This window comes from Mobula birostris, chromosome 8 (assembly GCF_030028105.1).
Source record: "Mobula birostris isolate sMobBir1 chromosome 8, sMobBir1.hap1, whole genome shotgun sequence".
NCBI lineage: Eukaryota > Metazoa > Chordata > Chondrichthyes > Myliobatiformes > Myliobatidae > Mobula > Mobula birostris.
Genome location: NC_092377.1, coordinates 20,240,468 through 20,505,135, shown reverse-complemented (window position 1 = coordinate 20,505,135; position 264,668 = coordinate 20,240,468). Strand labels below are relative to the sequence as shown.

General features: G+C 43.2%; 2 protein-coding genes across 3 annotated transcripts; one reads left to right on the top strand and one right to left on the bottom strand.

The window, feature by feature from the left end:
- Positions 1-21,491: 21,491 nt before the first annotated feature.
- Positions 21,492-182,613, top strand: rasgrp3 (RAS guanyl releasing protein 3 (calcium and DAG-regulated)). Its single transcript, XM_072264870.1, has 16 exons — positions 21,492-21,739; positions 70,277-70,468; positions 98,645-98,747; positions 99,945-100,007; positions 102,957-103,088; positions 110,693-110,843; positions 120,420-120,593; positions 134,083-134,199; positions 136,697-136,972; positions 138,226-138,306; positions 150,157-150,270; positions 152,925-153,040; positions 164,853-165,000; positions 170,309-170,345; positions 172,422-172,574; positions 178,965-182,613. Exons 2-16 carry the CDS (start codon positions 70,399-70,401, stop codon positions 179,300-179,302), a joined length of 2,073 nt encoding a protein of 690 aa, XP_072120971.1. The 5' UTR covers positions 21,492-21,739; positions 70,277-70,398; the 3' UTR covers positions 179,303-182,613.
- A 33,877-nt stretch (positions 182,614-216,490) lies between these two features.
- On the bottom strand, positions 216,491-249,366 carry fam98a (family with sequence similarity 98 member A). 2 transcript variants are annotated; one of them, XM_072264868.1, is made up of 8 exons: positions 249,227-249,366; positions 238,713-238,861; positions 237,154-237,288; positions 233,079-233,260; positions 228,765-228,845; positions 223,748-223,864; positions 220,346-220,513; positions 216,491-218,877 (listed from the first exon to the last, which is right to left on the bottom strand). In XM_072264868.1, the coding sequence occupies exons 1-8, from the start codon at positions 249,358-249,360 to the stop codon at positions 218,020-218,022; spliced, it is 1,824 nt and encodes a 607-aa protein (XP_072120969.1). In that variant the 5' UTR covers positions 249,361-249,366; the 3' UTR covers positions 216,491-218,019. The 2 variants fall into 2 exon arrangements, with proteins under 2 accessions (XP_072120969.1, XP_072120970.1); XM_072264869.1 differs by lacking the exons at positions 237,154-237,288; positions 238,713-238,861; positions 249,227-249,366 and having other exon boundaries at positions 233,141-233,223.
- Positions 249,367-264,668: the final 15,302 nt, after the last annotated feature.

The following is a 264,668-nucleotide window of genomic DNA, read 5'->3' as shown; positions in this document are numbered from 1 at the left end:
CTTGGCTCCATCCCTCCCCCTCCTGCCTTCTCCTATCATTTTGGATCTCCCCCTCCCACTTTCAAATCTCTTACTAGCTCTTCCTTCAGTTAGTCCTGACGAAGGGTCTCGGCCCGAAACGTTGACTGTACCTCTTCCTAGAGACGCTGCATGGCCTGCTGTGTTCACCAGCAACTTTGATGTGTGTTACCTCTATTTTTATTCTCACTCAACCTGAGGAGGAAAAGCCTGTGTGTATTTACCCTATCTATAACCCTCAATTTTGTATACCTCTGTTAGATCTCCCCTCATTCTCCTGTGTTCCAGGAAAAAAGTCCTAACATATTCAATAACTTCCCAATAATTCAGGCCCTCAAGTCCCAACTGTTATGTTGTGTAACTCCAAAACATTAAACCAATTTAAAGGCAGACACGGGAGTCCAAAATGCGGGTCTAACCTTGTGGTTACTTTAAGCGAGTTGTGCATGTATCATGTGGTCGTATGATGACGTATGCAATTCCGTATTTACACATGTAACCCGTAATGAATTATTTAAATGAACAAAAATACTTATTCAAACAATATACATACAATATTATTCAAATATTACTGAAGTATTTAATACACAATATCAGCAGTATCCTTGAAAATTTTCTCCACACTCTTTCAAGTATCAATTTGACGTTTTTCCCAAAAACAAGTTGAAAAGAAATATGAAAAGTTATTTCCAATATCACACTGGATGAGGCAAATGGAGGCTTGGTGTTGAGAGTTCCTTTCTTCTCCTTCCTTTCACCTAATAGTATAACACTCTGCTTGTAATCAGTGTATCACCTGGTTCATGCGGTCCAGAATCAGCTCATCAAGAGCTTGTATTGTCAACTTCGGGCAAAAAACTGACTGGGATGTGGGCAAGTCGGAGAATGAGGGGAGATTTGATAGAGGTATATATACAAAATTATCAGAGTTATGGAGTAAATGCAAGCAGGCTTTTTCCACTGAGCTTGGGTGAGACTAAAACTAGAGGTCATGGTGATGAAAGGTTTAAGGGGAATATGAGGGGTTCAGAGAAGATTCACGAGAATGATTCCAGGAATGAAAGAGTTACTGTATGAGGAACGTCTGGCAACTCTCGGGCTGTATTCCCTAGAGTTCAGGAGAATGAGGGGGGATCTCATAGAAACATTTCGAATGTTAAAAGGCCTGAACAGATTAGATATGGCAAAGTTATTTCCCATGGTAGGGGAGTCTAGAATAAGAGGGCATGACTTCAGGATTGAAGGACATCCATTTACAACAGAGATATATAGAAATTACTTTCATCAGAGGGAGGTATATCTGTGGCCACAAAATACGCTGCAGATGCTGGGGTCAAAGCAACACTCACCTGGAACCTACTAGCCTTCTCCTTCCCACCCTCCCCCCACCTTCTTTATAGGGCCTCTGTCCGTTCCCTCTTCAGTCCTGACGAAGGGTTCCGGCCCGAAACATTGACTGATCGTTTCCACGGATGCTGCCCGACCTGCTGAGTTCCTCCAGCGTGTTGTGAGGTAAATCTGTGGAATTTGTTGCCACAATCGGCTGTGGAGGCCAAGTCATTGGGTGCATTTAAGGTGGAGAGAGATAGGTTCTTGATCAGCCAGGGCATCAAAGGGTATGGGGTGAAGGCAGGGGAGTGGGGATAACTGGAAGAATTGGATCAGCCCATGATTGAATGGTGGAGCAGACTTGATGGGCCAGATGGCCTACTTCTGTTTCTATATCTTATGGACTTCTTTGCTCAGAGGGCGGTGAGAGTGTTGAATGAGCTGCCAGCGCAGGCAGTGGATGCAGGTTTGATTTCAACATTTAAAAGAAATTTGGGTAGGTACACGGGTGGTATCCTCTGCTCCCCTGAGGCAATGCCCACTCACGGGGAAGACTTTGTTGCCTTCAACCGCAGACTGGCAACTCCTGCGACACCACTAATGCCAAACTGTATGCTCTCTGCTATTCCTTTGGATTCATCAGCTGCATGGTGAGGTGGGGGGGGGGGGGCTGCTGCATGGGCAACAGCTCGCTCCCATGTCACTCTGGCTTACGTATCACGTAGACAGCTGTATTGCAATATCCATGGTCGACCCTGACCAATGGAGGGCCCCAGTATTGATGGGGGTGGTATGGAAGGCTACGATTTTGGTGCAGGTCAAAGGGATTAGGCATGATACTTGTTCAGCACAGATTAGATGAGCTGAAGGGCCTTTTTCTGTGCTATAGTATTCATTACAGAAATATGAAGCAGTTAGGGAAACTTCAACATTCTGAAGTATATCATATGAATACAAACTCTTTCTTTAAATGTTATAACCAAGTTATTCAGCTGCATCTTGTTGCCTTGTTTTATGCTATGGAAGCAAGTTTGCACTGAAGCTGGAGGCAGACACTGGGAACGAACTCAACAATACGAATGGATTTGATTGTTAGACACAGTCCCCATTCCCCAGAAGGATCCCGGTTACGTGCAAAATGGATATTACGGCAAGCCCAAACATTACTGTTGGAAGCTTGCCAGGTCAGAAACATTGCCCAAAAGCACAGGTTTCAGTATGTCAAGTTCATGGGATTTAAGAATAAAGCAAATGCGTTTATTATTGTTGTGTCTATTGAGGTATGGTGAAAAACTTTGTCTTACATGCCATCCATACAGATCATTTCATTACACACTGTATGGAGGTGGAACAAGGGTAAGCAATAACAGAATGCAGAATAAAGTATTACAGTTACAGAGAAGGTGCAATGCAGGTTGATATTAAGGTGAGAGTCTACCTTATTGTTCTAGGAACCTTCGATTCCCATATGGAACAAAAATCTGCCCCCCCTTGAAATCATCGACATTCAAAGATACAGACTTCGTAGCTCTCTGTGAATGAGTACTCTGAAGATTCATGACAATTCGAGAGAAGATAATACTTATTCACCATTAAATGGACAACTCTTTATTCTGGAATGATTCTCTGTAATTGTAGATTGCTTTGTCAAGGATAAACAGAAACCACTCCAGTGCCTCTCCTTCCTTAGAATGCAAATTAATTTGACATGTGCCCTTTGACCCTCACCAATTTTTATAAATGCATCATAGAAGTTATCCTGTCTAGATGCATCACAGCTTGCAATAGCAACTGCTACTCCCGAGACTGCAGAAGCTTTTCGAGAGCTATGGACATAGATCAGTCCAATATGGAAACTAGCTTCCCCTCCACAAACTCTGTCTGTACTTCTCACTGCTTCAATAAAATAGACAGCATAATCAAAGACCCCGCCCCCGGACATTCTTTTTCTTTCCCCTCCAACTCTATTGGGCAGAAGTTGTCAGGCTGAAGGACAACCTCTATCCCATCATTATGAGACTCTTGAATGGATCTCTGGTCTGTTAAAGGAGAATCTTTCAACTCACCATCTGCCTTGTCATGGTCCTTACACCTACTGTTTGTCTGTTTGGCACTTTCTGTGGAACTGTAACATGATGCTCTGCATATCGTTTTTGCACCTCACTGTACTTATGTTTTGAAATTGTTTGTATGGATAAATGCAAAACTTGGATTTTCACTATTTTTCAGTACATGTAACAATTATAAATCAACACCAGTGCTAACGTCCATATGGTAATGTGATATACTAGGCTGCTTTTTCCCTTTCGTATCAATAAATTATGAGGTCGTTGTCTTTCCCAGCTTATTGCCTAGATTGATGTTTGAACTTTACTGTTAAGCAAAATATCTCCCCAGAAATGTATTTAATACCAGTAATATTTGAGTAATATTGTAATTATATTGTTTGATTAAGCATTCTGTGCAGTTTGCATTATTTATTACTGGTTATATGTAAAAGTATTATGCCACCACGTCATTAGTGCGCACCTCACAAAAGTAAAGGAGCTACAAATTTTCCCTGGGTTCCCATGCTTTCCTTTCAATCAATTTTATGTTTTGGAGTGTGGAGTTTTAAAACATAACGGACTGCAGTGGCTTGGGCATGCTTTCAGATACGATGTGAAACCCCTGGATCTCAAAAGCTGTGTAGATTTTTGATAGCATGCAGATCCCTTTGCTCTCTGCTTCTTCCAATAATGTTTCCTCATTTTGAAACGTGTAAGTAATTTAACGAACTTTCATTCCTGAAGCATTCATTGTCACCAGGGAGCCTTAGTGAGCCACCCCACAGCGCCAAGTCATAAGACCATAAGATGTAGGAGCAGAACTAGGTCATTCAGTCCATTGAGTCTGTTCTGCCATTTGATTATGGCTGGTCTATTTCCTCTTAACCAATGTCTCCTCTGAAGTAGGTGTGTGTGTGTGTGTGTGTGTGTGTGTGTGCACATGCACACACATCTCTTGCTACTAGCGCACAAAGGACTTCAAACTGTGCACAGAAAGGTGTCACCCTTTACCTCATTGGCATGTCAAGTATATTTCAAGATCGTACACATTTCCTTTTCCAGTTTTTGAACTAGACGGTGCTGACAACATAGAATTTGCGATAATTCATCTGCAGATTTTAGAACTGGCTTATTTACACTGTTTTTGTTGAAGAAATTATTCAGTGCGCACGTGCTGTCATCACTAGGCAAAAAAATTGCATAGCACAAGATTTTTGTGCATACTGATTTACAAATTAGAGGGAACATCACTCTCAACCCCGTTCTTCTGCCTACTCCCTGTAACCTTTCATACCCTGACTTACCAAGAATCTATCAACCTCTGCCCTAAATACACCCTATGACCTGGCCTCCAGAGCCGCCTGTGGCAACAAATTCCAAAGATACACCACCTTCTGGCCACAGAGATTCCTCTTCATCTCTGTTATAAATGGATGTCCCTCTATTCTGAGCTTGTGTCCTCTAGTCCCAGGCTCCCCAACTACAGGAACATCCTCGCCACATCCACTCTATCCAGGCCTTTCAACATTTGATAGGTTTTAATGAGATCCCTCACGCTCTTCTAAATTCCAGTGAGTACAGGCCCAGAGGCATCAAATGCTCCTCACATGATAATTCTTCCATTTCTGGAATCATTTTTGTGAACCTCGTATGAACCCTCTCCAATATCAGCACATCCTTTCTTAAATAAGGTGCCCAAAACCACTTACGATACACCAAGTGAGGCCTCACTATTGCCTTATAAGCACTTAGCATTACATCCTTGCTTTTATATTCTAGCCCTCTCAAAATGAAGAGGCCAGTGATGTTGTGGGGATGGAACTGGACTCTCTCATGGTGGTGTCTGAAAAGCAGATGCTGTCCAAGTTGCATGCCATCTTGGACAATGTCTCCCATCCACTACATAATGTACTGGGTGGGCACAGGAGTACATTCAGCCAGAGACTCATTCCACTGAGATGCAACACTGAGCGTCATAGGAAGCCATTCCTGCTTGTGGCCATCAAACTTTACAACTCCTCCCTTGGAGGGTCAGACACTCTAGACACAATAGGCTGGTCCTGGACTTATTTCCATCTGGCATATTTTACACATTATTTAATTATTTATGGTTTTATATTGCTATATTTGTACTCTGTTCTTGGTTGGTGCAACTGTAACAAAACCCAATTTCCCTCAGGATCAATAAAGTATGACTATGACTATAACTATGAATGCTAACATTGCATTTGCCTTCCTCACCAGTGACTCAACCTGTAAGTTAACCTTTAGGGAGCCCTGCATGAGGACTCCCAAGTCCCTTTGCACTTCAGACTTTTGAATTTTCTTCCTGCTTAGAAAATAGTCTTTGCTTTATTCTTTCTACCAAGTGCATGATCATACACTTCCTGACACTGTATTCCATTTACCACTTCTTTGCCCATTCTCCTAATCTGTCTCAGTCCTCCTGCAGTCTCACTGCTTCCTCAGCACTACCTGCCCCTCCACCTATCTTTGTATCGTCTGCAAACTTGGCCACAAAGACATCAATTCCATCATTTAAATCATTTATATATAACATAAAAAGGAGGAGGTCCCAACACCAATACCTGCAGAAAGCCAGTAGTCACCGGCAGCCAAACAGAAAAGGCCCCCTTTATTCCTACTGTTTGCCTCCTGCCAATCAGCTAATGCATTCTTCTTGTAATTATTTTTCCTGTCATTTTTATCTTGTTAGGCAGACACATATGCAACACTTTGTCAAAAGCCTTCTGAAAATCCAAGTACACAATATCCTCCAATTCTCCTTTGTCTATTCTGCTTGTTTTCTCCCTCAAAGAATTCTGACAGATTTGTCAGGCAAGATTTTCCCTTAAGGAAACCATACTGACTTTGGCCGATTTTATCATGTGCCTCCAAGTACCCTGAGATGTAATCCTTAACAATCGACTCCAACGACTACCTAATCACTGAGGACAGGCTAACTGGCCTATACTTTCCTTTCTTCTGCCTCCCTCCCTTCTTGAAGAGCGGAGTGACAACTGTAATTATCCAGACCTCTGGAACCATGCCAGAATCCTGTAATTTGTGAAAAATTATTACTAATGCTTCCACGATCTCTTCAGATACCTCTTTCAGAACCCTGCGGTGTAGTCCATCTGGTCCAGGTGGCTTACGTACCTTCAGACCTTTCACCTTCCCAAGCACCTTCTCCCTAGTTAATAACAACTGCACTCACTTCTGCTCTCTGACACTCTTGAACTTCTGGCATACTTCTAGTGTTTTCCACAGTGAAGACCAATATAAAATTAAGAAAGCTTATGGGGTGTTAGCTTCCATAAATCGGGGGATAGAGTTTAAGAGTCGCGAGGTAATGATGCAGCTCTATAAAACTCTGGTTAGGCCACACTTGGGGTACTGTGTCCAGTTCTGGTCGCCTCACTATAGGAAGGATGTGGAAGCATTGGAAAGGGTACAGAGGAGATTTACCAGGATGCTGCCTGGTTTAGAGAGTATGCATTATGATCAGAGATTAAGGGAACTAGGGCTTTACTCTTTGGAGAGAAGGAGGATGAGAGGAGACATGATAGAGGTGTACAAGATATTAAGAGGAATAGATAGAGTGGACAGCCAGCACCTCTTCCCCAGGGCACCACTGCTCAATACAAGAGGACATGGCTTTAAGGTAAGGGGTGGGATGTTCAAGGGGGATATTAGAGGAAGGTTTTTAACTTAGAGAGTGGCTGGTGCGTTAAATGCACTGCCTAAGGAGGCAGATACACTAGTGAAATTTAAGAGACTACTAGACAAGTATATGGAGGAATTTAAGAGACTACTAGACAAGTATATGGAGGAATTTAAGGTGGGGGAATATATGGGCGGCAGGGTTTGAGGGTCGGCACAACATTGTGGGCCGAAGGGCCTGCACTGTGCTGTACTATTCTATGTTCTATGTAAAATACTTATTCAGTTCATCCACCATTTCCTTGTCCCTCATTGCTAATTCTCCAGCATCAATTTCCAGTGGTCCAATATCTACAATTGCCTTTCTCTTACTCTTTATATATCAAAAAAAAATTGGTATTCTCTTTGACGTTAGCTAGCTTACCTTCATGTTTCATCTTTTCTCTCATTATGACATGTTTAGTTGTTTTCTGTTGGTTTCTAAAAGCTTCCCAATTCTCTAATTTCCCACGATTTTTGCTCTATTATATGCCCTCTCATTTCCTTTTAGGTTGACTGTGACTTCCCTAGCCTTCCACAGCTGTGTCATCCTGCCTTTAAAATTCCTTTATTTCCTAGGGATGCATCTATCCTGTGCCTTCTGAATTTCTCCCCAAAACTCCAGCCATTGCTGCTCTGCCATCATCCCTGCTGGAGTCTCCTTCCAATCATCTTTGGCCAGCTCCTCTTTCATTCCTCTGTAATTCCCTTTTCTCCACTGTAATACTGATACATTTGATTTAGGTTCTCCCTCTCAAATTGCAGAGTGAATTCTATCCTATTATGATCACTGCCTCCTAAGGGTTCTTCTACCTTAAGCTCCCTGATCAAATCCGATTCATTACACAACATCCATTTGGGAATAGCTCATAGACTCAACCACAAACAGCTCCAAAAAGCCATCTTGTAGACATTCTACAAATTCTCTCTCTCAGGATCGAAAATCAGCAACAACCTGATTTTCTGAATCCACCTGCATATTTAAATCCCCCGTGACTATTGTAACATTGTCCTTTTGACATGCATTTTCTACGTCACATTGTAATTTGTAGCCCACAGCCTGGCTACTGTTCTGAGTCCTGTGTTTAACTCCCATCAGGGTCTTATTTCTCTTGCACTTTCTTACCTCTACCCACAATGATTCTACATCTTCCAATACTATGTCACCTCCTTCTAAACATTTGATTTCATTTTTTACCAACAGAGCCATGCTGCCCCCTCTGCCTGCTGGCCTTATCTTTCGATACCATGTGTATCCATGGATGTTAAGGCCCCATCTTCTTTCAGCCATGACCCAGTGATGCCATTACGTCAAATGTGCCAATCTTTAACTGCAGTGTAAGATCATTTACCTTATTCCATATACTGCTGGCTTTCATATATAAAACCTTCAATCCTGCATTCATCGCTCTTTTCAATTTTATCCCTTGTTGCACTGCAACTCATCCCACTGACTGCAATTTTGCCCTATCATCTGCCTGTCCTTCCTCGGTCTCACTACACACTGCCCCTGCTTGTACAACAACTACCCCATCCTCAGCCCTGTCAATCAGTTTCCTGTCACCCTGCCAAATTAGTTTAAACCCTCCCTAACAGTTCTAGCAAATCTGGATATTGGTTCAGGTGCAACTGGTCCTTTTTGTACAGGTCATACCTTCCCCAGAAGAGATCCCAATGATCTTAGATTTCTGAAAACCTGCCCACTGCACCAATTCCTCAGTCATACATTCATCTGCCAAATCATCCTACTCTTACCCCCACTGGCACGTGGCAAAGGCCACAATCCAGAGATTGCGAACCTGGAGGTACGGCTTTTCAGCTTTCTACCTAGCTCCCCGAATTCTCTCTTCAAGACCTTCCTCCCTTTTCCTACCTATGTCACTGGTGCCAATATTTACCAAGACTTCTGACTGCTCAGCTTCCCCCTTTAGAATGCCATGGACCCAATCCAAGCTGTCCCTGACCCAGGCAACTGAGAGGCAATATACCATTCAGGTATCTCTATTGCATCCATTCTTGTGTTTCCTTCTCTAACTATGGAATTCCCCTATCACCACTGTAGTCCTCTTTTCTCCACTTCCCTCTGAGTGACGGAGCTACACTCATTGCCAGATGCCTGGTTGTTGCAGATTCCGCCTGTTAGGTCTTCTTCCTAGCAGTATCCAAAATGGTGTATTTATTATTGAGTGGCATGGCCACAGGGGTACTCTGCGCCGACTTACCACTCCTTCTTCCTCTCCTGACAATTTCCCAGGTACTTGCCTCCTGTAACTTAGGAGTGACTATCTCCCCGTAGCTCCTATCTATCACTTCCTCAGTTCCCCATATGAGCTGAAGATCATCGAGCTGCAGCTCCAGTTTGTTAAGACTTTCTCTAAGGAGCTGCAAGTTGGTGCAGGTAAGGTTATCTGGGAGGCTGGGGGTCCCCCCGAATTCCCTCATCTCAGTCCCTGGAGCCATCTTTACTGCTCTAACTATGTACAGTACCAACAGATGAAAAATGAAGAAGAAAAAACTTACCAGATATTGTACGTACCTCACCCAAGCCCATTCTCACCGAAGCCTGATAAGCCAAAACCACTCCTCTCTAACATTAGTCTATTCTAACAATGGCCGCTCCTCTTGTCCCTGCCTTATTTTTGTTTGCCCTTGCTAATACATTATTAATGGATTATCATTATTATTATTATTATTATTATTTTATTTTTCCTCAGCTCAAGCTGGTAGAACCTGTGTTATGGGCATAGCCAAGCATATTCATTTCTCAATTGCTAGGAACTTCTGGAATATTCTATTAGTGGCTTAGTATTGTGGCTTTCTGGAGATTTGCATAGATATTGCTGTGTCGCCCAAATTGTTTAATGCTATTGTGTAGTGCCTTTGAGGTAATACTAGCTGTACATATTATTATTGGAAATCATGTTCCATAGTCTTTCAATTTCCTCTTTTAATTCAGCATATTTCTAGTGTTTTTCACTTATTGATTTCTGTATGCTATATGTATTTGGAATGCCCATATCTATTAAATAAATTGTCCTAGCTTTTTATCCTGTAATATTATATCCAAACAGTTTTTGTGGATTGTCCTGTCTGTAATATCAGATCAGTCATAATATAATTTGAAGGAGTCTGACTCGAAAACCGAATCAGGCTTATATTTATAGTAGGGTATAGTTTCTTTCATGAGTCTGTATTTTAAAGCAAGATTTTGGTGAATGAGGTTTGGCACTTGATTGTGCCTGTGTAAGTAATGAGAATGAGTTAAACTGCTGCAGGATCCTGTAATGAGTTGGATTGTTTCAGGCTTCTTTTGGCATTTTCTGCATTTATCATCTTGAATTTGTTGGTCTTTTATTATGTACTTGTGATATTTTTTGTGTATTAACCACCTGGCCCTGTGTTTCCACAAGGAACCTTTCTGTTTCTGGGAAGAGGTCTCCAACCCTGAGCCAGGCATTCGATGCTTTCTTGTCGACTTCTAGTCTGCTCAGATCGTGGGGATGTCTTTCATGGAGGGTCATGCTCTTCCATTGGTTAAATTTTTGTTCCATAGTGATCATTCATAATTTTTCTTCAAATTAATTTGAAATTAATTTACTGCATTATGCTTTCATTTCAGTTTAATGGTGTGTACTTATCAGAATTGCATATGCTCACATGGAGTGCTGAATCCTCTTTCCGTTGGTGAAAATATTCCTTCAAAGTTTTATCTGATGGCTGTGTAAATTTTTTATGTCTGTTATTCTGCTTCCTCTTCTGTCCTAGGTAGTGTGAGTTTAATTGTGTTCATCATACATGGTGCTTTCCAAAATTTGGCATTGCAGTTCTTATTGTACTTTGTAAATTTTCCAGATCAGTTTCAGACCCAGGTATTATGCCAAAAGAATGCGTTAATATGGGTATAGTAAAAGTGTTCATTGCCTTTATTATGTTTTACTATCAAGCTCTGCTTGGCAGATTCTCTAAGCTCTGAACTAAATCCTGTCGAAGGTTTTTCCTTTATCAGACTATGATCTATTTCTTTGCTTATTGATATCCCGAAGGTGTCATAGTCGTTCGTCAGTTGTATTGTATACTGCTGCTCTGATTTGTATTCTATTAGTTCTACTGCACCTTTCTTTGTGTTTAATGTTCTGCACTTATCTAAAGTTCATGTTTAGATCTTTTGAAAATAGTTCTGCTATTTGAATTAATTGTTTTAGCTTTACTAATGAAGAAACATATAATTTCAAATTGTCCGTCTATAGAAGGTATGTCAAGGTATAATTTGTTTCATTGTTTCTGATTTGATACCCAATTTTTGTCTCATTCAGTAAATTAAAGAGCAGGTTTAAAGCTCAGTGTGACGGGCTTAGTGGGGTTATTATTATTGTAATAATTCGCCTTCACCTTGTCTGCTGGAGCAACCTCGTGTCTTCTTTTAGCACTCCTGATTGCATTCTTTGTGTTCCCTTGTATTTCTCATACACATCAAGTGCCTAGTTTGTTCCTGCCTACCTGTATCTGCTATGCACCTCCTTCTTTTTCTTAATCAGGGTCTCAATACCTTTCAAGAACCAAGGTTCCCAGAACCTGTTATCCTTGCCCTTTATTCTGACTGGAACGAGCTGCCAGTGGAACTGGAGGATGCAGGTTCATCAAGAGAAATTTGGATAAGTGTATTGATGAGAGGAGTGTGGAGAGCTATGGCCCATGTGTGAGTCAGTGGGACTATGCAGAATAACTGTTCAGCACAGCCTGGACGGGCAGAAGGGCCTTTCTCTACCGTAGTACTCTATGACTCCAACAGAGTAGGTGGCATTTTTCCTGGTATTCATAACTGCTGGTGAGGTTAGGCCAAACAGCAGGTTGCTTGTGAAAGTTAAACTCCCCGGTACAGCCACAGACTAGTCGCTGAAGTTAGGAGTTTAGGATCCAGATGTCTCTGTTGCACTGGAGTAGTGCACCCCCTTCAGGACAGAACCCTGTAATGCAGTTATTTTGTTTTGTGGAAATGATGAGAGTGAATTAGAAGCAAGTATAATCCATTTGATATACAGTGCCCCTACAGAAAGGAAGCATACAATGCCTTTAATGCAGTAAATTAATTTCAAAATGTCAGCTGGGCAATTAACATGAACTATCCTCATCTGGAGGGCAACACCGACCTCACAGGCAGTGTGTGCTGCCTGCTGATCACCCTCTGCCTCTTTTCACACAGATGCCTGCGGCATTAACACATCTCCTGAAGGCAAATCTCTACCACATTCAAACGAAGCTACAAACAATTTATTTCCCTGTGACTAGTTTACGAAGGTGCTCTGGCTGCCTGTGTCCCGCAGTGCCTGCTTTCCAGTTGAGACTGTGTGATGCGGGGTATAATTAATGGAAGAGGGGATTGGCCATCCGATCCTTGAGCCCCCCCCTAGCTTAAGCTTTCACTTCAATCAGCCTCATTGGGAAGTGTAACCCTGACAGGCTTGTGCGCATATCTGCAGCCACAAAGTGCCAGCAACCCAGGCTTAATCCTCACCTCTGTGCTCAAGAGCCATGAGTTAGTGTTGCAGCTCTAAAAAACTCTGTTTAGGCCACAGTTGAAGCATCGTCTTCAATTCTGGTCCCGCGTTGTAGGAAGGATGTGGAAGCTTTAGAAAGGGTGCCGAAGGGATTTACCAGATTGCCTGGATTAGAGAGGATAGATTGAGCAAGCTAGGGTTTTTCTCTTTGGAGCAGAGAAGGATGAGGAGTGACTTGTTAGAGGTGTGCCAGATGATAAGAGGTACAGCATGGGCAGTCAGAGACTATTTTCCAGGGCAGAAATGACTGATACAAGAGGGCATATTTGTAAAGTAATTGGGGGAAAGCATAGGGGAATGTCACAGGTAGATTTCGTACCCATAGTGACAGGTGACTGGAAAGCACTGCCAGGTATGGTGGTGGAGACAGACACATTTAAGAGACTCTTAGATAGGCACATGGATGAAAGAAAATTGGAGGGTTATGTAGGAGGGGAAGGTTAGATTGATCTTGAAGTAGGTTAAAAAGTTGGCACAACATTGTGGGCCGAGGGGCCGCTGTGGTGTTCTATATCCCATGTTCTTTGTCCTGACCTCTGATGCTGTCTGTGTGAAGTCTGCACATTCTCCTTGTGATGATGTTGGTTTCTTCCCAAATTTCATGGGTTGGCGGGTTTATTGGCGAAGAAAATACCCCTGATGTGTGGTATAATCTGGGTCAGCTGGTGGGAAATGAGGAGAATAACATGAAGTTTGTTACCAGAGAGCGCACGGCAATGACACTCCCTCAAATATTGCTTCATGTTAACAGAACTTCAGTGTTACTGGTCTGACCCAGAGCTGGAAGCCCACCATTCAATGTCCTCAGGGATCAAAATTTTCCTGTGTGTTGTCGATGTGTTGCCCCAGCCCAGAGTACCTGCTGGCCTCTCCAGTGAGCTCCAGAAATGAAGTCCTGAGCTCTGGCAATGGAGATTATCCATACCACAGCAATTGAGGAAGATGACCGCTCACCAGGTTAGAACATAAGACCAGAAGAGATAGGAGCAAAATTAGGCCATTCAGTCCATTGAGTCTGTTTCCCCCATTCCATCATGGCTGATTTATTAAGCCTCTGAACCCCATTAAGCTGCTTTCTCCCCGTAGCTTTTGATGTTCTGACAAATCAAGAACCTATCAATTTCCACTTAAAATATACCCAATGACTTGGCCTCAACATCTATCTGTGGCAATGAATTCTACAGATTCACACCCTCTAGCTAAAGAAATTCCTCCTTATCTACGTTCTAAAGGCTGTGCCCTTTGGTCATAAAATCTCCCACTATAGGAAACATCCTCTCCACATCCGCTCTATCTAGGCCTTTCAATATTTGATATGCTTCAATGAGATTGTACCTTATTATTCTAAACTCCAGTGAGTACAGGCCCAGAACCATCAAAAGTTCCTCATACATTAACCCTTTCATTCCCAGGATCATTCTAGTGAACCTCTTCTGGACCCTCTCCAACGCCAGCACATCTTTTCTTAAATAAGGGTTCCAAGATTGCTCCAGGTGCAGTCTGACCACACTTTAGGGAAGGTTAGGGAAGCAAGTGATGAGAAATAAATGAATGGCATGCTGGACAAACTGAGAACTGTTAATAGTTTTAAAAAAGCCATCTACTCCTCACCAGAGGTCTCATTTTTGAAGAGGGTTGAACTTATGGGCTTCTTCCCAGTTTGGTGTAAGCCTCGTGAGAACTACAGAGGAACAGCATAAATGGTAACCTCCCTGGTTCTTCTGCCAAAGTTTGGATAAGCAGGAGGTTTATAGAGGTGTTCCTGCTACTACAGCCAACCATTAGCTGAGAGTGCCAAGCCTGTCTCCCATTAGTTTCTCCTTCCCCTTCCAGAGGCAGGAGGAATTAACCTTCATCTCTCCTTGGCTGTCTGGATGCACAAACAACATATTATTGAAAATTATATTGGGTATTATGATGTATAAAAACAGAAAATAATTGAAGACATTAAATAAAAAAATAATTTGAATAAAAAAGCTTGCTCTCGCTTTGCCTCTCGTCTGGAGACCTGGGATCCCTACTACCTGGTCTGAGTCCTCAGGAGGTGAGATTTGCCTACCAGTTCGCCTGTCACTCAAGCCAGTCCACTGACAATGTCATAGGTTCGCACCTAGAAAACTTGTACGCCAGCATGTTATTCATCTACTTCAGCTCAGCGTTTAATATGATCATCCCTCAAAGGCTGCTGGGTAAATTGTCCTTGTTGGGACTTAACACCACTCTCTTTGATGGGACTTGGAATGCAATGACCCCAGTCAGTTCGAGTTGGTAGCAACATCTCAAGCTCCACTACATTGAGCACTGGTCTCGCCAGGCTTGTGTGCTCAGCCCGCTGCTGCTCACACTGCTGAATCATAATTACACTGCATTGCCAAGTTAGCTGATAATACTACAGTGGTTGGCCTCATCAGCAGCTGTGTTGAGTCAGCATACAGAGAGGAGGTAGAGAAGCTTGTCAAGTGGTGTGAGGAAAAACAATTTGACTCTCAAAGAGAACAAGACAAAAGAGATGATTCAGGAAGGCGCAGGTCGACCACTCTCCATTGCACATCAATGGCTCTGTCGTGGAGAGAGTGAAGAGCACAAAGTTCGTTTGTGTGCACATAACGGGTGATCTAACCTGGACCTTCAACACTTCCTCCCTAGTCAAGAAGGTACAGCAGCATTTAAACTTTCTGAGAAGATTGATGTTTGCAAAGCTCTCTGACACTCATTCTAACAACTTCATACACGCGCACCATCGAGAGTGTCCTGATTGTCTGTATCGTTGCGTGGTACGGAAGAAGCAAGGCATTGGACCGCAAGACACTCCAGAGGGCAGTAAAAATCACCAAGAGGTTTATTGGGGTCTCCCTCCCTTCCTATTTGTGAAATCTACCGGGAGCGTTGTAGAGGAAAGACCTGAAGCATTGATGAGGATCCCTACCACCTCTGGGATGGAGTTTGTTAGGTGTGTTCAAGAAGGTTTCTTGACACAATATGTAGATAAGCCTACATGAGGAGAGGCTGTACTTGATCTGGTATTGGGAAATGAACCTGATCAGGTGTCAGGTCTCACAGTGGGAGAGCATTTTGGAGATAGTGATCACAACTCTATCTCCTTTACAATAACATTGGAGAAGGATAGGAACAGACAAGTTAGGAAAGTGTTTAATTAGAGCAAGGGGAAATTTGAGGCTATCAGGCAGGAACTTGGAAGCATAAATTGGGGAAAGATGTTTTCAGGGAAATGTACAGAAGAAATGTGGCAAATGTTCAGGGGATATTTGTGTGGCATTCTGCATAGGTACATTCCAATGACACAAGGAGAGGATGGTAGAGTACAGGAACTGTGGTGTACAAAGGCTATTGTAAATCTAGTCAAGAAGAAAAGAAGAACTTAGAGAAGGTTAAAAAAAACTAGGTCATGATAAAGATCAAGAAGATTATAAGTCTAGCAGGAAGGAGCATAAGAACGAAATTAGGAGAGCCAGAAGTGGCCGTGAGAAGGCCTTGGTGAGCAGGATTAAAGAAAACCCCAAGGCATTCTACAAGTATGTGAAGAGCAAGAGGATAAGACGTGAGAGAATAGGACTAATCATTTGTGACAGTGGAAAAGTGTGTATGGATCCAGAGGAGATAGCAGAGGTACTTAATGAATACTTTACTTCAGTATTCACTACGGAAAAGGATCTTGGCGATTGTAGGGATGACTTGTAGTGGACTGAAAAGCTTGAGTGTGTAGATATTAAGGAAGAGGATGTGCTGGAGCTTTTGGAAAGCATCAAGTTGGATAAGTCACTGGGACTGGGTGGGCAGTACCCCAGGCTACTGTGGGAGGTGAGGGAGGAGATTGCTGAGCCTCTGGTGACGATCTTTGCATCATCAATGAGGACGGGAGAGGTTCCGGAGGATTGGAGAATTGTGGATGTTGTTCCCTTATTCAAGAAAGCGAGTAGGGATAGCCCAGGAAATGATAGACCAGTGAGTCTTACTTCAGTAGTTGGTAATTTGATGGAGAAGATCCTGAGAGGCATGATTTATGAACATTTGGAGAGGCATAATATGATTAGGAATAGTCAGCATGGCTTTGTCAAAGGCAGGTCATGCCTTATGAGCCTGATTGAATTTTTTGAGGCTGTGACTAACCACATTGATGAAGGTAGAGCCGTAGATGTAGTGTATATGGATTTTAGCAAGGCATTTGATAAGGTACCCCATGCAAGGCTTATTGAGAAAGTAAAGAGGCATGGGATCCAAGGGGACATTGGATCCAGAACTAGCTTGCTCACAGAAGGCAAAGAGTAGTTATAGATGGGTCATATTCTGCATGGAGGCCAGTGACCAGTGGTGTGCCTCAGGGATCTATTCTGGGACCCCTACTCTTTGTGATTTTTACAAATGACCTGGATGAGGAAGTGGAGAGATGGGTTAGTAAACTTGCTGATGACACAAAGGTTGAGGGTGTTGTGGATAGTGTGGAGGTCTGTCAGAGGTTACATCGGGATATTGATAGGATGCAAATCTGGGCTGAGAAGTGGCAGATGGATTTCAACCCAGATAAGTATGAGGTGGTTCATTTTGGTAGGTCAAATATGATGGCAGAACATAGCATTAATGGCAAGACTCTTGGCAGTGTGTAGGATCAGAGGGATCTTGGGGTCTGAGTCCATAGGACACACAAAGCTGCTGTGCAGGTTGACTCTGTGGTTAAGTTGGCATACGGTGTATTGGCCTTCATCAATCGTGGGATTGAGATTAAGAGCCAAGAGGTAATGTTGCAGCTATATAGGGCCCTGGTCAGACCCCATTTGGAGTACTGTGCTCAATTCTGGTCGCCTCACTACAGCAAGGACGTGGAAACCTTAGGAAGAGTACAGAAGAGATTTACAAAAATGTTTCCTGGATTGGGGAGCATGCCTTATGAGAATAGGTTGAGTGAACTCAGCCTTTTCTCCTTGGAATGACGAAGGATGAGAGGTGACCTAAGAGAAATGTATAAGATGATGAGAGGCATTGATTATGTGGATAGTCAGAGGCTTTTTCCCAGGGCTGAAATGGCTAGCATGAGAGGGTATAGTTTTAAGGTGCTTGGAAGTATGTTAAGAGGAGATGTCAGGGATAAGTTTTTTATGCAGAGAGTGGTGAATGCATGGTAAGCACAAAATAATCTGCAGATGCTGGGGTCAAAACAAAACTCACAACACGCTGGAGGAACTCAGCAGTTTGGGCAGCATCTGTGGAAAAGATCGGTCGACGTTTTGGGCCGGAACCCTTCGTCAGGACTGTAGGGGGAAGGGGCAGAGGCCCTATAAAGAAGGTGGGGGGAGGGTGGGAAAGAGAAGGCTGGTCAGTTCCAGGTGAAAAACCAGTAAGGGGAAAGATAAAGGGGTGGGGGAGGGGAAGCAGGGAGGTGATAGGCAGGAAAGGTGAAGAAAGAATAGGGGAAAACACAATGGGTAGTAGAAAGAGGCGGAGCCAAGAGGGAGGGGGTAGGCAGCTGGGGGAGGGGGCAGAGTGACATAGGGATAGGGGAAGGGAGGGGGAGGGAATTACCGGAAGTTGGAGAATTCTATATTCATACCAAGGGGCTGGAGACTACCTAGATGGTATATGAGGTGTTGCTCCTCCAACCTGAGCCTCATATACCGTCTAGGTAGTCTCCAGCCCCTTGGTATGAACATAGAATTCTCCAACTTCTGGTAATTCCCTCCCCCTCCCTTCCCCTATCCCTATGTCACTCCGCCCCCTCCCCCAGCTGCCTACCACCTCCCTCTTGGTTCCGCCTCCTTCTACTACCCATTGTGTTTTCCCCTATTCTTTCTTCACCTTTCCTGCCTATCCCCTCCCTGCCTCCCTCCCCCTCCCCCATTATCTTTCCCCTTACTGGTTTTTCACCTGGAACTGACCAGCCTTCTCTTTCCCATCCTCCCCCAACCTTCTTTATACGGCCTCTGCCCCTTCCCTCTACAGTCCTGACGAAGGGTTCCGGCCCGAAACGTCGACCAATCTTTTCCACGGATGCTGCCCAACCTGCTGAGTTCCTCCAGCGTGTGGTGAGTGCATGGAATGGGCTGCTGGCAGCAGCGGTGGAGGTGGAAACGATAGGGTCTTTCATGAAATCCTGGATGGCTACATGGAGCTTAGAAAAACAGAGGGCTATGGGTACGCCTAGGTAATTGTAAGATAAGTACATGTTTGGCACAGCTTTGTGGATCGAAGGGCCTGTATTATGCTGTAGGTTTTCTATGTTTTTATGTTCCTATCCCACAATCTCGATGACCTGCTACCATCAGGAGGGAGGCATAGGACCATCAGAATTAGGACTGCCAGCCTGGCGCAGAAACTTCTTCCCTCTTGCTGCAAGACTAATGAATACTCTGCCACAACTGAGATCCTGTTACTAGGACAAGCAACTGTTCACTGCTTAACTGTGCTGCGCTTTACTACATGAGATATAACCGGGTTAAATCTGGGGAATTCCCCGCAAGTCTGCGCCTGTCTGTTTCACTTCTGGTGACACAGGGTGATGCAATAGTTAAATTGTCAGATGCTTAAACAGAGCTGGGGCCAACAATCCTGCAATGTGATTTCAAATACAAATTATATTAGTGATTAGATGCATAAAAACAGAAAATAATTGAAGGCATTAAATAAAACTAAAATAATTTAAATAAAAAAGCTTCCTCTCACTTTGCCTCTGGTCTGGAGACAGACCTGGGATATAAATTGTTCTCGTACCAGGGCTCCCACCACCAGGTTGAGGAACAGCTATTACCCCACAACCACCCAGCTCTTGAACCAAAGGGGATAACTTTACTCAACTTCACATGCCCCATCATTGCAATGTCCCCACCACCAATGTATCCGCGCCCAAGGATTCTTCATTTCGTTTTCTTGAAATTTATTTTCTATTTATGTATTATTGTTATCATTATTATTTTAGCTTTTGTATTTGAAGTTTGTTGTCATTTGCACGTAGGTTGTTTGTCCATCCTGTTGGGAGCAGTCCTCCATTTATTCTGTTATGTTTCTTAGATTTACTGAGTATGCCCACAAGAAAACAAAACTCAGCATTGTATGTGGTGATGTGTATGTACCTTGATAATAAATTTACCTTGAATTTTGTAATCCTGCTTAGGGCATTTAATAATTTGAAAAGACATGATTTTTATGATTTCTCCAAGGACTAGCGAGTAGCAAATGCTGTTCCACTATGCAAGAAGGGAACTGGAAACTAAGTGGTAGGGAAGTTAATGAAGAGGATTCTTAGGGATAGGATTTATGAGCATTTGGAAAGCCACGGCCTACACCAATACCCTGAGCAGTAACAGCAATGTGCTAACACTGCACGACTGTGGTGCACATAGGAAGGCATATGGCATGCTTGAATTTATTCGTTGAGGTACTGAGTTTAAAAATCAGAGAGTTATATTTCAGCATCCTGAAACTCTACTTAGGCCACATCTGGAGTATTGCATGCTACTCTGGTTGCCCCACAAGAAAGGATGTCGAGGCTATGGAGTGGGTGCAGGAGAGGTTTTCCTGCGTTCTGGCTGGATTAGAAGTTGGACAAACTTGTCTTTTTTTGGGGTGGCAGAGGCTGAGGGGAAATCTGATAGAGGTTTATAAGATTACAAGAGGCATAGATAGAGCAGACAGGCAGTATCTTTTTCCTAGGGTTGAAACATCTAGTACCAGGGGGCATGCATTTAATGTGAGAGGGAGTAATTTCAAAGGAGATGCAAATTTTATACACAGAATGGTGGGTGCCTGGAATGCATTGCATGGGGTGGTGCTAGAGGCAGATACTTAGGGACTTTTAAGAGACATTTAGATAAGAACATGAATGTGAGGAGAATGGAAGGATATGGGCATTGTGTAGCAGAAGAGATTAGTTTAGTTGGCTATTTGATAACTATTTAACTGGTTTGGCACAACATTGTGGGCAGAAGGGGCTGTTCCTGTGCTATACTGTTCTGTGTTCTATGATCACAGGCTAATGGATATTGTTTAAAAACCCATCTGGTTCATTAATACTCTTCAAGTGAGGAAATCTTCCATCTTACTGCTTTATTCTGTATGTGATACAAGACTCTAAGCAATGTGGATGACTATTCACTGACTAACTGTGCTACTAAATTGCCAGGAAAATTCAAGAGGGTTCTTCACTGCCACCTGCTCAGAGGCAATTAGAGATGGACAGTAATTACTGGTCTCAGCACTGATATCCACTCTCCACAACTGCAATCAATATATTGAGATTCCAAGATCCAGAAGGGTAGGTTTGCAGAGACGAAGAAATGTTCTCAGCCAGACAGCCACAGAGGGACAGTCACTGAATATAGTCAGGACTCAATCACTGGAGCCTTCATTACTGAGGTGATCTAAGAACACAAGTTTCGGGCTGGAAAATGGTGAAGGGGCATGATTTTAGGAAGAGGCAAGCTGAGAGAGTGCACCTGCTTCTATTTATTATGTTGTTATATCAAACTAAACCTTTTTTAAAAACCATCTTAATGATTTAGTATAAGAAAGTAACACAAGTATAACTGACTATTTCGAACAAGACCCATGAAGCATGACATGATGCTGAAAAGAATTATTTAAATCACAGACAAAACTTTGGAGTTGCATTTAAAATACCCCTGTCTTGTTGAAAATGCTAAAGCTTTGTCTGTTTTCTTTAGAAACATTTCCTGCCTTTGCTACATAACCTAGGCAAAATGAAAAGAAATGTGTGGTGGTCCTATTTATAGTCACAGAAAGGAAAAAGGCTATGAATTCAGCAGGATGGACTAAGTTAGGAAAGAATAGGAGGAAGTGTGACAGCACTAAGCCAAGCAATCTGGAGCCAATACAGCCCAAAACAGTTGGAAACAGTATGCAGAACACTCTGCAGAGTTGTGGGATGTGGGTCACCCTCCAGACCGATCTCTTACCAAACTGTACCAGGGCTTCATGGTGAATTGGGACTTCAGGTTGACCTGCAGTCACAAGAGGTTGCTCCATTGTGCTGTGAAAAATTGGACTGAAACTTTGGAAACTTTGGAAAGCTTTTGAATATTGGACTGGATCTTCTACCACCAGTGAACAAAGAGGAACTAAGTAAGTCTGAGTTATGTTGTGTTGTGTTATTTCTGAAAAGTGGAGGTGGAGAAGTGTGCATTGTGAGTGAGAGTCTCGACCTAATACATTGCAATGTGTTCAAGCTACAAGTTTGCCATCAGGTACAGCTGAGACCAACACGCTCACTCACATCCAGACATTTATACAAACACACACACACACACACACACACACACACACACACACACACACATACATACGCACATGAATAGACACACATGCATCGTACACTCATTTAGGAACACACACATACATATATACTGTAGGTCAAGGCAATTACTATCAAATTACAGAGCAACCCTTGGTTTTGTTACGTTCTCTTGAATTTGTTTATGGAGGGAGGAGTTGATGGACGACCAGCACAAGGAAAATGTTAGCCTGATCTATTTGAATAAGGTAGTTGATGAAGTGCACAGTTTGTCCTGTTGACCTGTAACATTTTCTCCAACTAGATGTACAATGTTCACTCACACGGTGTGAAGTTGCACACTCAGATGTGGTGGTATCCGGCTACTGAGGTGCCATATCCTGTAATTTTCACTGGCACCATTAACTGGAGCTAGTGAGCTTGATACGGACTGTTGTGCTTCCTGCAGCCCACGACAATTGGAAACAAGTGCCCTTCACTGGCTGTGAAAATCTCTAAGATGTCCCAGAGCTGTGAGGGCTTTGTATAAATTCAAGTCCCTCTTTATTTTTTTGACATAAAACTCTCTCCACATCCCTTTGCCTGAGATTACACTGCACTAGTATATTCACTGACTGTGTAGACAAGACAGCACAGCAGTTTGTGCTGATGCCTCATGGCGTCCTGGGAACTGAGTTCGATCCTGACTTCGTGTGCTATCTGTGTGGCGTTAATATGTTCTCCTGTGACTCTCTGGGTTTCTACCAGGGGCTCCGGTTTCTTCCCAGCTCAGCCATGCTTGTAGGTGAGCAGGTTTCCGTGAGCTATCTCTTAGTGCAGGTAATAGGCCCAAATGAAGCAAAGTGTACCCGAGAGACCTAATGTGGGCACGATGGAGTCAGGAGGGGGGAATGAGGGTGACGGGGTGACTGTGATGACTGTTGGCATGGACCCAAAGGCCAAGCAGCCCATGAACACTACCTCACTACTTTTTAATTTCTATTTTTGAATTACTTATTTAATTTAACTATTCAGCTTTCTTCTTCTGTTGTTATGTATTGCTGCCACAAAGTCACCAAATTTCACTACACATGTCGGTGATATTAAACCTGATTCTGATTCTACACTGCACTGTAGGAAGTAAAAGCTAGTTTACAGGATAAAGGAAGTGATTTTGAAATAGCATCATTAACAAAGAGAAATTTCCACTGGTCTACTTATTAGGGAGTCTGAGTGAATCATTCCCCAGATTTAGGGATGGGTCTGTGGCCAGTGTAACATCAATGCCTCCATCAATGGGCTATTTCTACTCATATGTTTCACAGTTTGATGGTCTTATCAGGCCCCATTGTTTCTACTGCTATAAAGCTCTCACACAGAATAGCCTTCTATTCTAATGTGCATCAGTAATGTGACCACTTACTTCCTTATAGTCTTTGTGACTAAAGCTCCCGTCAGAGATGGCTGTCTTTACGACTGCTGCTGGGAAAAGTCTGGCTCCTGGTGCTCATGTGGGAGGAAGGGCTCTTAGATTAACACAGAGCACAAAGGATCATGAGTTTATGGAGTAGGATCTGAGCCCTCTTCTTACACCTAATGGGGCGGTACCAGGGTAAAACCAACCCTTTAATTGGGGAAGCATACTGTAAGATCAAACCAGGATTGTAAGTGTTTGTTGTGCTCACATAACATGATGATCCATGTCTTCCACCTCAAGGAGTAAGTGACTACTACAAACTGTGAAACCTTTGAGGGAGGAAATCATTTTTTAACTCCTAGACATTAAGTGCAAGTGAGATTGTCACCCGTAGGTTGCAAACACGTTGATCTGATGTGAAAGAGGTGATTACATTCAGCAGCTGATAATCTTTCACATGTTTAGTGCCAGTGGCAAGGATCATAGTCCTCACTGGAGCTTCTTATTTTGGAGATTTAGGATCACTTTATATACCAAATTGAAAACAATGGTTGATTTGTTGAGGGTTGGGTTTCAGAATGTAACAGTCAACAATAACAAGTCTTTGGATTTCCGTAGCCCCTTTCACATACTAAAATAGCATTAAACACATCACAGGATTAGTTTTAAAGAAAAAAAATCACAACGAGCCAAAGAAGGAGATAATGATAAAATGTTATCAAAGAGTTGGTTGCCAAGGGAGATAATAGAGAAGGGAGGAGTGGATAGAGGAGGAGAAGAAAAGATGGAGGGATTTCTGGACTTGAGGTCCAGGCAGCTGAAAGTGTTAATTATAAACACAAGAGGTTCTGCAGATGCTGGAAATCCAGAGCGACACACTTAAGGTGCTGAAGGAACTCAGCAGGTCAGGCAGAATCTATGGAAATGAAAAAGCAGTCAAAGTTTTGGGCCAAGACTCTTCATCAGGACTGCAAAGGAAGGTGGAAGATGCCAGAATAAGAAGGTGAGGGAGGAGACAGAGTACAAGCTAGAAGGTGATAGGTGAAGCCAGATGGTTGGGGGAGGGTATACCAAGTAAGAAACTGGGAAGTGATAGGTGGGAAAGGTAAAGGACTATAGAAGAAGGACTGTGATAGGTGAGGAGAGTGGGTCATAGGAGAACGAAAAGGTGGAGGGGCACCAGAGGGAGGTGACAGGAAGGTGAGGAGAAGAGGTAAGAGGGGGAAGAGGGCGTGGAAATGAAGAAGAGGGAAGGGGAATGGAGAAATCAATATTCACGCCATTAGGTTGGAGGCTACCTAGATAGCATGTGAGGTGTTGCTCCTCCAAACTGAGAGATGTCTCATCATGACAAAAGAGGAGGCCATGGACCAACATGTCAGAGTGGGATTAGGAACTGGAATTGAAATGGTTGGACACTGGGAAATCATGCTTTTGGCGAAACGAGTGTAGGTTTTCGAGAAAGCGGCACGATAGAGTATTGGTTAGCACAACGCTTTACAGTACCAGTGACCTGGGTCCAATTCCCACTGCTGCCTGTAAGGAGTTTGTACATTCCCCCGTGAGTGCATGGCTTTCCTCTGGGTGCTCTGGTTTCCTCCCACAGTCCAAAGACATACCAGTTGGTAGGTTAATTGGTCACTGTAATTTGTCCCATGATTAGGTCAGGATTAAATTGGAGGATTGCTGGGCTGAAGGATTAAAGGACTGGAAGTGCCTATTCCACACTCTATCTCAACGAATAAATTAATAAATAAATGAATTAAATAAGCATTCCCCACTCTACGCTGGGTCACATCAATGAAGAGGAAGCTGCATTGAATACAATGGACAACCCATCAGATTCACGGGTGAAATGTTGCCTCACCTGGAGGCACTGTTTGGCATTCTGAATGGAGGTGAATGGGCAAGTGTAGCACTTCTGCTGCTTGCAAGAATAAGTGCTGGCCGGGAGGGAGATTAGTGGGGAGGGACGTAAGTGTTAATTGCTGACAGAAGAGTAATATTGTTTGGAGATTTACAGGAAACCAGAAATGTAGCAGGAGAGGATTGCAGAGAGGCAGAGAGCTAATGTAGAAGCAATGATGAACATAGAGTATCGAACAGTACCATACAAACCTTTGGCCCATGCTGTTGTGCTGATATTTTAACCTACTCTACAATCAACCTAAACTTTCCCTCCCACATAACTGTCCATTTTTCTTCCATCCGTGAGCCCATCTAAGTCTCTTAAATGTCCCTAGTGTATCTGCCTCTACCACCACCCCTGGCAGTTCATTCCACGCATCAACCGCTCTCTATTTTTGAAAAAAGACCTCTAATATTCCTCCTATTCTTTCCTCCCAACACCTTGAATTTAAGCCCCCTTGTATCTGCTATTTGCCTCTGGACCATAGTGCATCCACAATGCATATATCACACACAACACGTAAAGCAAAATATTACCATTAATAAGCTAATTCAAAATGCAGGTAGTGCACTGCACAGGTAAACAGTAAGCAGCTTGCTGCCCTAGTGACGAGACCTTGGTGGTGGCAGAGTATGCATTAGTCTCACAGCCAGAGGGAAGAAGCTGTTACCCACTCTGGCAGTCCTAGTCCTGATGCTCTTGTACCTCCTTCCTGATGGTAAGTGGATCAAAGAGATTTTGGAATGGGTTGTAAGGATACTCAATAATGTCTCAGGCCTTTCCTCTACAACACTCCCAGTAAATGTAAAAACAGGGCGAGGGAAACCCTGGTGATCCATTGTGGTTTGTATTGTCCTCTGTCAGGTTTTACACTCTGATGCCTTGCAGCTTCTGAACCACACAATGATGCAGCCAGACAGGATGCTCTGATGGTGCTCCTGTAGAATGCTGGTAGAATGAAGGTGGGGAGCTTTCCACGCCTCGGTCTCCTCAGAAAATGTAGCTGCTGCTGTGCCTTCTTGGCTAATGAGGAATTGCCATGGGTTCAGGTTAGGTCATCCATTATGTGCACTCCAAGGAACTTCGTGATCTTCACTCTCTCCAAGGCAGAACCATGGAGAGGCAATGGTCGACCCTGCGCCTTCTTGATGTCCACAATCATCTCTTTTGTCTTGTCCACGTTGAGCAGTGGGTTGTTGTCTCAAACCATTTGACAAGCCTCTCTGCCTCCTCCCTGTATGCCGACCAATCATTGTTGCTGATGAAGTCAGCCACTATTGTATCATCAGTGAGCTCGATGATGCGGCTTGAGTTGGATGTGGCATTGCAGTCATGAGTCAGCAGCATGAACACTGGCCTGGGGAGAACCAGTGCTTGGCGAGATGGAACTTGAAATGTTGCTGCCAACTCGGAGTGACTGGGGTCTTTCTGTTAAGACGTTCAGGACCCAGTTACAGATACGGGTGCTGAGTCCAACTGAGGACAGTTCACTCACCAGCCTCTGAGGGTAGCCTCCAACCTGATGGCATGAACATCGACTTCTCTAACTTCCACTAGGCCCCACCTCCCCCTCGTACCCCATCTGTTACTTATTTTTATGCACACATTCTTTCTCTCACTCTCCTTTTTCTCCCTCTGTCCCTCTGAATATACCTCTTGCCCATCTTCTGGGTTCCCCCTCCTTTGTCTTTCTTCCCGGACCTCCTGTCCCATGATCCTCTCATATCCCCTTTTGCCTATCACCTGTCCAGCTCTTGGCTCCATCCCTCCCCCTCCTGTCTTCTCCTATCATTTTGGATCTCCCCCTCCCCCTCCAACTTTCAAATCCCTTACTCACTCTTCCTTCAGTTAGTCCTGACGGAGGGTCTCGGCCTGAAACGTCGACTGCACCTCTTCCTACAGATGCTGCCTGGCCTGCTGCGTTCACCAGCAACTTTGATGTGTGTTGCTTGAGCCTCTGAGGGATGATCGTGATAAATGCTGAGCAGTAGTCGATGAACAACAGCCTAGTGTATGAGGCATCGTTATCTCTGTGGAACAGCGTGGAGTGGAGGGACAAGGCTATGGCATCATCAGTGCACTGGTTTGGGCAGCAGGCAAACTGGTGTGGGTCCAACGTAGCTGGAAGTTGGGATTTGATACGATGCATTATCAGCAGATCAAAGCATTTCGTGATAGTTGAAGTCAATGCCACTGGTCGGTACTCATTTAGGCCAGATACCGTTGCTCTTAAGAATTAGTATTTTAAAACTGAATTACTGTGTCACCAATTGCATTTGTTGGCCCATGAGCATAGGGTGACAAGGATATTGGTGACAGACTTTTAGAATTGTTGGAGAGTGGAACATTGTTGATCAGCTGGGGTAAATCAGAATGGTAAGTATCAATAATGGTAGGGTTTGGATGAGGGTTTCAAGAGCACCTGCTTAGGCTGAAGTAGAGTCAGTGATGTTCTGGGGTTGAAATAGGCAGGTCTTTGTTATGTTGAAGATAGCTTTATTCCAGATTCAAATATGATACTGAGGCACTTCAGCCTCTGAGAATCAGCAGGAGAAGGAAAGGGTGGAGGCCAAGTACAGACTGAACACAACGGCTTTGATCTTCCCAATTTTATGTTGGAAGAAATTCTGTCTTATCTAGTCCTAGATGTCTGGCAGATTAGAAGGAGCAAGTGGGGTAAGAATGGTGAGAGGACTGAAGAGGAAGCTGGTGAGGTGTCTTTGGATCAGACTGCTGAAGGGCAGCAGGTATAAAATTAAACACAACGGATCATTGTGGGACTCTGGTGTGCAAGAGTGGGACGGAGAACTATCAGTGGCATCTGTTCGTCTCGCGAGACCACGGATCTGTGCCTGGAAAGGTTCTCCAGGGTGCAGACTTGGGCAAGGTTGTATGGAAGACCGGCAGTTGCCCAGGCAGCAAGTCTCCCCTCTCCACGACACCGATGTTGTCCGAGGGAAGGGCAAGGGCCGATACAGCTTGGCACCAGTGTCATCGCAGGGGTTGCCAGAACGAGGGGTTGAAGGCAACGTCGGGCTGCCTTAGGGACTCCAGCTCTAGATTTGTCCTCAGGGTTTACTCCCAAAGCCTTTCCCATGAGTGGATATGGCCACAAGACAGTGGAAGTTTGAAATCAGAGTTTTCCCTCACTTAGATGGACTGCCTTCCCAGGCTGACGAGCTCCATCTACCGGAAAGGGGAACTATTAACATTGATCTTTTAGATATGACTGCAGACATCCCACCCTGCAAAAACTCATTTCAGGGAGGTAGCACCATCAATTTGCCGGAGACTCCCGGAACTTCTGGGAGAGGTGGGATGTCTGCAATAGAGTAGCTCCTTAGCAGCTAGCCAGCTAGTTTAAATAATGTTAGCTATGCTAATGAACGAATGACACCTGTTAAACTCACCTCAACATGTCTTTTACAGTCTTAATCCACCATGGCCAATAGAAAAGTCACTGTTGCAAACAGTGCAGCGAGCAACACTGTCATTATTTTTGACCCCTATTAGGCAGGGGTACACTTTAGTGTAGTCTGAGGTGACGTACATTTTATATTTTCTTTTTTTTTTGGAACACTCTGCCGTGGCGCACTCTCACTCTCTCTCTCTCTCGTGCTCTCTCTCTCTCTCTCGTGGTCGCTCGCACGCTCTCGCTTGCTTTCTCTCTCGCACTCTCTCTCTCCCTCTAGTGCGCTCTCACCTGCTTTCTCTCTCGCGCTCTCGCCTGCTTTCTCTCTCGCGCTCTCGCCTGCTTTCTCTCTCGCGCGCTCTCTTGCACTCTCGCTTGCTTTCTCTCGTGCGCTCTCTTCTCTCGTGGTCGCTCTCGCGCTCTCTCTTGCTTCCTCTCGCTCACTCGCTCTCAAAAAAATTGATTTCTGTGATATTGTATATCATTTGTGGGCATCAGGGAGCCACTATTCATATGCGGGAGACTCCTGGAACTTCCGGGAGAGGTGGGATGCCTGTGACTGAATGTGACTGGTGTGGTCCCACATGTTTGGGCAATGGTGGGGATGTTGTTGGAGGAAGGTGCAGCCAACGATGTTAAGCACTGCATGGATGTAGCTATTTGTGCCTTCATGTTCACATCCTGATTCACAGCCTGACCATCATTTCCAGCAGGAACAATAAAGGGGAAGCCTATTATCTGAATGGTCAAGGATTCCAGAGCCCCGTGAGGGACAGGAGTCTGAGCATCTTATGCAAGGTCTGTGAAAGGGAAGTGAGGATATACAGCTGGGAAACAGGAAAGCTAACAGAATATAATTGCTCAATGCAGAAGAACTGAACACAAAATAGTGAAGATGTAATATAGTGCATTGGGGAGATCTCATCTGTGTACACTATTAGTCTCCCTGCAAAGGAGAGATATTGGATAATGGTTCAGAGAGTGTTTCCAGACTGATATCTAAACCATAAGATTATAAGACACAAAGGAGCTGAATTTGGTTATTCAGCCCATCGAGTCTTCCCTGTTATTTGGTCATGACTGATTTATTTTCCCTCTCAACCCCATAACCATTGATGCCCTGATATGGTTGTATGTCCTAGACTTGTATCAGAAGGGTGAAAAATGACTTACTTGGAAGATCCTAATGACCCTTGATAGAGAAGATGTGGAGAGGATGTTTTCACTTGTGAGAGGATCTAGAATTAGCAGTCACTATTTTTTTTTAAAACGTATGGTATTAACCATTTATAACAGAGATGAGATGCATTTTATTCTGCCATATCCCTACCATCCATGTACCTATCTAAACTTCACCCATTTTCTAGGAATGCAGTTCTCCCACAAAGCAAGAGTTCTTTGTAATGTGCTTTTCCTGAACTTCTCCACTTGTATGTACTTCATTCAGGCTGTCCTGATGGGGAGATAAAAGTTACTTTCCATTCTAGAAATTAATTTGTGGCTCATCATGTGGGAATCATTAGTTCTTTCCCTTCCTGTGTAAATATTACATCACAGGGTAGGGCCCTCCCCACCACTGATCCCATTTACAAGGAGTGCTGTCGCAGGAAGGATATCATCAAGGACTCTCCATCCAGGCCAGACTCACTTCTCGCTGCGGCTATCAGGAAGGAGGTACAGGAGCCTCAAGTTTCACACGACCATGTTCAGAGACAGTTATTACCCATCAGCCATAAGGCTCTTGAACCAGTGGGATAACGTCACTCACCCCAGCACTGAACTGATTCCACAATCTGGGGACTCATTGTTAAGGACTCTACAACTCATGTTCACGATATTTGTTGCTTATTTATTTATTATCACTACTATAATTTTTCTTGTTTTTTATTTTGTTTGTTGTCATTTGCACATTGGTTGTTTGTTTGTCTTTGTCATGTGCATTTTTTTTCACTGATTCTATTGTGTTTCTTTGTATTTTTCTGTGAATGCCCACAAGAAAATGAATCTCGGGGTTATATATTGTGATACATATGTACTTTGATAAAAATTTTACTTTGATCTTTGAACCACAGGGTTTGTATTTGAGATTTTTTAGGAAGGGGGTGGGGGAGGGAAATGGTACGGTAGCATAATGGTTGACACAATGCTTTACAGCATAGGTAACCAGGGTTCAATTCTCTCCACTGCCCGTAAGTAATTTGTATGTTCTCTCCATGAATGTGTGTGTTTCCTCTGGGTGCGCCAGTTTCCTCTCACAGTCCAAAGACGTACCAGTTGGTAGGTTAATTGGTCATTGTAAACTGTCTCGTGATTAGGCGAGGATTAAATCGGGGGATTGCTGGGCAGTGTGGCTCAAAGGGCCAGAAAGGCCTATTCCGCAGTACATTTCAATAAATATACAAACAAACAAATGAATAAGCACTGGAAACTGAAGCAACGCACATAAAAGTTGCTGGTGAACTCAGCAGGCCAGGCAGCATCTATAGGAAGAGGTACAGTCGACGTTTCAGGCCGAGACCCTTCGTCAGGACTAACTGAAAGAAGAGTGAGTAAGAGATTTGAAAGTGGGAGGGGGAGGGGGAGATCCAAAATGATAGGAGAAGACAGGAGGGGGCGGGATGGAGCCAAGAGCTGGACAGTTGATTGGCAAAAGGGATATGAGAGGATCATGGGACAGAAGGCCCGGGGAGAAAGACAGGGGCGGGAGGGAACCCAGAGGATGGGCAGGGGGTATAGTGAGAGGGACAGAGGGAGAAAAAGGAGAGAGAGAAAAAGAATGTGTGTATATAAATAAATAAATAACGGATGGGGTACGAGGGGGAGGTGGGGCATTAACGGAAGTTAGAGAAGTCAATGTTCATGCCATCAGGTTGGAGGCTACCCAGGCGGAATATAAGGTGTTGTTCCTCCAACCTGAGTGTGGCTTCCTCTTTACAGTAGAGGAGGCTGTGGATAGACATATCAGAATGGGAATGGGACGTAGAATTAAAATGTGTGGCCACTGGGAGATCCTGCTTTCTCTGGTGGACAGAGCGTAGATGTTCAGCAAAACGACCTCCCAGTCTGCATCGGGTCTCGCCAATATATAGAAGGGAGCACCAGACGCAGTATATCACCCCAGCTGACTCACGGGTGAAGTGTCGCCTCACCTGGAAGGACTGTCTGGGGCCCTGAATGGTGGTAAGGGAGGAAGTGTAAGGGCATGTATAGTACTTGTTCCGCTTACATGGATAAGTGCCAGGAGGGAGATCAGTGGGGAGGGCTGGGGGGACGAATGGACAAGGGAGTTGCGTAGGGAGCGATCCCTGCGGAACGCAGAGGGGGGGGGAGGGAAAGATGTGCTTAGTGGTGGGATCCCGTTGGAGGTGGCGGAAGTTACGGAGAATAATATGTTGGATCCGGAGGCTGGTGGGATGGTAGGTGAGGACCAGGGGAACCCTATTCCTAGTGGGGTGGCGGGAGGATGGAGTGAGAGCAGATGTGCGTGAAATGGGGGAGATGCGTTTAAGAGCAGAATTGATAGTGGAGGAAGGGAAGCCCCTTTCTTTAAAAAAGGAGGACATCTCCCTCGCCCTGGAAATTGAATGTTGCTTACTTCGAGTTAAACATTATATGTTGAACGCTCCATTGAGTATTTGATGTAGATTATTGAGTGTTGGTGTCTTTATGTTGGGTATTTATTTCTAGTTATGAAGTGTAGGTTCCAGTTGTTGATTGCACAGTATTAGGTTTCCTAATGGACGTTAAAGTCTGGTGGAATGAGATCATCCAAAAGTCCTAGGGCTAAAAACTACCCATTAATGCTGACTCGTACTGGCTTCTTAACCAAAAATGTAGAATTTAAAAACCCTGCTATTATCTTCCAGCCCTGTCCTTGTTTTTCTTGGTTTCTGTGGCCTTTGACAGCCTCAGATGTTCTCTATAATCTTCTATTCCTTTGCTTTTATTTGGTTATTTGTGCATCATGCCTTTCCTTCACAACAATATTAGTGGTACAAATTTTCAAAGATTCAAAAGCAGATTTCTTATGAAAGTATTATATGCATGCAGTATACAACCCTGAGATTCACCTTCTACACAGACAGCCGCAAACAGAGAAACACCATTTCAAAGAAAACATAAAATGCCCAAAGTGAAAAAATAAAAAGAACAAGTCGTGTAAATGGCAAAAAATGAACGAGAAACACACAGAATATTCAACCTCTTCTTGCACTTTGCAGCTTCACTTTACTCACCTTATGGAAAAATTTTCTGTAAATTCATAATCTGATCAAGTTCACTTTCTTCAAAGTTGCTCCTCTAGGCTTTATGCATTTAATATTGTCCTTTGTCATGCCAGCTAAGTGCTTGGAAATGCTTTTTTGTATGTTTTGCTTCAGTATTTAGCATCGGCATTCAGATATCGGCCAAATGTTTGTTACATTATCTGTCTCCTATGCTTTATGGTAATGAGAATTTTAGAAGAATCAGAATCAGGTTTAATATCACCGGCATATGTCATGAAAGTTGTTGTCTTTGCAGCAGCAGCGCAATGCAATACATAATAAAGGAGAAAAAAACATGAATTATATTAAATATATATACAGTATATTACAGAGTTCAATTAAATAAATAGTTCAAAAATAAAAATCAAAAAAGTATTGAAGTCATGTTCATGGGTACAATGTCCATTCGGAAATCGGATAGCAGAGGGGAAGAAGCTGTTACTGAATCATTGAGTGTGTGCCTTCAGGCTCCTGTCCCTCCTCCCTGATGGTAGCAATAAGTAGAGGGCATGTCCAGGGTGATGGAGGTCCTTAATGATGGGTGCCAACTTTTTGAGGCATTGCTCCTTAAAGATGTCCTGGATACTACAGAGGCTAGTGCCCATGATTGAGCTGACTAAATTCACAACTTCCTGCCATCTTGTTTCAATCCTGTGCAGCAGACACCCGCCCCATACCATTAATGCAGCCGGTTAAAATGCTCTCCACGGTACATCTGTAGAGATTTGTGAGTGCCTTTGGTAACATACCAAATCTCCTCAAACTCCAAATGAAATATAGCAGCAGTCATGCCTTTGTAGCTGCATCGATATGTTGGGTCCAGGTTAGATCCTCAGAGATATTGACACCCAGGAACTTGAAATTGCTCACTCTCTCCACTTCTGATCCCTCGAGGAGGACTGATGTGTGTTCCCTTGCTTACCCGTCTGAAGTTCAGAATCAGTTCTTTGGTCTTACTGACGTTGAGTGCAAAAGTTATTGTGTAAGCTGGATATTTTTGTTGCTGTAATGATGATCAGGTGTTTGACACGTTCAACATTTACAACTTGCTGACTAAAGACTGCTTGCTACTGTTTGTTTCATGTTTGATGTTTGGACATTTGGTACTGGTAATAAATTATTTTATGTGCTGCAGTGGATATTCAAGGCAGGTTATTGGACCTTTGTTGGGTATATAATACCAGATGTCTGAGGCTGTAAATGAAACTTTCATACTGTCATATCCATCATTTGATTGGTATTAGATAATTGAAACCAAAAGAGAAATACTCAGCAGGTCAGGCAGTATTTATGGAGAGAGAAACAAGGATAACATTTTGGGTCATCCACACCTTATCTGAAGCATCTTCAGCATCTTGAGGGTCTGGTTTGTAATTGGGCATTAATGGTCTCTATAGTTTGTTGGCTGCTATTTGTATTATACAATACATGTTTAGCAGAAATGGCTAATATAAGAGGTGATATTTTTAAGATGATTGGAGGAAGTTTAAGGGGAATGTCAGGGGAATGTTTTTTTATACAAAGCGGTGGTGCATGTGGGTGGTGGGATGGAGATGTAGGCATCTGTTAGTCTCGTGAGACCATGGATTTGCGCCTTGGAAGGTTTCCAGGGCGCAGGCCTGGGCAAGGTTGTATGGAAGACCGGCAGTTACCCATGCTGCAAGTCTCCCCTCTCCACGCCACCAATGTTGTCCCAGGGAAGGGCACTAGGGCTGATACATCTTGTCACCAGTGTCGTCGAGAGCAATGTATGGTTAAGTGCCTTGCTGAAGGACACAACACGCTGCCTCAGCTGAGGCTCGAACTAGCGACCTTCAGATCACTAGACCGATGCCTTAACCACTTGGCCACGCTAAGTGGAGATACATCTCTAGCAAAAGGAGGTCTGCTAGCCTACAGGTCACCTTTGTTCAAAGTGTAGCACCTGCTTAATCCTCTGGTCAGGGTCACAGGAAGCCATGGGAGCAGATGGTGGATGGTTGTATGAGCACCTGGTGCACATCACAAGTCCTGGTTATGCGACCACTGACGCTAGGCGGACAATCCCTGAAGAGCTTTGATAATGGCTGGGGTCACCTGCCTGGTAAAGGCACTGCTCTGAAGAAAGCAATGGCAAACCACTTCTGTAGAATTTGCCAAGAACAATCATGGTCATGGGACCATGATCACCCACGCCATACGACACGGCACATAATGGTGATAATGATGGTGATGATGGGGGGGCACATGAAACATGTTGCCATTTGTGGTGGTAGAAGTTGGGACATTAGGGAGAGAAGCAGATGGATGATAGATAGGTGGGGGGCTATTGGAGGGAAGTGTAAATTGATCTTATTGTAGGTTAAGAGGTAGGCACAACATTGTGCACTGTGCTGTATTCTTCCACATTCTATGCTCAATGTTTCCTTCCTCTCAGCCAAAGGACTGATACACCTTTGATTCTCTGTAATTTTCCCATTGTCCATCAAGAGAAATTGTTCTGATAGTTCTGCACTGCAGGACTGCTTTGACCATGCAAACTGCCGAATGTTCAGGCAGGCTGCTACCTATGTCAACCACGTTAACACTGAGGAAAAAGTGGATTCGGTGACCAGCTACATACAGAAGTGTACTGAGGATGTTACCATCATGAATCACATCCAGGTGAGGGCAAATCAGAAGCCATGAGCTTACCGTGGAGGTCCATGCCAGGCTGAGGGAACGTGGTGCCTTTAGATTGGGGGAGGTAAGAACTGTGCTTTCCTGCTCCATCAGGAAGGTGAAATGGGAGCATTCTCAGAGAACTTCCAGCCACTTCTGCGATACCAGAGAAACGAGGAGCAGGTTGCAGGGAACTCGGCGGATTACAGACTACAAGGCTACCCTGCACCAGGATGTTTCACTCCCTGAGAGGCAGAATTTCTTCTACACTCAGTTTGATGTGCAGAGCAAAATGCTGAAGTGGAAGGCATCCCTCTCCTCAGAGGAGAGACACACCGCTGGCTGAAGCTGAGGTAAGGAAGACCTTGGCCTGAGTCACCCCACGCAAAGCTGTGGGGCCTGATAATATACCAGGTCATGTTTTGAAAGATTGTTCTGCCCAGCTGACTGCTATATTCAATATCTCTCTGCAACAATCCAGTCTCCTTGGTCTTCAAGACAGCAGCCATCACTCCAGCACCAAAGAAGGCGACTGTAACCTGCCTAAATGACCATTGTCCGGTGGCATTAACATCAACCATTATGAAATGCTTTGAATGGCTGGTCATGGAGTGCATTACAGCCCTTCTCCCGGCTATCATCTATCGCTCAAATTGATCCACTGCTGATGCAGTAGCCTCTGTCCTGTCTAAACCTGGAAAGTGGGGTCCCGTATGCCAGACTGCTGTTTATAGACTTCAGTTTGCCTTCAACACCTTCATATCCCAGACACTGGTGGGGAAACGGTCCTCGCTGGGTCTCAACGCCCCTCCCTCTGTAACTGGATCCTGAACGGAAAGGCCACAGTCAGCCCATGTGGGCAGTATGTCTCTCGTTCCATTACGCTGAGCACTGTCACTCCCCAAGGCTGTTCACACTGCTGACACATGGCTGTGTCATAGAATCCAGCTCAAACCATGTCATCAAGTTTGCGGATGTCACAGCAGTGGTTGGCCTTATCAAGAATGATATTGAGACGGAGTATACAGAGGAAGTAGAGTGACTGGTGGATTGGTGTGAAAAGAACAACCTAAGCTTGAACATGGAGAAGATCAAGGAAATCATTGTGGGTTTCAGGAAGCTGCAGATGAACTATCCCCCTCTGAGAATACATGTCTCCTTCGTAGAGAGAGTTAAGTGCACTAAGTTCCTGGGAGTTCACATCATGGATGATCTCAAATGATCCCTTAATATCACCTCCCTGAACAAGAAGGCACAACAACAGCTCCATTTCCTAAGAAGATTGAGGCAAGCCCCACTCTTACTGTGTTTTACAGGAAAACTATTGAGAGCATTCTGATAAGTTGCATCTCCATCTGGTATGGGAGCAGTGGAGTATCAGACGAGAAGTCCTTTCAGAGGACTGGGAGGATCATAAGGGTCTCTCAACCATCTATCGGGGCCAGTTGTCAGGAGTGCTGCATACGCAGGGCCCGTAGTATTATTAAGGATCCCACCCATCCATCCAGCATCTTCTTTGACTTTCTACCATCAGGCAGGAGACTCTGATGCATAAAAACAAAAATGGTCAGGATAAGAAACAGTTCCTTCTCTCAGGCCACTAGGCTTCTGAACTCCTGGCCACACCATTTTCAAAGTGTCACCAGTTAATCTGTTCCGTACCTGACAATATTTAATATTAATGCACTTTAGTTTGTTATTTACACGTGATTCATTTGTAGATTTTACCCTTAGCTTCATAAGTTATTGTGTTATGTGTACTACTGTGGTTTAAACTGTGCTTTGAACCCTGGTTCAAAGAAACGTTTTGTTCTATATACATTATATGGTTATATAAGTTATATACATGTATATAGTTGAATGACAATAAACGTGACTTGACGTGGCTTGATTAGGAAGCAAGGAAATAGCAGAAAGATTAAACAAATAATTTTGTGTCTGAATTCATACAAGAATTTATAAGAAAGCTTTCTGAATATTTGTAGAACAACAGGACCAGAGTGAATGAGGAGCTGACAGTAATTAGCATCAATAAGGAACCAGCAATGGAGAAATTAATGGGACTAGAGGTCAATAAATCCCCAGGACTAGGTGAAGTGCACCTCTAGATTTTGAAAAAGTCAATTGATACACTGTCATCTACAAAAATTCAATGGAACCTAGAACCAATTCACAGATGTAATCCCATAATTTAAGAAAACAGGAAACTACAGATCTGCTTGCTTAACATCAGTAGCAGGCAAAATATTAGAATTAATTGTTAATGAATTGGAATTGGACTTGGGTTATTATCACATGTACTGAGATACAGTATAAAGCTTGCCTTGCATGCTGTTTGTACTGATCGAATGCCCAGTGCATTGAGGTAGAACAAGGTAAAACAATAACAATGCAGATTAAAGTGTAACAGCCACAGAGAAAGTGTGGTGCTGGCCAGCAGAAAAATGCAAGATCATAATGAGGTCTATGGTGAGGTCAAGTGTCTATCTTATTTAACTAAGGAACCATTTAGTAGTCTCATCACAGTGGGGTAGAAACAGTAATTGTGCCTACTGGTACGTGCTTTCAGGTTTGTATTTTCTGCTCAATGGAAGAGTGAAGAAGAAACTGCTGAAATAAGGACTCTGGGGTAGCGTGCTGGAGAGTGTTGTAGATTAGAGGGACTTTGGAGCACAAGTACATGATTTAAGCTCAAATTTATTGCCATTCCACATACACATGTAAACAGAATATCGTTCCTCTGGGGCTGAGGTGCAGGACACAGTACATACAGTCACACACAGCACAGATAGTTATGATTTACCAATTTTTGCACGTCCCTGAGCGGCGTGGCCTAAAAATTGATGAGGCATGGATTGTTGTCCTAGAGCCATGTTTCTGCAAGAACAAACATGCAGCAGTTCCTCGTCTCCTGCTGGGTCAGCTGCAGAAGGAAATCCATCTTGTCTTCCAGGGTGTGAACGCTGGAGAGCAGCGCTGACAGGAGAGTTGGCCTGCAGGGGCCAATCCCGACCCAGCACGGATTCCAGCACACCTACAATGCTTCTGTATGCTCCCACACTGCCTCCAGGGTGGCTGCAGCAGGCAACGCCTTGCAACAACCGTGCAACAACCCAAGGCCACACAACCCCTCTGCCATCAGTCTCACCAATGAACTAATGAACCAGACTTATAGTATTCTGTGTTGCCAATGTCCTGCAGGGTCTTGTGATCACAACATAAAACATTTGGGACAAACACTGGAACGATTTTTTGGACTGGACTAATCAGAATGTGCCCTGAAAGTGAACTCATAGTTAGACAGGGTGGTCAATTCATTAACGTGATGCCACTATTAAGTGGAATTATCCCAGTATTCCGCCAATAGCTATTCCTCAAAATTAAAGATTGTCTGCTCATGGTAACGTAAGTTTTTGTGGCATCTTGATGTGTGCGAAGTCAGTGCAATTTTCTTTACATTGAGATAGTGTCCACACTTCATTGACTGTGAAATGCTTTGGAATGAAATAAAATGTGATACTCCTCTTCAAGCTCTGCTTCTTTTTACTGTCCTCTCTGAGGCTCTCTGCCAAGCAGCAGGCGGGTAGCCAATGTTCAGTAGCCATAAAGGGAAAAATATTTTTTTTCTGTTTTAAAGTTTAATGTATTCCTGGAATAGGGATTGAAAACAATTTGCTAAATATTACTTATGACTGGTATTACCACATGTGCTGAGGAAAGGAACCTGTGCCATAAACAACAGTTCGTAGTAAGTCTGTGATTAAAATGACGCATCCTGCCAGATTTGCTCTTCAATATCCTTGTGCTAATTCAACTGGAGAGAGATTTGTTGATCTGCCATAAGAGAGGGTTAGGGTGACCCACCATCCTCTGTGAGTCAATTTATTACATTAATTTAATTTGCTTTCCATGCAACGATTTCAGAGAAATACTCCAGCAATCAGCTAAAGTAGAGCCACGAACTATCAACATATTCTACATCCATTAGAAGAATGTGATACTTAGAGTACATGTGCTGAAATATCACAAGATGTGAATTAAATTTGAACACTAGTGAATAGTTCATCCACAGCACAGGCGTTTAAGTGAAGTTTGGATAGGTACGTGGATGGTAGGGGTGTGGAGGGCTTTGGTCCTAGTGCAGGTCGATGGGAGTAGGCAGCTTAAATGGTTTTGGTATGGACTAGATGGGCCAAAGGGCCTGTTCCTGTGCTGTAATTTTCTATGACTCTACGTACCAAACAATGGGATGAATAGCGGCTCATTCTCCATCATTTTGATTTTGGGTTGCTTATTAGCCAGGTGTTGGCACGTGGCCAAGTGGTTAAAGCATTCGTCTAGTGATTTGAAGGTCGCTAGTTCGAGCCTTGGCTGAGGCAGCGTGTGTGTCCTTGAGCAAGGCACTTAATCACACATTGCTCTGCGAGGACACTGGTGCCAAGCTGCATGGGTCCTAATGCCCTTCCCTTGGACAACATCGGTGGCGTGGAGAGTGGAGACTTGCAGCATGAGCAACTGCCGGTCTTCCATACAACCTTGCCCAGGCCTGCGCCCTGGAAGCCTTCCACGGCGCATATCCATGGTCTCGTGAGACTAACTATATATAAATATATATATATATATATATATATATTAGCCAGGACTCTGGATAAAAAGTTAAAGAATACATTGTGCTTCAAACCAGACACCACTGTGTTAGGAATAGGCAAAGTATGTAGTGCAATGGGCACACAGTTACTGAGTTTGAGGCATGGAGTCATAGAATATTGTAGTATAAAAGCAGGTCCTTTGGCCCATCTAGTCTGTTACGAAACATTAATCTGCCTCCTCCCATTGATGCGTACCTGGAACTTCCACACCCCTCCCATCCACGTACCTACCCAAATTCCTCTTCAATGTTGAAATTGAACCTGCAACCATCACTTCTGCTGGCAGCTCGTTCCACACTCTCACCACCCACTGAGTGAAGAAGTTCCCCCTCATGTTCCCCTTAAACTTTTCACCTGAACACATGACTTCTAGCCTCACCCAACCTCAGTGCAAAAGTTCTGCTTACATTTACCTAATCTGTACAACTCATAATTTTGTATACCTGCATCAATTGTCCCTCATTCTCCTACACTCTAGGGAATGAATTTCTAACTTATTCAACCTTTCCTTATAACTCAGGTCCTCACGTCTTGGCAACATCCCTGTACATTTTCTCTGTACTCTTTCAATCTTATTGATGGATTTCTTGTAGGGACCAGAAGTGCACAATACTCCAGATTACACTCACCACCATCTTGTAAGATAACATCCCAACTCCTGCACTCAATACTTTTACTTATGGCCAATGTGCGCAAAGATTTCTTTACAACCTTGTCTACCTGTGACACCACTTTCAAGGAGCTATGGGCCTGTATTCCCATATCCCTTGTTCTACTGCAATTCTAGTGCCCTGCAGCTCATCATGTAGGTCCTGCTATTGTTTGCCCTCCCAAAGTGCAACACCTCCTACATGTCTGCATTAAATTCCATCTGCCATTTTAAGCCCATTTTTCCAGGTGGTCCTGATCTCAAGGCAAACTTTGATTGTCTTCATCACTGTCCACTACGACCCCAATCTTGTCATTAGCTTAGCAAATACAATGATCCAGTTTACCACATTATCACCCAGATCATTAATATTGACAACAAACAACAACAGACCCAGCACTGAGCCCTGTGGCACTCCACTCCAGTCAGAGAGGCAACCATCTTCTACCAGGGGCTGGTTTCTCCCACAAATCCAGGGTCTACTACCTCATCTTGAATGCCAAGCAGCCTAACCTCCTTGACCATAATCCCATATTGGACCTTGTCAAAAGTCTTGCTGAAGTCCATGTAGATAACACCCACTGTTTTGCAGTCATCAGATTTCCTTGTAATATCCTCAAAAAACTCTAGAAGATTGATTAGACACAACCTACCGTGCACAAAGCCATGTTGACTATCTCTAATCAGTCTCTGTCTATCCAATACTTACATGACTCTTAGGATACCTTCCAATAACTTATTTACTACTGATGTCAGGCTCACCAGCCTAAAATTTACTGTATTATTCTTAGGGCTTTTCTTATATAACAGAACAATATTAGCTATCCTCCAATCCTCCAGCACCTCACTTGTGGCTAAGGACATTTTAACTCTCTCAGCTAGGGCCCTTGCAATTTCTGCTCTGGCTTCCCACACAGTCCAAGGAAACACCTTGTCAGGCCCTGATGAGTTACTGACACTAATCTTCCTCAAGACAGCAAACACCTCCTCCTCTGTAATCTGTATACTGTCCATGACTGCACTGTTGCTTTGCCTCAGTTCTCTAGACTCTGCGTCCATATCCCAAGTAAATACGGATACCAAAAATGCATTTAATATCTTCTCCATCTCTTATGGCTTCATGCGTAGGTGACCACTCTGATCTTCCACAGGATCAATTTTGCTCCTTGCTATCTTTTAGCGTTTTATATATTTGTAGAAGCTCTTGGGATTGTCCTTCATCTTTGCTGCTAGAGTAACCTCATGTCTTCTTTTAGTCCTCCTAATGACCTTTTCACGTGTTCTCTTGCATTTCTTACACTCCTCCAGTACCTCGTTTGTTCCTTTCTGCCTGTACCTGCTATACACCATCTTCTTTTTCTTAACCACGCTGTCAATATCTCACAAACACCTGTGATCCTTGCCTTTTACCCTAACAGGAAAATACAATCTCTGTACATTCAAAATTTCACTTTTGAAGGCCTTTCACTTACCAAGTATGTTTTCGCCAAAAGAACAACTTGTGTAATGGACACCTACATAGACTTCTGTCAACTACCTTATCTCATTCCCTAATAAGAGATCTATTATCGCACACTCTTGAACTTAAAATAAAGGAAACCTTAGGGGACAGTGATCATAATATGATAGAACTCTCCCTGCAATTTGAAAGGGAGAAGCTGAAGTCAAATGTATCAGTATTGCAATGGAGTAAAGGGACTGAGAGAGGAGCAGGCCAAAGCTGATTGGAAGGGACACTAGCAAGGATGATGGCAGAGCAACAATGGCTGGAATTTCTGGGAGCAACCTTAAGCTCCGTAATCAAATCTGGTTCATTACACAACACCCAGTGCAGAATAGCTAGACCCCTAGTGGGCTCAACCACAAGCTGCTCTAAAAACCAACTCATGTGCATTTTACAATTTTTCCCTCTTGGAATCCAGCACCAACCTACTTTTCCCAATATACCTGCATGTTGAAAACCCCTAAGAGTATTGTAACATTGTCCTTTTGACATGACTTTTCTACCTTCCATTGTAATTTGTAGCCCACATCCTGGCTACTGTTCAGAGGCATGTATATAATTCCCATCAGGACATTTTTAACTTTGCAATTTATGAAATAATCCCACAAGGATTCTACATCTTCTGATTCTCTGTCATCTTTTTCTGAGAATTCGATTTAATTTTTTGCCCACACAGGGCCTTGCCACCACCATCCCCCCACCCCCCAGTCTACCAGCCGGCCCTTTCAATAATGTGGCTCTCCAGGGGTGTGGTCGACAGCCCGCCCAGCATTCCTAATGACCGGTGCTATTAATTATTCTTGTCTTAAAATGCTTTTGTGGGATTGTGGTGTGATGTTCAAATTCAGTTATTGTTACATTTTAGTTTGGGTTATACAGTTATTTGCTCAACACACACAAAATGCTGGATGAACTCAGCAGGCCAGGCAGCATCTATGGAAAAGAGTACAGTCAACATTTTGGGCCGAAACCCTTCGGGAGATAGGTCCTGCCGAAGGGTTTCGGTCTGAAATGTCGACTGTACTCTTTTCCATAGATGCGGCCTGCCCTGCTGAGTTCCTCGGGCATTTTATGTGTGTCGCTCAGATTTCCAGCACCTGCAGATTTTCTCCTGTTTGTGACAGTTATTTGCCTGTGTGTTTCTGGGTCACCCTGACTGTAACTGGGGTGTGCAATAAACACCTCCTCCGTCTGTATGTGACTGATGGATTCTCCCCCTGGGTCAGGGTGCCTGGCCTGCTTTAGTGCTTGTCGCAATAAAACCAGCAGTCGAGCTAAATGAGCTTCTCTTGTCTGTCATAATGGACCGAATGCTTGCCACTTTGGTGCTAGGAGTGGGATTAGAAATTGATGGCGGGATTGAAGAACGACGGTATCAGACCTGGGGAATAAGTCGAAGGGCCTCCCCTGCGCACTCAGACAGGGTCCTGAAGGTGGACCCCTTACCCAGTGGGAGGACCTGGGAGCCAAGCACCGTGCCTTCCCAGGGAACCTGATAGGGTGAGAGTACCCAGGCTTCCCAACACGGTGGAGCACGTCACCAGCCTCCCTTGTTCTGAGGAACCAAAGATGCTGTAGCTATGGGAAGATGGGCAGCATGGCAGGCACCGTAGACGCCACCAGAGCAAGAGGAAGGCCAATGGGCCTCAGCAATTCATGCCACAAAGTCCACCCTGAAACCCACCAGATACAATGATGCCAGCCGCCTGGAGCCTTACCGGCACAAGTCAAACTTGCTGCATGGCACAACGGGTGGACCCTCACTGAGATATCAGTGCACCTTGCCCTGCGAGCCCTCCTCGACCTAACGCCGGCTGAGCAATGTGACTACAGGGCCCTCGTAGTGGAGTTTTAAGCAGAGGCCTTTGGAGGGAGCAATGAGGGATGAACTGGGCAGCAGGCAGCGCCATGTGGGAGAAAGCCTAGGGGCATTCGCGGCAGATCTCCGTCACAGTGCCCGGCATGGCTACCCATAGTTCCCTCCTGTGGCACAGGAAGAGCTTGCCCTCCACAACTTTGTAAAGGAGCTGAGGCTGGGATGCCTTCGGCAGCACATTTGCCTGACATCACCATCGTCGCTGGCCGAGGTGGAGAGGGCAGATGCAATTTTAGCCCTGCGAGGCTTTCCAGCAGCGCCCTATATGCCACAAACCTGGGCTTGTGTTCCTGGGGTGAAGGAGGAGATCGACGAAGAGGAGCCTGTAAAGTGTTGCACCCTCCCTGTCGCACGCCACAGAGCGATCTCCCCAGCCAGTGTGGCAGGGCAGGCCATGTGGCCCGGGTCTGCCCCACACCAGCTTCACGCCCACAGCCCCGTGCAGGAAACACCGAACAGGCGACACCACCAGAGACTACCAGCAGAACCCCTCTCACGGTGCCTCTCCGGGTGGGCCATTTGGCTAAAGATCAAGGCTTATATGTTGGCCTGCGTGGTGGAGGACACCAGATGCCATGCATTGGTGGACACAGTGTCAACCATCACCATCATCCGTCCGGGAGTCCTCCCCAAAATGGACCAGCTATCCCCGCCTAGGTGGACAACAACGGTAGTCCAGCTGACTACGGTCACCAGCGACTGTGCAGCACTGAGAGGGAAGGGGTGGCTGTGAACCTCACTGGGGAAAAGTGGTGGAGCATGAGGTGTGGCTCGCCGACATCCGGGAGGCCTGCATCTTTGGGCTGGGCCCGCTGCCCCACTGGGGGGCCTCTGTGGATGCGCCGGGGGCAACACTCTACCTTGGTGCTGAAGCCACGGCCCTCTGGCAGGGCAGCTCCAGGAGGTGGACCTGGTGGAAACAGTGACAATCACCACAGGTCTTACAGTGGCCCACCACAATGCAGCACGCCCTGCAGCGGTTCAACACAGCACAGCGGAACCAGGGGCAAGAGGCGGTGGCGGTGCTTCAGGTGGCAGATGGTGGCAAAAGGTGGACCTCCCCACTATTGGCCAGTAGGTGAGTGATACCCTGCTGGCCCAGGTGAGGGGATGGCTATGAGTGAGACTGGACAGTGTCCCTGTACTCTCGCCAGGGAACACTGGAGATGCACGATGGGTTGCTGTTCCAGCTCCAGCAGCTTTCCGATGATGACAGTCACCTCCTGTGGTCCCCCAGGGGCTCCATGCACGATTCCGTGGCTGGTGCATGGGCTGGTGGGGACGGCCATTTCGGGGTCGCAAAGACATTGGGCAAACTGCGGGAATGCTTTTACTGGCCTGGGAGGACAGCGGAACGGTTCGTGCACTGCTGTGATGCTTGCAAGTCTCAGAAGGAACTGGGCCGCCAGTCTAGGGCGTCAATGCAGCAGTACCAGTATGGGACTACTGTCCCACCACGCTTGGAAGCCGCTGGAAGGGACTGGAACAGGTGATCTACCGGATCTCCAATATGGTATTCTGGGTGCAGTTGCCTGAGCAGCAGAAGGCAGTCGTGCTGCACTGGAGCTGGTTCGCGCCATGTTATCCCTTGGCCACCACTGACCCAGCGAGACTGAAGGCAGGAAGTGACACTCTGAGTGCCCTGTCTTTTGCCTCACCAAACACCAAACGCCATGGGGGTGGTGGAGTGAGCTGCTGGCACCCCACGGCACTCCGGATGGTGACGTCAACCACCACCTGTCCTTCCTGTCAATTTCCTCTCCCTCTCCTGTCAGTCACCGAGCTACCTGCCTCCTGAAACTGAAGGGTGACTGCTTCCCTGTAGCTCCCACTTACTGCCTTCTCACTTTCCCTTATAAGCCGAAGGAAATCGAGCTGTAGCTCCAGTTCCTTAACGTGGTCTCTGTGGAATGCTGCTCAGTGCGCTGGTCATCCCGGAGCCTGGAGGTCTCCCTGAATTCCCACATCTCACACAAAGATCACAACCCAGCCCCTGGAGCCATCCTCACTGCTCTAACTATGCACTAACAGATGAAGAATGAAGAAGAAGAAATTTCCCAGAAGTTAACCTTGCATCCTGAACACATTTGACAAACTCTATCCCATCTAGCCCTTTCAAAAATAGGCGAAGGTTAAAATCACCTACTTTCACAACCTTATACTTCTTGCAAGTCTGCAACTCCTTTGCATGTTTGCTCCTTTAAGTCCCACATACTGTTAGGTGGTCTCTAATGTAATCCAATTAATGTGGTCCTTCTGATTTCTTGGTTCCTTACCCAGCTTGCCCGGGAGACAAAGTCTGCAGTCTTTTCTGTCTGAGCACTGCCGTGATATTTTCACTGACTAGTTATACCACTCCACTCCTTTTACTCAATGCCAGCAAGATCAAGGAACTGATTATTGACTTCAGGACGAGGAAACCGGAGATCCGTGAGCCAGTCCGAATCAGAGGATCCGGGGTGGAGAGGGTTAGTAACTTTAAATACCTCGGTGTTGCACATTGTCTGGCCTGGGCAATTTCAAAGAGAGCCTGGCAGCACCTCATCTTCTTTAGAAGTTTACTAAGATTCAGCATGGCATTTAAAACTTTGACAAGCTTGTGTAGACGCGAATGGAGAGTACATCACAGCCTGGTATGGCAAAAACAATAGCCTTGAACAGAAAACCCTACAGAAAGTTGTGGATATGGCTCAGTCCATCACATAGAAAGCCCTTCCCACCATCGAGGACATCTACATGGAGTGCTGTTGCAGGAAAGCAGCTTCCATCACCAAGGACCCCCACCACCCAGGACATGCTCTGTTCTCACGGCTGCCATCAAGAAGGAGGTACAGGAGCCTCTGGACTCATTCCATCAGGCTCTTGAACCAGTAGGGATAACTTTCATCAACTCTATTATGGTTATTATTCTGTTATGGATTTATTGAGTATGCCCACAAGAAAATGAATCTCAGGGTTTTGTATGGTGACATATGTACTTTGATAATACATTTACTTTGAACTTCGAACTTTGCTCAATTTCACTCACCCCATCACTGAACTGTTCCCACCACCTATGGACCCACTCTCAAGGACTCCTCATTTTGTGTTCTCGATATGAATTGCTTATTTATTTTTTTATCATTGTTTCATTTTTTTTCTTTTGTATTTGTGCAGTTTGTTGTCTTCATTTTGGGTGCGGTCTTTCATTGATTCTATTATGTCTCTTGGATTTACTGAGATTGCCCACAAGAAAATGAAACAGGGGGTTAACATATATGTACTTCGATAATATACGTATTTACTTTGAACTTGAAACCGTACCGCTCTATCGCGTTTAAAGCAACGCAACGCTAGAACACTGAGCTGCCAGTCCTACTCCTCCTGCAACCAAGTCTCACTGATGGCTACAAAGTCATCATTCCACATGCTGATCCATGCCCTAAGCTCATCCACATTTCCTACAACGCTCCTTACTTTAAAACATACACATCTCAGAACATTAGTCCCACCATAATCAATCTCACGATTCCTGACTTTGTATGTAGGCTTAACAACATTTTTCCCCACCACCACTCCACCAGCTGCTCTGGTGCTCCGGTTTCCATCCTGTTGCAATTCCAGTATAAACACTCCCACTCCCCAAACGCAGCACTAGCAAACCTTCCAGCAAGGATATTAGTCCCCTCCAGTTCAGGTGCAAACTGTCCCTTCTGTACAGGTCCCACCTTCCCTGGAAGAGAGCCTGTTGATCCAAAAATCTGAAGCCCACCCTCCTGCACCATCTACTTAGCCAAGTGTTAAACTGTATAATCTTCTTAGTTCTGGCCTCACGAGCACATGACATAAGTAGCAATCCTGAGATCACCACCCTGGAGGTCTGGCCCTTTAGCCCAACTCCCTGAACTCACTTTGCAGAACTTTGTCACTCTTCCTACACGCATCTTTGGTACCGACATAGACCACCTCCTCTGGCTGCTCACCTTCCAACTTAAGACTGCTGTGGACTTGATCTGAGGTATCCCTGACCCTGGAACCCAGGTGGTGACATGACATCAAGGAATCTCATTCTTGTCCACACAACCTCTTGTCTGTTCCCCTTAACCAATGAATCACTACAGCTCGCCTCTTCTCCCCACCACCCGCTTCCCCCACTTCCCTCAGTGAACCAGACTCAGTGTCAGAGACCTGACAGAGGCTTTCCTCTGCTAGGTCGTCCCCACAACAGCATCCAGAATAGCATATCTGGTATTGAGGGAAACAACCACAGGGGCACTCTGCATTGGCTGCCTATCCCCCTTCCCCTCTTGACGGTAACCCAGTTACCTATGTCTTTCCTCATCAAAGCCTGATTTCCCACTTTGACACTGGCCCACTCACACAATGGTTGCTCCACTGAAACCAAATTTCATTTTATTAGACCTTGCGATGTGCTTAATTATCCACAATCCAATATATCCTTGGGAATTGTGGAGTGCAGTATATCCTGACTGCCCCTGCTTGTTTCTTATGAAATCTCTCTCCCACTAAGTAATGTAACAACCAAAGCTGGTTGTTTCTGTAGGTTGCACAGAAATAAGTTGTGGATTATTGGGGGCCACGCTCATTCCTATAAGTCTGAGTCCTAATGGCAGGTCATAATAAAACTGAGTAGCCTGTTGAACAATTCAATAAGGTTTTGACTTATCTTTCACCTTGGAGCCATTTTCTGTACAAACCCCTAAACTTGATTCCCTGATGAAGGGTCTTGGCCCAAAATATCAAGTGCTTAATCTTCTCCACAGATGCTACCTGATGTGCTGAGTTCCTCTAGCATTTTCTGAGTATTTCCCTGGATTTCCAATATCTGCAGAATCTCTTGTGTTCATGACCTTGATTCCCTTAACATCTGAAACTCTTCTGATATCTTTCTTGACCAGGGACTGGTGCTGAGTTCCCCTGGATTATATGTGTATGTATAATGATTTAGATGAGAAGGTAACTGGCATGATTAGTAAGTTAACATTAAAATTGTGGTTTAGTCTAAGAAGTCTTAGACAATGAAGTCTAAGGATTCAACATGATCGACCTCAACTGAGAAAGTGGGCAAAGGAATGAGAAGTAGAATTTAATCCAGAAGGGTGAAGTAATACATAATGAGAAGTTAAACCAGGGCAGGATATGCACAGTGAATATTCTGGCCCTGGGGAGTATTGTGGACCAGAGGAAGTACAAATACATCATACTCTGACAGTGGTGTACTAGATGCAGCAGATCATGTAAGAGCTGAACAAGACTATACCTGGAACATTGTGTGCCATTCCAGTTGTCTTACTTTAGGAAGGATGCGATTAAGCTGGAAAAGATTTACAAGGATATTGCCAGGACTGGAGAGTTTGGGTTATAAAGAAAGACCGGATAGGTGGGTTTGTTTTCCATTGATTGAAGGATGCTGAGTTTTATAAACCTTATAAAGGTTTATAAAACTATGAGGGGCATAGATAAGTTGGATGGTCACAATCCTTTTCCCTGGAAAGGGGAATGCATAGTTGGGAAAGATTTTAAAAAGCATGCTTTCAAAACGGTGTCAGGGAAAGTAGCAAAGTGAATACAATAATACTTAAAAGCTATTTGGGCTGGTACATGGATAGAAAAGGTTCAGCGAGATATGGGCCAGACTTGCTTAGGAAGACACCTTGGTCTGCATGGTAGACTTATATTGAAGGGTCTGTTTCTGGGCTTCATGACTCTATAACACCTTGCCACCTTGCCGCATTTCATCAAAAAACGGATTATTACACTTGATCTGCTCACCCAAATCACTGATATTCAGGGAAATTTTTACAGCATGCTCAGACAGGACAGAGAGAGTGTGATACTAGATCTCCTATTAGGGGATCAGACAAGACAAATAACTGAAGTTTGTGCAGGGGAACACTATACATCTACTGATTATAATGCATTAATTTCAAGGCAATTATAGAAAAAGATAGGTCTGGTCCTTGGGTTGTGATTCAAATCAGAGAAAGGCCAATTTTGATAGTATCAAAAAGGGTCTGGCAAGTGTAGATTGGGGCAGGTTGTTTTCTGGCAAAGGTATACTTGGTAAGTGGGAAGCCTTCAAGAGTGAAATTTTGAGAATATGGAACCTGCAAGTTCCTGTCAGATTAAAAGACAAGGCTAACAGGTTGAGGGAACCTTGTTTTTCGAGAGATATTGAGGCCCTTGTTAAGGAAAACAAAAGGAGATACATCCAGGTATAGGCAGGAAGGTACTTTAAATCAGGGGTCCCCAACCTTTTTTGCACCGCGGACCGGTTTAATATTGACAATATTCTTGCGGACCGGCCAACCGGGGTCGGTGTTCAAGTAGGGTTAAACTCACCTCAACATGTCTTTTACAGTTAGGGTTGCCAACTTTCTCACTCCCAAATAAGGGACAAAAGTAGCAGTCAAATCCCGCGACACTTTACCCCGGGAAAAGACTACCATGACCATGAAGCCTTGCACGGGCACCTGTGTGCGCATGCGTGACGTGCGCATGTGATGTGCATATGCGCGTATGTGCTGGTTTTTTCTCCACAAATCGGTTTTGCCTTCATCTTCCCGACTATACTGTACATACATTATTTTTACTTTATATAGGCTGGGTATTTATCATATCTTTCCTGCTTTTGCAATATGTTAGTGTTATTTTAGGTTTTATGTGTTATTTGGTAGGTTATTTTTTGGGTCAAAATGCTCAAAACTTTTTCCCATATAAATTAATGGTCATTGCTTCTTTGCTTTACGCCATTTCAGCACGAAAGGTTTCATAGGAACGCTTTACCTTAGCGGGGGAAATATGGGACAAGGGCGGTCCAGTATGGGACAAACCAATTTAGCCCAATATACGGGATGTCCCAGCAAATACGGGACAGTTGGCAACCCTATGTTCAAGTTCAACAGTGCGTGACCGGGAATGAGGAAAGGTGCAGCTGACTCATATCGTTTCCTCACGGCCCAGTGGCACATGCTTTGCGGCCCGGTACCAGTCCGTGGCCCGGTGTTTGGGGATCGCTGCTTTAAATGATTTGGTTTATTATCAGAGGATGTATTCAGTACACAACCTGAAATACTTGTCTTCGCAGACATCCATGACAAACAGAGGAATCCCTAACAAATGAATGACAGAAAAATGTTAGAACCCCAAAGCCCTTTCTCCCCCTCCCCCACGCAAGCAGCATCAATGCAACAATCTCCCCCTCGCCTCTGCCTGTTTCAGCAAAAAAGTGTCTATGCCCACCAGCCACCCAGCAACGGAAAAGCACCCAGAGAGAGACCATGATCTGCAGCCAACAAAAACTATTGTTTACCCGACGATTTGAGATGCCACAGGTTCTCTCTCTCTCTCTCACTAACAAGGGACAGGGAGATGTCACCCACTTCACAGTGAAAGAGGAGGCTAACAGTCGCTGTGATGGTACTACAGTCTGCTGCATGGCTATTAATTCTGAGATTCTCCAACTCGAGAATTGGCAGCAAACTCCCCCACCATTGAGAGGAAGAGAGAGATAGTGTGATCGCTTGACTGCAGAGACCTCCGTCCACGCATCTGCCACATCAAGATCCTGATATTCCTTATCCCGCAATGCCTGTCGGCTGCGCTGGCCTGGAATCAATTGTCCACAGAGCCATGCAGGCCGCGTTCCAGAGGCGCCATCTCCCAAGCTGCTCCTGGAGAATGTCGGAAACCCCTCTGCTGGCGAGCTCCAGCAGCAGGGACTGATCCATCGTGAAAAACCACAGGGACCTCGGTAGAACCCCAGCCACTTGAAAAGGGAGAGATTAAAGAGAGGAATTTAAGCTGTTTCCACAGATGAGCTCGAAGAGGCAGCCAGCTGGGGCCATCTTAACTCTGCCTCTACTTGAGGAGTAAAGGAAATGCAAAATAACAATTAAAAAGGAAATCAGGAGGTCTAAAGGGAGACATGAGATTTCTCTGGCAGACAAGGTGAAAGAGAATCCTAAGGGCTTCTACAGATTTATTAAGAGCAAAAGGATAGTAAGAAACAAAACTGGCCTTCTGGAAGATCAGAGTGGTAATCCATGTGTGGAGCTGAAAGATATGAGGAGATGTTAAATGGATTATTCTTGCATCTATATTTACTCAGAAGATGGACACAATGTCCATAGAAGTGAAGCAAAGCAGCACTGAGTTCATGAACCTTATACAGATTGCAGAGGAAGAGGTATTTGATGTCTTGAGACAGATTAATCCCCTGGGCCTGACAAGGTGTTCCTGTGAACCCCGTGAAAGGCCAATGCAGAAATTGCAGAGGCCCTTGCAGAGATAATTTAAAACTTCCTTAACCACAAGTGAGGTGCCTGCGGATTGGAGGACAGCTAAAGTTGTTCCGTTGTTTAAGAAAGGCTCTAAGAATAAGCCAGGAAATGATAGACTAGTGAGCCTGACATCGGTAGAGGGTAAGTTATTGGAAGGTATTCTAAGGGATCAGATATAAAAGTATGTCGATAGATATGCACTGACTAGGGATAGTCAACATGGCTTTGTGCATGGTAAGTCGTGTCTGACTAATCTTACAGAGTTTTTCGAGGAAGTTACCAGGAAAGTTGAAGCAAGCAGGGGAGTGGATGTTATCTACATTGACTTTAGGAATGCCTTTGACCAGTCCTGTATGGGAGGTTGGTCAAGAAGGTTCAGTTGCTTGGGATTCAAATGAGATAGTAAATTGGACGAGGCGTTACCTTCACGGGAGAAGACAACGAATAATAGATAGTTGCTCTCTGATTGGAGGCTATGACTAGTGGTGTGCCACAGGGATCAGTGCTGACTCTATTGTTGTTTATCAACAATCTGGATGGTAATGTGGTAAACTAGATCAGCAAATTTCTGGATGTCATCAAGCCTGGGGGTATGGTGGACAATGAGGAAGATTATCAAAGCTTGCAGTGGAACCTGGACCAGTTGGAAACAGATGAAAAATGGCTGATGGAACTTAATGAAGGTAAGTTTGAGGTGTCGTACTTTGGGAGGACAAACCAGGGTAGGACATACAAAGTAGGACACTGAGGAGTGCGGTAGAACAGAGGGATCTGGGAATACAGATCCAATCTCTGTTGAGATAGATAGGGTCCTAAAGAAAGCTATTGGCATATTGTCATTCATAAATAGAAGTATTGAGTACAGGAGTTGGGATGTTATGTTGAAGTTGTATAAGATGTTGGTAATGCCTAATTTGAAGTATTGTATGCAGTTTTGGGCACCTACCTACAGGAAAGATGGCACTAAGGTTGAAAGAGTGCAGAGAAAATTTTCAAAATGTTGCCAGGACATGATGATCTGAGTAACATGGGAAAGGCTGAATAGATTAGGACTATATTCCCTATAGCATAGGAAAAAGAGGGGTAATTTGATAGAGGTGTACAAAATTATGAGGGTAAATGCAAGCAGGCTTTTTCTATTGAGGTTGGGGGATGCTAGGACTGAAGATCACGTGTAAGGGGTAAAAGGTGAAATGTCTAAGGGGAACATAAGTGGGTATTTCTTCACTCAGAGAGCAGTGAGAACGAGCTGTCAGTGGAAGTGGTGGACGCAGATCCAATTCCAACATTTAGGAGAAATTTGGACAGGTACACAGATGGGAAGGGTATGGAGGGCTATGCTCTTGGTGCAGGTGAATGGGACAAGGCACGTAAATAGATTGGCATGGACTAGAACACTAGATGAGACACAAGGGCTATTTCTGTGCAACACACATCAAAGTTGCTGGTGAACGCAGCAGGCCAGGCAGCATCTCTAGGAAGAGGTACAGTCGACGTTTTGGGCTGAGACCCTTCGTCAGTACTAACTGAAGGAAGAGCTAGTAAGAGATTTGAAAGTTGGAGGGGGAGAGGGAGATCCAAAATGATAGGAGAAGACAGGAGGGGGAGGGATGGAGCCAAGAGCTGGACAGGTGATTGGCAAAAGGGATATGAGAGGATCATGGGACAGGAGGCCTAGGGAGAAGGAAAATGGGGAGGGGGGAAAAACCCAGAGGATGGGCAAGGAGTATAGTGAGAGGGACAGAGGGAGAAAAAGGAGAGAGAGAGAAAGAATGTGTGTATATAAATAAATAACGGATGGGGCACGAGGGGGAGGTGGGGCATTAGCGGAAGTTAGAGAAGTCAATGTTCATGCCATCAGGTTGGAGGCTACCCAGACGGAATATAAGGTGTTGTTCCTCCAACCTGAGTGTGGCTTCATCTTTACAGTAGAGGAGGCCGTGGATAGACATGTCAGAATGGGAATGGGATGTGGAATTAAAATGTGTGGCCACTGGGAGATCCTGCTTTCTCTGGCAGACAGAGCCTAGGACTGTAGTCTTCTAGGTCTTTATGTCTCTATGTTCCCATCTGTGCATTACCCCGATCTCAGTCCCTATCAGTATATTATCCTTAATCCAATGTGGTCTACTTTAGTTCAGTAAGGTGTCATACAAGAGGTTATTAAAATTGAAGCACACCTCATCCACTGCTTCTCTTTTATTTATTCTACTAGTTACTAAAATAAAACTCAACCAATTTAGTGAAGCATATTTTCCCTTTCATACATCCATGTTGACTCTATTGTTCCTCTTTACCACTTCCTTAATAACTGATCGCAGGATTTTCCCCACCATTCATGAAAGGCTAATTGGTCTGTGATTTCCATTTTCTCAGTCTCTTCCTTTTAATTAGTGGCACTACTCTGTATTTGCTGGCTTGAAATGTTTTACATCCTGTGCATGGTGCTCTATGACACTATGACCCAGTCGAATGGACCATAGTTCACCTCCTCATGCAAAACGGCGTTGAATCCTCTGTTAGGTTCCATTTTAAATGCTAGATAATTCCTACATACCTTTGTGGTTATTAGTAACTTTCGACTCAATAGCAGGAGAGAAAGAGGAGGAGAAATATGCCCGAGCATCACTGAGCAGTTGGCGCTTGGCTGTGACTGTGTTTGACCGTGGCACAGCTGTACGCCTTGGCTCTGTGGACGTCTCCGACCAGTACTCTCCTCAGAGTGGGCAAGTTACCAAGCCAGCTGCTGCAAGGCCAGCAGACTTATCGTTCACTGATATTTAAAGAGAAATTACTCTTTTATTGATCGATGATGAAGCAACAAATTCTCAGACAGACTGACCTTTCCCAGGTGCTGTGTGTGTATTTTTTTGTAAGGCAGCTGGTTGCAACTTGCAGTGTGCTCAAGAGAGTGTTTGCATTTTATATCACTGAAGCCCTACTTTTTCCTTGTAGTGAACAAAGGTATTTTATACTCTTCTAATATTTTATTAAATGCCATCAATTAAACAGATTAATTTCTATCCTGAAGTTAGTTTTTCTGACCTTCAACATAGTGTTTAACAGCTTACCCAAAGGGCGTGATATGTAATGGTGCAGCATTTCCCAGATGCTTCAGTCCATGGGTGTTTATGCTCAAATCTTTGGAATGGGACTCGTGCGAGTAATGAGAGTGCGGCCCATCAGGGCACAGATAACCTCATAAGGTCATTGGGGTGGAGTTTCAGCGAGTGTCCAGGGCAGGAAGAGGTGGAGAAGTTCAGGAAGGGAACTCCAGGATTTAGCATCTTGTTGTTAAAGTCTGACCATCATTGGTAGATTGATGTAAATCGGGAATGAGCGAAAGGGCAGAGGAAGAGAAGCCGAGAGATAATGGAGATTACAGAGACATGTAATGACTTGTCAACAGAAATGAGAATTTCAAAGTCCCTGTTGTCAGGCTAGAGCCAGCTTCAGGAGTTGGAGGATGGGATCAGTTCAGATAAGGGTACAGCAAGGAGAGATGTGGAAGATTTTAGTTTACAGAATCTCAGTGAATCCAGCAAAGTCACGAGTGAGAATTTCAACAGCAAATCATGTTGTGTAGGAGCTTATTGCCATTTTTGTACTGAGACTTTGTGCCGTCTAAACTGGCAAATAGTCATTCACTGGGATGAAGTGTAAGGTTTATAATGTACAATTTGGTATCTGTACTTGTGAGAGAGGGAGTGCAGCAAAAGTTCATCAGATTGATTTCTAAGACAGTGTGTTTTCCATATGAGAGCTTAAGCTTACATGGGCCTTTAACCTCTTCAGTTCGGAAGACTGTGCGGTGATCTCCCTGGTGGCGCAGTGAGATCAGCGCCGGACTCTGGACCGAAGGTTCCCAAGTTTGAATCCAGGTCGGGCCACCCCCGAGCACGCCTTCCATCCGTGCTGGGTCGAGTGTCGAGCTAGCCACTCGGCCTTGTAAAAAATACAAGGGTCAAGTCAGGAATGTTCTTAATGTGACCCGGTTAATCCTGACACCACGTGCCAGACAAGAGTGGCTGAATGTCTGGTACGACACGCTTAAAAAAATCTGACGTACAAAATTCATTAGTGGCTTCTAAGTGTTTCCACCAACTAATTAAAGTGGAACAGGTATCATCATCTCAAAATAAGCCACTCAAGACAGAACTGAAAAGAAATTTTCTTAATGCATCATTCTGGGATTTCCTTCTATGTTCCCATATTCGCTACTGTGATTACTCTGCAATAGAGCATTTGTATTGTACTTTGGGATTACCCAGGGTTACAAACACCACATCAAAGCAAGTCCCATCTTTCGTAATGATTGTCTTTCAGATCATCCTGAAGTTCCAAGTCCACATGGAGGTGGGTTCCATTGAGGTCCTTGTCATATCATAAAGCAGTGTAATGCCGACAAAGTTTGGTTGGATTCTGGTACGCTTTCATCAGGAGATTAGAGTATGCATTTGCTTGACTTGAGTTGAGACAGTTCCGCTGAAGGAATTTATTATCATTAGAATCTCCAACAATATGGGAACGCTCTATAACAGGCAGTCAAAACTATCCAATGCATCACCAGCACCAACCTACCTGCTATCAAGGACATACCTACAGAAAGGTGCTGGAAAAGGGCCAGTAACATCATGAAGGATCCCACCCAGCCTGCTCATGGACTGTTGGTCCCACTGCCATCAGGGAGGAGGCTATGCAGCATCTAGGCCAGGACCACCTGACTCAAAAACAGATCCATGGTCTCTATCTCATATGTATTTTGGGTTGCATCAGATACAGAGTAACAATTATTTTGTTCTCTTTTATACTTGTGTACTGGAAACAATATTAAAAAATCCTGAATCCAGAATCGTGAATATTGAATGGTATTTAAAATTCATGCCAAGGAGTCTGGATAATGCTTAGAAAACTAGGATGAAGGCAGCTGACCAACACAAATAAGTCTGAAATTTAGAGAAGTTGGAAGAAGATATGTATGAAATTCAGTTAGATCAAAAATGGGAGAGGTAAAATTACCCTTCAAGTTAAATGAGTCATTGAAAGACTTCCTTTGGGGAAGTCGTGTAGATGAAAGCTTCATGTTACAGTCTATCACTTGCTAGTCAACATTTGCCAGTTTCTATCCTTGTAATTGCTCATCAGTAATGTATCCTGATCAGTTCAAAGTTCAAAGTAAACTTATTATCAAAGTACATATATGTCACCATATGCAACCCTGAGATTTGTTTTCTTGCGGGAATACTCAATAAATTCAATTTCCATAGTAGAATTAATGAAAGACTGCACCAACAGGACGGACAACCAGCGTGCAAAAGACAACAAACTGTGCAAATAAAAAAGGGAGAAAGATAAAGAACAAATAAACAAACAAACGAATAAATAAGCAGGGTATAACTACCAAGTACATGAGACGAAGAGTCCTTGAGGGTGAGTCCATAGGTTGTGGGAACATTTCAATGATAGGGCAAGTGAAGTTGAGTGAAGTTATCCCCTCTGGTTCAAGAGCCTGATGGTTGAAGGGTAGTAACAGTTCCTGAACCTGGTGGGGTGAGTCCTGAGGCTCCTGTATCTTCTTTCTGATGGCAGCAGTGAGAAGAGAGAGATAATAACTGCTCCTGCACTTGATGATGTGAGTCCTGAGTCTCCTGTACTTTCTTCCGTAAGACCATAAGACATAACAGCAGAATTAAGCCCTTCAGCCCATCAATTCCACTTCAATATTTCATCATTGCTGACCCCGGATCCCATTCAAACCCGTACACCTGCCCTCTCACCTTGATGCCCTGACCAAACGGGAATCTATCAACTTCTGCTTTAAATATACCCACAGAATTGGCCTCAACTGTAGTCTATGGCAGAGCGTTCCACAGATTCACCACATTTTGGCTAAAAAAATTCCTCCTTGCTTCTGTTCTGAAAGATCACCTGTCAATTTTGAGGCTGTGCCTCTTTGTTCTGGATACCCCCACCAGAGAGAACATCTTCCATACATCCACCTTATCTAGTCCTTTCAACATTCGGTAGGTTTCAATGAGATCCCCACGCATTCTTCTAAATTCAGGTGAGTACAGGCCCAAAGCTGCCAGACGCTCCTCATATGTTAACCCCTTCAGTCCTGGACTTATTCTCGCGAACCTCGTCTAGATTCTCTCCAATGACAATACATCCTTTTCAGATATAGGGCCCAAAACTGTTGACAATACTCCAAGTGCGGCCTGACTAGTGTCTTATAAAGCTTCAGCATTATCTTCTTGTTTTTAGATTCTACTCCTCTTGAAATAAATGTCAACATTGCATTTGCCTTCTTTACTACCTACTCAAACTGTAAATTAACCTTCTGGGAGTCTCGCACGAGGACCCTTAATTCCCTTTGCTCCTCTAATGTTTGAATTTTCTCCCCATTTAGGTAGTAGTCCACACTGTTGTTCCTTTTACCAAAATGCATTATCATACATTTCCCAACACTGTGTTTCATCTGCCACTTTTTTGCCCATTTATTCCTATTTGTCTGAGTCCTGCTGCAATCGCAGTGCTTCCTCAGCACTACCAACCCCTCCACCTATCTTAGTTTCAACTGCAAACTTTGCCACAAAGCCATCAATTCAACTATCATTGACAAGCAATGTGAAAAGTAGCAGTCCCAATCCTGACCCCTGAGGAACACCATTAGACACTGGTAGCCAACCAGAAAAGGCCCCCTTTATTCCCCCAGTCACTGCCTCCTGCCTGTCAGCCATTCCTCTATCCATGTCAGTATCTTTCCTGTATTGCCATAGGATTTTATCTTGTTAAGCAGCCTCATGTGATGCACCTTATCAAATGTCTTCAGAAAATCTTAGTAAATGACATCCACTGCCTCTTCTTTGTCCACTCTTCTTCAAAGAATTCCAACAGATTTGTCAGGCAAGATTTTCCTTTACAGAAACCATGCTGACTCTGATTTATCTTAGCATTGGTCTCCAAGTGCTCCGAAACGTTGTCCTTAATAATGGACTACAATACTTTCCCAACCACTGAGGTTAAGCTAACTGGCCTATAATTTCCTCTCTTTTATCATCCTCCCTTCTTACAGAGTGGAGTGCTATTTGTAATGTTCCAATCCTCTGGTACCATGCTAGAATCAAGTGATTCTTGAAAGATCATGACCAATCCTTTATCTCTTCAGCAACCTCTTTCCGGACTCTGGGATGCAGTCCATCTGGTCCAGGTGACTTATCCACCCTAAGAACTTTGAGTTTGCCTAGCACTTTTTCCTTTGTAATAGCAATGTCACTCACTCCTGCTCCCTGACACTCACAGACCGCTGGCATACAGCTAATGGCTTCCACAGTAAAGACTAAAGCAAAGTACTTATTAAATTCGTCTGCTTTTCCTTTGTCCCCCAATACTATCTCACCAACATACTGAATGTTCGCAGACACCTGAGGAGTAGAGGCCCTGCCATGCTTGCTTCATCACTTAGGCTGATATCTGTAACTATGTGCTGCTAATGCCCTTTCTGCATAGGGAATTATGTTTCAAAGCTGCAGCTGGGCTTATTTCAAATCATTCAAGGTCAGATCTAAGCTGTTTACTAACTTTCAGGCAAGTGTGCATTGCATAACGGGTTGGGTTAGGAAAATGCAAGTTGCCTCAAATAGTATTCTTGCAAACTAACCATAAGCCACTGATTTACACATGTGACCTCGCACTCTCTGTGCAATCAAATCGTATTATGTTCTTAGCAAGTTTTTGCAAGCCATGGAACGAATGGGTTCCTCCTGCCTTATAGGTAAGATTGTAGCAAATGCTGAAAATGTTTCGCAACACAGGGAGCATTGTTAAGTCTCACAAGATTTCTTTGAGAAAGAGCATTAAAAGGTGTAGCCACTGGTCACCAACAAGAGCTTACACAGAAGCTAATCCAGATGTTTACTGAGTTTGGGCTGTTTAATAGAAGTCAACCCTTCACTTGTTGTAAGTAATCTGCAGCTATAAGTAATTGCAACTTCTCAAAGTTTGCCATCCACTTAGCTGCCCACATTTCAATACCCTGGTGCCCACTGGATGGAACTTATCTTATTCCTCTCCACTTCCTTAGGACTCCTGTGCAGACCGCATGCCACAGCGTTCACTCCTGTGGTGAGCAATTCAAAGCCAACGTTGAGTTTATTGTCATAAACCCAAGTTCACGTATGCACAAATGTATTGAAAAACCTATTGCCCAGCATCACAGGCATATAATATCATATAAGCAGCATTCAGAAGAAAAACATAAATTAAACACAGTGTTTTCAAGTGAAAGCACAATTAGAATTTTAAAAAATGCATTTTTCTGCAAAGAGATCGAAGAGGTCATGGTGTGGCTAATCTGTAGATTCCACCATCACTGTAACTGACAAATTCTGCTGCAAGCATGATGAGCATCTTCTTCAAAAGCACCAGGCTGTCTTTAACTATTGCTGCCTACATTTATTTTGTTGTTATTTTACTGAGATACAGCATTGCCCCTTCCGGCCTCTCAGCTGCACTGCCCAGCGATCCCTGGATTTAACCCTTGCCCAATCACGAGATGATTTACCAATTAACCTACCAGCCAGAACATCTTTGGACTGTGGAAGGAAACCGGAGCACCCAGAGGAAACCCGTGCAGTCACGGGGAGAACGTACAAACTCCTTACTGGAAGCAGGCGGGAAATTTAACTGGTGCGACATGCTTATGGTATGCTTACAGAAATATCCATGGTTTCAGTCTGTGCAACCTAACCTGTGGTCCCTTTGCTGAGGATTCCAAACATAGTAGATAAAAACTCATTCTTCAGCTCGTGTATTAAGCAGCAAAATCAGGAATCATCGTTACGGGATGCTTTTCATGGAGGCGTTTAGTATTCACTTGGTATTAAGTCTTTTGAGGTTTACATGGTTGAGATGAACAGATTTGTGGACACTAAGAGAATCTGAGGCTTAGGGGATTGGTCAATGGAACTTGAAGGACCAGATGCCTATTTCTGCCTCAGTTTCTCTCGTAACTGATCCATTTACTAATGCTCAAAAATGATTCTGGTTTATCTGTGCCCAGATGTGATAGGAATACAGCAAAAGGAGTGGGCCATTGTCCCCTCCAGCTTCTTCCACCATTTCGCTAAGTGAATGCAGTAAATGACTGGGATCATGGCTGAACAATGGCCAGCTGGTGTGATTATGGTAAAGATAAAGATCTTTAAAGATTCGCTTTTTTTTTATGTGTATATCAAAGCATCTAGAGGGGAAGAGAAGATGGCGGCGCGACACAGCATGTGCGGCCGCTCCGAAATGATATTGTATTTGTAAGTAAGTACCATGCACAATCCTGATTTGATGGAAACAGACGTGAGAAGCACGGAGGAACATCTGGAGAAACTTCTGAAATGCCTGCTTCGCTGCCGCTGCTACTGTGCGATTGAGAATCTCTGGGGGGGAAGGCCCCAAATCCTCGGCTTTGCCTATTGCCTGTTGGCGGAGCCGGGGTCGAAGCGCTCGGCAGAGATGGTGCTCAGTGCTCAGTGTTGGAGGGCTGGTTGGAGGCTCAAAATTTTTGGACAGACTCAAGAATCGCCTGCGGTTGGGTGCTTCCAGGGTGCTGCATCGGCAAGTTTGCGGCGCTGGAGGTTCATGGCAGGAAGAGTTTTTTTCTTCCTTCCACCGTCTGCATGAGATGATGGGACTTTCGAGAGACTTTGAGACTTTTTTTTTACCATGCTCATGGTCTGTTCTTTATCAAATTACGGTATCGCTTTGCACTGTTGTAACTATATGTTATAATTATGTGGTTTTTGTCAGATTTTCAGTTGGTTTGTCTTGTGTTTCTGTGATATCGTTCTGGAGAAGCATTGTATCATTTCTTAATGCATGCATTACTAAATGACAATAAAAGAGACTGCGTGTCCTCATAATCTAATAAATATGCAATGAAATGCGCTGGTGACCAACACAGTTCGAGGACTGTGCTGGGGCAGAGCGTGCAGTCCATGGGTTTTGCCAGGCTTCTGGCACCAGGTAAGCTGGCCCACAACTTATTAACATGCGTCTTTCAAATGTGGAGGGATACCAGAGCAACTGGAGAAAACCCACACAGTCCCAGGGAAGATGTACAAATTCCTTACGGGCAGCGACAGGAGTCAAATCCCGATTGGTGATCACTGGTGTAAAGCGATTCCCTTAACTGCTACGCTATTCATAGAAGGCAATATCACATCAAAGACAAGAGGGCAGCTTGGAAAAATATCACTTCAATTGTGCAGAGGGTTAATACATGTGTGTGTATTATGTCGAGACTAATGGCACTGGGTCCGCAGGGCCTGGTGCTGAAGGGTTAACTTTCTATTGAAGAGAAAACATAATCTGATAGCCAACAAAACAATGACGCCAAGTTTCAATGGTAAGGGGACTTCCACAGTTCTGTGTTTCTAGGAAGCAGGAGTGTCAGGAATGAATGAATCCTCTAACTGGAATGCAGTTTTACTATTGTAAACAACTGCCAAAGCCTTCTGCCCATCGTCATCTCCTCAGATTGCTATTAGTCTAAGGAGGCACAGCTGCCAAAGCCTTCTGTCCATTGACATCTCCTCCCATGGTTCTTAGTCTAAGGTGGCACAATTGACTGAGCAAGAAATCCTGCCAGCGACCATGTGATCTGCCTTGAAAGAGACTGAGAACCAGCTCAACTGTCTGTGGCAGTACCAGGGAAAGCAATATCCCAACAAAGCCCCAGAAACAGAGGAAATAATCTATTATGTAAAAATGATAAAATGTGAACAAAATGTAATACAATATTGTATTTTCCCATGCCAGGAAATCGCTTATTTAGTAACTAGCTGAGGGGATACTTATTTACCTGTACATGTGATCTTAGTTCTTAGTGTCAATAAAGGTAAAATGCCTATTTGACAAGTAATTACAGTATGTGTATGGGATTGAGTGTGTGTGTGTTTCCCTGTGAGTTTGAGTGTGTGCATGTGTGTGTGTGTGTGTGTGTGTGTGTGTGTGTGTCTGTGTTCCCTGTGAATTTGAGTGTGTGCATGTGTGTGTGTGTGTGTTCCTCTGTGAATTTGAGCGTGTGTATGTGTGTGTGTTTCCCTGTGAATTTGAGTGTGTGCATGTTTCCGTGTGAATTTGTGTGTATGTGTGTCTGTGTTTCTCTGTGAATTTGAGTGTGTGTGTGTTTCCCTGTGAATTTGAGTGTGTGTGTGTGTGTGTGTTTCCCTGTGAATTTGAGTGTGTGCGTGTTTCCGTGTGAATTTGTGTGTATGTGTGTCTGTGTTTCTCTGTGAATTTGAGTGGGTGCGTGTGTGTGTCCATCTGTTAATGTCTATCTGAAGTTTTGTGCAGATTTCTGTGCAGGTGGGTATGTTTCTGTGTTTATGCTTATGTGTAAATATTTAATGTGCATGTGCTTATTGGTAAGTTACAGTATGTGTATATGACATTGTATGTGTGTAGTGCTTGCATGAACTTTCTTCTGTCAGGGATGTGTTTACTTCTCTGAACCCCCACCTTCTTCCCACTCCACTGAACATCATAACCCTCCTCTGTCCTCTGGCCCCTCCAAATCTCTACCATCCCAACTCCCAACCTTGCCGTGTCTTCACCAAACCCCTTTCTGAAGTGGAAGTTTTTGTTCTCAACAGGGGCCTTACCATTATCTCTGCGCTCAGCCATGATACTGAGTTCCTCCGTCTCCGAGCGCATTTCTTCGGCAAGGATTCCCCATTCCCCACTCTCCTCTGTTCAATCCGCCTCCTCTTGTTGGGCACCCCAATGTGGCCCTCTGCCGCTCTGGATCTTTTCCTCTCTAACTGGCAGTGGGACTTCAACCATTTAGACTTTTCCCTCTGCGCACCCATTCTTCCCTCACGGCCCTGCACTCTGCACGTAGTCCCACCGGCTCCAAGCTCTCCAAATCAGGCAAAAGCAGTGGAGTCTACCACAGTAAATATATTTAAGACAAGGTTGGATAGGTTTTTGCATAGTGGGGGAATTAAAGGTTATGGGGAAAAGGCAGGTAGGTGGAGATGAGTCCATGGTCAGATCAGCCATGATCTTATTGAATGGCAGAGCAGGCTCGACAGGCCAGATGGCCGATTCCTGCTCCTATTTCTTACATTCTTATGTTCTACCATATAATCAACAGGAACTTCTGAAAACTTAAATGTCATTTTAAATAGACATTATTTTAAATTTAATCATTTTGCTTTTCATAATTTAATTGCCAGTACGCTGTGTTGTACTGAATGGAATAGCACTGCCAGGTCGTTGTCCTCAGCAATGACAATAAAGCTCTGAACTTCTATGAGGTCTGATGCTCACTGACTCTGTGACTCCATCTGTATTGAGCTGAATTGAACATGAGCCCTGCTGAACTGTCTCAGCCTGAAATATCGACTGCTTATTCCCCTCCATAGAAGCGGACTGACTTGCTGAAATCTTTCAGCATTTTGTGTGTGTTGCTCACGGCTTAACATCTGCCGAATATTTATGGATTCGTATGCATATCTGTATGTTGTTCAGAATGTGTGTGTGTGTGAGAGCCGGCATACGAGTGTATGTTTATGTGTTTGTGTGTGCTCCAACAAATTGAATATGCTTGAGTCTATCTATTCAAAGAAAATAGAAGCGCTATGTAAACAACAGGAGTATGTCATCTCAACAACTACCGCCTGTCAGGCACCTTGTGTAGCATCTCTGGTAGAATCTATGGTTCCTCATCAATCACCTCGGAAGCCACGGGGACTGGAGTTGAAGCATATCATTCTTAAACCCAAGGGGGCAGTTTAAGAGGAGAAAAAGAACGTGTCTACGAACTTGTGTAGGATGGTGTGGGTGTGTGTGTGTGTGTGTGTAAGTGTGCATGCATATATACTGGTGAGTGTGTTTGCGTGTGAGCATGCCTGTGTGCAGAGGGTTTGATAGTGAAATGTAATGACATTTAATCTGGTGATGTTAAAAACAAGACACGAATTGCCGTTAAACATTTACTATTTGCAGCCGATTGCTTCATGTGTTCTAAAATTGTGAAGTTGAATAAATGCAGCACTGGTTATAATTAACGTAACAAGCTCCCCCACTGTAATAGGAGTTCTTTAATTGGCCTTTGCATAATATACCTCTCATTAAAGGGACAACTTCATGTTTTTATTTATGTGTGCATTATTTTTTAGAGTGGCTTTAGGCAGTGAATTTGTGTGTGCGTATGCGCGCGTGAGTGAGTGAGTGAGTGTGTGTGTGTGTGTTGGTGTAGGGGGGAGGGAGGATGTAGATTGATGATCAGCCATGGGACGATGTGGGAATTAAACCTGTTCAGACCACAGGCGCGTCTGATATTGCTTGAGCGTGTAAGTTTATAAATAACTCTGGCTTCTGACTGTTATTTGCATGTAGCAGAAAGATTAATCATTTACAAATCGACTAAGAAACTCTTTGTTCTTTGGGAAAGCCAACACTGCTGTGCGAGGAATGTTAGTTGTCAGGAAGACACACTATTTTCTCTTCCACTCCCCCCTCCCTCCGCCCATGCCCCTTCTCTGAGTGTCTCTTTTTCTCATGGGATGTCAGTACGCCTGAGCCAGCCCGTGTCTTTCTCCTTCAAACTATTTCAGACATAAATGAAGTCTTCTTTTACTCATTCTGCTTACATGCCTAGATCATGACATCACATGATGCAGCAGCTTAGCAACAACCATAAGGAGTTTAAGGTCTATTGCTTTCTGCATATCAATATTACTGAGTGAGTTCGGAATATGTTTCTGCGTGAGGCAGTAGAGTGGATATGAAACAGTTCCTTACACCTGGTAAGTGTTTATTTTCTGAACTATTGGCGTTTCCTTATGATCACTCAGAAAGTACCAGTTCAGGAGTATCAAAGTAAAAAATTAGTAATTGTTTTCAGCTTGTTAAAGATTTATAGGTCAGTGTTAAATAAATAATCTTTTGTTTACAGTATCAGCTTTGGCTCCGCCGATGGTATCTGTGTCTCTGGGTCAGAAGTCTCTGGGTTCAAGTCTGGGTTCAGGCATCTCAGCATAAAAGAAGTTTGCAGTGCTGAAGTGATCTTGCACTGTCAGAGGGGCCGTCTTTGAGTCTTCATTGTAGCTGTAAAAGTGTGCTTTGCTGTCCTTCAGATGAGATTGAAGTTAATGCTCTGACTTTCGGTGGTAAAAGATGACTCAGTTCATTTTCAACAGAACAAGGGATGATTTGGTCTCCCTGGAGTCCTGTACGATACTCAAAGTCAAAGTAAATTTACTATCAAAGCATGTACTGTATTCATTTTCTTACAAGCATTCACAAGAACATTTAAAAATGTAATAGTATTTATCAAAAGCTATACATAAATAAAGATTGACAAATAACCAATGTTCAAAAGAAGAAAAAATGTACAAAAATATATTTGTATAAATAATACTGGGAGTGTGAGTTGTAGAACCGTTGGAAATGAGTACATAGGTTGTGGAGTCAGAGATGTGGTGAGTGAAGTTGAGAGGTGTTTATACATCAATCAGGATTATTCTTAGTCATTGATTGTGTGGGAGCTGACTGTGACTCTCGTGTCTTCTAGATTACAACCATGACCATACACCAGAAATATCTCATTGGTTTGAAAGGCATCATATAATAAGACTTCTTTTCAAGATCTTGCTCTTTAAGGCTCTGAGGTCAGATAATACATTAAAACCGAACCTGTTGCACGTCAAGTTGATGGTACAGACTGAAAACATTGCCTGCAGCTAAGCTCACCTACCCTTGCAAAGAGAACAAGAGCTGGCTGTCAGATATGTAATTACTTTCTGGAGCATTGTATGCTGGTGGGATTCGCGGTGTTCAAGGGAAAGCATTTTTTGAGGTGCAATCCACAAAGCCCCTTAAAATTGATGCTCTGCTTGATCGGATTAAGACACCTTTCATCTGTAAATCAATTTCTGAAGGACAGTAGTTGGGCAAGTTTCTTACTTCAACCTGAACAATGGTCAGAGGTTGTCTTAAGGAACATCCTGGTCTATGAAGTGCTATCACAAGATATAATATGATAGATTTGAAGCAAAACCAGCAGACTCAACATTTAGTTTAGGGGCCTGGGGCACAAACACATCTGTCCCTTCCCTAAATCCCTCAGTGTCTCCCCTTCCTGCTGCTTCTTCTCCCTCTCCATTGCCATCTGAGCTTTCTCCAGTCCTGCTATTCTGTCTCCTTACCTAAAGCCCCCTCTGTCCAGGTTCCAAGGACCCTCTACTCACCCGGCTACCCCACTCTCCCATCTGGTTTAGTTTCCATCTGCCCTTCACTTCTCCCCTAATGGTTCCATTATTACCTTCCTTCCTTCAGGTTCCAGGACTGGGAGTTTCACTGTTGCTGTTTATTGCCATCTTAGCTGTCTTCACCTTCACTCTACCCATTCCTCCACCATCCTCTGTCTTTCAACTCCCCCCTCCCTCTCCCTTACCTGGTTTAAACTGCTTATCACCCTTCGCCAACCTCAGAATCCACAATCACCTCTGTCCCCTGTCTCACCACTTCCCTCTCCTCTTTATATTGGCTTTCTCCCCTCTCCACACTTGGTCCTGATGCAGAATTTCAGCCCAAAACATTGACAATCCCTTTCCTGCCTCAGATGCTGCTTGACCCACTGATTATAGACCGACGGATTATTTGTTGGTCGAGATGCCAGCATCTGCAGTCTCCCACATCTCCATCCTCCAGTAACATCTTCCTGCCCTGCCCCTCCCATCACTGCATAGATTTTGAATCTGCATTGGAATTGGACGTATGACTGCTCTGGTGATGGCCAGTTACCTTTGGTTGAGGTGTGGAAGAGTCTTGGGGGAGAGGTGACGGAGCACAAGCTAGTTGCTGGGCCTGCATTAATGGTGCTGTGCGTAGGGGACATCATGTGCTGAGCACATTTCACAACTGTGGGCAAATGGATCAGAGAAGGAAGCACCGCTAACAAAGAGAATCCATTCACTGCTTGCCAAAGCAGGATATCATTTTCAGGAATACAAGGTCATTGAGTACCTGAGTCACTCCAGGCTCAGAAATGTTTTGTTTAAATGGAACATTCCCTCAGTTAATCTAAATTAAGATGAAGAAAAGTCATAATGAAACAATGAGTTCTTTCTCAGTAATATGAAAGCAGCAAGTCCAAAACCTGCAAATGAAGATGCTAGAAATTCTCAATGAGTCTTCCAGCATCAGTAATGGGTGAAATCGAGTCAATGACAATGTCATCAGGTCAATGGTGTGAGCATCCTCACATCAGCCATTAATCTCTGGTCTGGAGCAACGTCCTCTCACAAGATACAGAAACTGCAACGAACTCTCAGGTCAGCAGAAAAGGTCATTGGCTGCAGTCTACCATTACTGCAGGACTTGTTTGTGTCCAGGTCAAAAAGGCAGGCCAAAATAATCGTTGCAGCATTACCCACCCAGCAAACTGCCTCTTCTAAAAGCTCGCTTCTCGAAAGTGCTGTAGGGCTATTAAAAGAAAAACTTCACACATCTTAAAAGTTTCTTCCCCCAGGCAGTTAATCTGATCAACCATTCTAGTTAGCTCACTCCTCCCCTCTATCATTACCCTAGTCACCACACTGATGAATATTTTAAAGCAGTTTAAACTACTTTATATAATGTCATTTACACTGTACCTGCATGCTGCTATTTATGTATTTATGCACATTCTATCCCATATTCGTACATCTAACTTTATTTTTATTGAATTCTTTATTCAGTATAATTGTTGAACGTCGTTGTTTATTGTTGCATGCCATGCCAACACACCACAGCAATTTCCAAGTATATATAAATGCATGTGGTGAATAAAGTTGATCCTTGATCCTCGGCTGTTTCTTTCCCCACCAGTGTTGCCAGGCTTGCTGACCAACTCCAGCATTTTATGATTTTATTTCAATTCATTCTCCGTTGTTGAACAACTCTCTCATGCAATTCTTCCATTACCTGTCTGTCTGCCTCTTCATAAACAATAGAGGTAGGGATCTCAGGGTCCTCACCTTTCACCCCACCATCCTCCACATCCAATATTTCATCCTTCACCATTTCCACTATCCCTAAATGATCTTCCACAGGTCACATCCTTCCCCACCCACCACAATCTATGGACCAGTCTCCATGACTTCCTAGACCACTCCCCTCTTCTCATTCCTTGGCACTTCCCTCAGCAGTCATAGGAGGTGTAACCTCTATCCGTCCATCCCTTCTCTCACCCTCATCTGGAGACCTTAACAGTCCTTCCAAGTGAACCAGAGTTTGCCAGCACCTCCTCCAACGTGGTCCTCATGGTCCTCATTTGGTTCTCATGATATAGCCTCTTCCACATTTGGGAACTGAGCCCAGTTTCGGTGCTCTGTCCACAATGGCCATCTCAAGCTTCTGGTTACATGTGATTTTAACTCTCTTTCCCACTCCCATGTCCAGCTGTATGTTTGCAGACTACACTATTGCCACAAGCAAGCCAAATGCAAACTAGAAGAACAATATCTCATGTCCCACTTGGATAGCTTCCAATGCAATGATATGAACATTGAATTTTCCAGTGTCAAATAACACACGCCCCAGGTGTTCACCTCCAACATACATTCACCGATACACCTTGGTTTGTTATCCTATTGTTTGCCTTTCCCACCTTCTTCCTCTCCATTATGTTGTTTTATCTGCTGAAAGATATTTCACCTTTACAAATAGGAACCTGAAACAGGTAGCTAATATGTTGTTTCAACAAAATGACATTTTATGCTTTGCACTCTTTCTTTTCCCAGTTGGTTACTAAGTGGTTCTGATTGAAATCTTCTCCTGAGTGCCAATGAGACCTATTTGCAAGTTGAGATGCTGCTCTGGAAAGCGCAAATGACCCACAATCTCTGAAACCTTCAGTAGGACCATGGGATCAATAAACATTGGAAAGGCTGCGACACTGAATGAACTGCTACATGCCAGCATTGATACAATCGGTAAGTATATCGAATAATACTCCTTGCCCATAACAGGTAAGATGTAAATGGATTGTTATTTACTGAGAAGGTCCAATCTTGAAATGCAATGTTAAGAAAAGCATGTCTTTCGCAACTGCCAATAGTTTTCTGGCTGGTCATGCACTGTTGTATCCTGCCTTCTGAAGTCTAGATGTTACACAGCATATCCTTCCAAGTATTTATTTTCCTCCAAATGACCAGGTACAAAAGTATAAAAGCTGCCTATGTAATCATCTTAATGTGTGCACCATGCTGACAATGGAACAATGCTGAAATCCCTTCCGTCAGCTTTCGGTAATGCAAACTCATACAGAGGCAGAAATCTGGGAAAAGGAGCATCGAAGGGAGGTGGTAACTTATTGGAGTCTCGACACTTGTGGGCTGCTGCAGCACACCCTTGGGTGTATTGGTTGTTAACTCAAACAACACATATCACTTTAATCATCAATGTACACATGACAAATAAACATGAATCTTTGGTCTTGATTTTGATCTTGAGTACAAAATTCCTAATGCCCAAATTAATGATATGAATCAACTCTCCTTGACTTTTAAACATTTGCAAGACTTTCTTTTCCATACTTTCAAACTTAATCCATAATTCACTTGAAAGTGCATCAGGTAATATTGCAAATAAAGGGATATTACACATCTCAAAGACACGCAGGTAGATTAAATGACCACTGTCAAAGTATTTCTCAGTGTGGGCAAGTGGCAAAAGAATCAAAGGGGATTGGGTGGACATGTGAAACACAATAAATCATAGAGGTACAGAAAAATGAGGAGGAGCTATTGGGGATATTGGCTCAGCTCTCTGAGAATAGATATGAAATTGAAGGGCCAAATGGTTTCCTCCTGCATCTTGGCAATTAAGTACATTACTTGGCATTTTATCCTCACCCTCAATTTTATGAAGTTTCCATCTAATAGTTGGAGGAACATTTGCCCATTTCACAACTATGATATGAGACCTTCACTTGGTGTTGTGGCGTAGTGTCCATGTTATAGTGTGGGCACTCCAGGTGGAGCCCATGTTTAAGGATCAGTAATGCAGATGTGTCCTGGTTATTGTATCTGTAATGCATACGTTGTTTATGTGATAATTGGAGCTGCTGTGAAATCAGTAGTTTATTTGTTGCAATGTGTTACAGAATTAGTCATCTGGGTGGTGGTGCTCAGGAAGCCTCTACATCCTCAGGAGGCTAAAGAAACTTGGCATGTCGCTGTTGACTCTAGCCAATTTTCATCATTGCACCATATAAAGCATTCTATCCAAATGCACAACGGCTTTGATATGGCAACTGCTCTGCACATGACCTGTAGAGAGTTGTGCACACAGCTCAGCATTTCGAGGGAACCAGCCTCCCCTCTATGGACTCTGTCTATGCTTCTCGCTGCCTCAGTAAATCAGCCAGCAGAATCAACCCCATCCTCCCCCACCACCCCACACATTCTTTCTTCTTCCCTCTTCCATCAGGCAGAAGATACAAATGCCTGAAAACCTGAAGGATAGCTTCCACCCTGCTGCTTTCAGACTAATAAATGGTTCCCTAGCAGAGCAATTGGACACTTGATCTCACAATTTTCCTTGATATGATCTTGCATCTTATTGTTTACCTGCACTTCTCTTTCTCTGTAAAGGTTGCACTTTATTCTGCCTTGTTATTGTTTTACCTTGTTGTACCTCAATGCACTGTGTAATGATTTGATCTGTATGAACAGTATACAAATAAAGTTTTTCACTGCATCTTAATACATGTCACAATAATAAATCATTTCCATTTCCATTTGTTTATCTATCTATCTATCTATTTATTTATCTATGTATTTATTGAGATACAGTGCATACTAGGCCTTTCTGGCTCATTAAGCCATGGTGACCAGCTATCCCTGAATTTAATCCTAGTCTATGGAGCAATTTACAATGATTAATTAACCTACCAACCAGTATGTCAATGGACTGTGGGAGGAACCCGGAGCACCCAGAGAAAACAATCATGAGATCTGCAATCTGGATGGTGCCCCTGTTATTGGATCAGTAATCCAGATGGGCCCATGTTATTTGATCAGTAATCCTGATGTCGCCTGGGGCTATACTCCCTGGAGTTCAGAAGAATGAGAGGGAATCTTATAGAAACACACAAAATATTGAAAGGGATAGATAAGATAGAAGTAGGAAAGTTGTTTCCATTGGTAGGTGAGACTAGGACTAGGGGACATTACCTCAAGATTCAGGGTAGAAGATTTAGGATGGAGATGAGGAGAAACTGTTTTTCCCAGAGAGTGGTGAATCTGTGGAATTCTCTGCTCAAGGAAGCAGTTGTGGCTTCTTCACTAAATATATTTAAGAAACAGATAGGTTTTTACATAGTAAGGGAATTAAGGGTTATGGGGAAAAGGCAGGTGGATGGAGCTGAGTTTACGGACAGATCAGCCATGATCTTATTGAATGGCGGGGCAGGCTCGATGGGCTGGATGGCCTACTCCTGCTCATATTTCTTATGTTCTTATGTTATGATGTTGCCCATATTATTGGATCAGTAATCCAGATGTTGCCCATGTTATTGGATCAGTAATCCAGATGGTATAAAAAACTTAAAAGGTAATTAATAACAATTCTTTAATAGCGAATTTTATGTCCTAATTCTTAGGTCATCATGTCCCTGAGTTTGTTTGGAGTCAAAGTTGATTTTATTGTCATATGTACATGTAAGCATAAAACAACGACCAAACTTACCCGCAGTAGCATCACAATCAAGTAAGCGGTATTCACGAGAAAATCATAAATTAATCATAAATTGTACTCAGTTCAAGCATTTTTTGTTCTATTTTATTTGGTCTAGTTAGTTTTTTCTAATTATTTTGTTCTAGTTTTTGTTATAATTAGAACCAAAAATAAACCATAGTAGTGAAAATTGATTAAAATGTTCATATTGTTCCTTTGAAACCTGCTTCATCATTCACATGGCAAATCCTCTACCTCAGCACCATTTTCTGGCACTGTTCCCATATCCCTCAGATCCATTAATGTTCAGAAATCTATCAATATCTGTTTTGAATACATTCAAAGACTAACCATTCAGAGTCGTCTTGGTTGGTTCAAAGACTGACTTCCCCCTTTCTGAAGAAATTTCTCCCCATCACAGCCTGAAGTGGCCTAACACTTTTACTGGACCATAAATAAAACATAAGACATCGGTGCAGAATTGGGCCATTCAATCCATTGAGTCTGCTCCACTATTCCATCATGGCTGATTTATTATCCCTCTCAACCCTATTCTCCTGCCTTCTCGCTGTAACCTTTGACACCCTAACTAATCAAGAAGCTATGAACCTCCACATTACATATACTCATTGACTTGGTCTCCACAGCCATCCATTGCAATGAATTTCACAGTCACCCTCTGTTTAAAGAAATTCCTCCTATTCTCTGCTCTAAATGGATGTCCCTCTGTTCTGACGCTGTGCCCTCTGTTCCTAGATTCGCTGACTATAGGAAACATCCTCTCCACATCCACTCTATCTAGGCCTTTCAATATTCAATTGGTTTCAATAGGATCGCCCTTCATTCTTCTAAACTCCAGTAAATACAGGCCCAGAGCCATCAAACACACCTCATACATTAACTAAATCATTCCCGGAATCACTCTCATAAATCTCCTCTGAACCCTCTCCAATGCCAGCATATCTGTTCTTAGATAAAAGACTCTAAACTACTCTCAGTGCTCCAAGTGAGGCCTCACCACTGCCTTATAAAGCCTCAGCATAACATGCTTGCTTTTATATTCTAGTCCTCTCGAAATGAATGTCAACATTGCATTTGCCTTCCTTACTACTGATGCAACCTGTAAGTTAACTTTTAGTGAATCCCAGACAAGGACCCAAGTCCCTATGCAGCTCTGATTTTTAAAAAGAATTTCTCCACGTTTAGAAAATAGTTTATGCAATAATGCATGACCACACACTTTCCTACACTATATTCTCCCAATCTGTCTAAGTACTTCTGCAGACTCTGCCTCTTCAACACTACCTGCCCCTCCACCTTACTTTGTATCATCTGCAAGCCTGGCAACAGAGCCATTACTTCTGTCATTCAATCGTTGACATATAATGTAAATAGAAATGTTCCCAATACCGACCCCTGCGAAACACCACAATTTACTGGAAGTCAACCAGAATAGGCCCTCCTTTTCCCCACTCTTTGCCTACTGCCAACCAATCAATCTTCTTTCCATTCTGGTATCTTTCCTGTGATGCCATGGACTCTTAATTTATTAAGCAGCCTCATGCACAGCACCTTGTCAAAGGCCTTCTGAAATTCCAAGTAAGCAACATCCACTGACTCTCCTTTGTCTATCTTGCTTACTATTTCCTCAATGAATTCCAACAGATTTGTCAGGCAAGATTTCACCTAAGGAAAACTATGCTGACTTTAGCCTACTTCATCGTGTGCCTCCAAGTACCCTGAAACCTCATCCTTAATAATGGATTCAACATATGCTTCTAAACCCCTCAGCCAGTAGAAACATCCTTCATGTTTCCAGCTTTCCAACCTCGTTAAATTCTTTAAGTTACAGTGAGATTGCCTCTCATTTCTGCTAAACTGTAGGCTTGGTCTACTCAATCTCTCTTCAAATAGCAAATGTGTTTTCTCTGAAATGATTCTAGTGAATCTTTGCTGCACTCTCTCTATTAAAGTATATCCTTTAAGTTAAAGATGACCAAAACTGTAAATATTACTCCAGTTTGGGTTATATCAATAATCTGTGCAATTGCAGCAAATCATCTTCACTCATGTTCTTAAAATTTCTTGTGATATGCCATTTGTCTTCCTAATGGCTTGGCTTTTCTCTCTGATCTAAGTTAGCGTGCCATTCAGTTCAGAGGTAATAAGGGCATTGAGTTTCCATATTAAAGCACAAGTAAAAGGAGAGATAGTCAATGATTTTCCAAACCATGCCAAGCAATACATTTTGCATTAGACAACTTTTTGTCAACAGAGATTCCCAAGTGTTAAATCAAACATGTTTGGCTGAGTTTTTCCTGTGTATTTGGGAGTCAAGTTAACTTTCCTGAAGAGGAACTTCAACTGAATATGTACAAATATCCCCCCTATTTGTGAATTTTACTAGGAATGTTGCAGATGAAGAGCCCAAAACATTGTTGAGAATCCACTACTGTCAGGAAGGAGGTAGAGGAGCATTAGGACTAGGACTGACAGACTGGGTAACAGCTTCTTCCCTCAAGCTGTGAGACTAATGAATACCCTGCCACCACCAAGAACTCGTCACTAGGACAGTGAGCTGTTTACTGTTTATTGTTTACTATTTACCAGTGCTATGATTCAAAATGCATTTTGAATTCAATTTTATTAACTTATTTATTTTGATTTATGTGTTGTGTGTGATATATGTTTTGTGGATGCACTGTGGTCCATAGGAACATTATTTCATTTAGTTGTATATATGTGCAGTCAGTTGACAATAAATTTGAGCTTGGTTCTCAGGATCTCGGGAATTGTACTATGAGAAGACATGAAGCAGAACAGACCTTTACACTCCTTAATTAAAAAAAAAACAAGAGATGACCTCTTTGAATGAGGCAAAATTATTTCAGGATTTGATAGGGAAATTAGAGAGCGAATTCTTCACCCCAAAGGCAATGATTTTTGGAATTCTCAGTCCAGGAGTGCTGGGAAGATTCAGTTGCTGAGTATATTCAAGAAGGAGGTCTTTTTGGATATTGAGAGATTCAAAGAATTTGGGAAGTTTGCAAAAAGAGCTGTAAGAGGGCAAATGGCTTTTTATCCATCTATTTCTCATGTTCTTGTTAAGCAGCCTGATTTTTGTGTCTATAGGTTCACCTAATTAACTTAAGAGCCAAAGACAACCTTAGGTTTCCATTTTGATCCATTCTTTGATTTGGCATTGGGTCCTCATTAAACAGCAATACTGCCTCTTTTTCCCTTTATTCCAACATTAAGTGGAATCCCATTTTGAACAGAGGAAATATTTAATTCTCCTTCAGCTTTATTCCAAACATCTGGGAATAAAGGAATTTTAGTTAATGCATGGAAATTCCAGAGATGTTTTTCCTACAGACGTGAAAAGTCTGTGCCCCAGATGCTCGGAAGTTACAAACAGGAGAGACAAAATATCTGCATCTCCATACCATTACGGAAACACTGTTCAAAGGTTCAAAGGCTCAGTTATTATCAAGGTATACAACTCTGAAATTCTTCATTTCTCTGGGTAGCCATGAAACCAAGAAAGAGAAGAAAGGTAGCAAGATCACCAACCCCCAAATCCCACCTCCCCACACAAAAAACAAATGAACAAAAATGGAACAGGCTCATCAATCCCCAAATCCCTCCTCCCACACAAAAAACAAATAAAATAGATCAGGTACAATGGCCCTGCCTCCACATCCCTCTTTCTGCACAAAAAAATGAACAAATTGGATCAGGCACATCGACCCCTAAGTCCCCTTCCCACGCAAAAGAATGAGAAGATGGGGCAAAAAAAAAACACAGAATATAAAAACTGTAAGACTGAAAAAAAGGGTCTATAGTCCAAAGTCCAAATCCAAAACGCAGAAAAAACATGGACAACACTCTCCACAGTGGCAGGCTCTCCCCTCTCCCGTACAGAACAACTTATGAAAAGACAAGCAGCCGGTGTTCACCCTCTGCACCCGCTTCGATGCTTCAATGTCCTTTGTTGCTTTAACAGGTGAACAATCGGAGCTTTAATTAGCGAAACGGAGCCAAACATAGGCTTGTGCCCCATCCTGTAGACTGCCCACTGTGAGGTTCGCACACGCTGCCTCCCAGAATCTTTTCAGAGACTGCAGAGTGCTAGAACACCCAAATGATCTGCAAACTTCCCCACTCGCCTCAATGCTTCAATCACCCCTGTTGTTTTAGTTGGTGAACAATGGAAGCTTTAATCGGTGAAATGGGCTCATACATCGGCTCACGTGCCATCCCAAAGCCTCTTCACCATGAGGTTTGTTCACACTGTCTTTGCCTCCCGGAATCCTCTCGGAGTCTGCAGAGCATTGAAACACACAAATGATCTTGAAACATCAAAACACAGACTCCTAGAGTTCCAGCATCACATTCAAAATAAGAAGTAAACATAAAATACATTAAGAAAGTGAAAAAGTTGGTTTCATGATCTATCTAGAACATGATGACCAAGGGACTGTTGTACACAGGCCCCATCTTGACAGGAACATTTAGCTATTGAATCTTAGAAGTGTGTGGATTGTTGTTGATGAAGTTATGGGCTGTGATGTTACCAGATTTAAAATAGCTTTAACTAATGGATGCGGAAAATCACAAAGAACGTCTACTTGATTCTTGCACAGAGAGAGAGACTTCAGTACAAACCAGGGTGAAACTGATCACATTGTTTAATATAGCTAATGAGAACATATCCTAGTTAGGACAGCACTACTCTGTTTCTGCTCAGCAATCACCATAGCATTTCCAAGTAAAGTGTTGATAGTCACTCAGTCCAGCCCTCATTTCCAGTGGGATGTTCTCGTTCCAGAACAATTGCCTGTATGTTTGCATATTTGTTGCACTTCTACTTTTTAGTTTTCATCTATTTATTCCAAATAAAATAAAATGCCTTTTCAACGTTGGGATGGCCGAAGAATTTTATAAAACCAGTGAGGTGCTCTTGAAATGTAGGAAACAAATTTGTGCACAGCAAGATCTCTCCGGCAGCCACACTTTGCACCTCGTGGTCTGAGGATAGAATCACAGAATTAGTATGGCCTTTATTATATTGCTGTCTGTGGGAGCAGTCACATTTCTCACAATACTATGTAACATCTCTTCAGAACAACACCGGATGTACTGTGCCTCGGTACCCCTTTCAGGTTGTGAAAGGTGCAATAGAATGGGAAGCTTTTAAATAATGAGGTTCAATGGACAAGAACACGAGGAAACAGGAGCCAGACTATATTAGCTGGTTCCTCACATCTGTCCTGCCATTAGATATGATCATTGTTGATCTACTCTAGACCTCAAGACCCTTCTCTATGTTAGATCCCCATAGCCCTCAATCCCTTGATCTTTCATAAAATATATACGTACCTCTATTTCATAGATTTCTATTGAGCTAGCCTTCACATCCCTGAGGATGGAAATTCCATAAATTCACCACCGTCTGTGAGAAAAAACATCTGGCCACCTCAGTTTTAAATGATCGGGCCCTCGTCTTGAATCTATGCCACTGATCTGAGATTCTCTCACAAGCAAAAATACCTCAACGTCTACCCTGTCATATTCCCTTGGGATCCTGTATTTTTCAATATGATTACTCCACATTCTTTTCAAATGATGCAAATCCAATCCATTTAGTCTCTATTCCTATTCCTGACAGGGCAATGGGTGAGAATGTGAAAATACTGGGCTGGTGGTGCTGTTTGGAGCTGGTTCAAAGGAGGTTAAAAAAATTGAAAGGCTTGTCATATGAGGAGTGTTTGATGGCTCTGGACCTCTACTCACTGGAATTCAAAAGAATGAGGGGTGACCTCATTGAAACCTATCAAATGTTGAAAAGCAGTAATAGAGTGGATGTGGAGAGGATGTTTCCTGTGGTGTGGGGGAGGGGGGGTCTAAAACCAGAGCGCACAGCCTCAGAATGGAGAGGGGTCCTTTTAGAATGGAGGTGAGGAGCAATTTCTTTAGCCAGAGAGTGCTGAATCTGTGGAATTCGTTGCCACAGGTTGTCATGGTCCGGATCGGTGTCCCTTTAAATTTACTTTGTTTATGTTACGATCCGGGCCGTTGATTCCCTGTTTTCCCGTATCCCTCGGCCTTGGTGATTGGAGGCAATTTAATCTCGGTTGAACCGGTAGTTTATAGTCTCTGGCTTTCAGCCACTGGGGGCGAGAGCATCTGCAAAGTCACCAAAGGTACGGCGTGCCAATGTCATCTGGCCGGAGCAAGCCTAATCTCCGCCCGAAGCGAGTGCCGGTAATTCGCCTTTCCTCACCGGAGCAACCCTGTCAAGTTACCTCGCCAAAGTGAGCCTGCAAAGTTTCCTCACCAAGGTGGGTCCGTCAGTAAACCCGCCGGAGGGAATCAAGAACCTCAGTCTACTGTTCCCGGGCCGAGTCGAGAGCTCTTCACTACCTGGAGGCTTCAAGTCAAGTCCTGGCTCCGGGGGCATCCAAGTACCGAGTCAAGTCCCGACCCTGGCGGCATCCAAGTTCCGAGTCACGTCCCGGCCCTGGCGGCATTCAAGTTCCGAGTCACGTCCCGGCCCTGGCGGCATCCAAGTTCCGAGTCTAGTCCTGGCCCTGGCGGTCTGTGATTCCTGTCGTACCCCCCTGTCTGAATCCCTTCTCTGCCCCTCTCACCTCTACCCCTTGTCTGCAGCCCTCGCCTGCACCTCGGTCTAGTTCTATCGCCAGAGCTAGATAGGTACTGTCTGGTGTTCTTTCGTGTTGGTCTTGTCTTGTCCTCGCCTCTGTAGGGTAAGTCTGGCCGTCTTGCCATTGCCCCGCGGGGGGTCATGTCTTGTCTTGTCTTGTCCTCGCCTCCGTGGGGTAAGTCAGGCTGTCTTGCTGTTGCCCCGCGGGGATCATGAGTCCCAGCCCTATGTCCTGTACCCAAGGAGGGGTCCCGACTCTGTGTTCTGTGTATGTGTCCATGGTTCCATGTACCTGCTCTCACAAGACCGAGGCTCTGTTTTTCTATGTTCCTCCTCTCCCTAGCTCATGTCATGTCCATGCCTGGTTCTGGGGTCCGAGCCCATGGCACGACCCAGGTACTGGGTCCTTGCCCAGTCCCTGGCTCGGAGTCCATACCATAGCCGCTTTATGTCGCCTCTAGTTTTGGGATCCGATTCCGAATCCAAGCCCAGACCCTTAGTCCCAGCCTAGTCGTAGTCCTGAGTCCTTGTCTAGTTCGCTATTTCCTGCTCCTGCCTTGCTCTCCTGGTAGCGAACAATAAACTCAATTTAATTAACCTCACAAGATGTGTCTTGCATTTGGGTCCACCCTTGCTCCCTATGCCCCCCCATTGTGACACAGGTGGCTGTGGAGGCCAAGTCACTGGGCATATTTAAGGCAGAGGTTGATAGATTCTTGAGTAGCCAGGTCATGAAGGGATATGGGGAGAAGGCAGGAGATTGGGGCTGAGAGGGAAAATGGATCAGCCATGTTGAAATGGCGGAACAGACTCAATGGGCCAAATGGCCTAAATGCTAACCTTATATCTTATGGTCTTGCCTGATGCTACTTTGCACTGAGATTGTGCCTGCTGTGGACACCCTGGATAAAATGTCACGGCTTGTGTGACATCATGTCGCAGGCATAGGTTGGGAATGAATTTCTGAGATAAACAAATTTGAGAAGGTTTAACGAATAAGTAAAAGTTTGAACATTAGTCATCAAGCTGCAGTATGCTGATAATGTTTGTATATACACACTTTTGGAGGCTGGACGCCAATTCATCACTGATTCAAAGTTTACAAGGGTTATATATTAAACATCCATACCAAAATGTCTTTAGCTAAAGTTCCTCACTGCATGAACACAATCATAACGTGGTGGATCAAAGCTCTCCATGGATACAATCTTGCTGTGCTACACATTTATGTTCGATATAAAAGTGTGACAAAGTAAAGGACTGGCTGTAATGTATGTGTGTGTGAACATCTTTGTGCATATACAGTTTTAGGCACAAATCTTTTGTACTTGTCAATGTGGAGTAGAGAACAACTTTGTAAATCTGATAGGAGTAAAGGATGTTGGGAACGGTGAATGATTGGGAATGGGAGTGCTACGGGAGGGGTGTGGGACAGGTGGCAGAGAAGGAGTGCTAGGCTGTGGGGTGGTGCAGGTGAAGGCATGCCCAGCCCTGAGACACCAGGCAAGGTCATTTGATTCCAAACAATTGGATTATTGATCATTATGGAATGTTCGCTGATGCTTCCCGCTCCCTGCCCTCTCCCTTTCCTTCTTTCCAACGATGATTTCCCCCCTCCCTGCCCCCCGTCCCACTGTCAGTCCACAATAGAGACCCACATCAGAATCAGGTTTATCGTCACTCACATATTTCATGAAAATAGTTTTTTTTTCACGGTAGCAGTACAGTGCAATATATAAAATTACTGCAGTATTGTGCAATAGACTTAGGCACCCTAGCTATATATACTGCATGTGCCGAAGACTTTTGCAGAACTGTATAGTGTACGCACGTGTGAATGCATAGGTGGGTAGATGTGCATGCGTGAGTCTTTGCATGCATGTGCACTTATGTGTATGTGCACGTGTGTGCAAAGTACATTTAGTAGTAGTAGTCATAGTCATAGTCATACTTTATTGATCCCGAGGGAAATTGGTTTTCGTTACATTTGCACGATAAAAATTAAATAGTAATAAAACCATAAATAGTTAAATAGTAATATGTAAATTATGCCAGGAAATAAGTCCAGGACCAGCCTATTGGCCTCAAGGTGTCTGACCCTCCAAGGGAGGAGTTGTAAAGTCTGATGGCCACAGGCAGGAATGACTTCCTATGATACTCTGTGCTGCATCTCGATGGAATGAGTCTCTGGCTGAATGTACTCCTGTGCCCAACCAGTCCATTACGTAGTGGATGGGAGACATTGACCAAGATGGCATGCAACTTGGACAGCATCCTCTTTTCAGACACCACCGTCAGAGAGTCCAGTTCCATCCCCACAACATCACTGGCCTTACGAATGAGTTTGTTGATTCTTGTTGGTGTCTGCTACCCTCAGCCTGCTGCCCCAGCACACAACAGCAAATAGTGTTATGTATTTACACATGTTTATGTGTGTGCGTATTTGTGTGCATGCACCCATGTTTGACCATTTATATGTACAGATACATCATGAACTTGAGTCTTGTCATTGTGCAGCTTGCTTATTCTTCCTTAGCCCTGTATGTTCCTCTATGTGTTCCAGTTTCCCAGCATATCCTGAAGATCTACTCATAGGTTAAGTGGCCAATGTAAATTACCCCATAGGTCAGGTGCAAAAAACTTGAAAGGAAAAGTTGGACAGCAATTTGAGAGATTGATTTGCCGAGATGCGGGGCACTTGGACTGGTGAGATTGATCTGCTGGGAGTTGGTGTAAACTCAGTGGGAAAATAGTCTGCTTCTATTTCATAAGCATGTCAACTCACCAAATCTGTATAACTGAGTAATATGGAAGAAATTACTAATTGTGAGATGTACGTGTGCGTGTGTCCACGTGCATCATATGCATGGGAGTTTGTGCAAGCTTTTATGTGCACGTGCACTGTATCAAAGTTCAGTTTACTGTTATATGTATAAGCACATGTATCCACAGGTGCAATGAAAAGAAATATTTATATATTGAGATACAGCACAGAATAGGCCCTTCCAGCCCTTCGAGCTGCTGCACCCAGCAACCGCCAGTTTAACCCTAGCCTAATCACAGGACAATTTTCAATGACCAAACCTGTTGCAGTATCAAAGGCACGTAGCATCTTACAAGCAGCATTCATAAGAAAAATATAAACATAAAATACATGTGAGTTTTATAAGAAAAAAATTATTACAAAAAAACCCAGTCTATTTTAGTGCAAAGTGATCAAGATGATCGTAGTGTTGCTAATGTTGATGAGGGATTGCTTTGGGGACTGAATGGCCGAACTTATTTACATACTGCCCATTATGCCCCATTTTAGGGCAGCAATAAAGGTCCTCCTTCTCTATCTGTCCTTGGCCATCTTCTCTATTATGCCTAGGTGTGGTTCAGATTGGCGGAGTTCAGGGCTTTCTTCATCCTGTCAGTAGCTTCCTCTCAGTTTTCACGACTGTCAGTCATGCAGGTCCCGGGTGGAGACTCAGGATATGTCGCACATAGATGTAGAAGGATTCTTCATTGCTGTTTCTGTAACAATTCTGTTTGGCCAGTCAGGGTTGTTAGTCTGAGCTAAACCCCAAATTTGGAGGAGCGGAGGACCACTCTTACTCTGGCCTCTATCCTTTGACCTGTTCAGTATAAGGCTCTGACTCTAGCCAGCATTGCTCTCCAGGTCAATGAGGCACGCAAGTCTCCAATCCACGGCAAGGTTGTGGTCCTCTTGGAGGTGAACGGCTGAAGGGAAGCAGCTATTCTTGAACATAATGGTGTGAGACATCAGGCTTCTGTACCTCTGGCTCGATGGTAGCTGTGTGAAGATGCCTAGGCCGGGATGGTGGGTATCTTCGATGATGGATACAAGAGATTCTGCAGATGCTGGAAATCCAGAGAGACGAAATGTTGGAGGAACTCATCAGATAGGCAGCAGCTATGATGAATGTTGCTGCCTTGAAGTAGCGCCTCCTGTAGATACTACCAATAGGAGGTAGGGAATTACCTGTGATCTATTGGGAGAGTCCATTACACTCTGCAGCTTCCTACATTCCTGCACCTTTGTGTTGCTTTGCCAGTCCGTCATGCAACCAGGTATGTGCAAGTGTGGCCATGCTTGCCTGTTTGTTCACCTGTGTGTTCTTATGTGTGCCTGTACACATACCTGTGAACATGTGCGTGTGTATGCATGCACTTGTGATGATTTTGTGCACATGCATGGGTACATCTATGCAAGAGTGCTCCCATAAGTGCTTGTGTGTACTTACGGTGTATGCATGGTTTTAACAAGCTCAAATTTATTGTCAGTCAACCGTACACATGCATACCACCAAACGAGACAACATTCCTCCGGACCAAGGTGCACAACACAGTATATATAACTCACATACATACCACATAAAGTAATATTGCCACAAATAAATTAACAAATAATAAGGTGCATTTATGATACAAGTTATAAAGTAAACAGTATAACACGACTGGCGCTTCATGCGTGATGAAGTGTGGTTGGTGGCAGGGAGTTCAGTCGTCTTACAGCCTGGGGGAAGAACCTGCTTCCCATCCTAACAGTTCTTGTCTTAATTCTACGGTACCTCCTGCCTGATGGTAGGAGGTCAAGAAGATTGCTCTACAGATGGAGGAGATCACTAACAATGCCAAGGACCCGGCATACGCAGGACTCCTGACAAATACCGTTAATGTGTGGAAGAGAGACTCCGGTGATCCCCTCAGCAGTCCTCACAATCCTTCGTACATGTGAGCCTCCAAGAATTCTTATTAAAATTATCATCAGCTTCACTTTTCCAACGCTCTCCCTCTTTTCATCCCTCCTGCACAGTCTGCAGTCCTGCACACTGTGCTTTCTGCTCCTTGCACAGCCGCTATTTTAAACACTTGCTCCAGGCGACTACTCCTTCGGCTGCTGAGTCCCTGAATTCTGGAATTCTCCCCGTAACATTCCCCAGCCTGCTCTTTCTTCCAGACGCATTTAAATCTTCCTCTTTGACCAAGCTTTTGGCTGCCTGCTCTAGAAGAAAATTGAAAATATGCTTTGTTTGGTGGTGTTCCTGTATTTAAAAGCATCTTTCTGCCCATGTGGTGTTATATTGCATTGACAACACTATATAAACAAAGATGATTTAAGAATACTTCTGCATGCTGGAAAAGCTTCTCTGCCAATAGTTGGCTCTGTCTCACTGAGTTAATAATTTGGCTCCTGGCAAGGTACATGACAGCTGCTGTTTTATGTGACAGAAAATGCACAGCTGTGCTCTATATAAGGGGCTCGGCTGGCAATCTTTTTGAGTCTGGAATACTCCAGAAACCTCAGCAGAGACCTGCTGGGATCAGTTTGCTCTCTCTTCTGGTGACATTAGCAAACATTTTTTTTATTGCTCTCTCCCTCCCCTTCTTCTGCTGAGGATAGGATTCATGGAGACTGCTAGGTCTCTGCGCCTTCTGATCGTGTGCTCTCTGTAGCCAGGAAAGAGGACTAATGTTAGTCCTTTGGGTGAGCAAGGGCACATTGGCACTTAGCTTTGTTTACACTGGATTTTCAGCTTCATATAGAATGGAAGCTTGAAGCAATTATGACTATTTTAGCACTGGTAACCCAACATTGCTCTATTGGAAACATGATGAGATTCCAATTCTGTCTGCTTCCTTTCACTTTCCCAGCTAAATGGGCTTTACAGCAGCTAATAATGTCTTTGTCACTATCCTCAGAGATGGTTGTGGCTCGGGATCATTATGAATCCCCTAGTGTGAATTACTAAACTACACTCCAGAGTAGGCTGGTCTCAGGGGGTGAGTTTAAATAGTTTGCTTTCCATTTACATGCAATCAGGCATGTGAACATTTTAGCCTTTGTGTAACTGATGACCCCTGAATACCTTGCCGGAGCACAACACATCTACGGCTTTCACCACAGCTTTCACCAGAGCAGGTGGAATTGGGGCCAGGGTCTTATCTGTTCCTTTCCCTTCATACAAGTGTGGCCAAGCTCTTCGAGAGTTTATCGGAATCACTTCACAACCTTTATAAATTGGCTTCCGTAGATGGTATCTGTTCATTGCAGTAAAGTCTAATCCAGGCAGTTTAGTGCTGACCGTTGTGAAAGAGGGAATGATAACATCAGTGAGTTGACCAATGTGTTAATGATAAGCACTGGTGTTAGGTTCAACCTCCAATTGAAGCCCTCACATCCGATCATAAAGGAAGCATATGCAGGCCACGAGGGCATCCCATTAATATACAGAAGTAACCGTGCGTGAAAATGGTTTTGTACATAACTGAGCTCAGCAATTGATGAGGTCATTTCCAAGGACGTTACATTTCTGAGTGGTGCCATGAGGTGGAATTGCTTCCAGTGTGAGGAAATGGGAAATACTGATCTTGACATAATCAGGTCAATGTGCTTTCAGATCCTTTTTTTTTTATCTCCTTTCAGTGATTAACCTTCTCAGTGAAGAATGACAAGCATTTCTCAGTATGTGCGTGTGTGTGTTTCTGAGAGGGAGGGCAGTGTTGGGGAAGTACTTGTAGTTTGAGGGGTGCTGCAGGATCTAGTGCAAAAAGATAAACGACTGGAAGAACATGGCAGGTCAAACAATATAGGTGGAGGCAAAGGGAGGATTGAAGTTTTGCAGAGCAGCCACACTCTGTCCACAATGGGCACTCCCACCAGAACATGCGGGTTTGCTCTCCTTGTGCGACACACTCAAAATGCTGGAGCAACTCAGCAAACCAGGCTGCCTCTATGGAGCGGAATAAGCAGTTAATGTCTTGGGCAAAAACCCTTCATCAGAACCTCAACATCAATTGTTTACTTCTTTCTAATGTGTTCCGTTCTGGTTGCCTCATTATAGGGAGGATGTGGAAGCCTTAAGAAGGATGCAGAGGAGATTTGCCAGGATGATGCCTGGATTGGAGAGCATGTTTTATGAGAAAAGGCATGTCTTTAGAGAGCTAGGGAAGGAAGAGAAGAGGTGACTTGCTAGAGGTCTGCATGATGACAGGAGACATAGATGGAATGGACAGCTAGAGACTTCTTACCGAATACAAACAAACATGATTCTAAGGAGATTAGAGGAAAATATAAAGGGGATGTCAGAGGTAAGTTTTTTAAGCAGTGAGTGGTGGGTGCATTGAAAGCTCTGCCAGGGGTGGTGGCAGAAGCAGATACATTAGGGACATTGAAAAGAGGCACCTGGTTGATAGAAAATGGAGGGCTATGTGGGAGGGAGGGGCTAGATTGATCCTAGAGTGGGTGGTCGGCACAACATTGTGAGCTGAAGGGCCTGGATGTGGTGTGAAGATCTATGCTCTATTTTCTGTTTCTGGTATCTGCAGAATCTCTTGTGTTTATGATTTGTATTCACCTTTTCAATTTGGCCCCTCGTCATTACCCCCCTACCCCCCCCCCCAGTCTCATTCCTCCATACCTGTCCACCTGGGCTTCTCCTATCATGTTTCATCTTTCCAAGCCGCTGCCCCTCCTGGCTCCATCGGTCCATTATCCCTCCTTCATCTGGTTCCACCTGTCACCTACCAGCCTCTGTGTCACCTCCCCCCCCCGTATTATGTAACCCCTCTCTTCACTCTACACTCTCATAAGGGGAATTCATCCAACACATCGACTGCTCCTTTGCCTCTACAGATGCAATCTGACCCTCTGAGTTCCTCAAGCAGTTAATTTATGCTCCAGATTCCAGCACCTGCAGGCTCTTGCCTTATCTGTTATTCCAGCACAGTGAGAAGTCAGGAGGAGAGGTGATGGGAGTTATGACCAGTAACCTGAGAGAAGGGGAGAAGAAAGTCCTTTACAGCTATCATCATCATCATCATTAAGTGTCATGTCATATGACATGGGCGATCATGGTCTCATGACATGGGAGATCATGGTCTCATGACCATGATTGCTCTTGGCAAATTTTTCTATAGCAGTGGCTTGCCATTGCCTTCTTCTGGGCAGTGTCTATACAAGATGGGTGACCCCATCAATTATCAACATTCTTCAGAAATTGTCTGCCTGGGTCAATGGTTGCATAACCAGGACTTGTGATATGCACCAGCTGCTCATATGACTGTCCACCACCTGCTCCCGTAACTTCATGTGACCCTGATTGGGGCCTAAGCAGGTGCTACACCTTGCCCAAGGGTATTCTGCTAGCTAGCACAGGGAAGAAGAGCCTTATACCTCCTTTGGTGGAGACGTATCTCCACCCCACCACCCACCCTTAGAGAAAAACAATTAAAATCATGGCCATAATGGGAAGATTTAACCTGTACTAGTAAAAGCTGGTAAAAGGACCATCAATGGATGAGTAGAGTTTTAATCAGGATTTCCTTCCCTGCGCAGCAAAGTCAGTCACCCAGAACAAGTGGTATCCTTCCTTAACTTATCAGCCTGGCTTCCAGACATATCATTATGGTTCGAAGGCAATTTTGTCCTGGACTTTGAGCCAGCTAGGTCAGGAGTCCCCAACCTTTTTTGCACTACGGACCGGTTTAATATTGACAATATTCTTGCGGACCGGCCGACTGGGGGTGGGGGGGGGGTAGGGTTGCCAACGAACAAGAGTAGCAGTCAAATGTGTTGTTTACCCGTAAGACTACAATGACCATGAAGCCTTGCGTGGGCACCAATGCGCATGCGCGTCATGACCTGCCGATTTCTCCCCCCCGCCCCCGCAAGCAAATCCTTTTTGGCGATTCTGTTCGTGGGGGTGGGTGTTAATCACTATTGGATATAGGTGATAAGTGAGTAATACACTCAATTTTGTTCCTAAAAGGGTTTATCTAACGAATTTAATATTAAACACAGCGCATATTTTCCTCGCATGGATATAATGATAAGTCAATTATCAGGAGAGCTTGAAGTGTTGAATGAACTTCCAGTAGAAGTGGCAGAAGCAGGTTCGATATGATCATCTGAAGAAAAATTGGACAGCTATACGGACAGGAAAGGAATGGAGGGTTATGGGCTGAGCGCAGGTCGGCGGGACTAGGTGAGAGTAGCGTTCGGCACGGACTAGAAGGGCCGAGATGGCCTGTTTCCATGCTGTAATTGTTATATGGTTATATAGGTCACTTATAAGTCAATAGCATCATAACATTTTAAGTAGTATTTGGATATTAAACGCACAGCACATATTTTCCCCGTATGAACATATAAAATCATGTCAACACACCAATATCGCTGAATCAGCGGGAGCCCTGGGCTTGTTTCCCTGCAACAACACTGTCCTATCAAGGGGTGATGGGAGACAGCGATGCTCGAAGGGGGTTCCTTATGTCCAGTCTATTCCGCAGTTTAGTTTTCGTTGCATTCATTACAGAAAACTCCGCTTCGCAGAAAAATGTTGAAAATGAAAGCAACGTTTTCAGTGCTTTCGTGGCTATCTCAGGATATTTAGCCTTGACTTTGATCCAAAATGCCGACAGAGATGTTATGTCAAACATACTTTTCAGCCCGTCGTCATTTGCAAGCTCGAGGAGTTGATCGCCTTCCCACCCTGACACAGATGACGCGCGGGTCATGACCTCGCATGTGTAATGGCTGATCAGTGGCCGTGACAGGGAATGAGGAAAGGTGCAGCTGACCAAATCATATCGCTCCCTCGCGGCCCAGTAGCGCATGCTCTGCAGCCCGGTACCCGTCCGCGGCCTGGTGGTTGGGGACCGCTGAGCTAGGTGTTACATTTTAAAATGGAGGAATGTGTGGAGGCCGAGTTTTGTCCTCTAGGGAGTTCATTCTCTGCCAAAGATCAAAGCAGTGATGCAAAATATGTACCAAAGGTGCTATGAATCCTAATGGCCTGGGGAGAACAATTATCAGTTTTACATTCAATTATGAATATTACAATTTAAGATAGAAGTTATAAGCAGTAGAAACTGCAAGCAGTTTCAAACTCCTGGGAGAGCACATCACATAATCCTTTCATGATCCCAGGAAATTTCCTACACAGACTGGAAAGCTGCACATCCGTACTCACTTCAGTCTACAGTAGAGAGCATCCTAACAAGCTGCATCATTGTCTGGTGTGGAAACTGCACTGTGGTGGACAGGAAGGCTCTACAAAGGGCAGTCAAAACTGCTGAACTCATCATTGGCACCAGCCTAATCACCATTAATGACTTGTATACTGAAGATGCCAGAAAAGGGCCAGTAACACCATGACTGATCCCACTCTCATCAGGGTGGAGGCTACATAGCGTTCACAACAGGATCACCATAGTAGTAAGGCTGATCAACACCTTCCATGCCCCCAGCCACCAGTACTTTTTGATTTTCTGTCAGTTATCTTATGTACAGACTAGTGTCACTTTATGGGCATACAATCAATCTATACACACATAAGCCATCTTAAGACCATAAGACATAGGAGCAGAATTAGGCCATTCGGCCCATCGAGTCTGCTCTGCCATTCCATCATGGTTGATCCCAGATCCCACTCAACCCCATACACCTGTCTTCTTGCCATATCCTTTGATGCCCTGACCAATCAGGAGGCAATCAACTTCCACCTTAGATACACACATGGACTTGGCCTCTACCACAGTCTGTGGCAGAGCATTCCACAGATTTACTACTTGGGCTAATCGTATGTACTTATATTCATTGTGTTTTTTTATTATTGTGTTCTTTATCTTTTGTGTTTTCTTTTGTGCTGTATCAGCTCTGGAGAAACAAATATTTCATTCTCCTTTACACTTGTGTACTGGAAACAGCATCAAACAATCTTGAATCTGGAATCTTAAATAATTTATTAATATGTTTCCAACCCTCCCCAAATCAAAGTTAACATTATTTAACCAAATCATTCACTGCAGAATTACAGAATATTTCACTATCCACAGTCTAATTTGCACATTACTCACTGTCAAGATGTCCAAAGGATCCAACATCAGCACTTGCACCCTTTCCCCACAACCTGAATTCCTTCATCAGCAGTTTATTCTGGTTCCTGAAGATAACTGTGAATAGTGAACTGACATCCATGAATGTACTTAAGGAACCACTCCACTCCAAACATGATGGCTAATTCTTCCACATACAGTAAAGGATACTTTCCAAAGCCATTGTAACCATTCTGATCTTACATCCTGTCAGCTTTTCAGACAGAGTGACCAAGTGACCATCCTGTTAGGTTTTCAGAGGCACCTTTTATCTGATGAGAGAGCACAAGGCCAATACCCATATGATAATCTGGCACACAACTCTCTATCTGTTGAGTAATGCACTGATTGCAGGTTGTGGCAATTATTTAGAATTTCCCAAGGCCTCTCCTTAACGAACTATAGCTGAGAAAAAGTTCACCTCTCCATAAGCTTCTGTCCACATCCACCATGTCATCTCATATCAATTGAATTACAGGCATTGCAGGATTGGAGGTAATTTATTATAAAACCCAATAATACTAGACATGCCTTCAGCTCAGTTACACTAGGATTTCATTTTTTCTGAGTGGGATGAAGTTCTTTATTGCCCACACAGTGTTCCAAATTCTTCAGTGGTTACGCATGCCTGCTCTTTCCAGTCTGCTCATCTTGTTTCCCAGTTTCTGTAGGTGTTGGTTGCTAATGGCTCCTGTAATCAGGATACAGCCATCCTGGGAACATCCTGCAAGAACTCCTCTGTAAAATGGACCTAGGGTTTTCCCGGCATATGGACGAATAAAACGAAAAGAAAAGAATTTTACCAAAGACAAAGGTCTTGCTCTGAGTAAGGACTGGAATTCGATTGCAAACAAGGTCAGACAGCGGAAACCTGATTGGATGAGGACTAACCGATCAGGAGGGACAGACTAAGGGGGTATAAGTACCACTGGACCAGACATGCCCAGGCATCATCCCTGATGAAGATGGCAGAGTTTCTCATCAAAACATAGGTTAATATCGATACCTGTACCCGGCTGGAAGCCCAAGAAGAGTTTAAACCCTCTGTAGTTCTACAAGAGGTAGCAGGTGTAGACAAAACTTTGGATGGTAGTGTTTTTGGTTAATAGCTCTTGATAAACAAAAATGTCTTAGACTGATTCTTCAATAGTATCCATTGATATGAATAACTCATATTCCCAGACAAAGCAGCAAATAAATGTTTCATTCTTAGAATGGAGTAGTCTCCCAGGAACAAAGTTTGCTTAGCAGTCATCTTACAATCTTAAATAAGTTTATTGCTGTGAGGATCTGTGATGATGTGTCCTGTACCCAATACAGCCAGCATGGTTTCCTGAAAGGAAAACCCTGCCTGACTAACCTACTGCAATTCTTTGAGGAAATTACAAGCAGGGTAGACAAAGGAGATGCCGTGGATGTGGTGCACTTGCATTTTCAGAAGGCCTTTGACAAGGTGCCGCACATGAGGCTGCTGAGCAAGATTAGAGCCCATGGAATTACAGGGGAGTTACTTGCATGGGTGAGCATTGGCTGATCGGCAGAAAACAGAGAGTGGGAATAAAGGGATCCCACTCTTGCTGGCTGACGGTTACCAGTGGAGTTCCACGGGGGTCGGTGTTGGGACCGTTGCTTTTTACGATGTGTGTCAATGATTTGGATGACGGGATTAATGGATTTATGGCAAAATTTGCAGATAATACAAAGATAGGTGGAGGAGCGGGTAATGTTGAGGAAACAAAGAGCCTGCAGAGAGACTATGATAGTTTAGGGGAATGGGCAAAGAAGTGGCAAATGAAATACAATGTTGGAAAGTGACTGGTCATGCACTTTGGTGGAAGAAATAAACGGGTAGACTATTATTTAGATGGGGAGAGAATTCAAAATGCAGAGATTAGATTAGATTAGATTATGAGGACACGCAGTCCTCTTTTATTGTCATTTAGTAATGCATACATTAAGAAATGATACAATATTCCTCCAGAATGATATCACAGAAACAAAAGACAAACCAAGACTGAAAAACTGACAGAAACCACATAATTATAACATATAGTTAATAATTTGATAAAGACCAGACTATGAGCTCGGTAAAAAAATGTCTCAAAGTCTCTCGAAAGTCCCATCATCTCATGCAGACGGTAGAAGGAAGAAAACTCTCCCTGCCATAAGCTTCCAGCACCGCAAACTTGCCGATGCAGCACCCTGGAAGCACTCCGTCTGAAAACTTCGAGCCTCTGACCTGCCCTCCACCACCAAGCACCGAGCACCATCTCTGCCGAGCGCTTCAACCCTGGCCCCGGCAACAGGCAATAGGCAAAGCCGAGGATTTGGGGCCTTCCCCTCCGGAGATTCTCGATTGCACAGTAGCAGCGGCAGCAAAGCGGGCATTTCAGAAGTTTCTCCAGGTGTTCCTCTGTGCTTCTCACGTCTGTCTCCATCAAATCAGGATTGTGCACAGTACCTACTTACAAATACGATATCATTTCGGAGCAGCTGCGAGCACTGCGTCACACCGCCATCTTCTCCTCCCCTCCGATGTAAAGGGGCTTGGGAGTCCTTGTCAGGATACCCTAAAGGTTAACCTCCAGGCTGAGTCAGTGGTGAAGAAGGCAAATGCAATGTTGGCATTCATTGCTAGAGGTATAGAATATAAGAGCAGGGATGTGATGTTGAGGCTCTATAAGGCATTCGTGAGACCACACTTGGAGTATTGTGTGCAGTTTTGGGCTCCTTATTTCAGAAAACAAATACTGACGTTGGAGAAGGTTCAGAGAAGATTCACGAGAATGATTCTAGGAATGAAAGGGTTACTGTATGAGGAACGTCTGGCAGCTCTTGGGCTGTATTCCCTGGAGTTCAGGAGAATGGGGGGCAGGATCTCATAGAAACATTCTGAATGTTAAAAGGCCTGAACAGATTAGTTATTTCCCATGGTAGGGGAGTCTAGGACAAGAGGGCACAACTTCAGGATTGAAGGATGTCCATTTAGAACAGACATGCAAAGAAATTACTTCAGTCAGAGGGTGGTAAATCTGAGGAATTTGTTACCACGAGCAGCTGTGGAGGCCAAGTCATTGGGTACATTTAAGGCAGAAATAGATATCTTCTTGATTAGCCAGGGCATCAAAGGGTATGGGGAGAAGGCAGGCGAGTGAGGTTGACTGGAAGAATTGGATCAGCCCATGATTGAATGGCATGGTAGACTTGATGGGCCGAATGGCCTACTTCTGCTCCTATATCTTACGGTTTTATGGTCTTATATTGATGCAGCTACAAAGAAGGCACAAGAGTGGCTATATTTTATTAGGAATTTGAAGAGGTTTGGTATGTCACCAAAGACTATCATAAATTTCTGCAGATGTACTGTGGAGAGCATCCTGACTGGCTGCATCACCATCTGGTATGGGGTTGGTGGGGGGAAGAGTGGCTATTGCATGGGATCAAAATAAGCTGCAGAGAGTTGTGAACTTAGTCAGGTCCATCATGGGCAATAGTCTCCGTAGTATCCAGGACATCTTCAAGGAGCGATACCCCCAAAAGGTGGTGTCCATCATTAAGGACCCCCATCATCCAGATCATCCCTTGTTCTCACTGTTACCATCAGGTAGGAGGTACAGAAGCCTGAGGAACAGATTCTTCCCCTCTACCTTCTGATTTCTGAATGGACGTTGAACCCACGAACACTACCTCACTAATTTATTATTTCTATTTTTGCACCACTTACTCTCTTTAACTATTTAATATATATATATTTACTGTAATTCATGTTTTTTCTACTATTATGTATTGTATAGTATTGCTGCTGTAAAGACAACAAATTTCAGAACATATGCTGGTGATATCAAACCTGATTCTGATTCTGACTCTGAGGCTCCACAAATCCTCATTTTGAAATAACGACTAATGATTAGGTTTTCCCGTGCCTTTGGCACTTCATTAATCCCAACCACTTTGATCCTTTCAGATTCGTAAATTCAGGTGTAGTGTTTTCCGGGCAGCCGGTCGAATACCCAGACTGGTTTAGCAGCGTCAAGTTCAAATCTCACCTGTCCGCCATTCTTGTTCACGACAATAATCAGCACTCTATTTTTGCTAAGTCATTCACTTTGTCATACTTCTTCTGTATTTCAGTCTTTACTTGCTCATGGAAATTTTGAGCCTGCTATTAATGTTTCACTTTCATTTAGTTTACTCAATGCTTATGTCTATTATCTCTGGATTGTGCCTTTAAGACATCTATGGGGTAATTTTCCTGTCTGAACCATAATTCAGACAGTGCGTTTCCTTCCACAATTTTTGTCACCTTTGAAAATAATTTTCAGCTTGTTTTTAAATAGTGTGTGTTGACGTGTTTCCTCAGTGTACATGGAACAGGCAGAAACATGTAGAACTCCTTGTTATCATTTGCCATTTCCAACTACACTATGCCTCAGAAGTCAGATTCATCTCTGTATCCAATAATCCCCTGGTTCAGCATACTAATCCGTCCCTTAGAGAAAGCATTGCCAAACTAACAGTCTTGCAATCACTTCCTTAATCTGGCAAAGAATTACAACATAATTTTGCAATATCCATTTGTACGTCTGGGTTTGAGACAAATATACCAAACACACTCTGTGACCCTCTGACTCTATGATCGATATCCTGAGTGTAATCTTAGGCAACTTTCTGTAATGTCTACAAAACAAGTAATATGCGTCAACACAAGTAATGTATGTCAACTCAAGTAATATGTGTCAACTGCAAACTTATTAATCATTCATCCTACGTTCATATCCAAGTGAGACCTCACTTTGAGTATTGTGAACAGTTCTAGGCTCCTCATCTAAGAAAAGATGTGCTAGCATTGGAGATGGTTCAGAGGAGGTTCACAAGGATGATTCTGGGAATGAAAGGGTTATCATATGAGGAACTTTTGATGGCTCTGGGTCTGTATTTGCTGGAATTTATAAAGGGAGGGATCTAATTGAAACCTTTTGAATGACAGAGTAGATATAGAAAGGATGTTTCCCGTGGTGGGCGAGTCTAGAACAAGAGGGCACAGCCTGGGGATAGTGGAGCGTCCATTTAAAACAGAGATGCGGAGAAATTTCTTTAGTCAGAGGGTGGTGAATTTGTGGAATTTATTACCATAGGCAGCTGTGGAAGCCAGGTTGTTGGGTATATTTAAGGCAGAGCTTGATAGAGCTTGATTGGCCACATCATCAAAGGTTACGGGGAGAAGGCTGGGGAGTAGGGCCGAAGAGTGAAAAAAAAGGTCTACCATGATGGAATTGCGGAGCAGACTAAAAGGGCCAAAGGGCCAAATGGCCAAATGGCCTAATTCTACTCTTATGTCTTATGGTTTAAGTCATTAAATATACAGTACAACCAATGGCAAGAAATCAGTCTCAATCTCTGTAGCACACCAGTGGTCAACGACTTGCAATCATCCTTCCAGCAGCCCCCTCTGCTTCTAGCACCAAGTCAGTTTGGATCCAATTAGTCTGCTCACCTTAAATCTCAAAGGCTGTCATGAGCCTACCATGTGGGACTTTGCTAAATACCTGACTAAACTCCATAAAGACAATACCCACCACCCTACTGTTATTACCTTGGCTACCTCCTCAAAAAACTTGATTAAATCAGTGAGATAGCACTTCCCTCTCCCAAAGCCACGCAGACTATTCCTGATCATCCCTTCCCTTTCTAACTATACATAAATCCTATTCATTAGACTTTTCTTCAAGAATTTTTCGACCACTGATGTGTGGTTTAGCAGCCGGTAGTAATTTGTCCTATCTTGCAGCCCTTCTTAAATAAAGGAAAAACATTAGCTATCATCAAGTCATTTGGTTCTCGGCCTATGGTTAATAAAGGTGCAAAATTCATGGTCTGAGCCTTGGAAATCCTCTCTCATTACTTCCCATAATATTCTGGGATAGATCTCACCAGAAGAAGAAATCTATCAACCTTTAATATTCCCATAAATTCCTTTGTTCTTTCTCCAGTTATACATGTATCCCTCATGAATTCCATGTCTTTCTCTTTTTTTTGCAGACAAATGAGAAGTACTTTATTAGAGTTTTGCCCACATCCTTTGCCTCCTCGCATAGGTGGCCTCTTTTGGTCCCATAGGAGAATTACTCTTTTCCACCCTTCCCTCTTGCTTGTGATATACTTACAGAAATACTTCATATTTTCCATAGCAATACTTGCCAAAGATATTTCATGAACTCTTTTTGCCTCCTCACTGCCCTTTCAGAGGGCAGTTGGGAGTCAACCACTTTGACTCTGGAGTCATATAGGCCAGGCTTGACCAGGTCCATAGATTCCTTTCCCTGAAAGATGTTAATGAACAGGATGGGCTTTTATGACAATCCATTTTCTCCCCTTAATGTTCATTATTAACTGAAATTGAATTCCATCACTGCCATGGTGACTTTCTGGATGTGTAAATCCAGGGATCTATGCTAACCTACTCTGGATGTATAATATAAATCCCTGGATTTTAAATGGGGTAATTTAACTGCTGTAATGCCATTATACCTCAAGGTTACATGGAGAGGCTTAGAGCAATAAGTTTAAATTCTGCCACTACAACCAAATGAGTACCTGGTATTAAAATGTAGTCATAGTCATAGTCATAGTCATACTTTATTGATCCCGGGGGAAATTGGTTTTTGTTACAGTTGCACCATAAATAATTAAATAGTAATAAAACCATAAATAGATAAATAGTAATATGTAAATTATGCCAGGAAATAAGTCCAGGACCAGCCTATTGGCTCAGGGTGTCCGACCCACCAAGGGAGGAGTTGTAAAGTTTGATGGCCACAGGCAGGAATGACTTCCTATGACACTCTCTGTTGCATCTCGGTGGAATGAGTCTCTGGCTGAATGTACTCCTGTGCCCAACCAGAACATTATGTAGTGGATGGGAGACATTGACCAAGATGGCATGCAACTTAGACAGCATCCCCTTTTCAGACACCACCATCAGAGAGTCCAGTTCCATCCCCAAAACATCACTGGCCTTACGAATGAGTTTGTTGTGACACTGAAATTACTGGATTCATTTAAAATTCACCTTGCTCATAAACGTTATTAAATCTTGCCTGGTCTGACCTATAACGGCTTCTCTTGGTGCAATTAGTAGTTCTCAGCTCCAGAGATCCAGGTTCAGTCCTGACCTTTATTGTCTGCGTGGAGATTGCAGGTTCTCCCCGTGATCATGTAGTTTCCTCCAGGTTCTTCGGTTTCTCCTCATTTACCGAAGATCTACAATACACATCCCAAAGATGGGTGGGTTGTGAGATTAACTGGCAACTTGAATTGCCCCTGCTGTCTAGGTGTTTGATTAATTATTGAGTTTGTGAAAACGTGAGAAGAAATTTTAAAAATATAGGTTTGTGTAAATGGGTTGTTTACTGAGCACAGACTCAGTAGACCAAAGAAACTGTTCGCATCCTATATCTCTCTACAACTCCTTGATCTGCCCTCATAGGTAACCTGGAAGCACTGGCAGTGATCGAGGAAGATATAAGTCAGAGTCAGAGGGTGGTAGTGGAAGCGTGTTACTCAGGCCTGTGACCAGCAGTGTATCTTAGGGATTGGTGTTGGGTCCACCACTGCTTGTCATTATAATTAATGATTTGGATGAGTATGCTGTTGACGTGTTCAGTTAGCTTTTAGGTGACCCCAAAGTTGGTGGTGGTTAGTGAAGAGTGTAGAAGTTTGTCTAAGATTACAACAGGATCTAGGGGAAATAGGCCAAAGAAGAGCTTTGTCAGTGGTATTCACATTGAGATGGAAACAAAACACACGAAGGATAGCACACTTATTTGTGTTGCCTTTACACCTCCAAGTTCTAATGTTCCATCCATGCTTTTTTTTTCAGATAATGAAGGGGAGTTTAGTAACAGCCAAGTGCCGAGGATGGTTCTCCTCATGCATCGATGGTACCTCCCGTCCACTGAATTGGCAGGAAAGCTTCTACTGATATATCCTTCCAGACCTTCTCAGCTGCACTTTTCTCGTGATCATATTGAAAAGCCAGTGCTTGTCTCCTTTCCAGTTTGGTCCTTCGCACAACTATATCCAGTCTTACTACCGCTGAACAGTAGAGCAGGTCTTAGGAAACCAGAGCTGTTTGTGAACACATATTGGAATTGAACCTATGCAAGGATAGGAAAAAAAAAAATACTTGACCAAACATGTTAAAGTGGTGTTGGTATTAGTGGAATTGATTGTGTGGTAGTGAATACAACTAGGGGCTGATACTTTTCAACAAGTTTCAGATGAATGAGTGAGGAGGAATTTCTTCCAAAACTGTTCCAGTGTTAATGAACAACAAAAATAAGAATTGGGTAGGGATCAATTGATCAGACGCAATGTTCTATGGGGACTGTAGTGCATCTGAAATAAATCAGGATGTGCTGGAAGTGCTCAATGAGACATTCAGTATTCAGAATGTGAAAAATGTGAGAGTTAACCTTTCAGGATCATTTCATCAGAATGAGGAACAAATGAGAGCTAAGGTTATAGGGAGCAGTTGAATGAGTAGGGCAGTGGATTGGATCAGGGACTCTGATTGGAAGACAGAGAGAACAAAAGGAAGATATTTATTTATTGAGATACAGTGCATTTCTCTTCTGGCCCTTCGAGCTACACCAGCAAACCCTAATTTAACCCTAGTCTAATCACGGGACAATTAACCTACCAACCAGTTGGTTTTTGGCCTGTGGGAAGAAACCATAGCACCCAGAGGAAACCCAGGTGGTCATGGGGAGAGCATACAAACTTCTTACAGGCTGTGGCAGGAATTGAACCTGGGTCACTGGTACTGTAAAGCATTGTGCTAACCACTACGCTAACATACTGCCCCATATGTTGACAACAGAGTGAATAAAAAAGGTAGTGAGGGAGGTGTCTGAAAGAGGCAAGTGTAGAACAAAAGATATGTCAGGGAGATTTTTAAATAGATGATGGGAAGTGACACATGAACTTACATAGAATGTAGAACATCACAAGAACAAGTCACTCAGCCCACAATGTTGCGCTGAACTAAATAAATTAGTAATGAAATGCTGTGATCTCATTGAATGTTGCCATGGATTCAAGGGACTGAATGGCCTATTCCTTTTCCTCTTTTTCTGTGGTTTTCCAAAGTACGTAGGTATTTCCCTTGACCTTCAAACGTATCGGGAAGCATGCGGTGAGGATTGCAATGATTTTCGACTCAAAATCTGTCACTTAATGAGGTAAGAAATTGCACCAAACTGATTATTAATGAAGAAAATACAGAAAAATGAACCACATAATTGGAGATTGGATATCACTGCACACACTCATGCTTCCTATAGGACCAGCCTCATGTGGGAGAGTAGGATGTGCGGAAATTTAATTCTGAATTACACTGAGGATAAACCCTCATGCCTGCAATAGGGTTCATGTGCAGACTGAAGCAATAACGACTGCTGGGTAATCTGATATTGAGCAGTTTCAATGCCAAAGAGAATCCTGTCCTCAACGGTTCAATGTTTCAATGGTTCAGAGAATATTAAGAATATACAACCTGAAATTCTTACTCTTCACAGACATCCATGAAACAGGAAAAAAAACCTCAAAGATTGAATGACAGAATACATTAGAACCCTAAAGCCCCGTCCCCTCCCACGCACAGGTAGCAACAGAAGCAGCCACCCTCCCCTCTACCCCTACCCCCACTTGCCCCAGCAAAAGCATCAACCTCCCACCATACACCATGCAAGCAATAGCAAAGCCCCCAAAGAGACCATGATCTACGGTCCATCAAAAAGCTACAGTCCATCCCAACACTTTGGAATCTCAGATAGTCTGTCTCTCTCGCTATTGAGAGAGAAAAAGATATCACTCCTGCAACAATGCTCCTGCCCTGAAATGCACCTGGTGAGCAGGAGCATGGTGTTCTACCTATTGCACACCGACCTGGTGGTAGTTAAATAGCTGAGAATTAGCCAGAGATCTGGATTATTGATTTCTAGTTGCCACATTATGTAGTCCTGTACCTAGATTTCTCATTGGTACTCTATGCTTAGAATGAACTGGAGTAGTGAGCATGCTAGTAATATCAACAATCCGTGAATAAACTAAAATAAAAGGGAAAATGACAAGCAGAATCAGGTTTATTATCACCAGCATGGGATGTGAAATTTGTTAACTTAGCAGCAGCAGTTCAATGGAATACATAATCGAGCAGAGAAAAAAATAATAATAAATAAAATTTAAAAAATAATAATAAGTAAATCAATTACAGTACTCATATGTTGAATAGATTTTTTAAAACGTGCAAAAACAGAAATACTGTATATTAAAAAAAGTGAGGTAGTGTTCACAGGTTCGATGTCCATTTAGGAATCGGATGGCAGAGGGGAAGAAGCTGTTCCTGAATCACTGAGTGTATGCCTTCAGGCTTCTGTACCTCCTACCTGATGGTAGCAGTGAGAAAAGGGCATGCCCCTGGCTGCTGGAGGTCCTTAATAATAGAAGCTGCCTTTCTGAGACACTGCTTCTTGAAGATGTCCTGGGTACTTTGTAGGCTAGTGCCCAAGATGGAGCTGACTAGATTTACAAACTTTTACAGCTTCTTTCAGTCCTATGCAGTGAGCCCCTCCTTACCAGACAGTGATGCAGCCTGTCAGAATGCTCTCCACAGTACAACTATAGAAGATTTTGAGTGTATTTGTTGACATGCCAAATCTCTTCAAACTCCTAATAAAGTATAGCTGCAGTCTTGCCTTCTTTATAAGTACATTGATATGTTGGGACCAGGTTAGATCCTCAGAGATATTGACACCCAGAAATTTGAAGCTGCTCACTCTCTCCAGTTCTGATCCCTCTGTGATGATTGGTATGTGTTCCTTTGTCTTACCCTTCCTAAAGTCCACAATCAGCTCTTTCATCTTACTGATGTTGAGTGCCAGGTTGTTGCTGCAGCACCACTCCACTAGTTGGCATATCTCACTCCTGTACGCCCTCTCGTCACCACCTGAGATTCTACCAACAATGCTTGTAGCATCAGCAAATTTATAGATGATACTTGAGCTATGCCTAGTCACACAGTCATGTGTATATCGAGAGTAGACAATTATAGAAAGCAAAGTGCAGAAGTTAATAAAACTGTATACATCTTGATGCATCTGCAATTTCTCTTTGAATGAGCTATTCATTCTAATTATTCCAACTCCTGCCCTTATCAGATACCTCTCCAATTGCTTGTTGGAATCTAAATCCATCATGACTTCACAAGGTGTTTTCCAAATCATTACCACACTCTATGTGATGCCATTTCCTCATTCTCTTTTTCTTGCACATTTGGCAATTAATTTATATTGGTGACTCTTGGTTAAAGTCATCCCAATTGAGAGAATTAGCTTCTCTCTACTTACTCTTTTGAAATCCTAAAAGTTAAAACTTCCATTAGGTAACTCTTACACAATTAAGCAGAGAAATCTCAGTTTCTTCACCCTCTCCACAGATTTTGTCATCCTTGTGAATTTTCTCTGCAAACTCTCCATGGTCGTGACCTTTCCATGATCTTGGTCTCTTACAGAACATTAAACATAAAACATTACAGCACAGGAAGAGGCCTTTCAGCCCACACTGTTGTGCCAGGCTAATTAAACTAGTAATTAAATGTCTAACTAAACTGATCCCTTCCACTTATGACACACTGTCCATGTTCCCCCATTCTCTGCACAATTTGCCAATCTTTGCCCCTAACATCTGAGGACCTCGTGAAAAATTGACTAGAGAATCCCTCATCAAATTCCTAAAATGGAAAGCAGCCCAGATGATTAAAAAGAATGAAGTTTTATTTGTCACATGTACATTGAGACATGCAGTGAAGTGCGTCATTTGTGTCAATGACCAACACAGTCTGAGGAAATGCTGGGAGCAGTCTGTAAATGTCTCTACGCTTCCGATGCCAACATAAATTGCCCACAACTTAGTAACCCTAACTCGTACGTCTTTCAGAATGTGGGAGAAAGCCCACACAGTCATCGGGAGAACATATAAACTCCTTACAGATAGTGGTGGGAATTGAATTCCAATGTTACTGCCATGCTGCTCATATGGCCCAAGGGATGCATCCTTTGCATTATGTATAATGCAGTCTCTTGTCAAACAAAGCCTTTAATTGTCCTCTCTTTCTGCATGTGCATGTGCAGGTACTGGATCTCTGAGTTCCCTGCTGAGTTTAACTTGGACCTCGGTTTGGTTCATCTGACTGAGCAATTTCAGGAACTGGCTAGCCAGCTAGGGTATGAAGAACACAGTAAACTCATCGACATCTCCAGCATGTAAGTGAACTCCTTTACTTAATGACCGGAAATAGACTTCAACAATCTGCATTGAGTGGTGCCATTGACTGGTTGCATTGACTAATGGTATTGGCTATTGGCACTATCTGACTTCTGGCACTGGACAACGACTGTCGAAGGATACAAGTCGCACTGATTCATTGCACTGTGGACCGTTACTGATGGCAATGACAATGGCACTACTGGGAGGTATTGATTGGTGATATAAACATTGGCACTAGGAGGGTAGCAACTGATTGCATTGAATGATAGTGAATCAAAATCAGCTTAAAAATATCTGCCACATGTCATGAAATTTGTTGTTTTATGGCAGCAGTCCACTGCAACACATAAGAAATTACTGTAATAAGAAATAGAGCAAGATAGCAGTTCATGGACTGTTCAGAAATCTGATAGTAGAAGAGAAGGTGTTCTCTCAAATGTTGAGTGTGGATCTTTGGATTCCTGTATATTATCCCTGATGGCAGTAATGAGAAGAGGGCATGAACTTGAAGGTGAGCAATTTACTAGATTCGTTGGTGAGATACCAAATCTCTTCAAGCTCCAATTAATTGTCACATAGTGATGTCACGTACCCCGTGAAGGGAATTAGGAACCAGCAGAGATGGAAAACACTTTGGAGTCCAGTATTGCTATTAACTAATAATATTTATTAGTAACTACGCAGTACAGTAATATAAATGTAGATAAATCAAACAGGTTAGCAATGATTTTATATATAGAAGTAAGTATATCAGTAAGTGTGGAAATATATGAAAATCCAAGCTTCTTCAAGTCTAGGGGTAAAAAGATACAGACTTACGATGATGAGTGGTATTGAGTTGAGTAGTGATGGGGAGAGAGAGAGGGAGAGAGAGAGAGAGGGAGAGATTTGAGTCTTCAGGTGAGCTGGAGCCATCGATCTTCTCGTTGTCCTCCGAAATCCTTTAAAAGTCACTGACTGTGACTTCAACAAAGGGGACCGGTTTTCTATGGTGCAGCTATCACCCAGGCAAGGGTGGACACAGGGACAACTCCCCACTGGTCACTGCCTTTTCTTTTCACTGCAAGAGCCACTGATCGATCTGCCTGATCGATCCTCCAAAAACCCACTTTTCCTGCGGGCACAACAAAGCTCATTCCGTGTCCAAAACATGTGTCTGAGGTCTGTATCATCTAACCTCCTATTTATCTCACTGTACTGGATACCAGCTGTCATTCAAATAACTCCTCCTTCCTCTCTCTGTGTAAGAAATGCATAAGCAGGCAAATGTCCTTGGGAAGTATCAACACGCTGCCAGAAAATCATAACATCAATTGTCCATCAAATAGTGCCGCCTTCGGTCACCGTAGCAACTTACGAGCTGCTCAGTGCTGTCTCTTTCCAACTCAGCAGAAATCCAGTGCCCTAAAGTGACAGTCCAAAAGTTATTCTTCCTCTCTCTCTCTCTCTCTCTCTCTCTCTCTTTCTTTCTTTCTTTCTCTCTTTCCAAAACAAGATATCGGTGTTAAATAACTCTCTCTCTCTCTTTTCAAAAGCACAGTTTATAGAGGTAATTGAGCATAGTTTATAGGGGTAATTCAGGACCCCATCACACCCCCTTTCTTAAGAGAAAAGTTTTTTGATGAAGGCGAAATTTTTTTTAGTCTAAGTGTAAATTACAGAGTTTGAAACAATACATGTATGATCATCTGATGTCAGAGCAAAACGTTTACAATTTCCAACTTAACAATGGGATAAATAATCAGCTATAATATTGTCAGCACCTTTCACATGTTTGATTGTCAGATCAAATTCTTGCAATATCAGACTCCAATTTAACAACCTTCTATTCTTATCCTTTATCTTAGTTAGAAACACCAACGTGTTATGATCCGTGTAAACCACAAGTGGTCTCTGGACAACAGAGAAATTTTTAGGTCTCTGAACATAGACCTTAAAATATTGTAAAGCCAGAATAAGTGCTAGTAATTCCTTTTCAACAGTTGAATAATTTTTCTGGTGCACATTAAATTTCTTTGAGAAATAAGCTACTGGGTGTTCAATGTCATCCACACCCTTCTGTAACAGTACTGCCCCAGCAGTTTCGTCACTAGCGTCTGTTGCTATAGAAAGTGGCTTTGAAAAATCAGGTGCTTTGAGCACAGGATGATAACACAGGATGGTTTTCAGACATTCAAATGCCTCCTGGCAAAGGTCATTCCATACTAATCTTTCACTCTTCCGTAGGAGTTTTGTTAGGGGGAGAGCGATGTCAGCAAAGTTCTTACAAAACTTATGACCCAACCATTCCTAAAAACCTTCTTAAAGCTTTCTTGCCTGTTAGAACAGGAACCTCAGCAATAGCTTGAACCTTGGCCTGTCCAGGAGCCAGTTGGCCCTGGCCTACTACATTTTCAAGATAAATAAGAGTAGCATGATCACATTCACTCTTATCGAGGTTCACATAAGATTGGCCTTGGAAAGTCTGTCAAACGGTTTTTCTACCACTGCAATATGCTCTTCCCATGTGTCATTCCAGACCACTAAATCATTGATATAAGCCCCTGTGTTTTCTAAACCTATAATCACAGAACTGATCATTCTTAGAAATGTCCCTGGAGCATTTTTCATCCCGAAGGGTAAAACATTGTACTGATGCGGTCTAGATGGTGTCACAAATCCTGATATCTCTCTAGCCCTCTCTGTTAAAGGAACACCCCAGTTTCCTTTTAACAAGTCAATCTTTATAAGGTATTTAGCCTTCACCACTCTATCAATATGGTCATCCATTCTCTTTCCTTGTTCTTTCTTGTTTCCAATTTCTTCTTCAACCATTTTATTTTTCTCAAAGTTCACTCTGTAAGGATGCTGTTTCATGGGCTGGGCTGAATTTATAATGACGTGATGCATGGTACCTGTGCCCTGTTTCAAAATGCCAATTAGTCTTTTCAGTTGTTTTTGTGGTCTAGGGTCCAACTGATGGACATTATCAGTAATATTTTTCAAAACAATAGAACTCTGACATCTTGGTGAGACTAGATTCAGTGGGGAAACATGTTTTTTCTTTCCATTATCAGATTCCACAGCCTTTATGACTCCATTCTGTTCCGTAACAATTCTGCCAGGTGCCATTCTAGCGAACAAATGTTTTATTTTAATTTGACCATTCTGTAAACTTTCCTTTGCAAGGTCACAAGTCTTACTAAATCCCTTCTAGAGTTCTAAAACATAATTTAGCACACTGACACATGTTTCCAAATCAGACCATGGTTCTCTGAGTAGGGTCAAAGGTCTTTTTGGCCTGTAACTGAACACAGGTTCCAGCAGACTACCCTCCAATGGCTTTTGAATCGAACCTCCAACAATAAATAAGAAGAGGGGAACCCCCTCATCCCAATTTTTCCCATTTTTCACACAATATGTCTTAATCATGGTCTTAAGAGTTGAGTTGAACCGTTCCAAGGCTCCCTTGGACTCTGTGTGATATGGAGATGACACCATGTGCTTAGCTTCCACTTCTCTAACTATCCCCTGGAACGTTCTCGAAGTAAAGTTACCGCCCTGGTCAGATTGAATTTCTTTGGGCAGACCTCCCAGTGTGAAAAACTTACTGAATGATTTCACCACAGTCTTGGCCTTGATGTCTCCAAAAGGCACTGCTTCTGGGGACCTAGACACAGCACACATAATTGTTAACACATACTGATAACCAGCTGCAGTCTTTGGCAATAGGCCTACACAATCCACTATGATCCTAGAAAAAGGTTCACCAAGAGCAGGTATTGGTTTAAGTAGTGTTACCTGAATAACCTGATTAGATTTCCCCTCAATTTGACAGGTATTGCAAGTCCTGTAAAAATTCATAACATCCTTTCCTAAACTAGGCCAGTAAAACTCCTTCATAATCCTGTTCACTGTCTTTCTCACTCCATAAGGTCCACCTAAAGGCATACTATAAGTCATGTTTGAAATTTCAGCCCTATAAACTTTTGGAACCGCCACATGATGTTCAATAACCCAATCCTCACTTGCACACACAGTGGCTGGTCTCCACTTCCTCATCAACACCTCATCTTCAAGGTAATATCCCACTGACCCTCTCTGAACTTCCTCTCCTGTGAGAGCTATCTCCTTTAAAGCCACCTTTTCAAAATCTCCCTTCTGTTCCTCTATAGATTCCTTCCTCAATAAGGACAAACCTTCCTCATACACCTTACTCTCATCAGCCTTACTACCCTCTAAGTCCTGCTGAAATCTGGAAGGTAGAAAAGTCTGTGACACATCATCATAATTTAAACCTCTGGTTTTGCTATCACAGGCCTCAACAGCAACTTTGCTCATCAGTTGAACAGCTATATCAACCTTACCTTGGAGAGGTGTCAACATTCCTCCATTGTTTGCTAAACTTAGCACCATCTCCAGGCTTATAAGAACCATGTATACATTATGGAAGAGACCAAACAATCCCTCCATCTGATTACGACCTTCACTTCGACTTGCTTTCATAACAACTTCCACCCCCAAATCTTAACAATTCTTCTTCTTCACAACACCATAATCTTGCAGGTGTGTACCTCCAAATGTCCAAACAAAATTCAACAGAGTAGCACATCTTTCCTCAGCAAGCCTCTGTCCTGCAAGCAGAGTCAAAGGTCGCGCAACCAATCCAAACTTTTCCAGCACTTTATCCAAAAGTCCAGGAACAGCACTTTTCCCATTATTTTCATTACCACTGACCTCACCAATTGTCCCCTCATCACTAACTTTTAAAACACTGTCCAATACAAGTGACTGAGAATCCTCACATTCCACTGGTACCAAGGTTAACCCCTTATTCACTGAACCAAGATCAACTGACACAAAAAAACTGCATTCCTTTTCAACCAAGTCAGACACCTCAGACTTCAACTGAGCTTCAACACAAAGTTCAGAATCCTGTGAATTCACAGGTACTTCAACAACCTGAACACATGCAATCGGGACAGCTGTCTCTTCTGGGCTATCATCACTTGTCCCAGTTTCAAATTCAAGGTCATCCTGAACCTCACAGCTATTCTCTGGCAAACTCTCATCTGGAATAAACTCAAACTTGTGGGTTAAAACCTCTTCATTTGCTTCTTAGCAGACCCCTGCAGGGTGGCGGCATCCTCTGTATCAAGTTATGCCCTTACATCATCAGGAGCACAACTTCTAAATTCATTACACAAAACAAGCCCTTCCGAGTTGTAAGAATCATCAGGGACTAAACCTCTCAGCTGCCACATCTCCCTGTTAAACTGTCTCTGTCTTTCTGTTTCTTCTGTCCATTTTGCTGCCTCTTCTCTCTGTTTTGCTGCCTCTGCTCTCCGTTTTGCTGCCTCTCCTCTCTGTTTTGCTGCCTCTCTAGCCTCTCTCTTGAGCTGTTTTAATTTCAATTCATGCCCCATTCTTAATTTTTCCAACTGAAGCTGAATCTCATCCTCAGCAGATTCACCTTCCACGAACATTTTCAACACATCCTCAGTAAATTGTTCTGTCGAAATATAACATTCAGCTATTTTCCTTTGAATATCTATCTTAGTCATACTCTTCTTTACCACAATTCTCAATTCTTTCGCAATGTCCTGCACATCATCCTTTTTAGTTATCTTCAAAGTCACCGGGTCTGGTGATTTCAGAAAGTCCCTAACATCCATTTCTGCTGTTTTTCCACACAACCAAATCAAAAGAGATTTTTCCCAATCAATTCAAACAAGCCTCCTGACCAATTATTTCTTCATATCACGGACGCAGGCCCCAATTTTGTCACGTACCCCATGACGGGAATAAAGAACCAGCAGAGATGGAAAACGCTTTGGAATCCAGTATTGCTATTAACTAATAATATTTATTAGTAACTACGCAGTACAGTAATATAAATGTAGATAAATCAAACAGGTTAGCAATGATTTTATATATATATATAAGTAAGTATATCAGTAAGTGTGGAAATATATGAAAATCCAAGCTTCTTCAAGTCTGGGGTAAAAAGATACAGACTTACGATGATGAGTAAAGTTCAGTTCAGTTCATGGTATTGAGTTGAGTAGTGATGGAGAGAGAGAGGGAAGAAGAGATTTGGGTCTTCAGGTGAGCTGGTGCCGTCGATCTTCTCATTGTCCTCCGAAATCCTTTAAACGTCACCAACTGTGACTTCAACAAAGGGGCCTGGTTTTCTGTGGTGGAGCTATCACCCAGGCAAGGGTGGACACATGGACAACTCCCCACCGGTCACTGCCTTTTCTTTTCACTGCAAGAGCCACTGATCGATCTGCCTGATCGATCCTCCAAAAACCCACTTCTTCTGCAGGCACAACAAAGCTCATTCCGTGTCCAAAACATGTGTCTGAGATCTATATCATCTGACCTCCTATTTATCTCACCGTACTGGATACCAGCTGTCATTCAAATAACTCCTCCTTCCTCTCTGTGTGTAAGAAATGCACAAGCAGGCGAATGTCCTTGGGAAGTATCAACATGCTGCTGGAAAATCATAACATCGATTGTCCATCAAATAGTGCCACCTTTGGTCACCATAGCAACTTACGAGCTGCTCGGTGTTGTCTCTCTCCATCTCAGCAGAAATCCAGTGCCCTAAAGTGACAGTCCAAAAGTTATTCTTCCTCTCTCTCTCTCTCTCTCTTTCTTTCTTTTTCTCTCTTTCCAAAACGAGATATCGGTGTTAAATAACTCTCTCTCTCTCTTTTCAAAAGCACAGTTCATTGGGGTAATTGAGCACAGTTCGTAGGGGTAATTCGGGACCCCGTCACAGTGATGGCTGTTGGCACTGACTGGAAACAACCCAATGGCACTGATTGATGATGCTGGCTGACATCAAGGGTTGCTGACAGTGCCAGATGGGCTCAGCTGGTCATGGTGTCTGATGATGGTGATTACTGTGCTGCTGAACAGAGGTACTGAGGAGTGGCCTTGACTGATGCAGCTAGCAGATAGCAATGATTGGCCGTACTGAATGTTGGCTCCTTCTGCTGGCACAAACCCATGGCACTGGCTGACCACTCAGAGGGTGGTGCGAGTGTGGAATGAGCAGCCAGCGGAAGTGGCGGATGCAGGTTCAATTGCAATATGGAAGAGAGGTTTGGATAAGTACACGAATGGGAGCGGTATGAAAGGCTAATGGTCCAGGTGAAGGACGATGGGACTCAGCAGAATAACAGTTTGGCACAGAGTAGATGGGCTGAAGGACGTACAGTAGTTCTGTGCTGTAGTGATCTAAGTCTCCGTGACACTGGCTGATTAATGGCACCAGTGGGTGGCACTGTCTGATGTCACGTGACTGTGCTGTTTGACTGACTGGAGAGACTATTGATTGTGTACTAATAATGACATATCATCATTACTTTCAGTGCACGTATTATAAATGTTTCCCTCAATAGCAGTAAACACTAAACTTCAGAAATCTTCCTAATTTGCTAGAAGTACTTTGAGGTTTTGGGAAATATAAAATAATAATTATGGAAATTAGAGTAGTTAAAGTAAATGATCACAATTTAATGACAGTTTTGAATCACATGAAACTCCATGTCAAATCCACATTTCTTAAACAAACCAATCATTGATTCTACTATTACTTTTCCACTAGTCCGTCCTACGACTGGATGAGACGCGTCACCCAACGTAAGAAAGTCTCCCAGAAGAAGGGGAAAGCTTCTCTGTTGTTTGATCATTTGGAGCCGCTGGAATTGGCGGAGCACCTCACCTTCCTGGAATACAAGTCCTTCCGCCGGATCTCGGTCAGTGATTCCCCATCTCCTCGGAGTTGGGATTTCTGTGTTTAATTGTCACATTTTTTTCAGATTTCCACACTCACTGCTTCTTTTGTAAAAGCACCTTGGCCGCTCTAGCCCTCTACTGCCTGCTCCCCACACAATCTCTTGCCCCAAGTTTACTGGGGCTGTCTATAATGTTTCCAAACCTCCCTGACAGACCCAGTCCTTGAAGGGACTGATTTTGTTCCCTAGAGAATTGAACCACATCATTCATTGTCAGCTGGTGCTCACGAGTTGTCCCATTGACCTCATAGAGAACTCTCAGAGCAGATCAACGGCCTTGAGTGGAGCAAATCCCATATATTATGTTAATACATCAAGTCCACAAACAGAATGCTGGAGGATCTCAGCAGGCCAGGCAGCATCTAGGGAAAAGAGTAAACAGCCAACGTTTTGGGCTAAGACCCTTCATCAGGACTGGAAAGGAAGGGGAGAAGTCAGAGTAATTTTGTAGCCTGGGGAAAAATACATATGCAGGGCAACAAATACATTTTCAGGTCTTAAATTCCTTTATCTCTTTTAGATGTTTTAATACAGAAAGAGAGTATCAAAATATACAAAACCAATACGGTAGAGGCAATTTTTAGCACACTTGTGCTTAACTTCCAAACACATATAGGCTAGACCCTGAATCGAGTTCTCCTTGCTCACAGTACTAGGCTGATAAGGAAATTTGCACAACCCTGCTATCCAGTGCCGATCCCTTACTCGCAAAAATCTGGGAAAAAGCACTCAACATTCTTTCTAGGACCTTGCAGCTCTTCTTTCTACTCCACGAGTGCAAAATGACATCACCATTTTCTCTTAAAGGCACAGGTAGCTACTTTAGCATTACCAAGGTGAATATGTAAGTGCACTTTAACAATAAATAAATGCTATTCGATGGTCACCTGGTTGTAGTAAGAAGGTGGAGGGGAGGAAGAGGTACAAGGTGGTAGGTGATGGGTGAAACCAGGAGAGGGGGAAGGGGGTGAAGTAAAGAGCTAAGATGTTGATTGGTGAAAGAGATACAGGGCTGGAGAAGGGAGAGTCTAATAGGAGAGGACAGAAGACCATGGAAGAAAGGGAAGGGGGAGCACCAGCGGGTGGTGATGGGCAGGGACGGAGAGAAGGTGAGCGAAGGAAACAGGAATTTGGAATAGTGGAGGAGAGGAGGAGGGGTATAACTACCAGAAGTTCAAGTAATCAATGTTCATGCCATCAGGTTGGTGGCTACTCAGATGGAATATAAGGTGTTGCTCCTCCAACCTGAGTGTGCCCTCATCATGGCAATAGAGGAGGCCGTGGAATGACATGTGGGAATGACAATGGGAAGTAGAATCAAAATGGGTGGTCACTGGGAGATCCCACTTTTTGTGGTGGGTGGACAGAGCTAAGGTGCTCGGTGAAGTAGTCTCCCAATCTACAGGATACACAGGAGGCCACTCCGGGAACTCCGGATACCGTAGATGACCCCCAGAAGACTCGCAGGTGAAGTGTCGCCTCACCTGGAAGGACTATTTGCGGCCCTGGATGGTAGTGAGGGAGGAGGAGGAAGGGCAGGTGTTGTGCTTGTTCTGCTTGCAAGAACCCAGGATGAAGATCAGTGGGAAGGGACGAGTGGACAGGGGGGTCACGTAGGGAGCAATTCCTATGGAAAGTGGAAAGTGGGGGGAAGGGATTGATGTGCTTGGTGGCGGGAAATCCCCTTCCCCACCTTCTTACTCTGACTTCTCCCCTTCCTTTCCAGTCCTAATAAAGGTTCTCAGCCTGAAATGTCGACTGTTCACTCTTTTCCATTGATGCAGTTTGACCTGCTGAGTTCCTGCAGCACCTTTTGTTGCTTTGGATTTCCAGCACCTGCAGACTTTTCCGAGTTTGTAATAAAGTACTGGAAGAAGATCATTGCGTACAAATCCTGCACACAAGTGATTTAATACATGCTTGAACACTCTTGCCCCCTATAAAAAGAGCTCTTTCATGAAACATAGAAACATAGAAAATAGGTGTAGGAGTAGGCCATTCGGCCCTTCGAGCCTGCACTGCCATTTATTATGATCATGGCTGATCATCCAACTCAGAACACCGCCCCAGCCTTCCCTCCATACCCCCTGACCCCCGTAGCCACAAGGGCCATATCTAACTCATGAACTGTTCACGTCAGTGCATCTGAGACTACTGTGGCTTCAGACATGCACCTAATGATGCCAGTACCCATGTTACACCCATCTCCGCCCTTGGGGCATAAATTGGAGCTTTTGGGTGCAATACACAGTCACTGTGCTGTGACACCTTGCTGTTTTAATCCAATATTTAATGGGACACCTGGCTGACATCAAAAGGCTTCTCTGGACAACTTCAGACGTGACTGCAGGCTATTCGAACTCCTCCCGAAGCTCGCAAGCGCTTCCTGCAGCAGTTAGCTGCCGAAGTTCACCATTCAGTGGGTGCACAGTGACCTCACCTCCGGTAGCGGGTCTGGTAGCCCCGCTAGAGGCATCAACAGGAAAATGACTGACCATGCAGGCTGAAATTAGCCAGTCTGCTCACAGAGCGTGGAGGGAGATCACATCCAACCTAGACCTCTCAGACGATCAATGTAATCGGAGGTTTTCTCCGGCTGTCATCATCGAGAAATCACTGAGTCCTTCAGCCATGTCCTTGTCCTTCATCTACACTTGCCATAGAAGTCCTCACTATAAACTGCAGTCGACCATTGCCACGTCCCAACCTGCTGCCTGCAGCAACACCTGAAGTCTCCGGTGCTCTGTGCACGTATGGAGGTGGTGACGTGTTATTCAGCCTGCTCCAAAAACCTGATCTCATTTGACACCGTGTACTGTTTGAATATGGTCTTCATGATGGTGCAGGTTTGCACTGGGTGCTCTGGTTCCCTCCCACAAGACAGAATAAACATAAGCAGTACTGCTCATTCGGGAAGTGGCACGACAGTGTAGTGGTTAGCGCAACGCTTTACAGCAGCAGTCCCCAACCACCGGGCCGCGGACCGGTACCAGGCCGCAAAGCATGTGCTACCGGGCCTCAAGGAAACGATATGATTTGGCGATAGGAAGGAGTCAGCTGCACCTTTCCTCATTCCCTGTCACGCCCACTGCGGAGCTTGAACGCACGCGCGGTCATTACACACGCGAGGTCATTACCCGCGCGTCATCCATGCCAGCGCGGGAAGGAGATCAACTCCTCGAGCTTGCAAATGACGCTGGGCTGAAAAGTATGCTTGACATAACATCTCTGCCGGCATTCTGAATCAGAGTCAGGACTAAATATCCTGAGATAGCCACGGAAGCTCTGAAAACATTGCTTCCATTTCCAACGTTTCTCTGCAATGAATGCAAAGAAAACTAAATTGCGGAATAGACTGGACATAAGGAACCCCCTTCGAGTATCGCTGTCTCCCATCACCCCTCGATAGGACCGTTTTGTTGCAGAAAAACAAGCCCAGGGCTCCCACTGATTCAGCGATATTGGTGTGTTGCAATTATTTTATATGTTCATACGGGGAAAATATGTGCTGTGTGTTTAATATCCAAACGTTACTTAAAATGTTATGATACTATTGACTTATATAACCATATAACAATTACAGCACAGAAACAGGCCATCTCTGCCCTTCTAGTCCGTGCTGAACGCCACTCTGACCTAGTCCTACCGATCTGCACTCAGCCCATAACCCTCCATTCCTTTCCTGTCCATATACCTATCCAGTTTTTCTTTAAATAATAATATCGAACCAGCCTCTACCACTTCTTATGGAAGTTCATTCAACACTTACTTCAAGCTCCCCTGTCCTCCCCTGATAATTGACTTCTCACTATATTCATGCGAGGAAAGTATGCGCTATGTGTTTAATATTAAATTCGTTAGATAAACCCTTTTAGAAATGAAATTGAGTGTATTAGCCACTTATCACCTATATTCTGGTCGTGATTAATCCCACCCCGAACAGAATCGCGAAAAACGATTTGTAGAAAAAATCGGCACGTAAACACGTGCACTGGTGCCCGCGCAAGGCTTCATGGTCATTGTAGTCTTTCTCGGGGTAAGCTCAACATATTTGACTGCTACTCTTGTCCGTTGGCAACCCTACCGCACCCCCCCCCCCCGGGTCGGCCGGTCCGCAAGAATATTGTCAATATTAAACCGGTCCGCAGTGCAAACAAGGTTGGGGACCCCTGCTTTACAGTGCCAGCGACACAGGTTCAATTCCCACCACTGTCTGCGAGGAGTTTGTACATTCTCCTCGTGACCACCTGGGTTTCTTCCAGGTGCTCTGATGTCTACCCCTAGTGCAAAGATCTGCTGGACAGTAGGTTAATTGGTCATTGTAAATTGTCCCATCATTGAGCTAGCGTTAAATCAGGGGTTGCTGGGCGGCGCAGCTCGAAGGGCCGGAAGGGTCTATTCTGTATCTCAATGTCTAAATAAATAAATGAAGCACAAACAGCTAGGGTGTCAGATGTGATCCATGGAAACACCCAACGGTAGACCCCCCCCCCCCCCACCCCACCCCCACGTTTCCCCATGACTCAGAAAATTAATGCTGGCTGTGGTATAAGTGAAATAGCTCAGACCGGCTCAGCCTCTGACATCCCCCTTCCATCCTGCCTTTGAAACCACCATGATGCTGATCTGCTCACAGGGTTGCGATGGTGCAGAGCTGCTCTCTCAAAGCTCCAAGGAGAGGTGTGACTATTCTGTCCCAAACTTGGTTCAGACTAGACAAGCCAAAACAGAAGGGATTTGTTGTAATGTAAGCGTAACTAAAAGTAAGTTAACACTAATTAGGATATCGGGGGGGGGGGGGGCGGTCTACTTCTATTTGTTGTTCTTCCGGTGGCCGCCAGTATATCGTGTCCCCGCCATGCTGTACGGGTTGTGAAACCCTCTGTATATACGTAATGTTTTGAAGTTCGAGATAAAGTTGTTTCCTTGGCATGAAGTTGTCGAGTGTGCCTTTTTCAAAGTAGAAGTTACCACATATTTTTGGCGACGAGGTGAACTGGTTTTGTGAACGTGTCGGCACGTTTTCCGAACGGGAGCTTTCATGTTCAGTATGGCTATGTCTGGAACTATCTGTGAATTCCGAGAAGAAGCCGAGGACCGGCTGGAGTATAAGGAAAGGTGGGGACACTTTTTCTGTACTAATGGACTTACAGAGGAGGCTAAGAAGCACTCAATTCTCCTGAGTGTGTGTGGGGCAAAGACTTACAAGCTAATAAGGAATTTAGTCGCACCGCGGAAACCGGGGGAAATTCCATTTGACGAACTGATGAAACTTGTGGGGAACCACTACAATCCAAAACTTTCTGTGATAGTCCAATGGTGCAAGTTTCACAGCCATTTCAGGAAGCCAGGTCAGTCTGTGGCCAATTTCGTGGCCGAGCTTCGGCAGCTGTCGGAGCATTATGATTTCGGAGCGGTGTTGGATGACATGCTCCGTGACAGATTGGTATGCGGCATTAATAACGACGGCATACAACGCCGCCTGATAGGGGAAACTCCACCGTTGACCTTCAAGAAAGCCTCAGAGATTGCCCAAGGCATGGAGGTGGCTGCTAATAATGTCAAAGATATCCAGAAAGGACATGGGGGGTCACAGTCGGCGGCAGTGCACCAAGTCAGGAGGGAGACTGTAAACAGGCAAAGCGGGTGGAATGTTTCCGGTGTGGAGGGACGCACTATGCAAATGATTGCAAATTCAAAGACACTGTCTGCCATGCTTGTAGCAAAAAGGGACATTTAGCTCAAAAGTGCAGAAGTTCAAAAGATGAGATTAAGCCTGGGCAGGGGAAAGCTCAACAGGCTCAGGCAGCCACACACCATCTAGAAGAAGCAGATGAAGAGGCAGCGTGTGCCTACAACATGTTTGGAGTGGAAACAGATGAGGAACCACCTGAACCATATTATGCCACAGTCACAGTCAGGGGAAAGGACATTAAGTTTGAGATTGATTCAGGGGCTACTGCATCGGTCGTTAGTGAGGAGACCTACAGGAGGACATGGGGGTCCAACCTGCCTCCCATTAGACTGTCAAAGCTCAAGCTCAGGACTTATACGGGGCAGCCCATACCTCATTTAGGGGTATTATATGTGGACATTTCAGCCAGGGGTCAGAAGGCTGAAGCCAGGCTAGTGATAGCTATGGGTCGCGAATGGCTTTGCGAAATCTGGCTAAGCTGGCCTGAAATTAAGTATGTACACACGACGGAGGACATTCTGCAGTGGTACAGTGACGTTTTCAGGGACGAGCTAGGAACGCTGAAGGGCATGACAGTGAAACTCCATGTCAACCCTGAGGCTACACCTCGTTTTTTTAAACCCGGGTTGGTGCCCTATGCCTTGAAAGGCAAAGTCGAGGAGGAGCTGGAACGTTTACAGAGGCTGGGCATTATTGAGCCTGACCAGTTTTCAAGGTGGGCGGCTCCCATTGTTCCAGTATTGAAGGCAGACAAAACGGTGAGGATATGTGGGGATTATAAGCTTATGGTGAATCAGGTCTCTAGGCTGGAGGAGTACCCATTGCCACGGGTCGGGTGGATGACCTGTCAGGGGGTAAGCTGTTCACAAAGCTGGACATGAGCCACGCCTACCAACAGCTGCTGCTCGATGAGGATTCCAAGGAGTACATCACAATTAATACGCACAGGGGATTATTCAAGTACAATCGCCTGGTGTTTGGAGTGGCGTCCAGCCCTGCCATTTTCGAAAGGACAATGGACAACTTGCTGCAGGGGATTCTGCACGTAGCAGTGTACCTTGATGATATATTGATCATGGGGGTTATGGAGGTGGAGCATCTGGCTAACTTAGAACGGGTGCTGAAGAGGCTCTCAGACGCAGGGCTGCAGTTGAAACGTGGAAAATGTGTGTTTCTGGCATCGGATGTGATTTACCTGGGACACAAGATCACAGCTGAGGGGCTTTACCCTGTGGAGGACAAAGTGAGAGCTATTAAGGAAGCCCCAAGCCCTAAGACCATCACGGAACTCAGATCATTTTTGGGCATGGTGAATTATTATGGCAAGTTTCTTTCTGACCTCTCAAGCGTTTCGACCCTGCTGAATAAGCTGCTTCACAATGACACTAAGTGGCAGTGGGGTGAAGAGCAGGAGAAAGCTTTCAAGGAAGTGAAAGAACCCCTCCACTCAGCGAAGCTGCTTGTTCACTATGACCCAGACAAGGAGATCATCCTGGCATGCGATGCCTCGCCCTATGGAGTCGGGGCAGTTCTCTCACATGTAATGGAGGACCGTTCAGAGAAGCCTATTGGTTTTGCTTCACGTACCCTGATAGCTGCTGAGAAGGGATATTCACAGCTACGCAAAGAAGGTCTAGTCATCGTTTTTGCAGTCAAATGCTTTCATCAGTACCTTTATGGACGCATATTTACAATTTATACGGACCACAAACCACTGATGAGCCTGTTCAGTGAGACTAGATGCATCCCACCGCTAGCCTCAGCCAGGATACAGCGTTGGGCTCTTACATTGTCAGCCTACCAGTACACTATAGTGCACAGAGCGGGTGGGAGTAATGCAAATGCTGATACACTGAGTCGACTACCTTTACCTGAGATATCTGTTACTACACATGTGCCTCCAGAGACTGTGTTTACATTGGAGAGGCTGTCAGAGACACCTGTAAAAGTGACCCAGATCAAACAGTGGACAGAGTGGGACCCAGTCCTGTCCCAAGTCAAGACTTTTCTTTTACAAGATTGGCCCAGAGTCGTGGAAAGAGAGGAACTGAGGCCTTATGCCAAACGCAAGACTGATCTCAGTCTGCAGGATGGCTGCATTTTCTGGGGGTTGAGGGTCATCGTGCCTCCCCCTGGCCATTCACAGATTGTGGAGGAAATTCATGAGGCTCACCCAGGAGTGTCTCGAATGAAAAGCCTTGCAAGATCCTATGTTTGGTGGCCAAGAATGGATCAGGATCTGGAGAACAAGGTAAAATCATGCACACAATGTCAGACTAATCAGAATATGCCACCACCAGCTCCTTTGCACCCATGGGAGTGGCCAGACCACCCCTGGTCTAGGCTACATTTGGACTTTGCTGGCCCTTTTATGGGGCAGATGTTTCTTGTCATGGTAGATGCGCATTCTAAATGGATCGAAGCTCAGATCATGAGCAACATCACAGCCCCCTCAACCATAGACAAACTCAGGCAAGTGTTTGCAGTCCACAGGGTGCCTGACACTCTGGTCACCGATAATGGCCCGACGTTCACCAGTGAACTGTTCAGTGAGTTCATGCAGCAGAATGGCATTCATCACATTCGGACAGCCCCTTTCCGCCCAGCCTCAAATGGTTTGGCTGAGCGGGCTGTTCAGACAGTGAAGGAAGGCCTGAAGTGGATGACAGGGGACTCCTTTAGCATGCGGCTTTCATGATTCCTGTTTAAATACCGCCTCACGCCACAGCCTACGACTGCCCGCACTCCAGCAGAGATGCTGATGGGGCATAGGCCCAAGTCAAAATTGGACCTGCTGCACCCAGACATGAAGGCAAAAGTGAAGAGAAAGCAGGAAAAGCTGAAGGAGGGACATGATCAACATGCGCGAGAGAAGCAGTTAAAACCGGATGACAATGTCTGTGAGAAACAATCAGCAATGGCTGCCTGGTGTTATTCTTAAGCAGAGTGGTCCCGTCTCCTATGTTGTTAAGCTGACTGATGGGCGTGTTTTCCACAGACATCAGGACCATGTGTGCCTGCGTCATGATACCGGCTCAGAGGCAGACAGTTCCATGGAGTTTCCATTTGTGAGACAGATTACTGCGGAAGCATGTCCACCAGTGACTTGGCCAGAGGGCGAGACGCTGGCAGAGGGGTCGGGGTCCGCTGAGGAGGATGGACATTCTCACACAGGCACACAGACCCCTCTCATGCCCCCAACACCAGATCCACCCAAAACACCCTCACCAGCGGTGCCTGCTGGGTCACCGGGGTAGTGCGCAGATCACAGCGCACTCGTAAACCTCCTGACAGACTGAATCTTTGATGGGATAGTTTTTTTTGTTGTTGTTAGATTGAATGTTGAATCTGTCACGTTTTCCAGATGTTTTGTATTGGTAAACTGTTGCTAAGGTACTAGTATAAGTTTTCAGGGGTACGCAAGTTAATAACACCACTGTTTTTTGTTTCCTAGTTTTTTACATTTGGGGATGTTGGAATTTAAAGGGGGAGAAGAGTTGTAATGTGAGCGTAATTAAGAGTAAGTTAACACTAATTAGGATATCGGGGGGGATGTGTCTACTTCTGTTTGTTATTCTTCCTTGGTACATAGTGTCCCCGCCATGCGTACGGGTTGTGAAACCCTCTGTATATACCTAGTGTTTTGAAGTTCAAGATAAAGTTATTTCTTTGGTATGAAGTTGTCGAGTGTGCCTTTTTCAAAGTAGAAGTTACCACAGGATTGGTGGATGAAACACGAGCAGCCAAAGAAAATATAACAAATCTCAGCTTTAATGCATTTGTACAAGGAATATATTGACTTCTGACCTTTAATTAACTTCTGAAATGGTGATTTCCTCCAGTTTACAGACTATCAGAGTTATGTCACACATCGCAGCCTAATGGATAATCCAACCCTTGAGAGATCCATCGCTCTCTTTAATGGCATTTCCCAGTGGCTCCAGCTGATGGTTCTTAGCAAGCAGACACCTGTGCAAAGGGCAGAGGTTATCACCAAGTTCATTAATGTGGCTCAGGTGAGTAATGTTATCAGAAATGCTTGTGGCTTTCTTGGTGGGGATCCATCAGCACTCAGGTGTTTCCTTGGTGGTTTGTCTCATGAGGTAACAAAACCACAGATACTGATCACGGCCATGGCTTCTACAATTCTTCAAACACTTTGTGGAATACAGGGCTATAGAGCAAGCAAGGCATTTATCTTCAAATAAGACTGTCAAAGAACTAGCAAAACACAATAGGTTGAAAATTTTCCTAGCATATGAAAACTGTTACCTTTACTTGCTCAGGATGCCATGTTTGTTTACAATGCCTGCATTTATTACCTATTTTTAATTGCCCTCTGAACTGAAAGGCTACTTCAAGATTCAAGATATATTTATTATCAAAGAATGTATAAATTATACATTCCTGCTTGTTCACAGGAAGCCACAAAACAAGAAACCCAAAAGAACCCAATTAAAGAAAAAAAAGAATAAGAATAAAAATTAAAAGACCAACACTCGAGGTGCAAGAGAAAGGGAAAAAAAAGCAACAACAACAGCATCCGAGACAGTTAAGAGTCAAGTTGCAAAAAGCCTAGTTACGTTAAATTTTACAGATCTCCTTTCCTAAGGGCTACCATTCTGTTCCACTGTCATCATTACATAAATTTTTGTTCACAGTTTATTGAATTGTTAATTATAAATTCTCAAGATGCTGCAGTGGCAGTCAGCAACATGTCTCTGGCTCAGTAGACCAGGCCACTGAACCCTAGTTCACCATGTTCCTGCTCCTTCCAGTGGGACACTTGACTGTGAGAACTTAACATGAGAGGGAACTGTGGAAGTCTTTAACGTAGCAGAAGTCCTCCTCATATTTAAAAAGTAATTGGACGTACACCTGAAGGACCACAATATACAGTGGTGGAAGCCAATAGCTGGAAGTACTGATTTTGGTTGGCCAGCTTGAACATGATGGGCCAAGTGTGCCCTAAATTTCAGTGATTTTTGTGACAGGACAGGAGGGGATATTGTGGTGTATTAAGCTAAGACCTTGGAAGGATTTGTAGGGAATGTTGAAAGTTATGAATTCAGTGTACTTGGGAGTCAGAGTAAGTGAACAAGGATAGGTGATTGAGATTTGGGATGGAAGTGATAGAGTTATGGATGATCTGGTGCTCTCTGAGTTCAGATTAAAAGAGAAGCTGATGTTTGGTTGGGTGAGGTGAATTAGGGTTGAAGGTGGAAATAGGTGATAGACGACTGTGAGGTCTGAGATTCATCATCTTTGTGGTTCCATGTGATCAAACATAAAACTGTTCTTCTCTTCTATTTGTTGGTCAAGGCTCATGATGAATGAACCTATTGGCTTGCCAAAGTATCTTCAATGATTCACAGTGGTTTTTCCCCATTCCCAAATTATTTGGTGTTCCTTTGGCAAATGTGTTTTGTATAAGTTAAACCTTAGCTACCAAAGGTACTCACTTATCCTGGGATTAAAACATTATTAGAACTTTGAGGATAATTGCAGGCTGAATAGACTGGATAAGTGCTTCCTCTCAGTAACGTTCAGAGCAATGTTACCACAATTATGTGAATTATGTTTGTTTTTTGCCCTCTACATTTTTTTCTATGTTCATAATCAGTCTATTATCAATGAAAAGCCTCTTTGGAAGTTGAAACCTATGTCCTTAGTCACACTTGAATACCTGTTAGGTTGTTCATTATAAACAAGGAGATCATATCTGACCTGTGACCAACTCTATGTTCTCGCCTTCATCAAAATTCCTTGTTATCTTTGGTTTATAAAATCTGTTATTCCCAGACATAAAACTAACAATTGATGCAGCATCCTTCGAAGTTCCTATCTTCCCACCATTCTTAAAGAGCACTGGTACTCCCTACCTTATGAAATCTTGCTCTATTTTTTAAACTATGTACCTGAACCCTAGACTACCCATTTAGCAATATTGCCTCATCAGTTATGTGTCCAATCTTGAGAACTGTAATCCCATCACACTTTCTTAAGCCCAGGAACTGAATGGTTTTGATATACCAGATAATCTTCTGGCACAGACTTCTAACACATAAGCGGTGACTTGTTTTGTTATGTCTGTGAAAGGGGACACCCCTTTCCTGTGGTATGTCAAATTGTCAGGTGAACAATTAATTTGTGTTGTACCACAGATCACGGCCTTTCTTGGGGGCTTTGCTATTGCTTGCTTGGTGGGTGGAGGGTGCTGATGCTTTATGTACGGAAGTGGGTGGGGAGTGTCGTCGCTTTGCCGCTTCTCATGCATGGGGGAGAGTAAGGGGACCTTGGGTTTCTGGTTTTTTAACTGTCACTCGTTCTTTTGTCATAAGGGCAGTGGCTGGGAACAGACCCAAGTGCAAGACACAGACACTGAAGTACTAGGGACAGGACTAGGATACAGGGTGAGGGCAAGGACATGGACAGGAAAACCAGGAACCTGGAACAGGACTGAACAAGAGAGCTAGGAGCCCGGGCTTGGACTCCGAGCCAGAGACTGGACAAGGACCCAGTACCTGGGTCTTGCCTCTGGCTTGGATCCCAGAACCAGGCAAGGACAAGGCTTGGCAGGCAGACAGGACGAGGCAGAAATCTACAGGCTTGAAGCTTGAGGCTAGAGGCTAGAGACTTGGCTTGGCTTGGCAAGAGGCTGGAGGCTGCAGGTAGGAGACTTGAGGCGAGGCTGGAGGCAGGAGACTTGAGGCTGGAGGCTGGAGACTTGAGGCGAGGCTGGAGGCAGGAGACGAGGCAAGGCTTGGCAGGAGGCAGGAGACTTGAGACTTGAGGCGAGGCTTGGGTCCTCCTGGGCAGGGCGCGGATCACCACCCGACAGAGGCAAGGGATGGGAAGGGACAGAACCAACCCCAGGTAACGGCAAGACAGCCTGGCTTACCTGGGTGGAGGCAAGGGACAGGAAAGGAGCTAGGAACAGGGTGGCTCCAGGACCAGACAGCAAAACAAGGCAAAGCTACTGGCAAAGCAAGGCAAGATGAGAACTTCAGGTGAGGCGAGAGTTACCGGCAAGACAAGGCAGGGCAGGGCTTCAGGCAAGGAAACAGAAGGCAGGGGAAGGGATACAAGGAGTAAGGACAAGAACAATCCAGCAGCCATGCCCTGGTCTCTGGAGGTATTTATGCAGCCAGCCCCAACTAGCATCAGCTGACTCACTTAGAGCTCAACAAGACAGAAACAGGGTAGATAGGAAAACCTGGAGCAAGGGTCGGTGGACCGGACCGTGAACTGGAATATGGACTTCACAGACCAGACTATGACATCTTTGGCCATTCTTCTGTTTTCATGGATGTCTGTGAAGAAAAAGAATTTCAGGATGTACATTGCATACATTTTTCTGCTATTAAGAGGAACTATTGAATTTGTAAGTGGTCAATTATTTTGATATGACAGTGTTACAATGAAATTGACATGTCAACATTTGAGGGGAGAGTTCCCAATTTAGACTATAACACATTGGAACAGAAGAAGACATAGGACCATCATACCCTTGAAACTGGTGGGTAAACTGTCCTCGCTGGATCTCAACACCTCCCTCTGCACCTTGATCTTAACAGAAAGGCCACAGTCAGTCTGTGTCTCTAGCAAAGTCTCTAGTTCCATTGTGCTGAGCACTGGCTCCCACCAGTGCTGTGTGTTTATTTTGCTACTGTTCACACTGCTGACACATCACTGTGTTGTATGATTCAGCTTAAACCGTGACATTAAGTTTGCCGATGACCCAACAGCGGTTGACCTCATCAAGATCAATGATGAGTTGGAGTACAAAGAGGAAGTGGAGTAGCTAGTGGACGTGTGTGTGGACAACAACCTAAGGATGTGGAGAAGACCACGGAAATGATTGTGGACTTCAGGATAGTGCAGATGATCTATCCCCCTCTGCAAACACATGTCTCCTCCGTAGAGAGAGTTAAGAGCACCAAGTTCCTGGGAGTTCACATCCTGGATGACCTCACCTGGTTCCTTAATACCACTTCCCTGAACAAGAAGGCACAGCAGCTCCTCCACTTCCTAAGGAGATTGAGGAAAACAAGGCTTGCTCCCTCCAGCTTAACTGTGTTTTATAGAAACATTGACAGCTTTCTGACAATTTGCATCTCCATCTAGTATGGGAGCAGATGAGCATTGGACTGGAAGTACCTACCAGGGTCTGTGAGAATAGCTGAGACGATCACAGGGGTCACCTCCCTAGCATCCATCGGGGACATTAACCAGGAGTGCTGTGTATGCAAGGTCCTTAGTATTATTAAGGATCCCACCCATCCATTCAGCATCTTCTTTGACTTTCTGCCATCGGGCAGGAGACTCCAAAGCATAAAGACAAGAACGGTCAGGATGAGAAACTTGTTTCTTCCTTCAGGCCATTAGGCTTCTGAACTTCCTGCCATATCACATTTGAAATGTCACCGGTTAATCTGTTCTGCACTTGACAATATTTAATTAATGCAGTTTTCTTTGTTTATTTGTGTATAATTCATGTATAGAAATTATCCTAAATTTCATAAGTTATTGTGTGTTATGTGTGTGTTATGTGTACTACTGTGCTTTACTCCCTGGCTTGGAGAAACATTGTTTTGCATGACAATATATTTATATATAATTAAATTGCAACAAGCTTGACTTGAATTTGGCTATTTGGTCCATGGAGTCTGCTCTGCTATTCCATCATGGCTTTCCTCAACCGGTGGGGAGGGAGCTTCTGAAACATGCTCCTCACATTGGCCAGGAAGTTGGCAGGCCTGCCCCACGTTGAGGTTGTAATGTTGTGGAGTTCATTGTAAAGCAGAGGAGACTGCACTTCAAAAGTTCTCAGCCTCTATTTCTCCTCAACATTTGGATCACTACAGGCCAGCTGTGAGATATCTGTGGTTGCTGCTGACGATGTGGTAAGTATAAATTACCACCAAAGTGAATTTACCACCTTGTCTCCCTTTGGGTAGTTAAACCCTGCTTGGTGGCAGGAACTTGACTGACATCATACCCAGAGCCTAAATGCGCAGCAGAAAAAAATCTTATGCAGCCTGCTACTGCGCTTTATCCCTGGGCTTTGCTAGCTGTCAAATCAGTCAGGACATTGAATATTTTTAACTGCTCTTGACATTCAGAAACATCTAAAATCATTTTTTGGTTATTAGAATTCTATACATTAACTGTAAAGTTATATAAAAATAAAGAAGTTATTATAAATAGTTAAACCATAAAAACATATAAATTAGCTTGATGTAACCTTCAAAATTCTAAGTAAACTTATTATCATGGTATCTAGAGTATGTGTCACCATATACTACCTTGAGATTTGTTTCTATGCAGGTATTTATGGGGAAATAAAGAAATACAATAGAGTCTGTAAAGAAATCTATACATAACAACGACTGACAAATATCAGAAAGAGCACAAATTGTGCCAATAATAAATAAAAATGTAAATAAGTAATACTAGGAGCATGAATTTTAGAGTCCTTTACAGCCTTGTCCCTCCTGACCTTTTCACTCCTGAATAATGAAGGTTCCTACACACGTGCATTAGTGTGCCACAGCTGTTAGTTCTGTGACCTGACGTTTCAATCCCGACAGGGAGTTTTCCCTGTGACCATGTGCGTTTCCTCCAGGTGATCTGATTTCCTCAAACTACCCAAAGGTGTGCTAGTACACTAGCTGGCCATTGTAATTTCCCAGGCCAGTGAATCTCAGGAGAATTGATAAGCATAGATGAGAGAATAAACTGCAGGTCTACAAGAAAATGAGGAGGAAATAGGATTGATTAGGTTGTTCTGCTAAGAACCGGCATGGAACCAAAAGACAAAATGGACCCTTTCTGTATAGCAATGGGTAAGTAAAGTCAGTTGTGTGTCTTCAATGCTCTACATTTACTGCATTGATTGTATTGTATTTCTTTGCTTTACTGTGAATGCCCACAAGAAAATGAATCTCAGGTGACATAAACATACTCTGATGATAAATTGACTTTGAGCTGCCATGTAGAGGGACAGAGTTGGTGTCTTAGTGGCAGAGTTGGCAAATTTAAAAATAATGTCTATGTTCATTGAGGCGTCACAAGCTTATTTTAATATACCATACTGTGCAAGTAGGAAACGCACTGTACGTGGTTATCATATTCATGATATTGTGGAACAGAATGTTCAGTATGAAGCAGGTTATGACTCAGCGAGAGATACAAATGGATGATCCAATGCTGTGGCTTCTGAACTGACCCCTTTCCCCAAATGTATCTATGCCTGAACACTCAATGGAGTGTTCCTCTCTTTATCAGAGTGTAGTTCTGTTCCCTGTCATTTCCTCTGTTTTTTCCTCTGCTTTGTGCTATGCGTTAGTTGCAGGAAAACAGTCGCATGAAAGGAAATGAGTAGAAGTAAGAGAGAGAGAGAGAGAGAGAGAGAGAGAGAGAGAGAGGGATGAGTCATGATCTGGATTGACAGTTCTGGAATTAAGCATCCCTGCTCAGGAAGGGGATCGATGGAAGACAGCTGATGACTGATAAACAGCTGCCCCCCCCCCCCATCCCAAGTGAAACTAATGCTTGGCTGGGGAAAGTACAGTTTCCAAGCTCCGGGTTCTCGAATGCCACAAACAATTGGCCAGCGGCACCTGTCAAGGAAACAAGTGCACTCATAATGGTCAAGATAACCTATTCGTAATAACACAGTCTGGAAGGGTAGTTATTTCTGATAACCAAGACCTTTCCACAACTGGAATAAATTTGAAAATAGACCACATCTATTTAAATAGTTCACATCTTCAACTCTACAGCATATCCTATACCTTCCCTTATAAAACTTGCAAATCCACCTCCTATACCAACTAACCTATCATGCCTAATTACAACATAATCCTGCAAAGAAAAGCTTAAATATGGTAACAACCAGGTTTTCTGAACACATATAATATTGGGTGAATTTAATAATTCAGAAATAAACTTCTCAAGGTCTTGACCATTAGAAATCAGGCTTTTCTCATTCAACTGTAATATTCTTAATCCCATAATGTACCTTCACAAAGAGACTGAAATACGGATACCACATGCATCAGAGCTTCATTTACAGATTCCCACATAACACCAGTTATACCAAGATATTTTTCAGGAGCTTTCACAATAATTTTAATTTTATCAGTACGACTAGATGCATGAGCAGTACAATTCAGCACATTGATTATAAACATCACAACCTTCATTTTATCAACTAGTAACGTATCTTTAGTAAGAGAACTGTGATGCCAACATATAGCCACTGACTTTACATTCTGAACTTTAACTGATAATACTTTATCAACATATGATTTAACCTTTTGCAAGGCCTCTGCATAAGACACACCTAACTGTACTTTAACCTGTTGAACTACAGCTGCCTTCTTAAGCACTTCATGTCCTCTATAAGCTACACATGTTCTCCTCTGCAATTACAATGATTAAACTTTACACCTTCACAAAAGGCGTAGAGGAAAGATATAAGTAAGGTTGAAAGAGTGCAAAGAAAATTTGCACGGATGTTGCTGGGACTAGAGGACCTGAGTTATAGGGAAAGATTGAATAGGTTAGGACTTTATTCCTTGGAACATAGAAGATTAAGGGGGGATTTGACAGAGATATACAAAATTCTGAGGAGTATAGATGGGGTAAGTGCAAACAGGCTTTTACCACTGACGTTGGGTGGGATTGCAACTGGAGGTCATGGGTTAAAGGTGAAAGGTGAAAAGTTTAAGGGGAACATAAGGGGAAACATCTCTCAGAGTGTCAAACAAGCTGCTTGCGCAAGTCATGCATGCAAGCTCCATTTCAATGTTTAAGAGAAGTTTGGATAGGCACTTAAACAAAATGACAGGTTTTGCAGAGCTGATTAAGGAGGCTGAGAGGTATAAGGTTGAGATAGTTAGAATAGGTATTTCATACCTTCGAGCCTGTGAGAGTGGAAGAGTGGCATTTTTTTGTTTATTCATTTACGGGATGTGGGCATCGCCAGCTAAGCCGGCATTTATTGCCCATCTCTAGTTGCCCTCAAGAATAGTGTAGAAATTGAAACAGCAAATGCAAAGAGCTCAGAATTCAAACAATGTATAGAGGTGTAGAGCAGGAGGAGATGACCAAGACTGAGAAAGGTGAACCATAACAGGGTTTGAAAATAAGTGTATGAATTTTAAAATTGAAACTTTTACCTAGACGGGAATCACAGCTGGTCAGCACAAACAAGGATGTCAGGTGACCAAGACACGATGTGAATTAGGATTCAAGTTTTGCTGAGTAGGCAGTTTAAATGGTCCACCATGGACTAGATGGGCCAAAGGGTGCCGTATTTTACTGTGGCTCTACGTCTCTAACACATATCCCAGCCATTTTTGTGAGCTTGCTGTGGAGATATTAACTGGAGTGGGGGATAAGTGCGGGTTCTGGTTGGTTGATCTTGTATAGTATTGGACCTTGCGTCTCATTTACACGTGACCAATTAACTGTGGGGACCTGTGGCAAAGGGGAAGGCTCAATTTGTCTGGAACAAAGCATCCAGATCTTTTTTTTCTGAATATAACATAAAACAAAGAAAAATACAGCACCAGAGCAGGCTCTTCAACCCACAATGTTGTGCCAAACCAATTAAATTGGTCTTCAAATGGCTAACTAAATTAATCTCCTCTATCTACACAATGTCCACATCTTTCCATTTTTCCTACATTCATATGCCTATCTAAACACCTGTTAAGTCCCTAATGTATCTGCCTCTACCGCCAATCCAGGCACCCACCAACCTCTGTGTAAAAAAATTGCCCCTCACACCTCCTTTGAAATTATTCCCTCTCACATTAAATGCATGTCCTCTGATATTAAACATTTCAACCCTGGGAACAAACTCTGGACAGCTTTTATCCCATAACATTGATGAGGATGTGCTTCCTTCCCCACTACGTTGGAGAGTGAAAGCACCCACTTCGAACCTTTGGAGCAGAGTGTGCCATTGAATGTCCGAACCAGTGAGGATGCACTGCTGGCTTTTTATTTAATTCAGCTGAGTGTCTTTTTCCAAGCAGTCAGTAGGGCTGTGAGCAAAATGGAATCCTGATGAAATTTCCCAAGAGCTATAAACCATTCCTATGGAAGACACATGCATTTTCCTGTTCTCATCTTGCAAGATTTTACTGCTGTTATTTCCCAAGGTTAATGGTAAAGGAGCTGATGTGTGAATCTGTCAGATGGCAACAGTGCTGTAATTTTCCAAACTGGAAATGCTGCCTCGCTCAATTTATTGTTGATTGGATAACAGACAGAATAATTAAAATCTGAATCATTTGTTTTTCCAGCAATCAAAAGTTGCTTCAGACTCAGGAGCAGCGACAGCTTTATTATCATTGACACATGTTGTAAAATTTTGGCAGCAGTACAATGGAAACCTAAAAAATTAGAGCAAAAGAAAGCGAAGTAGTGAGGTAGTGGTCAGGAATTCATGGACTGTTCAGAAACAGGAAGAAGCTGTTCCTAAAATGTTGAGTGTGGGTGTTCAGCTCCGGTACCTCCTCTATAATGGTTGTAATGAGAGGAAGGCATGTCCTGCATGGCGAGGTTCCTTAATAATGGATGCTGCATTCTTGGTAGATCACTTTTTAAAGACCTCCTTGATAGTGGGGAGGTTTGTGTCCGTGCTAAGTTTAAGTCTATAGCTCTTTGCATCCTCTTTTGGTCCTGTGTGTTAGAGCCTCCAGAAGATAATGGAACCAGTCAGAATATTCTCCATGGTACACCGTAGAAATTTACTAGAGTCTTTGGCGACATAGTAAATCTGAAAATACTAATGAGGTATTTAGCTGCTGGCATGCCTTCTTCATGTTTGTATGAATATGTTGGGCCAAAGAGAGATCCTCTGAGATGTTGATGCCTAGAAACTTGAAAGCCCTTTCCAACACTGACCTCTCAATGAGGACTGACGTGTTCTCCCCACGTCCCCTTCCTGAAGTCCACCATCAATTCCTTGGTCTTACTGACGTTGAGGGCAAGGTTATTTCTTTAAATTATGGTCAGATAGACTTTGAGCCTTGAGTGTCTGTGTTTATTTATTATTTCATTCATATTACTTCAATAATGTATCCCAAAACCAACTCCATCAACTTTGTTTGTGGTGCTGAGTAGCAGATCTAATCTCTGTTTCCTCAGTTAAAATATTATCAACACAGAATAGTTTCTGCTGAATCTGACTAAAATTCTATAGGAAGTGTGTGTGGTCCTTCAGTTATTAGTTATCCTCTTCTCTCACTCATCATATCAGCAATCCTTTGTTCTGCTCTGTGTTAGGCTATCCTACAATACAGAGAACAGAACAACACAGGAACCACAATGTTGTGTTGAACCATTTAAATTAGTAACCAAATGTCCAACCAAACTAATCATTTCTGCCTACACATTGTCCATATTGTTTCATTTCCTGTACATTTACTGTATGTACCTGTCTAAAGGTCTATTTGCCTCCACCACCATCCTAGGCCAGGCATTCTAAGCACCCACCACTCTCCGTGTGTGAAAAAAAATACTTGTCCCACACATCTTGTTTGAACATGATTGTTATGGCTTGCACTTTATTGTTGACCTGCACTGCACTTTTTCAGTAGCTTTTACACGTTAATCTTCATCCTTTTATTTTACGTTCTTCTCACTCAATGCGCTGTGCAATGACTTGATCTGTATAAACAGTATGCAAGACAAGCTTTTCACTGAATGTTGGTACATGTGACAATATACTCCAATACCAATACCAATCAAAGTTAATGCCTGCATTATTTTAGTTTTGAAAATAACTATTCTGTTTAATTCCATTCCTCACCATTTTCAGTTCCATTTAGAGAAAAGGATATAGTCCTGTTGCATCAAGATATTGTGGTGTGAAGAACTTCCATGTATTGCAAAACACTCTATGTTTTGTATTGCATTCCATCCATATGAGGCTGATACCACATGGGCAGATAAGAGACTCTTAGACATCATTATCATCATTACGTGCTGTGTCATATGACAGAGGAGATTATGGTCTCATGATCATGATTGTTCTTGGCAAATTTTTCTACAGAAGTGATTTGCCATTGCTTTCTTCTGGGCAGAGTCTTTACATAACAGATGACCCCAGCCAATATCAAAACTCCTCAGAGATTGCCCTGGCGTCAGCAGTCACATAACCAGGACTTGTTGGCACAGCCTCAGAAATGAGGGATGTCCTTTTAGAACAGAGATGAGGAGGAATTTCTTTAGCCAGTGAGTGATGAATCTATGCAATTCGTTGCCACAGGTCATTGAGCTTGATGGATTCTCGATTAGTCAGGGCATGAAGGGATATGGGGAGCAGGCAGGGGATTGGGGCTGAGAGGGAAAATAGATCAGTCATGAAGAAAAGGCGGAGCAAACTCAATGGGCCAGATAGCCTAATTTATATCTAATGGTCTTATGATCTTAAGTGCAGCAGCCGCACATACAATCATCCACCACCTGCTCCTGTGGCTTCATGCGACCATGATCAAGGGGTAAACAGATGCTGCACCTTGCCCAAGGGTGACCTGCAAGCTAGCAAAGGAAACGAGTGCCTTAAACCTCCTTTGGTAGAGACGTACCTCCATCCTGCCACTCACTTAGATAGGCACATGGATGTAAAAAAAATTACAGGATAATGGGCTGCGTAGGAGGGAAAGATTAGACTAATGATTTAGATATGTCAGCAAAGCATATTGGGCTGAAGAGTCCATACTGTGCTTACTGTTCTAACAGTTGAAGTCAGAAGTTTACATACACCTTAGCCAAATACATTTAAACTCAGTTTTTCACAATTCCTGACACTTAATCCTAGAAAACACTCCCTGTCTTAGGTCAGTTAGGATCACTATTTTAAGAATGTGAAATGTCAGAATAATAGTAGAGAGAATGATTCATTTCAGCTTTTATTTCTTTCATCACATTCCCAGTGAGTTAGAAGTTTACATACACTCTGTTAGTATTGGGTAGCATTGCTTTTAAATTGTTTAACATGGGTCAAACGTTTTGGGTATCCTTCCAAAAGCTTCTCACAGTAAGTTGCTGGAATTTTGTTCCATTCCTCCAGACAGAACTGGTGTAACTGAGTCAGGTTTGTAGGCCTCCTTGCTCGCACACACTTTTTCAGTTCTGCCCACAAATTTTCTATCGGATTGAGGTCAGGGCATTGTGATGGCCACCCCAATACCTGACTTTGTTGTCCTTAAGCAATTTTGCCTCACCTTTGGAGGAATGCTTTGGGTGATTGTCCATTTGGAAGACCCATTTGCGACCAAGCTTTAACTTCCTGGCCGATGTCTTGAGATGTTGCTTCCATATATCCACATAATTTTCCTTCCTCATGATGCCATCTATTTTGTGAAGTGCACCAGTCCCTCCTGCAGCAAAGCACCCCACAACATAATGCTGTCACCCCCATGCCTCACAGCTGGGTTGGTGTTCTTCGGCTTGCAAGCCTCACCCTTTTTCCTCCAAACATAACGATGGTCATTATGGCCAAATAGTTCAATTTTTGTTTCATCAGACCAGAGGACATTTCTCCAAAAAGTAAGATTTTTGTCCCCATGTGCACTTGCAAACTGTAGTCTGGCTTTTTAATGGTGGTTTTGGAGCAGTGGCTTCTTCCTTGCTGAGCAGCCTTTCAGGTTATGTCTATATAGGACTCGTTTTACTGTGGATATAGATACTTGTCTACCTGTTTCCTCCAGCATCTTCACAAGGTCTTTTGCTGTTGTTCTGGGATTGACTTGCACTTTTCGATCCAAAGTACATTCATCTCTAGGAGACAGAATGCATCTTCTTCCTGAGCGGTATGACGGCTACGTGGTCCCGTGGTGTTTATACTTGTGTACTATTGTTTGTACAGATGAACGTGGTACCTTCAGGTGTTTGAAAATTGCTCCCAAGCGTGAACCAGACTTGTGGAGATCACAATTTTTTTTTCTGAGGACTTGGCTGACTTCTTTTGATTTTGTTTGTAAACTTCTGACCCACTGGAATTGTGATATAGTCAATTAAAAGTGAAGTAATTTGTCTGTAAACAATTGTTGGAAAAATTAGTCGTGTCATGCACAAAGTAGATGTCCTCAACATCTTGCCAAAACTAGAGTTTGCTAATATGAAATCTGTGGAGTGGTTTAACAATGAGTTTTGATGACTTCAACCTAAGTGTATGTAAACTTCTGACTTCAACTGTATGTTGAAAATATAGGTGCACAGAAGTCGTATAAGGGAGAAGCAATAACAGGATGCAGAGAAAAGTGTTGCAGTTACAGTGAAAGTGTAGTGCAGGCAGACAATAAGGTACAAGGGCCATGTGAACTAGATTGTGAGGTCAAGAGTTAAACTTTATCATGCAAGAGGTTCAGGCAGTAGGAAGGATGGAGGGGAGGCTGGTCCTGGTGACTGTGATGTGGATGTGTCATTACATGGTTCCATCTTTCGCTGCTGACCCTGTATTCACCACATCTATTTCAGAAGTTGCTCCAGCTCCAGAACTTCAACACGTTGATGGCCGTGGTAGGAGGCTTAAGTCATAGTGCAATATCGCGCTTGAAGGAAACCTTCTCTCATCTTGCTCCGGAAGTTACAAAGGTAAGGTTGTGTGGATCCTAATAGTATCATCAAGGATGGATAGAGAAGGACCACGTGGTCTATTCCACGTTCAGACTGTGTACCTTCTGCGCTAGGATGGATTGCTTTATTCTCATTGTCCTTTAGGATGAAAGCTTTAGATAGTGATTTGGATTTTAGAGAAAAGGAACGGCTTTTATAAGCATGATAAAATGTGTTGTCTGCAAAGTTGGAACTTCGTTTATTTTCTGATCCTTAGGGAGTCAGGAATAACGAGTAGTCTTATTTCAGTTTATTTTAGAGTACAAGCAATCATACGAGTACTAATCAAACCAATAAAGAGCTGAGAAACGATGCTAAGAGGTGTATGTTCAGTGGACAAAGGAATAAAGAAGGCAAGATGGCACCTCTGAAAAATCTATCACTTTTAGAATAAGTTAAGGAAAATCCTTAGTTAAGAATGAATTAGTTAGAACACATTACATAACTAAAGCAATTATGTCACGTGGATAATGTGCTAATACTTAGCCAATGGAAAATGACAAAAGTGATAAACCATTAGTTTAACTGCTATTCCACCTTCTGTCATTGAGTGAATAATACACGAGTTTGTTAAAATGTAGAAAAATGATAAAAAATAGTATTTTAAAGCAGTGGTTTCCAACAGCAGATAAGATCATAAGACACAGAAGAACTGGGCCATTCAGCCTATAGATTCTGCTCAGGCATTCCATCTTGCTGATCCTGGATCCCACTCAATCCCATACACCTGCCCTCTAACCATATCCTATGATGCCCTGACTAATCAAGAAATTATCAACTTCGCCTTAAATATACCCACAGACTTGGCCTCCATCACAGTCTGTGGCAGAGCATTCCACAGATTCACTATTCTCTGGCTAACAAAATTCCTCCTTGCCTCTGTTCTAAAAGGTCTCCCCTTGATTCCGAGGCTGTGCCCACTCGTTCTGGATAGCTCCACCACAGGAAACATCCTCTCTACATCCACCCTATCTAGTCCTTTCAACATTCGGTAGGTCTCAATGAGATCCCTGTGCATTCTTCTAAATTCCAATGAGTACAGGTCCAACGCTGCAAATGCTCCGCATATGTTAACCCCTTCATTCCCAGAACCATCCCCGTGAACCTCCTCTAGACTCTCTCCAATGACAACACATCCTTTCTGAGGTAAGAGAACCAAAACTGCTGACAACACTCCAAGTGCTGCCTGACCAGTGTCTTATAAAGCTTCAGCATTATCTCCTTGTTTTTATATTTTATTCCCCTTGAAATAATGGCAACATTGCATTTGCCTTCTTTATTAGCTTATATTAATTAGCTATTTAATTAGAGATTAGCTTATTTAATTAATCTGTAATTTTATTTGGCTAAGGCAAGAGCAGGAGACCGCTAAATGCATCACACATCCTGATTTTATTCTCCTGTATCATTCTAATACTTTAAGACTGATTCACACTTTAATAAGAGGCACTTTTATTTAGAAGTTGTTCGGCAGACAAGAGGATAAACATTTGAACTTGAGTTCTCAACACAGTGCATCCTGATTTTTTGCAGCCCCCTTTCCTATCAACTGCAAGAAATGAACCTACTTTTTTGCTTTTTATTACATAATGAACAACATATTTTTCATGGAGAGTCCCTGATCTCTGACACCTGCAACTGTTAAGTTTGGGTTAGCCTTCAACATAAGGAAAATTTGACTCCTCCTTGCCTCACTCAACAGCCTTTGCAAAAAGTCATCCGGAAAAATTAGTTCCACTTGAATTATTTTGCATCTCAGTGCGGGAAGCTAATGAACATGTGTCATGGGTTTCACCAGGAAGCTTGTCTGTTGAAATGGCTGCTGGTGTGGGTGTAGAGGCCTTGCCAGATTGCTTAATACCACGTACATATGAAACTGTTTACCAGTTTATCATTTAGAATGCTTTCAGTTCTTTTATATGTGAATTCCCACTGTAGGCGTTGAGATGAATTCGTAAGTCTCAAATCAAGGTTTAATTACAACGTCCAGAACCTGTACTGATTAAGATCGCTGAAGAATCAATTTTGTGGTTTAATTTATTCTTTTGTTATGGGATCCAGCATCACTATAAGACTAGAGTTTACAGCCTATCCCTAATACTCTAGTGGACAGGGTGGCAGCCAATGCCTTGGGTTACTGTAGTCAGTCTGATGAAGGCGCTCCCACAGTAAGGGAGTTCCAGAATTTATATTCTGTGATGATAATGAGACAGTAATTTATTTCCAAGTCAGAATTTTGTATGACTTGAAAGGGGTTGCACAGAACCCCAATGTCACATGTTTGCTGCCTTGCCCAACCAGGGGATAAATGTCACAGGTACCATTGAGTGGGGAATGCTGGGATTTTTCTTTTCGATAATGAATCTCTGCCATGCTGTTTAGGATATATAAGTCTCATTTCTTTTAATTTCAGATTCTGTGTTTAGGAAATATTTGGCTTGCTATCTGATTTATGTTTCTCTGTTTCTTCTGCGAGGTTTGGAACGAAATGACCGAGCTGGTCTCTTCCAATGGAAACTACTGCAGCTATCGAAAAGCTTTTGCTGACTGCGAGGGATTTAAGATTCCAATTCTGGGAGTTCACCTGAAGGACCTGATTGCAGTTCACGTAGCTTTCCCAGACTATGCAGACGATAATAAAGTGAACATTGTCAAAATGCAGCAACTGTACGTTACCTTTAATGAACTGGTTTCACTTCAGGATGCAAATCCTCACTTAGAGCCAAATATGGATTTAATACACCTTTTAACAGTAAGTTTAGTTCAGTTGTCATGTATATGTACGTAGGTGTGCCGATGTGTGTGTGTGTATGTGTGATTGAGCTGTAGTGAATGTGTGCATGTTTGTGCACGTGATGTACACATTGTGTGACCATCACACCAGCACTGCGGTAATGTTAATGAAACAGCTAGAAAAAGACTCATTATTCCTTCTCCGTGGGAAGTCAGTATCTTTGCATCAAAACTGTTCAGTTCTGGTCACCTCATTATAGGAATAATGTGGAAGTCGTAGAGAGTTTGCAGAGGAGATTTACCAGGATGCTGTCTGTTTTGGACAGCTTGCCTTGTGAGGAGGGGTTGAGTAGAGTTTAGGGCTTTTCTCTTTGGAGCAAAAGAGGATTAAGAAGTGATTTGATGGAGGTGTACAAGATTATAAGAAGCATAGCTAGACTGGACAGCCTTTGGTTCAGGTAATAATAGCTAAAGTGAGAGGGCATAACTTTAAGGTGATTGGAGAAAAGTGTAGGGGGAATGTCAGAGGTAAGTTTTTTACACAGGGGGTAATTTCCTGGAGCACACTGCCAGGGGTGGCAGTGAAGGCAGATACATTATGGGCATTTAAGAGACTCTCAAGGTTCAAAGTTCAAATTAAATTTTATTGTCAAAGTACAAACTGTATCTGTCACCGTACACAACCCTGAGATTCATTTTCTTGTAGAATAATAACTATAACAGAATCAATGAAAGACTGCCCAACTAGGGCGCACAACCAGAGTGCAGGAAACAACAAACTGTGCAAAAAGAAAATGAAGAAACAATAATAATAAATGAATAAGCAATTGAAAACATGAGATGGATTGTCCTTGAAAGTGAGTCCATTGCTTGTGGGAACATTTCAGTGACGGGGCAAGTGAAGAAATTCTTAGATAGGCACATGGATGAAGGGAAAATGGAGTGCTCTGTGAGAGGGAAACGGTGGATTGATCTTGGAGTAGGTTAGAAGGTCAGCACGACCACTGGTCAAAGGGCTTGACTGTGCTATGTGTGAGCTGTCTGAAAGTGGAACAATATTTAAGGGCATGTGGAAGCTGAAGATGTTGAAATGGATGTTAGCAGCCCCAAATGTGCAGGGTAGGAGACTGGCATTGCATAGCTCATAGATCTCGTATTCCAGATCCATCACCACCGTTGGGTAGTCCTACCCAGGACAAAACTGGAGTTGATAATTACTGTGTGCAGCCAATGAACTTTAAAGACCTTATTAATTGTGTGTGTTTTTTGCAGCTGTCACTGGATTTATATTACACAGAGGATGAAATCTATGAGCTGTCGTTACTCCGTGAACCAAGAAATCCAAAATCAATGGTAGGCGCAGACTTCAGTTTCCTGTTACTAACTTTTATGGGTATGGTTGGCATTGAGCTGAGAAGATAGACACATCCCAGAACTTGTCAGCACATGAATCTGCCCCGCAATGGGCATAGGGTGTCTTCTCCCCATTCCTGGCCCTCCATGGAGTGCACATTGGGAAGATGGTACCAAATTCGCTCGAGTGGCACAGTGCAAGTTTCTCTCCTGGCTTCTCCTAGTCCCATATCAGGAGGCTAGATTGCAAAACTAAAACACAGTGGATTAAGTTAATGCACAGACATAGAGAGAGTGCTGGTCACCAGACAGGAAACAAGGAGTGAGAAGAAACGTCCTTTCTCCCTATGCTGACAAAGGGTTTCGACCCAAAATGCCAACAACTCCTTTCTTCCCCGGGTGCTGCTCTACTCACTGAATTCTTACAGCAGATTGTTGCTCCTGGTTGGGTTGAGTTGTTCTCCGATCTTGGCTATTTGCTTACAAACTTTTCGTCACCTTGCGAGGAGACATGGACAGTGAGTGCGCTGTTCACTGTGCAGCGTTCTCTGTATGCTTGGCCTTTATATACTTACCAATCAACTGATCTTTCACCACTTTGGAAACTCAGCTGTGATGTGGGGAGGAAATCTCGTTGCTGATTGGCTGCGTGGCAAACTCTGCGGCTGTGGTCTGGAATTTTGCCCGCATTGGCTCATAAGTAGGATTGCGGTCCACATGCTTGTTTACAGAATTGTTCGTGGAAAACCATGCTCCTGGGAATTCTCTTGCATGCTACATGTGCACTTGTGCCATGACCTTCACTGATGCCCGGTCAAATTTGTTCCTCTCTTGATCTTCATGGGGAGAGACTCGAGAGAGTTGATCATGCTGCTTACAGCCAGTTGATGGTCATGGACCCTTGTGGATAGTTTTCTCCCAGTTTGACCGACGTAATATTTGCAACCATCAACCACCCAGGCTACATATTTTCCAAATTATTTCCACGGTTGCTCCTTTTCAACATGGCTGGCCATGAAAAGTGGGGTAATGCGGGGCCGGTGCTCGGATCTGAGTTGTTTACAATATGTATTACCGATTTAGTTGAGGGAATATTTCCAGCTTTGCAGATGAAGCAAAGCTGGGGGAGAGTGGGAGCAGGGAGGAGGATGCTTGTGACTTGGACAGGTCGGGGAAGGCAGATTCATGATAATGCGGATAAATGTGAGGTTACCAACTCTGGTGGACAAATGGGATGTTAGTCTTGGAGAGAGACGGGATGGCTCGGTTTGTTCTCCCTGGAAAAAGAAGGCTGGGGGGTGACCTTGTCGAGTTATATAAAATTATTAGAGGCATAGCTACAGGAGATAGAATCATTTTCCCATGGCAAGGGTATCCAAAACAGGAGGGCATAATTTATGATAAAGATGATGATTGAGGTTTAAAGGTGATTTGAAGGGGAAGTTTCTTTTTCCCCTAGAGTAGTTAATATTTGGAACTGATGAAATGGTGGTATCAGATATAATCACTACATTTAAGAGACACATAAATCAGCACGGCACAAGAGGAATATGGACAGTGCAGGCAAATGGGGTTGTAATGATGGGGAAAAAAAGTTAGTGTGGGCATAACGAGCTGAAGGCCGTACCACTTTGTCTCTGAGGCGTCTTGAAACAACTCTTGTCCTGAGTAGGATTTACAAAGCAGAGTTTAAGTTTAAGGACCGTTTCTGCCTGGCCATCTCAGAATCTCTTCACCATCCCTCGCCACGAGCTTTGGTACACAAGAACGCCAAAAATAAGACCAGGAGTAGGACAGCAGTCCCCTCAAGCCCCAACATTCAGTATGACCGTGGCTCATCTCGAGGCTTTCACTGCCCTTCTCTGCTCACTCTGGATGGATACATGGAGCTTAGAAAAATAGAGGGCTATGTGTAAGCCTAGAGAGTTCTAAGGTAAGGACATGTTCAGCACAGCTTTGTGGGCCGAAGGGCCTGTATTGTGCTGTAGGTTTTCTATGTTTCTATCCTCAATTCCTTGATCTTTCTTTTATTTAAGCTCAAAGTAAATTTATTATCAATGCATATATGTCACCATATACAACCCTCAGATTCATTTCCTTGTGGGCATACTCAATAAATCTATAGAATAATAACCATAACAGAATCAGTGGAAGACTGCCCAACTAGGATATTTAACCAGAGTGCAGAAAACAACAAACTGGGCAAATACAAAAAGAAGAAATAGTAATAATAAATAAATAAGCAATAAATATTGAGAACATGAGATGAATAGTCCTTGAAAGTGAGACCATTGGTTGTGGGAGCATTTCAATGATAGGGCAAGTAAAGTTGAGTGAAGTTATCCCATTTGGTTCAACTGCCTGATGGCTGAGGGCTAATAATTTTTCCTATACCTAGTGATGTGAGTTTTAAAGCTCCTGTACCTTCTCCCTGATGGCAGCAGGGAGAAAAGAATATGGCCTGGGTGGTGGGATTTATCTATCTCCAACTTAAATATATTTAATATATTTACTAACCTTGGCAGAAAATTCCAAGAAATTTGCTACCCTCTGAGAAAAGATGTTTCAATGTACTTCAGTTTTAAGTGACCTGACACTTTATTTTGTAGCTATGTCCTCTTGTTCTTAAGCCCCATTAGAATCTTATATGTCTGAATAAGGTTACCCCTCATTCTTCTCAACTCCAAGGAATACAGACCCAAATTGTCCAGCTTCTCTTGATAGGACCTAATCTGCAGATGCCAGAACACACAGAAAATACTGGAGGAATTCATCAAATCAGGCAGCACCTACAGAGGGAAATAAGCAGTCGACTTTCTGGGCCAAGACCCTTCATTAGGACTGGAAAGGAAAGGGGTCACAAGCCAGAATAGGAAGGTGGGGGAGAGGGGAAGAAGTACAAGCTGGCAATTGGTTGGTGAAACCAGGTGAGGGGGAAGGTGGGTGGGTGGGGGAGAGATATGAAGTAAGAAGCCGGGAGGTGGATGAGGTAAAGGGCTGAAGAAGAAGGAATCTGAGAGAAAAAGTCAGTTGAATATGGGAGTGGGGGGGGGAGGAGGAGCAGCAGAGGGAGGTGATTGGGCAGGTGAAAAATGGGAAGGAGTCAGAGGGCAACCAGAGGAGGGAATGGAAAAGGAGAGAAGGGGAAAGGGGGTAGAAATTATTAGGAGCTAGTGAAATCAATGTTCATGCCATCATGTTGGAGGCTACCTAGGAATATGAGGTGTTGCTCCCCTGACCTGAGGGTGGCCACATCATGGTGGTACAGAAGGCTGTGGTTAGACATGTCAATTTGAAATTGCTGGCAACCGGGAGATCCTGCCTTTTGTGGTGGGTGGTGCAAAGGTGCTCGACGAAGCGGTCCCCCGACAGGTCTCACCGATGTAGAGGATGCCACATCAGTGTATAGATTACAATACGTCAGCCTGATAGACTTGCAGGTGAACCTTTCCATCCCAGACATTAGCCTGGTTAATCTCCTTTGGACTGGATCCAATGCTAATGCAGGTTGAAATGCTTCAGTCTGGCACCTTTGGAACCTGACTGGTGCCAGACTACAGAAATTCCCCATGGTTACCTTCCCTATGAGTAAGAGAACTGTTCTCTTTCAGCACTTACACTCTGAGTTGTATAATTGTCCTGAGAACTGGCTATAGCCTGACGTTTCCCTCAAATGCAAATGATGTCAGCTATGGTGGCAAAACTGCACAGTAGGCTAATTAGCAACAGATTAGCACAGACCTTAGTTAATTTTAGACCTTAGTTAAAATTAGTTAATTAATATAGCTCAGATCCTAAACATAACGGACTAGACACCTTCTACATGTTGTTGTTCATCCATCGTCGTTGTCGATGAAGACCTTGACACCATTATGATGATGATGTGTCAAGACTAGCGCATGATTTGGATTCAAGTGAGGGAGACTTGCACAGCATCAGCCTCACTCTCTCTTCCCAAATCCCATCTGGATCCAGTGGCAAGACAAGAGTCGAGACGACTGGAGATGGGACTAGGCGCAGTGGATGACCAGGATGTCTTCTGTGTCTAGTCGTGCTCTAAACATTCCACGACGCTTGCAGAGACCGCCTTCTTGACCGTTGGACCTTCCATCAGTCTTGTCCGCTCAATCCGCCGGATTCTGTCTTCACATGCTGAGATAGACAACTCCCTATCTCACCAAAGGTTTGAGACCCGTTGGCTACCCTCACCTTCTACATGTACATCCTTTTTAATATTAAGGGTGCAGTATTCGAGATGAGGCCTCGCCAGCACCCTGTACAATTGCAACAAAGCTTCCTTATTCATTAACTCCAGCGCCTTTGCAATAAAGGCCAACATGCCACTTGTGTTCCTAATCACTTGTTCCTGCTTGTTAAATTTTTGAGATTTATGAGTGTGATAGAGCAGGTTGGCAATGCTAATTCTCCCGCTAACCTTTCCCCTTTGCCTGGTTAGTCACTCTTCCTCGTTCTGTCCCTGGTGTCATTTCCCCAATAGTTCACAAGCTATGCACTCCCGTTCTACAGTTCTTGGGAATTCATCAACAGTAAAACAATTGCTGGCTTGGCTAATCAAAATAATCCCTTCAGTTAATGTGCTCTACTGGTTGACAACTCATGAAAATAAGGATTCTAGACACATGCATTCCAAACAGTTTCATTTATTTTCACACACACTGGTACATCTGTTTATAGGCAGCTGAACGGCCCCAAAAGATGTGAGGGACAGCTTGTGGTGTCCTAAAATAATGTCTGGGTTAATGGGAGCAGGTGCTCTAAACCCCACTCAGGCAGATTTAAACCCTCATTTGAGGGGTGTGGAGGTTGGGTTTGACAGTTGGTGAATAGTTATATTGGGAAGTTAATGACAAAGTGGAGGAAGCCTCTGAATATTTGTAAATTTTGTTTTCATTTGCCTATTTGTAAATACTTCTTTGGTAAGAGTGACCACGACTCCCATAGCTTCAGTATAGCTATGGAAAAGGATAAAAACAGACAAAATGCAAAAGTGCTTAACTGGGGAAGGGCTAACGCTGAAGGGATGAGGCAGGAACTAGTGAGAGTAAATTGAAAACAGACATTCAAGGGTGAAAGCACAAAAGTAATGTGGAGGAAGTTTAGGGACCACAGTTCTGGGTTCAGGATAGGTTTGTCCCACTGAGATAAGGAAAAAATGGTAGGAAAAGGGAACCGTGGCTGACGAAACGCGTGAGGCAACTCGTCAAAGGAAGAAGGAAGCATATGTTAGATATAAGAAGCAGGAAGCAGGAGGGGCTCATGAGAAATATAGGGTAGCCAGGAAGGAGCTTAAGAAAGGACTTAGGAGAGCTTGAAGGGGGCATGAGAAGGCCTTGGCATGTAGTATTAAGGAGAAACCCAAGGCGTCCTATGCGTATGTGAAGAACAAAAGGATGACAAGAATGAAGGTGGGGCCGCTGAAGGATAAAGAAGGCAATGTGCCTGGAGGCGGAGGAGGTTGGGGAGGTCCTAAATGAATACTTTGCTTCAGTATTAACAAGTGAAAAGGACCTTGATCAGGGTGAGGTCGAAATAGAACAGGCCTGTGTGCTGGACAGTGTGGCGATTAAGGAAGAAGAAGTGTTGGATCTTCTTAAAAACATCAAGGTTGATAAGTCCCCAGGGCTGGACGTGATATACCCCAGGTTGCTGTGGGAAGTGCGAGAAGAGATTGCTGGAACAGTAGTTATGATCTTTGAATCCTCTTTGGCTGCAGGGGAGGTGCTGGAGGATTGGAGAATGGCAAGTGTTGTTTAAAAAAGGTAATAGGGAGAATCCTGGGAACTATAGACCGGTGAGTCTTACATCGGTGGTCTGCAAACTATTGGAAAGGATTCACGATAGGATCTACGAGCATTTGGAGAAGTGCAGTCTACTCAAGGATAGTCAACATGGTTTTGTGAAGAGAAGGTCATGCCTCGCGAGCCTAACTGAGTTTTTTGAAGAGGTAACAAAAGAAATTGATGAGGGTAGGGCAGTAGATGTGGTCTACATGGATTTTAGCAAGGCATTTGACAAGGTCCCCCACGAGAGACTCATCCAGAAAGTCATGAGGCATGGGATCAGTGGAACCTTGGCTGGATAAAAAATTAGCTTACGGGAAGAAAGCAGTGGGTAGTAGTGGAAGGAAAGCATTCTGCCTGGAGGTCGGTGACTAGTGGAGTGCCGCAAGGATCTGTCCTGGGACCCCTGCTCTTTGTGATTTTTATAAATGACCTGGATGAAGAGGCGGAAGGATGGGTGAGTAAGTTTGTGGATGACACGAAGATTGGAGGGGTTGTGGATGGAGCTGTGGGTTGTTGAAGGTTACAAGAGGATATAGACAGGATGCAGAGTTGGACAGAAAAGTGACAGATGGAGTTCAATCCGGATAAATGTGAGGTGATGCATTTTGGAAGGACAAACCAGAAGGCTGAGTACAGGGTTAATGGTCAATTACTTAAGAGTGTGGATGAACAAAGGGGCCTTGGGGTTCAAATCCATACATCCCTCAAGGTCGCTGCACAGGTTGCTAGGATAGTTAAGAAGACCTATGGGATGCTAGGCTTCATTAATAGGGGTATTGAGTTCAAGAGTGGAGAGGGCATATTGCAACTCTACAAATCTCTGGTGAGACGACACTTAGAGTATTGTGTTCAGTTCTGGTCACCTCATTATAGGAAGGATGTGGAAGCTAAGGAGAGGGTGCAGTGGAGATTTACCAGAATGTTGCCTGGATTGGAAAACAAGTCTTATGAGGCAAGCTTAGCAGAGCTGGGACTTTTCTCTTTGGAGCATAGAAGGATGAGAGGGGACTTGATAGAGGTCTACAGGATTATGAGAGGCATAGATAGGGTGGATAGCCAGTACCTGTTTCCCAGGGCATGAATAGCAAACACCAGAGGGCATATGTACAAAGTTAAGGGAGGGAAGTTTGGGGGAGACAGGGGTAAGTTTCTTTACACAGAGGGTTGTGGATGCCTGGAATGACTTGCCAGGGATGGTGGTGGAGGCTAAAACATTAGGGATATTTAAGAGCCTCTTGGACAGGCACATGGATGAAAGAAAAATAGAGGGTTACAGGGTAGTGTGGGTTTAGTACTTTTTTAAAGGAATATATGGGTTAGCACAACATTGAGGGCCGAAGTAGTATTCTAGTGTCTAGTGTCTTCTTTTCTTCACAACTCTTGGGCAACTTTCGCTTTTTTTTCACCTGGAACTAAATAAAACCCCTTGCAGTAATGTGCTGTTGCGGCTTATCATCTGTTTTTCTTTAACTGATGATCCTCGTCAAGCACGCTTGCCTGCAATGGGCTAGTGCACCTTCATTCCTCTGAGCTTCACTAATGTGTAGTCTCTCTACATTTAGATAATAATCTGCCTGTTGACTCTGCTTAATGAAGTGCATGACCTTCCACTTCCCCACTTCCATTTGCCAGGTTTTTCCCCAATCATTTTGCCAATCTAAATCTTTTTGCAGAATCACAATATTCCCATCACAGCATGCCTTTCCACCCAGAATTCATACCATTGGAAACCTTACATTTCTCTCACTCCTTCAGGTCATTAACGTAAACAGTAGACAACTGAGGGCCAAGAAACATTTCCTATGGTGTTCCTAGTTACGTCCCTCCAGCCTGGAAAGGACAAATGTATTCTAAATCTGTTTTCTATGTGACTGGCAGTTTTCATTCTATGCTAACACTCCCTCACCAATACTTTGGCCTCTTAAGTTATGCACCACCCTCGTATATAGCACCTTGTCAAAGGTCTTTTGGAAATCTAAATGCACAGCATCTACAGGATTCTGATGAAGGGTCTTGGCCTGAAAGGCTGACTCTTTATTCCTTTCCATGGATGACTATAGAAAGGAAAGGACATAGAAGCAGAATTAGGCCTATCAACCCATCGAGTCTGCCTTCTGTCATTTGATCTTGGCTGATTTATTTTCCCTCTCAACCCCATTCTCCTGCCTTCTCCCCATAACCTTTGACACACTTACTAATCAAGAACCTATCAACCTACACTTTCAATATACCCAGTGAATTGGCCTCCACAGGCATATATGGCATTGAATTCCATAGATTCACAACCCTCCGGCTAAAGAATTTCCTCCTTATCTCTGTTTTAAAGGGACATCTTTCTATTCTGAGACTGTGTTCTCTGGTCCTAGACTCCACCACTATGGGAAACATCCACTCTATCTAAACATTTCAATATTCAGTACATTCCAATGAGATTCCCCACTCATTGCTCTAAAGTCCACCAAGCACATGCCCAGGGCTCCTCATATGTTAATGCTTTCATTCCCTGGATCATTTCTGTAAACCTCCTCTGGATCCTTTCCAATACTAGCACATTCAATCCTAGATATTCAGTGGTTGGTAAGTTGATGGAAAAGATCCTGAGAGGCAGGATTTATGAACATTTGGAGAGGTATAATATGATTAGGAATAGTCAGCATGGCTTTGTCAAAGGCAGGTCGTGCCTTACAAGCCTGATTGAATTTTTTGAGAATGTGACTAAATACATTGATGAAGGTAGAGCTGTAGATGTAGTGTACATGGATTTCAGCAAGGCATTTGATAAGGTACCCCATGCAAGGCTTATTGAGAAATTAAGGAGGCATGGGATCCAAGGGGACATTGCTTTGTGGATCCAAAACTGGCTTGCCCACAGAAGGCAAAGATGGGTCATATTCTGCATGGAGGTCGGTGACCAGTAGTGTGCCTCAGGGATCTGTTCTGGGACCCTTACTCTTTGTGATTTTTATAAATGACCTGGATGAGGAAGTGGAGGGATGGGTTAGTAAATTTGTTGATGACACAAAGGGTGAGGTGTTGTGGATAATGTGGAGGGCTGTCAGAGGTTACATCAGGACATTGATATGATGCAAAACTGGGCTGAGAAGTGGCAGATGGAGTTCAACCCAGATAAGTGTGAGGTGGTTCATTTTGTAGGTCAAATATGATGGCAGAATATAGCATTAATAGTAAGACTCTTGGCAGTGTGGAGGATCAGAGGGATCTTGGGGTCTGAGTCCACAGCACACTCAAAGCTGCTACGCAGGTTGACTCTGTGGTTAAGAAAGCATATGATGCATTGGCCTTCATCAATCGTGGGATTGAGTTTAGGAGCCAAGAGGTAATGTTGCCGCTATATAGGACCCTGGTCAGACCCCACTTGGAGTACAGTGCTCAGTTCTGGTTGCCTCACCACAGGAAGGACGTGGAAACCATAGAGAGGGTGCAGAAGACATTTACAAGGATGCTGCCAGGATTGGGGATCATGCCTTATGAGAATAGGTTGAGTGAACTCGGCCTTTTCTCCTTAGTGCGACTGAGGATGTTAGGTGACCTGATAGAGGTGTACAAGATAATGAGAGGCATTGATCGTGTGGATAGTCAGAGGCTTTTTCCCAGGGCTGAAATGGCTAGCACAAGAGGGCATAGTTTTAAAGTGCTTGGAAGTAGGTACAGAGGAGATGTCAGGGGTAAATTTTTTACGCAGAGAGTGGTGAGTGCATGGAATGGGCTGCTGGCAGCAGTGGTGGAGGCGGAAACGATAGGGTCTTTTAAGAGACTCCTGGATGGATACATGCAGCTAGAAAAATAGAGGGCTATGGGTAAAGCCTAGGTCGTTCTAAGGTAGGGACATGTTCAGCACATCTTTGTGGGTCAAACGGCCTGTATTGTGCTGTATGTTTTCTGTGTTTCTATGTTTCTATAGATATTGGGCCCAAACTGCCTAGAATACTCCAAATGTGGTCCGACCAATGCACTTCCAAGTCTCAATATTACATCCTTGCAGAGCCCTTCCTCACTGCCGACTCAACCTGCAAGTTAACCTTTACAGAATCCTGCACTAGGACCCCCAAGTCCGTTTGCACCTCTAATTTCTGAATTAGCTGGCCACTTAGAAAGTAGTCTATGCCTTTACTTCTTCTACCAAAGTGCGTGAGAGTACACTTCCCTCTACTGTATTCCATCTGCCACTTCTTTGACTATCCTCCAGGATCTTCTGTCCATTTCCTTTTGTAGACTCCCTGCTTCCTCATCACCCCTGCCCCTCCACCTTTGTATCATCTGCAAAGCTGGCCACAAAGCTATCAATTCCATCAACCAGATTTTTAACAAATATTGTGAAAAGTAGCAGACCCAATACTGGTCCCTGCCGAACACCACTAGCCACTGGCTGCCAACCAGGAAAGGCTCCCTTTATTTCCTCTCTTTTTTTCTTTTTAAATCTTTTTATTAATTTTTCCAAAATTATAAACAAAAATAACAATGTTGATACAAAGAGATTGGAATAATCTTATTGTTAATAAACATATACAGAAAAGATTTCAGATAACACAGCTATAATAGACTTCAAAACTCATGATGTAGTTAATCATAAAGAAAAAAAGAAATAAAAAGAAAGTAAATACAAAGAAAACCCCCCAAAAAAGGAAAAAAAGAACTAAATACTAAACCCAAAAAAGCAAACGGAACAACACAGGGCTAGACCAATATCTTAAATCGAATAATCAGTAATGTCATCAACTCCGCTCCTCTAGTCATATATTTTAAGTTAATAAGAAGGATTCAGAAAGGTGAAATTACATCATATGAAAATGTTGAATAAATGGTTTCCAAGTTTCTTCAAATTTAACCGAAGGATCAAAAATATCACATGATTTTTTCTAAATTTAAACGTAATATAGTTTGGGAAAACCATTGGAATGTAGTAGGAGGATTGGTCTCCTTCCAATTCAATAAAATAGATCTTCTGGCCATTAAAGCAACAAATGCAATCATCCGACAGGCTGAAAAAGACAAAGATCTATGTTCTACTATTGACAATCCAAAAATTGCCGTAATAGGATGGGGTTGTAAGTTATTCCCTCTCTTCGCTTTCTGCCAGTCACCCAATCTTCAGTCCATGAAACAGACCCTTCAGTCTGTCGTCTGCACCAACCAGCAGACACTCATCTACACTAATTCCATTTTCTCCTTCCCAGGATCTCTTCAACTCCCCAGAGATTGCACTGCCTGCCTAGTTGCTGCCTGGCCTGCTGAGATCCTCGCGAATTTGTGTGTGCTACCTACAGGTGTCAGGTTGGAGATACATCTCTACCGAAGTAGTTGTGATGCACTCCTTCCCACCACTGGGCTGCAGGTCACCCTTGGGCAAGGTGTAGCCACCCCGATCAGGGTCACGTGAAGCCGTGGGATCAGGTGGTGGATGGTCGTACGAGTAGCTGGTGCATATCACAAGTCCTGGTTATGCGACCACTGACGTCAGGCAGACCATCTCTGAAGGGTGTTAATAATGGCTGGGGTCACCCATCTTGTAAAGACACTGCCCAGAAGAAAGAAATGGCAAAGCACTTTGGTAGAGAAATTTGCCGAGAACAAACATGGTCATGAGACCGTGATCGCCCATGTCATACGACACGGCTCATAACGATGACAATAACGATGATATCTACAGGATCCCCTCTGTCAGCTTTTCCTGAGCAGCAGAAATCAGCTGTATTGCTGTCATTCCCCAAAGCTTCACCGATAGGGAGTCTGTAACATTGTGGTTAAAACAGTGCAAAAATAGCAAATGTCCTTCTGCAGGAAGAGGTGTGAAGGGATGGCGTTCTCATCACTATCAGAGTGTATTGTTCATTCAGTGCTGTTTGACAGTACTGCAGTGCAAAAGGGAAGTCAGGTGAGTAAGTGCGAGCCAAAGGAACAGAAGAATGTGAGATCGTGGGAAAGGCTCACGTAGAGCATTGATCAAATGACTTCCACCTGTGCTTGTATAATGTGAAATGTAATACATGAAGTGTTATGACTTGCATATGGACCTGTGTCTTCACAGCCCAGCACACCAACCACTCCAAACAAAACAGTAGCGCTTGTGGATTGGGAACCTGGACTGACACCAAAACCAGATCCCACCATCATTAACAAACATATCCGAAAGACAGTTGATGTAAGTACACTTAAATCAAACCCAGTTACAGTTATCTTCCTGCCCTTTCTATTGTAGAATGCAGCACTGTGCAGAGGTCCTAGGCACATTTATATGGCTTGGGTGCCGAAGACCTTTGCACAGTCCATAGTAATTCTATGTATTGCACTGTACTGCTGCCGCTAAAAAAAAAAACAAATTTCTTGATAAACCTGATTCTGATATGGGTCTCTATTGTGGACTGAGAGTGGGAAGGGAGCGGCGGGGGGGGCGTGGGATCATGGTTGGGGAAAGGGGAGAGAGCAGGAAGTATCAGAGAGACATTCTGTAATGATCAATAGACTAATTGTTTGGAATCAAATGACCTTGCCTGGTGTCTCAGGGCTGGGTGTATCTGTACCCACGCCTCTCCTGCCCCTGGCACTCCTTCTCTGCCACCTGTCCCTCACTCCTCCCACGGTGCTCAACCCTCACTATTCCCAACATGCTTTGTTCCAGCCGGATTTACAAACTCGCTCTTCGCTCCACATTGACAAATACAGTATTGTTCATAAGTCTTAGGCACCCTGGGTATACAGACATTTAGCCTAAGACATTTGCACAATAGTGTATGTCCAAATTTCTGGTGCCACTGGTATGATCCATTGAAAGACCAGACTCTGTGTCAGAGTAAATATTCCTGCTTGGGATAAAACCATGATGAAGTAGCAGACATCTTGCTGCGAGTTTGAAGGATTACTACTCATACCCAGAATCAGAATCAGGTTTATAATCACTGACATATGTTGTGAAATCTGTTGTTTTGCAGCAGCAGTACAGTGCAATACATAAGCAATACACTAAGTTATAATAGAGTAGTGCAAAAAGAGAGTGAAGATAGTGAGGTTGTGTTCATAGGTTAATGGACCATTCAGAAATCTGTTCCTGAAACTTTCTGCATTCATCATCAGTCTCCTTGTACCTCCTCCTTGATAGTGGTAGTGAGACGAGGGCATGACCAGGATGGTGAGGGTCCTCTATTACTGATGCCACCTTCTTGAGGAACTGTCTTTTGAAGATGCCCTCAGTGGTGGAGAAGTTAGTGCCTATGATGGAGATGGCTGAATTCACAAACCTCTGCAGCTTTTATCAATCCTATGCATTGGCGCCTCTATGCCAGGCAGTAAGAGAAACCAGTCAAAATGCTTCCCACAGTACATCTGTGGAAATTTGCTGGAATTTTTGGTGACATACCAAAACTCCTGAAGCTCCTAATGAAGTATAGCTGCTGGCGTGCCTTCTTCATGATTGCATCAATCAAGCCTGACTTAGTCGACTGGGCTTCTGAAGGTGCTGGCACATCTGGAGCCATTGGTTCATACCTATTAGAAGCTTTCCAGGGAGTATATTTTAATGTGAGTGGAAAGAATAGTGTCGGAATAGTGGAGCTGGAGAGAAGGACCAGGGGTTGGTGTAGTAGCAAAACCCTGAACCCAAACCTGAGCTCACCTGATAAAACAACCTTCATTTCTTTTGTGTATTTATGGCACGGCATCAAATACAATTGGATGTCAAGCCACAGAAGCAGTTGGCCAAAAGTTATTGAATATTGGAAGGCTTAAATGGGGTGGATGTGGGGAGGATGTCTCCTAAGGCGGGAGAGTCCAGGAGCAGAAAACACAACCTCAGAATACAAAGATGTCCCCTTAGAACAGAGATGAGGAGAAATTTCTTTAGCCTGAGGGTGGTGAATCTGTGGAATTCATTGCCACAGATGCCTGTGCAGGCCAAGTCATTAGAACATTGGGGGGCATATTTAATGCAGAATTTGATAGTTTGTTAATTAGTAAGGGTGTCAAAGGCTACAGGGCGAAGGCAGGGTATGGGGTTGAGAGGGATAGTAAATGGATAGAATGGTGGAGCAGATTCGATGGGACAAATGACCTAATTTTGCTCCTATGTCTTATGGCCTTATGGCCTATAAAAACTCAGTTTTTACAGGGTGGTGTCTTAAGGGAGGAAACTGAAAGAAAACAGAGACATTGAAGGAAGGGATCCCAGAGAGTACCCACACTTCTTGGCTGTTTTTGACCTGGGATTTGTAGCCTTGATTCCAGAGTATTTTGATGAATTATTTAATAAGCTAAATGGATGAATCCTAATTATGAACAGTCCTCCCTACTTCTAGATTATCCCACAAATGGAAACAGCATATCCACCCTGTCAGGGTCCTTTTATTTGTAAAATTATTAGCCACTTTCTTCCTGTGGCTCCTGTCATTTTGTGAGCAATAATTCAGTTTCCTCTCTTCAGCTCTTCATGATTGCGGGGAAGAAATGGAAAAGAGACCATCTCATTAATGGCTTGTTTTTCCAATTTGATGGTACAATATCCTCTTCACACCCACTTTTTTCATCTGAGGGCTTCACTACCTTATATTTCAGTCTTGATCTCCTGTAGTCCTTGGGGGGAAATTTCTTTGGCACAGTGCTGAGACCCTGTCTTGTGACAAAGGGTCTCCGCTGCCAATCAAACACTCATTACGACTACACCGGATGTTTGTGTTCCTGAATGTTGCTTAACCTTTTCTTAGGTGCTTTGTTGTTTACTTCAGTCAAGTGGCCGGTGCATTATTGCAGTGGAATTGTTTTGCCTTGTTTATTCTGTCTCTACCGAAAGCTCATTTTAGTTTTTAGTCTGTATTTAGGAACTATGATCATGATCATGATGGCTACATCTCCCAAGAAGACTTTGAAAGCATAACTGCCAACTTCCCATTCTTGGACTCCTTCTGTGTTTTGGACAAAGACCAGTAAGTGCATAAGAAATTGCCCTATTCTCTTTGCTTGGTTTTTAGATAAGTTGCTCGTAGTTATGATGTGAAAATTTTCGCAAGGAGACAACCTCATGCAATCACAATCACATGATCAAAGGAAGTTTCCTCCCAACAGTGCTTCATCTTTTCAACTTTACTTCAAAAGCATCTGGACCAGAATTTGAATGTTCAAGACATTGAGGGCCATGGATCTAGTGTGGGTAAATGGGGTTTGTGTAGTAATGGTAAATAAGTATAGTAATTATACATTAGTATGGTATAATGGTCCATGAGGATATAATGGGTTGAAGACCCTGCTGACTATTGCAGTTAGAACCAATACTCACTTGGAAAGGGTTTCTCACTCCATCTCAACCCTGCAACCACCTGAGATTGAAAAGTAGCACATCGAAGAGTAAATATACCTTTGGTCAACAGTACTTGAGAGAATAATAACCACTGACTATACTTGATAACCACACAGTCCATCTGTGGGATCAATACCATTGTAGTTATTACCCTGCAACCATCAGGTTTCTAAGCCAGCCTGGAGAAATTCACTCACTTTAACACTGAACTGATTCCACAACCTGGAGGCTCACTTTCAAGGACTCTACAACTCATGTTCTCAGCAGTATTTATTCTTTTTCTTTTTCAATCTTTTTACTAGTTTTATAAAAATAAACATAACATAATAGTGGTAAAAAGTTATTGAGAATACATTGTCATAATTAGCATAAGTGATTATAAAGCCAGTTGACACTTAAATGATAAAACTCCCAATCATATAGGGTACAAATGAACGATATATAAAAAAGAAAAATATCTAAAAAAAATCATGAAAAAGGAAAAAAAAATATAACCTCCCCCCCCAAAAAAACTAATCTAAACAGAATTAATCAACTAAACTAAAAAAAAGACATGGGCTGTTTGTAACATCATTAAAAAAAAGAGAAAGGAGAAACCATTAGTGTCGACGACTCCGCTCCTCTGAACCAATATTACAAAGAAATAAAATAAGTTTGGAAAAGGTCAAATTACAACATATGAAAATGTTAAATAAATGGCCTCCAAGTCTTTTCGAATTTAATAGAGGGCTCATAAACAACATTTCTAATTTTTTCCAAATTTAAACACAGCATAGTTTGAGAAAACCAATGATATGTGGTGGGAGGGTTAATCTCTTTACAATTCAACAAAATAGATCTTCTAGCCATTAAAGTAAGAAATGCAATCATCCGACGAGTTGAAGAGGTTAAATGATTTGATTCTATCATTGGTAACCCAAAAATAGCAGTAATTGGGTGAGGTTGTAAGTCTATATTCAAAACCGTTGAAATAATATCAAAAATATCTTCCCAATATTTTTCCAACAAAGGACATGACCAAAACATGTGAGTTAAAGAAGCTATCTCGGAATGACATCTATCACATATAAGATTTATATATGAGTAATAACGAGATAATTTATCTTTGGACATATGAGTTCTGTGCACTACTTTAAACTGTATCAACGCATGTTTAGCACATATAGAGGAAGCAGTATTTATTTAGTTGTTTGTTTGGTTTATATTTACACAGTTTGTCTTTGCACATTGATTGCTTGTCAGTCTTTGTGTGCAGTTTTCATTGATTTTGTTCTATTTCCTTTTTTAGAGTGAATGCTTACAAGAAGATGAATCTCAGATTGTGTTATATATGTACTTTGATAATACATTTATTCTGAACTTTGAAGTTTTTGAGCTTTAAAAGAAAGTAGGTGAAAACAAGTAGCAGTACATTATCTTGCAAGTGCACTGACCATAACAGATTTTTCATCTTCAGCTTTTGTTTAAGTAATGGCTCAAATTGACTCTATAGAACTCATAGTTCATTTGCTTTTATTTCTCATGTTCTTTCATAGAAAAAAATGACAGAAACAGCATCCCAAAATCTATTCATGTCAGAAAAAAATTACTTTCGTCTGGATTCTTCACTACAAAGCACACTTTTATTATATGGTTAATGCTTCATTCCTTTTCTACCACCATGCCTGTGATCTAGAACTCACAATGTGTATGAGATACTCTAATTGACAAAGGACTTCCTTATTCCTCAACATTATGCCCAAATGTGACTTTCCTTATTGACTTTGAGATAAGGGCTTTCAATCAGTATCCTTGTGTAGACCATGAAGACCTAAAAAAAAAATTGCAGGACTTAAAAATGTAAAATAAAAACTGACAATATTTGATACATGTGGTTAAGAAGACATACGGGATATTGTCCTTCATTATTCAGAGAAATGAATACAACGGGACGTGCCGACCAAGCTTTATATAACACACAAACTCAGCTGAAGTGTTGTGATGACAGTCCTTGATGACAATGGCTTGACCCAAACGCTGGAGTGTTGGAAGCAAGGCTCGAGACACGGTATCAAACTGGATCAAGAACTGAGCACAGAACAAATGCGAGATGAAATCACCAGTAAGGCTTACGACTGATCGCCGAACCTCCGTTCAGGTGCTCTTTAAATACTCAGTTCTTGGCGGACAAAACAAAATTGCCAATTAGCGGAACCGTCCGAAACCCTTAAAGTAGCTGTGCCAGCTAACCGTACTCTGGAGAGTTTGAGCGTCTAAATCCCAGCAAGTGGTGTGGTGGGTAACATCTTGTAACAGGACCCCTCCGCGATGGCTGACTCCTGACCTATCTGACTGCTCAGACTGCTCATGGGTGAGGGATGGATGCAAGATGTCTCTTTCAGGCACCCAGCACCTCTCCTCAGGTCCAAATCCTTCCCAGTCCACGAAGTACTTCTGAACACCCGGAACAGTATGCAGGTCCAAAAGTCTTCTTACCATGAAGACCGGTTCTCCATCGATAAACCTGTGTGGTGGCAGGGCCAAGGGTTGTAGGGTTAAAGGGCTGGTGCAGACAGGGATTAATTTAGAGATGTGGAAGCTGGGATTGATTTTTAGCGTCTTGGGGAGCTGCAAGGCATAAGCCACCGGGCTTACTTTCCTCATGACTTTGAAGGGTCCAATGAATTTGGGTGCCAACTTTCCAGACTCCACCTGGAGAAGCAAATCGTGAGTGGACATACAGACCTGCTTCCCAGGCTGCAAAACGGGTCCCTGTCTACTTCTTCAATTCGCCTTGGTCTCCACCTTCTGGGTAGAGCCCAGCAAAATCATCTTGCACTAATCCACCTTTGCTTGCACTTTGGCCTCCTGTTCTGGAAAGAGAGGTGGAGGATAACCAAACTGGCACTCAAATGGTGACAGCCCATACGCCGAATGCCGTAAGGTGCTGTGGGTGGCCTCTCCCCACACCAAGTGGTTGCACCACTCATCAGGTCTTTCTGAAACCTGGCGTCTTAAGGTAAATTCTAAATCTTGATTGGTCCACTCCATCTAGCCGTTGCACTGTGGGTGACACCCAGAGGAAAGGTTTGCTGTTGACCCTCTCAGCTTACAGAATGCCCTCCAGAAATGTGACGCAAATTGTGGACCACGATCCAAGACAGTGTGCACCGGGAATCCATGGATCCTGAAGACTTGGTCCAGGATAATTTCAGCCTTCTCCGCTGCAGATGGTAGCTTTTCCAAGGCAATGAACTTGCAGGCTTTTGAAAACTGGCTGACAATTACCATGATGACCATCTTCCCTTTGGATGGCAGAAGACCTGTGACAAAGTCCATGGAGAAGTGTGCCCATGGTCTTTCCGGAACAGGTAGGGGGTGAAGCAGACCTTGAGGTCACGTACAGGGCTCCTTGTTCCGGGTGCACACCTCGCATATCTGCATGTACTGTCAGACTACCTTTGTAATTTCGGGCCACCAATACCTCCTCTTGATAAACTCAAGGGTCCTAGCAATGACTGGGTGAGTTCTCCAACTTGACAAAGTTCACCATCTGGAAACCTCTTCAAAATGTCCCTGACATGAGCAACGTGCTCCTCCATGCACTTCGAGAAGATTAGGATGTCATCCAAGTAGGCAAAGGCATACTTATGGAGAGTATCTCAGAGCTTGCTGTTTATAAAGGCCTGGAACATGGCTGGAACATTCGCAAGGCTGAAGAACATAACCAGGTACCCATAGTGCCATGTCAATGTATTGAATGCAGTCTTCTATTCATCGCCTTCCCTTATATGGACCAGGTTGTGTGCACTCCATAGGTCTAATTCTATGAATATTCTCGCTCCTTGGAGCATCTTGAAGGCTGTATTCATGAGTGGAAGGAGGTAACAATTCTTGGCTGTTATACGGTTTACCCCCCTACAGTCAAAGCAGAGCTGCAGGCCCCTATCTTTCTTTTGTACAAAGAAGAAACTTGCAACTGCGGGTGAGGTAAAGGTCAGAAAGAAGACCATGGCAAGAGCCTCCTTTATATACTCAACCATTGCATTTCTCTCTGGCCTGAGAGCACATACAGTCAGCACTCAATGAACAATACATGCTGACAGTGATGAGAATTCCATCCCTTCACACCTCTTTCTGCAGAAGGATGTTTGCTATTTTTGCACTGTTTTAACCACAATGATTCGACAGACCCTCAGAGTCCCCTCCCTAGCTTCACAAAACTAATTCGTAGAAGCAGTGGGCAAATCAGAGTCCAAATCCTCATCTGTATCCTCAGGCGATGACAGCAAGGTGTTACAAGGTTACAAGTGGTTCTTGCCTCCCCCTCTCAGTGTATCGGCTTCAAGGACCTGCATATAGGAGCCTTTCCTTTCCTTGAGTTCTGGCGGCTGGATTCCCTAGCCTAAGCTGAAAGTTTTCCAGACTCTTTGGGTATTTCCTTGGTCTTCTCCTAAACAAGGGTTTCCCTCTCTAGTTCCCGTACAGTCCTGACAAGACAGAGTCAGAACGCACACAGCCCCATGAGGGCAGGACAAGGTCTCCAGAAGGCCTCAGCTTACCTCACACTGAAGGCCCACAAATAAACACTCTTACAATGACTGGACCAAGAAATGATTCTCCCCTCCCCCCAGTCTACGGATGGGTTATGCTGAGGCAGCCAAGGGTACCCAAGGATCAGGGGTATGAGTGCAGAGTCAATAATGTAGAAACTAGTGTCTTCACATGATCCCCTATCCTCATCTGCAACACCACAGTCTGTTGCTGGATCGGCCTGGAACCTAGCCGTCCAAGGTGGCTGTGGGGAAGGACTGGTTCAACTCGCGCAGCGGTATGTCGAGCTGACAGGTGATTACGAGGTGCAGAAAATTACCTGCTGACCCAGAGTCCACAAAAGCCTTCACCTGCCTCAAGTTCTTACCCCAGGTGAACTCCACCTTCATCGTGAAACCGGAATCCGTGGGATTGGGAATAGTGGCTGACACCGTCACAGTCCTCCTTACACTGGACGGTCTTGGAGCAGTTCTCCAGGTGGCTGCAGACTTGGACATTCAGCCCGCAGGTGACTCCAACGCTGGGACCTCTCATCGGCAGAGAGTCGAGTGCAACCAACCTGCAGGGGTGCGACTGGATCTTGAGCAGGTGATAGGCTGGTCGTGGTCCGAGGCTGCGGAGCAGAACTGCAGTTTGTAGACACTGGACTCGGAATGGCTTTCCTCGACCTCCTGAAGTAGTCCCACTTTCACTCTGCCAGATGATTATCGAGACAGATGGACTGGTCAATCAGAACCCATAAGTTCTCGGCTGGCTTTCCCGAGGTGAGGGCATCCTTCAGTGATGGTGAAACGTGGACAAGGCCTCCCCGTTTCAACCACTCTCCTGGGCCAAGGTCCGAAATTCAATCGCACAGATGGCCACTGACTGTTCCCCCCCCCCCCCCCCCCATTGAACCTCCACCAGGTGGTCTGAGACTCGGCTGGCTCCAGTGGGGTGAAACACCTTCCTTACGGCTGCCATGAATTCCGCCAAATCCGAGCAACTCTTCAACCTGCGTTCCCAATGTGCGGTGGCCCAGGCCAGAGCTCTTCCAGTCAGAAGAGAGATAAGGAAGGGCACCTTTCCGCACTCCGAAGGGAACTGGGATGGCTGGAGTACAAACACTAATGAGGACTGGATGTGGAAGCTGCAGCAAGAGCTCAGGTCACCGTCGAGTCTCTGTGGGGTCGGAAGATGGACTAGTTCACCAGAGGGACCGACAGCCTCAACTGAGTAACTTTGGCTTTCCTCCTGCAACAGTTGGTAAACAGCAACCTGGAGGTCGTGATCTCCAGGCTCTGTCTGGAAATTTTCTTGCTGTGGCTGGCCGCAGCTGAAATGCTCTGATACCTTGCTGGTTCCACTTTGACTCGATCGTACTGTGACGAGAGTCCTTGATGAGGATGTCTTGGACCTAAATGCTGGAGTATCTGAGGCAAGAATCGAGACATGGTATCAAAATGGATTAAGAACTGAGCAGAAAACAAACGTTAGACAAAATCATTAACAGGGCTTATGATTGAGCGCTGAACCTCAGTTCAGGTGCTCTTTAAATGCTCAACTCCTGGCGCCCAAAATAAGATTGCCAATTAGAGGGACAGTTGTGAAAACTTAAAGGGGTCTCGCCAGCTAACCATACTCTGGAGAGTTTGACTGTTTATATCCTGGAAGCTGGTGTGATTGGGTGCATCTCGTAACAGAGTACTGTGTGCAATGCTGGTCATTAAGGCAGAGGAAGGGGTCTAGGACCAGTGGGTACTGCCTCAGAATACAAAGGGGTTTCAAAGACGTCAAACAGAGTCATCTCTTTAGAATACTTATACTTTATTGTCACCAAACAATTGATACTAGAACATACAATCATCACAGCGATGTTTGATTCTGCGCTTCCCGCTCCCTGGATTACAAATCGATAGTAAATATTAAATATTAAACATTTAAATTATAAATCATAAATAGAAAATAGAAAAATGGAAAGTAAGGTAGTGCAAAAAAACCAAGAGGCAAGTCCGGATATTTGGAGGGTACGGCCCAGATCCGGGTCAGGATCCGTTCAGCAGTCTTATCACAGTTGGAAAGAAGCTGTTCCCAAATCTGGCCGTACGAGTCTTCAAGCTCCTGAGCCTTCTCCCGGAGGGAAGAGGGATGAAAAGTGTGTTGGCTGGGTGGGTCGTGTCCTTGATTATCCCGGCAGCACTGCTCCGACAGCGTGCAGTGTAAAGTGAGTCCAAGGACGGAAGGTTGGTTTGTGTGATGTACTGCTCCATGTCCACGATCTTCAGCAGCTTCTTCCACGTCTTGGACAGGACAACTTCCATACCAGGTTGTGATGCACCCTAGAAGAATGCTTTCTGCAGTGCATCTATAATAGAGGCAAGGCAGAATTTCTCTAGCCAGAGGGTGGTGAATCTGTGGAATTCATTGCTGTGGATCACTTGTGGAGGCCGTCTTTGGGGAGAGACTGGTGAATATAGCTTTGTTCTCCCTGGGGGGGTGGAGGTTATGAAGACATGATAGAGGTATGTAGCTAAGGTATGCAGCAGGAGACTTTATCCCATTGCAGAGAGGACTTAGGTTTAGGGTAAAAGGTAAGAGTGACTGGAATGCACCATCTGAGAGAGAGGTGGAATCAGAGTTCCTGATAGCAGTTAAGAAGGACCAGTTGGATCACCGAGGCAAAGAAGGCTATGGGCCAAGTGCTGGAAGATGGGATTAATTATGAGTGGTCTTCACTGGTTCACATGGACATGGTGGGCCAAGAGGTGTGTTTTAATGCTGAATGACTCTATCACTCAGCAGGGTGGACAGTACATGTAGAAATAGCCTGATTATTACCTTGTTTCTCTTACCACACATGCTGTCTGACCAGCTGAGTGGTTCCAGCACTTTATATTCCTGATCTGATTATCTTGCTTTGCTGTGCACCAACGTTCAGGGATTATTATGCATGGATACCATTTACTTCTTCTCTCACCATTTTGATTAATCCTTCTTAAACCCAAAGGTCTCACATTTTGCAGAAATAGAACATAGAACATTACAGAACATTACAGGCCCTTCGGCCTTTGATGTTGTGCTGTCATTTTAAGCTACTCCAAGATCATCTAACATTTTCTTCTGTCATAGCCCTCCATTTTTGTTTCATCCATAATTATGACTGCTTCTTTTGACTATGTTGCACATTATGCTCCCAGTTTTGTGTCATTTGCAGATTTGCTTATGTGGATGTCTAAGTCATTAACATGAAAGGGTAAAACTGAGGATTCAGTCTAGATCCCTGAGGAAACCTGACTTGTTACATCCCATCAATCAAGTGAACATTTATCTGTATTCTCTGTATGCTACCTTCTGAACATTCATCATCATTATGTGCCATGTTGTATGACGTGGGCATTCATGGTCTTTCCTTGATCATGACTGTTCTTGGCAAATTTTTCTACAGAAGTGGTTTGCCGTTGCCTTCTTCCGGGCAGTGTCTTTACAAGACTGGTAACCCCAGCCATTATCAATAGTCTTCAGAGATTGTCTGCCTGGTGTCAGTGATCACATAACCAGGACTTGTGATATGCACCAGCTGCTCATATGACCATCCACCACCTCATCCCATGGCTTCACGTGACCCTAAGAAGGTGGTACACTTTGCCCAAGGGTGACTTGTAGGCTAGTGGAGGGAAGAAGTATCTTCCATCTCCTTTGGTAGAGACGTATCTCCAACCTGCCACCCAGCCTAAACAGCTCCATAATCAGAAGTTTTTAATCTAATTTTCATTTTTGTATAATCCTATGCGACAACTTAACAAATGCTTTCTGGAAATCTGTGCAGACGATACCCATAGACATTCCAGGATTGACCACGATGATGACATCAGCCAGATGACTTACACATGATCTGTCCTTCCTGATTCTTTGGCCATCTGATAGCTCAGTCACAATCACCTGGCCTGCTGAGTTCCTTCGGTATTTTGTTTGTGTTGCTCTGGTAGCTAAATCAGACAACTTCTGACAAATTTCAGTAAAGGCCTCAATTCTTATGGAGTAATTGCCTGAACATTTCTTTCCTCTTTTCTGGATAACTGAGTATAATTTTCTAAGGCTCTTGGAACATTGCTAGCGAGCCTTGGAATATCATGATTCAAACAACTGCAATTTCTTCCCCAGGCTTGTTGATACCCTGGGACATTCAATCTTATAGAGAGCAACTGTGTGCTATTTCTGTTAACAGTATGACATACATGTGATGCTTTGCTTGTAAACAAATAGAGAGAAAGATTCTTCCCATGGACCCAGTGCCCCACTAAACCTCATGAGCTATGTTTACGTTTTTTTCTGCATTTAGGATTATTCAGGGGCCATATGATTGTTACCAGTTGCAGGAGGTGAGAAGCAAAATACTTTATTATTTGATCTCACTGTTGCGTTGAACTTCAAATTCAAAGTTCAAAGTAAATTTTATTATCAAAATACATATATGTCTCCATATACAACCTTGAGATTAATTAACTCAACAAGCCTATAGAATAGTAACTCTAACAGGATCAATGAAAAGTCACCAGAGTGCAGAAGACGGTAAATGGTGCAAATGCAAATATAAATAAATAACAATAAATAACGAGAATGTGAAATAACAAGATAAAGAGTCCTTAAAGTAAATCATTGGTTGTGGAAACATCTGAATGGAAGGGCAAATGAGTGTAGCTTATTCCTTTTTGTTCAAGAGCCTGATAGTTGAGGGGTAGTAACTGTTCCTGAACTTCGTGATACTGAAGCTCTTGTACCTTCTACCTGATGACAGCCGCGAGAAAAGAGCATGGCCTGGCTGTTGGGAATCTCTGATGACGGATGCTGCTTTCCTGTAGTGTTTCATGTAGATGTGCTCAATTGTTGGGAGGGCTTTACCCATGATGTATTGAGCCAAATCCACTATCTTTTGGAGGATTTTCCATTCAAAGGTATTGGTGTTCCCATACCAGGCTGTGATGCTGCTGTCAATAGACCCTCCACTACACATCTTTAAAAGTTTGTTGAAGTTTTAGGTGTCGTGCCGAATCTCTGTAGACTCCAGGGGAAGTTGGGGTGCTGCCGTGCTTTTCTTCATAATTGTACTTAAGTGCTGGGTCCAGGATAGGTCCCCTGAAATAGTAACATGCAGAAATTTAAAATTTCTAACCCTCTTCACTGCCGATCTTCCGATGAGGACTGGCGCATGGACCTCTGGTTTTCCTCTCCTGAAGTCTATAATTTAGTTCTTTGATCTTTCTGACATTGGGAGAGAGGTTGTTGTTATGACCCAACTCAGCCAAACTTTCAATTTCCCTCCTGTATGCTGATTCAAATACACCACCTTTGATTTGGCCCACAACAGTGGTGTAATCAGCAAATTTGAATATTATCCCACCAAAAGGAAAAGTATGGTTGAAGATTCTGGGGGAGTGTAAGGAGTGGCATTATCTAGCTCTACTACCAGTCCATCAACCCGTTCAAGAATTTTTATAAAATCATGTTCTTGTGTTATGAGAAAGAGTTGGTGTTGATAAAATGCCTTTTTAAGTAAATGTTGTTGAGCTCCTTTTCCCCCCGATCCTATTCGACACTAAAGTAGCAGAAGATCAGCATCCCTGCTATAGATAGGGTTAATGCAAGCAGGCTTTTTCCACTGAGGTCGGGTGGGAATACAACCAGAGGTCATGGGTTAAGGGTGAAAGGTGCGAAGTTTAAGGGGCACATGTGGGGAAATTTCTTCACTCAGAAGGTCGTAAGAGTGTGGAATGAGCTGCCAGCACAAGTGGTGCATGCGAGCTCGATTTCAATGTTTAAGAGAAGTGTGGATAGGTACATGGATGTAGAGGTGTGTGAGAGTAGGCAGTTTAAACATTTTTAGCATGGAATAGATGGACCAAAGGGCCTGTTTCGGTGCTGTACTTTTCTATGACTCTATGGCTACTCCATACTGATATCACTGTTAAAGTTGGGTACGACTGTTGAGGCTTTTTGGGGGTGTTTTGGGCTAGAAATCTCCCTATCCATGTTTGCTGCTGATGCAAAGATAGGCAGCATTGTAAACAGTGTGACCGGTGGTGTTGAATAATCAATGGATACAGATAACTAAGGGATATCAGGAGACTGAGAACCTAAGGAACATTCTAGCACTTGGCTTTCAGCATAAGGTGAGGTGAGTCCATTAAGTTGTGACCTTGGGGCATACAACAGAGTAGCTCCCAAGTAGAATCAATGAATTCCAAAGAATCTTGGTGGCCCACTTCATAAATACAGCAGAATAGAGGCATGAAGCACTGTATCAGGCCCTTCAGCTCATCATGACCAGGCTAAACATTTAAACCTATCCCTCTTTCCAGCACTCAGTCCATTTCCTTCAGCCAAAGGGTGGTGAATCTGCGTAACTCATTGCCACTGGTGGCTGTGGAGGCCAACCATTGGGTATATTTAAGGCGGAGGATGATAGATTCTTGATTAGTCAGGGCATAAAGAGATGCCGTGAGAATGCAGGAGATTGGGGCTGAGGGGGAAATCGATCAGTATGATGAAATGGTGGAGCAGACATGATGTGCCAAATGGCCTAATTCTTCTCCTGTGTCTTCTGGTATGTTCTGCTGTTTCAAATGCTCATCCAGACACTTAAATGTGAAGTCATTCCTCATAACTGAGCTGATCTCTTCCAGGCAACCTCCTCTCTACCTCTCTATTCACCAACCTAGCAATCTCCACTTTAAATATACCCAATGATGTGGCCTCTACAGCTATCTATGGCAATTAGTTCCACAGATTCACCACATTCTGGTGAAGAAAATTCATCTTCATCTCCTCCTCTGGGTTAGAACAGTTCAATGTTATGTCAGGCTAAGTTATATATGTAGATGATTGTGCATTTGTACGATAATTAAGTCTTTGTTCCCCCTTTTCTTTGACAGGGATGGGCGAATCAGTAAAGATGAAATGATGGCCTATTTCCTGAGGGCTAAATCACAGCTCCAGTGCAAAATGGGACCAGGCTTTATTCACAATTTTCAAGAGATGACATACCTCAAACCCACTTTCTGTGAGCACTGTGCAGGATTTGTAAGTACATCTACTGAAATGATGGTTTTGCAGTGATTCTCCCTGAGCTTTCTCTAATGTGCTTCAGTCTAGACATCTTCCCTTGGAAATTCTAAATCATCATAAGTTCACACTAAAGTTTTGCTAAATCCCTGGCTGACCGTGTCTAAATGCCTGGACACAACACTGGGCAAAACCAGAGAGTAGCAGTACACTATATATGTATGTGAGAACTCCCCAGCTAGATAAATCCACTACCTTTCTCTTCCCTTTAGCCACTTGGCCTCCTGTACCGAATACACTAAGTGTACTTTAGTAGTCTTTTGCTGCTGTTGCCCATCATTTCAGGTTTCGAAGTGTTGTGAATTCAGAGATGCTCTTCTGCACACCACTGTTGTAATGTGTGGTTATTTGAGTTACTGTCGCTTTCCTGTCAGCTTGAACCTGTTTGGCCATTCTCCTCTGACCTCTCTCATTAACAAGGTACTTCCTCCCACAGAACTACCGCTCACTGGATATTTAACACTTTTCACACCAATCCCTGTAAACTCCACAGTTGAGCATGAAAATCCCAGGAGATCAGCAGTTTCTGAGATACTCAAACCACCCCATTTGGTATTAACAATCATTCCACAGTCAAGGTCACTTAAACCACATTTCTTCCCCATTCTGATGTTTGGTCTGAACAATGACTGAACCTCTTGACCATGTCTACATGCTTTTATGCATTCAGTTGTTACCACATGATTGGCTGATTGGATGTTTGCATTAACGAGAACGGGTGCAGGTGTACCTATTAAAGAGGCCACTGAGTGTGTATCGATTTGATCAGAGCATCAACAATATTTCTGATCTGTGGCTCATACATAGTGTACGAGGTCATTCTTAAATACCTGCTAGAAATATCACATAGATCTAACTCATTAGCTATTTTACCAACATGATATTCCAACCTGTCATAGAATCAAAGCATTGATTCAAGTGATAAATATTGTTAATCAACAGACTTTTGTACTAAATGTTCTCTTTCTCTGTGCAATGCTTTGTTCTACCAAAGTTTAATTGTACTGGAGAATATTACAAAAGACTTTAGAAGTCCTGACTGTGCAATTGGAGAAATCTAATGCTTCTTTGAGGATCATCATCTTGTCATGGAGGAGAGGCTTGAGAGTTCCTGAGATACTGTGAGCGATGTCGTCTGGAGTTTAGCCATTTGGCACTTAGTTCCTGCAGGGGTCACCCATGGTGGTAAGGGAGAGGTTCCAGACAAAGAATGATCTGAGCAAGCCCTCAGTGGTGGAGCTGGCAGAAGATGATGACGCAGTGAGATTGGAGGGAAGCTGCAGCAGTGATGGTCCCCCGGTCATCTTGCATTCCATGCCACGGGACCCTGATCGGTCTGTCAAAGCGGTTGCTTGTGCTTCAGCCTACCCACATTTTTAAGGCATCCGTTAGTCTTGCGAGACCATGGATCTGCGCCTGGAAAGTCTTCACTCTCCAGGGGCAGGCCTGGGTAAGGTTGTATGGAAGACCAGCAGTTGCCCATGCTGCAAGTCTCCCTTCTCCACGACACCAATGTTGTCCAAGGGAAGGGCATTAGGACCCATACAGCTTGGCACCAGTGTCGTTGCAGAGCAATGTGTGATTAAGTGCCTTGCTCAAGGACACAACACGTTCCCTCATCTGGGGCTCGAACTCACGACCTTCAGTTCGCTAGTCCAATGCCTTAACTACTTGGCCACATACCCATATTAAAAAAACCGATACAGAAGTGTTCTCCAGTAAGGGAGTTCACAGGAATATGTGTATCCTGGAGTGGCCTCTACATCCACCTGAGGACCCATCAATAGACAACATCTTAAGAGAGCATCATACTTGACACGAGAGAACGCACTACCAATCTCTACATCATCATCATCATTACATGCCATGTCATACGATGTGGGCCATTATGGTCCCATGACCATGATTGTTCTTGGCAAATTCTTCTACAGAAGTGGCATGCCATTGCCTTCTTCTGGGCAGTGTCTTTACAAGACGGGTGACCACAGCCATTATCAATACGCTTCAGAGATTGTCTGTCTGGTGTCAGTGGTCACATAAGTAGGACATGTGATATGCACTAGCTGCTCATACAGCCATCCACCACTTGCTCCCATGGATCCATGTGACCTTGGTTGTGTGGGAGGGGGGGTGGTGGTGTGCTTCACATTGCCCAAGGGTGTCCCACAGGCTAGCGGAGGGTAGGAGCACCTTACACCTCCTTTGATAGGGACGTATCTCCACCATGCCACCCTAATCTCGAAGTAGGTGCCCCAAAGATTAATACAGAATACTGGACATGGCACTGCTCTGAATGGAATCCCAGAGCCCGTGTGGGACACTCCTGATGGTATTGTTTCCTCTTGAGTTTGCAATCAGGAAGTGATAGGCTTACATGGCGCACACCCCTCTGTGGCCACCAGTGTGATTTAGATCAGGAATTTCATGAAGTTAGTCATTCATTCTAATTCCTTGCCCCATGTGCTGAACATTCTCATCACTGAACCTCCTCCATGGAAACAGGTTGTTCTGGATTGTCCAAAGCTAGTAAGTGACACTAGAGGGCAAGAATTAAGCAGCCCATGCTAGAGGATGTGAAACAATGAACAAAAGGGCAGAAGTTGGCCAAAAGGCCTTTCAAACCTGCCCTCCCTTTCAATAGCTTAGCTCAGTGGTCCCCAACCACCGGGCTGCAAAGCATGTGCTACCAGGCCGTGAAGAAACAATATGAGTCAGCTGCACCTTCCTTCATTCCCTGTCACGCACTGTTGAACTTGAACATAGCGTTGCCAACTGTCCCGTATTTGCTGGGACATCCCGTATATCGGGCTAAATTAGTTTGTCCCATACGGGTCCGCCCTTGTCCCGTATTCCCCCCGCTAAGGTTGAGCGTTCCTATGAAACCTTTCGTGCCGAAATGGCGTAAAGCGAAGAAGGAATTACCATTAATTTTTATGGGAAAAATTTTTGAGAGTTCCTAGACCCAAAAAATAACCAACCAAATCATACCAAATAACAAATAAAACCTAAAATAACAGTAACATACAGTAAAAGCAGGAGTGATATGATAAATACACAGCCTATATAAAGTAGAAGTAATGTATATACAGTATAGTCGGGAAGATTAGGCCAAAACTGATTTGTGGAAAAAATCGTCATATATGCACACGTCACTCACGCATGCGCACACGGGTGCCTGCGCAAGGCTTCATGGTCACGGTAGTCTTTCCTGGGGTAAACACAAGTGTCCCGGGATTTGACTGCTACTTTTGTCCCTTGTTTGGGAGTGAGAAAGTTGGCAACCCTAACTGAAAAAGACATGTTGAGGTGAGTTTAACAATACTTGAACACCACCCCCCCCCCACCCCCCGGTTGGCTGGTCCACAAGAATATTGTCAATATTAAACTGGTCCGTGGTGCAAAAAAGGTTGGTGACCCCTGGCTTAGCTAGCCTTTGCTGGCCTCAACTTCTCTTTCTGCCACTTCTACATGGTCCTCAATTTCTCGATCTTTCAAATACTTATCTATTCAAAGACATTCAAAAGCCATTTATTATCATTGTATGTCTGCAGTATACAAGCCTGAAATTCATCTTCTCCACAGGCAGTCATGGAACAATGAACCATGGACCCAAACTGTTCAAGGAAAACCATTGAACTTCAAACTCCCTGTCCCCCACATGCAAAAAAAATAAGAAAATCATGCAAACAGCAACAGAAAAATGAGCAAAAACACAGAATATAAAACACAAAATCAAAAAACATATTTCTGTACAGTTCAGCTCAGTGTTCGTTATCTGCAGGCTGTCCCAATTGAAAAATCACCCAAAGCAGAGACAAGAAAGAGCGACCAGAACTTTAACTGGAAACTAGGACACATCATAATCCTGAATTAGAGTCCAAATCTACAATCCCCGTCGATTAAACCTTGCTCCGGCTTCATCCACTGAGAGCATCGAGGGAGAGAGAGATCACTCGAATGCAAGGACCTTCCTTTGGGGCAACGAGGGAAAGGGAGAGAGAGACCGTCACACACAGACACCTTACTCTGGCAACAGCAAGCAAGAGGCTGGTAGACGGCGCTGAACACTCGCTCGCCTTCCGCCATAAAATTTTAAGATTAGCTTTATTTGTCACATGTACATTGAAACAGACAGTGAAATGGTTCGCTTGAATTCTGGGCAGCCCACAACTGTCGCCATGGTCCCATGCCCATAACTGTCCAATCTTACCATTCAACTATGATCTTTGGAATCTTTGAAACCCTCTTCCCCTGAGAGTTACAAAGATTCACTACCCTCAAAGGAAAGAAGTTTCTATACACATCTTGCCAGGGATTCCTTCAAGCCTGCTGCTTCTGAAAAGCTGCGATCAAAAACCATTTGTGGAGGGAGATCAGTTGATCCTCATTCTGTCACTCTGGGACAATTTCATATTCTGCTACATTACACGATAGCATAGTGGTTAGCACAACACCTTACATTACCGGGCACCCAGGTTCAATTCCCGCCATCGTCTGTACGGAGTTTCTCCTTGTGACCGCGTGCGTTTCCTCCAGGTACTCCAGTCTCCTCCCAGAGTTCAGAGACGTGTCGTTGGCAGGTTAATTGGTCATTGTGAGTTGTCGTGTGACTAGGCTAGGGTTAAATTGGAGGGGAGGAGGGGAGTTGCTGGGTGGTGTGGCTCGGAGGGCCAGAAGGGCCTATTCCACACTGCACCTCAAAAAATGAGATTACAAAGCTTTGAGACGGAGATGACTTGTCTGTGCTGGTCTCTGACACTTGGCTCCCTGCCAGTCGAAGCTGGCTGCCTTTAGCCTTGGCTGTGGCGTTCCCTGCATCTGATTTTACATCTCCCACAACACTATTTGCTTTGTTTCGTCCCAGCTTCACACCCCTCCTTAAGCTTTCGCTCCACTGCCGGAGAGAAGTAAACAGTAATCGTGGTCAATGGAAGCGGCTGCAATGAAGCAGATTAGGGTGTTAATCGTGACCCCGCCATGTCACCCCATCACTCCCAGCCTGATGTGGTTCATCTGCCAGGTTTCTTTTAAATGCCGTTAACGCTTCACAGATAAATGTCGCCCCATTCTGAGAGAAGTTAGCGAGCAATGGAGTGGACAGCGCAGGCCTGAAACAACGATTCCCATCTCCATGTGTCAGGAAGGGTGTTGTGAGCAGCTCCATCCTGTTTGTGTTGCTGCAGGCCACGGCTCCTTCCTCTTTCATTACTTCACCTTCCTTCCGGTTCCCTACCAACTCACTAACATTCTTCTGCTCTCTTTGCAGCTCTGGGGTATAATCAAACAGGGACACAAGTGTAAAGGTAAATAAGAACTCTCTCTTTTTTTTCAGATGGCTATTGTATTAATGTTGGCAGAGGAAGTTTTAGGGATATGCAGCTGAGGGGTCTGGGGCCTTGTAAAGCAGGGCCCAGAAGGCAGTAACATCGACAGTCCGATAAAATCAGGCAAAGAGGCCAATTTGCTTCTGCAGTAGCCACAATGGGTTTTTAACTTTCCCTGTGGAGACTAAAGGGGATGCGGTGATGTTGTTAAAGCAGCAGAGGATATTTTGAGCACCTTTCCCATCTTGGACAGTCTCCCAGTCTTGAGGATGACTTCCTTGTCCCCTAATTTTTTAGTTTCTAAGGTGGTAACCATGGACCCTTCCACAGATGGGATGGGCCAGTGTGTACTTTGGGAGGTGCTGTACTCCCTCTGTTGTCTGCACTGGGCTTCTGTGTGTGCCTGAAGAGGGAGATTCACCGTTCTACCTACCTTTGCAAATGCTCCTCCAGTTTGAATTTGTGGGCCAGACGCTGTCGTGAATCAGTGAAGATGTTGCACATTCTCAAGAGGGCTTTGAGAACTTTCCTGAACCCTTGTGCCATCACAGACCTCAGTGGACCGAGTGTCTGCAGAGCCTGGCGTCAGACAAATGAACATTGTGGACCAACCATTGGTCCTGATTAGAGCTTGGAGATGCTGAGATGGGAGAGAATGCTGGAGTGTATAATAGGTACTCAGTGGTTTATGTGCACTTGGTCAGCCTAAGGTCCTGATTCGGTCCTGTATGACAGTGAATGCATGGATTTAGAAGACAGCATCTGTGGTACTTCTGCAGTGTCTTGCAGTATGTCGTCCAGGTCTCGGATGTGTTTAGGTAGGGATTCATGTAAATACACTGTTGATGGCTCTCTGCACATCACATATACCTCATCCAAAGTCAAGACTTGAACTGTGGACTCCTCACAAACTCTCAGCGAGAAGGCACCGACTTTGTCAATGCATGCAAAATGATGGAGGAACTGAGTAAATCAGGCAGCATCTACGGAGAGGAATAAACAGCTGACATTTTGGACCAAGACCCTTCATTAGGACTGAAAAGGAAGAGGGCAGATGCCAGAATAAGAAGGCAGGGTGGTGGAGTGTTGGCAGGGGAAGGGGTATACACTAGCAGGTGACTTCGTCTGTGGTGAAGAAAGCTTTTGGTATGCTGGCCTTTATAAATCAGAGCATTGAGTATAGGAGTTGGGATGTAATGTTGAAATTGTACAAGGCATTGGTGAGGCCAAGTTTGGAGTATTGTGTACAGTTCTGGTCACCAAATTATAGGAAAGATGTCAATAAAATTGAGAGAGTACAGAGATTTACTAAAATGCTGCCCGGGTTTCATCTCCTAAGTTACAGAGAAAGGTTGAACAAGTTAGGTCTTTATTCTTTGGAGCATAGAAGGTTGAGGGGGGACTTGATAGAAGTATTTAAAATTATGAGGCGGATTGATAGGGTTGACATGGATAGGCTTTTTCCATTGAGAGTAGGGGAGATTCAAACAAGAGGACATGAGTTGTGAGTTAAAGGGCAAAAGTTTAGGGGTAACATGAGGGGGAACTTCTTTACTCAGAGAGTGGTAGCTGTGTGGAACGAGCTTCCAGCGGAAGTGGTTGAGGCAGGTTCGATGTTGTCATTTAAAGTTAAATTGGATAGATATATGGACAGGAAAGGAATGGAGGGTTATGGGCTGGGTGCAGGTTGGTGGGACTAGGTGAGAGTCAGAGTTGGGCACCGACTAGAAAGGTCGAGATGGCCTGTTTCCGTGCTGTAATTGTTATATGGTTATATGGTTATATGACAGTCAGCAGATGTCCCAGCTGAGCTTCAGACTGTAAGTAAGGGCACAGTACAGATACAGGCCCTTAGGTTCAATGAGTCTATACTGACCTTCAACCACCTTTTTGACATTAATACCATTTTTTATTCTCCATAGTAGTAACATAGTAGTGGTGGGATTTTGTGGGCAACATCTGAGCATTAAGTTTTAAATACTGAGAGACGTTGGCACTGGGTGCTGAGGCTCTGGCGTTAATTGCACTGTCTCGCTTCTGTTCCTTGTTTGACAGACTGTGGTGTCAACTGCCATAAGCAATGCAAGGATCTGCTGGTGTTGGCGTGTCGGAAACTGCGAAAGAGCACTTCTCTAGAGAGTCCTTCTCCACCTTCGCACAGCCACGGCTCCCTGCCCAGCAGTCCGGCAATCCTGTCCTGTGGAAACGGTAAGGACCGCTGCTGTGATCAAGGGAACCTTGTTAGTGGGGAGCTCCCTTGTGATTTATCCCTTCATTTCATCCTCAACCCAATGGAAACTATGCCCTCTCTTTGCTAAATGGTGCGGTTAGAAGTGTGACCTTTGGAAACATAAGAACCATGTCACCAGATTGATTCCTGGGATGGCAGGACTTTCATATGAAGAAAGACTGGATGAACTGGGCTTGTACTCGTTGGAATTTAGAAGATTGAGGGGGGATCTGATTGAAACGTATAAGATCCTAAAGGGATTGGACAGGCTAGATGCAGGAAGATTGTTCCCAATGTTGGGGAAGTCCAGAACGAGGGGTCACAGTTTGAGGATAAAGGGGAAGCCTTTTAGGACCGAGATTAGAAAAAACTTCTTCACACAGAGAGTGGTGAATCTGTGGAATTCTCTGCCACAGGAAACAGTTGAGGCCAGTTCATTGGCTATATTTAAGAGGGAGTTAGATATGGCCCTTGTGGCTACGGGGGTCAGGGGGTATGGAGGGAAGGCTGGGGCGGGGTTCTGAGTTGGATGATCAGCCATGATCATAATAAATGGCGGTGCAGGCTCGAAGGGCCGAATGGCCTACTCCTGCACCTATTTTCTATGTTTCTATGTCACTGCTTGCTATTGAAAAGCAGTTATTCTTGTGTTTAGAGTGATTATATTTATGAGGACTTCCTTTGGCCTGGGTTGACCCATGGATATCGTGCCTTAACTGTCTACGTGATACACAAGTCAGGGCAGTACGATGTGAAGAGGAAGCTGTTGCCCATGCAGCAGGCTCCTTCTCTCCACACATCTGATGAACCCAAAGGAACGGCAGAGACCGATACAGTTCGGTACCAGCAGCGTCGCAGGAGCCGCCAGTCAGCATTGGACTCAATGTAGGACTGCCTTAGCGACAGCAACTCCAGATTTTTGCCTCGGGGTTCTCTCCTGAGCCTTCCTCATGTGTGGGTATCGCCCCAAGGCAGCAGTGATTTGAGATCAGAGTTTTCTTTCTGCCAACTATGAGTGATGAGCCCCTTCTGCAGTATTTATATTACTGAAACTATTAATATAGGAGAGAGTCAAAATCATGTTCCCATTGAGTCACTGATTAACTATATTAGTTACTTATAAGTAACAGATGAGCAAACCATGTTTAAATGTCAGCCATGGCTCAATAGCAGCAGGGCCCCTCTTCACTCAAAAGTGTTGAGGTTCAAGTCCCATTCTAGAGAGCCGATTTCGAAGATCTGGGCCGGTGACCCAGATGCCACACTAGAAGGTCACTGCAACAGACACTTGACTGAAGTGGAGAGCCTGCTAGCCTACTCAGGGTATTGTTCTAACATTGAAAGTCAATTTATTATCAAACTTATATATGGCACCACAGTCAACCCTGAGATTTATTTTCTTGCAGGCATACTCAATAAATCCATAATAGGATAATAACCATAATAGAAACAATGAAAGGCTGCAACAGGAAGAGGCAAGTTACCCCAGGACATTTGTCCAACGTCCATCAGTGAAACAGTGTGAGCATTCTCGCACTGCTGGTCACGCACCCTGCCTCTCCCCTCATCTGCATCACGGCAAACATACCTTATGGTCTGAAAAGTGCTGTGGGATATTGAAAGGCAAGTGAAAGGCACTGCAGAAATGCCAGTTACTTTCTTTTTCCCTGTTCCTAATCTTTTCACGAATAGCACCCGTAGAAAACTGCAAGTGAAGTGCCGTCCACGCGCACCGCCCCCCCCCAGCCCACAGTATAGTCACTTTGAAACACTCTGAGACGCCAGAGTCATTTTGGAGTGATTGTTCATCATAATTCCATCCGGATCTCCCATTCATCCCTGAAGTACCTGCCATAGGAATCCAGGCCACGAATAGAGTGAAAACAAGAGCCATGGAACTATAGTTTAAACAGGGTTAGATTATAGCATGCGATGGCTTATGCTCCCTGTTTGGCTACTGAAATACTCTAAGTTCCCGTTTGAGAGCTACTCGTTGTTATCCATCCCTATGGTTTTCCTTCGCTTTGATGGGTTCTTGAGCCCATTTTCCGTATTTTCGGAAAGGATTAACACTGTTTGGAATAAACTCAATTTTAAAGCACCAATTTAGTCCTGAGGACTAATCCACAATGGGCATTTCTTTCCTATAGCATCACAGAACTGGCTATCAGCTCGACTGGATGGGCTCCAAAATCCATCCAAGGAAGCAATCTTTAAAATTCAAGGAAATTAGATCATTTCAGTTTTTTTAAAAAAATGATATTAGGCCAGTAAGGTTTTCCATTAGCAGATTAATTACGAAAATGATACAGGGGCTTATCATGGCTATCACATATCCTCCGCAAGGCCAGCTTTCGCCAAGCAGTTCCTGCTCCACAATTCACTCTCCATGTGAATTATTAGCTTCTTCGAACATAATAGTAACAGAACAGGTCATTCGGCCCATAATGTTGTGCCAACCTTTAACCCTAACCCTTCAATCTAACTCTTTGCTCCTACATAGCTGTCTATTTCTCTGTCATCTATGTATCTGCCACTACCACCAGCCCTGTCAGTGTATTCTGTACCCAGCACTCTCGGCGAAAAAAATGTCCCTCTGACGTTCCCCCTCCCCCCCAATACTTCCCTCCAATTGCCCTAGCATAATGCCCCCTAGATTTAGCCAGTTCTGCCTGGGAAAACGCTTCTGCCTGTCCTATCAATTTCTCCCTCTTATCATTCTTCTTCTTGTCTTCTGCCTTTTATCATCTTGCTTCTCATTCAGTGACGTTATTGTTGTTGACTCGACAAAGGCACCCTACAGTAAAACAAAATGTCCTCCTTCATCAATGACTTGCATCCATTCCAAACAGCTTGCCTGCTGTTTACCGTGAGAGAAATAGTGCAAAACAATAACACTATTGTGCTATTTGCCTCATGTTTATGCAGCTTATTTACAGTCAGAAGCGACCTGCGATCCTGAAGTGCTGCCTTGTATTCTCATTGCAAAGCCTCGAGCTACAGTTGCTGGTCACCGCGGCTGTATTGAATTGAATTGAATTGACTTTATTACTTACAACCTTCACATACATGAGGAGTAAAACTCATTACGTTACGTCGCCATCTAAATGTACAATGTGCAATTATATTAATTTATAATATATATTATGTACAACAGGATAATCAATACAAAATAGAAATACAGTTGCATCAGCATGAGTTAATCAGTCTGACTGCCTGGTGGAAGAAGCTGTCCCGGAGCCTGTTGGTCCTGGCTTTTATGCTGTGGTAGCGCTTCCCAGGTGGTAGCAGCTGGAACAGTTTGTGGTTGGGGTGACTCGGGTCTCCAATGATCCTTTGGGCCCTTTTTACACACCTGTCTTTGTAAATGTCCTGAACTGTGGGAAGTTCACAACTACAGATGCGCTGGGCTGTCCGCACCATTCTCTGCAGAGTCCTGCGATTGGGGGAAGTACAGTTCCCATACCAGGCAGTGATGCAGCCAGTCAGGATGATCTCAGTCGTGCCCCTAAAGAAAGTTCTTAGAGTTTGGTGAGCCACAACAAACCTCTTCAACCATCTGAGGTGAAAGAGGTGTTGTTGTGCCTTTTCACCACACAGCCAGTACGTACAGAGCACACGAGATCCTCGGTGATGTGTATGCCGAGGAACTCGAAGTTGTTCACCCTCTCAACCCCAGATCCATTGAAATCAATAGGGATTAGCCTGACTCCATTCCTCCTGTAGCTCACAACCAGCTCCTTTGCTTTTGCGACATTGACGGAGAGGTTGTTTTCTTGACACCACTGTGTTATGGTGGTGACTTCTCCTCTGTAGGCCGCCTGGTAATTGCTTGAGACTAGGCCAATCAGTGTAGTGCCGGCCGCCCCAGCAAATTACAGCTTATGTTGTTCTGCTGCCACAAGGCAGCAAATTTCACCTCGTGTTAGACAGCCATAATAAACCTGGCTCGGATTCCATCCTGATCCTCTGTGCTGTCTATGTGGAGTTCACATGTTCTCCCTGTAATGTGAGTGCTTCCACTGGGTGCTCTGGTTTCCTCCTATAAGATCATTAGTTATTGTGGATCACCCCTGGTGTAGGTGAGTGGCGGGAAACTCGGGGGGAGGGTGGGGCGGCGCAAGGGGACGGATGATTATGTAAGAACAACACGGTAGCAGGGCGATTAGCACGACGCTGTTACAGCTTGGGCTATCGATGTTTGGAGTTCAGTTCCAAAGTCATTCGTATGTCCAACATCATAAAATGTTTAGTAGGTTAACTGGTCCTTGTAAATTGTCCCCTAATCAGGCTAGGGAAAAGTCAGGGGCTGCCAGTCGCTCAAGGGGCAGAAGGGCCTACCACTCTGTATCTCTAAATAAAAATAAAATGAAAGAGAGAATAGATGATTGGGCAGAAGGGGGCAGGGGATTGTTCTGAGAGCTAGCATAAATTTCATGGATGGAACAACCTCCTGCATCACCAGAAGTGGCGGGGGGGGGGGGTGCGAATGCAAATGCCTGAGCCAGATTGATAACTCTGTATATTATTTAAAAGGAGAAAATTTCCTTAATTTCCCCCAATCCAGAAACACATTCAATTTGTTGTTCAGATATAGTGAGCCTGTGTTTTTTTGACTGGGTGGGTGGTCTGTTACATGCCTGCTCTAGCAACAGTGAGAACATCAGTTGCTGTGCTCTCTCCCCGTGGGGCTGATGTGTCCCCTGCTGAAGCTGCAGCAGGAAATGCAAGCGTAACTGTTAAAAATCCCCGCTAATGAGGCCATTGTATTACTGGATATATCCAAAGGTGTTGAAGGGTTCGCATTCATTTCCAGAGGACTGAAATATAAAAAACAAGGAGGCTTTATAAGGCATTGGTCAGACCACACTTAGACAATAAGATATAGGTGCCGAATTAGGCCATTTGGCCCATCCAGTCTTTTCTGCCATTTCATCATGACTGAACCATTGCCCTCTCAGATGCCTTCTCCCCATTACCTTTCATACATAGTCATAGTCAGATTTTATTGATCCCGGGGGAAATTGGTTTTTGTTACAGTTGCACAATAAATAATTAAATAGTAATAAAGCCATAAATAGTTAAATAGTAATATATAAATTAAGCCAGGAAGTAAGTTCAGGACGATCCTATTGGCTCAGGTGTCTGACCCTCCAAGGGAGGAGTTGTAAAGTTTGATGGCCACAGGCAGGAATGGCTTCCTATGACGCTCTGTGTTGCATCTCGGTGGAATGAGTCTCTGGCTGAATGTACTCCTGTGCCCACCCAGTACATTATGTAGTGGATGGGAGACATTGTCCAAGATGGCATGCAACTTGAACAGCATCCTCTTTTCAGACACCACTGTCAGAGAGTCCCTGACTGATACCCTGACTAATCAAAAAATTATCAACCACTTAACGTAAGCATACCCAAAGACTTGGCCTCCACAGCTGCCAGTCGGACTGAATTCCACAGATTCACCACTGTCTGGCTAAAGAAATTCCTCTTTCTCTCATTTCTAAAAGGACACCCTCTATTTCACAATATATTTCAGTGATAATAAACCTAATTCTGATTCTATTAGTTCCAAGACATTTCCCAAAACTTTTTTCAACATCTTGGAAATGATAGGATCAGAATTTTGTGCTTGCACCAAGTTTTGTGAACTTCACTTGAGTAACAAAATGAATTTTCTCCCTGCTGTATATGAGAATAAAGGAATCTCATATAAAAACACTGTGTATTTGTAAGTATTGCTGACGCACACTCCAGTTTCTACTTAACGGCCGGTTACCCACGTGAAGCTGAGTGGCCCTCAGTTAGCTGTTGAAACTGTAGTGCAGAACGATGCAACCACTTGACATCAGAACACAACCAATTGGCATCAGAGAACAGGATCTTTGGGCCTCTGCTAAATATAAATTTGTATAATTGTATTGGCAGTGATATCTTCAAAAATTGCTGCTGAGAAGTAAATCTTTTTAGAAACTAGCTTTACTTTATGAAATGGTTGCCCTACCTCAGTATTACGGTTTACTGCATGCTAATCAGTGCTTACAGGGTCTTCTTTCATCTCTGTTGCTGAGCTATTCTGTGAATGAATCCTTCAATTGAGGCAGGAATCTCAGTATTTGTTGAAAGATGGTTCATATGTTCACTGAAAAGGAGAAGTTGTGCTTGTCTGTGCAAGGTTATTAAAAGCCTAACATTGTTTCTCATTTTGATCTTATATCCTTGAGCTTGGGCTAAATAAATTCCTTGGCTTTTCCTGCCTTTTGATGTTCTGAATCCGGTTCTATGCTTAATCTTTGATTGTACAGCTTGTTTTTGAGGAGTCCTCCCTCGCAATTTGAAATCAGTTTTTTTTTCATTCTCTCCCCCTGCAGTTCAAGATGGAGCTATGTTCAACTTCCCCCAGAGCACCAGTAACCAGGCCATTGATGGCCGCTCCATCACCCTAATGACTGGCTCAGCTCAGAAGATCTCGGTGCGCTTACAGAGGGCCACCGCCAGCCAGGCCACACAGACAGAGCCCCTGTGGCAGGAAAGTGGGTGGGCTGGCGCCGACTCAGGGTCACACACCTTCCCAAAAATGAAGTCGAAAGGTGGGAAGAGTAGGGGCTTTGCCAAGTGGGAAAATGAGAAGCCTAGCAGATGTGCTAAGACAGAGGAGGAGCACGAACCACTGCAGAATGGGACTGAGGTGAATGAGGAAGATGAGTGAGGGTGCATTCCTCAAGGCAAACTCCAAGTGTGCACGATGCATCATCAAATTTTATGAGAATAACAAGAAATTGGATATGTGCTCAGGGTTAATATTAACAGGATATTTATTCAATGACTGCCTCGTGTGTTTGACTATTTGTCATTTTTCACCCTGTACAAATTGCTCAAACCAGTTTCTGCCAAGTGTCAAAGTGACAAAGGTCTTGTATAAATCTATGGCTCCTTCATGGCTTCTCCTATCAATCAAAATCTTCCAGGCCGCGAATACCAGCACCCAGATCCCAGCCGTTACCCTTCACAAGCAAATTGTATATCGAGCTCACACCCAGTTGGAAGGTGAAAAACGGCCATGGAAAATCAAACCTCAGGACTGAAAAAGCAACAAATACGCAACGTGAGTGTGCAGATGGAACACTTTTGACAGGAAGCCACAAGCAAGCTGTTGCGTATTATAAGCGCTCAGCATCAATGCACACGTGGCCAGTAGTAACAAGGTTAGCCTGGGAAATGCCTCCAGTTTGCTGGAAAGTCAAGCCTGGAGGTTGCCTGGAATGGCGTTTCCATTTCCAAGGCTTTGATATTGACAAAGTTCTTGTATAAAACTCAAAAGCCATGCCACAGACTTCTGAGACAATTCAGCTGGGACAAACAATAGAGACTACTTTTTATTCAAGTGGATGAAACTCTTCACTTTCCACACACAAGGTCAGGTAAAGGTGAGAACGATAAGGAACAATAAAGCCGGTTGTCATCGTCATAGTTGGAGCTTAAAGATTATCTCCCACCATCTAGGATACTAAACCTTTTAAATAAACAGTTGAGATTCAGCAGATGCTGGAAATCCAAAGGAACACACACAAAATGCTGGAGGTACTCAGAAGGTCAGACAGCGTCTATGGAGAGGAGTAAACAGTCAATGTTCCAGCCCATCAGGACACCATTGGGATTTGGTGTGTGTTAATCCTTTTACATGTATTCTGTCCAAAATTAATTGAGTTTCTTTGAAGATGTGGGAGCAGAGATTCCCCTTCACTATGGAAGCATGAAGTCACGTGACAAGCTGATCTTTGTTTCCCCTGTAATGAAATGTGGTATCATTGAGATGTTGTCCCTGGTGGTGAGGAGGAAAGATTGCTCTGTAATTGGATAAAAAGAATGTTATATGGGAATTTCCTGCTTTACCCAGTGCGTGTCCTTAGTGCCTGAATGTCCTTTGACCAATGACATACGGTAAGCATCCCTATCACTAAGACAGCCTTATAAGATGGGATGGTTGCTCCCAATGTTTCCAAGGTACGAAACTTGGAAAATACAAGGTGTGTGACACACACATACGGCACACCCCCTTGAACATATCAGGCAATTGTGAATTTTCAGATCCTTTCACGCAGTGCATGATTCGTTTCCATTGCTTCCATTGGTATCAGTTCCAGGGAGAATTCCAGCAACGCAGACCTGGAGGGAGAATCCTCTACATGACCCTCCTTTGCTGTCCCACCTAGCTTTCAGAGGCTCACTGATGTAATTGAAAAGGGAGGCCTGGCTCCTCACTGAACAATTATCGCAGTGCCTCTGGGCCAGGCTGCGGCATCGCAGAAAGCGGCTGCATTATTGATTGCACTCAGACAGAATGTCTGAGGGAACACGACGGGCCAAATGCTTTAAACGAGGAGCACATCACAGAGAAATTAATCAATGTCACTTTCTGCTCAGCACAATTCCCCGGTGTGGACAGCGCCTGTCACCACCCCAAATCAAGAGGCTTCCACATGCCTTTGTGTTAGAGAGATAATCCTCCTGGCTGACTGGTTCTTACTGCCTTGTCAAGGACAATACATTGCAATCAATTATTCATTGAGGTGAGAAGTGCCTAGGTTGAAGGAATGGAATTTCTCCATTTCGGGCTCAAATCTCAAGCGTTGTAAATCAGGCAGGAGATAACTTGACGCAGATTAAGGCCTTATTCCACATTACGCTGTAGCCCTACTGGCCTAGAGTGCCACCTGCTGCACCATTGTGGTATTGTTTCTATTAACCTCTCCTGCCATTTCGTGCCCCCTCAAATATTACAAATTGTGATATTTAGATTTTGCTTTTCTTTTAAAGGAAAACAACTGAATTTAAATAATTTTAAGTCTTAAAAATAGCAGAGATGTGGATTAGAGCAATCTGGCCAAGTCAGATCTTCAAATGAAAGACCTTTACATAAATGCAGCAAAATCTGATTTCCTCTAAACTGGATCCATTTGATATACAATTCTGTTTGGTGTTACCTTTTGGTAAAGTTGCTGCAGACCCTCAGGAAAACCTCTTTCCAAGAAAGTTCATATGGGACACATCAATAGATACCAACATGATGAATCATGTTCTCACTGAACTGGGACGTCCATTCAAACCTTTTGTTAAATGGCTCATGATTACTTCATATTAGTAACCAACAACTTCAGTGTTTGGCAAGGCACAAATCTCATGTTAAAACCAATTTGCCCTGAAAGGGGAATATGGAACTAATGAATGAGTGGAGGAAGGTTTAGGGGAGATGTTTTTTTTTACACAGAGCGCTAAGTGCATGGCATGAACTGCCGAAGTGATGCTCGGGGCTGATGCATGGATGGGAGGTGTATGGAGGGATATGGTCCGTGTGCAGGTCAGTGGGACTAGGCAGAAAATGGTTCGGCACAGCCAAGAAGGGCCAAAGGGCCTGTTTCTGTGCTGTAGTTTCTATGGTTCTATGGTTCTATGATGCGTTAGAGATATTTAAAAGACACGTGATGAAAGTAAAATGGGGGACTACGGGCTATGTAAGAGAGAATGGTTAGATGGATCGTGGAAAAGCTGGTACAACACGGACCAAAGGGGAGTGTGCTGTGCTTTACTGTTCTATATTCACTGTAATGGGTAGAGTTTCAGAAAAAGAAGCCACCGATTGACGATATGTCCCCGAGGCCATGATTCTCTGTGTTTCTCTTCACCAGACAACAGTAAAAGCTGAACATCCCGAAGGCTGAATTAGAAGTTGTTTTGTATTTGTTTGGTGGATCAAGGCATCTTGTAATTGCCAAACAACACAAACTAAATCTTTAGAGGCTGGTAACTACATAGCATAAATAGAGCCCGACTTCCATTTTCAATGCCTGGTGCACAATGTGATCACCTCAGTGTAGTAACAACTGAACAATATACAGTGCTGTGCAAAAGTCTTAGGCACATATATATATAGCTAGGGTACCTAAGACTTTTACACAGTACTATAGTAACTTTATGTATTGCACTGTATTGCTGCCGCTAAAAATAAAACAAATTTCATGACATGTGAGAGTGATGATAACCTGATTTCTCTTATGGGTCTCTATTGTGGACTGAGAGTGGAAAGGGGGCAGGGAGAGGGGAATCATGGTTGGGAAAGGGAAAGGGAGAGGGGAGGGAGCAGGAAGCACCAGAGAGACGTTCTGTAATGTTCAATAAATCAGTTGTTTGGAATCAAAATACTTTGCCTGATGTCTCAGTTCTGGGTGTGTCTGCAGCCACACCAGCCGCATTCCTGGCACCCCTTCTCTGCCAGATGCCCCACACCCTCCTGCAGCGCTCCACCCTCGCCATTCCCAACATCCTTTGCTGCCGCCAGATTTACAAACCCGATCTCCACTCCATGTTGGCAGAAACAGTCTGTGCAAAATTCTCAGGCACCCTAGCTATAGTTATGTGCCCAAGGCTTTTGCACAGTACCACACCTCAGACCTATGTACAGTCTCTGAGGACGTAAGAGTACAGCTAATTGAGTGGGGGGAGGCAGTAGATGTAGTGCATTTGGATTTTCAGAAGACTTTCAGTAAGGTCCCAAATAAGGGAACTGATCCAGAAGGTTCCAGCTTATGCATTTGGTCAACAGAGAGAAAATACAAAATAGAATAAAAAGGTTGCCAGTTTCTGATGAATAGGGAACTGCAGGGATGAATGATTGCCCCAACCCCAACCAGTCACGATCCACACAAAATTTGGCTGAGGAACTAAATATTTCTCGAGTTGACTGATGATATAAAACCCGGTGTGATTACGAGCATGGTGGAGGAGGTAGGGACAAGGGACAGGGACAAGTGCTCACATAATGTGTGGTGCACAAAACAGGAAGGCAGTGTCATCCCTTGGTGAGAGATTTGCTGGTTTTCATGTTCCATGAGACCGACGTATCTTGGCGTGCTTGTACAGAAGTAATTGAAAGCCAACATGCAGGTGTAAGAAGTGATTTGAACAGAGGAGTAAAGAAATTTAACTGTAGTCACAATGGGTGCCTCAAAGTATTTTCCAAAGTTTTGTTCTTCTCAGCTAAGAAAGGAGCAATTTGCCACTGAGAGAGCCCAATGCATTCAGGACACTGATTTCAGGCAAGGCAGATTTGTCAAATGAAGAAATGCCCTTCAGACTGGGTGTGCAATCTCTAAAACTGAGAAACATGAGATCTCAGTGAAGCTTATGAGGCTTCATGGTGGATGCAGGGGCCATGTTCTTGGAATAAGGGGTAGAATGTTTCAAAGGTATATTTAGTGTCAGAGAAATGTATACAACATACATCCTGAAATTCTTTTTCTTCGCAAACATCCACTACAACAGAGTGCCCCAAAGAATGAATGACAGTTAAATGTTAGAACCCCAAAGCGCCCTCCCCAGCTCCCCCTCCCACGCGTAAGCAGCAGCAAAGCAATGATTCCCCCCTCCCTCATCAGCAAAAAAAAGCACTGGCACTCCCCCCAAAGCCACCGAGCACTCAAGCAAGCAGCAAAGCATCAATAAAAGCACAGACGTGCAGTACCCCAAAGGCTACTCGTTCACCCGGTACTTGACATACCACAGGCTCTCTCTCTCTCTCCTTAATAAAGGAAATAGGGGTGTCCCCGTTTCACAGCAAGAGGGGAGACGTAACAAAACAACTCGTTGATTTATGATTTATGATGTTAAAAGCCTGTTGCGTCGCTTTTTCCAAGCTCTGTGCACACAGCCAGCAGCCAGCTTGCAGCTTTCGATCTTCCATCTCCCATGACACACCAGTTTCCTGTGGCGGCACCGACCTCAAGTCCACCCACCTCCAGAGCCATGAGATCCCGGAACCCTGAAGGTGTGCTAGTCTTCTAGGCCGCAACCTTGGCATAGGGTTTCGATGAAGAGAGACTTTGAAGGAATCTCAGACACTGAGTTCATTCAGAAGGGATTAATAGACTTCTGGGTATTATGGGCAGGTCAGCCGTGATCATAAAGAATGACTGAAAGATCAAATTCTTACTATTTTGGGGGGGGTGGTGGGAGGTGTTGATTGATGACTACATACTGCAAAAATGTTGCCTCATGTGAAGACATCTTGGTCTTGGTCTTTCACTGGTACTGCTGTCAAATAAAAGTATTGAGTTGTCAGAAGATGCTTGTGTTTTAAGACCATAAGACAATGGAGCAGAAGCAGGCCATTCAGCCCATCAAGTCTGCTCTGCCATTTTATCATGAGCTGATCCATTCTCCCATTTAGTCCCACTGCCCCGCCTTCTCACCATAACCTTTGATGCCCTGGCTACTCAGATACCTATCAATCTCTGCCTTAAATACACCCAATGGCTTGGCCTCCACTGCTGTCCGTGGCAACAAATTCCATAGATTCACCATCCTCTGACTAAAAAAATTTCTTCGCATTTCTGTTCTGAAAGGGCGCCCTTCAATCCTGAAGTCATGCCTTCTCGTACTAGACTCCCCTATCATGGGAAACAACTTTGCCACGTCCACTCTGTCCATGCCTTTTAACATTTGAAATATTTCTATGAGGTCTCCCCTCATTCTTCTAAACTCCAAGGAATACAGTCCAAGAGCGGACAAATGTTCCTCATATGTTAACCCTCTCATTCCCAGAATCATTTTAGTGAATCTTCTCTGTACCCTCTCCAACGTCAGCACATCCTTTCTTAAATAAGGAGACCAAAACTGCCCACAGTACTCCAAGTGAGGTCTCACCAGCGCCTTATAGAGCCTCAACATCACATCCCTGCTCCTATACTCTATTTCTCTAGAAATGAATGCTAACAATGCATTCGCCTTCTTCACTACTGACTCAACCTGGAGGTTAACTTTAAGAGAATCCTGTACGAGGACTCCCAAGTCCCGTTGCATCTCAGAACTTTGAATTCTTTCCCCATTTAAATAATAGTCTGCCCGTTTATTTTTTCTGCCCAAGTGCATAACCATACACTTTCCAACATTGTACTTCATTTGCCACTTCTCTGCCCATTCTTCCAATCTATCCAAGTCTCTCTGCAGACTCTCCATTTCCTCAGCACTACCGGCCCCTCCACCTATCTTCGTATCATCAGCAAACTTAGCCACAAAGCCATCTATTCCATAATCCAAATCGTTGATGTACAATGTAAAAAGAAGCGGCCCCAACACTGATCCCTGTGGAACACCACTGGTAACCGGCAACCAACCAGAATAGGATCCCTTTATTCCCACTCTCTGTTTCCTGCCAATCAGCCAACACTCTATCCACGTATGTAACTTTCCCGTAATTCCATGGGCTCTTATCTTGTTAAGTAGCCTCATGTGTGGCACCTTGTCAAAGGCCTTCTGAAAATCCAAATATACAACATCCACTGCATCTCCCTTGTCTAGCCTACTGGTAATTTCCTCAAAAAATTGTAATAGGTTTGTCAGGCAGGATTTTCCTTTAAGGAATCCATGTTGAGTTCTGCCTATCTTGTCATATGCCTCCATGTACTCTGTAACCTCATCCTTGACAATCAACTCCAACAACTTCCCAACCACCGACGTCAAGCTAACAGGTCTATAATTTCCTTTTTGCTTCCTTGCCCCCTTCTTAAATAGCGGAGTGACATTTGCAATCTTCCAGTCTTCCGGAACCATGCCAGGATCTATCGACTTTTGAAAGATCATTGCTAATGCCTCTGCAATTTCCGCAGCTACTTCCTTCAGAACACGAGGGTGCATTCCATCTGGTCCAGGAGATTTAACGACCTTTAGCCTATTCAGCTTCCTGAGTACTTCCTCTGTCGTAATTGTGACTGCGCACACTCCTCTTCCCTGCCACCCTTGAGTGGCCGGTATCCTGCTGTCTTCCTCAGTGAAGACTGATGCAAAATACTTGTTCAGTTCCTCTGCCATCTCCTCATCTCCCATTACAATTTCTCCAGTATCATTCTCTATCGGTCCTATATCTATTCTCACCTGTCCTTTACTCTTTATATACTTGAAAAAGCTTTTAGTATCCTCTTTGATATTATTTTCTAGTTTCGTTTCATAGTTAATCTTTTCCCTCTTAATGACCTTCTTGGTTTCCTTTTGTAGGGTTTTAAAAACTTCCCAATCCTCTGTCTTCCCACTAATTTTTGCTTCCTTGTATGCCCTCTTCTTTGCTTTATCTTTGGCTTTGACTTCTCTTGTCAACCACGGTTGCATCCTTTTTCCACTCAAAAATTTCTTCTTTTTTGGAATATACCTGTCTTGCACATTCCTCATTTCTCGCATAAACTCCAGCCACTGCTGCTCTGCCGTCTTTCCCGCCAGTGTCTCTTTCCAGTCAACTTTGGCCAGTTCCTCTCTCATGCCACTATAATTTCCTTTACTCCACTGAAACACCGACACATCAGATTTCAGCTTCTCTTTTTCTAATTTCACAGTGAACTCAATCATGTTATGATCACTGCCTCCTAAGGGTTCCTTCACCTCAATCTCTCCAATCACCTTCGGTTCATTACACAATACCCAATCCAGTACAGCCGATCCCCTAGTGGGCTCAACAACAAGCTGTTCTAAAAAGCCATCTCACAGACATTCTACAAATTCTCTCTCTTGAGAACCAGTGCCGACCTGATTTTTCCAATCTACTCGCATGTTAAAATCCCCCACAATTATCATAACACTGCCCTTCTGACAAGCCTTTTCTATTTCCTGTTGTAATTTGTAGTCCACTTCCCTGCAGCTGTTTGGAGGCCTATAAATAACTGCTATCAGGGTCCTTTTACCCCTGCGATTTCTTAGCTCAACCCATAAAGATTCTGCACCTTCCGATCCTATAGCACCTCTTTCTAATGATTTAATATCATTTCTTACCAATAAAGCCACGCCTCCCCCTCTGCCTACCTGCCTATCCTTCCGATACACCGTGTATCCTTGGACGTTCAGCTCCCAGAGACATGCATCCTTTAGCCAGGTCTCAGTGATGGCCACAATATCATCCCTGCCAATCTGTAGCTGTGCAACAAGATCATCCATCTTATTCCTCATGCTGCGTGCATTTAAGTACAACACCTTAAGACCAGTATTTGATACTTTTTGCTTTGATTTCACTGCAACTTTATTGCACTGCAACTCATCCCAATGGCTACACATTTGCCCCATCACCTGCCTGTCTTTCCTGACATCTTTACTGCTCACTATCTTAGATTTATTTCTGTTTTCCCCTTCCTCCGCTCTATCATTCCGGTTCCCATCCCCCTGCCAAATTAGTTTAAACCCTCCCTAACAGCTCTACTAAACTTTCCCGCCAGGATATTGGTCCCCTTCGGGTTCAGGTGTAACCTGTCCTTTTTGAACAGGTCATACTTTCCCCAGAAGAGATCCCAATGATCCAAGAATCTGAAGCCCTGCCCCCTACTCCAGTCTCTCAGCCAGGCATTCATCTGCCTGATCCGACTACTCTTGCCCTCACTAGCACGTGGCACAGGTAGCAATCTCAAGATTACTACCCTGGAGGTCCTGCTTCTCAGCTTCCTTCCTAACTCCTGGAAATCTCTCTTCAGGACTTACTCCTTTGTCCTATCTATGTCATTGGTACCAACATGTACCAAGACAACTGGCTGCTCACCCTCCCCCTTTAGAATATTCAGGACCCGATCCAAGACATCCCGTACCCTGGCACCTGGGAGGCAACACACCATGCGGGTATCTCTATCAGGCTCACAGAATCTCCTGTCTGTTCCCCTGACTATGGAATCCCCCACGACTACCGCATTTCTCTTCACCCTCCTTCCCTCCTGCACAACAGCGCCAGGCTCAGTGCCAGAGACCCGGTCACCGTGGGTGTCCCCCAACAGGTCATCCCCCTCAACAGCATCCAGAACAAGATATTTGTTGCTGAGCGGGACAGCCACAGGGGTGCTCTCCACTATCCGGGCATTTCCCTTCCCTCTCTTGACTGTCACCCAGTTTTCTGACCCCTGTAGCCTAGGGATGACTACCTCCCTGTAGCTCCTGTCTATCACCTCTTCACTTTCCCTGATAAGCACTAGGTCATCAAGCTGCAGCTGCAGATCCCTAACATGGTCTCTGAGGAGCTGCATCTTGGTGCACCTGGCGCAGATATGGCCATCAGGGAGGCTGGAGGTCTCCCAGGATTCCCACATCTGACACCCTGAACAAAGCACTAACCCTGCAGGCATGCTATCTAATTCTACACGAATGAAACAGGAAAAATAAGTCTACTCACCCACTTACCTCGCCAAACAGACAAACTTTTTAAACCGTTAGCTGTGAGAGCCCTGTTGTTCCTGTCTGTCCGGGCCGATTCGCGAAAGGGGTGGGGGGGGGGGAGAGAGAAAAAAGAGTTGGTGCTTCGCTCTTGCCTCTTCCCGTTTACCGCCGAAGCCCGTTGAAGCCACAGCCCTACACTCTGCTCCCACTCACTCCGCTGCCCACTGTATAGGGTGGTCGCCTTTTTAAACTCTCTGCGCGGTCCTGCTGACGTCACGCGCCTGCGCAGTCTCGCCCTTCTTGCACTCGAAGATTTTCTTTTGAAATCTTCAGCATCTGCAGTATTTTGCTTTCTTAGATGTTTATTCTCCAAGAGGAACCCATCTCAATGGGTGTGCTCGAGCTTGAGATACAATAGCCTGCTCGAATGGCTTACTGCAGTTGTTGTATGTGGTGTGCAATTGTTCAAAAGCCACATGCACATGACCTTACACTAATGTGTTCAACATTTCATATCAAGTCCAATGTTTTGTAAACATATATTGATTTTTTGTAGACTGATTTTCCAGAATGTAGTTGGCAACTGAGCCATTTATTGCAAGCTGACAATAAACAAAACCCCTTTTCCACTTTCCATCAATATCCATCTACTTCTTTCTTATTTACTGATTGAGTAGTCAGATCGGAGAGGCATATACAATCTTATTTTTTTCCTTGGGAATGCATTTTATCAGCATGTATTGTCCCATCACAATTTAAGTTCAGGTCACACTGTTCAATGATTGCATTGTGTTCAAAGTAAATATTATTATCAAAGTACAAATATATCACCATATACAACCCTGAGATTCATTTACCTCTGGGCAAACTTAACAAATCTATAGAATAGAAGCTATAACAGAATCAATGAAAGACCACCCAGAGAGGGTGTTCAATCAGGGTGCAGAATACAACCAAGTGTGCAAATGCAAAACAACAAATAATAATTATAATTAATAAATAATCAATAAATATTGAGAATTTGAGGTGAAGAGTTCTTGAAATTTAGTCCCTAGGTTGTGGGAATAGTTCAATGATGGGGCAAGTGAAGTTGAGTGAAGTTATACCCTTTTGTTCAAGAGTTCGATGATTGAAGGATAGTAACTGTTCCTGACCTGTTGGTGTGAGCCCTGAGGCTTCTGTACCTTCTTCCTGATGGCAGCGGTGAGAAGAGAGCACATGCTGGGTGGTGGGGGGTCCCTGATGGTGGATACTTTTTTGATGGATGCATTGGTATTTCCACTGGTGTAGTATTAAGTAGGAAGATGCAAGGTTTTGACAATGAGTGATAATGAGAACATGCAGTATATCTCCATGGCATCCCAACTAGTGATTACAGTGCTGGTGGACATCATTGTTCTTCTCAATGTAAGTTTATGAGATGCTAAAGAAGAAACAAATTGCCATGGAAACTCTTGCATCTGGGATACAACGGGACACTGATGCCTGCATTTGAGATTCCAATAAAACACTATTTTAAGCTGGAATAAACACAATAAATTCTGCAGATACGGGAAGTCCAGACCAACACACACAAAATGCTGGAGGAACTCAGCAGATCAGACAGCATCTATGGAAATGAGTGAGGAATCAATGTTTTGGGCAGAGACCCTTCATCAGGACAGATGAAGTGTTTCAGCCCAAAATATTGACTGTTTATTCATTTCCTTAGAAGATGTCTGACCTGCTGAGTTCCTCCAGTATTTTGAGTATGTTACTTTAAGCCAGAATCAGTTTGTGTTGTGACCACATTACCGGTGCAAGAAAAACAACCATTGATGTTGGAGGTCTGAAATAAAAAATGAAGTTTCAGCAGGTAAGGTAAAGTCTATGAGAGTTAGGTCAATTCTGATGCGAGATCAATGATCTAAAACATAATTCTGTTTCCTCCTTCCTTAACTGCTTTCTTGACCTGCGCAGTATTTGAATTTGAAAATCTTCTCCATTTACTCCCCACTATTCTGACTACTAAGGTTCCAATTACCATCAACTTTTAAAGATTTTACTACTCACTCATTCACTTGACTGGCCCAGTGAGATGGTCAATGATACTCACTGTACTGGGATGAAGAAATCTCTGGCGGTGATGCAATTGAACCCGAGGTTGAAGGTGGAGAATCTCTTTCTTAGAGATGGTAAAGTTTTTAGGTACAGTCTGTTTCAATGTCTGACAGCTGGTTAATAGAGCTAATTAATTACATTGTCAGCCAACATTCCCTCTTTTGAGGGATGGTCATTGATGAAGCAGCTGAGGACTGAATTTAAGGAAAAGCAAACAAGTGATTTAGTGTTACTTTTCTGCTGGATTGTTCACAAGTGTCCAGGTGATTTGGCTTGCTTCAAAATAACATGGCAATCATGGCGATTGGTCATGTGATTGCAATCCAAGATTCCTCTCTCTTAATTGATTGGATTTACTAATGAAGGTGCAAGAGTCTTATTATTTCTTTTCTGGAAATTGAGTTACATGTGCATATACCATCTCCCCCACCCATCCAATCAGCAACATATGAAAATAGGACTGAAGGGACTCTTTTTAAAACAAAACCAAGTCTCTCTCTATTTCTTCTGCAAGAACTCGACTTCGTCCAGTTATGTCGGAAGAATACAAAGCCACTACACCTTACAGAAAGCTTTTGTTGCCCTACAATCTAACTAGTACGACACATTAAATGAAAAGGCGGTAAGACATGGCAAAACATGGACAGTACAAAAAACATCCTGGAGGGGGCAGTACAGCAGCATAGCCATTAGCGTAACACTTTACAGCACCAACAATCGGAAAATCACGGTTCAATTCTTACCACCGTCTAAAAAGGAATTTGTTGTTCTCCCCGTCATCGTGCATGTTCATCGCCAAAAGATATATTGGTTAGGTATTAGTAAGTTGTGGTCACGCCAGGTTAGTGCTGGAAGCTTGGCAACACTTGCAGGCTGCCCCCAGCACATTTTTGGGCTGTGTTGATCATTGGCATAAATGAAATATTTTACTATACATTTCCATGAACATCTGAGAAGTCAAGCTAATCTTTAAAAGTTGATGGTAATTGGAAACTTGCCATACTTTAACAAAGCTTCATGTAAATATTTTAGATAGCGTAAAGTTACTGGCAAGTTTACAACTGTCTAAGATTCAGTAAAAGAAACAATGGCCTGAGAAAGTGCCATTGTGATGTAAGACTGTAAGACCATAATACAAAGGAGCAGAAGTCAGCCATTCGGCCTATTGAGTCTGCTCCACCATTTTATCATGAGCTGATCCACTCTCACATTTAGTCCCACTCCGCTGCCTTCTCACCATAACCTTTGATGCCCTGGCTACTCAGATACCTATCAATCTCTGCCTTAAATACACCCAATGACTTGGCCTCCAATGCCACCTGTGGCAACAAATTCCATAGATTCACCACCCTCTGGCTAGAAACATTTCTTCGCATTTCTGTTCTGAATGGGTGCCCTTCAATCCTTAAGTCATGCCCTCTCGTACTAGACTCCCCCATCGTGGGAAGCAACTTTGCCACATCCATCCTGTCCATGCCTTTCAACATTCGAAATGTTTCTATGAGGTCTCCCCTCATTCTTCTAAACTCCAAGGAATACAGTCCAAGAGCGGACAAACGTTCCTCATATGTTAACCCTTTGAATTCTTTCCCCATTTAAATAATAGTCTGTCCGTTTATTTCTTCTGCCAAAGTGCATAACCATACACTTTCCAACATTGTATTTCATTTGCCACTTCTTTGCCCATTCTTCCAATCTATCCAAGTCTCCTTGCAGACTCTCTGTTTCTTCAGCACTACCGGCCCCTCCACCTATCTTCGTATTGTCAGCAAACTTAGCCTTGGAATGTATAGTATACATACTTCGATAATAAATGCACTTTGAACTCTTGCAGCAATATCTGCATTTAACGTGATTGTCAGTTGTTGAGGTACAACTGCAAGATGACAGTTTTGGTTCTTGGATTATTGGAATCACAAAGGGATACCGATGCAATAATTGAAATCAAGAGGTCACAATCCTTGCTTCATTATCCCTGGGATCAGGGCAAGGTCTTGATAGTGCCCTCTGCTGACAATTGCAGGATTTGCAAGTAGAACAGCTTAGTTACTTAATGCAGATTCAGACTTGTTGGTGTCCATCATCTTTTTTGAGAGCAATGTTCTCTCTCCACTATTGTTTGCTGTATTGCAGGACAGAAAGTGGTGGTGTCCACCTGTTGTATTAAGAGATGCAGGTTGCTTGTCTGCATGAGACAAAAGGGTCATTAAACTCATTTTTATTTCTCTTCATTGGTCTCCACACATAAGGTAACAGGAACTTTCCTCCTCAACTGACATCACAGCGTTGCATTGAAGCCCACAATGCATTTTTGGAAGTGGTGCTATACAAGGCTAAGTGTGCTGCTGGAAGCTGCTGTAAGTGCAGCATTAACAAATGGCATGCAGTATCACTAAACCAATACGTATAATCAGTATTGATAGTGTAGTGGTTAGCACAACGCTTTACAGTACCAGTACCCTGGGATCTATCCTGTCCACTGCCTGTAAGGAGTTTATACATTCTCCCCGTGACTGCATGGGCTTCCTTGGGGTGCCACAATCCAAATACGTACCAGTTGGTATGTTAATTGGTCATTGTAAATTGTTCCACACTGTATCTCAATAAATAAATAAAAATGATCATTCTTCTGACCTTTGGTAAAGCATTAAAACAACAAATAAAGTCACAGCTCCAACTCATCTAAGAAGAAAATCTTTCACACCTGAATGTGTGCATAAGGATGATTCCAGTAAAACACACAAATACATAAAAAGTGCTGATGCTGTGATTATTCTGTTCTTCCTGAACATGTGAACAAAGGGTTACAACCATCATTGCTAATCAGCGTCTATTGCACCGAGAAGCCAGGATAACAGGGACCCAGGCTGAATTTATCTAACGCCCACAAGGATCTAAGTGCAGAAGCCAACGGAATCACAAATTAGTCAACCAGGGAGGAGGATTCAATTGCAGGAGTTCAAGCAGAGAGATGGACAACATTGAAAGCATCAAACTGACAGAGAGTTTCAAGAGTTGCTCCTTTCACACAATAACCACATTTCTGGTTAGACTCCTCAAAGGAGAACTTGTCTGCAGAGGAAACAATGAATTAAAAAATTCTCCCCCCAAATTTAAAATTGCATCATTATAGTTGCCTAAATTAATAACAAAATATTTGTGTATGAAACAATGGCATGATTGTAATATTTTCATCATAATCCCATTAATGGAAAACAAAATCAATAAAACCACAGTAGTAAAAGTTCAAAGTTCAAACTTCAGAGATTGAAGTTTATAAGTGAATGATTTTACATCCCAGTCCATTGTCACCGATTGATGGTGAAGGAACAAGTCTATCTCCCTTCCATTCACTGAACAGAGCAAAACCAGTTTTTTAATATAGTTAAATTAAATAAGTGCAAAAAAAAGGAAATAAAAAAAAGTGGTGAGGTAGTGTTCATGGATTCAATGCCCATTCAGAAATCGGATGGCAGAGGAGAAGAAATTGTCCCTGCATCGCTGAGTGTGTGTCTTCAGGTTCCTGTATCTTCTCCCTGATGGTGACAATGAGAAGAGGACATGTCCTGGGTGGGTACTTCATTCCAATTTAAGACTGAAAAAGACCTGATGTACATGCAGATTAACCCACTGGAGTTTGCCTTTAATCAAATATTTCCAAATTCTGTAAAAAGTCCAGTAATAATTTAAGTTTTGTTTTCATCATATTTCATCGATTCTTAACCTTTCACCTTTAAATAGATAGAAACATAGAAAACCTACAGCACATTACAGGCCCTTCGGCCCACAATGTTGTGCCGAACATGTCCCTACCTTAGAAATTACTAAAGTTACCCATAGCCCTCTATTTTTCTAAGCTCCAGGTACCTATCCAATGGTCTCTTAAAAGACCCTATTGTATCCGCCTCCACCACTGTTGCCGACAGCCCATTCCACTCACTCACCACTCTCTGCATAAAAAAACTTACCCCTGACATCTCCTCTGTACCTAGTCCCCAGTACCTCAAACCTGTGTCCTCTTGTGGCAACCATTTCAGCCCTGGGGAAAAAGCCTCTGACTATCCACACGATCAATGCCTCTCATCATCTTATACACCTCTATCAGGTCACCTCTCATCCTCCGTCGCTCCAAAAGGAGAAAAGGCTAAGTTCACTCAACGTGCTTTCATAAGGCATGCTCCCCAATCCAGGCAACATCCTTGTAAATCTCCTCTCCACCCTTTCTAAAGTTTTCACATCCTTTCTGTAGTGAGGTGACCAGAAATGAGCACAGTACTCCAAGTGGGGTCTGACCAGGGTCCTATATAGCTGCAGCAAGATTAGTCCTAACTGCTGCTGAATGCATGTCCCGAATGAAGCTCCTATGTTTTGGCTTTTGAAAGAAGCCCATCTTTAAGGATTTTGAATGACAATACATTAATAACATGGAAGTGAATAAAAAACTGGCACTTTTCAAAGACCCCCTGTTTATCTGTCCATTTGATTTGTACTATGTGCACTTACAGATAAGCTGCATTCGTCAACCTGAAAATTCAGAAAGGTTCAAAAGGCACAGCTGGTCAGCTCCTACGTTTCCCATTGTAGTCCAACTCTATGCTGCTAAAACAATTATGCTTGATTATGTGAAGCTGTGGCTTCATTAATTGTTCACCTGTTAAATATAAGCCCTCCTCAAAAGAGATGTGAGAGAACTTTTCTGTGCATTTAGTTGTTAAGTGGGTACATCCTTCTGAGACCCTGATTTAAGATCAAAGCCGAAGACACAATAACACTCTTTTTACTCAAATTGTGGGCTCCTTTGAAATAAAAATATTAGTTGCTTTAATCTGACATATTATTTACCATTTAGCTGTGGCATGACTGAGGGTAAAATCCTCACTAATAGTTTGCTGAAGTTTTCCAAGGCGCTAGCATCATTTACAAAGAACAAAAAAAAAAGGACAAAGGCTTCTTTTGCAATCTGTTTTCATCTATGATTCCCTCAGAAATGCACAGGTTACAGAGCTGGGAACTTTCGTTGGATTTAACACTCCCTCTTCAAGTTTTTTATAGCTCTCCATTGCAATTCACATATCCAGTAATCTAAGAAAACCTCAGTTAGATCTTCACTGACTAAAAGGACAAATGATTTGGAATTAGCTTGGCAGTTTTTGGAACAGAACCTGAAAGAAATTGCCACAAAAAATTTATAGCAATTTCAGCAACCCATTCTAGAATTCATAATGGATGTTATCTGTCAAATATGGGTCAAGGTAAGTCCAGCGAGGTTACTTGCTGGATGTGGATATGCAAGGCAAATGCTTTTGTGTGCACTGTATGCACAGCAAATGCACAATAATAACACCCCGCTCTTGGGCTCATAGCTGGCCAGTGGTGTAGTGCCATCCACACTGGACTTTGAGGCAAGTGATCTGGGTTCAAATCCGGCCAGCACCTTGCACAGTTTCCATCTGTGCTGGGTTGAGCGCTGAGCTAGCAACTCGACCTTGTAAAAAAGACAGACAAAACTGCTAAAGAAACGGCAAGGTTGCCACCTGATGTATCACAAGGAACAATAAATTGGGCTCATACAAAATTTGCTCATACTCCTACAGAAATTTTAATTGAGCATCAACATCAAGAGTATGGGTCAAAGACTATCTCTTCAAGACAGGGACTCCTGATCAGTTCTCACAACTCTAATTGATCTAGGCTCTACATGAATGATTCCATTTCCAGAGGACCTTTACCTTCTGCGAATTTGCAGATTGGACTCATAGCTCATAGCACGGGCTGGTGTAAGTAGGAATGGGATGATAGTGTAGATGAATAAGTGGCTGAGGAGAAGGTTCAAGCTTCAGGGTTTTAAGCCCTTGGATCACTGGAACCTTTTCTGGGGAAGGGGTAACCAGTACAAGAGGGATGGGTTGCACCTGAACTGGAGAGAAACCAATATCCTGCCAGGAGGTTTGCCTATGCTACTCGGGAGGGTTTAAACTAGTTTTGTAGGGGGCTGGGAGCTGTAGCGGAACGTTAGTAACTGAAGGATCGGACAGGAAGGTAGATGTCAGGGAAAGTATTGAAAGGCAAAAACGAAATAACAGGTATGATGGGTTGGATAGTTTGAAGTGTCTATATTTTAATGCTGAGAGTAGTATGGGTAAGGGTGCTGAATTTAGAGCGTGGATCAGTACATGGAACTATGATGTTGTAGCCATTACTGAAACTTGGTTGAGAGAGGGGCAGGAATGGGAGATTAATATACCAGGTTTTCGAAGTTTTAGGACAGATGGAGGAGAAGGTAAAAGACGGGGTGAAGTTGCACTACTAGTCAGGGACAATGTCACAGCTGCATTCAGGGGAGATATAATTGTCCAGTGTTTCAACTTAATATCAGAGAATGTATGTAGTATACAATCTGAAATTCTTACTCTTCGCAGACACCCACAAAACAGAAAAAAAAATGAATGACAGAAACCTCAGAACTCCAAAGGCCCACCTCTGCTCCCTGCCCCCCTTGCTTCAGCAAAAGCACTGACCTTCTTCCCACCATGCAAGCAATGGCAAAGCCCACAAAGTGACCTTGATCTAGAATCCATCAAAACTACTGTCCATCCCAGCACTTTGGTATCTCAGACAGGCTCTCACTCACTAGCAAGGGCGAGAGAGGTTGCTCCTGCAACGAGAGCAGGAGACCAGCAGCTCACTGTTTTGATGTTACAATCTGCTGCGTCAGCTCTCCAAGTCCCCAAACTCGAGGACCGATAGGTTCTTCCCTCCATCAAAGGGGAGAGAGAGAGAGAGAGAGAGAGAGAGAGAGAGAGCGAGAGAGAGAGAGTCAAGTTTATTGTCATTTAACTATATACATGTATATGAAGTATATAATCATATAATGTATATAGAAATGAGACAATGTTTCTCTGAACCAGAGAGAGGAATTGCTCGAGTGCAGAAGCCCTCTTCAACCCAGAAGCACTTTCCAAGGCCTCCAGATAGTCAGTCAGAGTGGCCAAAGGCTGGTTAACCTTCACGCCTCACACTACCCCAGCCGCCGCTCCCCGCAAGCTTTCAACCAATCTCTGTCGCTTTTCCTCATCCGAGCACTGCCGCTCACTTAACAACTGTGACGTCTGCTCTACCCATATCTCATAATCCTCTTCACCGTCGGGGGTGGGTGTTATCCCCAAGAAAATTGTTACCTTCTGGCGGGGCCCCTCTGCCTTTCTCGCCAGGGAGGTAATTGCATATGCCAGCTCGGAACTCTCGCCTTTCGCTGGGGAACGGGAACTAACCAAATTTTCCAAATCTGACCACTCCTTCCCTTCATCCTTCCGTACCGAGAGAATTTGTTCCCTAAGATCCCCACCCTCATCTGCTGGCAACTCAGCTCGCTGAGCTCCGGCCCCTCCCTCCCCAACAATTTGCAGGTGCCATGGTCCCGCCTCCCCTGGGATGCCAATCTCCTCGGACAACTCCGCCCCCCTTATGTCCTCGCTTGTCTGCACCAACACTATGTCTGTACCTGTCTCAAAATCAAAGTTTCGCGATACAATCTCCACTTTGCCAACAGCTTCAACCCCACTCAAACCTCGAAGTAACACTTCATCCGATACACTAGTCTCCACCCCCCTCAGCACGCACACATTGCTCTCTGCCACACTCGCAGCCGCACACCATCGCCGAAATTCAGCTGTCGCCATCACAACTGTACTTTAAGCTGAGCGGCCACACAACATGAACAGAATTCAATCCCGGACCGGCCCCCACAAATGTAACTCAGCTCTATCAACCCACGTTGATCTAGGGGAAACCACCTTCTGCCCATCAAACTGTGTCTCACATTTGCGTAGATGCTGTGTATGCACTCCGGCACAAACCCACAACGTAAAATATCAGTCAGTACACAATATATGTTTAAACGATTACACTTTATAAATTTTACTGTGACTATGGGGTTAGTAAAATAAAAAGGTGCCAAGAATGGAGATTATACAGTTTGTGCACACATTGGAGCTCATGCAGTATCCTCGGTCTACCATACGATTTCCTCCGAACTCCACGACCCTTGGGCTGGGACCAATCACGGGTGGTCTACCAGAGCACTTCCCGCACGCCCTTCCTCTTCACTTCTCCTTGGCAAACTTCCCGTGCATTCATTCAGGTTCCCACAAATACAGATAGAATAACATAACTTCCATTGGTTAATTCCCCGTTATCTACAATTATAACCCAAACATTTCAGCTACAATGAACTTTACCTCATCAGTTAACATTACAGAGAAGCCATTTCATTATAACACTTTAGAGAAGCCATTTTGTTATTAGCAATTAACAGTTAACATTACTGAGAACCCTACATACACTTCAATCAGTGACATCGGCCAAGAACCAAGTTGTCCAAGGGGCTGCACCCCAAAGGAGCACATCTTCCGAGAACAGGAACCTCCCACTCATGGGGAGAGCTGTAGTTTGAGTGGCAGCTGTTGATCACAGACTCCGACAGGACCCCAACTACCTTGAAAAGAAAGACACATGAGAAAAGAAGAATAAGTTTTTTTTTATTAAGTGCAATCGTGAACAATAGCCAGATCAGAAATGCTGATCAAGTCAACTAGTTCCCAAAGAGAACTCTGATAGGCAAATCAGATGGTTCACTGCTGCTCAGCGATAGAACACAAAAAAATCATACGTAAAATTAAAAAATGGTAGAAATACTGGAGTCATGATGAAGTCTGCTGAAGAGAGACAGCATTTATACACATGCTGTCCTCCATAATTCAAAGAGATTGAAGGATAAGTTTGCAGGGTGACAAAACGTGGCAGGAGCACTTGGAACTGAAAATTAATCCCTACCTGGAGAAAACAGCACCTGCTCTTTCCAGGACAAACTGGAAAAGGTCGCGTGAGTCTGCAGAATCCTCTGGTACCATCTTTTTGGAGGGTTCAGACACTGAATCCATTTTGGTAGGACTCAGGAATAGGAAGGGTGCAATTGCGTTGATGGGATTGTGATACAGACCCCCAAATAACTTCTGGGACGTTGAGGGACAGATTTATAAACAGATGAAGGAAATGTGTAAAAATAATAGTGTTGCTGTCACGGGAGATTTCAACTTTCCTAATATAAATTGGGACCTTCTTAGTGCAAGAGGTTGAGATGGGGCAGAATTTGTTAAGTGTATCTGAGAGACTTTATTAAATCAATATGTGGATGGTCCAATAAGAGGAGGGGCTGTACTGGACCTGGAGTTGGATAATCAGCCTGGCCTGTGACTGACCTTTCAGTGGGTGAGAAGTTAAGGAACAGTGACCACAACTCCTTAATTTTCAGGATAGTGTTATGTACCCCGTAACTGGGTTGCCAAACCAGCAGAAATGGACCACTTAGTTGGAGTCTGGATTACTGGAACTAAGAAAATTTTATTAAAGAAATAAGTAACACAGTACTCTAATAGTAAGGATATAAATGCAACAGGTTAGCAATGAATAAACACACATGTGCACAGAACTAGGATAATAGGATCAATCAAGCTCTATCGCAGTCTAGGGGTAAAATGATCAGTCTCAAGTGACACAGAGTTCAGTTCAGTTTCAGTTCGTAGTAATCGCTGTCGTGCCGTTGGGTAGAGAGAGAGAGAGAGAGAGAGCGAATGCTGATATTCAAATCGGATTCAACAGACTGACCTTTGTTCTTCGCAGTTAGCTATCGGCGCGAGCCCTTTTTAATGTCTTCTGAGATCACCGACTGTGACCCCTCCGTTCCGGATACAATCATTCTTCTGCGGTGAACCTGGCACCCAGGCAAGGGCGGACACACACACCAGGTTCCTGCCGACTGTACATTCTCACCCTGTGCGTCTCTGGTTGGTCCCACGACCAAACCTCCAAAACTCCCACCAACTTGTGGGGGCACACCGCTTTTCCAGGGTCTCGTTATCTCGTGGTGTCGTGTGTGTCTTGCCTTAGCGAACCTGTTCCTTTTATCCTCCTGCTGGGGTATCGCCTGTCTATCAAACTTCAAACAGTTCAGGTTCAAAGCAACCGATCTCTGACAATACTCGGAACTGTGTCTCCTTTTCGTTAATCCCTCTCGTCTCTCTCTTATTAGCATTTTGAATGTTTCCCCCATTTGTCTCTCTCTTATCGGCATCAATCTTCTGATAACTTGGTCACAATAGCTATAGATAGGGTAGGTATGGTACTTGTGGGAGAGTTTTAAATTGGAGTAGGGCAAATTATGAGGGTATTAGGCAGGAACTAAGAAGAGCTAATTGGAAACAACTTCTTTTTCTGGCAAGTCCACATCAGACATGTGGAGGGTGCTTAAAGATCAATTGCAACAGCATCAATTAACCGGAAAGGCAAACTTAAAGCACACGGTATTGGGGGTAAGGTATTGATGTGGATAGAGAATTGGTTAGCAGACAGGAAGCGGAGAGTGGGAATAAACGGGACCTTTTCAGAATGGCAGGCAGTGACTGGTGGGGTACCACAAGGCTCAGTGCTGGGACCCCAGTTGTTTACAATATATATTAATGACTTGGATGAGGGAATTAAATCCAGCATCTCCAAGTTTGCGGATGACACGAAGCTGGGCGGCAGTGTTAGCTGTGAGGAGGATGCTAAGAGGATGCAGGGTGACTTGGATAGGTTGGGTGAGTGGGCAAATTCATGGCAGATGCAATTTAATGTGGATAAATGTGAAGTTATCCACTTTGGTGGCAAAATTAGGAAAACAGATTATTATCTGAATGGTGGCCGATTAGGAAAAGGGGAGGTGTAATGAGACCTGGGTGTCATTATACACCAGTCATTGAAAGTGGGCATGCAGGTACAGCAGGCGGTGAAAAAGGCGAATGGTATGCTGGCATTTATAGCAAGAGGATTCGAGTACAGGAGCAGGGAGGTACTACTGCAGTTGTACAAGGCCTTGGTGAGACCACACCTGGAGTATTGTGTGCAGTTTTGGTCCCCTAATCTGAGAAAAGACATCCTTGCCATAGAGGGAGTGCAAAGAAGGTTCACCAGATTGATTCCTGGGATGGCAGGACTTTCATATGAAGAAAGACTGGATGAACTAGGCTTGTACTCGTTGGAATTTAGAAGATTGAGGGGGCATCTGATTGAAATGTATAAAATCCTAAAGGGATTGGACAGGCTAGATGCAGGAAGATTGTTCCCGATGTTGGGGGAGTCCAGAACGAGGGGTCATAGTTTGAGGATAAAGGCGAAGCCCTTTAGGACTGAGATTAGGAAAAACTTCTTCACACAGAGAGTGGTGAATCTGTGGAATTCTCTGCCACAGGAAACAGTTGAGACCGGTTCATTGGCTATATTGAAGAGGGAGTTAGATATGGCCCTTGTGGCTAAAGGGATCAGGGGGTATGGAGGGAAGGCTGGTGCAGGGTTCTGAGTTGGATGATCAGCCATGATCATAATAAATGGCGGTGCAGGCTCGAAGGGCCGAATGGTCTATTCCTGCACCTATTTTCTATGTTTCTATGTTTCTATGTTCCTGTTAGAAGGGAGGACAGGGATGGAAAGAATAGAGAACTTTGGATGTTCAGAGAGGTAATGAATTTAGTCAAGAAGTAAAAGGAAAATTATGGAAAGCTTTGGAAGTTAGGATCAAATAGAGCACATGAGGGTTATAAAGAAGCCAGAAAAGAACGGACGGAGGGAATTAGGGAAGGCTGGAGAGTTGTGTTTGTTACTGAGGGACAGAGCAGAGGACACACCAGGAGACCAGCACCGCAGGATATCCAGCTGAACTTTATTAAACTCCTCCCATGTGGGAGTGACTAACTGAATGACACTACCACAATATCTCCCACAATATCTCCTCTCCTTGGAAAAAAAAGAAAAACTAGGTACGTCCTTCTTGTCCCTAAAACTACATTGAAGTTATAGTCACTGAAATTGCGTGATTCAGTTCACTTTACCCATAGCACGTAACTTACGCTCCTTACATAGACATAAAGAAGAAGTGCCAGTACTATAACTGTCCCTCTCTTTATTTTAATGGTCTCTGTCTCTTTGTATTCCTCCTTTTTTCACCAATTCAGAGACTTGGATGGCTCAGGGGCAGGAATGGTTACTTCAAGTGCCAGGCTTTAGATGTTTCAGAAAGGACAGGGAGGGAGGCAAAAGAGGCAGAAGCGTGGCACTGCTGATCAGAGATAGTGTCATGGCTGTAGAAAAAGAGGAAGACATGGAGGGATTATCTACGGAGTCTCCGTGGGTGAAAGTTAGGGACAGGGATGGGTCAATAACTCTACTGGGTGTTTTTTATAGACCACCCAATAGTAACAGGGACATCGAGGAGCAGATAGGGAGATGAGATTCTGGAAAGATGTAATAATAACAGGGTTGTTGTGGTAGGAGATTTTAATTTCCCAAATATCGATTGGCATGTCCCTAGAGCGAAGGGTTTAGATGGGGTGGGGTTTGTTAGGTGTGTTCAAGAAGGTTTCTTGACACAATATGTAGATAAGCCTACAAGTGGAGAGGCTGTACTTGATCTGGTGTTGGGAAATGAACCTGGTCAGGTGTCAGATCTCTCAGTGGGATGCATTTTGGAGATAGTGATCACAATTCTTTCTCTTTTACCACAGCATTGGAAAGGGATAGGAACAGACAAGTTAGAAGAGCTTATAATTGGAGTAAAGGGAAATATGCTGCTATCAGGCAGGAACTTGGAAGCATAAATTGAGAACAGATGTTCTCAGGGAAATATACAGAAGAAATGTGGCAAATGTTCAGGGGATATTTATGTGGAGTTCTGCATAGGTACGTTTCAATGACACGGGGAAAGGATGGTAGGGTACAGGAAATGTGGTGTACAAAGGCTATTGTAAATCTTCTCAAGAAGAAAAGAAGAGCTTATGAAAGGTTCAAAAAACTAGGTAACGATAGAGATCTTGAAGATTATAAGGCTAGCAGGAAGGAGCTTAAGAAAGAAATTAGGAGAGCCAGAAGGGGCCATGAGAAGGCCTTGGTGGACAGGATTAAGGAAAACCCCAAGGCATTCTACAGGTATGAGAAGAGCAAGAGGATAAGACGTTAGAGAATAGGACCTATCAAGAGTGACAGTGGGAAAATATGTATGGAACTGGAGGAGATAGCAGAGGTTCTTAATATTTTGCTTCAGTATTCACTATGGAAAGGGATCTTGGCGATTGTAGGGATGACTTACAGTTGACTGAAGAGCTTGAGCATGTAGATATTAAGAAAGAGGATGTGCTGGAGCTTTTGGAAAGCATCAAGTTGGATAAGTCACTGGGACCGGACGAGATGTACCCCTGGCTACTGTGGGAGGCGAGGGAGGAGACTGCTGAACCTCTGGCGGTGATCTTTGCATCATCAATGGGGATGGGAGAGGTTGCGGATGTTGTTCCTTTATTCAAGAAAGGGAGTAGAGATAGCACAGGAAATTATAGGCCAGTGAGTCTTACTTCAGTGGTTGGTAAATTGATGGAGAAGATCCTGAGAGGTAGGATTTATGAACATTTGGAGAAGCATAATATGATTAGGAATGTGGATAGTGTGGAAGACTGTCAGGGGTTACTGCGGGACATTGATAGGATGCAAATCTGGGCTGAGAAGTGGCAGATGGAGTTCAACTCAGATAAATGTGAGGTGGTTCGTTTTGGTAGGTCAAATATGATGGCAGAATATAGCACTAATGGTAAGACTCTTGGCAGTGTGGAGGATCAGAGGGATCTTGGGGTCTGAGCCCATAGGACACTCAAAGCTGCTGTGCAGGTTGACTCTGTGATTAAGAAAACATACGGTGCAATGTCCTTAATCAATCATGGGATTGAGTTTAGAAGCTGAGAGGTAATGTTACAGCTATATATGACCCTTGTCAGACCCCAGTTGGAGTACTGTGCTCAGTTCTGGTTGCCTCACTATAGGAAGGATGTGAAAGTCATAGAAAGGGTGCAGAGGAGATTTACAAGGATGTTGCCTGGATCGGGGAGCATTCCTTATGAGAATAGGTTGAGTGAACTTGACCTTTTTTCCTTGGAGCAACAGAGGATGAGAGGTGACCTGACAGAGGTGTATAAGATGATGAGAGGCATTGATTGTGTGGATAATCAGAGGCTTTTTCCCAGGGCTGGAATGGCTAGCATGAGAGGGCACAGTTTTAAGGTGCTTGGAAATAGGTACAGAGGAGATGTTATGGGTAAGTTTTTTATACAGAGAGTGGTGAGTGCATGGAATGGGCTGCCGGCGACGGTGGTGGAAGCGAATACGATAGGGTCTTTTAAGAGACTCCTGGATAGGTACATGGGGCTTAGAAGAATAGAGGGCTATGGGTAATCCTAGATAATTTCTAAGGTAAGGACATGTCCGGCACAGCTTTGTGGGCTGAAGGGCCTGCATTGTGCTGTAGGTTTTCTATGGTTCTATGTTTCTAATTCCTTTTTTTTTAAGAACAGTCTCATTCTGTGAAATGTTTTCAATATTAGAACTCTTTTTAAAAAAAAAACACTAATGGAAATCAGGGTAGAATACCTGAAAACTCCAACAAAGTGAAACGATTATTCTGCCTCTTTAGTCACTTGCCCTAAGCTATTAGGCTATGGAGTATATCTCTGTGGTGGAACAGATAAACAAGCATATCTGGGTGTAGGTACCCTGAAGTGCTGGAGCAGATGGAATTTCTTAAACAGCTGGGTGCACCTCAGGTAGGTGATCTTTTACATGACAATCAGGCCACTCTATATTTTCTTCTACCTTTGAAGGAGCATGCTTGTTCCATCTGATTTCACCTTGTAATGTTCTGATCGCAAATGATCGTGGTGCATGCTGCTGGACTATTGTTCCTTTGGTGGAATGGTTTGTAACCAAGCAGCTTCACCACTCCAGAGCGGTGACAAAGATTTTGCTCTATGTCTGAGATCATGTATGCTCTTCATTTTCTTACGTGTGTCGTCTCAAGGTTTCTCACTTTCTCCATGTCTGGTAAGTGAGGTTGGAGAAGGGAAGGAAGAATGGGCATGCTTGTTCTCAGTCTCCTGCCCATTGACAGCTTTGAGGGACTGTCGCCACTTGCAAGAGGTATGGAGTGAATAGTTCGCAGTGCTTTGTAGGGGTCTTTTCCCTTCAGTAGGATACTCTTAACAGTTTGCTCTGCTTTTCTCGTTTCTCCATTTGCCTGTGGGTATCTTGGACTGCTTATCTGATTTTTGAACTCATAGTCCCTAGCAAAGGCTTTGAATTCTGAGTCGCTGAATTGTGGATTGTTGTCTGACACAAGTGTCATAGAAAACCTACAGCACAATACAGGCCCTTCGGCCCACAATGCTGTGCCGAACATGTACTTACTTTAGAAATTTTCTAGGGTCACCCATAGTCCTCTATTCTTCTAAGCTTCATGTACCTATCCAGGAGCCTCTTAAAAGACCCTATCGTATCCACCTCCACTAACATTGCCAACAGCACATTCCACACACTCACCACTCTCTGCGTATTCTCTGTCTTCGGTATTCCATGTCCACCCACCACTCTCTGTCTTTGGTATTCCATGGTAAGTGAATACAGCTTTCAGGTGCTGTATAACTGCTGCCGAAGATATGGAGGGCAGCTTGGACATCTCAACATTCTGTGAGTAGTAATCCACAGTGAGAAGGTATTTGACACTTTTCAGCTCGGAAATGCCTGTGCCTTCGATTTGTCATGGAAAGTCTGAGAATTCCGTGGGACAGAAAGGTTCAACATGATTTTTGTGCAGTTTTCTACATGCTTCACATTGCTTTACATAATCTCCCAGCTGTGTGCTCAGACCAGGCCACCAAATGGATTACCCTGCTCTTGGGTGACATTTTTCTCTGCCTTGATGTCCTCGGTGGATTGGACTGATGATTTTGGTGTGCGTAGAAGCAGGAGTGATGAGTCTGGAGCCCTTTAGCAGCAAACCATCATGAATGGTGAGTGTGTCTCTTTCAAATGGGTAAGATCTGAGTTTGTGAGCTCCTTTTGGAATAGCTGGCCATCCCTGCTCACAGTATTGCATGACCTTGCTGCAAATTTGGTCCTTTTTCAACTCAGTGCAAATTTTGTCCAGTTTACTCTGTAATGCAGGAAAACTTTCATTTACCTGAGCTAAATAGATATTCGTTTCTTCCATGAGGGCAGGGTCAGCTTCCGTCCACTCACTTTTGTATGGCATCCTCGACAGAGTGTCTGGTGCTGTGAAAGATGTTCACTGTCATAACAGTATTACATAAGCCTCATTCTGAATCTTTGCAGATGTGGAGGTAAGTCATCCCAGTGGTTCAAGCTGAGGAGGCTGAAAAGTGGCTTGTGGTCTATTTCAAGTAGGAATGTAATACTTATCAAGTAGCAGCTGAAGTGTTCACAAGCCAGCATCTCCTTTTCGATTTGGGTGTAATGCTGCTCAGTAGGAGTCAGTGGTCTGGATGCAATGCCACTGGTTGTCATACAGTGTAGTGTTGCATGAGCAATCCCCCTAGGCCAAAGGAAGAGGCATCTGCTGAGACCTTGGTTGTTTTGTTCAGATCAAAGAACGCCAATGTTGGTGGTGAGATAAGCTCTGCTTTAAGTGATGAGAATGTCAACTCCTGGGGTGCTTCCTAGGTCCAAATGTTTCTGTGAGAGAGGAGGTCACGTAGTGACTTTGTTTTCTCCGCCAAATCTGCAATGAAATTTCCCAGCTGCTTACCGTGGCAAGGAAACTGCGGATCTCTCATACATTCGTAGGTTGTTCCATGTTCCGAACCCCCACCAGTTTGTCTGAATTTGGTTGCACTCACTCTGAGGACAGTTGGTGGCCTAAGACCTTCACCTCCAAATTCACCAATTCACCAATTCACATTTCATTTTGTTCGGTCTCTTTCAGTTTCTCCGAGGCAGCTCTCACTCTTGTCATGCTCCTCATTTGAGCTTTTGAAGATGAGCTTTTTGTCCATGTGACTATTCCTTCCAGTCCCTCAAATCTGGTTCAAGCTCATCCGAAAGAGTTCAGGGCCTGATGAGATGCCGAAAGGGAATCTCTTAAAGGCATAGTGTCCATATGGTGTGATAAAGGTTGTGAGCTTCTGTGACTCAGGAGCTAAACGGATCTGCCAGAACCCTAGTTTGATGAAGAAATTTGCTTCACCCAGCATATCCAATATGTGCTCAACAGGGGGAAGAATAAACTTCTCCCACTTCACTACCTTATACAATTTTGTTAGATCAGCACAGATCCTCACTGTGCCATCTGGCTTGGGAACAGGAACAATGCCCACACATCAGTCAGTAGGTCCATTCACTCTAGTTATGATGTCAAGTGCCTTCATTCTCTCAAGTTCACCTTTGACTTTGTTCATCAATTAGACTGGTATAACCCTTGGTGTGGTCAGAGAATAGGCATCATTCCTGGCCTCAGTTGGATAGGGTACTCTTCTTTCAGTACCTCAGGCCTGTGGACATTGTTTAGCGAATCCACCTTTGCAATGAGCTGCAGCTTCTTGATGGTACATCGTCCCAGTAGGGGTGAGAAGAGATTCTGAACATGGACGTTCTCTTTAACTGTCTCACCTTTTTTTTTTTTGAATGGAAGTAGTAAACTTTTGTTCCCCTGGCCCCAGGAGCACTTTTCATGCCGGATATAGTGTAATCCCTGGTTTGTGCACTGACATTCAGAGCTATCTGTGACATAGGACCCACTGTTCAATTTGAATGTCACTGCCTCATTTTGCAACTGAACTGTACAATAGCAGCCTTGTCTACTTGACTCTAGTGCCCCAAGGAAAGCTCTCTCTTTGTCTGAGTCATGGTCTTCTTTGACCTCCTGAAGAACTGTTTTTGAGCAACACTAAATTTTATAATAGCCATCTCTATAGTATTGGTGGCCTTTCACTTATTTTGCTGGACAGAGCTCTTTGACATAGAATAGAGACTTATTGACTCTCCTGAAGTTGGGTGTTTTACCTGCTCTTTGTTTCACTTGTCTGTTTTGTTTGAGCTGAGCTCTATTGTCCCCTCTTTCTGTAGCCTTTCTCCTCTCATATGTCACATTTCGCTTTCTTCTGCAATATTCTTTGAATTTGTCCTGCACTGTCTTATACTCCTTTTTCTGAACATCTGTCAGTCGTAATCCACCCATGATGTCATCTGTTTTATCACCCATGCAGTATATCAGTGTGCTTACTTGATGCTCTCTGAAGTCTGAGTGAGAATGCTTGCAATCCTAAATCTCCCAAAGCAATCGAGCCATCTCCAAATGTCTCATGGTTTAGACAAATCAAATGTCTCCATGAGGGAGGACTTTATTAGGCAAGTAGAGGTAGGTACTACAGGAACTTGCACTATTTTCCTGTTTGTTTGTTTATTTATTACTTTATTTATTTGGACTACAAATAATACTCTCCCTGAGAGTTTAACTGACTTCTGTGCTGTGTCTGTATCTCTGTGCATTTCGCCAGGCTGGTTGCCCACAAATTATTACAGTGTATCCACTTCTGGGTGTAGCCTTAAGGCGTTCCTTAGCAATCCTGCCCAGCTCTCAGCTCAGTTAGCAAACTAGCATAGGCAGTTCAGGTTGATAAATCTCTGGATACTTTTCATAAATATACGCAAATAAGAAAAATGTTACTGTAAAGCCAGTGTGCTTTCTGGTTGCTGGATTTTCATGGCTCTAGATATGGCCTGATTCAAGGCCAGTGCCCTTGACTGAGTCGTCGTGGGAGAACACGAAACATTGAGAGCTGTGTGTCCAGAGGCCTGAGCCTTTCCAGGGCTGATTCTCAGTGCAGAGCTCGGAAAAAGTGATGCAAGACTTTTAATATCATAAATCAGTGAGTTGTTTGTTATGCCTTCCCTCTCACTGTGAAATGGGAACACCTCTTTTTCTCTTATTAGGAAGAGAGTGAGAGCCTGTGGTATGTCCAATTACCAGGTGAACAAGTAGCCTTTGGGGTACTGCAAGTCTGTGGCTTTATTGATGGTTTTCTGCACACTTGAGTGTTCGGTGGAGGGTGGTGATGCTGTTTTGCTGGTGGGAGTGGGGATCATTGCCTTGCTGCTGCTTGTGCATGGGAGGGGAAGCTGGGGGGAGGGTACTTTGGGGGTCTAATATTTAACCGTCATTCCTTCTTTGGGGCACTCCTCTATTTTTGTGGATGTTTGTAAAGAAAAAGAATTTCAGGATGTATATTGTATACATTTCTCTGACATTAAGTGTACCTATTGAACTTTATTGATAACCCTGCTTGTACAATATGCAAAATCCTTGAATGTGGGAGGGGATAACTGAGAGGCATAGAATTAATCCATTAACTACCCAAACAAGGAGGGCCCATGAAAAGTCCTTGGCAAGTAGGATTAAGGTGAATTCCCAAGCATTCTATACCAACATCAAGAGCAAGAGGGAGAGGTAGCACCACTCAAAGATAAAGAGGGGGACATTTGCTTGGATATGGAGAATATGAGTGAGGTACTTAATGAATACACTGCTTCAATATTTACCAAGGAAAAGGATATGGAGGACCAGGAGATCAGTGCTGAGTGTATGTTAGGGCTTTTAGGGATCAAAGAGGTGTTGGACCTCCTAATCAGTATTAAGGTGGATAAGTGGCCTAATGGGATTTACCCCAGGTTATTGAAAGAGGCAAGAGATGAGATTGCTGGGGCCTGAACCAGTATCCTTGTGTCCTCTCTGGCCACAGGCGAGGTCCCAGAGGACTGGTAAGTGATTAATGCTGTACCACTATTTAAGAAGGGAACAAGGGAAAATCCTGGGAACTATAGACTGGTAAGGCTGAAGAAGATTCTTAGGGATAGGATATATGAGCATTTGGTAACAAATGGCTTAATTAGGGAGCACCAGCATAGCTTTGTGTGAGGCAGGCCGTGTCTTAACAAAACACAAAATAATCTGCAGATGCTGTGATCAAAGCAACACTTTCAGTACACTGGATGAACTCAGCAGGTTGTGCAGCATCAGTTAGAAACGATGAGTCGATGTTCTTTCAACTGAAGCTACAAGCATTCTTCAAACCCTTCCCCATCTTTCATTCTTCAATCCAACGAAGGGTTCTGGCCTGAAATGTCGACTCATCATTTCTAACCGATGCTGCCTGGCCTGCTGAGTTCATCCAGCGTACTGAAAGTGTTGCCGTGTCTTAACAACAATTTAGTTTTTTGACAAGGTGATGGGAGAGATTGATGAAGTGGATGACAGTGGATGTTGTCCACATGGATTTTAGTAAGTATTCGACAAAGTCCCTCATGGGAGGCTAATCTAGAAAATTAAAATGCTCGGGATCCATGGTAACTTGGCTGTTCGGATTCTGAAATCGCTGACACATAGAAGGTCAGAGGGCAGTGGTTGAAGGGACTTATTCAAGCTACAGGTCTGTAATTGGTGATGTTACATGGGGATCAGTACTGGGACCTCCGTTGTTTGTGATGTATATGAATGAAAATGAAAATCTGTATAGAGGGGTTTGCAGATGATCCTAAGATTGGTTGAGTTGTGGATAGTTTAGAAGACTGGCAAACATGCAATATAGATTAGCTGCAGATATGGGCAGAGAAATGGCAGATGGAGTTTCAACCAGATAAATATGAGGTGTTGCACCTTGTTAGGGCAAGGAAACAGTACTGAGCAGCGAGATCTTGGGGTCCAAGTTCATAGCTCCATGAAAGTAGCTACACAATTCAATAGAGTGCTTGAGAAGGCTTATGGAATGCTTGCTTTTGTTAGTCAAGGGATTCAGTTTGTAACACCCTGGTAAAGGTTTTACTGCTAATGTTGTAAGGTATTCAAGTCTTTCTGTAGAAGCAGCGTTTGGGTTAGTTAGAGATGAGGAGTGTTTAGGAACGTGGGTCGTCAAATCAGGAGAGTGGAACAGGGGAAAGGGTCTAGAGAAGGCTGAGGGAGCGGCTTTTTAACTGACACCAGTGTGGGTCTTTGGCTTCGTTTGGCAGATAAGAGAGAAGATGCTGGAGAGAACCAGTAGTAAGGTTTGATCCGGTGGGAAAACGCGATTCAATGGAGCCAAGGCGTGGAGGTCTACCAAGGATTGGTGATTGGAGGAGCCTTCACAGATATAGTTCTTTATAATTGTATGCAGTGCGCCGACCGGCTATTGCAGGGCAGTAAGCCACGCAACATTCACACAAACCGGGGTTTGGGTGGGCGAGACATCTCCGTCTCAGCGATTTGGCGATACACAGCAGACGTATGAAGCCAAAGAAAGGTAGGTTTTCTCAGCCCTGAGTCCGGTGGCTGTTAGCCAGGGGCTAGTGAGCCGTTTTTAGAGTAAAAAGGGGTATCAAGTTTCAAAAGTCAAAAGGGTATGTTGCAAGTTTAGATAGGACTCATACGGAGTATTGCATACAGTTCTGGTTGCCCATTATGGGAAGGATGTTGAGGCTCTGGAGAAGGTGCAGAAGAGGCTCACCAGGATGCCTAGTTTAGAGGACAGTGCTTCATGGGAGGCTGGACAAACTTGGGTTGTCTTTGCAGCAGCAGAGGCTGAGGGGAGATTGGATAGAGGTTTATATGATTATGAGGCATAGGTAGTGTACACAAGGGGTATCTTTTCCCCAGGGTAGAAATGTCTAATAGCAGAAGGCATTGCATTGGAGGTGAGATTCAAAGGGCATGTAAGTTTTTTTTTACTCAGAGTAGTAGATGCTGCTTGATGTGGTGGTAGAGGCAAATGCATTAGAGGCTCTTAAGAGTTGTTTACAATGTGAGGAAGATGGAGAAATATGGATATTGTGCAGGTGGGGGGGGGATTGTTATTTTGGGTTTCCTTGATTATGTTTTTGCTGATTTGGCACAACATAGTGGGCCAAAGTGCTGTATTCTTTTATATTTTCTATGTTGTAACTTGATTCAATTCTCTGCACTGCACACAAAAGTTTGAATTGGTAGTGATATCCGCAAGTCTCCAGCTAAACAGTGATTCTATAACAATGGATCGCTGCTTTGTACGCGTACTCTGAAGAAAAACAAAATTGTAGCTTCACAACTCCAGCTGCTTTAATGAGGCTCAGGTCTATAGTCAACAGACCCTAATTTAATATGATCCTTACTACAAAATTAATTTAGTAATATGGAAGACTTGGAAACAGCATCAAAAATATACTATATATAGAAGTTAATCACAACAAAAATTTAAATTTGACACAAGTATTTATACTAAATCATAAAAAAACAAATGTACTGCAAAAAATTACATTTCTCATGGGTATTTTAAATCATATACCTTCCATATTTTCTGTCAATACAGTTGACATAATACATCAATTAGCCCACTGGCCAACACAAATTCAGTTTCATGTTTATATCTTGGAAGACACACATTGTTGCAAGAGACAGAAGTGTTAAGATACAGGGGAAATAATTCAAATATTTAAATTTTTAAAAACATGATTTTGCACTGGGATGAAATATCAATATATTAAAATTCTTTTTGAAATTAGAGTGCAATTAAAATTAAGCACAGTGTGAAATCTATTAAATAAATTTCTTAGCACTTATTTCTACATAAAAGCTATTCAGCAGAATTAAACGAGAAATTGGATGAGTAATTGGTAATTATCATGGTTTAATCCAAAACTGATGATGTTCTATTGGCAAGTCACTTTACAGTATGATACTTTCTACCTGGGCAGATAGTCAGGCAGAGCCCCAAGCATTACGCATTTTGACAACGAATTAGGGTTCAAACTATTGCACAGGCAATACAATGCCCTGTACAAGTATTCTGCCTGCAACCCTTTGATCACATAATTACAACCAGGGATTTTGATCAATTTAACTGAGAATTTTTATTCGTGAGTCACACGCCCCCCCCCACAGTAGAGCCCAAAAAACAGAAAATTGTAAAGCACAAAAAACGAAAACTTCAAAAACTGTAATGTCAGCAGTTCAAAAGTATTCATTCTCCTTTGCTCAGTACTTAACTGAACCACCTCTTGCAACTATTACAGCCCATAGTTTTTTTGTACAAATCTAATAGAGATTAGATCTCTATTAGATTTGTCCATTCCTCCTTGCAAAATTGCCCAAGCTGTGCCAGGTTAGTTGGGAAGCCGCAGTGGACAATGATCTTGAAGTCTTGCCAGAGCTGAAATCGGGTTAAGATTAGGACTCTGAATGGCCCACTCATGGACACCAATTTTCTTCATCTGACTCCACTCCACAGTTGCTCTGGCAGTTTTGGAACATTGTCCTGATGAAAGATGAACTTCCTTCCCAGTTGAAGCTTTCCAGCAGAAAAATCTCTCTATAATTAGCAGCATTCATCTTCCCATCAATACTGACCAAATTTCCAGTCCCTGCTGCAGAAAAGCAACTCCACTTCATGATGCTACCTCCACCATACTTTACAGTAGGAACGGTGTTACTGGGCTGATGTGCAGTATTAGATTTACACCACACCTACCAGTTAGTATTAAGGCAAAAATGTTCCACTTTGGTCTCATCCAACCACTGGACCATCTTCATAGTATCTTCTAAGTGACTCTTTGTAGTCTTTTAGCATACCAAAGACATGCTTTTTTTTAAGCCAGGGCTTCTTACTTGCCACTCTTCCATAAATACCCTTTTTGTGCAAGGCCTTAAGAGATTGTAGAGCCACGAACCTCAAGTCCAGTTGCAGCTACTGACTTTTACAGCCCACTCTGACTGTTGGTGTCACTGTAGCCTCCTACTAGCACCATTCTTTTCCAGTAACTAAGTCTAGAGGGGTGGTCTGACCTGTGGCTTCATATTTTTTTCACAATGAACCGCACTGAGCTCTGAGGTATGTTCAGTGCCTTCCTGATTGTCTTGTACCTGTCTCCAAATTTATGCTTCTCTATTATCATTGTCTTGAATGCTTTTTTTTGTTTTCATTTTGGTTTAGTCTGTTAAAAATCTACCATACTGTTGGATCTTAGAGAGGGGGCATTTATCCTTACAAATTCATTGATCCTACTTTTTTTTTACATCAACAAATTGGATGAGTAGGTTAAAAAAAATTGCACCTGACAAAAAATAGCATTGTAATTACAAAGAGGATGAATACTTTGAGCCTCAATTTTGGTTTTTAATTTTTGGCAAATTGTTGAGAGGTTTTGGAACTTTTCTTTTGATTTTCACACGATGCACAAGGTTTTGTAAATATATTCAAACCTATTTCAATACATTTTAAGTTCAGAAAATAAGACAGTGAAATGTGAAAATAATTGTGGGGCGGAATACTTTGTATATTTAACCCACACATTACTACAAGCTTTAAAGCCCTTTTAGCAACTCATACATATATTCCTGCTTCATCCTGTTGCCAGTTCTAATGAATTTTTTTGTACAACACTACAGGAACAATAGCGTACATGGGTATTTACAATAAAAGCACTGGAGCCCCTTTGTGCAAAGATGGTGACATGCCAGAAACTGGCTCTATGGTTGTGATCCCTCAAATACCATTCTCAACACAAATTAAAGAGAGGCTATTTATCTACATGGACATGGACATCAGAATACTTCCTGAACCTGTATACACAATTCCAGGATCTTTGTTCATTCCAGAATTACTAGAGAACAATATGAGGGGCAAATCCTGGTTGATTTATTTTGCTTCCAGTTCAAAATTGCAATACCCCTACAAGCCACTATGCTGACATCAGTGAACAGCAGACAAAATAAGGTAATGAATGATGCATTTCTGGAGCATTCAATACAACAGCATGTGCAAGGAAAAAGTTTCATTCAGTTATCTGTAACTCTGTGTTAGATTAAATCTACATTTGGTTCTATATTGCAGGAGGGTTTACATTGTATTAGCCAAGCCCAATTTCCCACCCTTGAGTCAGTTCCTCAAAATGCAGGCCATCCAAATATCAGTTAGGAATTTCCACCCCCCCCCCCCTACAATCTCTTAAATGGCAGTTAGATCTTTAAGCCCTTTTAATCCACACAGGAACAGTAAACTGGGACACTAAGCCAAAGTTTCATGGGAATAGTTAAAGTATAAAAAAGACAAACTAAGTAACAAATTATGCATTTAAAAGAAATACAGAACAAATTAGAACACTATAAATATTACTACAATACCATAAAACTATATTAATACCTGATAGTTATTGATGGAGGAATTCATCCAGTGTACGTTGCTGTGTTCTTTTGATTGACTGTAAATGACCCTAGTGCAGATAATGGAATGCCTTCATACAATGTTATTGCTGATTGCACCTTCTAAATCACTTTCATTGTAACTTTTAAAATGATTGTTGACAACTTTGAATTCTTTGTAGTTCCTAACTTGTTGAAGTAGTGAAATCATTTCTACTCCTGGCCACTTTTGCCATCTTCAAACCTGAAATCTTGAAATCGCAGCCAGATGCTAGTCAGAAAATGTTCAGCAAGTCTCCTGCCCAATTAAATGGCATAGTGTCCCAAATAAACAAAGGGAATCTTGGCTAGTTTCTCAATTAGTTTTTGCTCATTAAGAATTGTCTCAAACAAGTGGCTGCCCCTGACTAACGATGTCCCAATTAAACAGAATCTTCTGTATATACTATCTATCTTAGTATGCTTTAGAGCATCCTTCTTGGACAAAATAGATAATTTGTTTAAATGAAGAGCCATTTCTTCCTTAAATAGAAACTTTACACACAAAGAAACAAAAGACGTTAATGATATTTGAACACTTTATACTCAGTTCCTTTTAGTCATTACAAGTATATCTGTGGAATATTAAATAACTGCTTGAAGAGCAAAATACAATCTTTAAAGATTGAGAAGATCTCTTCACAATCAGCCACAACCACAAACTAGAGGTGAATTAAAGTGCTTCTTGCCTTTCACACCATTAATGTCCTGCAGCTCAAGTTGATAAAGGGCTGTTGCTATGTGATTACAAGAGTGAACTATAGTCAGTATACAACAAGTGGTAAACTGCAAAGAAAAACTATTATAATTTCCAGATCTGATCATGTAATCATAACCCATGACAAAAACACTTCTTAGCACCATTGTTCCTGGTTGAAACTACATTTAGGGCAGAGGTGACAAAGACTGTGACTCAATAAGACAAAAAAATGAAACACTTTTGTTTGAATTAGATTACTGAAATCACAACGCAACAGCATGCATGAAGGATTACTTGTTTCAAATTTCCTTTTATTTCCAGCATTTTGACCACGGATTAATAAATATCCTGCAATCAGAAACCGACTCGATTTTAATGAAATACGTATGGAGTCGTCCATGCCAGGTTTTTCTTCCCACAATGGGAAAAAAAATCACCGAGTTTTGCAATCAGCCACACTTGGTCAATATTCTCCCTTGTCTGTAGATTTATAGGCATTGTGCATCATAGTTTAAGGCTGAATTAGTCAAACCCAACACTAGCCCTTTCTGTGGTTACCATCTTCTTCAATTTTCAAATCACAAGGATTTGCAAATGGGACGATGCACAGTAAGCATCTCATGAATATTATAACTTAGAATGGGTGCTACCCAACCACAATTTCTCATTTCAGTACTTGGTATAAACACAAATACAACATACATATTTAAAGCAAAATTGTTGATGCTGAAACCTCTTTTGACTCAAAAGATTTCTCTTATCGCCTGTAACCTGAGTTCAGCAAAAACTCAACAATTCCAAACAATAAAACAACATTCAGATACTTTATTGCTCACCTCCCATGCAGCTTCACCACATCATTCACCCTGCTTGTGAAGTTTACATATATGTACATTTATCAGCCAGCAAGAACAATTATGTGGGTTAACCTTGAGAACAGAAGAGAAAAAAGCTCTGCAAATCCTTTTGCTGAAAATGTTAGCCAGCGGAATGGGGAAGGTAGGTTCAGTTTGGGCTCAAATATTCGGTTTGTAGTGCACTTTCAATAAACTAAGAGTTTTAGTTGTGCCGTTGGCATTTACACATGCAGAAAAGAAAAACTTTCTTTTTTTTGCTGCGCTTCAAGTACAGTTTCACATTGTAAACCCTTGTGAGAGAAGTGGGAGTGGGAGGCAGGAAAAGAAAGAAATCACTTCTGATCGAGAAAAGGCTTGTCTGCATTCTGCTTGTTTAGACAACAAATCTGCAACACTGCTGATTCAATACAAAGTAGTGGCATTCCAGTTGGTAACTGGTACTTGGGCAAATCTGCACCCCTTGCAGGATAAAGCCAATAGTGAAGACTATTAAGCTATCAGCTGGAATACTGCCTACCTTGATAGTAACCAGCTGTATTATATTGTTGGCCTCCTTGCTGGAAATATTGCTCAAACTGTCCTCCCTGGTTGTAGCTTTGTCCACCTCTGCTGCTCCACCCACCACCCTGACCCCCACGCCCTCCACGACCCCCACGGCCGCGGCCTCCTCGTCCTCCAGCTCGTCCTCCTCCCTGATCATGGCCACCATCCTGATACCTGTTGTCTTGATGTCCTTGGTAACCACCTCCTTGATAGCCACCCCCTTGATAGCTGCTACCACCTGCTTGGTAGCCACCACCTCGGTAGCCACTGGGCCCCCCATGGTAGCCCGAATCTTGATGACCACCTCCATCTGACCATCCGCCTTGAATTTTTCCTCTGCCTCCTCCACGTCCTCCTTGTTCTGTCCTATCATAGCCACCACGGCCCCCACTTCTGCCGCCTTGATCATATCCGCCTCTTCCACCTCCTCCGTAGGACCCTTGATCGTATCCACCTCTTCCTCCTCCTCCATAGGATCCTTGATCGTATCCACCTCTTCCTCCTCCTCCTCCATAGGATCCTTGATCATATCCGCCTCTTCCCCCTCCTCCATAGGATCCTTGATCATATCCGCCTCTTCCGTAGGAGCCCTGATCATATCCACCTCTTCCACCTCCTCCATAGGAGCCTTGATCATATCCACCTCTTCCACCTCCTCCATAGGAGCCTTGATCATATCCGCCTCTTCCGCCTCCTCGTCCACCACCAGACTGGACATTGTCTGGTCTCTTCTGCCACGGTGGCATCTCTGGTGGCGGAGCCTCAATTTCGTTTGGCCTGCCTCCTCTGTCTGGCACTCTTCCCATAAGCACCTGGAAAGTGAAGAGATCAAGGAACAGAAGAGTAATGATGTAAGGGTAATAACTTACTTTAAATATTAAAAGTTACATTTTTGACACCTACAAAGTAAACATTAAACAGTGCAGTCCATGATTCCAAAACACAACAAAAAACTCCAAGATTATTAAGATGATAAGTCGGAGGAACTCTGCGCCAATTGAACTCATACCAGGTCCTTGAGCTAGATAGGTAATCTCACTACCCACAATCCTGCAAATTTCCACTTCATGGATTTACCCAGCTCTGTTTGATATTTATCAAATCTCCTTACGCCAACCATTCAGGCTTTACATTGCAGATCATACAAATCCACTGCACCTTTTTTCCTCTCATGCTTTTCATTGTTATTGTAAGCGTGGCTACTTTTACAGACACTTCTGATAACTGCTGCCTTATCTACACTCTCAATACTTTTCAAGCCAATAATAACCACTGGTTCAAGCAGTGTGGGGAGGGATTCACTCCAATGCATCCTTATACACTTCCTCTGTTCAAGGCTATGTCATTTTTGTGTCATTTGTACTTACATGTTTTATGCCTCTAATAATTAATTCAAGAATCTCATGCGATTTTTAAACTACCTATCTAAACATGTTGTGCCACCAAAGACCCTCAGAGTTCCTTGTTACCACCCAAGCCAGCCCCACTTCTGTAAAATTGAGCTATTTATGATGTTCTCTTCATATCAACCAAAATTATCATTGCCCTTTGCTGTATCAATGTTATCATGTGTATCTGCCTATTTCTGTTTATCCATGTCCTCCTGGAGACCATCATCCACCTGTGCTTCCAAAATTTTGAATGTATAACTTGCCCCTTGGTATTATATCTTATATACAGTAATAATAAAAATAGGCATCCGTTAGTCTCATGAGACCATGGATCTGCGCCTGGAAAGTCTTAACTCTGCAGGGCGCAGGCCTGGGCAAGGTTGTATGGAAGACCAGCAGTTGCCCATGCTGCAAGACTCCCCCTCTCCACGCCACCGATGTTGTCCAAGGGAAGGGCATTAGGACCCATACAGCTTGGCACTGGTGTCATCGCACAGCAATGTGTGGTTAAGTGTGTTATTCAAGGACACACACGCCGCCTCAGCCAAGGCTCGATCTAGCGACCTTCAAATCACTGGACGAACGCCTTAACCACTCGGCCACGCGCCAACACTATGGGTACTTATATACAGTACCCATATCAGCATTGGTGACTTCAGAGGAAATACACCACCATAAAGTTTTCATTGTAAGTACTGTATAAAACTTGACAAACAGGAGGCCAGGCACTTCCATCCTGAGAGTTAAAACCTTCAATCTGGTGCAAATAGATAATACACAATTACCACTGAAGAGTTAACATGTGTTTGTTACAATGAATGACACACTGCAACATTGTTCAGAAAGGCTCCAGTTTTGTCAGTACTGGCAGAGGCATAAATAACTGTACCTTATTGACAGCACATGCAGTCTTCTCTCGGATGATGCCACTGCTGGTTCGCAAAATCTTGGACAAGTCCTCTCGAGCAGCTAGTAGATGTGCAACAGAAATAGTGCTTTTTGGACTCAGGGTTGCACGCTTGGGCTGATAAACTTTGGCCAATTTTTCAACCTGGCTCTGTAGAGAGCAGAAAATGTATAAATAACATCAGTATTAAATGTAAAAATACTGGATCACAATTCTGAAATCTGCATAAAATTAGAATCTTACCAATGATAGATTCAAATTATCTAACCTCTTCAGCATGTAGGATGATTGCATTTCTTACTCTAATGGCTAGAAGATCAATTTTGCTGAATTGGAAAGAGATTAACTCTCCTACGGTATTTCATTGGTTTTCACAAACTATGGTATGTTTGATTTGGAAAAAATTGGAAGTGCAGTTTATGACCCTTCCATTAGATTTGAAAAAACTTGGAGGCCATTCATTCAGCATTTTCATCTGATGTAATTTGACCATTTCCAAACTTGTTTTATTTCTCTGTACTGTTGGTTGAGAGGAACGGAGTCATCGACACTAAGGTTTTCTTTTTTCCCATTTTCAAGTTGTTAGTATTGCCCAAGTCTTTTAGTTTAGTTGACTAATTCTGTTTAGTTTAGGTTTTTTTGGGGATGGGGTTTGTTTTTTTTTCTTTTTCTTTTTCATGATTTTTCTTAAGTTTTTTTTTTGCTTTGTATTATTCTTTATTATTCTGCATGATTGGGAGCTTTGTTAACATTTACTATTTGGTTTTACAATTACTCATTTTAAATGTAACAATGTATCTCCTACTACTTGTATTTTTGCTTGTTATGTTTTCATTCTACGAAATTAATAAAAAGCTTGAAAAAGAAAGAAAATTGGAATCTTCACCGTTACAGTTTTCCTCTGGCTACAGTTTTCTTAGCATGGGGAACCTGGGGATATTTTATAACCACAAGCTGTATCTCGCTGGTTTGTGTCCATCATTTGTTAAATTTAGCAGGTTCCTCCTAAACCTGCAAGTGAACCATCAATGTATAAACGGAAGTGACAGGGAAAGACTTCTTTAGTAAAATCCCAAAAAACCTACTGCACTGCTTTGAAAGATGTGGTAAAATTAGTCTTTTTATCCATTTCTCCAATAGAAGTTTAAAACAAGCTTACAAAAAACTGACAATATTATATATAAATCTGTATATATCTGGAATGGTTCTGGAAGAATGGAAAATTGCAAAGGTCACTTCACTCTTCAAGAAGGGAGAGAGACTGAAGAAAGGTAATTATAGGCCAGTTAGTCTGACCTCAGTGGTTGGGAAGATGTTGGGAGTTGATTGTAAAGGATGTGGTTTTGGGGTACTTGTAGGCACATGATAAAATAGGCTATAGTCAGCATGGTTTCCTCAAGGGAAAACCTTGCCTGACAAATCCATTGGAATTCTTTGAAGCAGGCTAGACAAAAGAGAATTGGTTGATGTTGGATTTTCACAAGGCCTTTGACAAGGTGCCACACATGAAACTGTTTAACAAGCTACAAGCCCATGGTATTATAGGAAAGATTCTCACATAGATAAAGCAGTGGCTGACTCGCAGGAGGCAAAGGGTGGGAATAAAGGGAACCTTTTCTGGTTGGCTACCAGTGACTAGTGGTGTTCCACAGGGGTCTGTGTTGGGACTGACTCTTTTTATTGAATTGAATTGACTTCATTTCTTACATCCTTCACATACATGAGTAGAAATATTTACGTTACATGTCCATCTAAACGTGCCATGTGCAATCATAGTAATTATAATAATTTATAATAAATAGAACAGTCAACGTAATATACAGTACACTCAAATCAGCGAGTTCATCAGTCTGATGGCCTGGTGGAAGAAACTGTCCCGGAGCCTGTTGGTCCTGGCTTTTATGCTGCGGTACTGCTTCCCGGATGGTAACAGCTGGAATAGATTGTGGTTGGGATGACTTGGGTCCCCAGTGATCCTATGGGCCCTTTTTACACACCTGTCCTTGTAAATGTCCTGAATCATGGGAAGTTCAAACTACAGATGCGCTGGGCTGTCCGCACCACTCTCTGCAGAGAGTGCTACATACTCATAATTTGGATGATGGAACTCATGGTTTGTAACAACATTTGCAGACGGTATGAAGACAGGTGAAGGGGCAGGTACTTTTGAGGAAATAGGGAGGTTACAGAAGGACTTAGGATAGATTAGGAGAATGGGCAAAAGAGTGACAGATGAATACAATGTCAGGAACTGTATGGTCATGCACTTTGGTAGAAGAAATGAGGGGGTTGAATATTTTCTAAATGGAGAGAAAATACAAAAATCTGAGGCACAAAGGGATTTGGGAGTGCTTGCGCAGGATTCCTAAAGTTTAATTTGCAGGTTGAGTCTGTAGCAAGGAAGGCAAATGCGATGTTATCAATCATTTCAAGAGGCCTGGAATATAAAAGCAAGGATATAAAGTTGAGACTTTATAAAGCTGGTGAGGCCTCTCTTGGAGTATTATGTGCAGGTTTAGCCCCTTACCTTAGAAAGGATGTGCTGAAACTGGAGAGGGTTCAAAGAAGGTTCATGAAAATGATTCCAAGATTGAATGGCTTGTCATATGAAGAGTGTTTGATGGCACTGGGCCTGTATTCACTGGAATTTAGGTGACCTAATTGAGACCCATGGAATGATGAAAGGCCTTGATATAGTGGATGTGGAGAGGATGTTTTCTATGGTGGGAGTGTCTAAGACCAGAGGACACAGCCTTAAAATAGAGGGGCATCCTTTTAGAACAGAGATGAAGAAGAATTTCTTTAGTCAGAGAATGGTAAATCTGAGGAATTCTTTGCCACAGGCAGCTGTGGAGGCCAAGTACTTATATATATTTAAGGTAAAGATTGATAGATTCTTGATTGGTTAGGGCCTGAAAGGATACAGGGAGAAGGCAGGAGACTGGGGCTGAGAGGAAAAATGGATCAGCCATGATGAAATGGCAGGCCAAATAGCCTAATTTTGCTTCTATACCTTATAGTCTGAATAAATAGATTCTGAAAATGTACACAAATTATTACTATTTTTAAAAATTCTACCAAATTTCAAAGTTCCTGAAACGGTGAAATTTTTTTTCCACAAAACACATCTTAAAAGGCAAATCTAATGAAACTATGGAAATTATTCCAGCAGCTGCCTTTCAGTTAAGTGAAAGGAATATAGGGTACTCCAAGTCAGTTTACAAATGGCACACCCAGCTTACATCCATTACTTATAACCATACACGTACAGTTCAAAACCTTGTTCTGAAATTGATCTTGTTAGGAAATGATTTTCTTACAAGGGTCAATGTGTTTAGGAATAAAGGGAAAATCAATATAGATCTTAATCAATGAGTACTATACCTTAGCTCGGTCAGACCACCCAAACGACTGAATGGTTACATCCATACGTTTCAGCAACATCTTTCGTCGCACTTCATATTCATTAACAAGGATTTGATTGATGGTTTCTAGTTTTTCCTACAAACAGAGAGCAAATTACTTCAAAATTCCACTCTAACTACACCAAAAGAAAATATGCACAAGCCCAAATACTTAATCAATATGGTCTACATCACTAAGGTTCCCAAATTAGCCACCTACTGAAAGAATATCAGTTTGGTTTAACTTTAACAAGCAGACACTATTCACTTGTAACCTAGCAGCAAAACATTACAAAGTTTTAAATGGCTCTAAGATAGAACCAACTATAAATTTTGTTTCATGCAGAAGAATGCTGCTCCAATAAGATAATTAGCCATGGAAATACATTGTAGGGATCCACAAATGATCAGATGTTTCATCTTCAGACATCTTGGGCATGCACTTGTGCATGTTGAAATAAAATCATGCACTACAGTACAGAAACAGGCACTTTGGTCCTTCCATTCCATGCCAAACTGTTCTGTCTAATCCAATCAACCCACATATGGACCATAGCCCACTGCACCCTTCTCTTCCAAGTACTTACCCAAATATATAATTCTGTAATGTCCTAAAGGTTTAAATTTTGGCTCTGTAACTAGACAAACCCAATGGTGGAATACTAGCACAAAGAAAGGGGAAATTGCACAGCTTTATACTAACGAGGACTTCCATACAAATGGCAATAGTACTCATTTGCATGATCAATTCTGTGGAAAATGTTAAGAGTAGACAAGTGTAAATAATTTTGCTAGCAAAAATTAAAAATAAGATTAATGTAAAATTATGCATTTTGAACTAAACATTTTGAAAAAACACTTAATACTTATATTTAGACATTATTATTTGAAAAGCTATTAAATGTTTTGGTCTGTTAGAACATCTTAAAAATAGTCCAAAAATGTTTTTGACATCACTGAGTTGTCAAGGACCATCAAGGCATTCAGGGGTGTCAGTTGTACACCACCAAGAGATCTAGTTGGTTAAGAGTCTGCTTTTTCTGTCAGACAAATTTCAGGTGCAGAGTTTGGGTTGCTTGGCTCTCCATATCAAAAAAAAAGAAAGAGTAAATGAGGATTGTAAGTGGTGACTACATTTAGTAGGCTGAGTGCAGAACATTTTGACCTATTATAAATGGGAACAAGGAATCGCTCTTTTATGAAACAGATCTAATTAGCTGCAGTACAATCCCCTTTGACCAAACGATGACAACTCCTTCAATGCAACCCAACACTTAGCATTAAATTTATCATGTTATAGGTCCTGATGGTTGAAATTGAGTCAAGGTCAGTTCAAATTAGCTTTCTGCAGCAAGCAGAGGAATTCGTTACAATTAGGTGATTTTGAATCCTGTTACCATAATGAAAGATCGTGTCTATGTACTGCAACACTGTTCCCAACTAGGATTTCTTCCTATTAGTTGTACCAAATCTACAAGTATTCCTTCATCTTCTCTGCTATAAAGAGATCAAGCTCAGCTTCTGAAAAATCCCCAGGTAACAGGAACCCCTCATTGTTTGCAGCATTGAGACATAAGACACAGTACTCCATATTTCACCCGATGGCATTACCATGGAATTCTCCAATTTCAGATAATCTGCTCCCCGTCCCTTTCCTCTCTCGCTTCCTGATCCTGATTTGATCAAGGTAATAGGGATAATCTTGGGAATTATAGAGCAGCGAGTCTTACATCAGTGGTGGGCAAATTATTGGAGTGGATTCTTATTAGCATTTGAAGGGAGAGACAATATGGCTTTGTGAGGGTCAGGTCCTGTCTTAGAAGCCTAAAACAGTTTTCCAAGGAAGTGATAAAACAAACTGATGAAGGTAGAATGGTAGATGTGGTGTATATGGATTTAAGTAAAGTGACAAAGTCACCAGAACATGACACCACAGGATCCATAGAAACAGGTTTGCCTGAATTTGGAATTGGCTTGCCCACAGAAAGCAGAGGATGATAATAGATGAGTGTACTCTGCCTGGAGGTTGGCAACTAGGGATGTTCCACTGGGGTCTGTTCTGGTACCCCCAATCTTTGAGACTTTTTTTTTCCACAAATGTCTTGGATGAGGAAGTGGAAGGGTTGGTTAATAAATTTGCAGCTGACACAGAGGTTGGTGATGTTGCAGATAGTACAGAAGATTGTTGTTGAAGGCAAGATGCAGAAAAGCAGCTTATGGAGCTTAATCTTGAAAAATGTGAAGATATCCCCTTTGGAGGATTGAACTTGAAAGCACTGTACAAGGTTAATGACATGATTCTTAGCAGTGTGGAGGAACAGAGGGATCTTGGGGTCCAAGTCCATAGATCCCTCAAAGTTGCCACACAACTTGCTAGGGTGGTTAACGTGGCTTATTGTATGTTGGCCTTCATTAATCAGAGGACTGAGTTCAAAAGCTGTGAGGTTATATAGCAGCTCCATAAAAAAAAAAATCGGTTAGACTGTCTTCAGTGCTGGTCACCTCATTATAGGAAGGATGTGAAATCTTTAGAGAGTGCAGAAGACATTTACTGGGATGTAACCTGGATTAGAGAACATGTCTTATGAGGAAAGATTGAGTGAGCTCTTGCTTTTTTTTTGGTTGATGAGAGGTGACTTAATAGAGGTGTTTATAGAGGTTATTATGAGAGAGTGGTCAGCTAGCACCGTTTCCCAGGGTGGCAAAGGCCAATACCAGAGGTCATCTGTTTAAGATCAGTGTAGGAAAGTTTAGGGGAGAAACAAGAGAAAATCTGCAGACGCTGGAAATCTGAACAAAACACACAAAATGCTGGAGGAACTCAGCAGGCCAGGCAGCATCTATGGAAAAAAAAAAGCACAGTCGACTTTTCAGACTGAAAAAAAAGCTGAGGAGTAGATTTGAAAGGTGGGGGGGGGGGGCGGGAGAGAGAACACCAGGTTAGGTGAAACTTGGAGGGGGAGGGATGAAGCAAAAAGCTAGGAAGTTGATTGGTGAAAGAGACAAAAGGCCGTGGAAGAAAGAAAAGAAAAAAAGGTGGGGGCAGGGGGAGGGAGCACCAGAGGGAGATGATGGGCAGATAAGGAGGTAACATGAGAGGGGGGGAAAAGGGGATGGGAAATGGTGAAGGTAGGAGGGGCAGGGAGAGGCATAGGCGCATAACTGGAGGTTTGAGAAATGGATGTTCATGCCATCAGGTTGGAGGGTACCCAAATGGAATGCAAGGTGTTGTTCCTCCAACCTAAGTGTGGCCTTATCATGACAGTGGAGGAGGCCATGGATGGATATATCAGAATGGGAATGGGAAATGGAATTAAAATGGTCTTCTGGTGGACGGAGCATAGATGCTTGGCGAAGCCATCTCCTAATCTACGCTGGGACTCTCTGATATACAGGAGGCCACACCGGGAACACCGAACAAAGTATATGAACCCAACAGACTCCCAGGTGAAGAGTCGCCTCGCTTGGAAGGACTGTTTGGGGCCCTGAGTGGTAATGGGGGAGGTGGTGGAGGGGCACTTGTTCTGCTTGCAAGGATAGGTGCCAGGAGGGACGAATGGACTAGGAAGCCGCACAGGAAGCGAACCCCATGGAAAGCAGAAAGTGGTGGGGGGAGGGAGGGAAAGATGTGTTTGGTAGTAAAATCCAGTTGAGATGGCGGAAGGGCAGAGGTTTCCGAGAATTATGAGCTGAACACGGAGGCTGGTGGGGTGGTAGGTGAGGACAAGAGGAACCCTATCCCTGGTAGGGTGGCGGGAGGATGGGGTGAGAGCAGATGTGTGTGAAATGGAAGAGATCCGTTGAGGGCAGCGTTGATGGTGGAGGAAGGGAAGCCCCTTTCTTTGAAAAAGGAGGATATCTCCTTTGTTCTAGAATGAAAAGCCTCATCCTAAGAGCAGATGCAGCAGAGACAGAGGAAGTGAGAGAAGGGGGAGACATCAGAGGTAGGTTTTTTTTAAGAACACAGAATGCTGAGTGCCTGGAACGCACTGCTGGGGGTGGTGTTGAAGGCTGATACAATATGAACGGTTCAAAGACTCTTAGACGGGCAGGTGGATGAAACATGAAGGGTTATGAGGTGGATAGGAGGGAAGGGATAGATTAATCACAGAGAAGTTTATTTTGGTTGGTACAACTTCATGGGGTGAAGGGCCATACTTTGCTGCAATGTTCTGTATTCTACCCAATTCCTTCTACTCCCACCCCAACTCCCTATCACTCTGGTTCTCTTTTCTCCTCCACCCATTCCATCTGTGCACCACCCATACACTCCTACCACTACATTCCCTCCTTCTACCGCTCCCATCTACCTACCCACCTCCCCTATTCGGTTCCTTGCTCTTCTTTCTTTGCCCAGATTCCATCATCTGCAACATTCTGTTGACTCCACCAACTCCTCCCATCCTATTGGCATTTCCACTCTTCTCCCCTTCATCTGTCCAATACCCCTCTTCTGGCTTTACCAATTGCTCTGCCCCTTCCCCTCACTTGTTTATGCTGGCCATCATCCCTTCATCCCTCCACTGAGTTAATCCTGTAAAGTACACATATCATTCTTCTGTTGCCTCTCCATGTACTTGACAACCTACCGTGTGTGTGGTGCCAACATATGCACAGCATTCCATCCAAGGTTTAACCAGGCGGCAGATAAAAGTTTAGTAAGATTTTACACTATTTATTTCCCCACATTTACTTCCTATTTATAAAGCCTGGATACCAGTCAGATTTCAATTAAGTTAATAAAGTTAATGACTTGAACTTTGACACTATTTTCAAATAGCATGGTTGAAAACAGGATTTGGTATCAAAAGTGCTCAAGAAATTTTGTTGGTAATCTGAAGAACACTATTGTTGAGTGCATTAAAGTACTGGATAATTATCTAGTAAAAACTATTTATGGAACAAAATTATCAATCATTTATTCCATTCAGATTGAAAATGATCACAATTCATTACAATTATTTACATCACAAATAGTTAATAGGTAAATTACTTACCCAGTGAAGTGGGCCAAGTGCTTTTTTCATTAGAGGTTTACCCACATGATTAGGGGGTACTTTTGACAATGATTCTTTCAGCTGAAACAAACATATTTGAAATGTAAGCTTCGAAGTTAAAGCATAGACAAAGTAACTCAAAAGACATTATTTAAAGACAAGTCGTAAACCAACAATCATTTGAGAAATGGCATACAAAATTAAACAAGCAAAGCAATCCAAATTGTGAAATCATCCAGCTAGATACATTTATTTTTAAAGAGCCAATAAAATAAATTGGATTCCAACACAGAATGGATGTCTCAACCAAAGAGTTCTTGGGGATGCAACAAACAGGGTGACTAAAGGATAATGTGTGGACATGCCACAATTGGTCTGGTTAAGAACATGCAGGGTTGGGGGCTATATACATGGATAAGGGAGTGACTAACAGAAAGAGTTAAGATAAATGATTGTCAGTAACTAATAGTGTGCCATGCAGATCAATGCCAGGGGCTCAACTATTCATAAGTTTTGTTAATGGTTTGAAGGTATTGTAGCCAAATTTTCTGACGGTACAAAAATAGGTAGGTTAGCAGGGTCTGAGGTCATGCAACATGAAAGGATATTTTGACATGTTAAGCAAATGACAAACATCCTGGAGGATAAATATCATATATCTACTTAAATGGAGAGAGACAACAAAATGCAAACACCAGGAAATCTGCAGAAGCTGGAAATTCAAGCAACACACACAAATTGCTGGTGAACGCAGCAGGCCAGGCAGCGTCTATAGGAAGTGGTACAGTTGACATTTCAGGCTGAGACCCTTCGTTGCTGCTGTATCCAAAAGTCTGTTTGGAAAAGGTTACTTAAGTTTTACCAGTGCTTTTGACAATCAAAGAGTTCCTAGACAAAACTGCTTAAAAAGTTATTTAATGTGAGCTTGGTTGTCTAAATTGAACTACAAGCAGTGTACCTAATATCTGTAGTCTCACTTTTTCCACTACATGACAAGTATTAATGTAAATTTGAGCTCCTTTGGCAATTCAGTCCCCATTTGCTCACCACTAGACAAAACAAGAGCAAAACGTTATTTCTGAATTCTCAGCATTTCACCCTTCTGTTTTCACTTTAAGTGTGTCACTCCAAATGACATTATACACTCTGACTTCAATTAGATTATACTTTCCCTGTGGATGTTGGTGGCAGAGGTCAGGGTTTAGAAACTTGTAGAAATGCTGAAGGCCATGAACACTAGTAATTAAAGAATTCGAAGCTTAGCTACTAGATGGGTAACAAATCAAGCAAGTGCTTTGTCCTCAATGTTGATGAGCTTATCCATTCTGCTGACTTAACCAGTGTACATAAAGGGAGAGACATAACACGAGTCACATCCAGTTCTTGCGAGTAATCCAAATTAGTTTTTGGTTAATGACCTCAATCACCATGGGAAATTTGACAAAAAATAATGCCATTCAATGCTGAAAGGAGATGGCCACATTTAGTTTTGTGAAGAGAGTCATTCCCTGCCATTTGTGGTGCAAATGTTCTCTGACAAATAATCAGCTCACAACTAAATTTTTTGCTACCAGTATCAGTATTGACTTTTCTGCAAACCACACATGATCGAACATCAGCTGAAGAAACTCAAATGCAGAGTTCAAATCAAGTAAGTAAAATCTGTAGTTCTCGCCTTATGATAAAAGGAAGCTTCCTGATGCAGTAGCCATAATGGCTAGGCCTGGATTTATGAGCCAAATCACTTGACACTATCCAAAAAATGTTAGCCATTTACTTGTAAACAATACAAATTACAAATGCTCAGAATACAATTTCAAACAAAATGAAAAATATTAAAATCACATGCTTTGTATACGCAATTAAAACTTTCAAAGTTGCAGGTTATTTCAGAGAGATGCAAAGATAACTACAGTGCAGATTCTCAGAATTCCATATTCCACACCTTTTTAGCTTGAAAATGTAAAAATGTAAAAAGGTTTTCATCATTAACATTCACCTAACACTGTTTCCACATCTATGACAGACTCCCTCTGTTGTTTCGTAGTGTCAGTATAGACTCGTCAGCAACATAGACAATAATTTTAAGAATTTTCCAATTCCCTACCTATCGAAATAGATTACAGGACTTTATTCAAGAAAACTCATTCAACTTAATTGTCACAAAATAATTTTTGAAAATATCAACTTATCCTGAAAGTTCTCCTGGCTGCAATTCCAGTGGCATCTTATTGTTTTAGATCCCAGGATTTAAAATAAAATTCCGCAACCTGAGATTTGAATGTGAAGCGGTTGGTTTAGTTTCATTGTGAGAGTCTATCTGAAAGGGCCACCATATTTTGCATTGCGATCACAAAGACCAATGTGTTGGTGGAAACCTTTTCTACTAGAAACATTTCACTTAACTTCAGTTACGTCTGATGAGCAAGGTCCATTCAAATCCCAGTTCAGGTGCTGAAATTAAATTAACCTCAGTTGCTTCTGGAAAATGGATTTCATGACATTAAGAGTGGATTAGTTCTTTCAGTTTCCTGCACTATATTCTTGTAAACTCACATTTTCTCAACTGATCATCCTCATGTGTAACCAATGAGTATAACAGCTATAGCATGATCTTACCTTGTTTTATTAAATAAAAAAATGTTCAAATAAAAATGTAAGCCATCTTTAAGTTTCCTTGTAAGACAAATTTCCTCAAGGGGACATCAACATCCTTGAAGAATGAATTAATATTTAAATTTAAAAAGATTCCCTCAAACATTGAGATGGTCAAATAAGTCATAATTATAAAAAATGACCGTAAGACATAGGAACATTTGGCCTATCAACTATGTTCCACCATTCCATTCAGTTGATTTATTATCCCTCTCAACCCCTTTCTCCTGCCTTCTTCCAGCAACTTTTGATGCCCCAATTAATCAAGAACCTATCAACCACCACCTTAAACATACCCAATGACTTGGCCTACAGAAAGGAATTCCACAGATTCACCACCCTCTGGCTAAAGAAATTCCTCATCTCTGTTCTAAATGTACGTCCCTCTATTCTGAGGCTGTGCCCTCCAGGAAGCATCCTCTCCATATCCACTCTGTCTAGGCCTTTCAATATTTGATATGTTTCAATGAGATATCCCCTCATTCTTCTGACTCCAGTGAGTACAGGCCCAGAGTCATCAAACACTCATCATATTAACCCTTTCATTCCTGAGATAATTCTCATGAACCTGCTCTGGACCCTCTCCAATGTCAGTACATCTTTTCTTACATAAGTGGCCCAAAGCTGCTCACAATACTCCAGGTACAATCTGACCAATATCCTATAAAGCCCCAGCATTTCATCCTTACTTCTGTATGCTAGTCTTCTCAAAATGAATGTTAACATTGGATTTGCCTTCCTTACCACCAACTCAACCTACACGTTAACAAGAACCTCCAAGTCCCTTGGCACATTTGAATCCTGCACAAAGACTCACGAGTATCTTTTCAACTTTGATTTTTGAATCTTCTCCCAATTCAGAAAATAATTCGTCTTTATTCTTTCTACCAAAGTGCATGACTATGCACTTCCCTACACTATATTCTATCTGTCACGTCTCTACCCATTCTCCCAATCTGTCCAAGTCCTTTTGCAGACACCCTGCTTCCTCAATATTACTGTCCCTTCACCTGTCTTTGTTATCATTCACGAACTTGGCCACATGGCCATCGATTCCTTCAGCCAAATCTCTGAATGTGAAAAGAAGTGGTCCCAACACCGAACCTTGTGGCAGACCAGTAGTCCATGGCAAAAGGTCAAAACTTAAGCAATTTTTTATGAAAGCAAAACAGCTTTGAAAGCTTTGCTCTAAAATAATGGGACTTCCATTTGTAGAAGGCAATGTCTCCTATACAGAACTGGGTACTGAGATACAGAAATTGCAAACCCTGATGTGTGGACACCTGAGAATAAGGTACAGTGCAGGAAACTGTGCCAGCTGCCAGTCAATAACACATCTACAAGTGCAGCTTTACATTAGCTTGAAACCTGCATTCCTCCTTATGGAACATAAACTTAAAAAAATCATGTTTTCTCCATTATTATTCACTTAAAAATATTAATATTACACCATAGGAGGATAGGAACTTCACTTAAGTTACAGCAGCTGTTCAGTTTCCAGGTCAAAATCAAATAAGCTTTCTGCTTATGTAATTTATTTGAAAATTTTTTTGAAGTGGGATTTCCATTATTGCATTTTAAAGATATTTTACTTGAACAGTCTAGCTTAATAAATCAAGTTTTAAATAGTGCTGTTTAGGACAATTTTATTGTCTGTACCTTTTTCTCAATCCCACTGAAGAACTGGAACATGGTGATGTTATCCGGGGGCTTGGACATACCCAGAGTAATGCATATAGTTTTCAACTCCACAAAGGATTGGCTTGGCTTGTCTGGTTCTTTCTTGGGTGGGTTGTTCACACCAAGCATCCGAGAAGATTCGAGCTCAGAGATCAGGTAAGCTAAGTGAAAAATATACAGATACACAAAATGTCAAACGAGTTGGATTTTACCCCAACCTAATCTCATCCTTTCATGAAATCACTGTCTATTGGTGAAGTACAGTTTGAGTACCTACAGGACTCCTTTCAGTCAATCTTGCAACCTCATACATCATCAGGCTACATAATCTGGATAAAAACATAACATCCGCTTCTAGCCCAAGTCCATCCCCAAGATCCAAATAAGTGCACATCTGGATTTCATCGAGTTTTGTTTCAATCCTGTTATTCAGTGATGCTGAAGTTAGGTATAGTTTGAGTTGCCAATGGTACTAAATAGTATAGAGCTTCCTGATCTGAAAAGAAAGTTGTGTATCTAGTGAACAGGACAAATGTGTTTTGAAGGTAAAATGGTAGAAAATACATCCAACCGTAATGTACAATTAGGAAATTGGATGTATTTCCTATCTGACTTTTAGTTGGGGAACACTTTGGGCCATTCTATTAGTCTGAAGACAGAAATGGAAGAAGATCAGACTTATCCTCGAATTGAAGTTGAACTGGAGGAAGGCTAACTTCAATGACATCAGAACAGAACTCATAAAAAATGATTAGAGTATTTGTATGTAAAGGGATATCTAGCAAGTGGGAAGCTTTCAAAAGTGAGATAGAAAAAGCTCCGGACTAGTATATTTCTGTTAAGAGTCAAGGGCACAGCCAGCAAGATCAAGGAAAGATTAAACCAAGTTAAATAAGCACTGAGAAGGTAAACAGCTTAAGTGGTAATACCTACCGCAAGTTCATTACAGTCACTGCCTTAAAGTAAAATCAATGAAAAAAACTGTCCTTGTACTCAGCCCAATTAGGCAATGGTTGCACAAATGCCTTTCAGCCAAGTGCCTGGGAATCCTAACATTACACTTTCTTGCTAGACTTCATAAGGTATTCAACAATGAGGCAAGTGATAACCACATTCATACAGAAATCTCACAGTTGCTAAAAGTAATGCCGAGGAGGAGCAATTGTTATATGGATAATTGCAGACATTTCCTTGTAAAAGCTGGTACACAAATCTAATTTGGGAATATTGATCACAGCTTTGCAGCATGACAGATCTCTTCAACAATTAGCTGGACCGAGTGACCTCCGAGGCTGTGCAAATAAAGATTTAATTCCTAATGTTTGCAATTCAAAATGTGTCCCAAGGTATACACAGTTGAAAGTTTGGTTCAAGACCAAAAACAGAAAAAAACTGAAAATTTGATTTGAATTCATTGCAATGAAAAATACAAATAGATTGAAGTGTAGGCAGCAAACGTTTTTGAGACAATATCCCAGGAAGTTGTCCCCTTTTCCTGAAACCATCAGTTGTTTTTTTGATGACAATTTGTCAAACTATTCAGCCGACCAAGCTTGTGTCAGCTCTGTGAACAGCAACTTAAGTCCCTTTTTCCAGTGATTATAATATTTCCCCCCTTATGTAGCTATTGAATCCTTTTTGGAAAACCATCATACTTTCAAGGCAGTCAATTCTAGATCATAATTCTTTGACTTAAGTTTTTCTGTGTCACCCCATGGTGTTTTTCTAATCACCTTAAATCTGTACTCTCTGGTCTTTGACTCGTCTGGCAATGAGAAGTTTTCACTTTGCTCAGAATATGCAAAACCAAGTCTAGATAATTTATAAAAAGAAAAACAGAAAAGTAAAAGATCCCACTAATGATCTTCAAGGAAAAACATTGCTTACCTTCCTCCAATCAGGAAAGCAATAAAACACTCTCATTATTCTAAATATAAGGGCGAAAATATTGCTCAATGACAGGATTAACTGGATTGTTGTTTCTGAGAGCCGGCACAAGCCTCGTGGGCTAAATGCTTTGCCCAGTTGAGGGAATGTCCTGGTTAATCTTTTGTAATCATAAATCCATGATTTAATCAATTCAACCTAATGCACTAAAATAGTCAACTGCATCCAAGTTAGGATTGCTCATTCAGTACAAGCACTAATAGCTGCATCCATGCACATTCACAAATCTTTGAAGAGAACATGCACTCAGTGACCGCTTTATTAGGTACGCCTGCTCATAAGGCAAATATCTAATCAGTCCATCATGTGGCAACAACTCAATGCATAAAAGCACGCAGGCATGGTCAGGAGGTTCAGCTGTTATTCAGACCAAAAATCAGAACGGCAAAGAAATATGATCTAAGTGACTTTGACCACTGAATAATTGTTGGTGTCAGACGGCTTGGTTTGAATATCTCAGAAACTGTTGATCTCCTGGGATTTTCATGCAATACAGTCTCTAGAGTATACAGAATGGTGCACAAAACAAAAAAAAATCCAATGAGCATCATTTCTGTGGGTGAAAATGCCTTGTTAATTAGAGAGGTTGGAGAAGAATAGCCAGACTGGTTCAAGCTGACAGGAAGGTGACAGTAATTCTAGTAACCAAACGTCCTTCTTCTTCTTCAGTTGTCCATCAAAATCCGATTACGACGTCCACCCCTTTAACGGTGAGATCTTTGATGACTATACAGTCCTATCCTGGACCCACAAGCTCTATTGCAGGTGGGACATGTATATGTAGTAGTGGTGGTGGTAGTGGTGGCAACCATGGCTGCATTTCTCCTGACTCTCACCTGGTTGTTCTATCCATCTCCAGAATACTCACCCCGTCCCTACACAGCTGTCGCCAAGTGGTACGGTCAGCAGCAACCTCCTCCAGGTCCTCGGGTCTGATCTTGCACTTCCGTAAAGCATTCTTCATCTGATCCTTATAGTGTTTCTTCAGCCTTCCGGCTGAGCGTCGACCATGATGTAGCTGGCCCTATAACACTTGTGGGGTAGCCGACATGGGGGCATCCTTATCATGTGCCCCAGCCACTGCAGCTGACACTGGGTGATCAAGGCCTCAATACTCCTGCAGTTGGTCTTTACAAGTATTTCAGTGTGAGGTACCCGCTCACACCAGGTAATTCCCAGGATGTGCTGGAGGCAGCTTATGTGGAAGTGCTCCAAGGACTTGATGTGACCCAATCTTCACAGCTATAAAGGAGGGTAGTGACACAGACCACCTGGTATACAGCGACCTTTGTGGAGGGACGAAGGCTCCTGTTCTGAAAGACTCTATGCCGAAGTCTCCAAAAGCAGCTGATGCCTGTTTAATGCGGCTCTGGATGTCACTGTCAATGCCGCTATCCTCAGAAAGAATGATCCCCAGATATTTGAAAGATGGCACTACTGACAGCTTTTCATCACCAACGGTGAAGGCAGGTAGAGTGGGTGGGACACAAGTACTTCACTGGCAAATCACCTCTGTCTTGGTGGTACTGACAGTCAGCCCCATCCTGCTGTACACTCTCACTGCCATAGCAAGGACAGTCTGAAGATTCTCTGGAGTGTGGGCCACAAGAGCACAGTCGTTTGCACACTGCAGCTCCAGGACCCGCTAACCAAACGTTACAAAAGTGCAGAACAGCTTCTCTGAGTGTACAACATGCCAAACATTGAAGTGGATGGGCTACAGCAGCAGAAGACCACAAACATACACTCAGTGGCCTCTCTATTAGGTACAGGAAGTACCTATAAAAGTGGCCACTTTATTATCAGTGGTCAGTGGTGTAGTGGCATCTGCACCGGATTTCAAGGTGAGTGGTTCCTGGTTCAAATTTGGCCGGCTCCTTGCATGCCTTCCATCCGTACTAGGTTAAGCGTTGAGCTAGCAACTCGGCCTCATTAAAATAAAAGACAAAAATGCTAAAGAAACAGCAAGGTTGCTGCCCAATGCACCACAAGGTGTGAAAAGGAACAACAACTATTATTATCTTTAAACACATCAGCATAGCCAAAGTTTTAATTTTACTAAGTTACAAAGCTTTAATTTTAAAGTAGAAATTTTCCTGTAACTTACTAAGTAGTAAAAGGCAATTATTTTTGTTGAGAAGACGTTTAGTGACATCTCCAGTAGTTAGAACAGAATAGGGACACTGCATCTCAGCTAGCAAGCCACTCATTTCCAGTTGAAATTCTTCAGCTTCTGTGGGACCTACAAAGTTGACAAAAGTATACAAGTCACAAGTTCTAAAACTAGATATTTAAATATTTTTCCAATTGACCCATTAAGTTCATAGATTTACAGCATTTCTTCCATTGTTCCAGTTGTAAGATACGGACACGACCAACATACTAATCAAAGTATCACGGTTTAAAAATATTGTAGGCAAAAATGTAGCATTCTAGTTAAAGGTCGAGCACTCACTTTGAATATTAAAAAAACAAAATCAGACTACTGCAGAATCAAATGAAGTAACAACAAACATCCTGAGAATGTGATTCACAAGACTTCAAATTACATTACACACATCTCTCGATAATGTCCCCACAACCAATGATATCACTTTAATGACTATCATTTCATGCTCTTCTTATTTATTGCTATGTATTTATATTTGCATTTTGTTGTCTTCTATGCTCTACTTGATCTTTCATTGATCCTGTTTACAGTTATTATTCCAAAGATCTGCTGGGTATGCCCACAGGAAAAAGAATCTGAGGGTTTTATGTGATGACATATATGCACTCTGATAATAAAATTTACTTTGAACTTTAATGCAGGGGCACAACTAACAGAGCCACTATCTTTGAGTTCCGTCACTCGGGTGACCAGGTGAGCATTTCTCAGGTGTTCTGTTTTCCTCCTACATCACAAAGATGTATAGGATGTTACACTACAAATTCCCCTTCCTGTGCACTTGAGTGGTAGAATCTAGGGAGCAATGAGAATGTGGGGAGAATAAAAATGGAATTGGTGTAAATAGGTGCTCAATGGGCCCAAGGGCCTTTTTCCATCCTATGCTTATGTTCAAAGTAAATTTTATTATCAAAATACATATATCTCCATATACCCCTCTGAGGGTCATTTTCCTGTGGGCATACCCTAGCAAATCTATAGATTGTAACTTTAACAGGATCAATGAAAGATCAACCAGAGTGCAGAAGACAACAAACTGTGTAAATGCAAATATTAGTAAATAGCAATAAATATTGAGAACATGAGATAACAAGGTAAAAAGTTCTTAAAGTGAGATCACTGGTTGTGGGAAGATCTCAATTGATTGGCAAGTGAGTGTAGTTATCCCCTTTTCTCAAGAACCTGATGATTGTGGAGTAGTACTGTTCTTGAACCTGGTGGTGTCCTACGATACAAATTTATCAATTGATTTCCTGTGATTTTATTAACTTGAACAAAGGCACAGTAAGTCAGACTGATAACTGTAAAAGTACAAGTGAGTAATGAATAAGCACAAAGGCCTGCAAAGTTATCAGAATATATTTGCATCAGAGTACCTACTCAACAAGTTAGTGCAAAATTACTACACCATTATTTTCCAATATTATTTCATGTACAATCTGGATTAAAATCATCATTCAAGTTTTACAGTTTGCAATTAATGATAAAAAAAAACTTACTAGTAGTTGCATTGACATTTTCAACCAGTTTGAAAAGAGCTTTCAGTTCCATTACAAGCCAGGCACATAGTTTAGTATATTCTGGAGATGCTGCCCCTTTAGTTGTTGCCAAATCCAGAGCTCCATTGTCTAGTAGTGGACCTTTGTATCTGCAAAATGAGTTATAACAGTGAACATTCAAGAAGTCTTTTATTCCCACATTTATTAATGAAGTCCTATGTATAGATGGATTTCCAACCCTACACTCTTTTCAAGCAAAGCTGTAAACACAGATACCAATAAAAATATGAATTTGTGGAAATGTTTTGACATTATTTATTAACCCAACTGCTAAACAATTTATTAATTTAATCCACTGCAACTGAGAAGCATGCCTCAAAAAGAAAATAGACTCTCTAAATAAAATCCTGATGAAGGGTCTCGGCCCAAATCTGTTTATTCTTTCCCATATATGCCGCCTGACCTGCTGAGTTCCTCCAGCATTTTGGGTGTTGTGTTAAATAAAAGGACGATTCTTTCTAAACATAACTTTCACTTAAATACCTTGATTAGTATCCAGTTTAGGTCTGCATATTCTCATTCACATCTTTGAAATGTTAATGAAATATAGTTTTCATTAAAAAAATAAAGAAATTCTGATAAATGGTCATTGAGCTGTTGATTTCTCTCCAGTGATGCTATTTGATCACCTGCGCATTTTCAACATTGCAACCTCTCTTTACACTTCCCACATCTATCAGATGTGTCTGTGTGCTAGGTATATTGGGGAATAAAAAATCAGAGATGTGCAGCATAAAAATAGACTCTGGTCATTACACCACTGCCAACATGTTTGCCCATTTACACTACTCACATCTGTGTATTGCTCTGCATTTATTTATGCCTTGCCTGTCTCATGCATATAGCAATTTTATCTGACCCCCCCCCCACACCTCCTGTGGTGACAAGTTCCAGATATTAACCACACTGCATACAAGACTTCCCCTATCAATTCCCCTCTAAAACTCCTTCCTCTCATCTTAACATCTGCCCTCTTATTTTTGAAAGGCCTACAATGGGAAAATTATTCCAACTATCTATGTTTCATATAATGTTATATGCTTTTATTGCAGGGCTTCTTCAATCCAGGGAAAATGAATGCAGACTTTTCAATCTCTCTCCATAATTAAATTCTCCAATCCAAGAAATATCCCGGTGAATCCCCACTACACTTTCCAGAAGAACCACATCTTTTCAATGATGTGACAAATAGAAGTATGATCTTATAATATCTAATTGAAATAATGCAGTGTGTTGGCTTGAAACATAACCATTTCTTTGCCTCCACAGATGATGATTGACCGAGAGTTCTTCCTGCAGTTTATTTCTAGCCTCAGATTCCAACATTTACAATCTCCATCTCATGTTCTATGCCCAAAACTATGAAAACAAGCATGCTGTTTGCCTTCTTCACCACCCTATCCACTGTTATCACTTTCAGAGAACAAACTCAAATCTCAAAGTCACTCTATTCCTCAACATTCCGTAGCAGCCTACCATTCAGTATACACATCTACACACGTGACTTTGCAAAATGAATTGCCTCACATAACCTAGGTAAGTGTGAAGTGGTCCATTTTGGTAGGTCAAATATGATGGCAGAATATAGTATTAATGGTAAGACTCTTGGCAGCGTGGAGGATCAGAGGGATCTTGGGGTCCGAGTCCATAGGATGCTCAAAGCAGCTGCACAGGTTGACTCTGTGGTTGAGAAAGCATACAGTGTATTGGCCTTCATTAATCGTAGAATTGAATTCGGGAGCCAACTCTGGGTAAGCCTAGTAATTTCTAAGGTAGGAACATATACCACACAACTTTATGGGCAGAAGGGCCTGTATTGTGCTGTAGGTTTTCTACAACTGTTAGGATTAAAACCCATCCATCAGCACGGCACCCATCTTTAATCTGAACTTTATCCTGCTGGAACCGAAGACAACTTTTCTCTCTATCCATGAAACAATTTTCATGTCATTTGCAAACTTATCATACCCCTTACATTCCCATTCATGTCATTAACATATATTACAAACCATAAAGGACGTCTTATTAACCACAGAGGATTGTCGAAGATTGCAGAGAGACACCAATAGGATGCAGAGGTGGAGTGGCAGATGGAGTTCAACCCGGAGAAGTGTGAGGTGGTACACTTTGGAAGGACAAACTCCAAGGCAGAGTACAAAATAAATGGCAGGATACTTAGTAGCGTGGAGGAGTAGAGGGATCTGGGGGTACATGTCCATAGATCCCTGAAAGTTGCCTCACAGGTAGATAGGGTAGTTAAGAAAGCTTATGGGGTGTTAGCTTTCATAAGTCGAGGGATAGAGTTTGAGAGTCGCGAGGTAATGATGCAGCTCTATAAAACTCTGGTTAAGCCACAGTTGGAGTACTGTGTCCAGTTCTGGTCGCCTCTATAGGAAAGATGTGGAAGCATTGGAAAGGGTACAAAGGAGATTCATCAGGATGCTGCCTAGTTTGGAGAGTATGCATTATGATCAGAGATTAAGGGAGCTAGGGCTTTACTCTTTGGAGAGGAGGAGGATGAGAGGAGACATGATAAGAGGAATAGATAGAGTGGACAAGATATTAAGAGGAATAGATAGAGTGGATAGCCAGCGCCTCTTCCCCAGTGCACCACTGCTCAATACAAGAGGACATGGCTTTATGGTAAGGGGTGGAAACTTCAAGGGGGATATTAGAGGAAGGTTTTTTTACTCAGAGAGTGGTTGGTGCAAGGAGTGCACTGTCTGAGTCAGTGGTGGAGGCAGATACACCAGTGAAATTCAAGAGACTACTAGACAGGAATATGGAGGAATTTAAGGTGGGGGTGTTATATGGGAGGCAGGGGTTAAGAGTCAGCACAACATTGTGGGCCGAAGGACCTGTACTGTGCTGTACTATTCTTGTTCTATGACCGAGCATCAATCCCTGGACACAGACTTTTAATCAGACAAATATCCTTCTACCATCACTCTCTGCCTCTCTCCACCAATTTGGATTCAATCTTGGATTGAACAAACTCACGTGCCTTAACCTCTTGGACTAGCCTACCATGTGGCATCTTGCTAAATGTCTTAATAGCGAATATCTACCTCTGTCTCCGTCAATCTCTCTTACTTACCTCAACTCAAACCCGAAGCAGCATTAGATAGTCTATCATGAATAATCTGTCTCTCATTGCCATCAATAAATGCCCATTCTTCAAATGTAAACTTTGGGAATCCAAGTAAACACTACACTCTCCCCCTCCCCAAGCAGAAATCTCTCTTGCCTTCCACCCTCATACAGTCTTGTTTATTTCCTCCACTGATAATCAGTGCTGCCCCAAACCTAAATAGCTTTCACACATAAAAGTTGCCGGTGAACGCAGCAGGCCAGGCAGCACCTCTAGGAAGAGGTGCAGTCGACGTTTCAGGCCGAGACCCTTCGTCAGGAAAGCTAAATAGCTTTCCCTGGTTCTCCACTTTATTAAAGCCAGTTACATCTCGAAGGTTTTGATGTACTGTAATATCACTGAGTGACAAGGTATTTCATTGACATAAGAAATAGGAGCAAAATTTGGCAATTCAGTCTATCGAGTCTTCTCCGCCAGTCCATCATAGCTGATTAATTAACCCTAGCAACCCCATTCTTCTGCCTTCTTCCATTATCCTTTGATGCCCTAATTAAGGACTTTTAACTTCCACTTTAAATATACTCAATGACTGAGACTCCACAGCCTCTGGCAATGGGATTTCCATAGATTAACTACATTCTCACTAAAGAAATTCTTCCTCATCTCTGTTCTAAATGGATGTCCTTCTATCCTGACGCAATGTCCTCTGATCCTAAACTTTCCCATGATTGGGAACATCCTCTTAATGTGCAGTGTATCTAGGTCTTTTAATATTCAATAGGTTTCAATGAGAACCCTCCCCTCACTCATTTTTCTAAGCTCCAGCAAGTACAAGCCTAGAGCCATCAACTGCTCAGAGTCACAATGTAGAATGACTCCGTGTCCATTCCAACCTTCAGCTTGATTAGTAAGCATGTCAAAGGTTACAGGGAGAAGGCAGGAGAATGGGGTTGAGAGTACTAATAAATCAGGCATGATGATATGGTGGAGTAGGCCAAATAGCCTAATTCTGCTATTGGTCTTATGTTTTAATACTGGGAAAACAAACCCAACCAATTTGGTCTCTACTCATAGCCAAAATCACTTGACCAAAACAATGTTAAAATCAGAATTAGGTTTAATATCACTGGCCTATGTTGTGAAATTTGTTGTCTTTTCAGCAGCAGTACAATGCAACACATAATATAGGGGAAAAAACTTGAATTAAAGTACGAGGGGTGATTGATAAGTTGGTGGCCTAAGGTAGAAGGAGTCAATTTCAGACAACCTAGCACATTTATTTTTCAACATAGTGCCCTCCTACATTTACACACTTAGTCCAGTGGTTGTGGAGCATACAGACCGTGGACCTCCAGAAGGTGCCCACAGCAGGAGTGATTGATAAGTTTGTGGCCTACAGTAGGCAATGAGTTATACAGCTCTCGTTACATGCACATGCTGCTGTTCAACTCTTTGAGTGATTATGCAGAAAGTTTGAGGTTAATAACTCATCTCCTTCTACCTTAGGCCACAAACTTATCAATCACCCCTCGTGTATGTCCATTCAGAAATCAGATGGCAGAGGAAAAGAAGCTGTTCCTGAATTGTTGAGAGTGTGCCTTCAGGGTCCTGTACTTCCTCCCTGATGGTAGCAATAAGAGGGCATGCCTGGATGATGGGGGTCCTTAATGATGGACATCCCCTTTTTGAGGCATCATTCCTTGAAGATGTCCTGGACAATATGGAGATTAGTACCCATGATGGACTTGACTAAGTTTACAACTCTCTGCAGCTTTTTTTGATCCTGTGCAGTAGCCGCTTCCCCACCCCCCCATGCTCAAACCAGGCAGTGATGCAGCCAGTTTGAATTCTCTCCATGGTACATCTGTAGACATTTGTGAGTGGCTTTGGTGACACAACAAATCTTCTCAAATTCCTAATGAAATATAGTCGCTGTCGTGCCCTCTTTGTAGCTGCATCGATATGTTGGGTCCAGGTTAGATCCTCAGAGATGCTGATACCCAGAAACTTGAAATTGTTCACTCTTTCCACTTCTGATCCCTCTACGAGGACTGGTGTGTGTTTCCTCATCTTACTCTGTCTTAAGTCCACAATTTTTGCTCTTTGGTCTTGCTGACATTGAGTGCAAGGTTGTTGCTGTAACAGCACTCAACTAACTGATATATATCACTCCTTTACAGCCTCCTATCACCATCTGAAATTCTGCCAACAATAGTTGTGTCATCAACAAATTTATAGACGGCATTTGAGCTGTGCCTAACCACAGTCATGGGTGTAGAGAGAGCAGGGCAGTGGGCTAAGCACACATCCCTGAGGTGTGTGAGTGTTGAATGGCAGCAAGGTAGAGATGGTATTTCCAATCTGCACAGATTGTGATCTTCCAGTTAAGAAGTTGAAGATCCAGTTGCAGAGGGAGGGACAGAGGCTCAGGTGCTGCAGCTTATCGATCAGGACTGTAGGAATAATGGTGTTAAAACATTGTCCATAAACAGCATTCTGATACAGATATTAGTATTGTCCAGGTGGTCCAAGCCCGTTTGAAGAGCCAATGAGCTGGCATCGGCCACAGACCTATTGTGGCCATAGACAAATTGCAGTGCATCCAGGTCCTTGTTGAGACAGGACCTCAGTTCTAGCCATAACCAACTTCTCAAAGCATTTCATCACCATAGATGTGAGTGCTACTGGATGATAAGGCAGCACACTCTGCTCTTCCTGGGTACTGTCCTTTTGAAGCAGGTTGGAACTTCCAACTATAGCAACGAGAGACTGAGAATGTCTTTCAACACACCTATCAACTATGAACATCAGTGAATCTTCTGTGTACCTCTTTTAAAGCAATTACTTACTTTCTACAGTGACCTGAACTACAAGCAGATCTCCAGCTGTGGTCTAATTATCTCTCTGATTTATGTTCAATGCCACAGCTAATGAAGACAAGTATCCTGTATGCTTTCTTAACCACCTATCTACTTGTGCTGCAGATTTCAGTGACACTTGACAATGTATACCTAAATCTGTCTGCCCCTTGGTTCATACCATTAAATGTGCATAACCAATATTATTAATCCTCCCAAAATGCATCACCCCATATTTTTCAAGATTTAATCCCATTTACTAATTCTCTGCCCATCTTTCTAATACTGCTCTGTTGCCAAAGATTATCCTCACGATCAACACCATCACGTCTTGGCAAACTTACCAATCTTGCCTCTACTAACAAATCCAAAATGTTAATGTAAACAACAAACAGCAAACGTTTCCGCACAAAACCCTGCATACACCACTTGCCTCTTGCCCATCCTCTGGGTTCCCCCCCCCCCCGTCTTTCTTCCCGGACCTCCTGTCCCATGATCCTCTCGTATCCCCTTTTGCCTATCACCTGTCCAGCTCTTGGCTCTATCCCTCCCCCTCCTGTCTTCTCCTATCATTTTGGATCTCCCCCTCCCCCTCCAACTTTCAAATCCCTTACTCACTCTTCCTTCAGTTAGTCCTGACGAAGGGTCTCGGCCTGAAATGTCGACTGCACCTCTTCCTACAGATGCTGCCTGGCCTGCTGCGTTCACCAGCAACTTTGATGTGTGTTGCTTGAATTTCCAGCATCTGCAGAATTCCTGTTGTTTGCGTTTAAATACACCACAGGTCATAGGCACAATTTGCTAAAACAAGCCTCAACCATCACCAAACTAATTTTAGATCCAATTTGCCAAACTGCCCTGGATTCCATGAGATCTTACCTTTTGGTCAAGTGTCTCATATGGAACCTTGACAAAAAGCTGTAGTGAAAACCAAATAGACTACACCAACCACACCAGGCTAAGAGACAATTACTTGCTCTTCAAAAAAAAAATCAATCAGCAAGGACTGCCCCTAAAGGTATGGAGAAGAACAGAAAACTATTCTGATGTTTGCGACTGCAGCACATTGTTTATGTGACATACAGAGCAGCCAAGGTGAACTGATGATAAAGATAATAAACAATTATAGTACATGGCATTCATATAGGATCCAGTACAATGAGCTGCTTGAATGTTGCTGGAGCTGCAGTCGTCTAGACAAGTGAAGAGTACACACTAACCATTGATTTGTATCTTAACAGCACCTGAGTTATACCACACAGAAATAGCCTCCTTGCCCAAAGTCAATGATAAGCCATCCAGGAAATTTAATGGTAATACCATTGAATAGTTATGCAGCACAGAAACAGGCCCATCCTCTGGTAATTCCTTCCATATACCCACTGCTCTCTATCTAAAACCCTACCCGTTAGCTCTGCCTCACCATACATCTATAGTGTTACAGATATTGAGGATCAAATAGGATGTTGAGTTTTCTCAGTCAGACTGCTCACAATCTATCTAGAAAGAGAATGCAATTAATATCTGGGCAATACAGCAAACCACTATATTTAAACTTATTGCAAGCCTGTAATATACAACCATAAGACATAGAAGGAGAATTACGGCATTCAGCCCGTCATGTCTGCTCTACTATTCCATCATGGCTGATTTATCATCACTTTCTCAACCCCATAACCTTTGATGCCCTGATAATTAAGAACCCATAAACCTCCATTTTAAATATATCCAATGACTTGGCCTCCACAGCCGTCTGTGGTATGAATTGCAAAGATTAGCTAACCTCTGGACAAAAATATTCCTCATCTCTGTTCTAAATGGACACCCCTCCATTCTGAGCCTGTGCCCTTTGGTCCTAGACTTCCCCACTAGAGGAAACACCATCTCCAAATCTACTCATCTAGGCCTTTCAATGTTTGATAGGTTTCAATGAGATCTCTCCTCATTCTTCTAAACTCCAGTGAGTAAAGACCTAGAGCCATCAAACATGCCTCATAAGTTAACCCCTTCACTCCTGGAATCATTCTCATGAACCTTCTCTGGACCCTCTCCAATGCCAACACTTATATTAGATAAGTGGCACAAAACTGCTCACAATACTCCGAATTCAACCTGAAATATGCCTTAAAAAGCCTCAGCATCACATCCATGCTTTTGTATTCCAGTCCTCCTGAAATGAATGCTAATACTAGTGCTCTTGCAATAAATGGTAATGCTAGTCCTCTCAAAATAAATGCCAACATTGCATTTGTGTTCCTCACCACTGACTCAACCTGTAAGTTAACCTTTAGGAATACTGCATGAGGGCTCCCAAGTACTTTTGCACCTCTGATTTTTGAACTTTCTCCCCATGCTAGTTTCTTTCCTGTAATACAATGAGTTCTTATCTTGTAAAGAGGTCTCATATGCAGCACTTTATCAAGGGACTTCTAAAAATCCAAATAAACAATATCCATTGGCCATCTATCCTGCCTGTTATTTCCTCTTAAGAACTCCAACAGATTTGTCAGGCAAGATTTCCCCTTTAGATTACTATGCTAACTTCAGCCTACTTTATCATGTGCCTCCAAGTACCACAAAATCTCATCATTAATAATGGACTCCAATATCTTCCCAACCACTGAAGTCAGGCTAATTAGCCTATAATTTCCTTTATTCTTAAAGAGCGGAGTCACATTTGCAATTTTCTAGTCCTCTAGAAACATTCTAGAATCTAGTGATTCTTGAAAGATCATTACCAATGCCTCAACAACCTCTTCAACCACCTCTGTCAGAACTCCAGGGTGTAATCCATCCAGTCTAGGTGATCTATCTAACTTCAGACTTTTCAGCTTCACAAGCACCTTCTCCTTAGTAATAGTAACAACACTCACTTCTGCCTCCTGACTCTTTTGAATTTCTGGCTGCTAGTGTCTTCCGCAGTGAAGAATGACACAAAATACTTATTAAGTTCATCCACCATTACTGCCTCTCCAGTGTCATTTTCCAGCAGTCTGATGTCTGCTCTCACCTTTCTTTTACTTTTTAAATATCTGAAAATGCTTTTGGTATCCTCCTTGATATTATTAGTTTACCATCCTATTTCATCTTTCCTTTCATAATGCATTTTTATTTGCCTTCAGTTGGTTTTTAAAAACTTCCCAATTATTGCCAAAGCTGCCCATTAATTTTTGCTATCTTACATGCCCTCTCTTTTGCTTTCATGCTATCTTTGACTTGTCAGCCATGGTTGCCTTATCTTCCCCTTAGAATACTTCTTTATCTTTGGGATGCATCTTTCCTGCGCCTTGAAATTTGCTCCCAGAAACTCCAGCCACTGCTGTTCTGCTGTTATCCCTGCTTGTGGTCCCCTTCCAATCGACTTCGGTCAGTTCCTCTCTCGTGCCTCTGTAATTCCTTTTACCCCAATGTAATGCCAATACATCTTAGTTTAGCTTCTCCCTCTCAAACTGCAGGGTGAACTCCATCATTTTCTAAGGGCTCTTTTACCTTAAGCTCCCTAATCAAATTTCATAACACTCAATTCAGAATTGCTTTCCCCCAATGGGCTCAACCACAAATTGCTCTAAAATGCCACCTCATAGGCATTCTACAAATTCCCTCCTGTGGGATCCAGCACCAACCTGATTTTCCCAATCTACTTATATCTTGAAATCCCCCATGACTATTGTAACATTGCCTTTTTAACAAGCCCTTTCTATCACCTGCTGAAATTTGATCCCCACATCCTGGCTACGGTTCAGAGGCCAGTATATAACTCTCATGGTGGTCTTTTACCTTGCATCAACTTCAAGTATAAGAACTCCACTGGATTATTCGTAATATAGTTAATTGAACATGACATGTGACCACTTCCAACCCAGACCAGATCATTGCTTTTCTTGACTTATGCGATTAAATATAATTAAGTAATGTAACACATCTATGAACTTGCATAAGTCATAGATCAAATCAGGGAGTGTGGTAGCAAAAACATTTAACCACTAATGCTGAAAAGTGATTCAGGAACTGTTTAACATCCTTCACCACTGTCATTTAGGGCAAGACCTTAAATAGGTCAGATCACCAGGCCTGCCATAGGCATCAGGTTTGTAAGGCCGACAAACTATTAAGTAAGAATAGCAGAATAAAATAATATAGCAAGTCAGACACTGCCTGGCCTGCTGAGTTCCTCCAGCATTTTGTGTGTGTTGCTTAGAATAAAATCAAGCTCGCCAGCCTTTCTGAGCAAGGCTGGTTACCACGAAACCTGTAGCATCAGCAAGGAGAGGATGGCGACCGAGTGGCCTCGGGGCCTTCTGCAACCCGCCGGCAGCTCGCGTCAAGCACGGGCCTCCAGTGAAATGCCGCTGCCTTACAGCGGGCAGAGGAGGAAGGCTGGCCGCGCTCCAACGCCAAGTCGAAAGCACGACACCGGCCTCCGCCGGCGGCCCAGCTTGGTAGAAGCCCCGGGAAGGTACAGGGCACCCGAGCCCAGCTCGCCCCGACCCCAGCCCCCTCCATACCCCAGATCCTCCAGCGAGTCGAGGATGTCGTTCTCCATAGCGCGGCCGGAGCTGATGTCGGTGTCCGGTACCGCTGCCGGAGGTTTCTCAGCGCCGCCACCACCGACACCCGCCGCCTTGTGCTTGGTTGGCATGTCCGGGGCCTCGCACGAAGTGGCCGCGCAACTGCCTGCTAGTCTCCTCGCACGAACAGGTATCTCATTAATATTATTTTTCTTAAAAATTAAAAATAACCACAATATTACTTAATCAATCGCACATCAATCCACAAATAATTATTAACATAGCTTTATACAGGCAGTAGCCTATACACGAAAGGACCCCTGGACCCGTTATCCTCATGGTGAAGTTTAATCTCTGATAGACCTTTACAAATAAATGTACAGTGGATTCCGGTTTATTGGGACACTTTGGGACCAGAATATTCTGGCCCAATTAAGCGGATGCCCTAATTAGCTGAAGTTTCAAGCAAGTACTTCTAAAAGGTATGAAAAAGACAAACTACCTTTTAACTGAGTAACACATAGTCATAGTCATACTTTATTGATCCCGGGGGAAGTTGGTTTTCGTTACAGTTGCACCATAAATAATAAATAGTGATAGAACCATAAATAGTTAAATAGTAATATGTAAATTATGCCAGTAAATTATGAAATAAGTCCAGGACCAGCCTATTGGCTCAGGGTGTCTGACCCTCCAAGGGAGGAGTTGTAAAGTTTGATGGCCACAGGCAGGAATGACTTCCTATGACGCTCTGTGCTGCATCTTGGTGGAATGAGTCTCTGGCTGAATGTACTCCTGTGCCCACCCAGTACATTATGTAGTGGATGGGAGACATTGACCAAGATGGCATGCAACTTAGACAGCATCCTCTTTTCAGACACCATCGTGAGAGAGTCCAGTTCCATCCCCACAACATCACTGGCCTTACGGATGAGATTGTTGATTCTGTTGGTGTCTGCTACCCTCAGCCTGCTGCACCAGCACACAACAGCAAATATGATAGCACTGGCCACCACAGACTCGTAGAACATCCTCAGCATCGTCCGGCAGATGTTAAAGGACCTCAGTCTCCTCAGGAACACATTATGTATTTAAATGAAATACAGAACAAATTAGAACACAACCAATACTCCATCAGTACTATACAACTGTGTATTAGCTCCTAATAGTTATCGACAAAATCGGTGCAGATAATGGACCGCCTTCATTCAAAGCTGTTGATGATTGCATCCTCCCAATCTTCATTTTCATTTTAACATTCAAGAAGATTGTTGACTCCTTCAAACTATTTGTAGTTCCTAACTTGGTGAAGTAGTGAAATCGTTTCATTTTTACTCCTGGTCTTTTGTGGCGTCTCCAAGCCTGAATGCTTGAAACCGCAGTGAGCAAAACAGTTCTGAATTGTTTTCCTGCCTATCCTTCGCCAACTATCAGTGACAAAAATTACTGCTTTTTAAACACAAGTACACACGACTGCCACTATTTAAAAACTGTTTGTTCAAAATCACACAAGTACATGCGACTGACAGTAGTTAGAAACTCTTCGACGACAATCTCCTGTCCCAATTAAGCAACAGAGTGTAGCAAATAAACAAAGGAAATTCTGGCTAATTTCTTAATTAGTTTTTGTTGTTTAAGAATGGTCCCAAATAAGCAGCTGCCCCAATTAACTGATGGTCCAATTAACCAGAATCCATTGTATTATAATTAGTTACAAGGTCATGTAGAGGGTTTTTGAAGGATTGGCCTTGTATTTTTCGAGCTTCAGTCGGGAAATTGATGAAACAAATGTCTGATCTTGGACAATTCTCCATCTTGTGGACATTTCTTGTACAAACGAAGTATATAACACAGCAGAGAGTGACTGTGGTCAGTCAGAATCCACCCTTTGGTGCAGGATGCCTCTGTCTGAACACACTTCGTTGGTATAATTTATATTATGGACAATGCCGCAAGGGTTGTGTCATTGCCCACCCAAAACTGCCCATGAGAACATGGCAGTGAGCCAGTTTCTCAAACGGCTCCGGCCCTCACAGTGATTGTACTCCTACGTTGGGAGTAACTTCTTGCCTCAACTTAAGAACATGGGAAATCAACATGGAAGAGGGACATTCAGCCCCAAAGTGCCTGCTTTATTATTCAGTATGATCATAGCTTATATGTTCCTTCGTATCACAGCCACAAACTCATCCCATGTGCCTTAATTCCCTCAGCATTTAGAAATCTAATGATCTGTACACAAAGATGTTCAGTGACTGTGCTTGCATAGACTACATATTTACTATCTTCAGATCTCAATCCTGCATAACCAACCCCATATTCTAAAACTGTGACTCTGTATACATGAGTCAAGGATACATCTTCCCTGAAACGACATTGTCAAACCTAACAACAATAATTTTGAATGTTTCAAGGTGATCATGTCTCATCCTTCTAATTTTGAAATACTGCTTAATCTCTCGTCAGGATGTATTACCATCCCTGAAATAAATCCATTGAAGTTTTGTTGCATCTAGATCTGAAGAGAATAAGTAATAACTTGCTTGTGTCTTATACAATTACAGAAAAACGCATTATGATTATGATTATGAGGACATACAGTCCCCTTTTATTGTCATTTAGTAATGCATTCATTAAGAAATGATAAAATGTTTTCCAAAATGATATCACAAAAACACATGACAAACCGACTTAAAAACTGACAAAAACCACATAATTATAACATATAGTTACAACAGTGCAAAGCAATACCGTAATTTGATAAGAACAGACCATGGCACAGTAAAAGTCTCAGAGTCTCTCGAAAGTCCCATCATCTCACGCAGACGGTAAACCTCCAGCGCCGCCAACTTGCCGATGCAGCATCCCGGAAACATCCAACCACAGTCCGACTCCGAGTCCGTCCGAAAAACTCCGAGCCTCTGATCACCTCCCGACACCGAGCACCATCGCTGCCGAGCGCTTTGACCCTGGCTCCGCAACAGGCGAAACACAAAGCCGAGGATTTGGGGCCTTCCCCTCCGGAGATTCTCGATCGCACAGTAGCAACGGCAGCGAAGCAAGCATTTCAGAAGTTACTCCAGATGTTCCTCTGCGCTTCTCATGGCCGTCTCCATCAAATCCGGATTGTGCACGGCACCCCTAGTTACACATATCGATATCATTCGGAATGGCCGCGCGCGCTGCAGAAAAAAGCATATCTTCTCATCTTAAAATTTTGCTATAAAGACTAACGAGCCATTTTCCTTTCCAGTTGCTTGATATACCTACACATTTCAATGATTCATGTACAAAGACACATAGGTTCCTCCAAACATCAATATCTTTCAACCTCACCATTTTAAAAAGTTTTCTATTTACCCTGCTGTCCGCATTTTGGCAAGTCTGATGACCTAGCTGTACTTCTACTCCTGGCATTCAGGCAGAGACTGAGAACCATTTATTTTCATTGATGCACATTTAAATCCAACCTACATTCTTCAAAGAAACTTAAAGCTCACAGAGGATTTTTATCTTAAAACATTTCCAAATTATAAGCAATTCCTAAAACACAAGGGATTTCCAAAACACAGATACAATTCCTATAAAGAAGAGACGACTTACAGTATAAACGATACAGATTGTTCATCACAAAAATCAAAGCCAGAGGAGTGGATTCTAGTTCACCCCATGTTTCTTTCATTCTTCCTGATGTTCCTTACCGCATTCCAACATTCCAAATAAGCTTGAATTTTCACAGACCTGATATATTTCCACAGATACCTTTTCCACAAAGATTCTAAAAACCTCTTGGAGACATAAATCCCAGCTACCTACAATTAATGCTGTGAAACTAACTTTCTAGAATACATAAAACTTCCAACATTAATAGACCAGTTATTGATAAGCTAAGTGTTGGTTTCCATCTAGTCTGCAGGCTTCTTTGGATTAGCAACTTAGTCAGCTTGTCTGTTTGAACCAAGCCAAATTAAATAACCTATTGACTTATACTGCACCTCTTCCAGCAGTTAGACAAGGATTATAGGCTAGCAGTCTGCTCCATAGACAGAACGTGTTTGCTAATCTGAGTGTTTTAACTTCAAGCTGATTACTGTTTGCCATTTACATTTTAAGAATTGAAGACTGGTTCATGTTTACGACCAGAAGCTTAACAATGTTTGTTGGAAGTTTACTTACAACTATTTGATCTTACAAGTGGCAGCTGCTGTGCTTAGAAAGCCAAGCTTGGCAAAGCATGAGGCACATTGGCCCAGGAAGCAAAGTTCCATTACAACCCCCTTACTTGCTAAGTGAAGATTTATAACCCAACTTTTTCCTATGGATATCAGCTTCAAGATCAAGACTCTCACCAATACTACTCTTGGTGAAACCCGACGAAGCAGTCCCCCAATCTGCGTCAGGTTTCACTGATGTAGAGGAGGCCGCACCGGGAGCACTGGATGCAATAGGTGACCCCAACAGACTCACAAGTGAAGTACCGATGTAGAGGAGGCCATTGTATTTGTACAATTGTATCTGGCTGATAAGTTTATGGCCTAAGGTAGAAGGAGATGAGTTATACAACTCTTGTTACATGTACATGCAATTCAACTCTTTGAGTTATTATGCAGAAAGTTTGAAGTTAATAACTTGTCTCCTTCTACCTTAGGCCACAAACTTATCAATCACCCCAGCTGTGGCCCACTTTCTGGAGGTCCAAAATGCCAACTTCTACAAAGAAGGGATCCATATGCTCCATGACCGCTGGACTAAGTGTGTAAATGTAGGAGAGGACTATGTTGAAAAATAAATGTGCTAGATTTTCTAAAATTGAGTCTTCTACCTTAGGCCACGAACTTATCAATCACCCCTTGTATGTCCTGTACAAAAATCAATTATCACAAGAATATGCTTATTAGGTTTCCAATAAGTTAGGCTGCCTTTGGATGTTTGAATAGACCTATATAATCAACCTGCCACACCTGCATTGGTGCTGCTGGTTTGGTTTGTCTTATAGGAAGTAGTTATGTGACTGCTCTTTTATTATCAGCCAGATACAATTACAATTTGTTACAATCACTCAATATGTAAGGACACCAGTATAGCACAGCTAATTTTGCATGAGTGGCTTTTCCGCCATCATGATTGTGCTTCAATTCTTGTGGGCTTCTTGAATCAGTGCTTTCTGCATGTGGGCAGAAGGTATTTGCTTCTTACTTTTTTTAGGGGGTCAATCCCAAACCTTAGTTTTATCATCAGCTTCATACTTGTACCTTGTTGGAAACCCATTGGAATTGGATTCAGTCATATCCAGGAGAATTCTTAGAAATAATCATCCTGATTATTTTTTATTTGTTGCTTAGTTACTACCAAAACTCTGGCCTCCCTTACCACAGTGAGGTCCATCCCGACAGCTTACTTTGCTTGTTCATTACCACAGTTGTGTAAGAGGCCTGCAGTATGTCCCGGGATGTGTAACACGTGTACTAATGGTCTAGTCAATATTAATTCATAAATGTTCTTCCACATGGAATATTTCCATCTGGTAGTTAATCAGATGAGAAGATGTCTTTCTACCGCATTCGAAACATAATTGGCGTCAGTACATATCAAAACTGGTTCTGTTATAGTTATTTGTTTTAGACTTAATCCTAGGGCTTTAGCCTCTGCAAATTGACCTGTATGATTCCCTAAAAGATACGCTTGCAACTCATGTGGTTCAAATTCAGTTTCTGATACAAAAAAAAAACCCTTTTGTAATCAGCAGCAGGGATTACAATTGAGTGGATCTGTCTTTCTGGATTTTCATTGCTGATCCATCACAGTACCATACTTGTGAATAGTGCTCTAAAACAGGGTCTATGGACCCTCAGTTAATGGTAGGGAGCCTCTTATTTAAAGAATGTGATAGTATATTGGGTCATGGAGAAGATTATTCTGCATCTTCCATGACAGGGAAGGATTATAAGTCATAGCTCTCGGGAATGTATTCCCATTTTAAGGTGTTGTCTTGCAAAGGAGTTTGCCACTTCCCTTATCTAGTTATTGTAGCTCATTCATTTGTTGGTAATTTACTATCATTTTTATAAAGCTGCAAGCTCTCTTTGTATAATAATTGGTTTGTCCTCTTGCCATGGTCTTACTCCAATAAACATATGAAATACCATAGTAAGACATCGCTCTAAGGAAATAACTTTCTGTTTTGTTCTGTTATATGAGGCATTCTATATGGGTCTTATGTTTCTTCACCCTGATTATAGCAGATGGCTACTGCAGTTTTTGGAGGAACACAAATTCGCAGAACAAGAGACTTTTTAGGTCACTTGTCCGGGGGTCAAGGACCCTTGCTGAAATTCTGCTGCACAGCTTTTATTATATTAACGTTGGCATTCCCCTTCTTTATGTTTTGTTTTCCCCAAGCTGCAGGGAAGAGAGGGGATGGCCCCAGTCCCTTTGTATACTTAGAGGGTGAAGGATGAGGTGGGCCTCATGCGCGGCATGCACTCAGTTACATACTCTTCTTCATACTAGCGATAGGGACGCTGAATGTTCCCTCTATCCTGGAAGGAGGATCTTGGTCTAAGACCTTCTTCCACAAAGAAAGGGGTCAGAGCTAAAGATCGTGACCTATACCTAGTGTCCAGCCATCCAGGTAGTGGGGGAATATCTCTTCCTAAAGCTGGCGATCTCCAGGGAACTTGTTTGATTTGTTTCTTCCCTGCTGAGAAGCTGGTGTAGGAGATCACTGTGAATGCAATCGAGGTTGGTTTGGTGACAGTGTTACTGACCCTACATTCCCTTTAGAAGGTTAAGAGGAGGAACCAGGGCCAGCACTTCATTGCTATTGTGTGAGATTGAGCAGTAATCTTGCTACCACCATATGGGTGTGCAGGATCTCTTCAACAACCTGACTAAGGGCTATTCCGCACAGGGTGCGGTGGTTTTCACTAGGATAAAGGGGAAACATTATGGAATGAACTAGGTCCCAGTCTGCCTTTGCCATTTATTCTCTGATATTATATGCTGTATTCAAGCCCTGATTTTTGACTATTTTACTCAATTCAGTACTAAGTCCTCTGTGTACATCTCTACCATTTGTTTGTAAATCCATGCATGTATCTGATATGGATTTGCACACACATGTGGAGTTGGTAACAAAGCTATGGGAATAACATTAATAAGAATTGGTGAATACGTTGGGGAGTGTGACTGGCCCAGAAGGCCTGTAACTTCCCGGCATTCTGAAATATCCATTCAAGAATTCCTTCTGCATCAGCCGGAGGTGCACCACATACTGCCTTCAAACACTGAATAGTCAAAGGTCCAAAACCCTGATAGGATGTCTGTACTTGGGACAATCCCGAAAGGTGGCGGTGTGTTCAGATGCACCGGCTTCTCTGAGGCAAAGCAAAGGTGTTTTTGTCTTTTTTATGATTGCAAGATACTGCTGGACATTCTAGTTATGGTAACTTCTCACACTTCATGACCCCGACACCTGGAACTTCCATCATGCTGCTAGTTGCGTCCACTGTGAAGACTGACACAAAATACTTATTCACTTCATCTGCCATTTTGTTGTCCCCCTTTACTACTTCTCCAGCATCATTTTCCTGCAGTCTGATATCCACTCTCACCTCTCTTTTACACTTCATGTATCTGAAGAAACTTTTGGTATCCTCTTTAATATTACTGGCTAGCTTACTTTCATATTCCATCTTTACCTTCTTAATGACTTACTTAGTTGCCTTCTGTTGGTTTTTAAAAGCTTCCCAATCCTCTACCTTCCGACTAATTTTTGTGCTATTATATGCCCTCTCTTTTGCTTTTATGTTGGCTTTGACCTTACTTGTTACTCATGGTTGCATCATCTTTCCTTCAATACTTTTTCCTCTTTGGGATGTATATATCCCGTGACTTCCAAATTGCTACCAGAAATTCCAGACATTGCTGCTCTGCTGCCATCCCTGCCAGTGTTCTTTTCCAATCGATTCTGGCCAACTCCTCTCCCATGCCTGTGCAATTCCCTTTACTCCACTGTAATACTGATACATCTGACTTTAGCTTCTCCTTCTCAAATTTCAGGGTGAATTCGGTCATATTATGATCACTTATCCCTAAGCGTTCCTTTTACCTTAAGCTCTCTAATCAGTTCTGGTTCATTGCACAACAACAAATCCAGAATATCTGATCCCCTAGTGGGTTCAGCCACAAGCTGTTCCTAAAAAGCCATCTCATGGGCACTCTTGAAATTCCCCCATGCTTGGAATTACTACTGTTTGGGGTTGTGTATACAACCCCATCTGGGTCTTTTTACCCTTGTAGTTCCTTAGCTCTTTCCACAATGATTTAATACCTTCTTACTAATGTCACCTCTTACTAATGATTTGATTTCATTTTTTTTTTACCAACAGAGCAACGCCGCCCCCTCTGCCTTCTTGCCAGTTCTTTCAATATAATGTGTATCCTTGGACATTAAGCTCCCAGCTATAATCTTCTTTCAGCCATGATTCAGTGAAACCTACAAAATCATACCTGCCAATCTGCAACTGTGCTGCAAGTTCATCTGCCTTATTCTGTATACTACACATTTTCAGATACAGCACTTTCAGTCCTATATTCACCCTTTCTGATTTTGTCCACCTTTTACGTTGCAACTCATCCTGTTGTCTGCAACTTTGCCCTATCAACAGCCTCTCATCACTACACATCACCTCTGTCTGCAAACCAGCTACCTCATCTTCAGCACTATTATCTGCCTTTGCTATGATACTTCTTGCATTGAAATATATGCAGCTCAGGACTCCAGTTGTACTATGCTCAAACTTTGGATTCCTAACTTTGTCTGAGGTCTTACCAACATCTGCCTCCACAACCTTTCCACCAACTGTGTCACAACCACGGATTTGGCAGCTCAGTAGATACGGCCATTGTGCTTGTGAATTTGCACGTGTCAGGTAATTATTATTTAATTGTGATTGTATTTAACTCCATTCTTGTTGTCGTAGTGCTTGTTGAGACTTGGACAGAGCATAGCAATGCTTCGCTGCTGTTTTGTATTCCGCCTTTCCTGAGATATTGGTTTTTCAAATCAACTGACTCTGAAGGCTAGTGGTATTTGTTTAATGGTTAGATGTTCTTTTCAGCCACAGTGTAGGCCTCGTTTTCCTTTGAGAGTTTTAGTTAACAACCCAGTTTGGCCTAGCGTTTATTGTTTTATTTTCCCTTTACCACTGTTCGTATTAAAGTCTGTGAACTGTCGACCTGCTTCTGTGTCTCTCACTCTGCACACGGGCCATATCCGAACCCTGGTGACAAATTGTTCTGGCACTCTGATTCCAATCCCCCTACTACTCTAGTTTAAATCCCATTGTGCAGCATTAACAAACCTTCCCACTAGGAAATTAGTCCCCCTTCAGTTCAGAAGCTGTCCCTTCTGTACAGGTCCCATCTTCCCTGGAAGAGAGTCCAGTGATCCAAAAACCTTATACTGTCCCTCCTACACCAACTCCTTAGCCACATATTTCACTATATAACCTTCCTAGTTCTGGCCTCACTAGCACATGGCATGGGCAGCAATCCTGAGATCACAACCCTGGAGGTCCTGCCCTCTAACTTAGCACCCAACTCCCTGAACTCCCCATGCAGAACCTTGTCATTGGTACCTACATGGACCACAACTTCTGGCTGTTCACCCTCCCAATTAAGAGGGGCATTCAGCTATCCTGCCTGGCATCTCTACTGTCCTAGCTGAGCAGATATAAAGAAGGTCAGGAAAAAAATAACTTAACCTAGAGCTTTTCTTTTCTCTAACTGAAGCTTCTCCTTGCAGAAGCCTCAACGAGCTATAGCCTCAAGACTACCCACTCTGATGATGGTCGCTGCAAAGACGGTCACTGCGCTTGCTCCTGCCTTCCTTTAATTTACTCTTGCTAATTAATCACAAATGTCGAATGGCCACTGGCCAAAGCTCTTTTTCACTGTGCTGCCTTTTGTACTGGGGTAGTGGACCAGATTGAACTCTCCTCCTCTCAAAACTTCTGATGTCTGGATTGGTTGCTGGTCAAAGTTTGATCTTACTAGTGGCATCTGCTGTGTTTAGTTAGCCGCGTTTTGAAAAGCACAAAGCCCCCTGGCCCAGAAAGTAAGTGTCCATCATAACAATAGAAAATTATTCTTGTGAGTGATCCCTCACAAGGCATCTGAAAACCTATGCCATCCAACTGGCTGGAGTGTTCAAGGACATCTTCAATGTCTTAATCTGTCTGAACTTCAAGAAGAACAGGGTGAGTTGTCACCCAGTTGCACTCATACCTATTGTGATGTGATGCTGGAGAGTTTAGCCATGGTTAGAATTAACTCCTGCTTGAGCACAACAGTTCATGCAATCTCACTTGCACTTTAGAGCAATACCTACATCAGGCTGCTGTTTATTGACTACAGCCCAGTGTTCTACACAATCATGCCTTCAGTACTAATCAACAGCTTCAAATCTGGGCCTCTGTACCTCCTCTGCAACTGGATCATTGAATTCCTCATCGAGAGATCTCAATCTGTACGGATTGGAAATAACATCTCTTCATCACTGACTATCAACACAGATGCACCCCAAGGATGTATGCTTAGTCCACTGCTCTACTCTCTCTATACTTTCGACTTTATGGCTAGGCACAGCTCAAACATCATCTATAAATTCACCAATGACACAGATGTTATCGGCAGAATCTCAGATGGTGATGAGGAGGTGACCAGGAATGAGATAGATCAACTGGTTGAGTGATAGTACAACAATGTCCTTGTACTCAATGTCAGTAAGACCAAGGAATTGCTTGTGGGCTTCAAGAAGGGGAAATTGAGAGAACACACATCAGTTCCCATTGAGGGGTCAGCAGTGGACAGGGTGAGCAGCTTCAATTTCAAGTTCTGGTTTAATTGTCACTCAACCATACATGTGAATAAGATCAAATGAAGCAGTGTTCTTCCGGAGCCAAGGTGCAAAACACAATACACAGAGTCACTCACAACACAAGGCACATATAGCACATATAATTACGATCGCAGAAAAACAGACACAAGAACAATAATTTCCCCCGGGATCAATAAAGTACGACTATGACTAATAATCTAGCCCAAGTCCCTGAGCACCATGACCTCTAGAATGATGGTGCAGAGGATGTTGTCCTAGAGCCACTTTTCTGAAAAAGCAGGAATACTGCAGTCCTGTTCAGGTGCTAGTGCAGCCAGAGATGAATGAAATTCAGCTTGTCTTTCACTGAGTGAACACTGGAGACCAGCACGGATGGGAGAGGCCAGTTCCCCCATCCCAGCAAGGACTCCAGCGCTTTCCAACACCTCCTTTCACATCTCCTCTCCTGGGGGGCTACAGCAGGTGACCCCACGGCACAAGGGCCTGGTTTGCGTTACAACTGAGGCCGCGCAGCTCCCCTGCCATTGTTCTTGCCAATGAACCAGTGAACCGGGTTTGTGGTGTTCTACGTTACCAATGATAGATAGATAGATAGATATACTTTATTGATCCCGAGGGAAATTTGGTTTTGTTACAGCCGCACCAACCAAGAATAGAGCATAAATATAGCAATACATAAACCACAAACAATCAAACAACAAAATACAAACTATGCCAGATGGAAAATAAGTCCAGGACCAGTCTCAGGGTGTCTGACCCTCCACGGGAGGAGCTGCAAGTTTGATGGCCACAGACAGGAACGACCTCCCGTGCCGCCCAGTGTTGTATCTCGGTGGAATATGTCCGAGTCCAATAGTAAAAAGTTCAATATCCAGTCTACAAACACGTTCCTTAATCGTAATATGACCCGCATTGCACCATCTGTTGTTAACCAGGACAGTAAGCACCCAACTCCTTTACGCTTACCGCTCTCTGTGCACTTCCGGTCAGCCCGAACGGTCTGGAAGCCGTCCATGGAAAAGACTTGATCGGGTATGTCCTCGTGCAGCCCCATTCCAGTGAAACACATAACATGGCACTCCCGAAATGTTCTCTGATGCCTGGCTAGCGCCTTGAACTCGTCCATTTTATTACCCACTGAACTCCTCTTCTCCATAAGTCTCTGTTGTCTCGACCCGGTCCTCTTTCCTCGCCTTTGTGATCCCCCCCTGCATCCTCTGTGTGTTTTCCTCCAGATTTCAGCAGGGGTGTCTGCTGCTTTACTCGCTAAACAGGCCGGCATAAGTGCAAGCAGCTGGTCCCTGGAATACACAATGCGACCATGCTTCTGTCCTGCTACTGAGACGTGTCGGAATGTCCCAGCATGTCCCAGCGCTAAAAACCCAAATAAAACTCTCTCTACCGGCATGTCAGAGAGGATGCAGCTTCGATGTGTTACCGTGTAAAAAAAAATACAAAAAATAACGTAAGTTAAAAAGTAAGAAGAAAAAAGTAAGAATACTGATCGGAACGGCTGTATCAGGCTGCATGCACGACCGGTGCATGCGCACTTGAATGCAAGTTCATGGGTGTTAACACCCCTGAAGATGCAGTTATAAAGAAGGCACACCAGTGGCTGTATTCCATTAGGAGTTTCAGAAGGGTCACCAAAGATGATGGTAAATTTCTACAGATAAGTCATGAAGACCATTCTGACTGGTTGCATCTCCATCTGGTATGGAGGCGCAAGTACACAGGATTGGAAGCACCTGCAGAGGGTAAATTCAGCCGGCCCCATCATGACTACTGGCCTCCCCAACTGGGCGAACAGGTCTAAAAACCTCTTCTGGGAAGAGTGAAGGAGTGGGGTATGCTTCATGGTCAATAATGCTCGGTGTAACCCTCAGAATGTTCATGCCCTCAAGCCCTTTCTTTCCTTGGATCTGGAGTACCTGGTGCTACTGTGTAGACCTTTCTGGCTGCCTAGGGAGTTTGCGGTGGTTATTATCACAGCTGTGTATGTTCTGCCGCAGGCTGATACCGACCTGGCTCTCAAAGAACTATGCAAGACCATCAGCACCCTGGGGACTGTACACCAAGGGGTCGTTTCATCATCGCTGGAGACCTTAAAAGAGTGTGGCTGTTGAAAGTTTCTCTGAAGTTTTGTCAATACATCCAGGCGAGCACACGGGGAGATAGCATACTTGATCACTGCTCCTCTCCCTTCCGCAATGCTTACAAAATGCTCCTCCATCCACCATTTGGGAAGTCGGATCACTCCTTCATCTTGCTTCTGCCCATATACAGGCAGAAGCTGAAACAGGAGGCGGCCATAGTTAAAACAGTCCACTGTTGGTCCGACCAATTGGTCACCATTCTACATGCTGTAGGTCTTGTCAAACCCCAAATGACCTGAAGCATCATGAGGTACACCAGCAACTTAACCAAGTTCATGTCCCGAACAGTCTTCTCCATGACACATTCTTTCAAATTGAAAGAATCCAAGTGGACAGATGAATGCCATCTTCCCTTTCTCAGCTTTACTCATGGATACCTGATAATACTCACTCCTTAGGTCCAACATACTGAACTACTTTGCTCTACTCAGGCAGGCCAGAGCATCCTTGATCTGTGGAACAGTGTATTGGTCAGGGACAGTATGTCGGTTCAGTGTCTGATAATCAACACACATTCATCCCTTCCCATTCTTCTTCCTCACCTCCACTATGGGACTCCTTGATTCGGTGATAATTCCAGCTTCCTTCAGCTTCAGCAGATGCTGCCGAACATTTTCCACCTCTGCTGGTGCTAACTGTTGAGACTTTTCTCTGAAAGGGGTGTCCTCTGTCACTTGGATAGTGTGGTGAATACTCTTGGAGCAACCCACATCAAACTCATCAGGAGAAAAGACATCTTCAAACTTCAACATCTTCTGTTAGTCTCCTTTTCCATCCCTTGGGTATTGGGGAGTCACTAAGGTTGAATGACTTTGCTGTTAACTTTCCTGACCCAGGAGATTGTCTGTCTCCCAGATTCTCACCGAAAAACTAGACACTACGGTCGCTGGGAAAAGAGGTGCCATCGGCATCCCACGTCTGAGGGTGGCCTCTCCCTCCGAGGTGTTCCTGACAATCACTGTCATCCTGTTATGTGTACAGCTGAAGGTTTCTGCAGTTCAGGTCTCACCTCCATCCCAGCAGGTAAGCATGCCTCTTCTTTCTGATCCTCCAGAGCATCCCACCAGGAGGGCTTCGGCATCAGGCATTCTGGGGAATTTAGGGTTTCCCATAACTCTAGCTACTTCTCCAGGACGTAACATGATGGGTTTGGGCTAGGTGTACCATACAGTTCCTCATTTATGCTTATATTTTCTAACATTTGCATGTAGCCCATGGACGTGACCAATGGATTCTCTGCATTTAGAGACCTCCCTACCTCAGAGCTGGACCAGTTGCTGTCTTTTCACATTATCTGAGCACTGCCACTTATCCAGCGACTGAGGTGTTTGCTCCACTCAAGTCTCATATTCCTCCTCCCCATCAGGGATGGGCTTGACTCCTGAGAACATTCTCAGCCTACAATAACTTTGACTCCCTGCTGGCACCCTTTGGCATTTACCTATCAGTGACGTAATCGCTGAAACCAGCTCAGAATTTTCACCACCCACTGAAGAACCCATAAGACCTTTAACACCAGACAATTCCTTTCCCTCACTTTGCAGAAATGAGGACAACTTGTCCCTAAAGTCTTCACTATCAGCTACAATTTATTTTTAACATCTTCACCCTCAGTTACATGCCACCTTTCTTGAAAAGAATGGATTACCCTTGGCCCTGCCTCTCTGGGTGTCCCTACCTTATCAGGCAGCACAACTTCAGTCTTGTCTCTGCTAGTTTGGACTAACACGACATCCTTACCGGCTGATTGGTCAAACCACCATTCAACCAACGTAACTTTCCCCAATACTTTCACAGAACTTAGTACTCTAATCAACAATTCATCCGGGCTGCGGACATCCACCCTGCTCAGAACGCAAACATTTTTTATGGGTATTCTCTTTGAAGTCACACCAAAGCTTAATCTCTGCAGCATCCGTAATTAAGCACTTTAATTACTTTCCCTGATACTGGTTTAAAGACATGCTTAAATACAAAAACTACTTGATGAATTCTTAACAGCAATTACACAGCATTCAGCGAATTGCTGGAGGATAGCCCCGACAAGTGTACCAACCCTCACCAAGTTCCTATGCAAACTTGGCTTGTTAGCTGACTCTGACAAAAGCCACTGGACTCAACGGTGAGAAGGCCATCTTTCTTAAACAATGTATATCTAGGGTCAGTATGATTTGGGCCCAACATACAGGAAAGTTGGGATAGACAATAGACAATAGGTGCAGGAGTAGGCCATTTGGCCCTTCGAGCCAGCATCGCCATTCACTGTGATCATAGCTGATCATCCACAATCAGTATCCAGCCTTATCCCCATAACCTTTGATTCCGCTATCTTTAAGCGCCCTATCCATCTCTTTCTTGAAAGCATCCAGAGACTTGGCCT

Coding starts and splice junctions, on each gene's coding strand:
- rasgrp3 (XM_072264870.1), top strand. CDS start 70,399: ATGGGATCAATAAACATTGGAAAGGCTGCGACACTGAATGAACTGCTA. Junction 138,307..150,156: donor CAAGAAATCCAAAATCAATG/GTAGGCGCAGAC, acceptor GTGTCTTCACAG/CCCAGCACACCAACCACTCC. Junction 170,346..172,421: donor ACAGGGACACAAGTGTAAAG/GTAAATAAGAAC, acceptor CTTGTTTGACAG/ACTGTGGTGTCAACTGCCAT.
- fam98a (XM_072264868.1), bottom strand. CDS start 249,360: ATGCCAACCAAGCACAAGGCGGCGGGTGTCGGTGGTGGCGGCGCTGAG. Junction 238,862..249,226: donor GACTCGCTGGAGGATCTGGG/GTATGGAGGGGG, acceptor CTCATTTTGCAG/ATACAAAGGTCCACTACTAG. Junction 218,878..220,345: donor CTGCATGTGCTGTCAATAAG/GTACAGTTATTT, acceptor TTCACTTTCCAG/GTGCTTATGGGAAGAGTGCC.